This window comes from Dipodomys spectabilis, unplaced genomic scaffold (genome assembly GCF_019054845.1).
Source record: "Dipodomys spectabilis isolate Male_0828 unplaced genomic scaffold, ASM1905484v1 ptg000067l, whole genome shotgun sequence".
NCBI lineage: Eukaryota > Metazoa > Chordata > Mammalia > Rodentia > Heteromyidae > Dipodomys > Dipodomys spectabilis.
The window spans coordinates 2217782-2494286 of record NW_024870744.1 but is presented as its reverse complement, the minus strand read 5'-3'; the positions used below and the strand labels follow the sequence as shown (position 1 = coordinate 2494286).

Sequence of the window (276505 nt, the reverse complement as noted above, 5' to 3'; positions counted from 1 at the left end):
CCCATGTGTTAGAGTGGCTGTAGGGAGAGCTGGCTGCTCTGGGAGAGAAAAGAGACTCCACCAGAAAAACAGGGCCTCTACACATTGACTCCCAGAGGGGGAGAGTAAGGGGAGGAAGAAACGGGGGGGGGGGGGGCAGAGAGCGCGAGAGAGTGTGTATATGAGAGAGAAAGTGTGCCCCACGCCTTCCGTAGCCGTCCCTCCCCACTTGCAATGGGAGATGTGAGTAGTCTCAGTTTAGGGCCCAGAGCAGCGCAGAAAGGTTTTCCAGCCACCCTATCTGGGCCTAATGAGAGGCCCCAGGCTTTTCCAGTGAGGCAAGGAGGGCAGGGGCAGGGTCTGGGAGGGGTGTCCCTTGAGGTACTGACCAGAAGTTCCCAGTCGGCATCGTTAATCAGCACCAGAATTCCTGGCCGCCTGTGGGAAAGATGGTGGTGAGGAGCAGGGTGGGGAAGGAAGGAGGCTGAGTGCTGGGCTGCGTTGCAGAGTGTGGCGGGAGCCTTGCCTCCTAAGATCTGGTGAAAGATTTCCTAGGAAGTTGAGGCCCTAGACTGCAGGTGCAGGAAACCAGGTCAGTCATGGGCTTTGGGGCAAGAGGGAAACAAAGCAAAAAGAGCTCCATCATGAGACCCTGGGCAAGTCATTTGAAGTCCCTGGGCCTCAGATAATGGGGGCAAGTTCAGTGCCTTCCCACAGTTCTGACTAAGGGCTCATGAGAGGCGATGAGTCCAGGACTTACTTGCTTCCCTATTTGTCTCAATAAGTGGTAGAAAAGCCCAAGGTCTAATCTTACTCTTAGACCCTGAAACTAGAACTTTGGCTTCTGGGCCGGGGATGGCTGGCCAGTCACTGAGCCATGGAATGCTGAAAAGCAACGAAGCCTATGGAAGGCAGCTTAGCCTGGCTCCTGCTGGCAATGGCCCAGGGAGCCCTGCTGTCCTCACAGGTTGCCCCTGGGACCACCACACCAGGTCTGAGCACAGGGTGGATGGCAGCCCCCACCCCTAAGGCCTTGGTGGCCTGTGCTTCCCAGGAGCCCTATGGCACGTGGAAGCTGGGTCTATGCTAGGAGGCTGGGCTGGGGCAGTTGAAGGAACTTTGTGCTTCTACTGGAGACTGTGGAAGAGCCTGAGTACATGTCCTGCAACCAGCCGCACACTGGAATCCTAGGCCTGGTTCTTCCATGCAGTTATCTACTAGCCACATGTGGCTACTTAAATAAAACCAAATATTTCCTCCCTCAGTCACACTAGCAAAGAGCTCAACAGTCCCCTACCAGACAGCACAGATACAGCACGTGTCTGTCACTCCACAAAGGCGCAGGGACAGCACTGTCCTAATAGAGACGGGGTTGGAGAACCCTGGGAGGCATCTCTGTCTTGGTATTTTCTAGAGGCCCAGAGACACAAATTACTTGACTATACTTCCACAGACTCATCAGGTCCCTTTCTTCTGGGCTTTTAATAAACCTCTAACGGTGCAATATGGCAAAGAAAAACCTGAAAGTAGACCTCAGACAAGGGGAACAGGCACTCACACGCTGTCTCCCAGGAGGAACAGCTCTGGCTGCTCTTTCAGCAGATTCTTCTTGATCCAGACAAGGAGGTTCCGGATGTCCCCTGGAGAAGAAGGCACAGAACAAATTAAAGTCAAACCTAAGTGGATCTTGGCCCCCAAAGCCTTGCCCAGCCTAGAAGAAAGTGAATGAGCTCCAAGGGCCTCTTTTAGACCCAAGGGATCCCAAGGTGGGAAACGAGTTAAGAGAGGCCAATCACCTTCTAGAAGTTTTGAGAGACAGTGGCCCCTGGTACTGCTGAAGATCACAGACATCGGCTTTTATACAGAGGTAGCAAATGTCAGGCCATCAGGCCCCATATAGACTATCCTCAAGGGAACAGACACTTATTGGCTGCCTGTGGTCCATCTGCCTATATTAAAATTTCTGTATGGCTTGAGAATGCCATTATAAACATCCAAATAAATTGCCGGGTGCCAGTGGCTCAAGCCTGTAATCCTAGCTACTCAGGAGGCTGAGATCTGAGGATCTCATTTCAAAGCCAGACCGGGCAGAAAAGTCTGTGAGACTCTTATCTCCAATAAACCACTAGAAAACTGGAAATGGCGCTGTGGCTCAAGCAGTAGAGCACTCGCCTTGAGCTGAAGAGCTGAGGGACAGCACCCAAGCCCAGAGTTCAAGCCCCACGACCAACAAAAACAATAACAAAAACAATCCAAATATTGTCTTCCCTTAGCAGAAAAAAGGCTCCCCCACCCGATAGGAAGGGATTTGGGCAAACAATAAGCCGGGGAACTATCACATCTGAAGGACTGGGATGGCTGGAGGTGGCTCAAAAGACAAAAAGTACCTGCCTAGCATGTGGGAGGCTCTGGGTTCAATCCCCAGTGCAAGCACTCACACACCTGTGTGTGTGAGCACACATACGCGTGCATGCCCGTGCATACACCCATACATACACACAAACATGGCTGGACTGAGGCTGTCATAGGCTGCTGAGAACCCCAATGAGCTACTCCCACTTTTATCTCTCCTGCCAGCCTAGCTGGAGAGGCCTTGCCTGTGCTCTTGGAGGGGGCTGCATATATTTCGCTTTGTAAGGGGAGAAAAACAATTGCAGGGCTGATAACATCAGTTAATTTCCTCAAACAGAGGGAGAGAAGGACCCTTTGCTAGCCAGGGACACTGACGAATCACCGCTCCCGTACTGCCCATTTCCAGATCCCTGTGGACTGGGGGTGGCCACCTTGAAGACGTGAGCTGTTTGGGGTTTAAAGGACCTCTCTGGCTCAGCTGACCAGCAACAACGGGGGTTCTGGAATAGCTACCAGTCTTTTTGTACATTAGGTAGTGGCTCATAGGCACCTGTCCCCAAGGTCACCTCTTCTTTCTCAAGGAGGGGTGACAGGCTCCCACACACAACCACCCTGCTCTGTACATTTTTTTGTCAGGCATCTTCACTCAATGGACCATTCTCCAGAGGCTGCGCAAGGTTCTGTTCTCTGGAGACAACAAAGGCCCCAGGGAGACAGGTAGCCTTTGACAAGCCAGCAGGGGGCCAGTCCCATCAGAGAAAGTTACAGCCTAGGGCTCAGCCTGTGCTGCTTAGCCTAGAGTCCAGAGTTCTAGAATAAAGGGAAGGGATGGGCTGTCTGGACTTGGGGAGGTTGTGCCTTGTTGGAGTATGTGTCTACCTTGCAGCATGCACACATACCCAGCCTCAGACAGGGTTTGAAGGCTTTCTTCCTGGCCTGTGTGTCACCCTGTGGAGGCAGGAAGGCTGCCAACATCCTTGCATTGTAGGCCAGCAGAGCACAGAGCCACGGGCAAAGCATCCATGGACTGCGGCTGCCACCTTCCAATTTCAACTCCTCAAGTTAAACAAAGCAGACAGGGAGCCTTACTCCTCTCCCCCTGCTGCCTCTATTAGCTGTAGTTCAGCTCAGACTCCTAGAGGGGCTCCTCCTGAGGTTTAGGTTCAAGAGGCTTCCCCTTGGCCTCCATCTTGGCACTGTCTGGTGGGCCGCCAGCCCATACATCTTGTAGCCGCTCGATAGAACCGCCAGGGTCTGACACATCCATCAGCGGGCTGTGGCGGGCGGGGGTGTGTCTGCGTGCAGTGAGAGAGGCTGGCCAGGGCCTAGCCCAAGACCACAGGCTGGGACGCCAGTACAGAATCGGGACTCAGCTGGTGAACTGTCCTAGCTCCCTCCAAAACGAGGGCAGGTACTTCTATTTCACTCAGGATAGGCTTGGGTGGGGGGAGGGCGAGTGGTCATGTCAGGGTCATCCACGTGATGGCGCCATCATGGAGTCCCAGAGGGTGGGTAGGGGGATGAGTCTGTGGCCTGGCGCTGGCTCATTTATCATCATGCTCCTATTTGCGGAGGTCACTCCCTCCTCTGCAGCCCGCCCCCACCCCAGCCCTGTTCACATTTTTGATAGCCTGTTACCATGGTGAGGCTACTGCATCACCACCCGTATTGTTCCCCCATGCCAGGATTTGGGGGTGGGGAGAGGTAGAACTCATGGCTCCCTTCACAGCCAGCAAGGGCCACTAGGACTGGCCTGAACCCCCCGCCCCCCCCCCCCCAGGGACATCTTGCTTGGCTTACTGAGGCCCAGACAATATGCAAATAGGCGCTAAGCCAGATGGTCTGCTTCCAAAGGCGCCCAGGGGAGAAGGAAGGGTTAAGCAGAGTCAGGGGCTGGTGGCTTGGGGATGGCTCTGAGATAGAGGGGGCTGGGAGATCTCACTTTCACCTTCTGTGTCCTACTAGTGTCCTACTACCCTTCTTGCTCTTACTGAAGGTGGTCTCCTTCCCTGGAGCCCATGCAACCATTCAGAAGACAAATACTTACTGAGCAACTACTCTGTACCAAGCACTAGGGAAATGGTGACAAGCAAGATAGACTCAGTCTACTCTCACAGAACTAAGAGCAGTAGGAAAGACAATACTTACTGAAGTGGTTGTAAAAAAAAAAATGCTATCTTATCTGGGACCAAGAAAGGCCTTTCCAAGGGTTTGAAGGATGAATGGGGTGTGAGTGGGAGGCATTAGAGACAGAAGGAAGCGCATATGGAAAGACTGAGTCAGGGTGAAACTTGTGGGTTTAAGAGAGCAAGAACAGGGCTGGGAAGGTGGCTTAGTGGTAGAGTGCTTGCCTTACATGCAGGCCTCCTGGGTTCAATTCCTCAGCACCACATAAACAGAAAGAGCCGGAAGTGGCGCTGTGGTTCAAGTGGTAGAGCTCAGGGACAGCACTCAGGCCCCACGACTGACAAAAAAAAAAGATAGCAAGAACAGCCAGGCGCTGGTGGCTCACACCTGTAATCCTGGCGACTCAGGAGGCTGAGATCTGAGGATCTCATTTCAAAGCCAGCCCGGGCAGGAAAGGCCATGAGACTTTTTTTTTTTTTGGGGGGGGTCTGGTCATGTGGCCTGAACTCTGGGCCTGGGCACTGTCCCTTTTTGCTTATGTGGTGCTGAGGAATCGAACCCAGGGCCTTGAGCATGCAAGGCAAGCGCTCTACCACTGAGCCACCTTCCCAGCCCCTCCATGAGACTCTTATCTCCAATTAACCACCAGAAAACTGGAAGTGGCACTGTGGCTCAAGTGGTAGAGCGCTGGCCTTGAGCTGAAGAGCTGAGGGACAGCGCCCAGGCCCAGAGTTCAAGCCCCAGAACAAGAAAGAAAGGAAGAAAGAAAGAAAGAAAGAAAGAAAGAAAGAAAGAAAGAAAGAAAGAAAGAAAGAAAGAAAGAAAGAAAGAAAGAAAGAGAAAGAAAGAACAGAAAAGCTAAGGAAACAGAAAAGCCTTGCAGCATGAGAAGGGGTTCTGCTGTTTCCCTGCTTTGAACCTCAGTGGTAATAACAGAGTGTAATCCTCAAGCCATGATCCCATTTTCTCTCCCTTGAAATACAAAGCAACATCTGGCTCAAGCAGATGGAATTCCTGTAGTGGGGTATAAGGCTGTGGCCTTCATATCCTCAAGACATGGACAACTGCAGCATGAAGAACTGGGTTAGGACCATGGCCTACAAAGTTGGACAGAGTTGGACAGTCTTGGTCTTGAATTGGATTCCATCACTTCCTAGTTAGAGGATCTCATAAAAGAAAATTTCAGAACCACAGCAAGCATGTGGTGGTGGTGGTGGGGGGGAGAATATGGGGTGATCAGATTGCCTTATGTAGTTGTTGAAGACAGTATAAAATGATGATCCAATACAGGGCTATGCCTGGCAAAATTAATGTTGTAATTATTCCAGGATCTAGGGACAGAAGCTGTCTCCTCTGCACTTCCCAATGCTCTGGGCTTCTTTACACTCTGGCACTGGTCTGGCACCCAAGCTTTGGAAAAGGGGGCATATCATTAATCACTGTGGAGGCAGGTTGGGGTTTTCTGTGGGATCCAGAACTTTCCTGTCAAACACTAGAGGGAATAAGAATCAGAAAGTGGAGAAGAGGACCTGATCTTTTTTTTTTTCTTTTCTTTTTTTTTGGGGTCCGGTCATGGGGCCTGAACTCTAGGCCTGGGCGCTGTCCCTCAGCTCTTCAGCTCAAGGCTAGCGCTCTACCACTTGAGCCACAGCGCTACTTCCGGCTTTTTTCTTTTTGCTATGTGGTGCTGAAGAATTGAACCCAGGGCCTCAGGCATGCAAGGCAAGCGCTCTACCACTGAGCCAAATTCTCAGTCCCCTTTTTTTTATCTTTTCTTTTTTTTTTTTTGGTCGGTCATAGGCCACTCTGGCCTGAGCGCTGTCCCTCAGCTCTTCAGCTCAAGGCTAGTGCTCTACCACTTGAGCTACATACAGAGCCACTTCTGGTTTTCTGGTGGTATATTGGAGATAAGAGTTTCACGGACTTTCCTGCCCGGGTTGGCTTTGAACCGCGATCCTCAGATCTCAGCCTCCTGAGTAGCTAGGATTACAGGCATGAGCCACTGTCGCCCAGCTAATCTTCCTTTTTTTAAAACAAAATTTTGAAGCCAGGCACTGGTGGCCCAAGCCTGTCATCCTAGCTACTCAGGAGGCTGAGCTCTGAAGGATTGGCATTTGAGGCTACCCTGGGCAAGAAAGTTAGTGGACTCATCTCCAATTAACCACCTAAGAACTGAAGTGAAACTGTGGCTCAAAAGTGGTAGATGGTGGCTCATGCCTGTAATCCTAGCTACTCAGGAGGCTGAGATCTGAGGATCGCAGTTCAAAGCCAGCCCAGGCAAGAAAGTCCACGAGACTCTTATGTCCAATAAACCATCAGAAATGGTAATGGTGTTGTGGCTCAAGTGGTAGGGCACTAGCCTTGAGCTGAAGAGTTGAGGCCCTGAGTTTAAACTCCATGACTGAGACTCCCCAATCAAGACAGAGTCTCACTATATTGCCCAGGCTGACCTTGAATCCCTAGGCGCAGGCAACCATCTTGTCTCAAGTATCCTGAGCGGAAACATGCTACGGTGGCATTCAGATGTTGAGATTCTAAGATAGCAGTGAGTGGTCCATGCTCCTGGGGTACCCCAGGTGAAAGAAGCATCTTCCTGGGTTACGAATGCTGGCCAGCCATGCCCACAGCACCAGGGAAGGAGAGGGACCCCCCTGACACAGTCTCCAGATCAGGAGGCCTCAGGACCTAGCCTGATGATGTAGAGCAGGTAGGAGTGCCTGCTGTCCTGTGGTGGTTTATAAAGTCTGACTCTCAAGCCAGAAAGCCTATGCAGTGGGCTAGGTGGTCTTGGGGAGGCAGTCAATTCACACTCCAATCTGAGGATCATGGGTGAAAGTCAGCCTGGGCAAGAAAGTCTCATCTCCAATTGACTACCAAAAAGTTGGAAGTAGAGCTGTGGTTCAAGTGATAGAGCGATAGATAGCCTGGGGCAAAAATGCCCAAGGACAGTACCTAGGCCTTGAGTTCAAGCCCCAGGACAGGTGTGCATGCACACACGCGCGCGTACACACGTACACACACACACACACACACACACACTTCTGTAAGTTAAACTGCCTGGTTCCCTACGGAGTCCACCAAGCTCCAAGATGGGACTCTTCTGGGCTCCCACCCCAGGCCAGGTTGAAAGAGAGAAGAAAGAGCTGGCAAGGGGGAGTGAAGGAGCAAGAGGGTGGAGGGAACCTCCCAGGCTCCATTTACAAGTGAATGGGGTAAGAATGGAGCAGTTTGTGGGCTAAACTGGCCTCAGAAGGAGGTTTACAGATGTGCGTGGGGACGCTCCTCATTGTTTAATTAAGCAGAAAGTGGATCTTTTCAAAAGCAATTTTGCACAGGGACTGGGAAGTTGGGGAGGGGGGAGAGAAGGAGGTGGGGAAAGGATCAGCAAACAGGCCCAAGAACAGAGAAAGGAACAGCTGGCCCCAGAGAGGCTGTGAAATGCATGCTAAGCAGTTTAAAGAGCCCAGGAACTCCACTGGACTCCAGCCCTCCCTCACCAGCAACCCTTTAATGTCACTGGCGCAGGAAGAGGGGGCGCCATGGCGATGGAGTGAAAAGGGACCGGGAAGGGTGAGGCACACAGTCTCCTCCTAGGGCAGGCTGGAGGGATCCTCAAGTCATAAAACCCAGCTCCCATCTGGTCGCCAGTGACTCACACCTGTAATCCTAGCTACTCAGGAGGCTGAGATCTGAGGATCTAGTGAAGCCAGTTAGGGTAGGAAAGTCAGTAAGATTCTCAATTCAAAATACTGAAAAACCCAGAAGCGGTGCTGTGGCTAAAATGGTAGTGTCAGCTTTGAGTGAAAATGCTCAGGGACAGCACCTAGGCCCTGAGTTTAACCTCCAGGACCAGCACCAAAAAACAAACAAACAAGCCGGCTCCCTATAACCAAAATAGCCTAAGGTGGCTGGAGCAATTTGTTTTTTTGTTGTTGTTGTTTTTCCAAAACTGGAGATATCAAATAGATAAAGAATTTCCCATTCTACAGATGGGAAAACCCAAGCTGGCAGAAAATCACTGATCTCAACTAAATACTGCCAGCCTTCCCCTTTGTAGGTTTGCCCTCTGGCCTCACCCATCCTATTCTGCTGACTAAGTTGGCAGCTCTCTTTTCCAGCCCGAACTCCACGGGTCCTTATGTTTGTGAAATTTGTCATCATAATCCATAATCTTTTGTTTGTTGTTGTTTGTCTATTTGTTTGTGACGTAGTTTCTCTCATTTGTAGCTTAAGCTAACTTAAACTCTAGAAATTCTCTAGTGCAGGATTATAGACATGTGTCATTGTACCCAGTTACTATCCATAATTTTATGACTGCTGCCATTTCAGCTGAGGTGGTAAACTCCTGGACTGGGAAAGCTGCCCACATGAAAGATCTAGGCATGGGTTTAGGGAGAGTAGGACATTTCCAGCAGCAGTTGCGTTCATGTGCCAGGATGAAGCTGACAGCGGCCAACACCTCTAGGCTGCTGTGACTTATACCTCTAGGTATGGTAGGACATAAATGGGAAATAGGAGATACAAAGCCAAGGACACAAAAACTAAGCAAAAGAGGGACATCTTGCCTTCTATCTGGTACCCTTCCATGCCAAAGGGAAAAAGCCTTTATCCTCCTCCTATGCAGTGGTTGCAGGATGAAGAGTCAGAAACTTCAGTAAGTCCTACTCTTGTTTCCCTACTCTGGTTCTAGACAGTTCTCATTCTCCCATCTGCTCTTTGCCTCTTTCTGGCTCTCTCTGAGGTTTGGTTTCCTTCATAACTCTATCTACTGGAGTCATTAGGAAAACTGAACTAGGTAGCTGTTGAAGGCAAGAAATGAATGAACACAAGTGTAAAAACTGGAAAATAATTAGCCAGGTACCAGTGGCTCACCTGTAATCCTAGCTACTAAGGAGGCTGAGATACTCAGGAGGCTGAGATCTGAGGATCGCTGTTCAAAGCCAGCCTGGGCAACAAAGTCCATGAGACTCTTATTTCCAATAAACCACCAGAAAACTGGAAGTGGCACTGTGGCTCAAATGGCAGAGCTGAAGAGCTGAGGGACAATGCCCAGGCCCTGAGTTCAAGCCCCATGACTCACAAAACATTAAAAAAAAAAAAAAGGGCTGAGAAGGTAGCTCAGTAGTAGAGCACTTGCCTTGCATGCATGAGGGTGCAATTCCTCAGCACCACATAAGCAAACAGAAAAAAGCCCGAAGTCGTGCTGTGGCTCAAGTGGTAGAGTGCTAGCCTTGAGCTGAAGAGCTGAGGGACAGCGCCCAGGCCCAGAGTTCAGGCCCCATGACTGGACCCCAAAACAAACAAACAAACAAACAAAAAACCCTGGAAAATGAGTAATGAGTACAAGATGCCAGGGTGATGTGAGAAGCCTCCTGGGACAAACAATGCTGGATTAGTAGCACAATGGCAGGACACAGGAAACCCTGATATCTCAGTGTGATTGCCAGGGCTGCTATTTAAAAAACTGTCTGACTAGCCGGGTGCTGGTGGCTCACACCTGTAATCCTAGCTACTCAGGAGGCTGAGATCTGAGGATCGCGGTTCAAAGCCAGCCCGGGCAGGAGAGACTGTGAGACTCCTATCTCCAATAAACCACCAGAAAACCGGAAGTGTCGCTGTAGCTCAAGTGGTAGAGCGCTCGCCTTGAGCTGAAGAGCTGAGGGACAACGCCCAGGCCCAGAGTTCAAGCCCCACGACCGACAAAAAAAAAAACAAAACTGTCTGACTTAAGACAGGTGCTGGTGGCTCATACCTGTAATCTTGGCTATTCAGAGGCTAAGATCTGAGAAGTGTTTGAAGACAGCCCAGGCAAACAAACCTGACAGACTCATCTCCAATTAAACAGCTAGAACTGGTGTGGCTCAAGTGGTAGAGCCATGAGCAGAAAAAAGCAGAAGAAGAGCACAAGCCCAACTGGCTCACGTCTGCAATCCTAGCTACTCGGGAGGCTGAGATCTGAGGATCAAGGTTCAAAGCCAGCCTTGGGAAGGAAAAGTCTGTGAGACTCTTACCTCCAATAAACCACTCAGGAAACCAGAAGTGGTATGTTATGGCTCAAGTGACAGAGCACTAGCCTTAAGCTGAAGAGCTGAGGGACAGAGCCCAGGCCCAGAGCTCAAGACCCCACAACTGACAAAAAAAAAAAAAAAAAAAAGCACAAGCCCAGCACTGGCACCAAAACAAGCCCAGCACCAAAACAAATGAACACAAGGGGCTGGAAAGGTGGCTCAGCTCAGTGGTAGAGCGCTTGCGCTGCATGCCTGAGGCCCTGGGTTCGATTCCTCAACACCACATAAGCAAAAAGAAAAAAGCCGGGAGTGGCGCTGTGGCTCAAGTGGTAGAGCACTAGCCTTGAGCTGAAGAGCTGAGGGACAGCGCCCAGGCCCAGAGTTCAGGCCTCACGACTGGACCCAAAAAAACAAAAACAACAAAAAAAAAGAACACAAACTCAATGACCTCGAGTGAGACCCTGACAGCTTGTGTTTTAGACTGATTGTGTAGTGCTGGGGATAGAACCTAGAGTTTCATACTTTCAGGGCAAGTGCTTTACCACTGAGCTACATCCCTTGCCTGATTTTCACTTTTCAAAATGGAAACATTCATAGCTATGTCCTAGAAATTTGTGGCAATTACTTGTATAACCAACTGGAGGCTTTGCTCACCATTCCAAACCCCTGTGCCCCTTTGATCCTGACCTTCCTTCAGTTCTTCATCTACCCAAGGCCCCTTCACCATTGGGGACTTCACAAGTGCTCAGCAGAGGTTTAGCACTGCGCTTCTGCTCTCTCTGAGATGCTTACCTGTATCACTCTTTATCCCCTCACCTTAACATTAGTCCCATTCAAAGTCCCCCTTCGTTTTCCTGCCAATCATTACCGTTTGTAATGATACAATTATCCATTTATCTGTTTCCTCGTTTATTGTCTATCACAGTTAACTCCAGTGCAGCAACAACCACACATTGGTTGTGTGAACCACTGAATCCCCAGCAACAAGTACAGAGATTGGTACAAAGAAGCACTCAGTGATGGAGGGCTGAGCTTGACACATTGTTTACATTGTGTGGAAATGTCACAATGAAACCTCCCTTGTGCAACTAGTGTATGCTAATAAAAAGGCTTTTTCTTAAGACACTCAAAAAAAAAAAAAAATACTGTCAACTGCATGAAAGAATAAGTCATTCCACTGTACCTGGCACTGGCTGGGTACTTAATAAATAAATGACAGGAAGCTAGACTTATAAAAATTGACACATAAAAAAGCAAACTTATGGGGAAATAACTCATAACGTAATATTTGAATGCATCTTCCAGGCAAGGTCTTTGGGACTTCATCTTGTGTGTGTGTGTGTGTGTGTGTAACTTGTAATATTTGAATGCAACTTCCAGGCAAGGTCTTTGGGACTTCATCGTGTGTGTGTGTGTGTGTGTGTGTGTGTGTGTGTGTATGTGTGTGTGTGTGTGTTCCTGGGGCTTGAATTCTGTGTGTGTGTGTTCCTGGGGCTTTAATTCTGTGTGTGTGTGTGTGTGTGTGTGTGTGTGTGTGTGTTTTCCTGGGGCTTGAATTCAGGGGCCTAGACACTGACTCTGAGTTTTTTTGCTCAGGGCTGGCTAATTCTGTCTGTGTGTGTGTGTGTGTGTGTGTGTGTGTGTGTGTTTTCCTGGGGCTTAGACTCTGAGTTTTTTTGCTCAGGGCTGGCTAATTCTGTGTGTGTGTGTGTGTGTGTGTGTGTGTGTGTGTGTGTGTGTGTTTTCCTGGGGCTTGAATTCAGGGGCCTAGACACTGACTCTGAGTTTTTTTGCTCAGGGCTGGCTAATTGTGTGTGTGTATGTGTATGTGTGTGTGTGTGTGTTCCTGGGGCTTGAATTCTAATTGTGTGTGTGTGTGTGTGTGTGTTCCTGGGGCTTGAATTCTAATTGTGTGTGTGTGTGTGTGTGTGTGTGTGTGTGTGTATGTGTGTGTGTGTGTGTGTTCCTGGGGCTTGAATTCAGGGGCCTAGACACTGACTCTGAGTTTTTTTGCTCAGGGCTGGCTAGCACTAGACCACTTGAGCCACAGCCCCACTTCTAGGATTTTTGAGTAGTTAACTGGAGACAAGGGTCTCATGGACTTTCCTGCCCAAGTTGGCTTTGCACGATGATTCTCAGATCTTAGCCTCCTGAGTAGCTATGGTGTCTGGCTGGGATATGACCTCTCTGAGAAAGGGTTCTTATCTGAGATCCCTTGTTTTTTCCCAAGGCTGCCAAGGCTACATGGCCATCTGCCAAACTTCCTTTCTTACCCATGAGTCTTACCTCAGGAAGAGGAAGGCACAATCCCACTATCCCGATGTTTTACCCCAGGCACCTTGTCTATCCCTAGTACAAGACAGGCAGTACCCTGCTCCTCAGCAAGTGTCTCCTTGACCTAAGAGTATGGCAGTGTTCCATGACAAGGGAGGGCCAGAGATGGCTATGGCAGCCAGTAAATTTGGAAAATCATAATTGATCAATTTCTAGCAAATAATGTGTCCACTACAGCAGAATCTTGCCAAGTCTCACTTAACTGTTTTCTACTATCTCTAGGAACCGCTCCTCTGCCTGCTCACAAGATTGATGCCCTCTTCTCCTCATAAGGATCTCAGCCACAGGGAGGGAGAGTGGGCTCCCCTCCCAACAATTCTCCTCGGACTAGGACTCACTGCTAGTGCTATAAAAGACCTTGTCAGTCAACCATAACCAGCCCCTGCTGAGGCTGTGTTGATGGCCACCCTGACAGATCTCAGAGTTGACTCTATAAACTCATTTGAAGGTGGGGCCTGGCTCTGCTAGTTTGTGCTTGTTTCCTAAACAACTGGACATCATCGGCCGCCATACAGGGGTTGCTCAATATGTATTTATTCAGGAAAAATAAAGTTAAATAAATATTTGAATAAACAAAGAAAAAAAAAGCCCATTATTTTCTCTTTTTTTTTTTTTTTGGTTGGTTGTGGGGCTTGAACTCTGGGCCTGGGCGCTGTACCTCAGCTCTTCAGCTCAAAGTGAGCACTCAACCACTTGAGCTACAGTGCCACTTCCAGTTTTCTGGTGGTTTATTGGAGATAGGAGTAGGAGTCTCATGGTCTCTCCTGCCCGGGCTGGCTTTGAACCACGATCCTCAGATCTCAGCCTCCTGAATAGCTAGGATTACAGGCGTGAGCCACCAGCACCCGGCCCATTATTTTCTCTTAAGTCAACCTCCCTCTTCAAATCTTTCTGCTAGGACTTTGTTTTTTGGTAGTGCTCAGAATTTGAACCCAGGGCCTTGTGCAAAGCAGGCAGGCCTCTGGCCACTGAGCCATACCCCCCAATCCTAAAACCCATGTTTTTTTTTTGTTTTGTTTTGTTTTGCTTTGAGTTTGAGACAAGATCTTGCTATGTTGTCCAGAATACTCTTGAACTCCTAGGCTCAGGCTATCTTCCTACTGCAACTTCCCAAGCAGCCAGGACTACAGGTACTTGTCACCTTTTGTGGACTCCATTTTTTTAATCTATCTAAATCTTCCTATGGGGTGGGTGTGTAATTGAGTGGTAATGTGCATGCCTCACACGCATGAGCCCTAGTTCCAAAGGAAACAAAAAGTTGCTGGATGCCAGTGTCTCATGCCTGGAATTCTAGCTACTCAGGAAGCTGAGATCTGAGGAATAGTTTGAAGTCTGCACAGGTAGTAAAGCCTGTGAGCCTCTTGTCTCCAGTTAATCACCAAAAAGCCAGTAGAGCTGTGGCTTACTTGGGTGCTATCCCTGAGTTTTTTGGTTCAGGGACAGCACCTAAGCCCTGAGTTCAAGCCCCAGGATCAGTGCAAGAAAAAAAAAAAAGTTAAATCTTCCTTTGGTAACAAGAGCCCATTGTCATGGTCTATTTACTTCATTCTCAGCAATAGTTGCCAACCTGCATAAAAATCTTTCCTGCTGCCACATTATAACCACAGAAGCACACAGTTAACTTGCTTCCTTTAATCCTGAGCAACTGGATGACTTCTCTGCTTCACCAATGAGAAAACTAAAGCTCAGAAAGGCATGGCAGGCCAGGTGCTGGTGGCTCACACCTGTAATCCTAACTACTCAGGAGGTTGAGATCTGAGGAATGTGTTTCAAAGCCAACCCGGGCAGGAAAGTCCATGAGACTCTTATCTCCAATTAACGAACAGAAACCAGAAGTGGTGCTGTGGCTTAAGTGGTAGAGCACTAGCCTTGAGCTGAAGAGCTGAGGGACAGCACCCAGGCCCAAAGTTCAAGACCCACAACTACCACCACCACCACCACCACCACCAACAACAACAAAGGCAAGGCAGTCTAAGGTTCTAACGAGTCCAAGCAGAAAACCACCACAGAAAGACTGAGCTACCCCATCTCCCTTCCACAAGCTGGCTGAGGACAAGGAAGAACATTCTGGTGCCTTTTTCCTTTCCTTCTCTATTGGCCAGAGAAATCTTAACTCATTCTCACTTCAACAGGGCTGAGTGAGCCATCAGACCCAGGCATGCCAAATGACCCCCAGGAAGAGCTTAGAAAGTTGATACTCACAGGGCTCCTCCCGCCCAGGCAAGGTGACTTGATGCTTCTTTATTCCATCAAACAGGAGCTCAGCACCACCTCTGCAAAGGAAGGCCAGAGAGACAATTGGGTGAGCTCCTACAAACAGGAGGTAGAAACTGAAACTGAGAACATGGCTGGAGGAAAACAAAACAAAACAAAAATATCCCAGAGATGCCAAGGTTCAAAAATACTCTGGGAGGCTGGGCGCTGGTGGCTCACGCCTGTAATCCTAGCTACTCAGGAGGCTGAGATCTGAGGATCGCGGTTCAAAGCCAGCCCGGGCAGGAAAGACCGTGAGACTCCTATCTCCAATAAACCACTAGAAAACCGGAAGTGGCGCTGTAGCTCAAGTGGTAGAGCGCTCGCCTTGAGCTGAAGAGCTGAGGGACAGCGCCCAGGCCCAGAGTTCAAGCCCCACGACCGACAAAAAAAAAAAAAAAACTCTGGGAGGCTGGGTGCCAGTGGCTCACACCTGTAATACTAGCTACTCCGGAGGCTGAGATTTGAGAATCACTGTGCAAAGCCAGCCAGGCAGTAAAGTCTGTGAGAGAGTCTTATCTCCAATAAACCACTAGAAAACCGGAAGTGGTACTATGGCTCAAGCGGTAGAGCACTAGCCTTGAACTGAAGAGCACAGGGACAGTGCCTGAGCCCAAAGTTCAAGCTCCATGACCGACAAAAAAAAAAAACAAAAAACAAAAACTGGGAACCAGGTGTTGGTTACCAATGACTAAGTCTCAAATGTGACTTCTTGATGTGATAAAGAAGGGTCACTGTAGGAGCTGGGAAGGTGGTGCAGTGGTAGAGCGCTTGCCTTGCATGCATGAGGCCCTGGGTTTGATTCCCTAGCACCACATAAGAAGAAAAAGCCGGCAACCAGCCAAAAAAAAAGAAAAAAGAAAGAAAGAAAAGGCGGGGGGGGGGGGGGGGGTCACTAGTAGAATAACTTTTTTTCTTTTTTTTTTTTTGATCGGTCGTGGGGCTTGAACTCTGGGCTTGGGTGCTGTCCCTGCGCTCTTCAGCTCAAAGCAAGCGCTCTACCACTTGAGCCACAGCGACACTTCTGGTTTTCTAGTGGTTTATTGGAGATAAGAGTCTCATGGACTTTCCTGCCCGGGCTGGTTTTGAAACCCCATCCTCAGATCTCAGTCTCCTAAGTAGCTAGGATTATAGGCATGAGCCACTGGCGCCCAGCTAGAATAACTTTTTTACTCATACTCAAGCACTCAAATTTGTAGCCTCTCATTTTTACTCCTTTTTTTTTTTTTTTTGGGGGGGGGGGGGAGTTGGCTTGAACTCAGGGCCTGGATGCTGTCCCTGAGTATTTTTCACTCAAGGCTAGCACTCTACCACTTTGAGTCATAGTGCCACTCACATTTTCAGGTGCTTAACTGGAGATAAGAGTGCTAAGGACTTTCCTGCTGGCTTTGAACCAAGATTTTCGGATCTCAGCCTCCTGAGTAGCTACGATTACAGGGGTAAGCCACCAGTGCCTAGCTTTACTCCTGCTTTTTTGACAGGCGGCTCAGCATGCAGCTGCTGAACTAGGGCTTTAGTGACATCAGAATCCACGTGAGCACTGGCTGGCCTGCCAGCCAGACCATGTCCATGTGATCTAGCTTCCCAAGCTTTGCTCTTCCATTTGAAAAGACGCTGAGAAGCCCTTATGAGACCTTTGCATTTTAAGGTTTCCTCTGGCCAAGCAGGGCTGGAAACACTCCTTTCCCTGCTCCTTGCTGCTGGCCTGGTAGGCACACCACAGCACTGACGGTGTAGAGGCCTCTGTGCTCAGCACTGACTAAGAACACTTTTCACATCACGGTGACATTTCTAAGGTGTTCTTCCTCTCTTCCTCAGGCTATCCCAGCAAAGGGTGTGAGGCAGACATTATTAACTTTGCTTCATGGAGAAGCAGACAGAGGCCTAGAGGTTGACTTGTCCAAGTTCAGACAAAAAGTGGCTGCACTGGGATTCAGAAGAAAACTGTTCCTGCTCAGTACCAGCAGCCTTGTCTGGAAAGTGAAAGGAGACTTCTCAAAGGTCAGAAAGCCCCTTGAGGGCAGACTCTGTCTCATCACTGCATCCCAGCACCTGGCCAGCGGAAGCCGAGACACAGCAGGGCTCTTTCAGTGTCCCACACAGCCTCCCTCTTTGGGTCTCCCGATTCCCATAACAGACTTCAGGTTGGTCTGAACTGAGAAGGCCTTCACAGACCTCTGATGGATGTGATGCCTGCTACCCCACCACCCTCTCCCAATTCCAGAACAGTGATGTCCTGAGGCCCGCTGGGAGGCACAGGCAAGGCAAACATTGTCATGGGGGAAACATGGGAGACTGTCATCCAAACAAGGTCATGCTTTGTTGATGCAGAAATGTGGAGGGGGAGCAGAGGCCCATCTGTGGCTGTGCACGGGGCCATTTCAGCTGCAAACCCTCACAGAGCCTCCATTTATCCCCTTCCAAGAGCCTCATTTTCTCCTGGGTAGGGGTTGGCACATGAAGCAGCTGGGGTGGGGGAGGGTGATAGGCAGGGGGCTCAGGACTTGGGGGTCAGAGGGATGGGAACTGGAGGCACTGGGACCCAAGCAAACAACCAAGAGTGGCTAAGGCTGGCGGTGCCAGGCTCAGAGGACACGTCTGCGTTTCCTTTTGGAAGCGGATGAAGAGAGAACCAGTCTGGCTCCAAAAATGGGCTCCAAGGGAGGGGCTGGCATCTCTGTCAACACATCTGGACTCAGGGAATGTACACGCCCAGCCTCAGGAGTAATTAGGTAGGGAGGCAGACAATAGGCCTGTTTTGGACCCAGAGACCCAATGGCAGATCTTTGTACATTTACAGGTTTTGCCATTCAAACTCAACTAAGATATCATCATCTTTCCCCATCTCCCAATTCTTAGCAGATATACTTGCAGATACCAGGAACAAGTATAGATATTACTATACTGCCACCTTTTCTCATGTATTGTCATCTTTTTAAAAAAAATTATCTATCTCTATACATACATTCATACTTATTTTCCCTCTACCTACTGGAATATAAACTCTGCTTAAAACAGGGCCTGGCATATTGGAGGTACTTAAGTATTTGCCTAATGAACAAAAATGTCCATTTCTCTCATTTCTTCTCTTTCCCCAACAGTAAGCCAATCCTTTACCAAACTCCAACTTGAAAAGGGGGAAAAGGAAATTTGACAGCTAGGCCTTTATAACCTGGACAACTTTAACCTAAAAATATATCAGTTCAAGAGACATGCCAAAAGACGGCAGAACTGTTTCTTGAAGAGAGAAAGGTTCAGAAGGTCTCCTATAGGGCATGGCAGAGCTAGTGGAACATAGAAGACTATATCTACTCAGGAGTTAGCGACAAGAGTCTCCAGATTCTTCTAGGATCAGTAGGTGCAAGGAGGGGAGGGGGTGAGAAACTATTCCGGGAAACAAGAGGAAAATGATGGGGAATGGAAATCTGCTCAGGTTCAGAGTGAAAGGTGAAGCGTGGGTGCTAAGAAATGTAGGAAATGAAAGACCAGAAGTATAAATGTGGAAGGACAGAGAGAAAGGCGAACACCTTCGGCAGCTTCGCTCACCATAAAGCTGCAAGTTGCAGGAGTCATTGTGATATGGATAACCGGAGAGAGGTGGACAGATAAAAAGTGGATTTTGTCCTGCTTGCTGGAACCAGCTATGGCCTCTGGGGGCTGAGAGGCTGAAGTTAGAAAGGCATAATTACATTGGTCTATAAAGTCTGTAAGGCAAGGGTCTGGTTTACCTTATGATTTCCCCACTGTTGCCAGTACAGTGTTTGGCAAACAGAAGACATCTTTGGTGAATAGATACTATGTCTGACTCAGTGAGAGTGAAAGACAAGTTTGCTGTGGATAAACACTAACACTGGCAGTCTGTAGATCTTTTCAGCTCTGCTGAGGCCTGTCAAGACAGCGGGGATCCTCCTATTATCCACAGGCTCAGGCGGTATAGCTAGACCAAGGGTCAGAGAGGTAAAATAGTCAGGAGGCCAGACCAATGTGGTTCTAATTGGATCCAAGCAACCAGACAATATCATCAATTAAAATGTACTTAACATTCATGAGACTGCCCGCTTCTAAGAGACAGAAATGCTGAATACTGTAGGGCATGGACAGAGTGCTATTTATCTTTGTATCCTCGGTGTCTGGCTCATTGCCTGGCACATGGTAGGCACTCAATAAATGACTGGTGAATGAACTACCCAATGAAGGGAAAACATGAAAGAAACTAGGGGCATCCAATAGGAGAAAAGGCATTTGAACAGAGGTTTAAGGCTCTCATTCCAGACGTGTGTGTGTGTGTGCTCGTGCGTGCGCACGCACGCGTGCGTGCGCTGCTACTGAGGCTTGAACTCAGGACCTGGTCACCATCACTGAATTTTTTTACTCAAGGCTACCTCTCTACCACTTGAGCCACAGCTCTACTTCCAGCTTTTTAGTGGTTAATTGGATTTTTTTTTTTTTTAACTTTTCTGCCCAGACTGGCTTGGACCTGAGATCCTCAAATCTCAGCCTACTAAATAGCTAGGGATACAGGCATGAGCCACATGCACCTGGCTCTTTTGAAAATATTGAAATTGGCCAGACACCTGTAATCCTAGCTACATAGGAGGCTGAGATCTGAGGATCATGGTTCAAAGCCAGCCTGGGCAGGAAACTCTGTGAGACTCTTACCTCCAATAAACCACTAGAAAATGGAAGTGGTGCTGTGGCTCAAGCAGTAGAGGGCTCACCTTGAGCTGAAGAGCTGAGGGACAGCGCCCAAGCCCAGAGTTCAAGACCCACAACCGACAAAAGAAAAAAAAGGGAAGAAAAAGAAAAAAATATATTGAAACCAAGAAAAACCTGTTTGTTGCGGGACATACAGTGGCTTGAAATTTTCATCCTACTCCGCCGTTCTTATGTGTCCTATTCCTGTACTTTGCATCTTGTGTATTTTCTCTCCTTATCGCCATTGGACTCTAGATATGGAGGAGGCTCTCAACAAGTTTACTGTCTTCAAAGAGGCTCATGTCTACATAAAGTCCCCCAATTCTAGGAAAGTCCCATCTTGGCTACACATCCTATGAAAAACAAGGGCCTAAGAAACGTCTAAGCAGGTATCTGCTTCCTCAAGAAAGAGATCAGGGGTTGAAAAGACTTCCTTCCAGGGGCTGGGAGGGTGGCTCAGTGGTAGAGCGCTTGCCTTGCATGCATGAGGCCCTGGGTTCGATTCCTCAGCACCACATAAGCAAAAAAGAAAAAAGCCGGAAGTTGCACTGTGGCTTAAGTGGTAGAGCACTAGCCTTGAGCTGAAGAGCTGAGGGACAGCGCCCAGGCCCAGAGTTCAGGCCCCATGACCGGACCCAAAGAAGGGAAAAAAAAAAAAAAGACTTTCTTCCAGAAGCCTACATGCCAGACAGACGGCGCGGATCCCAAATGAGACTGGCAAAAACCGGAGGGAAGCCACCTGGTAACTGTCACGCATTCCGAGTCCACGGCACACAGGGGACCGCTATGCACCCGGTGCGTGCGCCTCTATTCCTGAACATACGGCCTCGTCGCCAAGGGAGACGGAGCCTCTCACGCTCCAGGAGGGCGGCGTAGCTCAGCGCTGGGCCGGAAACCTCGGCAATTCGTTCATGTCAGGCCCCAAGGCGAGAGGGGACTTTTGCGTCCGAACACTTCAGCCCATCCCCACAGCGCCCCAGCTCAGTGACTCACCCGAACTCCACCTCCACCGACAAGGGCGCCGCCATGTTGAGGAAGCCGAGCTAACAGGAAATGCCCTCCACTTCCGGTATGCCCGCCCATTTCCGGTTCCCTCCCGGCGACTCTGGCGGAAGAGGCGGTGCCTGAAAAATCCAGCTGCTTTGCTATTGGAAGAAAGCCTGGAGGGCGTCGACAGGGCGGAGTTGAACTCACTCAGTCTTTGGAAGACTTGACTTGGAGGTGCAGGGTGCGAGGCTACGTGTCCCGGACCTCAGCTGCGCGGGTGGAAGCCCCAGCATCTTTGCAACTTAACTTGCCACTTGAGGTTTTTGCCGGTCCTAGAGCTTGAATTCGGGGCCTGGGCGCTGTACCCGAGCTTTTTCGCTCCAGGTTGGCACTCACTTCAGCCACAGCTCCGTTTCTCAGTTTTTGGTGGTTAATGGAGATAAGAGCCTCGAGAACTTTCCTACCTGGGCTGGCTTTGAGTCGTGATCCTCAGATCTCAGCCACCTGAGCAGCTAGGATTACAGGCGTGAGCCACCACGCCCGGCTCCACGTTACTTTTTATTTTGCATTAGGTACAAATCTGCCTTCAGCGAATCCATTCGCTCATCTACTTGAATTATAAGTGACCCCTAAATCTTTTTACAACCCAGAAAGTTCTGTACTGAGCTATCAACTCGCTATTCTGCTACCCCTTCGATGTCTTGGACGTCATTCACTCAACAGCTATATATTGCATGTTCATGTGGCATCTTGTTCTGGTGCTATGGATGCAGTAGTAAAGTATACTGGCAAAGCTCCTGCCTTTAGGGCACTCAGGGTGTAGCTAGGAGATGAGCAGTAATCAAATAAACACAACTCACTAATAAGTGTAAAACCTTCAACCTGAAAGAGATGATCAGACATTTATAAAAGAAACTAGTTGCTGAGAGTGTAGCCCAGTGGTAGAGCCCTTTCCTAGCCCTGGCCTAGCATGTGGGTTTGATCCCCAGTAGAGACTGGCATGGAACTAACTAGACTACAGTTTCTGGGCCTGAAAGCCTGAGGGGTGGATGTGAGGGAAGCATTCTAGTGAGAATTTAAGGTGCAATATGATCTGGAGCGAGGGAGGAAGGTGAAAGCTGGGGAGCCAGGGAATTTAGTGGGGATGAGGCTAGAGGGAAAGGCAGGAGCCAAAGCCATGCCTTGTACACCAGTTAGTGTACAGTAATCCAGTGTCCTTGAGTAGTGGGAGTCTACTGTGAAGGGTTTCCTGGAGGGATTGAACTGTGCTTTAAAATATACCTGGGGCTGGTGGCTCACCCCTGTAATCCCATCTATTCAGAAGGCTGAGATCTGAGAATTAACATTCAAATCCAGACTGGGCAGTGACATCTCTGAGACTTTTTATTTTATTTTTTGGTTGGTTGTGGGGTCCTGAACTCTGGGCCTGGGTGCTGTTCCTCAGCTCTTCAGCTCAAGGCTAGTGCTCTACACCACTTGAGCACAGCACCACTTCCAGCTTTTTCTGCTTATGTGGTGTTGAGGAATCAAACCCAGGGCCTCATGCATGCGAGGCAAGCACTCTACCACTGAGCCACCTTCCCAGCCCCTCTGAGACTCTTTATCTCCAATAAACTACTAAGGAGGGAAGGAGAGAGAGAGAGAATGCTGAAAGTGGAACTGTGGCTCAAGTGGTAAAACAAAGCACTAGCTTTGAGCAAAAGAAGCTCAGAAGCTCAGGGACAGCACCAAAGCCTTGAGTTTAAGCCCTAGGACTGGCAAAATAAATAAATAAATAAATAATTCTACCCTCTGACCTACACTTGCTTGTCTGACCTTAGCTTCATTGTACCATCCAATTCCATGGACACCCCTGAGCCCCTTCAGGCACTGATACAGGGCACCAATAAAAGGACAATTGAGTCATAACCCTGGTTCTCAAAAGGCACAAAGGAATCCATGATCCATGTGATTGATCATGCTATGTGGATAGGTCCTTTCCCTCTCTGAAACTCAGGCTTCCCAATCTTAAGAGAGTTTGGGACCAAATGATGTCTGTAAGGCCCTTTCCACTGGACTGATTGGACTGTCCCAAAGCTGCTTTTGCTCAAGGCTAGTGCTGTACCACTTGAGCCACCATCCCACTTCTGGCTGTTTCTGAGTAGTTTATTGGAGTCTTTTTTTGAGTCTCACAGACTTTTCTGTCTTGTCCAGCTTCAAACCACAATCCTCAGATATCAGCCTTCTGAGAAGCTAAGATTACAAGTGTGAACTAACCAGCGCCTGGCCATTCTTTTTTTTTTTTTTTTTTTTGGTTGGTCCTGGGGCTTGAACTCTGGGCTTGGGCGCTGTCCCTGCACTCTTTAGCTCAAGGTGAGCACTCTACCACTTGAACCACAGCACTACTTCCAGTTTTCAAGTGGTTTATTGGAGGTAAGAGTCTCACGGACTTTCCTGCCCAGGCTGGCTTTGAACCTCCATCCTCAGATCTCAGCCTCCTAAGTAGCTAGGATTACAGGCATGAGCCACAATGCTCTGTGTAAAACCTTTTCTGATTCATCTTAGCTCCTTAGCACGTAAGGAGGAACTTCATACACTGTCGGAGTTGGTAAGTGCTCACTGAGTAAGAGAATGAGTGATATGTGTTAGCAAAGGCCCACCTAAAAGGTATCTAGGACCCTTTCATAGGCTCTGATCTCTGATCTCATCCAACCAGAGCTGGATACCTTAAAACTCTGGGAGTCATAACCATCACTCCTTGAAAAGCTGTATCCATTGGGTGCTGGTAGCTCAGGCCTGATATCCTAGCTACTTAGAAGGCTGAGATCTGAGGATCATGGTTCAAAGCCAGCCCAGACAGGAAAATCCATGAGACTTATGTCCAATTAACAGAAAACCGGAAGTGGTACTGTAGTTCAAAGTGGTAGAGTGCTAGCCTTGAGCAAAAGAGCTCAGGGACAAGTGCCCAGGCCCTAAGTTCAAGCCCTACAAACAATAACAACAACAACAAAAAGCTGTATCCACTCAATATTCACTGAGTACCTGTGTGGCCAGACCCAGTGCTGGTCAATAGTGAGTAAAACCATTAACCATTAGACTAGGAGGTAGAGAGGGAGAAATCCCAAGGCCCTGAAGTGAGGCGATCTGGTCTGGCCAGCACCATCTTGGTCCATGTGGTTAGTGGGAGGGTCTAACATCTTGTCTTCATGGTGGGGGAAGTTCTACCCCAGGTGATGGGCATGCCTGAATCCTTGGAGACAGGGGGCAGGGGCGGGCACTTAGTCAATAGGTTACAGAATCTATCGGTCTAGTGCCTGGGACTGGGAGCTTCCTGTGACCCTGCCCCCTGACCTGACCCAATATAGGTCCAGACCAGCTCTGGTGCCTTTACACCATGCCATGTGTCTCTGTGTCTCCTGGTCACTGTAGTGTCCCAGTTCAGCTCTCCATTGGAGTTGAATTGGTTTGTTGCTATTGTTTTTGTTCTTTCTTTCCTGTCTGGCCTTCAAGGTTCTGTTTCCTAACAGTGTTGTGTATTTGCGGGCTGTAGGTCTTTGTAGTTGGCTACCTGCAGACCTCTAGGGCTCCAATATTCAACCTCTCAAAATGAGGCTTCTCTATTTTCTCCTGACTGGAGTTATATATCTGATTTAGGGTACAACAACCAGCCAGAGGCATTTCCTGTCCCTCTGTGAATCAGTCAGCAGGTCCTTTCAGGCTTGTCCTGCTACTCAAGAGACTGGGAGCTCACCTCAGGATAACTCAGTTCATTTTGCAACTGATGGCTGTCACTCAGAGTCCTTCCTCTGACGCCAGCCATGCCTACCCTAAGTAATCCTTCCTTTTACCATTACATTTATCGAGACTACTGAACAGGCCTCACTCGTGCCAGATGCCTGTGTCACTGGATTACTTCATGTGTTCCTTACAGGGACCTCCATTTTTTCAGATGAAAATACTAAATCTCAGGATATTTGGCTTGCCTTGAGGATTCTTTTTGTTTGGGGGTGGGGGTGGGGCTTGACCTCTGGGCCTGGGTACTGTCCCTGAGCTCTTCAGCTCAAGGCAAGCACTCTACCACTTGAGCCACAGCGCCACTTTTATTTTTCTGGTGGTTAATTTGGAGATAAGAGTCTCACAGACTTTCCTACCTGGGCTGGCTTTGAACCATGATCCTCAGATCTCACTCAGCCTCCTGAGTAGCTAGGATTACAGGTGTTGAAGTAAAGAGGTCAGGTCTGGCCGGTGCCATATTGGATGGTAGGGTCTGGCATCTTGTCTTCATCTAGGGGAAGGAAACATCCCTCCTCCCCTATCACCTGCCTCCCAGGTAATGGGCGTGTCCACAGCCCTGGCGGCAGGGATAGGCATTTGGCTGATAGGTTACTGAATCTGTCAGTCTAGTGCCTGGGACTGGGAATTTCCTGCGGATCTGCCCCCTGCACCAACCTATTTAAGCCTGGACCAGCCTAACTGCTAGGACTCCATGCCCCCTGTGTCTCTGGGCTTGTGTCCTGTGTCCTGTCTCGTCTCCAGTCATTATGGAGTCCCAATTCAGCTGTCCATTGGAGCTGATTTGGCTTGTTGGTATTGTTTTTGTTATTTTTTTCCTCTTTAGCATGTTTCCTGGCTGTGTTATGTGTATTTGCATGCTGTAGGCCTTTGTAACAACTGGCGGCCTGCAGGCTGTTAACTGTATAATAAAGGCTCCAATATTCTATATTTTAAAATGTGGCTTCTGCTATGATGAGGTGCCTCACAACAGTGTGAGCAGGGGCGCCTGGCAGATTTTTTTTTTTTTGCCCACTCTGGGGCTTGAACTCTGGGCCTGAGTGCTGCCCCTGAGCTCTTTTGCTCAAGGCTAGCTCTCTACCACTTGTGCCACAGCTCCACTGCGGCTTTTTCCTGTGATTAAAAGGAGATAAGAGTCTCGCGGCCTTCTCTGCCCAGGCTGGCTTTGAACGGCAATCCTTGGAACTCAGCCTCCAGAGTACAGAGGATTACTGGCGTGTGCCACGGGCGCCCAGCTGGAGCATTCTTCAGGGTGAGGCCTCCCTTTTAGCTGATGCTCACGCCACCCAGGGCCGGCCCCTCGGATCGTCTCCCTACATCAGGGGCTTGGGCCCTCACCCGGGTCCCTCGGGCAGGCCGGCCAACCGGGGCGTAGACCTCCATCCTTGCTGAAGCTCCTAGGGACACAATGGCGGGGTCCTGAGGGAGGGGGAGGGGGCGCCATGCCCTCCCCCCCATCCCCGCCCTTTGTCTCCCCTCCCGCTCCCCTCGCTCGCCCCAGGAGGCTGGGAGGCGCTCTCGCAGGCTTCCTCCTCCCATTCTTGTGCTAATTGGGTGTCAAGCTGAGATCAGTGAGAAAGAAATCCGCCCCGGCTCGGGTTAAACTGCCGCCAAAGACGAGGGCTGAGCCCAGAATATCATTAGGCTGGGAGGAAGCCGGGACCCCCTCCCCAGGGGGAGGGGCCGGCCCGGCTTTCAGGCCTCTTTGAAAGTCACTCGGTCGCCCCCGCCGCCGCCTCAATGGGCCTCTCAGAAGTATTTAACCTTCTTCCCAGGAATTGAAAGTGATAGCCACACACTGGCCCGGGCAGCCACTTGCCCGTCCAAGGGCGGCTGGACCTCCAGGGACGCGGGCGGCTGGTCCCTGCGAGACTCCCGGGAGCCGCGCGCTGGGGGCCACACCCGAGCTCTGGCCTTCCTGCTCCGCCATTCCATTCACAGGCTCCGTGAGTGACTGAGACTCGCTGCTCCCTCCCCGTGCCTCAGTTCCCTCCCTCAGCTGTTTCTGGATTAAAAATCATACCCCAGCCAGGTGCTGGTGACTCACACCTGTAATCCTCCCTTCTCAGGAGGCTGAGATCTGAGGATTGAGGTTCAAAGCCAGCCCAGGTGGCAAAGTCCATGAGACTCATCTCCAATTAACTATCAGAAAACCAGAAATGGCGCACCACCCAAGCCCTGAGTTCAAGGCCCAGGACAAAAAAAAAAAAATTGGTATCTACTGCTAGGCACCAGTGGCTCATGCCTGTAACCTAGCTACCCAGGAGGCTGAGATCTGAAGATCAAGGTTCCAAGCCAGCAGGGCAATAAAGTAATGAGATTCATCACCAATTAACCAGCAAAGAAGTGAAATGAAGCTGTGACTCAAGTGGTTGAGTAAAAAGCCTTGAGTATAAAGAGACAGGGCCGCCCCTGGACAGATGTATGTGTGCACACGCATACACACAAAGTGAATGAATCAGTACATTAAAACTACTGTGCAAGTCAGGCATCGGTGGTTCACACCTGTAATCCTAGCTACCCAGAAGGCTAAGATCTGAGGATTGCAGTTCAAAGCCAGCCTGGGCAGGAAAGTCTGTGAGACTTTTTTTTTTTTTTTTGTCGGTCATGGGGCTTGAACTCTGGGCTTGGATGCTGTCCCTGTGCTCTTCAGCTCAAAGTGAGCGCTCTACTGCTTTAGTCACAGCGCCACTTCCACTTTTCGAGTGGTTTATTGGAGATAAGAGTCTCACAGACTTTCCTGCCTGGTCTGGCTTTGAAACGTGATCCTCAGATCTCAGCCTCCTGAGTAGCTAGGATTACAGGCCTGAGCCACCAGCACCCAGCTTTTTTTTGTTTGTTTTTTGTTTTTTTGTTTGTCAGTCATGGGGCTTGAACTCTGGGCCTGAGATGCTGTCCCTCAGCTCTTCAGCTCAAGGCTAGCGCTCTACCACTTGAGTCACAGCACCACTTCTGGCTTTTTCTGCTCATGTGGTACTAGAGGAATCGAACCCAGAGCCTTATGCATGCGAGGCAAGCACTCTACCACTAAGCCACCTTCCCAGCCTGTGAGACTCTTATCTCCAATAAACCACCAGAAAACCAGAAGTGGCGCTGTGGCTCAAGTGGTAGAGCGCTAGCCTTGAGCTGAAGAGCTGAGGAACAATGCCCAGGCCCAGAGTTCAAGCCCCACAACCAACAAACAACATCAACAACAAAAAGCCACTACTGTGCAGGCTTGGGAATGTGGCTTAGTGGTAGTGCTTGCCTCTAGTATTCATGACGCTCTGGGTTCGATTCCTCAGTACCACATAAACAGAAAAGGCTGGAAGTGAGGCACAAGAGTGCTAGCCTTGAGCAAAAGAAGCTCAGAGACAGTGCTCAGGCCCTGAGTGCAAGCCCTAGGACTGGCAAAAACAAAAGCAAAAAATAACAACTATGCATTGAGATACCAGAATCAGATCCATGTGAACAGATTTGGATGCACATTTTATCCCAAGGTAGTGATTCTTTGAGCTCCATTTTCAGGAAGGCATCGAGGTTTAACTTTAGTGTAGTTGGGCTCAGCCTGTAAAGCCCCAGCGTGGCATCATCATCAAAATGCATTTTGGTGATTGATCAACCAACCCCTTCTTCTAGGTGCCCTTTACCACTGTAGGGAAAACACAATTGAGGGTTAAAGACACAAAGCTAGGAGTAGGGGGAGGCTGAGATCTGAAGATCCCAATTTGAAGCTAACACACACCAACACACACACACATACACACACACAGCTTCTCTGCCACCCGTGCCTCAAGCCCTTGAAGGTTGACTGAAGGTCCTAAAAGGCCTTCTGAGTCTGAGATTGCAGGCAAGCCCTTACTTCCCACCTCCCTTGACTGAGGGCTGTAGTGGATTCTCCAAGCTCCTCGCACCCTCTGCTGGCCACATCCAGCATAGCAGCCATGCCTCCCTCCGTTTCCCTCACATCTGGTTAAGGGCCCTGTACTCCAGCTCTGGTGCTCATTTTCCCAAGGGGCATCAGGCTCCCCTATTTTTAACAGGCTCCTCCACCAGGAGATACCTCAGATCTCTCTGCCTGGCCATTAACAGCTTGAACTGTCAGCTGCTGGCTCAGGGTGTGGCCCAGGCTCTCAGGCATGTGTGGAATGGCAGTCGTGGCTCCCTGCTGCTTTCTGTACCATGTGGCACTGGTAGAGTGGGAAGGGCATGGGGTTCAGCCTGCATTCCAGCCTCCATTACTTGTGTGACCTTGGTCAAGTGCCTAAAAATCTCCACATTCCTGGTCTTTTCTCCAAGTCCATTTTCAAGGAACATGCTGCCTACTGCCCTGGGCTGTGTGGGGATCTCTTCCCACTGCATTGATCCCAGCTCCAGCCATCCAGCCCAGGAGACAGCCGGCTCTCCACCATGCTGCCAACTGCAGCTGCTGCCTACCCCAGAGCTGCCCTGGCAGGTTGAGCAGCCTCATTCTGGCCCTCCAGGCACCCACCCTGGTAGATCTGTCCAGCCCCTAAACAACAGGGGAAACGCCCTGCAGATTGGGAGCAGATCAAGAGCATAGAGACAAGGAGACAAGGCTACCTGCCTGGGGTGAGGGCTGCTCCTCAAAGAATTTCATCATCCCCTTCCTCGTATGGCTCCCAGTAGCTTCCAAATCCTCATTTTTGGTGGTACTGGAGTTTGAATTCTGGGCTTTGTGCTTGCTAGGTGCTTACTCTGGTTAGATGAACCTTGCCACCATTTGATAGCCCCTGCTCACCCCTGCCTTTTCAAGTAGGGTCTTGTATTCTTGCCCAGGGTTGGCCCCAGTCTGAGATCTTACTACATTAGGATCCCCAGAACAGCTAGAATTATAGGCTGAGCATGAGTCACAAAGCCTGGCCTTTCTGAGTCCTTTTTTTTTGGGGGGGGGGGTGGTCAGTCATAGGGCTTGAACTCTGGGCCTGGGCACTGTCCCTCAGCTCTTCAGCTCAAGGCTAGTGCTCTACCACTTGAGCCACAGCGTCACTTCCGGTTTTCTGATTGGTTATTTGGAGATAAGAGTCTCATAGAGTTTCCTGCCCAGGCTGGCTTTGAACTGAGATCCTCAAATCTCAGCCTCCTGAGTAGCTAGGATTATAGGCATGAGCCACCAGCACCTGGCTTGAGGCCTCTTAACTGGTCACTTGCCCAAAGCTTCTAAGTGACAGCTTTTTTTTTTTGTCGGTCATGGGGCCTGAACTCTGGGCTTGGGCACTGTCCCTGCCTCTTCAGCTCAAGGTGAGTGCTCTACTGCTTGCCACTTCTGGTTTTCTAGTGGTTTATTAGAGTCTCTCGGACTTTCCTGCTTGGGCTACCTTTGAACTGGGATCCTCAGATCTCAGCCTCCTGAGTAGCTAGGATTATAGGCGTGAGCCACCAGTGCCCAGCTAGACAGCTGGTTTTGACTGGGAAACCTTGTTTGGTGGGAAACCTTGTGAGTTAGGATTCAGTGGGAAATGTCCCCATCCAGGCTAGCAGTGCATGGAGCAAGGGAGGCAATGCCACCTCTGCCCTATCCTGAGTCTAAATGAGCCAATGGGTCAGAAAGGCAGGAGGCGGGGCCTGAGCAGGCTGAGGGTAGACTAGAGGCTCTTGGGGTGGGCTCGGCAGGAGGGCACACAGACTAAGAGGAGTCAAGGCAGAGTTTATTGTCTGCCCCCCTCCCCCCTCCCCTCGCTTCCTCCTCTCATAGCCAGGCCAAGACTAGGATGGAGGTGACAGATAGAAATGTCCCACCTTGGGGACAGCCAAGCAGACCCCAGGGAGACAAGTATGCAGGAGTGTGCAGAGACAAGGGCACAGTCTTGACTTTCTGCTGAAGATGGGACATGGGCAGCCATGCTGGGTTATCCTCCTCTTCCAGTCTTGGAGATGGCAGCAGGGTTGAATGCCACTTTAGTAGCTCGGCAGCCAGGATCCTCTGGCCACTTGATGGATGGCCACCACCATCCTTGCCCTCTGTTGGCTTCCTGAGTTTGGGGGCTTCTGCCTTGGTCCTTTTTGCATGCTCCCTGCTCTTTGGAGGGAGCTCGGTGACCCCTCTGTCTCTCCCTGCCCTGCCTAACCGAAGACATCATCTTGAAGGTGCTTGTCAGTCTCTGCCTGGGGCTCCAAGGCTCTGCCTGGCCCAGGAAACAGAACATGGACAAGAGGAAGCTTTCACGGAAAGCCTCTGGCAGGGTGGGGACGTGGCAGTGAGTCACTTGGCAGTTTTGGAGGGAGGCGGTCAGCACCTTGGGGTGGAGGTGCGGGCCCTGCTTGCTTTGGTCTGGTATCACCCACAACCCCTCTCAGGTAGAAGCTGCAGCTATGGACCCAGCCTCTCTGATGGGCCTCGAAGGGACATGGGGTCCGATCACAGCTTCTCCTCGCCTGCCTGGATGCGAGTATAGGCCTCTCTGTCCAGAGGGACATAGCAGCCCTTCCGGGCATGCAGGTAGAACAGGGCGTCTTTCACCACGGTGGGGTCAAAGCCCTCCTTCCGCAGCTCTGTCTTCTGTAACTTGTAGGTACCTGGAGGGAGGCGCAGGGAGAAGATTCAGAAAGGGCAGAACAGGGAGCCTGGGCGTTAAGCAAGGGCAGTGGGGAGGGCTGGGCAGAAGGGAAATGTGGGAGGAGGGGGCCTAGTCCTCAAAGCATACTCCTTCCACATTATAAACTGCTTCTCAGGGCAGCCCCAGCAAGAGGGGGTAGGAGGTAGACATGGGGGTAGCTGTGTTAACCATCCCCCCAACTTTACAGATAGGGAAAGTGAGATAGGAAGAAGGGACACTAACTGCCCAGCATCATCTACTGAGTGAAAGCCACAACCTGGGTGACCTGGGTCTTCTGACTACCATGATTCACTTTGGGGAGTGTGTGTGTGTGTGTGTGTGTGTGTGTGTGTGTGTGTGTGTGTGTGTGTTTGGTGTGTGTGTGTGTGTGCCTGGGCACTGTTCCTGAGATTTTATGCTCAAGGCTGGTGCTCTACCACTTGAGCCACAGCTCTATTTCCAGCTTTTTGGTGAGTTATTGGTCTCATGGACTTTCCTTACTGAGGCTAGTTTTTTTCTTTTTCTTTTTGGTAGTGGGGCTTGAACTCTGGGCCTGTGTGCTGTCCCTGAGCTCTTTTGCTCAAGTCTAACACTCTACCACTTTGAGCCCACTTCTGGTTTTCTGGTGGTTAATTGGAGATAGGAGTCTTATGGGGACTTTTCTGCCTGGGCAGGCTTTGAACTGTGATCCTTGGATCTCAGCCTCCTGGATAGTTACGATTACAAGTGTGAGCCACTGGTGCCAGGCTCCAGGCTGACTTTTAACTGCAATCTTCAGATCTCAGTCTCCTGACTAGTTAGGATTACAGGTACATGGCTGGTTCACTTATTTGACTATCTACAGCATACAGCTATTTCTCAGCTCCTTGAGGTAGGTGCTCAATCTTTTTTTTTTTTGGTCGGTTGTGGGGCTTGAACTCAGCTCTTTAGCTCAAGGCTAGCACTCTACCACTTGAGCCACAGCACTACTTTCGGCTTTTTCTGCTTATGTGGTGCTGAGAAATTGAACCCTTGGCTTCATGCATGCAAGACAAGCACTCTACCACTGAGGCACCATCCCAGCCCTAGGTGCTCAATCTTGCAGGAAAATGGAAACGTTATTCTCAGCTCTTACCCTATACCTAAGTCTGATCCAAATGAATCAAAGAAAGGTAAGAACGAAAATCCTAGCTACTCAGGAGGCTGAGATCTAAAGATGAAGTTCAAAGCCAACCTGGGTAGGAACATCCATGAGACTCTTATTTTTTTTTTTTTTTTTTTTGTTGGTCGTGGGGCTTGAACTCTGGGCCTGGGCGCTGTCCCTCAGCTCTTCAGCTCAAGGCGAGCGCTCTACCACTTGAGCTACAGCGCCACTTCCGGTTTTCTGGTGGTTTATTGGAGATAGGAGTCTCACGGTCTCTCCTGCCCGGGCTGGCTTTGAACCGCGATCTCAGATCTCAGCCTCCTGAGTAGCTAGGATTACAGGCGTGAGCCACCAGCGCCCGGCTCCATGAGACTCTTATCTCCAGTGAACCACCAGAAAACTGGAAGTGGTGCTGTGGCTCAAATGGTAGAATGCTCGCCTTGAGCTCAATAGGTAAGGGGCAGCGCCCAGGCCCATGACTGACAAAAAAACAAAAAAACAACCTACTGATACAGACACAGGTAATTATTTTGTGAACAGAACTCCAATTGTACAGAAAATAAGGATGAGAATTGACAAATGGGACTGACTAAATCAAAAGGTTCTACGTAGCAAAAGAAACAATGACCAGAACCAAAAGACAATGTATAGAATGATGGATGGGAGAAAAATCTTCACTAGCTATTCAACAGATAAAGGATTAATATGTAAAATATACAAAGAGTCCAGGTAACAGTGGCTCATGAATGTTTTCTTAGCTACTTAGGAGAGGCTGAGATCTGAGGATCACGGTTCAAAGCCAGTCTACGATTTTTGTTGTTGTTGTTGGTTGTGGGGCTTGAACTCTGGGCCTGAGTGTTGTCCCTCAGCTCTTCAGCTCAAGGCCAGAGCTCTACCACTTGAACCACAGTGCCACTGCTGGTTTTCTGGTGGTTCATTAGAGATAAGTCCCATGGACGTGCCGGGCGCTGGTGGCTCACACCTGTAATCCTAGCTACTCAGGAGGCTGAGATCTGAGGATCACGGTTCAAAGCCAGACCAGGCAGGAGAGACCGTGAGACTCCTATCTCCAATAAACCACCAGAAAACCGGAAGTGGCGCTGTAGCTCAAGTGGTAGAGTGCTCACCTTGAGCTGAAGAGCTGAGGGACAGCGCCTAGGCCCAGAGTTCAAGCCCCACAACTGACTCCCCCCCCCAAAAAAAAAAAAGAGTCCCATGGACTTTCCTGCCCAGGCTGGCTTTGAACCATGATCCTCAGATCTCATCCTCCTGAGTAGCTAGGATTATAGGTATGATCCACCAGTGCCCAGCTTGCCCAGGAGACTCTTATCTCCAATAAACTATCAAAAAGCTGGAAGTAAAGCTACGGCTTAAGTGGCAATGCGTTAGCCTTGAGAAAAATAAGCTTAGGGACAGGGCCCAGGACCTGAGTTCAAGTCCTAGAACCAACACACACACACATTTATACTAAAAGCTCAAAAAATTAAACAGTGAAAGAACAAGTAAGGGACTGGGAATGTGGCTTAGTAGTTGCCTAGCATGCATGAAGCCCTGGGTTCAATTCCTTAGTACTACATAACAGAAAAAGCCAGAAGTGGCACTGTGGCTCAAGTGGTAGAATGCTAGCCTTGAGCAAAAGAAGCCCAGGGATATTGCCCAGGCCCTGAGTTCAAGCCCCAGGACTGGCAAAACAAACAAACAAATAAATGAAAAAGTAAACCAGTTAATAAATGGGCAAACAAATTGAACAATTCCTATAAGAACGGATGCCCAATAGATATGTTCTTAGCCATAAAGGAAATGCAAATCAAAGTTACACTGATTCCCTTCCACCCCACTCAGAATGGCAGCCATAAAGAAAACAAACAATTTGGGTGGAGACAATGCTCAAATGGTAGCTGTAAACATGCAAGCCAACAACTTAAGTTCAAGCCCTGGTATCAGAAAGGAAAAAAAGAAAATAACAATGCTGGTAAGAATGTAGGCAGCTGTATCCAACAACAGATGTAATAAAGATGTGACACACACACACATATACATATGTATGTATATGTACATATAAATACAAGTATTCTATGGAATATTACACAGCCATAAATAAAAATAAAATCGTATGTATGTATATGTACATATATGTATGTATATGTACATATAAATACAAGTATTCTATGGAATATTACACAGCCATAAATAAAAATAAAATCGTCATTTGCAGGAAAATGGATGGAATTGGAGAATATCATAGCCAATCTCGAGCCGAATTTGGGAGTTTTCATTCATTTGTGGAAGCCAGACCTAAAAGACTTACATACTCATTGGTGTGTACATGTTATATATGTGTGTGTGTGTGTGTGTGTGTGTGTGTGTGTGTGTGTGTGTGTGTGTGTGTGTGTGTGTGTATATATATATACACACACACACACACACATACATATATAATCATGTTATATATAGAAAATGAAGCTGGGCGTCAGTGACTCACACCTATAACCTACCTACTCAGAAGGCTAAAATTTGAGGATTGTAGTTTGATGCTAGCCTAGAAAGGAAAATCTGTGAGATTCCTTTCTCCAATTAAACAGCAAAAAGCCCAAAGTAGAATTGTTGCTCAAGCGGTAGAGTACTAGTCTTGAGCAAAAAAGCTAAAGGATAGTACCCAGGCTCTGAGTTCAAGCCTTAGGACTGGCACAACAGGAAAAAAAAAGACAGAAAAATGAAATATATTGAAATTGGCTTAAGAAGTGGGAGGAGGGTAAGGGAGCGTGACAGAGGAGGTGAGTTTGATTAGGCGCTGTCCCTCAGCTCTTCAGCTCACGGCTAGTGCTCTACCACTTGAGCCACAGCACCACTTCTGGCTTTTTCTTTTTTTTTGTCGGTCGTGGGGCTTGAACTCTGGGCCTGGGCATTGTCCCTCAGCTCTTCAGCTCAAGGCGAGCGCTCTACCACTTGAGCCACAGCGCCACTTCCGGTTTTCTGGTGGTTTATTGGAGATAGGAGTCTCACGGTCTTTCCTGCCCGGGCTGGCTTTGAACCGCGATCCTCAGATCTCAGCCTCCTGAGTAGCTAGGATTACAGGCGTGAGCCACCAGCGGCCCGGCTACTTCTGGCTTTTTCTGCTTATATGGTACTGAGGAATCAAACCCAGGGCGTCATACATGCAAGGCAAGCACTCTACCACTGAGCCACCTTCCCAGCCCGGTAGTCACTTTTTTTTTTTTTTGGGTCCGGTCGTGGGGCCTGAACTCTGGGCCTGGGTGCTGTCCCTCAGCTCTTCAGCTCAAGGCTAGCGCTCTACCACTGAGCCACAGCGCCACTTCCGGCTTTTTTCTGTTTGCTTATGTGGTGCTGAGGAATGGAACCCAGGGCCTCAGGCATGTAAGGCAAGCACTCTACCACTGAGCCACCTTCCCAGCCCCCAGTAGTCACTTTTTATATAAAGTAAGCTATGTATCATTCAATCAATGACTGGTATCAGCGTCACTAGAGAGAATACTGGTGCTAAAGGAAGCAAGCAACCAGCTAGTAAATGGTAGAGGGGGAATTTAAACACAGTCCTCCCTGTCCTGTGACCCCTTGCCGCTGCACTGTGCTTTACCAGTTCTCCCGAGGGGAGCCTCCTAAATCTGGACAGGCCTCTGACTAGCATTGACCAACCGAATTCGGCAGAAGCAATGTTACAGGACTTCTGAGTGGATCTTGACCTCAAGGGGCCTTACTGCTTCCATCACTGCCTTGCAGGGTACCTGAGCCCAGTCTAGACTCGGGAGGGAGAAACCACAGTAGCAGAGATAACCATTTCTTCCCAGTGAGGCCTTAACCTGGTGCTGAACATCTGTGGCTATTTGAAATTGAAGAAAGTTCAGATTTGAGTTTGTCAGTCACATTAGCCGCGTTTTAATGGCTTGATATCTGAACTGGACAGCTGAGAGTCTGGACACGTCCGTTCCCAAGGAAGGTTCTATTGGACAGGGCTGTAGAAGGGACCAGCCAAGAACGAACATGGCAAGTCACTAAGTGATGGCAGCTCTTTGACCTGAACTTAGCCCTAAAATTGCTGAGCCACAGAACCATGTGCCACAAAGTGTCTGAAGCCCAAAGTATCTGAAGCCTGTTGGGCCATGGCCATGTATTCTGTAGAAAGGTGCCTGGAATCGAGACATGAGCCTTTGCCTCTCTTGGACAAAAGTCATGGTTCCCACCATCAGGGAGCTTGAACTCTCAGTCACGGGCCTGACCCTGCACCCCTGCCTGGCTGCACTGAACCCTGGTCCTCCACAGTGGCACAGCCTTCATGAGGTCCAGGCGCTCACTATCTGACAGAGGCACATCGACAGGAGAAAGCCTGTTAGCAAGGCAGAAATGACATATGGGGTAGGGATCGGTGCGGGGGAGAATGAGTAACTGAAAGAGTCAGGAAAGGATATGGGGAACATGGTGGTCTGGGCACAAGCCTCTGCACCTCGTGCCTCCCAGGGAACTCCAGAGGACCATCGCTGAACCAACAGAAGGTTGGCAGTGCCCCACTGTGTGGACATTGGCCCTCGGCTCATCATTTGCTTGGACAGCTATGACAGCCTTCCCTCATCTACCCAGACCCCCTGTGCCACGTGCAGTCCTTGCCCACTCCTCACCCAGCAACTAGAGACTTCTGCAGGACCCAATCTGGTTACTACCCTGCTCAAACACTTCTGCAGCTCCCTACTGCCCCCAGGACAGTTCCAAGTGCCACTCTGATGCACAAAGTCTTGGACTTCAGGCCCCTATCTTATGCCACTGCTGGCTGGTGCTCCCCAAGCCTCCAGCTTTGGGGGTCTTTTTATTTTTATGCTGGCCATGGTGCTTGAATTTAGGGCCTGGGTGCTGTCCCTGAGCTTTTTTGCTCAAGGCTAGAGCACTACCACTTTGAGCCACAGCTCTACTTCTGGTTTTCTGGTGGTTAACTGGAGATAAGAATCTCACAGACTCCTACCTGGGTTGGCTTTGAACAGGATCCTCAGATCTCAGTCTCCTGAGCAGCTAGGATTATAGGCATGAGCCACCTGCACCTGGCAAAGCATTTGTGTATGTGCCCCTATTCCTTCTTCCCTCCCTTCCTAACTCTATTTTTGTGATGGATAGTACTGGGGCTTAAACTCAGGGCCTTGAGCCCCCATTTGACTTTTTCACTCAAGGATGGCTCTCTACTATGTGAGTCACACCTTCATTTCATTCTTTTGGTAGTTAACTAGAAAGGAGAGTCTCTCAAACTTGCTTTTTTTTTTTTTCTTTTTTTTGCCAGTCCTGGGCTTGAATTCAGGGCCTGGATATTATCCCTGAGCCTCTTTGTGCTCAAGGCTAGTGCTCTACCACTTGAGTCACAGTGCCACTTCTGGCCTTTTCTGTTAATGTGCTACTGAGGAATCGAATCCAGGGCTTCATGCATGCAAGACAAGCACTCTACCACTAAGACATATTTCTAGCCCTCTCAAACATTCCTGCTCAGGCTAGCTTGGAATCATGATCCTGTGATCTCAGCCTCCTGAGTTGAAAGGACTGTAGATGTGAGTCACTGGTGCTCTACCCTTTTTCTTTGTTGATTGTAGCACGGAGGTTTAAACTAAGAGGTCTTGTGCATGCTAGGTAAGCACTCTACCTCTGGGGGCCTCTTTCACTCCTTTTTAAATTTTTGTTTGGTTGTGGGGCTTGAACTCTGGGCTTGAGGTCTGTCCCTGCGCTCTTTAGCTCAAGGCGAGTACTCTACAGCTGAGCCACAGCGCCACTTCCAGTTTTCTAGTGGTTTATTGGAGATAAGAGTCTCATGGCTTTTCCTGCCTGGGCTGGCTTTGAACCATGATCCTCAGATCCTCAGGTCTCCTGAGTAGCTAGGATGACACATGTGAGCCACCCAGCTCCTTCATTCCTTTAAAGCTGGAATTCCTTTCTTTCTCAGGGATTTCACATTTGCTGTTTTTTGGTTTTTTTTTTTCTTTTTTTGGGTCCTGTCGTAGGGCCTGAACTCTGGGCCTGGGCGCTATCCCTCAGCTCTTCAGCTCAAGGCTAGCGCTCTACCACTGGAGCCACAGTGCCTCTTCCGGCTTTTTTCTTTTTGCTTATGTGGTGCTGAGGAATCGCCCCCAGGGCCTCATCCATGCAAGGCAAGCGCTCTACCACTGAGCCACCTTCCCAGCCCACATTTGCTGTTTCTATAGCCCGGACTATCTGCCACACTGACACGAGCCCTCCTCATTCAGGTCTCAGCTGATACGTCCTCGGGGAGACTTACATTCATCCCAAATGCTACCTCCTTCATTCACTCTGTGTGTGTGTGTGTGTGTGCGCGCGTGTGCGCGTGCATGCACTGGTCCTGGGGCTCGAACTCAGGGCCTAGGTGCTGTCCTGAGCTTTTTTTTTTTTTTTTTTTTTTTAAATTTCAAGGCTGGTGTTCTACTACTTGAGCCATAGCTCCACTTCTGCCTTTTTTAATTAGAGATGAGAGTCTCATGCATTTTCCTGCCTGGACTAGCTTCTAATCATGATCCTCAGCCTCTTGAGTAGCTGGGATTATGGGCTTGAGTCACCAGTACCTGGCTCCTTCATTCAGTTAGAATTCTTTTTCGAGCCAGGCACTGGTGGCTCATGCCTGTAATCCTAGATACTCAGAAGGCTGAGATCTGAGGATCACGGTTCAAAGCCAGTCCAGGTAGGAAAGTCCATGAGACTCTTTTTTTTTTTTGCCAGTCCTGGGGCTTGAACTCTGGGCCTTGGCACTGTTCCTAAGCTTACTTTGCTCAAGGCTAGCACTCTACATTTGAGCCAGTGTCACTTTTGGCTTTTTCTGTGTATGTGGTACTGAGGAATTGAGCCTAGGGCTTCATGCATGCTAGGCAAGCACTCTACCACTAAGCCACAATCCCAGCCTGTGAGACTCTTATCTCCACTGGAAGTGGTGCTGTGGCTCAAGTGGTAGAGAGCTAGCCTTGAGCTAAAGTGCTCAGGGACATTGCCCAGGTCCAGAGTCAAGCCCCACGACCAACTACAAAACAACAACAACAAAATTCATTTGTGTTAGTGCTGGGGCTTGATATCAGGGCCTTTGCTCATGGCTGATGCCATACCTCTACTTCTGATTTTTTGGTGGTTAACTGGAGATAGTCTCAAGTACATTTCTGTCTGTGCTGGCTTCAAACCACAATCTTCAAATCTCATCCCCTTGAGTCACTAGGATACTGTTACTCAGGTTTTCTTTCTTTTCTTTTTTTTTTCTCTAGCCTGATAGTCATTCCAAATCTTTGGAATTCCTTATCCTACAACTCCCTCCCTTCTGGTTCTAAAAGCTCCAAGAGGGCAAAGGTCAGGTTAGACGCATGTCCTCAAGGCCTAGTGCAGTGCCAGGCACTCAAGCAATAGCTCCACTCGTAGTGATGACCCGTCCTCTTTGAAGGAAGTTTCTCAATTACCCAGCAAGGTTGTGTACAAAGGCCACGCAAGAGCCACCCAGTTTGCAGGTACAGGAAAGACCAGCCGGAACTCAGCTGCAGGAGCAGGGGAGGGACACACCTGTTTTGTGCAGTTCAGGCAGGAAGCGGAGGAAGATAGGACGGGCATACAGGGGGAGCTCCTTTCCCAAGGCCTGTGAAAAGCGCTGTAGGTCACAGCTGTCTGCAGAACTGGCCACAGCAGCCATTCCTGCCCGGCCCTCAGTTCCTGGGGGAAGAAGGGCAGAGAGTGAACAGCGGGCAGTGCCTTTCCACATGTATCTCCCCTTTTCCACACATACCTGGGACCTCAACCCCATACACTGCCACGTCAGCCATGTCCAGCAGGCGGCTGAGTATACCCTCCACCTCGGTGGTGGATACGTTCTCGCCTTTCCATCGGAATGTGTCCCCCGTGCGGTCTCGGAAGTACAAGTAGCCCAGCTCATCCATCACCAGCACATCACCTAGGAAGGGGTGGGTGAGGCAGGACCTGGGCCAGCCAGGCTCTTGGCCCATGGGCATGGACCAGAGAAGTCCTGCGTATGTATTTGCTGATGGTATTAGAAGGTCCTTTTATCCCTCCCGGCCTACTCTGGAAAGGGGTGGCCAAATGTTGGGCACCCACCGGTGAGGTAGGCTTGGTCCCCCCTCTTGAAGACATCCTTAGCAATCTTCTTGTTGTTGGCACCTTGGTTGAGGTAGCCATCAAAGCGGCGCAATGGGTCTTGCTGAATGATGCGGCCTACCAGCTGGCCTGGCTGACCTGGGGTGGGGAAAGCACAGTCAGACTTGCCCTGTGCAGCCTCTGCCACCTGTCCTCACCTGATATATGCTAACCTGACTTGACTTATACTGTCTACCACAGAAACACTCATTTCTGGGAGATAGGAATTTAGCTCAGTGCCAAGTACGTGCTTAGTGTGTATTAGGCCCTGAGTTCAATTTCCAACACAAGAAAGAAAGAGCGGGGCACCAGTGGCTCACAGCTGTAATCCTATTCAGTAGGCTGAGATGTCAGGATCGTGGTTCAAAGCTAGCCCAGACAGGAATCTCCGAATAACCACCCAGAAAACCAGAAGTGGTTCTGGCTCAAAGAGGCAGAGCATTAGCCCTAAGCAAAAGAGTTCAGGGACAGCTCCCAGGCCCTGAGTTCAAGCCTCATGACCCACAAAAAAAAAAGGGAAGAAAAGGAGAAAGAAAGAAAAGAGGGAAGGAAGGAGAGAAGGAAAGAAAGAAGGAAAGAGAAAGGGAGAGAGGAAGGAAGGAGCTCAAGGGCAGGAAGCTCATCTTGGCAAGTTGGCCCTCAGTGATATGTATCTATTGAACTGCTGTGAAAGTGAATAGGTAGCAAACACGTACAGCTCCATTAGACAGACAAACAGCCAGCACCATGGGGTCCCTGCTCATACTGGCTCCACTCCAAAAGCTTCATGTATTTTACCACACAATCCTCAGATCAATCCAACAAGGTAGGTGGTGTCCCCAACCCTGCCTACCGATTAGGGGTTGCAGCACCAAAGGCCAACTCAGCTAAAGTACAGGGCTAAGGGGAAAACCAGAGCAATCTCAGATGGCCAGGTCTCAGGTCCCCTGGTCAGTGGTAAAAGAATGAATGGATTGACGCATGGATGGGATGGTGAGTGAATGAATGGATAGACAAGGAAATGAGCAATTTGTGGTCCTAGTCAAGAGTTGACTAATGACAAAAAGTTAGAACAGGCTTGTCACTGGGCACCAGTGGCTCATGCTTATAATCCTAGCTACTCAGGAGACTGAGATCTAAAGATTAAGGTTTGAAGCCAGCTTGGGCAGGAAAGTCTGTGAGATTCAAATCTCCAATAAACTATGAAAAATCCAGAAGTGGAGCTGTGGCTCAAGTGGTAGAGCACTAACTAGCCTTGGCAAAAGAAGCTCAGGGATAGCACTTAAGCCCTAAGCTGAAGCCCCAAGACTGGCAGCAAAAAAACAAAAACAAACAAACAAAAATGGACCCCCTCTCTGGCCAACACCTCCCTCTCCAATCCCCACCCTGAGCAGACCTGGCTGGCAGGGAATGCAGACGCCATCGGGGCCCCGGATCAGCTCCATGGTGTCCTCATTGACACGTACAAGCCGGATGGGGTACACGAAGGACAGGATGCGGCTGTTGAAGCCACAGGCCCCCACCTGTGAAGGCCAACACTTGGGCTGGGCTCCATGGGCCCCAGACAGAACAATGGGGTTGAAGGGAGACTGGTACCCACACTTTCAATACTAGAAGGCAGGACGTGCCCTTACCCCTGATGCCCAGGCCTTCTGTGATCCCATCCCCATGGCAACCATGCCACCTCCCACCTGGACTGTACCTGGCTGTCAAAGTTGCCCAGGCTGCAGTTGCATTCAGTGGCCCCATAGAATTCGGCCACCTGGGGAATGTGGAAGCGGCTGGAGAAATCTGTCCAGATAGACTGCCGGAGGCCGTTGCCCAGTGCCATGCGTACTCGGTGCTGGGTCTCTGCCTCCCGGGTTGGTTGGTTGAGGAGGTAGCGGCACAGCTCGCCGATGTACTGCACAATCTGAGGTGGGTATAGTGTGGGTCCGGCTCCTAGAGCGCCACGCTGCCCTGCCTCCCCACCCCTCCAGCCCTTCCCTCCACAAGGGCTAGCTGTGCTTCCCTTCTATCTCTGGGCCTCAGTGTCTTCATCTGAAAAGGAGGAACATCACCCAAGGAACCCTTGGTGTCATACACCTCAGCTGTATGACACATGCCGAAGAGGGGGGTGAGGAGAGGTGTTCTTCATGCCTTTCCCTTCTCACTCACTGTGCAGTTGTACTTGATACAATCGTCCCAGAACCGGGAGGCTGAGAACTTCTTCCGGATCACCACTGTCATACCATGGATCAGGCATTGGCCGACTCCCACGATATTTCCTGAAGGCAGAAGGCCTGGAGGTCAAGGAGACCTAGCCCCCAAGACCCCTTTTACCTAGGCCTGCTTCTTCCTCCTGTCCTGTTCGGCCTACACAGACCAATCCTACCTCACCCCAATTCAGTGCATCAAGCACACACTGTGGCTTATTCTGGAGCTAGCCCTCCGCCCATGAAGCTGCTATTCAGCTCCCAGGACTAAGCTCCCTGCCTGATTTTAGCACCTCACACCTGCTTCCTCCAGGATGATGTCTTCCAGGCTCACATCCCTGGCTCCTCCTGTGTGCCACACGCATGCTGCCCCTCCAACACACTCACCTCACCATCTCTCCTTAGCTTCAAGGCTCCTGCTGTCTACCTTGTCCTAAACACATACATTTCCCTGAAGCACCCTGAGGACAGGAGCTTTACTCACTCAGGCTCTCCCTCAAGTCCCTACAACCAAGCAGTAATGCCCTGCACACCAATGGGAGCCAACTGTGTGCCAGCCCAGGGGCCCCTTGGGATAAGATGTGATCATTTTCAGTGGACAAGATGGAGTCAATGGTCACTTTCTGTCAAACCAGAAGGATGGGGTCCCAAGGGGCTGAGATGGGGAATCACCTGCTGAGTGGTAGAGAGGGAGGCAGTCATAGACAATGTCGTCAGGTCGCATGCGGAATCCGTAGTACACCAGGGCAGCCATGCGGTAATACCTGAGGGGACAGGACAAAGAGCATGGTGGGCCCCTGGAACGCAGCAGGAAGCTCCCTCTCCCCTCTGGGCACCGGCCCCTCACCTGCTGTGCACAACGATGGCAGCTTTGGGTAGCCCCGTGGTGCCTGACGTGTAGATGTAGAAGAGTGTATCTGAAGAAAACAGACACAGGGGCAACTGGGAAAGGGGCATAGCACAGGGCCAGGCAGGGGGAGACTGCCTCTTCCAGGAAGTCTACTCTGATGGCCACTGACTGCACTCTGCTCTAACACCTTCTACAAACGTTTCCTGGGCCTCACCCTGTGCCAGACCCAGCAGGGAGCTGTGGCTGGGAGGCACACAGGACTGGTCCTCTCAAAGGTCCCTGCTGAGTGGGACAGTGACATGAAGATACAGGCCCTTCTGACACTAAGCACCACATGCAGGAGCATAAGACCTGATTAAATCTAGCAGTGCCACTTCTTCCCAGGCCTATGGGAGGAGAGGTAGCACTAGTGGGCTTCCAGCAGCCCTACCAGGCCTGGGGTTCCTGGAGGTCAGGACTCCATGGCATGACTCCCATTTATAACAACCACCCCAGGTTCTGTGCCTATAATGTGCCAGCCTAGGGGTATATAAGAGCACCAGAGTGAGCCAGCCACAGCCCCGCCCTCCAACAGCTTATACAAAGTACTCAGGAAATAAGACGATGCTGAGGGGCTAGGAAGGTGGCTCAGTGGTAGAGCACTTGTTTTGCATGCCTGAGGCCCTGAGTTCGATTCCTCAGCACCACATAAGCCAAAAGAAAAAAGCCGGGAGTGGTGCTGTGGCTCAAGTAGTAGAGCGCTAGCCTTGAGCTGAAGAGCTGAGGGACAGCGCCCAGGCCCAGAGTTCAGGCTCCTCGATCGGGCCAAAAAAAAAAAAGGACAATGATGAGGAGGAGGACTGACCACTGACAGCTCTGCCTGCCATGCCCCAGTGTCAGGACTTGGCCATATGTACTTTTCTTTTTCTATTTTTGTGTGTGTGTGCGTGTGCGTGTGTGTTGGTCGCAGGGCTTGAACTCTGGGCATGAGCTCTGGGCCTGGGCGCTGTCCCTGAGCTTTTCAGCTCAAGGCAAGTGCTCTATCACTTTCAGCCACAATACCACCTCTGGTTTTCTGGTGGTTAATTGGAGATAAGAGTCTCACAGGACTTTCCTGCCTGGGCTGGCTTTGAACCTCTGTCTTCAGATCTCAGCCTCCTGAACAACTAGGATTACAGGCGTGAGCTACCAGCGCCCAGTGCTTTCAAAGTCAACTCATAAAGCAGGATCTGTTGCTATCCCCAAATTTTATGGCCATGGGATGTAAGGCCCACAGGGCTGGGTGGTGTCTGTGGTCACACAGGAAAGCAGCAGAGCCAGACTAAGGGCTCAGCTGTGGCTCAATAGTCCAAGCACTGGGCCACTAGGCAATAGAGCAGGCTGGTGGCTTGGCAAGGAAAGGTAGAAAGAGCCAAAGAGCTGAAGGACTGGACAGGCTGGAGTGCAGAGGGAGAGTGGGTGAGAAGGCTGCCTGGAGGAAGCATTAAAAGCAGCTCAGGTAGATTATGGCTGGGAACCCACAAGATCCTGCACCAGACACGAATCGCCTCAATGGGGACGAGGAACCTGAGCATGAGCAAGGCTGCTCCACCACTCAGAACTTTTGTGTGGCTAGTTGGTCCTGGCACTTTTTTTTTTTTTTTTGCCAGTCCTGGGGCTTGAACTGGGGGCCTAGGCACTGTCCCTTTTGATCAAGGCTAGCCCTCTACACTAAGCCACATTCCCAGCCCTCCCTGGCACTTTTATACACATCAGGTCATTTCGCCTCACCAATCACTCCAGCAACCCATAGTTTCTTATTTAAGGCACAGGTCAGGTTTCCAGAGAGATCCAGGTCTTCTGGCTCTGAGGGCAGGGCTTGATCTAGTCCATCTTAGAGTGTTGCGGGGGGAAGAGGGCCCACCTGTGAAGCCCTTGTCAGGGAGACTTGGCAGGTGCTTGGGGGCGTCCTCCAGCAGAGGGTCCAGGTGCTCTGTGCTGGCAGGCACTGTGCTGGGATCCCAGGGGCCGGAGCACAGGAGGCTTAGTGAGGAGTCCAGACTATCATGGATCTCACAGACCGCTGCAAGAGAGACAGGAAGCTCTGTGTTCCTGGGATCTTCTCTCACGACAAGCTAACCATGTTGTCAGAGGAAATGGGAAGATCAGGGCAGAAATGGACGAAGCAGCTTGATGGCTGCAAGGGGTACAGCCTAACCTCCCAGTAGACTCCTTACATGTACTTTCCTGCTCTCATAGCCCTGGGAAGTAGAAGCAACCATAGCCCGTTCTATAGATGAAGAAACTGAGGTGATAAGGATGAGAAGGATGGCTTTATCTCATACCGAGGTCTGAATTCTAACTCACTGCACTACACTGCTCGGCCAGGGGTGTGAGTCAGAGCCCCCCATCATTCCCCTCAGAGTGAGAACCTTCTCTCAGGCTGCCCTGAGGCCGTACACATATTCACTCACCCACCCTGGGCACTGGGCAGTCCTAGCCCTTCAGTTCCACTTCCTCTGGCTTTTTTTCTTGAACCCAAGGCCTCAAACATGTTAGGCAAGTGCTCTACAACTGAGCCACACCCCTAGCCTCTCATCTTGATTCATCCAACTCCCTCCCCTCTCCTTGCTGCACCCTCATAGTGTGGTGAGAAAGAACAGGAACACTGTCGTGAAGCCCAATATCAAATTCTGCTGTCTGACCCTAGGTGAGCTCCTCACACCTCTTTAAACAACGCATCATCCATAAACCCTGCTGGTCTTTGTGAAGATCAGAGCCACTCTTATAAAACAGCGCACATAGCATTTTCAGTGACCAATGCAGCAACAAATTAAACACAAGCTCTCCAAGAAGCATGGGGTGCAAATGCTTGTTCCCCTTGCAGAGAGGAGGTGAATGAGGCTAGCTAGTCATGGGCATGGCCACCATCACCTCTGAGGGCCAGCAGCTCCGCTACCTTGCAAACTCAGAAACTCTGCTTTCCTGACTGCGCCCAGAATCTCTGACTCCTGGCCTATTAGCCTCCCACAAGGATTGAAGGGCCTGTCTCTCACCACCTGGGACTCACCTGGTGCCATCTCGCTGCCAAAGATAAGGGCCTTTGCCTTGGAAGTGTTGAGACAGTGACGCAGGGCATCGCGCCGGAGGTTGGTATTGATGAGGGCCGCCTCCACACCCAGCTTGGCCATGCCCAGCCAGAGGCCCACAAACTCATTGCGATTCTCCATGAAGAGAGCAGCCACATCACCCGAGGCCAGGCCACGGGCCTGCAGGAAGTTGGCTACGCTACTAGAATAGTCATCTAACTGGCGGAAGGTCCAGTGAGTATCTGTACCCTCGAAGATGAGGGCTGTCTTGTCTGGGTGGCGCCGTACCATCGAGGAAAACATCATGGGTATGGTCCTTCGCTCCCGTAGGTACCGTCGGACCTTTGCCTTCACTTTTAGGAGCACCATGCCGCCACTGTATGGGAAGAAGCAGGGAGCTGTGGCCATTAGCGCTGGGAGGGTGGGTACACTGGCCCAAGTTGCTGTCCCAGTGGCCTGAGCCTCAGGAGCCAGCTCTCTTATGACACTCATATGTTGCTCCATCACCTGCACCCTCTCACCAAGGCCTCCTGATGAGGCCAAGAGATCATGTGACTTCTCTCCCCTGATGGAGGAAGATGGAGGTTCTCATGGTGCCATAGCTTACACATAGAATGTGGCTGAGCTGAGATTTGAGCTCCTGGCCTCTCTAGCTCCACAGCACAATTCTTACTCCTGTCTAAGCCTCTTGCCTCTGCCAAAAGCCTACTGGGGCTCCAATGTTGCAGCCCATGGTCTAGACTTTTCACCTGGGGACTTCTAGACTGTACCATCATGTCTGTAGGAATCGGGATGAATCTCTCCCTATGAGCCCAGATGGCAGGCCTCTGTCTCACTCATTGCTTCATCTTCCAGGTCTGCTCTTCACTGGACACAGGGAACATGTTCAGTGCTTGTGGAACCACCTGGCAACTCCCTTTTCTGACCCCACCCCTGCCACCCTCGAGCCCTTTGATCTCTGCAATTGCTCCAGGCTCTATGCCTCAGCCAATGCTGTGACTGCTGACTGTACTCCCCTCTTTCTATCCACTTCACAGCACTTCTCAAGTCCAGCTCCTTCCCTCTAGACCTCTCAGATTCCTGGCCTGAGGCCATCTCTCCTTCCTCCATGCTCCCACACACTACCATCTTTCATGTAGGGCCACTCTGTAGCTAGCTCCTTTTGTAATCAGCCCCAATTGACAAATGCTGAGCCACCAGTGGGTGTGGCTCACTGTACTGGACACTGGAGGAAGCAAGATTGCCAGGGCCTCTGCCCAGATTGCACTGTCAATTTAGAGAATTACCTTATTGCCTTATCTCCTAGCTAGTATGAATTTGGCAAACTGGATCTGCCTTGTTCCTCTCTAGGATTCAAAGACAGTCTGGCACCTGGCATAGAACCGCTGGGAACAGGTTTTCTCAGACATCTAATGTGGGAGCCTAATCTAGAACCCATTGTCTCTGGTGTCAATCGGAGGACAGGTCCCTTCTTGAGGGGCTCCTCTACAACTTGTCATAACTGAGTGTCTTCAGGATACCTTGTGGATGTCTCCTCAACACACTTGAAGTTTGATATATGCCACTAGTCCCCAAGGAGTCTCAGGTTAGGGGGAAGACCTGAAGCTTGTAGATGACAGTACCAGGTACTACTGACAAGGAAAAGATATGGAACAGAATCTGCTCTTTTTGAGTACGGTGGTCCTGTGCTACTAGGGAAAATGGGGTTTGATCTGGGGACATTCTGGAGTCAGAAGCCCAGGTTTTGCTGGAGCAGGTACTCACAAGACATCGCGCCTGATGGTTTTGATGAAGATTCGGATGAAGCGCCAGCCGCCAGACCCCAGGTACAGGAGCAGCAGGGAGAACCCCACCTGGGTCCAGGGCAGTTTCAGCACCAGTTTGGAGAACAGTAGCGCCCCCACCAGAGATGCCCCAAGCAGCATTGTGGCCTGCAGGTAGAGGACAGTCAAGGAACCCCAAACATCCATGTTCCTGAGCCCCCACTTCTCAGCTCTGGCTGAGAACAGGAGTCTCTTTCTGAGCTTGGATCACATGGCCAGCTGGAAGGGGCTTAAGTAAAGGGTTTTAGAAGTAAACCATGGGAGGCAGGTCTAGCCTCTAGGTCTATCTCTGGCTACCACTCTCCAAATGACCTTGGGGAAGTCTCTCACTCATTTCCAGTCCTCAGAGTCCCAATCTATGTGATGGGTTAATAAGATTTGTTCTTAGAACCTTTGCAGTCCAAACAAGGTAGTCCACTCCCCTATATCCAAGGTCCCTAACCAAGAAGTCTTGAGGGTGGGTACTGATTTAAGTGTTTCTGGCTTAACTCCTCACCCAGAGGCCCAGGAAGGTTGCGGGGTTGAACAGGCCAAGCCACAACACCCAAAAGGTCAGCTTCTGGGAAGAGATACCTGCTCAGTCCAAGCCCAACAGCTCAGGTAGAGTTGTGCCTCTAGTGGACGATAGAGGGCGACCCAGCAAAAGGGAGGTAGGTGCCTGAGAGGTGACAGTGGCAGGGAGGGGGAGGAACGATTGAGGGATTCCCCCCCCCTCTTTTTGGTGGCTTAGTTGTTTTGACAGTGGTCTCACGGATGCATTCCAGGCTGGTCTGGAACTTACCATCCTCCCTCCTCCACCTCCTGAGTGCTTGAAGCCTCTGACCCCACCACACACACACTCACTCAGCAAGCTACTCAGATGAATCTTCGGGGTACAGGGGTTTAGGGGGAGGGGTAAGGCTGTGCCCAAGGGCTGGGCTGAGATAAGGGTTCAGGCTTTATTCCTGTCTCTTTGCAGACCTGTCCAAGGGGAAAGCTAATGGGGCTTGAGGTTTTCCTATTCATGAGGAGAAGGCGAAGGTCAAGGCTGTGAAGTAGCCTGAGAGCGAACGAGGTAGGAGAGGAATACGGCCTGGACCACAGGGAGGAGCCCTTAGAGATCTAATCCTTCCGGAGAAAAGTGTAAGCTTAGGGTAGCGGGGGACATCAAGGCAGGGACCCCAACGCCACTGCCAGGCTCTCCAAGGTTCTCCGACCTCTGGTCTCCCAGAATCTACCAAAGAATAGCGTAGAACTCGCCTGCGAAGGCGGGGAGATGAGGTACAGAGAGAAGAGGGTGCCCAGTTCCCTTGAGCCCCATGACAGGTACTGCAGACCGCCCTTGCCCCTAGACAGCTCGGGTGGCTGAGCGCCCGGCCGGGAGACTCAAGCAGGGTGCGCCCGCACCCCCCGGGCGTGCACCGCCGCCTCTCCCTACAGGGCCCGACGCGTCTCCCGGCCGGGGATCCACCGGCCCTGCCTCTGCTCACCGGGTGTCGGCTCCGACGCGCGGCGCCCAGTCCCGATGCGGCTCAGTTGTGGCGGCGGAGCGGAGAGCGCGAGGGGCATCGGCCGCCCCTGGGCGCACACAGCAGACTCCGCAGCGCTCCGCCGGCTCTGCGCCCGGCGCGCTCCTCCCCCGCCGGCCTCCCTCACCCAAGCGGGGTGTGCCGGCCCGCAGCACCGCCCCTCGCGTCGTCCCAGCAGTCGGCGAGCTCCTCCGCTTGCGAACCCGCCACCGTAGCGCAGCGCAACCCAGCCCCGGCGCGCCCGTCGCCGCCGGGCCCAGCCGGCCCTGCGCACGCCGCGCCGGGGGTGGTGTCGCTACTTGGCACGCTGGGAGCTGTAGTCCTCTGGGCGCCGCGCGGCATGCCGGGAGTTGTGGTCCGCGCCGCGTACCCCCGCGGGGTCAGAGTGGCTGTGACCTGGCGAGCTCTCCCCGCATTCCCTGGGATCCAGATATGCGGGAGAGCACCCCCATCAGCACCGTTTTTGGAGAATATGGAGACTCCAGGGCTCACGTTCAGGCCCAGACAGTATATAACAAAAGCTTGGCGCCACACCCTGGGGAAATGCTAACTGGGACATCTCAGGTAGAGGTGAACTTGGAAAGGAATTTGGCAACTGGCTCTGTGGCGCAATGGATAGCGCATTGGACTTCTAGCTTATCCTCGAGTGGTGATTCAAAGGTTGTGGGTTCGAGTCCCACCAGAGTCAGATTTTGACACTTCTTCCATCCGAACGCGAAGCATGGATTTGGAGACCTTATATTAACTTCAGCTGTGTGGGCTTTCCTTCCTTCTTTCTTTTCTTTCTTTTTCTTTCCTTCCTTCCTTCCTTTCTTTTTCTTTCCTTCCTTCTTTCCTCCCTTCCTTCCTTCCTTTTCCTTCCTTCTTTCCTCCCTTCCTTCCTTCCTTTCTTCCTCCCTCTCCCTCTCTCTCTTCTTTCCTTCTTTCTCTTTCTTTCTTCCTTTCTTGTTTCTTTCTGCTGGTCCTGGGACTTGAACTTAGGGCCTGAGCACTGTCTCCAAGTTTTTTCACTCAAGGCTAACACTCCATCACTTGAGTCACAGCCCCATTTTTGGCTTTTTGGTGGTTAATTGGAGATGAATCTAATGAACTTTCCTGCCCCTAGATCCTCAGATCTCAGCCTCCTGAGTAGCTAGGATTACAGGCATGAGCCACTGGCACCTGGCTAAATAGATCTCTTAGTCCTTTAGGAGTCTTAAAAAATTTTTTCAGGACCCACTCACTGGAATTAAAGATGAAATTTTGGTCTAATGAGAATTTGGGCAGGGTGTCAGCAGAAGACTTTAGAAGAAGACACTCAGGACCAGCTCTCATTAGCCTCAAAGCAGACTTGTCACACTGATAAAATTAAAGACAGACCCCACCAGACACTAGGCCAGGCCTGAGGTGGGAAAGCAGAGGGCACAGAGGGAACAAGACAGTCTATCTTCAAGCTGCTTTGTCTAGTTGGACAGACAGGAAGGTGGAAATGAGTCTAGAATAGGTGTTCCTCACGTACTTTTGGCCTAATATTGTCCTGTTATTGTGATTATCTTCTTTGCATTACAATCAGACACAGCTGGGATGAACTCTGGGTACCAACTGTAAGCTTTTGGGAAAATCACTCTCCCTGCAGAGCCCCAGTGATTTTTCTTGTCGGATAGGAATGCTTCCTTGAGGCCCCTGTTCATTGCAAAGCTCTCAGCTTCTGCACTCAGCACATACCCTGAAGATGTCTAAGAAGTGACTGGAAGCTGGTGGGCTTGGCATCAGGACACAGTGGAAGGGGGAGCTTTTTGGGGGGAAGAGCGACTGGTCAGGCCCTTGTGTGCCAGTGGCAATGGCGAGCTACTGAGAAATTCTGAGAAGGGCAAGTCCTGACTGTGGAAGGCTCCTTTCCATGAACATGGCTACCATGTTCCTTCACCAAGGAACATCTGTGGGGAAACTGCCTTTGGCTGCACGTGGAGGAGCTTATTTGGCCAGTGATACACAGTAGGTGTGCTGCTCCTTTAGGTCTGAGCTGTAGAAACCTTCTCCTTCTGAGTGTGTCCAAACTAATACCTCTGACTTGACTTTGCACATAGTGATTTTATAAGTCGCCAGAGGCCTTCCTGGCCAATGATAACTTCCTTTCCCTAGTGCCTATGATGTGCCAATAAGCCTAATTTGTACCATTTACTGAGCCTTCCCATGGCCCTGCCCAGAAATAGGTGTATTACTTGCTACTTGTCTCTTTTTTTTTTTTTTTTTTGGTTGGTCATGGGGCTTGAACTCTGGACCTGGGTGCTGTCCCTCAGCTCTTCAGCTCAAGGCGAGCGCTCTACCACTTGAGCTACAGCGCCACTTCCGGTTTTCTGGTGGTTTATTGGAGATAGGAGTCTCATGGTCTCTCCTGCCCGGGCTGGCTTTGAACCACGATCCTCAGATCTCAGCCTCCTGAATAGCTAGTATTACAGGCGTGAGCCACCAGCGCCCGGCTACTTGTCTCATTTTACAGCTGGGGAAACAGGCGGCTCACATGGTGATAACACTATTGCAAGGGAGCAGAGCTAGTGGTGTGGGCCAGGTACCCAAATACTGTTTTGTTATTAAATATTTACATGTTTGTTCTGTGGTGCTGGGATTGGACCGAGGACCTTGGGCATTCTCGGGAAGTGCTCTACCACAAGCCTATACTCCCCAGCACACTACCTATGTTTTTTTTTTAATCAAGCAGAGGGAAAAGGGCTTTCTCTGGGCTGCAGGAGAGAAATTAACACCTGTTCATTCCAGGAAAGGCTAGCCCTCAGTCCTGGTACAACCCCAGGAGCCCAAAAAGTTAAAGTTCTGGCAGAGGACTGGTGACTCACACCTGTAATCCTAGCTACTCAGGAGGCTGACATCTGAGGATCATGGTTCAAAACCAGCCCCAGCAGGAAAGTTCATGAGACTCTTATCTCTAATAAACCACTAGAAAAGTGGAAGTAGAGCTGTGGCTTAAAGTGGTAAAGCATTGTCTTGAGCAAAAAGAACTCAGGGACAGTGCCCAGGCCCTGAATTCAAGCCACATGACTGACAAAAACACAAAAACAAAAAGCTAAGGTTATTTACTACTTTCAGGCTTATTGCAAGGTGCGGACTTGGGCCTGACTACTTGTTTGACAGTGAAGTATCAAACTCCTGTATGCTGCCTCTCTGATGGGGTGGTAAAGGAAGGCCTCTCTGAGGTGGAGATATTTGAGTAAATGACAATGCATTGACCCAAGTAACCATCCATGGACAATGCTGCTCCCAAAAGTATAACATGATGAGCCGGGCGCTGGTGGCTCATGCCTATAATCCTAGCTACTCAGGAGGCTGAGATCTGAGGATTGAGGTTCAAAGCCAACCGGGGCAGGAAAGTCCATGAAACTCTAATCTCCAATAAACCACCAGAAAACCAGAAGTGGCACTGTAGCTCAAGTTGTAGAGCACTAGCCTTGAGCTGAAGAGCTGAGGCACAGCGTTCAGGCCCAGAGTTCAAGCCCCACGACCGACCAAAAAAAAAAAATGTTGATGTACACCCATAATCAAAGCTACTCTGGAGGCTGAGGCAGGCAGATCACGAGTTTGAGGCCAGACTGGGCTATCTGAGGTGACATTCTTGCAAGGCAAGTATGGTGAGATAGGAGAATGAAAGTTTCTAAATAGAAATTGGTAGGGCATCATAGGTTAAGAACTCAGACTGCAGCAAGGCGCTGATAGCTCATGCCTATAATCCTAGCTACTAAGGAGGCAGAGATATGAGGACTGTGGTTCAAAGCCAGCCTAGGCAGGAAAGTCTATGATACTCTTTTTTTTTTTTTTGCTGGTCATAGGGCCTGAACTCAGGGCCTGGGCACTGTCCCTCAGCTCTTCAGCTTAAGGCTAGCACTCTACCATTTGAGCCACAGCACCACTTCCGGCTTTTTCTGCTTATGTGGTGCTGAGGAATCGAACCCAGGGCCTCATGCATGCAAGGCAAGCACTCTACCACTGAGCCACCTTCCCAGCCCCAAGTCTATGATACTCTTATCTCCAATTAACCACCGAAAAAAATTGGAAGTAGTTTAAGAGGTGAAGTGCTAGCTACCCTTGAGCAAAAAAGCTCAGGGACAGTGCCCAGGACCCGAGTTTAAGCATTAGTACTGGTGTACACACACACACACACACACACACACACACACACGCACACGCACACGCACACGCACACGCACACGCACACACACTCAGAGTGGGAGCTGAAGTGTGGTTCAGCAGTAGAATGTTTTCCTAGCAAGACCCTGAGTTCAAATTCCAGGAGCACCACCAAAACACACATATACACAATTTAGAAAAAAAAAAAACACAACAAACAACTCAGGCCACGTGTGGTGGTACATGTCTATAATCCAGCACTGAGAGGCTGAGGTAGGACTGAGTTCAAGCCAGACAGCATAGGAAGACCTTGGCACTTACACAATGAACAATGAAACAGATGACCCAGATGTTTGTTGTAATAGCTACAGACATCTTGTTTTTTTACATAGGAGCCAAAAACGTACACTGGAGAAAAGAGACAGCCTTTTCAACAAATGGTCCTGGGAAAACTGACTGATTACATGCAGGAAACTGAAACTAGATCCCTACCTGTTACCCAGTATAATCAACTCTGAGTGGATCAAAGATCTAAGCATAACATCTGAAACTGAAACTACTGCAGGAAAACATAAGCTTGTTTTCTAAATAGGACTCCAAGAAAATAAAAGCAAGATTGGACAAATAGGAATGCATCAGATTTAAAAGCTTCTGCATGGAAAAGATAGAACAAAACCACCAATGAGACTACTAATAGACGAAAAATATTTAACGGAGAGATTAATATACAGAATATACCAAGAGCTCAAAAAAACAGTAAGGACTGGAATCATGACTCAAGTGGTAGAGTACCAGCCAGCCAGCCAGCTAGGTAAACAAGAAAACATGAGTTCAAACCCCAATACTGACAAAGAATGAAAGAAAGAAGCCTGGAACTGGTGGCTCATGTTTGTAATCTTAGCTACTCAGAAGGCTGAGATCTGAGCATCGATCACATTCAAAGCCAGTCTGGGCATTTCACATCTTATCTCCAATTAACCTGCAAAAAGCTGGAAGTATAATTGTGACTTAAGTTGTAGAGTAAAAGCCTTGAGCAAAAAAGCTAAGGGACAGTGGCCAGGCTATGAGTCCAAACTCTTGCCCTGCAACACACACACACACACACACACACACACACACACACACACACACACACACACACACACACACACACGCAAAAGAATTTATCCCAGGGCTGGGAAGGTGGCTCAGTGGTAGAGTGCTTGCCTTGCATGCACGAGGCCCTGGGTTCGATTCCTCAGCACCACATAATCAAAAAGAAAAAAGCCGGAAGTGGTGCTGTGGCTCAAGTGGTAGAGCGCTAGCCTGGAGCTGAAGAGCTGAGGGACAGCGCCCAGGCCCAGAGTTCAGGCCCCACGACCGGACCCAAAAAAAAAAAAAAAAAGAATTTATTTCATTGGATAAAAAGGTAGAGGAGAAGGACCAATAGAGAGGGTTTGATCAAGACATCTTGTATACATATATGGAAATGTCACAATGAAATCTTCCTTGTATAACAAATGAATGCTAATAAAAGTCAGTGGTAGTATTATTTTCTCCAACCATGAGCTCACAAAACAAATGCTACTCCATAGTTAGTGTCTAGAGGGGTAAGAGATCCACATGGAAGACAGAGAGAACCATCTAGGAGTGTGACCACCTCCCACACCTCCACATGTGACTCACTGGGCTGCAGTGTGTGGTGGGGAAGCCATGGAAACAGCTGCCATGATGGCTGAGGCACAAGGAGCCCCTTCTCTTCCTGCAGGAGTCCAGTGAGTCAGGACAGCTTCCTCCAGTGGAGAAGCCCAGGACTGGAAGTAGCAGGCAGAGCCTCTCTCATGCCAACACCTCACTAATAATAGTCTCCCACCCAGGGACCACCTTGAGGTGCCATGTGAGGGGCCTCCAGTGCTTAGCACTGACTGGCATATAACACAGCTGTATTATGGCTGTGGCCATAATACATTGAAACATAGGAAAATCAATCAGGCTGGTAGCCTGAGTCCTAGTTTATCGGGGCAATTCCTTGACTACTTCTGGGCCTCAGATGACCTATCCACAGAGTTGGCGGCTCTGGAACACTCAAAGGCCCTGTCATCTTGGAGTGTTTTCTGGCCCTAAATCCTCAGAGCCGCCACACTTCCAATGGCACATTTCACATTGCCTGCTTCCATTCCTTGTGGAATTTTTTTTTTTGTCGTGGGGCTTGAACTCTGGACCTGGGCTATCCCCCCAGCTCTTCAGCTCAAGGCTAGTGCTCTACCACTTGAGCCACAGCACTACTTCCAGCTTTTTCTGTTTATGTGGTGTTGAAGAATCGAACCCAGGGCCTCATGCATGCAAGGCAAGCACTCTACCACTGAGCTACTTTCTCAGCCCCAGGAAGGTGCTTATTTGTCATTTCAAAATGAACTATAGCCAAACAGCTTCTTCTGTGAACACAGTGAGAAGGAAACAGCCCCGGCTGGGTGTGATCGTCATATCTGCAATTCCAACACTCAGGAAGCAGACAAGAAGATTTCAAGTTTAAGGTCATCTTGGGTTCTGTAGACAGACTGTCAAAAAATCAAAACCACACACACATACACAATCCTCCTTAAAACCCACAAAAAAGTCTTCTTCCTCTCAGCCCTTTCTCTGGAGCTCTTTCATGCCTCATTTCAGAACACCTCAAATTAACCCTAGAAGGCAGGCACTGACATTGCCTTGACTGAGGATGAAAGTGGGGCTGAGAAGTGAAATGGATTTGCCCTCTGCCCTCAGCCCTCAGCTGGATGGGGATTTGAATCCCACGGGTCTGGATTCAGACCCACAGAGAGGGTCATGCAGCTCAAGTTCAGGATGGAAGGGAATTTTTTCCCTCAGCGCTGAAAGGTCCAAGACAGTCAGAGCTGAGGACATCACTGGGTCAAGGAGGACAAGCAGACACTTGAGTTGATGGAAGCTTTTATTCAGATAGCAGACTTATCTTCTCTCTGGCCAGCTCTTCTCCAGCCTTTGGACCTGGGTGCAGCCCTTGCTCCTTTGAGGACAGGCCACCTGGCCCAAAGAAAAACCTGACTGCCAGGGAGGAGTCTCAGATAGAAGCTTAGGACATGAACATTCCAGTGTAAGCTTTGGTAGCCCATCCTTGTACACCTGTGGCTGTCTGTGGACAGCTCCCAGCTCCCCTGGGAGCCCCACTTCCTTGTCCATTCCCTCCAAGGCTGGCCCTCCAGGCCACATAGCAATGACTATGACAATTATGTTCAATGATGTCCAAAGGTCAGCGTTCAGAGAAAGTACAAAGGCAGTGGCAGAGGCCCTTGTACCCCAAGGGGGGCAGGGCACACAGAGGCAGGCTCAGCCCTCCTGGTACCATAGCTCAGGCTAGGCCTGTCTCTGCACCTGTAGGGGCGGTGGTGTGATGCTCAGCTCCTCCCGTAGGGCCTGCAGGGGCTGCTCCCAGCGCCGCTCGTAGTATAGGTTGAGGACACAGGGGGACCTGCGTCCATTCTGAATTGCCCATGGGATCAGCTCCGAGACCAGTACTTGCAGGCTCCTGTAGGGCAGTGGAGGGAAGAGAAGACACACTGTTCCAAGGACTTAGCCCACTTTATGCTCAGCACTTGGTTAACCCAGCTCACAGTAAAGCTGAAGGGAAGCTCAGTGAGGTAAAAATCTCATGTTCCAACTATGTATCTTGAGTACCACAAAGCTTGGATTTAAGTAGAGGGCTAACAGACTGAGAGTGTGGCTCAAGTGGTAGAGTGCTTGGCTAGTAAGCAAAAGATCTTGAGTTCAAATCCCAGCACTGCCATAAACAAATGAACAAAATGTCTATCCAGGAGCTGGGAAGGTGGCTCAGTGGTAGAGTGCTTGCCTAGCATGCATGAGGCCCTGGGTTCGATTCCTCAGTACCACATAAGCAGAAAAAGCTGGAAGTGGTGTTGTGGCTCAAGTGGTAGAGTGCTATCCTTGAGCTGAAGAGCTGAGGGACAGTGCCCAGGCTCAGAGTTCAAGCCCCATGACCGACCAAAAAAAAAAAAAAGGTCTATCCAACTCCAAAAACCAGCACCACCGTGCCTTCTACCAACTCTGTCTTTCTGACCCTGCCATAATGGAGGTCTGCCCCAAGAGACCTTGAGGTCCAGGCTTAGATCACTGCATCAGGCCAGTTCCTGTTCTGTCTTTCTTCCACTTCCTTTGCCTCCTAGAGAGCCACAGGGCAGCTCAAGACCTGTGTTCCCTTCCCATTTCCTATTGTCCTTTCCCCACACCTGAAAACTTACTGAGTACTGAGGCGGATCGGGCCGAAGAGGGCACCCAAGATGCACATGGGCAGGCCTGTCTGCACAGCCTCAAACCATTTCACCACGATCTCCCCTGGGGGTGAAGGATGGGATGGAGGTAAGCAGGTGCAAAGTGGGGGGCAGTGGCACTGCTGGTGGCTCCCAGAGAGGCATCCTCCCAACCCTGCCAGTGCTTGCTGTGGCCAGGCCTATACTGGCTCTGGAGGTGGAGAAGAGGGTCCAAGAACAAGCAGAGGAGAATAAGGACTGGAAGGGAAATGGGTTCACATGCAGGGGACCTCAAAAGCCAGGTGAAGGCTGGGTCCTGGTGGCTCACTCCTGTAATTCTAGCTACTTGGAAAGCTGAGATCTGAGGACAGAACTTCAAAGCCAGCCTGAAATCCATGAGATACTCATCTCCAATTAACCAGGAAGAAGTAAAAAAACCAAACAAGAATGTGAGGCCCTTTTAGTGGGCACCCGTGGCTCATGCCTGTAATCCTATCTACTCAGGAGGCTGAGACCTGAGGATCATGGTTCAAAGCCAGCCCAGGCAAGGAAAGTCAGTGAGACTCTTACCTCCAATAAACCACTAGAAAAACGGAGGTGGCGCTGTGGCTCAAGTGGTAGAGCGCTCACCTCGGGCTGAAGAGCTGAGGGATAGTGCCCAAGCCCAGAGTTCAAGCCCCACGACCAACCAAAAAAAAAAAAAAAAAAAAAGAATGTGAGGTCCCTAGTTCAGGTCCTAGTACTCACACATGTGCACACACACACACATGCATGTACACAAATACTCTCCCAGTGGGGAGTGTCCAGGAGGGGGTCAGAGCAGGGCAACTGCTAGAGGCCCTGAAGCAGGAACACAGTTGTCTGGAGGCTGTGACATGGGTGTAGGAGCCACATGGGGGAGAGGGCATGGGGAAAGGGGATGTGTGGCAAAGGTGATACTTGGCATGTTTCCATAAAGCAGAAACTAAGGCAGACTCTGACCCAGCTTGATGGGTGGGTTGGTGAAGACCGGTGCATCTGCCCCACAGACACGCAGGGAGCCAGCCCGCCAGGGTGCCCTGCCCTCCCTTCTCCCTCATGCAATCACCTAAGATGTTGGTGGGCATGCCCAGAAGTGTGTGGAGCATGTCATGTACCTCCCGGTACCGCTGGATCACGTACGCCAGCTCCTCATCATCCACGAAGCGGGTGGGTGCTCGGGTGTCTGGGGAGACCCTCTGACAAACAGGACATTCTGATAGTCCCCAGGGCTTAAAAGGCCCAACCACTCCCACCAACTCCTACCCATCCCTCAAACCCTGTTAGTGACACTCATCGAGATGCATTGTATTAGCTGGGTGCCAGAGGCTAAGACCTGAGAATAGGGGTTTGAAGCCAGCCAAGAAGACTTACCTTCAAAAGCTGAAGCAGAGGTATAGTTCAAGTGGTGTAGAGTACCAGCCTTGAGCAAATAAAAACTCAGAGATAGCTCAGATCCAGAGCTTAAGCCCTAGTATCAGCATACACATACAAACAAGCTGCATTGCACTCATAAACTAACCTGTTGAATTGAAACCCCTTTGTACAACTACTTAAAAGATAAAAATTTAACACACACTGCTTCTGTGGACTGCTTCTGTCCACTCTCCACCGCAGGTGAGGGTGGGGAATCTGAGAGGCAATACATGTCCTTGGGTCTATCCAACTTGAACAGTGTTTCTAGCCTGTTTGCCTCTAAAGTCCTTAGTTGGGAAGGGCAATAGGGAGTTGTATTAAATGGAAATTGGTAACCTTTTTGTGTGTGTGCGCATGCGCCAATCCTGGGGCTTGCATTCAAGGCCTGGGTACTGCACCTCAGCTTTTATACTCAAGGCTGGTACTCTACTATTTGATTCATAACTCCACTTCCAGCTTTTTTTTTTTTGGTCTGGTCATGAGGCCTGAACTCTGGGCCTGGGTGCTGTCCCTCAGCTCTTCAGCTCAAGGCTAGCGCTCTACCACTTGAGCCACAGCGCCACTTCCGGCTTTTTTCTTTTTGCTTATGTGGTGCTGAGGAATCGAACCCAGGGCCTCTGGCATGCAAGGCAAGCACTCTACCACTGAGCCACCTTCCCAGTCCCCACTTCCAGCTTTTTGCTGGTTAGCTAGAGGTAAAAGTCTCTTGGATTTGTCTGTCCTAGCTGGCTTTGAGTTGCAGTTCTTAGATCTTAGCCTCCTGAGTAGCTAGTATTACGGATCTGAGCCAGTGGCACTGGGCTCTTTTAAAGTTTTTATTAAAATCGCTAGTTGTAGGCTTTAAACTACCCGTGTCTTCTATTTTTTTTTAATTGTGAAAATACTGTACAGAGGGGTTACAATTACATGGGGAAGGTAATGAGTACATTTCTTATCAAGCATTGTTGCCTCCTCCTTTGTTTTCCCTTACGTGTCTTCTATTTCTATGTGTATGTTGCTATATGAGGGCTCTTTTGCTCACTGTAGTAACCTTGTGTCAAGTGCAGGGCTGGAAGAGCTCACACCTCCTCAAAGAGAGAGTAAAGGGCTTGCCTGGGGCACTTCTCTGGCCCCAGGTAAGGCCGTCCAGATGTTCCTTGCTTGCCCCATTTACTGTAACACCCACACACTGCAGGAACAGCTTCATCTGCCTGCTCCCTAGACTAGGCCTTAGCCTGTCCAAAAGCTGCTGGCTCAGTGTCATCTTTGGCCTGAATTTGTGACCTTTTGGGCCCCAGGACCTAATTTTCTCTGCAGTTCTATTTTTTGTGTGAGGCTACTTTTACTGAATGCCTATGTGCCAGTCCTATATGATGACCTTTACAAAGACTGTTGCATTTTGTACTTAAATACTCTAGGAAGTAGATGTTACCATCATCCTTAGATATCAGTAAGAAAAAAAGGCTCAGGAAGATAAAGTAGCTTGCCCAAGACTATACAGCTAATAAATAAATTGACTAAGTCTGAATTTGAAAGAAAACAAGTACCTTTACATCCCTAATAAGTCTGCCATGTCAGTGCCTTGAAGCTAAATGTTAAGTCCCCTCACTTTGATGAGGATTTGTTAAAGGGCTGTAAAAACAGGGCAAGGCAAGGTTTTAATTCCAGCTCCATTTTTTCCAGGGCTGAGGACCGAACCCAGGGCCTTGCGTGCATGCCGGGTGGGCGCCCTTCCACTGGGCTAAACCCCCAACACCCTTTTTTTTTAATTTTGGTTGTGGGGCTTGAACTCTGGGCCTAGGCACTGTCCCTGAACTCTTCAGCTCAAGGCAAACACTCAACCACTCAACCACAGTGCCATTTCCAGTTTTCTGGTGGTTAATTGAAGGTAAGACTCTCATAGCTGGGAGCTGGTGGCTCACACCTGTAATCCGAGCTAATCAGGAGGCTGAGGTCTGAAGACTGCAGTTCAAAGCCAGCTGAGACAGGAGACTCTTATCTTCAATAAACCACTCGGAAAACGGGAAGTGGCGCTGTGGCTCAGGTGGTAGAGTGCTAGCCTTAAGCTGAAGAGCTGAGGGACAGTACCCAGGCCCAGAGTTCAAGCCACATGACTGACAAAAAAAAAAGAGTCTCATGGACATTCCTGCCTGGGCTGGCTTTGAACTGCAATCTTCAGATCTTAGCCTTCTGAGCAGCTAGGATTACAGGCGTGAGCCACCGGCACCGGGCTTATCTCCAGCTCTCCTGAGCTCCAGAGTCCATTCCTGCCTTCTGGATTTCACAGAATGACCACACTTCACAGTGACATCAGCCTCAGGTCAGCAGCCTGACCCCCAGCCTAGTTCTAAATGTGGGTTAGGATAAGGGCATCCCTTCCCATTCAGATTTCCTTGCCCCAGAAGTGTTACCTCTCCAAGCTATTACCATACAAGGGCAGTTGTGGAGCAAGGTGAGGAGGCTGGCCCTGGCTAGACCTTTGCCATTCCTCTCCTCCACAGAAAGGCTCTAGGGACTTCAGAAGCCGTCCCTCCCCGAATGGCACTTGGATAGGCTGCCCTGGCAGGTTTGATGAGTCTTCTTGCATCCTGGTGCAATCTGAAGAAGAAAGTGTAAATCAGAGCAGGGGATCGCTCTGCCAAGGCCAGTGTCAGGAGAGGGTGAGGGACAGATTCCTGTCTTCAGGACCATGGCTGTCACCACTTGGGAGGATTCTACTGGAACCAGCATATCAAGGCCAGGGACACTGCTTCTAATATCCTACAGGTACTGGGCAGACCCATGACAGAGGGGTGAGAACCTGGTTCTATAACAGCCTTTGATTCTGCTCCTCCAGCAGTCTAGATTGCCAAGAAACTTGGCAGAGGGGCATCTGTGGGACTAGCATGAAATGGAGAGGGTAAAAAACATGGGCCAAGCCAGGCACCAGTGGCTCATGCCTGTAATCTTAGCTACTCAGGAGGTTGAGATCTAAGGATTGTGGTTCAAAATCAGCCTGGCAAGAAAGTCACCAATTAAGCACCAAAAAAGCTGGAAGTGGAGCTGTGGCTCAAGTGGTAGAGACCTAGCCTTGAGTTGGCTTTGAACCTTGATCCTCAGATCCCAGCCTCCTGAGTAGCTAGGATTACAAGTGTGAACCACCAGTGCCCCGCAAATAAAACTTTTTTTTTTTTTTTTTTCAGTCATGGGGCCTGAACTCTGGGCCTAGGCAATGTCCCTCAGCTCTTCAGCTCAAGGCTGGTGCTCTACTGCTTGAGCCACAGACCCACTTCTGGCTTTTTCTGCTTATGAGGTGCTGAAGAATCGAACCCAGGGCCTCATGCATGCAAGGCAAGCAAACTCTACCACTTCCCAACCCAAATAAAACATTCTTGACTGTGAGACAACGGATGAGCCTGGCAGTGGGCATGCAGAATAAGGTTAATCAACACCAGTGACTGAACTGGAAGGATCTTCCAAGCCCATCTGCCCATCCTCTAGAAAAAAATGAAACCTGGGCACCAGACAGAAGGCACTCTTGAAGCCGGGCGCTGGTGGCTCACGCCTGTAATCCTAGCTACTCAGGAAGCTGAGATCTGAGGATCGCGGTTCAAAGCCAGCCCGGGCAGGAGAGACCGTGAGACTCCTATCTCCAATAAACCACCAGAAAACCGGAAGTGGCGCTGTAGCTCAAGTGGTAGAGTGCTCGCCTTGAGCTGAAGAGCTGAGGGACAGCGCCCAGGCCCAGAGTTCAAGCCCCATGACCGACCAAAAGAAAAAAAGGCACTCTTGATCGTGGAAGCAGTTCAGGGCTTCCCCTGTCCCAGGGTATCATTCCCATGCCATGTGTCTGCCATTCTTGGTGACTGCCACAGCACAGAAGCAAAACTCACATTCATATCTAAGAACCGGAGATATTCACGGCCGAGGGAGCCTTCAGGCAGGCTCCGGAGCCTGCCCAGGTCTAGAGTAGACAGTGAGATCCGGGGACGCTCCCTGAAAGGCAGAAGGGAGAATATGGGTATAGGAGGGTACCAGCAAAGTTCCAACTGAGGCAAGCTTAGGAGTAAGGAAGGGGCACAGACCAGCAAAGTGGCTAAACCTGAGGAAACTCACCAAGGATGGATGCAGGGTACTCATAAAGATATTGCAGGATGGAATACAGCTAGCACATTATGGGAGCTTAATGAAGACACAGAACCTTGAGGCCAGCATATTGCCTTATCATGGGCACACACATATGTGCTTCTAGAGTGCCCAGCCGGTGCAAGCATCCATAGTCAGGGTATTAAGAAAAGTTCCCTAGAGGAAGAGGACTAACAAAATGTGACACCTGTATAGTTCATGATCTCTAGAGAATGCCCCAAGCTTCTGGGAAGACCTGGGACCTACTGTAGGATCTGAGCACCCTCTGGATCCCTCCTCATCTGGTCCCTGAGAACCTTCAGGGTACGGCATCCTGTAGTTTCCCCTAGAACTGCAACCATGTCTGAAACGACAGAAATGGGCAAAGATTGGGAAGGTCATCTAAGTTATCTGACCAGGTCTGAGTCTTAGTTCTCCGAGACACAGTAAGACAGGGATAATATTTAAATCTTACTTGTACAGATTCATGTTAATTGCTTAGCTAATCACTTGAAACACAGCAATGACTCAATATATTTATAGCCATTTTACTAATTTTTGCAGTATTGAGGTTTAGCTTTGTACTTGCTAGGCAGGTACTCTGTTAGAGCCACATCTCTATTTCCAGCTTTATGGTGGTTAATTGTAGGTAAGAGTCTCACAGGCTGGGAATGTGGCTTAGGAGTAGAGTGCCTGACTAGAATGCATGAAGCCCTGGTTTTGATTCCTCAGTACCATATACACAGAAAAAGCCGGAAGTGGTGCTGTGGCTTAAGTGGTAGAGCGCTAGCCTTGAGCAAAAAGAAGCTCAGGGACAATGCCCAGGCCCTGAGTTCAAGCCCCAGGATTGGTTAAAAAAAAAAAAAAAGGCTCACAAACTTTCCTGCTTTGGCTGGCTCTGTACTACCAGCCTCAGATCTCAGTTGATGTAGCTATGTTTACAGGCATGCATTACTGATACCGTTTGAGTTCGGGTCTTGCTTTTTGCTCCAGCCAGCCCGGACCATTATCCTAATTATCTTCCTGCCTGCAACTAGGATGACAGGTGCACGCCATCATGTCTAGCCTTTTCTGTTGTGATAGGGTCTTATAACCCTTCTCCCCTACCCTGGGCTGGCCAGAAACCAGGATCCTCCCCATTTCAGCCTCCCACATAGCTAGGATGCCAGGTGTCTGCCACCATGCCTAGCAACTAGTTGAGATGAGAGATCTCCCAATTTTTTTTCCCCAGGTCTAGCCTTGAATCATGATCCTCTGCATTTCTGCCTCCTGAGTAGGTAGAATTATAGGTATGAGCTACTGGTATTTGAACTATTTATAGCTATTCTTCCTGGTGCTAAGGAATTCCTTAATCACTTCCATATGTAACGTTGTTACAACAGAGTATCAGTACTTCATTGATTGGTATAGCCTTTTCTATCACAGTGCTGGTTTGCATTCAGGTACAGTTACTATTTGATGACCCTACACCAGTTTTTTGTTTTTTTTTTTCCTTCTGGAGGTTGTGGGGCTTGAACAGGGCCTGGACTCTGTCCCTGAACCTCTTTGTGCTTAAGGGTAGCACTCTACCACTTAAGCCACAGTGGCACTCGTGGTTTTTGGGTGGTTAACTGAAGATAAGAGTCTCACAGACTTTCCTGCCCCAGCTGGCTTCGAACTGTCATGCTCGGATTTCAACCTCCTGAGTAGCTAGGAAGATTTCAGGTGTGAGCCATTGGCGTCCAGATCAAACTGCTTATTTTCTTTTTCCTTTCCTTCTTCCTTTCCTTTTTGGTGTGTGCCAGTATTGGGCCTTGAACTCAGGGTATGAGTGCTGTCCCTTTGCCTTTTTTTCCCCCCTCAAGATTGGCACTCAACCACTCGAGCCATGGCTCTACTTCGTGTTTTTTTTTTTTTTTTGGGGTGCAGTCGTGGGGCCTGAACTCTGGGCCTGGGCGCTGTCCTTCAGCTCTTCAGCTCAAGGCTAGCGCTCTACCACTTGAGCCACAGCGCCACTTGCGGCTTTTTTCTTTTTGCTTATGTGGTGCTGAGGAATGGAACCCAGGGCCTCAGGCATGCAGGCAAGCACTTTACCACTGAGCCACCTTCTCAGCCCCTTGTTTTTTTTGTCGGTTATGTTGCTTGAACTCTGGGCCTGGGCACTGTCCCTCAGCTCTCCACTTGAGCCACAGCACCACTTCTGGCTTTTCTGTTTATGTGGTGCTGAAGAATCAAACTCAGGGCCTTAAGCATGCAAGGCAAGCACTCTACCACTGAGCCACCTTCCCAGCCGTTTTGTTTTATTGGTAGTTAAGAAGAGATAAGAGTCTCACGGACTTTCTTAGCTAGGCTGGCTTCGAACTATGTCCCTCAGATGTCAGCCTCCTGAGTAGCTATGATTACAGACCTGAGCCACAGACGCCCATCAACTTGCACTTAAAAAAATTTTTTTTTGTGGGGGTCCGGTCGTGGGGCCTGAACTCTGGGCCTGGGAGCTCTCCCTCAGCTCTTCAGCTCAAGGCTAGCGCTCTACCACTTGAGCCACAGCGCCATTTCCGGCTTTTTTCTTTTTGCTTATGTGGTGTTGAGGAATCGAACCCAGGGCCTCATGCATGCGAGGAAAGAGCTCTACCACTGAGCTACCTTCCCAGCCCTCAACTTGCACTTTTAATAGAACATTCCTGGTGACTAGTGTTGCTAGGCTTGGGTGCCCCGACCTCTTGCCGCCCTGCTGGAAAGGCAGAGCGTTGCTCTCACCGTGGCGGTAAGGGTCGTAGAGCGCCATTCCCGCCGAGCCCGCAGCCAGCAGCGCCTTCTGCAACCGGGAGGTGGGGATGTGGTCTGGGTACAGCAGGCCGGCGCCATGGCTGACGGCCCGGAGGGGCGCATCTAAAGAGCAGAAACAAGGCCGAGGTTAGCTGAGTTACTCGCAGATTCCTTCCGCCCCTGCCCGGGACCAGGCCAATACCTGTAGCTGGTCCGGGACGACTCCGGAGCCGTCCAAGAGGGCACAGCGCCCTGCGCAGCAGCGTCGCCATGGCAGCCGACGTCCGCTTGGCGGATGGGCGGGTCACGTCGCACGTCCCAAAGTCCTCCGCGGACGCAGGGCCAGAGGCGTCAAAAGACGCCACCTTCAATTACGCTGCGGGGAAACGTCGGAGTAACGGCAGGAAATAGTCGTGTGGCCCATGTGGCCTGTCTGCCACCTACTTAACGTATTAACATTCCCCGTTCCAGACAAGGCTGAGTGGGTTTCCAAAGGGGACGTAACCTCTCCAGCTTGGCGGTTCTTCGGGGGGGCCCTATTTTCTCCCCCCCTCGCGTTTTCCACACGAGGACAATAAGATGCGAACCGCTTCCGGCTGCGGAACTTGGCGGCGCCTATTGTAAGGACCGCATTTGCGGCGGGACCGCAGGTCACTTCCGCCTGGAGTCCGCTTTCTGGCTCGGCGGAGCTGAGGCTTGGGTTATGGGGTCCGCGAGCCTGGCGCGCCTCCACGGGCTTTTCGCGGTATACAAGCCCCCGGGACTAAAATGGCTGCACCTGAGGGATACTGTAGAAATGCAGCTTCTGAAGGGTGAGTGCTGGGAATTCTGGTTCTTTTGGAAGCCCATCTCTGCTTCTGATCCTTCCTGAAAATAAAGTCACGTGGCCTCTTCGCTGGGCAGAGTGCTTTTCCTCATGATCTGTTACTTCTGCTTTTTCTAATGGTCTACTTCTACCTTTCCTCAGTAGTCATATGGTTAATACAGTTGAGTCAGGATTTGAACGTAAGTTTTCCATAAGTACTGCTACGCTGGTTCCACACCGTGTGCTTCCATCTTTCCACGCCATCACACTTCCCAGGTGATCCAGTATTTTCATACCCGTGTGTGTTTAGGTCTCAATGCTGGGAAACCTCCTGCTCCTGAACAGCGTGTTCGCTTTTTGCTGAGCCCTGTGGAAGACGGTGAAGAGAAACAGCTGACTCTCAAAGCCACCAGCGTGCCCACCCTCACCAACCATAGGCTGGGTAAGGCCGATTCAAGCAGGAAAACCCCTGGCTAGAGTCAAGGTCCAGTGCTTCAGATTTTTGTCTCCAACTTTTTGGAGGACCATGATAAAATGAAATATTAGAATGAGGACTGGCAAACTTTCCCAAGAAAGGGCAGACTCTACATACTTTAGGCTTTGCTGGCAATGTGGGCTGCATCTGACTAGCTTTGCCATTGTGAAAAACACCTAAAGACAGTATGGAAGGGAATGAGCCTGTTTTCCAATAAAACATTTACAATTCTAGTGCAAAGCACATGTAGACAGCAGGGTGTGCATCTGTAGTCCCAGCTACTAGAGATGCTAAGGCAGAAGGATATCTTGAGCTCAGGCTGGGCCAATCTGGGTATCATAGTGAGACTGGTCTCTTAAAGTAAAATGAAACATAGATTTGAAGATTTGGCATGTTGACTGTAGTTGTTGACTGTTTCTATTATAGCATGTCAGATAGGAATTGAGATTTTCAGATCGTAATTGCTGGTTATTTCAGAGGATGGAGTTTCATGGAGTTGCTTGCCAGCTATGATCCTTTTGTTTGGATCTCAGCCAGTCTCTTAAGTACATAGGATATAGATGTGTGCAAAAGCCTAATGTTGTTTTGTTTTGCTTCTGAGATAGGGTTTTGCTTTTTCTCCATGCTAGTCCAGATTACAGTCCTATTTATGTTTTCCACCACAGCTGGGATGACAGGCATGTACTACCATCCTTAGTTTTTTCTGTAGAGATGGTATATTAAGAACTGCCCTAGATGGGCTGGGAATGTGGCTTAGTGGTAAAGTACTTGCCTAGTATGCATGAAGCCCTGAGTTCAATTCCTCAGTACCACATACACAGAAAAAGCCAGAAGTGGCGCTGTGGTTCAACTGCTAGAGTGCTAGCCTTGAACAGAAGAATCTCAGGAATAGCACCCATGCCTAGAGTGCAAGCTCCAGGACTGGCCAAAAACAAAAAGAAGAACTGGCCTAGAACCATGATCCTCAGCCTTCAGCCTACTGCTGGAATGACAAGTACATACCACCTCACCCAGGTACTGGTTAAGATGGGGTCTCACGAACTTTTTGCCTGGCCTCTAACCATGATCCTCTTTTGAACCTCTAGTACCTGGCTTTTGTTTCTTTGTTTTTGTTTTAGACAGGATTTTACTCTCATTTAATCTGGCCTTGAGCCTCCAATCCTGCCTCTGCCTCCTTAGTGCTGGGATTACAAGCATGTACCAATCCCCAAACTTAACTTATTTTCTTAGCAACTAATGTGTCTGAGCCCAGTGGGTAGAACTGTTAACAGACAGCCTTAGGGGGCTTCCAGTCCCCATTTTCTTATTAGGAGAATGGCCAGGAACTGCACTAGCTGGAATTAGGCAAGGACCCCCACAATCTTGATCTCTAGTGTTAGACCCAGACCTCCTGAATCCCCTCATGAGGAGAATGGTGATAAGCAAAGTGACAGGCCTCTTGGATTGCCCTTCCTCTGGGCCCTAGATTTCAAGATGGGGAAGCCATAAAGTCTAGCCTGAGCCTAGATGGGGCTACAATGAATTCCAATCTAAGAATGAGGTCACCACACAGTCTAAAGCCATTTCAGGCTCAATTAGTTGAAGAAATGGACCTTGCTATTCATTTCCAGTATGTGGACCAGAATTCCTCAGACTGAAGATTGGCGTGGGACACCGGCTAGATACCCGGTCTTCTGGAGTGCTTGGTAGGTGATGTGGCTAGCCAGGGAATACATTAATAAGGGTGTGGAGAGAAGGAGGAAGAAGATCAGGGAGCTCCCAGAAGTCCAATCCACTTCTCCCCTGACAGTCACTTTTTTTTTTTTTTTTGGTCCGTCGTGGGGCTTGAACTCTGGGCCTGGGCGCTGTCCCTCAGCTCTTCAGCTCAAGGCGAGCGCTCTACCACTTGAGCTACAGCGCCACTTCCGGTTTTGTGGTGGTTTATTGGAGATAGGAGTCTCACGGTCTTTCCTGCCCGGGCTGGCTTTGAACCGTGTTCTTCAGATCTCAGCCTCCTGAGTAGCCAGGATTACAGGCGTGAGCCACCAGCGCCCGGCCTTTTTTTTTTTTTTTAATAAAGGGTGCACCTGTTAGGTGGTAGTTTTATCTTATTTTTTTATTTTAATTTTATTGTAGAGGTGGGGTTCAGAGGGGCTACAGTTACATCAGTCAGGTCATGAGTACGTTTCTTTTCCCTCATATTCTCCTATTTCTCCCCCTACTCCCCTACCCCCCCAAGTTGTAAAGTTCACTGTCCTGATCTTCTGCTCAAGGCTGGCGCTCTACCATTTGAGCCACAACACTACTTCCGGCTTTCTCTGTGTATGTGGCACTGAGGAATCGAACTCAGGGCTTCATGCATGCTAGGCAAACACTCTACCACTGAGCCACCTTCCCAGCCCCCTGACAGCCACCTTTTACCACTGCCATTCTCCCCTGATTACTGCCCTAAGTCTCTGATCAGTGGGGGAGATGACTAGCAGGAGAAAGGAATTCACAGGTTGTGAGAGGTATGTGTGGTTTGGGGCCCATTGTACACATTCAGTTACTACAACAATTTTTTCTTTTCTGGCAATAGTGGGGATAGAATCCAGAGCCTACCGCTTGACCCATTCCTCCACCCCCCTTTTCTTTTCTTCATATAGGTCCTGGGCCTTGAACTCAGGGCCTCATACTCTCCCTCAGCTTTTATTACTCCAGGCTGGGGCTTTACCAATTGAGTTACATCTTCACTTCTGACTTTTTGGAAGTTATTTGGAATTAAGAATCTCCTGAACTTCACTGCTCAGCTTGGCTTTGATCTGCAGTCCTCAAATCTGAGCCTCCTGAGCAGCTGGGGTTACAGATGTGAGCCACCAGCATCTGACATTCTTTTATTTCTTTTTTCTTTTCCTTCCTTCCTCCTTCCTTTCTTCCTTCTTTTAAATTTTGTTATTAAAATAACTTCTTGAGAACTTTTGCGCCGGGCGCTGGTGGCTCACGCCTGTAATCCTAGCTACTCAGGAGGCTGAGATCTGAGGATCGCGGTTCAAAACCAGCCCAGGCAGGAGAGACCATGAGAACTTTTGCCAAGACCAGCCTCAATTGCTTTACTAGGTAGATACTATGTGATTTTATTTTTTTCTCTCCTGTCCTGGGGCTTGAACTCAGGGCCTAGGTGCTGTCCCAGAGCTTCTTTTTGCTCAAGGTTAGCTCTCTACTACTTGAGCATACTACATTGTCACTGCTGAATTTTTCTAAGTTGTTTATTGGATTTAAGAGTCTCAAGGACTTTGGGCTGGGAATGTGGCTCAGCAGTAGAGTGCTTGTCTAGCACCCATGAAGCCCTGGGTTCAATTCCTCAGTAAACACATAAACAAAAAAGCTAGAAGTAGTGCTGTGGCTTAAGTGGTAGAGTGCTAGCCTTGAGCTGAAGAGCTCAGGGACAGCACTCAGGCCCAGAGTTCAAGCCCTGCTACCAGCAAAGAATAAAAAATAAAAATAAGAGTCTTAAGGACTTTCCTGCTTGGGCTGGTTTCCTCAGATCTCAACCTCCTGAGTCGATAGGATTACAGGCATGATATGAACGAAGAAAATCGAGTCTCAAGAGCTTGGGTGTACCAGGCGCCAGTGGCTCACCCTTGTAATCCTAGCTACTCAGGACATCTGAGGATCTGAGGATCACAGTTCAAAGCCAGCCCAGGCAGAAAAGTCCATGAGACTCTTATCTCCAATAAACCACTAGAAAACTGGAAGTAGTGCTGTGGCTCAAGCGGTAGATCACTTGCCTTGAGCTGAAGAGCACAGGGACAGCGCTCAAGCCCAGAGTTCAGGCCCCACGAATGACCAAAAAAAAAAAAAAAAAAAAAAGAACGTGGGTGCCTTGACTTTTGAGGACCAGAGAGTGCCCTGGTTCTGTGAGGGACACATTATCACATCATGTGGCAGCCAGGCATGTGACTGTCTTCTCTGGCAAGGATCTGGATATTGCCAGAGCTGTCCACACAATGCCCTGAGTCATAAGCCATTTGTATCCCCAGGGTCAGGTGGTAGCCACATCCGTCGGCCTCAGCAGTCTTGATCTCCTTGTCTTGTTTTCTGGGGTACAGGCAGGCAGACATGATCTCATGTCCTCTCTCTGTTTCTGCTCTCCAAGAGTGAATGGAGAATTATTCTTTCCTTTAGCCAGAGGGACAAATAGGTCAGGAGAGGCAGGAAGTGGCCATACAATGGCTATCACTTTGTTGGGTCCTCTCTTAGTATGGTTTCCTGTGCTTTGCCTCCTTCTATCTGCATAACACTGGCAGGCACCAGACACTACTTTCTCCCACTTCTGCACATTGTTTGAAGCCCCAAAAGGATAAAAATTACCCTCACAGACATCCCAGGCTTATTTTTTGAGACAGAGTCTTGCTGTATAGCTCAGGCTGGCCTCAAACTTGTTATCTTTTTGCCACAATTGCTGCTGAGTAGCTGACATGTGCCACTATGCCCAGCTGTCTCCTATTTTTGAGTGTATCTGAATCCTCTAAGAAGCTTAAGGACCCTAGCTTCCTTCTTTACAGGAGTCATTCAGAACATGTAGTGGAAGCCTAGAAATCTGCATTTTGTCCTGTTCCCAGAGTTGCCCACTGCTCCCTGCAGAAATTCATGTCCTTTTGCTAGCTGCAACAGCATCCAAGGAGGGAGTATTCAGATGGTGCGGTAGGGGTGCCCTAGGGGAATGGAAAGAGAATGCCAGGTGTATGATGGCTGGCTGTCTGCCTTTCAGTGCTCGGCGTGGGACATGGACGCAGACTTCTCATGGACATGTATGATGCTCACCTCACCAAGGTATGGGGCTCCAGGGATGGCCCGCCTAATGTGGGATATTTCCCTGGAGTTCACTAGCAGAATTTTTTTTTTTTTTTTTTTTGTCAGTCATGGGGCTTGAACTCTGGGTCTGGGCTCTGGCCTTAAGCTCTTTTGCTCAAGGTGAGTGCTCTACCACTTGAGCCACAGTGCCACTTCTGGTTGTTCTGGTGGTTAATTGGAGATAAAAGTCACAGACATTCTTGTCCAGTCTGGCTTTGAACCACGATCCTGAGATCTCAGCCTCCTGAGTAGCTAGGATGACAGATGTGAGCCACTGGTGCCCGGCCACTAGTGGAATTTCTTTTTTTGGGGGGGGGAGGGGGGTTGGTTGTGGGGCTTGAACTCTGGGCTTCAGCGCTGTCCCTGCCCTCTTCAGCTCAAGGCAAGCACTCTACCGCTTGAGCCACAGTGCCACTTCTGGTTTTCTATTGGTTTATTGGAGATAAGAGTCTCATGGACTTTCCTACCTGGGCTGGCTTTGAACTGCAATTCTCAAATCTCAGCCTCCTGAGTAGCTAGGATTACAGGCGTAAGCCACCGGCGCCTGGCTTCGTCACTAGCAGAATTTCTATGCTGGGGAATCTGTAAGATGTCCAGATCATCAGAAAGTTTTTTTTTTCCCCCCAAAGAAATTTGTCACTCATGGGGCTTGAACTCAGGGCCTGGGCACTTTCTCTGAGTTCTTTTGCTCAAGGCTAGTGCTCTACCATTTTGAGCCATGGCAACACTTCCAATTTTCTGGTGGTTAATTGGAGATAAGAGTCTCATGGACTTTCCTCCCTGGCTGGGTTTAAACCATGATCCTCAGAGTTCAGCCTCCTGAGTAGCCTATATAAGTGTAAGCTACTACCACCCAGTTTGTCTTTGTTTAGTCGGTCCTGGGGCTTGAACTCTAGGCCTGGGTGCTGTCAGCTCAAGGTGAACAGTATCACTTGAGCCACAGTGTCAATTTTCTGGTTAACTGGGGATAAGTGTCTCACCGACTTCCCTGCCTGGGCTGGCTTTGAACCGTGATCTTCAGAACTCAGTGTCCTGAGTAGCTAGGATTACAGGTATGGGCCATCAGCACCCTGCTTCTTGTTTTTTTTTTTTTTTTTTACTTTTATTTTTATTGTGAAAATACCGTACAGAGGGGTTACAATTACATGGGCAAGGTAATGAGTACATTTCTTATCAAGCATTGTTGCCTCCTCCTTTGTTTCCCCTTCCCGTCTCCACCTCTCCCCCCTCCCCTCCCTTGTTTTTTTTTTTTAAACAAGCTCATTTTTATTTTTTATTAGCATACATTATCTCTAGAAGGGGGATTTAGTGTGACATTTCCAGGCACGTGTTCAGTGTATTCTAATCAGTTCCCCTCCTATCACTCTCCCTTACCCTCCTCCACTCTTCCTGATACAATTCCAGATCTTAGTCTTCTAAGCAGCTAGGAACGTAGGCATGAGGCACCAACTTCTGGCTTACCTTTTTTTTTTTTTAATAGTCATGTGCTAGGGAGATTGTAACAATACGACCAGGAAGCATGTCATCTGAGAGGAAACCAGAGGCCTCAACCTCATCTGGAGCTTAGAGTTGGGACAGTGACTGGATCCTCCTCTCCTTGTCCTTTCAGGATTACACAGTTCGAGGGCTTCTGGGCAAGGCCACAGATGATTTCTGCGAGGATGGGCGTCTGGTGGAGAAGACAACATATGGTGAGAGCTGGGGGCAAGTGAGAGGGATGGCTGCCTCTGCCTTCCTCTGTGTCTGCTTCTCCTTGACGCCTCATCTTTCCCAGGCCACACTGCACTGGTGCAGTTTTTAACACTCCACCCCACATGGAATCCCCATTTCCAAGGTGGAGGCTGACTTGGGGGACAGTAGCTTGCCAGGTTGCTGTGGCCCAGCTTTGGGTACCTATACACTGACAACTCCCTCCTGCCACCTCTTCTAGACCATGTGACTAGAGAGAAGCTGGACCGGATCCTGGCTGTGATCCAAGGCTCCCATCAGAAGGCCCTGGTGATGTGAGTGGGGGGTTCTGGGAGAGGTGCTGGGGCTGCTGGAAGTGCCGAGGAGCTGCATGGGCTCTGTCCACGGGGGTGAGATTCCAAGGATCATGTCTTTAGACGCCCAGACAGGTGCATGTGTCCATTCCTTCAGGACATGCAGAAGTGTTTGTGTGAACCTTGTCTTGGGCTGGCCACTGGAGAGCCAGGAGAAGCAGAAAGCCCACTCCCCTCCTAGGAAGCTTGTGATCTGACAGAGATCTTAGGGACCCAGGGTAGTGAAATTGGAGGTGGGGAGCAGGCTGTACCCTATAGTATCACTATACCCAGTGAGCAGCTGCAAAAGAACAGAACAGGTAGGGCACAGGGAGAGAAGAGGCTGGGAAGTTACCCGGGACTCTTAGGCGTGTTAGGACACCTAGCAGGGCCTTATGTTGAAGTCACTTGGGTTGGGCTGAGATTAAGATGCCCGCTGGGTGTCTTAAGCTGAAGCACTGGAGTACAGAGGACAGCTAGGGGCACAGGAGCCATCAACTGGGTGACAGGGAGGCCAAGGAGGGTGGGCAGGGGCTGCCTTTAGCAGCTGAAGACCAAGAAAGTAGGATTCTCTGAATGTAGCTGGAGGAGCAGGGGATGGCAGGGAGTTCAGAATGACTGAAGGTAGGCGCTGTGCACCGTGGGTTGGGGACTCCACACTGTCTGCCCATCTTGCCCCTCCTGTTCTCCAGGTACTCCAATTTAGACCTGCAGTCTCAGGAAGCCTATGAGATGGCTGTGAGAGGCATGATTCGGCCCATGAGCAAGTCTCCGATGCTCATTACTGGCATCCGGTGCCTGAACTTTTCACCTCCAGAGTTCCTCTTAGGTAAGGTGGAGAGCCACTGGAGTGCTCTGTCGGAGCGCACTGTCCTCTGACCCAGCTCAGGACAGCACACACCAACCCTGATGTCTGCTGGCCAAGGCTTTAGATGTCAAGTTCCTCCTGACCAAGGCTTGGCCAGATTCAGAGCTCACAGAACAAATGTTCTCATGTCAAATCAATCACTTTTTTTTTTTTTTTTTTTTTGGTGAGTCCAGGGGCTTGAACCCAGGGCCTGGGCACTGCCCCTGAGCCTCTCTGTGCTCAAGGCTAGCATTCTACCACTTGAGTCACAGTGCTACTTCCAGCTTTTTCTGTTTAGGTGGTGCTGAGGAATCGAACCCAGGGCTTCATGCATGCTAGGCAAGCACTCTTATCACTAAGCCACATTCTAGCTCCTAAGTCACTCATTTTTAAAACTACTTGATTTTTTTTTGGGGGGGGGGGTGTCAGTCGTGGGGCTTGTACTCTGGGCCTGGGCGCTGTCCCTCAGCTCTTCAGCTCAAGACTAGCGCTCTACCACTTGAGCCACAGCGCCACTTCTCATTTTTAAAATTAATTTGTGCTGGTCCTAGGGCTTGATTTAGGGTCTGAGTGCTATCCCTTAGTTTTTTTATTTTAGTTATTTGTCTATTTACTATTCAAAGCTAATTTTGGTGGTAAATTAGAGATAAGATTCTCATGGTCTTTCATGCCTGGACTAGCTTTGAACCTGATCCTGAGTAGTTAGGATTACAGGCGTGAACCACTGGTACCTGGCTGGATTCCTTTCCTTTCCTTTCCTTTCTTTTTCTTTCCTTTTCTTTTCTTTTCTTTCTTTTCTCTTTTCTCTTTCTTTGCTGTTTTTGCTAATCCTGAGGTTTGCCTGGGCACTGTCCCAGAGCTCCTTTTTCTCAAGGCTAGCACTACCACTTGAGGCACAGTGCCACGTCCTGCTTTTTCTGTGATTAATTGAAGCTAGAGTCTCACAGACTTTCCTGCCTGGGCTAGCTTTGAACCATGAGCCTCAGATCTTAGCCTCCCGAGGGGGTAAGCATGAGCCATCAGCACCTGGCTGCACTCCTTTTCTTGAGAGCTAACCAAGATTCCTGGTGCTAGGCACCATACCTAGATTAGGCTTTCACTTTTTTTTTTTTTGGTCTGTCGTGGGGCTTGAACTCTGGGCTTGGGCTCTGTCCCTGCGCTCTTCAGCTCAAGGCCTGCGCTCTAGTGCCCTAGCACCACTTCCGGTTTTCCAGTGGTTTATTGGAGATAAGAGTCTCACGGACTTGCCTGCCTGGGCTGGCTTTGATCCTCAGATCTCAGCCTTCTGTAGTAGCTAGGATTACAGGCATGAGTCACTGGCGCCCGGCTAAGCTTTCACTTTTTGTCAGTTATGGGGCTTGTACTCTGGACTCGGCCTGGGCGCTGTCCCTCAGCTCTTCAGCTCAAGGTGAGTGCTCTACCACATGAGCCACAGCGCCACTTCTGTTTTTTCTGGTGGTTTATTGGAGATAAGAGTCTCAGTGGACTTTCTGCCTGGGCTGGCTTTGAACTGCAATCCTCGTATCTCAGCCTTCTGAGTAGCTAGGATTATATGTGTGAGCCACCGGCATCTGGCTCACTATTCATTTTATATTTGAGCACACCAAGTCTAAGCTCAGGGTATCTCAAACTCAAACCCACCCATAGATCATCTGGGGCTTTTCTTAAAAGGCAACTCCTGACTCAGGAAGTGGGAGCCAGGCCAGGCTCTGCATGTCTGACACAAACTTGTGTCCCACAGGGTAGACCCTCAAGGTGCACCTTCCACAGCAAAACTTGAAAAGCTCAGGTATCTCACCAAGGTCGTTAGGCCTCTGGGAGTGTGTGTCCAGCTCAGCTGGTCTCCAGATACTATTTCTGATTCATGTCCATCATTGTGTGTCCCTGCCAGAGGTGCAGTGTATGCATGAGACACAGCAGCAGCTGCGAAAGCTAGTGCACGAAATTGGCCTTGAGCTGAAGACCACGGCTGTGTGCATGCAAGTGCGGCGCACGCGGGATGGCTTCTTCACCCTGGACGATGCTCTCCTGAGGACCCAGTGGAACTTAGAGAGCATCCAAGATGCCATCAGAGCTGCAGCTCCTCGGGTGGCAGAACAGCTAGAGAAGAACTTAAGGCCAAGGTTTGATACCCAGCAACTCTCCAGTTCTGACCATCCTGGGGATGACTCTAAGAGCTCAGGCTCCACCTTGAGACTAGAGAGCTATTCAGGCCACTGAAAGCCAGGCATGTGGCTCAAGTAGTATAGCGCCAACTGTGAGAAAATGAGAAGAAAGAATAAATGAGTGAAAAGCCAAGCAGCTGGTACAGCAGTGGGCATATGAAGGGAAAGGCTCAGTGCTTGTAAGCCACAACTGATGACTGTATACAAAGTGACAGTAAGAGAAGCTATTCTGTGTAAGGCACAAAACTGTGAGGCTGAGCCAGGCATGGTTGTACATGCCTGTAATCCAGCTTCTCGGGATGCTGAGATTTAGAGGATTGTGGTTCAAAGCCAGTCTGGGCAGTCCAGCAAAAAACGTGGACTAGAGGTATGGTTCAAGTGGTAGAGAGCCTGCAGTGAGCAAAAAAGCTGAGTGAGACCATAAGGCTCTGATTACAAGCCTCATTACTGGGGAACAAAAGAAAAAAAAAAATCAAACAACTGGGTGTGTGGCTCAGTGGTAGGAATGCTTGTCTAGCGAGCACAAGCATAAACTCCAGTACCTAAAGAAAAGCACATAGACAAACACATGAAAAGTAAGAGGCCTTTACTTGTCTTTCTAGAATGGGTGAATTAATTCAAAGTTAATATCCAGGCTGAGCACTGGTGGCTCAAGCCTGTAACCCTAGCTACTCAGGAGGCTGAGATCTGAGGATCGTGGTTCAAAGCCAGCCTAGGCAGAAAAGTCCATGAGACTTACCTCCAACAAACTACTTAGAAAAAGCTGGAAGTGGCACTGTGGGTCAAATAGAGCACTAGCTTTGAGCAAAAAGAAGCTCAGGGACAGTACCCAGGCCCTGAGTTCAAGCCCCAGGACCAACACGCACACACACAAGTGTTTATAAGCCCAGGCTGAGCCGCAGTGGCTCATGCCTGTAAACTTACTTGTGGGGCTGAGACTAGTTGGGGATGAGGAAGGAATTGGGCACTGTAGTGTTGGAAGAATATGATGCTATGTCTTGGTAGTATGGATTAGAATTTAATATTCCTGTTGGGTGCTTGTGGTTCATACTAGATACTTAGTAGGCTGATATCTGAAGGATCTAAAGATGTTCAAGGCCAACTGGGGAGAAAAGTTCACTACACTGTTTCTGAAATAGCAAAATGTTGAACTGGAGCAAGGTTCAAGTGATAGAGCACTAGCTGTATGCAAAAAATCCAAGCAAGTGCTCAAAGCACTGAGTTCAAGCCCTGGTCTTGGGGAAAAAGAGTTAAAGAATCAGAATTGAATACGCCTGCCCTGTAATTCGTAAGTCAGCAGTGTCATTTTGGGACTGTCCTCCAGCCTGGTTAGAGACAGTCACCGCCTACAGCTGTTTGTGGTTGCCTTGTCTCGGCCAGAAGTGTAGAGAACGTGACTGCTTCATAAATATATAAGGCACAAAAAGCGTTTTGGGTTTGTTTTTTTTTTACTTAAGCATTTTTTTTGCCAGTTTTATTTCTGTAGTCTTTAGACACCTTTGTCCATTTATACTTTTTTTTCTCTTTATCTTTAAACTTGTATTAATTTATTTCCCCCTTGAGTTAGATAGGGAAAATGGGTCTTCTGTCTTCCCTTTCTTCCTTCTTCCTTCTCCCCCAGAGAAAGAGGCACTGGAGAGAGAGAGAGAGAGAGAGAGAGAGAGAGAGTGTGTGTGTGTGAATGTGAATTTTTTTCCCTATTTTTTTTTGTTTTTTGGTCGGTAGTGGGGCCTGAACTCTGGGCTTGGGCGCTGTCCTTGTGCTCTTCAGCTCAAGGTGAGTGCTCTACCGCTTGAGCCACAGCGCCATTTCTGGTTTTCTAGTGGTTTATTGGAGATAAGAGTCTCATGGTCTTTCCTGTCCAGGCTGGCTTTAAACTGTGATCTTCAGCTCTCAGCCTCCTGAATAGCTAGGACTACAGGCATGAGCCACCAGCACCCTGCTCTGAGATTCTTATCTTCATTAAACCACCCAAAACCTGGAAGTGTTATGTTAAAAATGAACTATACAAGCCGGGTGCCAGTAGCTCACATCTGTATTCCTAGCTACTCAGGAGGCTGAGATCTGAGGATCACGGTTCAAAGCCAGCCAATTAACTACCAGAAAACTGGAAGTGTCACTGTAGCTCTAGTGGTAGAGTGCTAGCCTTGAGCTGAAGAGCTCAGGGATAATGCCCAGGCCCAGAGAAGCCCCACGACCAACCCCCCCCCCAAAAAAAAAAAAAAAAAAAAACAACTATACAACTTGTGGGCTGGAACAGAAGAGGGAAACTGGGCGAGAACAAAGGAAGGGGTATCATTGCCCCAAAAGAAATATACTCATTACCTGACTTATGAAACTGTAACATCACCTCAATAATACCGATTTTTACAAAGTAACTGGACATGGAGCTGTGGCATAAATGGTAGAGTACCTGGCCCCTGGGTTCAAGCCTCAAGACCAGCATACACATACACACACACACACCCCTACAGCATAAAAGCTGGGAATGTGGCTCAAGTCATAGAGTACATGCCTAGCAAGCATTAAACCCTGATTTTGAACTCTATACTTCCTACCTGAGAAAATGTTAATCTCTTCTAGAAACTCAAACTTTCTAGATCAATATCTAGATGAGCATCTGTGGACTTTGGCCTGCCAATTTAACACATCAGCTTACTCTTTGAAATTTATGGTTGTTTTTTTTGTTGTTGTTTTTTATCCTGGGGCTTGAACTCTGCACTTGGGTGTTGTCCCTGAGCTCTTCAGCTCAAGGCTATATCACTCTACCACTTGAGCCACTGCACCACTTCTGGTTGTCAGGTGGTTAATGGGAGATAAAAGTCCCATGGGGGACTGGGAAGGTGGCTCAGTGGTAGAGCGCTTGCCTTGCATGCATGAGGCCCTGGGTTCCATTCCTCAGCACCACATAAGCAAAAAGAAAAAAGCCAGAAGTGGTGCTGTGACTCAAGTGGTAGAGCGAGAGCGCTAGCCTTGAGCTGAAGAGCTGGGGGACAGCGCCCAGGCCAAGAGTTCAGGCCCCACCAACGGACCCAAAAAAAAGTCTCATGGACTTTCCTTCCCAGGCTGGCTTTGAACCGTGATTCTCAGATCTCAGCCTTTTGAGTAGCTAGGATTACAGGCGTGAGCAGCTGGTATCCAGCTGATCTTTTCCGTTTTGGTTTTTTTTTTGGGTCCAGTCGTGGGGCCTGAACTCGGCCCGTGTGCTGTCCCTCAGCTCTTCAGCTCAAGGCTAGCGCTCTACCACTTGAGCCACAGCGCCACTTCCGGCTTTTTTCTTTTTTCTTTTTTTTTTTTTTGGGTCCAGTCGTGGGGCCTGAACTCTGGGCCTGAGCACTGTCCCTCAGCTCTTCAGCTCAAGGCTAACGCTCTACCACTTGAGCCACAGTGCCACTTCCGGCTTTTTTCTTATGTGGTGCTGAGGAATCGAACCCAGGGCCTCAGGCATGCAAGGCAAGCGCTCTACCACTGAGCCATCTTCCCAGCCCAGCCGGCTTTTTTCTTATGTGGTGCTGAGGAATCGAACCCAGGGCCTCAGGCATGCAAGGCAAGCGCTCTGCCACTGAGCCACCTTCCCAGCCCCTCCAGCTGATCTTTTTCATTTGGGCCTTTTTCATGGAGGATCTTTTTCACGGAGGGGCTGCGTTTCCTCACCTTTCACATAGGACAGCAGTGCCTGTTGAAGCAGGTGACCAGCCTAAGGCAAATATAGATCTAGTCCAACTACTAGGAAACAGTAGTCTGTCTACATGATCTCATTTAATCCTGGCTTATCTTTTATAAGTGAGAAAGAGGGCCCAGAAGAAAGCAAATGATGTGTCTCTCCCAAATCCCTGTCTGAAATCCTTGCCATCAAGCCCCTGGTGTGACCAGTTAACCCTTGGGAGGTGATCAGGTCAGAAAGATGGAGTACTCAGGAATAGAAGGAGCACCCTTATGAGAGACCTAGGGGCTGGGGGTATGACTCAGTGGTGAGCGTTTGTCTAGCATGACAATGCTATGGGTCCCATTACCACAAAGATTACCACAAGGATTAAATAAATAAACAAGCTCAGGAGAACCCACTTGTCCTCACCTCCCATCAGCCCAGCACTAGATGCTGGGCTCAATTCCTAGCACAAGAAAATGAAACAACAAAAAAGAAAGAATTCTACCATGCTTGTAGGGACTCAGTAAACATTTGTTGGATCTGAAAAAAAAAAAAGAATTCTACCATATCATTGTTTGGTATATATTTGTGGAATGAATGACTAGCCTAGTTTTTATTTTGGGTCCTAAGGTTTTGAACCCAAGCTATTTCACATTCTTTTCTTTTTCTTTTGTTTTTCAGTCCTGGGGCTTGAACTCAGAGCCTGGGCACTGTCCCTGAGCCTGCTTTTTTGCTCAAGGCTAGCACTTACTGTTAGGTTTTTTTTTTTGTGGGTCGTGGAGCTTGAACTCTGGGCCTGGGCGCTGTCCCTGCGCTCTTCAGCTCAAGGCCAGCGCTCTACCACTTGAGCTACAGCGCCACTTCCGGTTTTCTGGTGGTTTATTGGAGATAGGAGTCTCCTGCCCGGGCTGGCTTTGAACCGAGATCCTCAGATCTCAGCCTCCTGAGTAGCTAGGATTACAGGCGTGAGCCACCAGCGTCCTGCTTACTGTTTTTTAAAAGAGGTAGCCGAGTAAGAACTGTACCACGCACACGCACGTGGTATTCAGGTAAGGGGTAGGTTTATTCAGTAGACCTGATGGGACAAGGCAAGGTTGGCACTCCACACAGCTGGCAAAAGAGAACACGTCTGGCCCCCGGTTAGGCCCTATATAGGGTAGGGGGCGGGGAAGGGTGTGTCCAGGTAAAGGGAAGTGGGATCAGGTAGGAGAAAGGTGTGGCCACATCAGCTTAAGATGTGACCTCAGGGGATGAGGATGTGACCTCTTCCAGGTGTCCCAGTTGCCTAGGTAAGGTAGGTATTGGGCGAGGTCTGTTCGCTGTCCAGGAATGGACCTTACACTTACCACTTGAGCCACAGTGCTATTTTCAGCTTTTTCTGTATAGGTGGTACTGAGGAATCGAACCTAGGGCTTTATGCATGCTAGGCAAGCACTCTCTCACTTAAGTGGTAGAATGCTAGCCTTGAGTACAGAGAGGCTCAGGGACAGTGCCCAGGCCTTGAGTTCAAGCCTCAGGATTGGGGCTGGGTGGGATATACATATACATATATATATATATATATATATATATATATATATATATATATATATATATATATAATATTTATTTACGGAATACATCATCAAATCAGACTACCTAAGCCCAAAGTAAGGGAGAGGAAGGAGGGAGTCATGTTAACTGGGTCAGAAAGAGGGTTCATCAGGGCACTGGTAGCTCATGCTTGTAATCCTAGCTACTCAGGAGGCTGATATCAGAGGATCTTGGAAGCCAGTCCAAACAGGAAAGTCTGTGAGACTTTTATTTCCAATTAACCACCAAAAAGCCTGAAGTGGAGCTGTGGCTCTAGTGGTAATGCACTAGCCTTGAGCAAAAAAAGCTAAGGGACATCACTCAGGTCCTGAGTTCAAGCTCCTAGGACCAGCACCACAAGAAAGGAAGTAAGGAAGGTGGCTCAGTGGTAGAGCGCTTGCCTTGCATGCATGGGGCCCTGGGTTTGATTCCTCAGTACCACATAAGCAAAAAGAAAAAAGCCGGAAGTGGCGCTGTGGCTCAAGTGGTAGAGCGCTAGCTGAAGAGCTGAGGGACAGTGCCCAGGCCCAGAGTTCAGGCCCCATGACCGAACCCCTCCCCCCCTAAAAAAAAAAAAAAAAAGGAAGTAAGGAGGGTGGGAAGAAAGAGGGAAATAGAGAAAAAGACAGGTGAGGGGCCAGAGCCAGGAAGTACAGAACAAAGGACTACTGATTGGTAAAGAAGTCATGTTCTAGGTGGAGCCTCCGGGTCTGGTCTTTGGCTTGGTCACCTGTGAATTAGAATCAGTGGGTGGATCTTTATATCCAATGGGCCCTTGTTGAATATTCTCAGCATGAGGCCTGGGACACCTCCCCTCAGCCTGACTGGGAAGCCAGGAGTGTGGTTGGAGGCCACTCTAGGCCTCCGAGCCACTGACTAGATTTATTCCTTTAGAAGGTCTGACTCTGCATCTCTTGTGTGGTCCTGACACCAGTAACTTTCAGAAGAAAGCGCCCAACCCATTTTCCTGGAAGGTTGGACCAATGCTGGTTTTGTCCATTGTCCTCAGAAAGGCAGGGCCTGGACTGATTTGGCTGTCAGCAGACAAGGTGACCAGAGGAGAGTATAATGACACCATTATTAACAAAGCATCATCAACAAAGGGCTTCTAACAAGTGTTAGGTTCTTTGAATGCATTGTAATTACTTAGGGTATAACAACCTTGATTTTGCCTCCAGTATCTATGTTCCAGGGTAAACCTGAGTCACCTACTCCCAGGCTGAATTGATGAGCAAATGTCCTTTTACCTCTGCTCTTCATCTTTCCTACATTAAGACCTCCTTATCTTGACCCTGGCCTACCCCAGGCCCAACCCCACACTGCCCTGCGTGTGTCCTTGGCCAGAGTTGGCTGTGGAGGCCTTGGAATCCGGGAGGGTATGCATTCAGTCCACACTGTGACCTTGATAGACAGGAAGCATATACAATATTTGTTGCTGAGCACAGAAAATCAAGACTAAAATCTACTCTTGTAAATTTTACCACCTTGTTTTTGGTGTGCAGATCTAGACAAGAGTGTGCAGTTCTCCCAATCAGGCTACAGGCCAGGTCTGTTACCACCAAAAGTTTCTCATGCTGCCCTTTGGCCGTCAGCCTCACCCTTACTCTCAGTCCCTGCTTGGCTTTCTGTTCTTTTAATGAAGCTTTTTCCAGAGGTCATATAGGGGAAATGTACCATATGTGAACTTGTTTTTGTAGTTGGTTGTGGTGGTAGGGCTTGAAGTTGGCCTGGGCACTGTCCCTTAGCTCTTCAGTTCAAGGTGAGTGTGCCACTTTTGGTTTTCTGGTGGTTTATTGGAGATAAGAGTCTCATGGACTTTCCTGCCCCGGCTGGCTTTGAACCATGATCCTCAGATGTCAGCCTTCTGAGTAGCTAGGATTACAAGTGTGAGCTACCAGCACCTGGCTCTATATGTGAACTTTAAAAAATATTTTTTGTGATGGTCTTGGGCCTTGAACTCCAGGCCTGGGTGCTGTCCTTAAGATTGTATTGTTCAAGGCTAATGTTCTACCACTTGAGCCACATCTCTACTTCTGTTTTTTGGTGGTTAATTCAAGATAAAGAGTCTCATGGACTTTCCTGCTGGGTCTGACTTTGAGTTTGTTTTTTTTTCAGTGAGTCACTTCCTTTTTATTAAAAAATAAATTGACTCATAATCACTCTCACTTAGTTGAACATCTAAATAGTTCTCTTTTTTTTATTGTGATTAAGTGAATACATAATTTCCCAAATTTCACAGTATTGTGGAATAATGATGCTCATTTAAAGTCACAAACTCATTCTTTCCTGGAGCAAATTGTCTATCACGGTCTATAACATATGCCAGTGTACACATATACACCATGCATGTGATCAGCAGCATGGGGTTATTTAGTAGTGGTTCAACCAGATGAGTGGAAGTTCTTTGTTTCTTAAGTCCTGTTAATTTTGTCGTATCACCTAACATTTTGGATTTAACATCCACTTATCAGGGAGACCATGTACCGTTTGTCTCTTTGCTCTTGGCTTACCTTGCTCAACATGATTTCTTCTAGCTCCATCCATTTCCTTGCAAATGCCATTATTTTCTGACTTTGAACTGAAATACTGAGATCTCAGCTCTCTGAGTAGCTAAGATTACAGATATGTGCCACTAGCATCCTGTTTGTAAACCTTTTTATTTTTTTTTCCGTTGTTCATGGGGCTTGAGCTCTGGGCCTGAATGCTGTCCCTTAGCTCTTCAGCTCAAGGTGAGCGCTCTACCACTTGAGCCACTATGCCACTTCCAGTTTTCTGAGTGGTTTATTGGAGATAAGAGTCTCACGGACTTTCCTGCCTGGGGTGGCTTTGAACCGTGATCATCAGATCTCAGTCTCCTAAGTAGCTAGGATTACAGGCATGAACCACTGGCGCCCAGCTTTGTATGTTAACTTTTGGTTTCATATACCTGAGATTCCTCCACACTGGGTGTAGTAATAGTCCACTGTTTGGATATACTACTATTTGTTCATTCATTTACTAGCTGAGGGATTTTTCAGCAAATGTGAATGGTCTTAAACAAAGCTAGAGAGCTTTAAAAAAAAAAAAAACACTGTAAGGCAGGGTGCCAGTGGCTCATGCCTGTAATCCTAGCTACTCAGGAGGCTGAGATCTGAGGATCACAGTTCAAAGCCAGCCCAGGCAGGAAAGTCCTCGAGACTCTTTATCTCCAATAAACCACTCAGAAAACTGGAAGTGATGCAGTGGCTCAAGTGGTAGAGCGCTAGCCTTGAGCTAAAGAGTTGAGGGACAGCACCCAGGCCCAGAGTTCAGGCCCCGTGACTGACAACAAATGACATTGTATCATACACACACAAACACATATGTAAATTGTTATTATAAAGGTGATATACAGAGAAGTTACAGTTACATAGTAAGGTAATGAGTACATTTCTTTTTGAACAATGTCACCCAAGAGCTTTTTTTGTTGATGTAGTTCTGGTAACTTTGGTTTGGGTGCTGTCCCTTAGCTTTTCCATTCAAAGCTGGGGTTCTACAACTTGAGCCACAGCTCCACTTTTGGCTGGTTAATTGAAGATAAGAATCTCAGCTAGGGCTGGAAAGGTGGCTAAGTGGCAGAGTGCTTGCCTTGCATTCTTGAGGCCCTGGTTCAATTCCTCAGCACCATATAAGCAGAAAAAGCCGGAAGTGGTGCTGAGACTCAAGTGGTAGAGAGCTAGCCTTGAGCTGAAGAGGTGAGGGACAGCACCCACACCCAGAGTTCACGCCCCACAGCCGACAAAAAAAAAAAAAAGGAAAAAGAAAAAGAATCTCATGTACTTTCCTGCCCAGGCTGGCTGCTAACAGTAATTCTCACAGCTCTGCCTCCTAAGTAGTTAAGATTATAGCCATGAGCCACTAGTGCAAAAAAAAAAAAAGGAAGTTCTGACACCTGCTAAAACACAGATGAATCCTGAGGACTTGATGCTAATAGAATAACCCAGTGCCCAAAGGAGAAAAACTAGGAATCTGCTTACACTTACAGAAAGAGTCAAAGTCATAAAGACAAAGTAGGAGGAAGAATTTCTTTGGTATGGGAGTAGGGGGAGGATGACAACACGGATGGTGTGATGTCTGTACAACAATATGAATGTGCTTAGTGCTACCCAGATATGCACTTTAAAAAGACTAAGATAGCCGGGTGCTTGTAATCCTAGCTACTCAGGAGGTTGAGATCTGAGGATCCTGGTTCAAAGCCAGCCTAGGCAGGAAAGTCCATGAGACTCTTATCTTCAATAAACTACTAGAAAACCGGAAGTGTCACTGTGGCTCAAGTGGTAGAGCACTCACCTTGAGCTGAAGAGTGCAAGGTAGCACCCAGCCCCAGAGTTCAAGCCCCACGATGGACCAAAAAAAGACTAAGATGGTCCATGTACTGTGTGCACTTTCCTGCTTGTATGAGCACACACACAAGCACACACCATCAGAACAACAAAGTACTAAAACATTATTGTATTTCTCTGCCTCCTTTAGAGTAAAATGCCTGGAAAAAGATGTCTCTATCATTGTTCTCAATTTTCTCCCCAAGCTCCCTTGATCAAATTATTCCTGCCACAGCTCTCTAGAAACTGCTCTGATAAAGGTCAAAGCTGACTCCTTGTTGAATCCCTTCACCTCTCTGAATACATCAGGCACCATCTCTCCCAGAGGACACTTGTCTTCTGGAAGCACCTTCTCAGCCAAAGCAGGTGCAGTGACCCCTCTTCTGTGCTCTGACCCTGGCCCCTTCTCTGCTCCCACCCATTGCCCTGGTGACATCAGCCCTACGTTGCCAGTGATAGTTCAGTGATATTGACAGATTATAGGATCATGTCCACATTTATACCTCTAGTCTGACCTCTACCTCTGGCTTAGTTATTTCTGGAGTGGCATGCTGGGCCCTGGAGACCCAGGACTTCTTGAGGCCCTTGCCTCACAGCTCCTCCCTTCCAGTTGCCATAGTTACTCCATTGCACTCTGCCTTCAATACTGGTGTCTCCAGAAAGTGACCATTTTGGACTCATCACCTGCTTCTACCGCAACCCCACACGGCACCCTACCTGGGTCCCAGACATCAGAAAGAACTTCATTGACCAGAATTGGTTGAAATCTCTTTGTACAAATAAAGATAACTTTAAAAAAATGTTTTGTCACTTTTTTGTTGTTGGTTGTGGGTCTTGAATTCTGGGCCTGGGCACCGTCCGTCCCTCAGCTCTTCAGCTTAAGGAGAGCGCTCTACCACTTGAGCCACAGTGCCACTTCCAGTTTTTCTGGTGGTTTATTGGAGTTGAGTCTCACGGACTTTCTTGCCTAGGCTGACTTTGAATCATGATCCTCAGATCTCAGCCTCCTGAGTAGCTAAGATTATAGGCATGAGCCACTTGGGCCCACCATTTTAGTCACTTTTCTTATTTCAGAAGTCTAAATCTTTCTTTCTTTCTTTTTTTTTTGTCGGTCGTGGGGCTTGAACTCGGCCTGGGCGTTGTCCCTCAGCTCTTCAACTCAAGGCGAGAGCTCTACCACTTGAGCTACAGCGCCACTTAGAAGTCTAAATCTTTCAAAGGCTGAAAGGTCCTCACAGTTCCTCCCCAATTCTTCGCATTGCATCTCCTCTTTTTCTTTTCCTTTTCCCTTTCCTTTCCTTTCCTCTGTGTGTGTGTGTGTGTGTGTGTGTGCTAGTCAGAGCTTGAACTCAGGGTCTCTAGACTTTTGCGCTCAAGGCTCATGTTCTACCACTTGAGCCACAGCACTACTTTTGACTTTTAGATGATTAATTGGTGATGGTTACACAGACAGTCCTGCTCCAGGCTGGCTTCAAACTCTAATCCTCAGATCTCAGTTTGAGTAGCTAGGCTTACAGGTGTGAGCCACTGGCACTTGGCTACATCTTTGCTTACCCTGTTGAATCACACAAGCTTCTTCTAGTTCCTCATATACTTCCCTAGAGGCTTTTGCAACTTGCAGATTACAGCCTAGAGTCCCCCTCCCTGTAGCCAGAAGGCCCTGCTTTACCTCTTGCTCTGTTCAAGATTCCTTGTGTGTGTTTGTTGTGTGTGTGTGTGTGTGTGTGTGTGTGTGTGTGTGTGTGTGTGTGTGTTTGTGTGTATGTAAGGCTTGAACTCTGGGCCTAAGTGGCGCTGTCTCTCAGCTCTTCAGCTAAAGGCTAGTGCTCTACCACTTGAGCCACAGTGACACTTCTGGTTTTTCTGGTAGCACGGACTTTTCCTGCCCTGGCTGGCTTTGAACTGTGATCCTCAGATCTCAGCCCCCTGAATAGCTAGGATTACAGTCATGAGCCCCTGGTGCCCTGTTTAAGATCCCCCCTTTTTTGGTCTGTCATGGGGCTTGAACTCTGAGCCTGGGCGCTGTCCCTCAGCTCTTCAGCTCAAGGCTAGTGCTCTACCACTTGAGCCACAGTGCCACTTGTTTTTGTTTTTTCTGAGTGGTTTATTGGAGATAAGTCTCATAGACTTTCCTGCCCAGGCTAGCTTTGAACCATGATCCTCAGATCTCAGCCTCCTGAGTAGTTAGGATTACAGGTGTGAGCCACCAGCGCCCAGCTAAGATTCCCTTATTTTTGTCTTCCTTTTTCTTTCCTCTTTCTTCCTTCCTTCCTTTCTTCCCTCCCTCCACCTTTTCTTCTTCCCTCTCTCTCCCTCATTTAATATACATTTGGGAGAGTTGGGGTATCCCAGATATTATTAGCTTCTGCTCTCATTTTCCCTGGTTTCTTTTTCTCTCTCCCTCTCTCGTTCCTTCCTTTTCTTTTTTGCAGAGGTGAGGATTGAACTCAAGGCTTTGCACTTGCCAGGCACGTGCTCTTCTGCTAAGCTAAATCCCCAAACCCTTCCCTGGTTGGCACATGTCCTTGTTTGAACAAAGATTCTTTTTTGGTTGTGGGGCTTGAACTTAGGGCCTGGGCACTGTCCCTGCGCTCTTTTTGCTCAAGGCTTGAGCTACAGATCCATGGGGAGTTTTCCGCCCAGGCTGGCTTCAAACGGTGATCCTTCAGAGCTCAGCATCCTGAGTAGTCAGGATTACAGGCATGAGCCACTAGTGCTCTCAAGATTCATTTCTCAAAAATTTGCTTTATTATTCGTATCTTTTCATCCATTAAAGCAGAGGCTTTTGTTTTGTTCAGTATTTCATCTCCAGCTTAGGGCTTGAAAAACTTGAATAAGGAAATGAGTAAATGAACACATACACCTGCATGCCCTGTAGCCGTAGCGTCACGCTCTCCTCAGCCCATTCCACAGGCTCCTCGCACTCCTTCCCCATCCTCTTTGCACACTAAGGCGCTGCCAGGCTGGCTCAATAAGGTCCCACTTTAGAGGCCTCCGGGCCTGGAATGTACTTAGGACACACCAAGTGTCAGCATCCTGACACCAGGCTGATATTTAGCAGCTTCTGTGTACTTATTATGTCAGGTCCATAAAGAGGAGCCTTTGTGACGTGTGCAGCGCCGCATTATCTGTCCTGAGGTCTGGTGAAGTGAAGTCCAGGCTCCTGGGTCTAGGTATATATGACATGGCCCTGAGCCTTCTCTGGCTACAGAATAAAACAAACAAAAAAAACTAGCCAGGCATATTCATTAATGCCTGTAATTACAACATTTGCACAATGGTAAATTCACACAACACAAATCTGCCTCAAAAAAACCCCCAAAATCCAAATCAAACCAACAAACGACAAAAAACATCCCCTCCATGGATGTTATCAACACCTGAGTTTCCATTGCAATCTCCATCAGTCCTGACTCACCCATTTTTCAAGGCTTCTCCCAGAGATGGGCTGGATAACAGCAGTGATGTTAGTCACACCAAAGGAGCCATACCTGGCTGAGACTTCAGATGAGGATGTGGGGGTGGCAGTCTCTGACTAAGAGAGACAAACACTATGGCTAGGTTAAGTCAGGGGGTGATTAGAGGGGTGGAACCACCTTAGGTCCTAACTAAACTTAATCTAACACCTTGGGGGCTGCAAAGCAGGCTGAGGTCAGAGTGACCCCCTGCTCCAAACACTTATCCATGGGGTCCCGACCTCCATAACATCCGTGCTGAGCCATAGATCAAAATGGAAAAACAGGTTCAGCTCCTCCTCAGCAAACCAGCTGGGCAGGTTTGTTGGTGCCAGGGAGACCAGGTGGAGGTCACCTCCAGGGATTGAGTGAAGCCAAGTAACCTGGGAGCGGGCTCTAGGGAGCAGCGAAGTGGATGAGAGCAACACTGCTCTTAGGGTCAGGGAGCTTCACAGGTTGTGTTTGAAGGCAGGCTGGATTGTGGCAGAACTTGACAGGACATTAAATATAGCAAGACTATATGGTAGTTTTATTTTTATTTTCTTGAGCAATGTCCATATTGATTTCCATAATGGCTGCATGAATGTACATTCCCTTGTCCATACTCACCAATATTTGTTGTTTTCTTCATGACTGCCATTCCGATTGGAGTGAGATGGAATCTCAGTGTGTTTTGATTTGCCTTCCCTTATGGCTACAGCTCTTAAGAATTTCATATACTTTTTGGCAGCACTGGGATTTGAAGTCAGGGCCTCAAACTTGCTTGGCTGGCGGCTAGCTCTTCTGCTCAAGGCTAGCACTCTACTGATTTGAGCCACAGCTCCATTTGTGGCTTTTTTTTTTTTGGTGGCTAACTGGAGATCACACCATCTCAAAGACTTTCCTGCCTGGACTGGCTTCAAACCTTGATTCTCAGATCTCAGCTTCATGAGTTAAGCTAGGATTACAGGCATGAGCCACCAGCAACCATCTCAGCAGACATTATTTTAAATTAATTAAAAACAACAGCAACAGCTGGGTGCCAGTGGCTCACACCTGTAATCCTAGCTACTCAGGAGGCTGAGATCTGAGGAGCATGGTGTAAAGCCAGCTCAGGCAGGAAAGTCCGAAAGACTCTTATCTCCAATAAACCACCAGAAAACTGGAAGTGGTGTTGTGGCTCAAGTGGTAGAGCACTAGCCTTGAGCTAAAGAGCTGAGAGACAGCGCCCAGGCCCAGAGTTCAAGACCCACAACCGACCAAAAAAATCCAAAAAACAAAAATCAAAAACCTTTCAGGGCTGTTATCAACACTTAATTGTGTTTTTATTACCTTGAGCCCTTGTTCAGCTTTTTCCACTCATGGCATGCACTTTTCCACTTGAACCATACCTCCAGTCCAGCTTTTTCTGCTAATATTTTTGTAAACAGTTTCTCTCAGACTTTTCTGCTCTGGCTCTCTCTGAACTGTTATCCTTAGATCTCAGCCTCCTGAGTAGCCAGGATTACAAGAGTGGTCCCCAGAAGGTCAGCTTAACCTTTTTCTTTTTCCTTTATTTTTTTTTCCCCTCCCTCCCTCCCTCCCTTCCTTCCTCTCTGTTGGTTGTGGGGCTTGAACTCTGGGTTTGGGTGCTGTCCATCAGCTCTTTAGCCCAAGGTGAGCACTCTACCACTTGATCCACAGCACCACTTCCGGCTTTCTTGTGGTGTGTTGGAGATAAGAGTCTCACAGGTGTTCCTGCCTTGGCTGGCTTTGAACTGCGATCCTCAGATCTCAGCCTCTTGAGTAGCTAGGACTACAGGAGTGAGCCACCGGCACCCAGCAGCTTATCCTTTTTCTTAATCCATGATCTTGAGGGAGAGTCAAGAGAAGCTGGCTGCTGGTAGCGGTGGCTCAAGCCTGTAATCCTGTGTGACTGCCATGGGGCAGACAGGATAGTCCATGACATTATTCAACCAGCTCTGGGGCAGTCTTGCTACTCAATGGACCTCTGACCTTGAGCAAGTGCTCTTCTTGAGCCTTGATTTGGAAATGGGGTGCTACTTATATCTTATTCCACTCTGCTGTTAGGGGGTGGTCAATGAGATGTTGCAGGTGAGGTGCTCCGAGCTGGTTGACTCACACCATTTCATAAATGCTGGTGACTGCAGTAATCTCTCCTTATCTAGTATAATCTTTGTCTTATAACTGGTTTGAATGTATGACTATCACCTTTCACTTTTATCATAGACCCTGTTTACCTGACACGGAACTTAGTGCTTTTCTTATAATTTCTCCAGGGCTGACTTCCTTCCTCCATCACAGAAGGGCACTGTCCTTAGCCTGGCTTTTGTTTCTTTTCTCTCTCACTGAAGTGTACCTTCTTCTTGCCTGGTCTACACACCAAGTTCTAGGCTAGTCTGGACTACTTGGTAAGACCCTGTCTCAAAATACAAAAACAAAACCACACATACTTGAGGGGGAAAAAAGAAGAAATGACCATTTTAGCCCCCAGGGTGGGAGTAAAGGCGGTATTGTATTTGTAGATGCTGTGTGATTTTTTTTTTTTTGACTCTTTAAATTTTGAGATTGAGCCTATGTTATCCTGGCTGGTCTTGATCTCCTGAGCTCAAGGATCTTCCTGTTGGGGCTGTAAGTCATGTGCCACCATGCTCAGCTTGGATTTTTTCATTGTTATTTAAAGGTTATATACAGAGGTTGGATAAACAGTTTACACTGGATGTAATCAAACTACACAATACCAGCCAGCCTTTGTGTTCAAGCACTATTGGGGCCACCTTGAGCAATCCATATCACAATGTAGCTTCTTTTTTTTTTTTCTTTGTCGGTCATGGGGCTTGAACTCTGGGCCTGGGTGCTGTCTCTCAGCTCTTCAGCTCAAGGCGAGCGCTCTACCACTTGAGCTACAGCACCACTTCTGGTTTTCTGGTGGTTTATTGGAGATAAGAGTCTCACGGGCTTTTCTGCCTGGGCTGGCTTTGAACTGTGATCCTCAGGGGCTGGGAAGGTGGCTCAGTGGTAGAGTGCTTGCCTTGCATGCCTGAGGCCCTGGGTTCGATTTCTCAGCACCACATAAGCAAAACGAAAAAAGCCGGAAGTGGCGCTGTGGCTCAAGTGGTAGAGTGCTAGCCTTGAGCTGAAGAGCTGAGGGACAGCACCCAGGCCCAGAGTTCAGGCCCCACGACTGGGAAAAAAAAAAAAAAAAATGAACTGTGATCCTCAGATCTCAGCCTCCTGAGTAGCTAGGATTACAGGTGTGAGCCACCAGCACCCTGCACAATGTAGCTTCTTATTGCCCATCACTAGTGGCTTCAAATTCAGGAATAACAGCTGCCAGAAAGACCCCTTCTTCTATGTGGAGTGTTGTGAGGATCTGGCCTGTAGCCATTGGCCTGGAAGCACCTTAGCCATATTCTCAGTTGCTGTCCTGGTAATTGAGCACATGAGTAGACACTGCCCTCTTGAGGCTGGTGCCTCTCATGACACCTGGGAGAGCCCATGTAGTATTGGAGAAGTGGATCCCAGTGATGCTTTTCTTCCCAGACCCTCCTTTGGTACTTAAAATTGTTTTCATCTACACCAAATAACCAAGTAGACAAGGCCTGCAAATCACATTCTCAGTCATTCTCCAACCAGACTAAATTCCTCTCGGTCTTAGGCAAAGTTCTCTGTCTCTGGGCCTTTACACATGCTGATTCCCCACTTGAATAATTCTCTCACATTTTAACCTGCCTGATTCTACTACACAGGCATCAATATTTCTTTCTTCCCCAGATCTGACAGTGTCTCAGATTGCTCAGATATTGCTCAAACATGCTTCTCTGACATTCTTTGTGTGTCTGTGTGTATGCTAATCCTGGGGCTTGAACTCAGGGCCTGGGCACTATCCCTATGGTTTTGAGCTCAAGGCTGGAAATTTATCACTTGAACCACAGCTCCACTTCTGGCTTTTCTGGTGGTTAACTGGAGATAAGAATATCAGGAAATTTTTTGCCCAGACTCACTTTGAACAGTGATCCTCAGATCTCAGCCTCCTGAGTAGCTAGGATTACAGGTGTGAGCCACTGGCACCCAGCCCCATGACAGTCTACCAACCTGTATTGTTTATTGCTTCCTAGCTCCTATTGGCAGGCTGGCACTGTGTGGCAGAGATATAGAGATCATAGGTCTTAGCATCTGATGCTCAGACACTTCTTTTTCTACAGGCCCAATCTCCACACAGAGGGAGTGAGGCTTCTTCTGTGGTCATCTATTCTGAAGCCTGACCACCTGCCTGCTCTCCTTCAAGGTAGAAACATGTGGCTTAGCTGGGCTCCGGTGGCTTACACCTGTAATCCTAGCTACTCAGGAGGCTGAGATCTGAGGATCACAGTTCAAAGCCAGTCCAGGAAGGAAAGCCCATGACACTCTTATCTCCAATAAACCACTAGGAAACTAGAAGTGGCGCTGTGGCTCAAGCGGTAGAGCATTCACCTTGAACTGAAGAGTGCAGGGACAGCAACCAGGCCTAGAGTTCAAGCCCCATGACTGACTAAAAAAAAACAAAAAACAAAAAAACAAAAAGATGTGGCTTAGGTCACTGAGAGGGCACTGAGGCCTTAGGTGAGGTGGCATTAAAACCTTGAATCTTAGAAGTATATCTCAGCTCTGATTCTATCTCATCTCATCACCAGCTCTTATCCAAGACTGAAGTGCACAGGTCCAGGACCACCACATGAATGAATACTGAATGTATGAGTTGTGATTTGACATGAATCTGACAAAGTCTTGCTCTTTGAATATACTCAGTGTACCCAGTCTGCTAGGAGAGTCCAGTGTGAGCAGGTGGGATTGGAAGTTAGATGGTTCTGGCTCTGCCAACAGATTCACTGAGACTTTGACAGGTTGCTTCCTCTCCTCCACCCCTCCCTCTCAAGATCTAAGTCCAGGACTCATACTCAGTACCTGCTGATTTTACTCATTGGCTAGTGCTCTACCAACTGAGCCAAGCCTCCAACCTTGCTCCCCCTCTTTTGAGTCTTAAGTTTCATCATATGTAAAATGTGCACAGTAAAAACCTTTTTGGTTTGTGGGAATACCGGTTGACACTCTATTGTATAACATTAATAAATGGCAGCTGGGCAGTGGTGGCTCTAGCTACTCAGAAGGCTGAGATATGAGAATTGCAGTTCGAAGCCAGCCCAGGCAGGAAACACTCTTATCTACAATTAACCACTCAAAAACTAGAAGTGGTACTGTGGCTCAACTGGTAGAATGTTAGTCTTGAGCACAGAGAGGCTTATAGGCAGCATCTAGGCCCTGAGTTCAAACCCCACAACAGACCATAAAAAAAAAAAAAGGAAAGAAATGGCATATCTAGGTTTGGAATGTGGATTAGTGGTAGAGTTTGATTCCTCAGTATCACATAAGAAAATAAAAAATTAGGAAAAAAAAAAAGCCAGGCACTGGAGCTTAAATCTGTAATTCTAGCTACTAAGGAGGCTGAGATCTGAGGATCAAGATTCAGCTTGAAGCCAGTCCAGGCAGAAAAGTCCATGAGACTATTATCTCACTGTCTATGGCTTAAGTTTTCTTGTTTTTGTGTCTGTCATGGGGCTTGAACTCTGGGCTTGGGTGCTGTCTCTATGCTCTTCAGCTTAAGGTGAGCGCTCTACCACTTGAGCCACAGTGCCACTTCCGGTTTTCTAGTAGTTTATTGGAGATAAGAGTCTCACCAACTTTCCTGCCCGGGCTGGCTTTGAACCTCCATCCTCAGATCTCAGCCTCCTGAGTAGCTAGGATTACAGGCATCAGCCACCGGTGTCTGGCTCTATGGCTTAAGTTTTAGAGCACTAGCCTTGAGCACAAAGAGGCTCAGGGACAATTCCTAGGCCCTGAGTTTAAGCCCAAGAACCAGAAAGAAAAAAAAAAGAAAGAAAAGAAAAGAAAGAAAAGAAATGGCACAGCAGGCACCATGGCTCATGACTGTAATCCTAGCTACTCAGGAGGCTGAGATCCGAGGATTGAGTTTTACAGTTTGATGCCAGTCCAGGCAGGCAAGTCTGTGAGTCTCTTATCTTCAATTAACTACCAAAAAACTGCAAGTGGAGCTGTGGCAAGTGGCTGTTAGCCTTAACTGAAAAAGCTATGGGACATTACCCAGGCCCTGTGTTTAAGCCCAAACAAAATTACATATGGTAAAACTGCTAATTCAATATATAGTTCTGAGACTAACACATTGTAGATTCTTGTTATGACACAATAATTGTACCAAATTCTTTGTGTTATATTCATGTTATGTTTTATTTTTGTTTATGTGGTACCAAGGAATTGAACCCAGGGCTTCATGTACATGAGGCAAGCATTTTACCAGTAAGCCACATTCCTAGCCCTTACCTTTTCCCTACACGGTCCATAGACATGGTGGTCATTGATTGCTGAAAGTATTTTGTTTGTTTTTTGTTTCTGTGCAACTCCAGGGCCTGGGTGCTATCTCTAAACTTTTGTGCTCCAGGCTAGTGTGCAAGCATTATCTTGATCAATCACCCCAGTAGACAGGTCTTTGCTTGTGTTTATTATAGCTAGGCTTTGACTATCCTTCAATGCCTCTGTCCTTTTGTGTTTTTCAAATACGATCTGGTACTTTTGCCCAGGGTGGCCTTGGACAGTGATCCTACAGCATCCAGAGCAAGTGGGATTATATAAGCATACCACCCTATCAAACTTGAGATAGGGTCTTGCTAGCTTTTTGCTTGGGCTAGGCTGGAACCACTATCCTCCTCAATCTCTGCGTCCCAATTGGCTAGAATTACACGGTGAGCCTCTGGGCAAGGCTGTCTTTTATCTTGATTACATGCCCAATTTCTTTCATGAGATCAATCTTTTCCAAACCTTTTACAGGTTTCTCAGATCCTTTATGATACTTTTCAATTTTTCCCTATATTGCCTTCTTCACATTCTAGAATAATCAAGCCAATCTCATTTAGGACAATTTTTTTTTGGGTCCGGTCGTGGGGCCTGAACTCTGGGCCTGGGCGCTGTCCCTAAGCTCTTCAGCTCAAGGCTAGGGCTCTACCACTTGAGCCACAGTGCCACTTCCGGCTTTTTTCTTTTTGCTCATGTGGTGCTGAGGAATGGAACCCAGGGCCTCATGCATGCAAGGCAAGTGCTCTACCATTAAGTCACCTTCCCAGCCCATCATTTAGGACAATTAAAAAAAAAATTTTTACAATACAGAAAAAAATATTTTGGCTGGGCGCTGGTGGCTCACGCCTGTAATCCTAGCTACTCAGCAGGCTGAGATGTGAGGATCAGGGTTTAAAGGCAGCCAGGGAAGGAAAATCCATGAGACTCCATGAGTTCAAGCTCCAGGACTGACAAAAAGGGGGGAAAAAAAGTTTTGCTATATGTTCAATCACTTGTCTGCCCTCATGTAAATTGTCAGCCCAAATTTGATAAAACTAGGTTTACTATTTTATTTTTTTGTCAATTATGGGGCTTGAACTCTGGGCATGGGTGCTGTCCCTGCACTCTTAAGCTCAAGGTGAGTGCTCTACCACTTGAGCCACAGAGTCATTTCAGGTTTTCTAGTGGTTTATTGGAGAGTCTCACAGACTTTCCTGCCCGAGCTGGCTTTGAACTGAGATTCTTAGATCTCAGCCTCCTGAGTAGCTAGAATTATAGGTGTGAGCCACCAGCACCCGGCAGATTTACTAATTTTTTTTTTTTTTCAAACAAGTTGTTTTCTCTTTATCTTGGTAAAAATCTCAAGAAGATAGCAAGGAGAAAAATCACATTTCTGAGGAAAAGCTCTATTACTAGATTACAGCTCTGTTCATTTTTCTAGGCTTTTATCACCTACATGTAGACTGAACAAAATCCAAATTCTTCTAGTTCCCTGTAATATTTATAACTGAGAACAAAAACTTCTCTCAACTGGGGCATGATGCAAGTGATAAGAGCATCTGCCTGAATCTCGGAGTTCAAACTCCAGTACTGTCAAAAAATAAGAAAGAACAATATAATGGATTTAAGGCATTTAGCACAGTGCCTGGTATGTGTAAGGCTGTTCTGGTCAGATACAGGCAGTTTCCCAAGTATGACTGGGGCTATAAAAAGAGAGGGAGTAAGAATAGAGATTCATACCAAGATTGCACATGTTTATTAGGAAATGTTATGTAAGGAACAGTCTAAACCCATCCCAGACAGACAAATTCAAGAGTCTTCTCTCTTATTATCCAGCAAAAAGCCTGAACTGGAGGCATGGCTCAAATGGAAGAGTGCCTTTCATGAGTGAAAAATCCAAGTGGGAGCACGAGGACTCAAGTTCAAACCTCACCAAAAATATTTTAAAAATGGAAAAAATGAAGGCACATGTCCAGAAACAAGAAGCGCTGGGACCCTTCAGAAACCCTGGAATTGGCACTATCCACCACTCAGAGGTTCATCCAAGTTAGTACAGAATCTAGCATTTTCTCTGGATAATTTGCATGTGAAGTGGATGGGCTCTGACTGCTTTTCCTGTGCACATCTGCTGTCCCAGTAGGCTGAAGACAAGAGGCTGGACGCAACTACTCAGTCACTCATGTCCAGATCAAATTCTGGATACAACTCTTTAGTTGTGACACCTCGGATAACAGCTGAAAGGAAGGACAGATAGAGATTGTCCATTTGGGGAAGAGAGGGTGTATGGGCCAAAACCCTGAACCAGCACTGCTGTCTAACCCCCGAGGACGAACCCTTCTGGCTTTTAGTCAGTGCCTACACTTACATCTCACCCAGCTGGCAAAGGTGCTCACCTTGCTTCTCCTTCCTGGCCTCTCCCTGTAAGCCTTGGCCCTGTCCGCTCTATACCCAGCAGCCTGCATTCCTGCATGGACCAGATACGGATGCTCAGCATTTGGTCTAGGAGCATTTGACTCTTCCTGAACTTTCACCCATTCTGCAGAATGAGAAGCAGTTCCCTTAGAATCCTTTGCCACAGAGCAGCAAGGTATTTCTTGAACTATAAACTGTCTCCACACCAGATGCCCAAGTGCTCAGCATGGGCCAGGAGCCAGCCTTGACTGTCTACAGCCTGTGTGACACTTCCTCCTGTAGCTCTCTCTCAAGGGCTTGTCTTGTTTTCCTCAACTGTCTGTCCTTAGAGGCCTCCTTGTGCAACTTATTTTGGTCTCACTTGCTACCTTCTTCAGATCAGCACCCTTCCCATTTCTGTCCTTTACTTCCTTCAGGACACTTACATATTATACAATTTACTGCATTCATCTACTCCTTGACCATTCTGTCTACCCCGAACTCCAAAACCTAAGCCACATGAGAAAAGACCTTCAAGTGTCTATTTTACCAGCATCCCCAGCACCCTGTAGAGTGCCAAGTACAGAGTAGAAGCCCAATTAACTACTCACTAAATAAAAATGGAATAGGCCACCAGCTCCATCTCTTAGGACATGGGGGGGGGGGAGGGGGAGAAAGAATGCTCGGGGCTGGGAAGGTGGCTCAGTGGTAGAGCGCTTGTCTTGCATGTATGAGGCTCTGGGTTCGATTCCTCAGCACCACATAAGCAGAAAAAGCCAGAAGTGGTGCTATGGCCCAAGTGGTAGAGTGCTAGCCTTGGGCTGAAAAGCTGAGGGACAGCGGCCCAGGCCCAGAGTTCAGGCCCTATGACTGACAAAAAAAAACAAAAACAAACAAACCAAACCAAACAACAACAACAAAAAAATCCAACAAATGCTCCTAACAGCCAGATGCCAGTAGCTCACACCTGTTAACCTAGCTATTGAATCTCAGTTCAAAGCCAGCTCAGGTAGGAAAATCTGGGAGATCCTTTTTTTTTTTTGGTCAGTTGTGGGGCTTGAACTCTGGGCCTGGGTGCTGACCCTGACTCTTCAGATCAAGGCAAGTGCTCTACCACTTGAGCCACAGCACCACTTCCAGTTTTCTGGTGGTTAACTGGAGATGAGTCTCACAAATTTTCCCGCCCAAGCTGGCTTTGAACCATGATCCTCAGATCTCAGCCACCTTAGCAGTTAGGATTACAGGCGTGAGCCACCAGCGCCTGGCTGGGAGATTCTTATCTCCAATTAAACACCAAAAAGCCATAAGTAATGCTGTGGCTCAAGTGGTAGAGTGCTAGTCTTGAACATAAAAGCTATGCTCAGAGATAGCATCCAGGCATGAGTTCAGGACTAGCACCCAAAAAAAAGGAAAAAGAAAAAGAATGCTCTTAACATTAGGCTGGGTTCTATCATACCCCAGAGCCCCAAGTCATTCCCTTTACTAATCTACATTTCCCTCTTGCTTTCTCTTTTCCTCCTCTGGGATTCATTTTCCAATGAAACAGAGAAACACAAGAGTCCTTTCTGCCCTGGAATATTAGATTGCTCTGTGCTAGGGATGCTGATGGAGACAGATTTCAGCAACAGGTGTTAAGACTAATGCAGCTCTGGCTACTGTGCCATTTTACCATTGGACATAATGCTCACAAATTAGAGCCAGATAGAGGAACTGGAGTGCTTGTTTAAAGCCATCTACACATTGCCTTACCTCCTAGCTGGCCTTACTTCCAAGGAAAGCTTCCCTGATTTATGGGTATCTGCCTTGGCTAGAGCCCCCTGGCTAGTAAGACTGAGCTGAAGGGGGAACAGAACACCCCTTTAATTCACCAAGGTATTTGCTAGCTCTTGAGTAAGTTAGCCACTTGAGGCACAGAAGATATTTCAATCATTCTGAGGGCTCTAGAAAACCAGGGCCTCTCAATCCTCAGACTTACAGATGGGGCAGCCCTGCTGAAACTTGCTCCAAGGCAGGCCCTGTCATTGGGGTGAAAAATCCCAGAATTAAGGAAGGAGCCCCAAAGTGGTCTTGCTAGGTGGCCAGTTGGAAGAAAGGCTGGTGGGAGGGGCTAGAGCATTCTAGGAGTTGGGCAGCTGAGAAGGGTGGGAGATATGGCAAGTTGGAAGGCCTAGGAACAAAATCCAACACCCTTAGGGGAGGGGAAAGTCCTGCTCACCCAGCTTGCCCAGCAGTATCTGTCCTACATCCTTGATGTCATTATACTCATGGAGCTGGGAGATGTGGTCATCCAGTTCATCCACACTGTAGCCCCTGGGATGAGGGAGGAAGGGACAGAACTGTTAGGAGAGCTGATGAGGATCCCTGACTTCAGGGGATACGGGGCTGTGTTTAGCCAAAGTTCTCCTCATACCTACAAGGTGCTAGAGGTTTAGTGCTGGTGGAGCAGACATCACCCTCCTGAGGCTAACAGTACAACAAGGGATCTGCCCAGCCCCTCCCTCCTAGCAAACATGTCTGTACACTGAGGGAAGGGCCTTTAGCCACATTAGTGCTATGAGACTCTGGCCACAGCTGAGGGACTCCAGATGGGCACATGATCAGGGATCAGGCAGATTCCCTCATGGGTGAAATACCTATTTCAGTGCTGCTCAGTCTCTGCCACATGGCTGGAATGAGAAAGCTATAGAACTGAAGGTACTGGGGAAGAGCCAGCCTCCAGTACCCTCAAAGAGAGAATAGGGGCGACTACTGGGGATTGATCCCAGGGCCTCTTGCATGCTAGGCAAGTGCTCTACCACTTAAGCTGCATTTTCAGTCATTGTTTTTCACTTTTGTAATGCAGAGTATAGAACCTAGGGCCTCCTACATGCTAGGCAAGTGCTCCATCACAAAGTCACATCCCAGCCCAAAGGTTGTCTTAACCACACTAGGGATCCAGTAAGACTTACTCAGATATTAGTTGATAGATCTCTTTATCCAGCATGTCCTTCTTGTCCTTCAGTTTCTGAATATCAAGATTCAGGAACTCCTCATTGGTCCCATAGGCCTGGCCAGATTTGGGAGATGGCCGCTGAGTGGCAGAAAAAGTCATTAGCTGAAGTGACCAGCAAGCCACAATTTAGAGCCTAGATCACGTCCTCTAATAGCCACTTCCCATTCTGCTTGGTAACAGCCCCCCCCATTACCCAACGCCAGAATACCAGTATACTTCTCAGCTTCCCTATGACTAAGTTATGACAAGTGAAACTTCACTAAAAGTAGCATGTGATACTCTAGGAAGTGTCCTTCCATGGAGTGTCCAGGCCCCTTTCTGGCCTCTCAGTCTAGCTGTGGATATAATGCTGGAGCTGAACAGCAGTCTTGGATGATGAGGCTTGGATGATGAACCCTTTAGGAGGCTAGAATACAAACTAGAGGCCAGAATCCTTGATGGCTGTTTAAACCACCATTAGTGGCATTGTCTTTTCCACTTCTAGGCAAACCCAGTCCTAACTAGCAGGTTTACCCAGGCCTCCAACTTGACCCTAGGTAATTTACGTTGGGTCTCCTAAGGTTCTCCTGGAGTCTGCAATATTACTGGGGTTATAATCTCACTGTATATTAAAACTCTTCACTGAGGCTATACTTTACCTTTGCCCTTTCTGCCTCCAAAAACCACTAAGGCCAGGGTCTAGCATATAGCTAATCTTCCAGAAGGATGAACTGTCTATACATGATACAAGAAAGGGGAAAACACAGTTCCTGTTCTTAGGCTAGCAGTAGTGAGTTAGCAGTGTGCGAGCACTGGCAAAAAGTCCAGATCAACACTTCCAGTTGGACTCCTGTATTCAGAAATACTTAGCCAAGGCTCAGAGAGAAAAATATTCAGAAATTATGTTATGTCCTTCCTACATTTAAGCATCAACTTACAAGTTACCTCATCAGAAAGGTTCCTCTCTGCAGTCCTGTCTCCCCAAAGTGGTGCCTCAATCACCACAACCTGTCCCTTTGTTGTTGCTCCATTTTTCTTGTGTGCCAGTTCTGGGGCTTGAACTCAGGGCCTCATGGTCTTGTTTGGCTTTTTTTTCACTCAAGGCTGGCATTCACTTGAGCCACAGCTCCACTTTTGCCTTTTTTTTTTTTTTTTTCTGTTGGTTGTGGGGCCTGAACTCTGGGCCTGGGCGCTGTCCCTCAGCTCTTCAGCTCAAGGCTAGCGCTCTACCACTTGAGCCACAGCGCCACTTCCGGCTTTTTATTTTTTGCTTAAGTGGTGCTGAGGAATCGAACCCAGGGCCTCGAGCATGCAAGGCAAGCGCTCTACCACTGAGCCACCTTCCCAGCCCATTTCTGACTTTTTCTTTTTATGTAGTACTGAGGAATTGAACCCAGGGCTTCATGTGTGCTAGGCAAACACTCTTTGTCCACTGATGATAGCACAGGGTCTACAACAGCACTTGGTCTATAGTAGACAATAAGTATTTGTCAAATGAAGATGTAATAATAAATACCTAATTGATTAATTTTAAGTCAAATGCTTTGAAGTGCAATATCTAACTCTGAAGGAAGCTCATCTAACAGGCCAATGGATCTGAGCCAGAAGCTGGGCTAAGGCTTCCAGAGGAAGCAGAGCTTTAAGGGATGATTAGACATTAACTTGACAAAAAGCTAAAAGAGTATTGCAGACAAAGGACTTGGTATATTCAAATACTCAATGCAGGAAAGCAGACATAAGAATGGGCAAGTGGAGAACCAATGGTGAAGACAAGACCAAAAGAAGCCAACCTGAAGCAGGGCGCTGGTGGTTTATGCCTGTAATCCTAGCTACTCAGGAGGCTGAGATCTGAGGATCATGGTTTGAAGCCAACCCGGGTAAGAAAACAGTCCATGAAACTCTTATCTCCAAATCAACCACCAGTAAACCATAAGTGGCTCTGTGGCACACTTCCTTTGAGCTGAAGAGCGGAGGGAGGGACAGCGCCCAGGCCCAGAGTTCAAGCTCCATGACCAACCAAAAAAAAAAAAAAAAAGCCAACCAGAGGTGCTGTTAGAAAGGATGGCAAGGCAGGGTTCACAGGAGGGACCACAGGCAAATGTGAGGACAGTGGGATGAGGAGTTGTTTGGTGGTTCTAGTAGGGTGCAAGTGTAGTTTCAAACTCAGTAAATAGGAAGGCAAAGATAATCTGCAGGCAGCTGTGTCTAGGAAAAAGTCAGGGCTGCTAAGAGACCAGACACCAGACACAGGGGTGAGCACACGGCTGGCTGACAGTACTACAAAAACAGAAAAGCCGGAAGTGGTGCTGTGGCTCAAGTGGTAGAATGCTAGCCTTAAGTAACAGCAGCTCAGGGACAGTGCCCAGGCTCTGAGTTCAAGCCCCAGGACTGGCAAAAAGAGTCTCATGGGGACTTTTCTGCCCAGGCTGTTCCAGCCGTGATTCTCAGATCTCAGCATCCTGAGTGGCTAGGATGTAGCCACCGGCTTCCAGGGAAACTCTTATTTAGGGATGGCAAGTGGGAGGAAAGGAGACAACTATCTGTTGGTAGCTAAAGGAGTGGGCAGCCGGGGGAGGGGCCACGCAGGATTACAGGCGGGGTTGGGTTAGGGGAGAAACCAGCGAGCAAGAGGATTTGACCCTTTGAAAAATGGAAGGCGGGAAGTTCCTCCGAGCAGGTTTACTGAGGAACGGTCTTGGGGAGAGCTGATGGGGAGTGCGAGGCGGGTGGGTCGTGGAGGAGGTGCGGGGATGCCCAGACATACTCACCGGGGACCGGAAGGGCCCTCGGCAGCTCCGGTTCGGCCCCGGCTCCGTCCTGGAGAGGAATGCAAAGAGAAAGGCTGACTGTTGAGAGCCGGGGGACGGGTGTCCTGGCGGCGCGAAGGGAGCAGGCAGCTGAGCAGGCGGGGACTAGGGCTGGGTCCGGCCGGGCGGGCGTCCGGCACGCGGCTGCGCTCCGGGCCCAGGAGGACGGGGGTGCGCTGCGCAAAGCGGGGTCTGTCTAGAGGACTGGGAGATGAGTTCTCAAAAGTGCGAGTACCGGACACAGTGAGAGGAAACAGGGAAGGGGCTGTAAAAACGGTTGCCCGTCCCTCGCCCACCTTCTGAGCCCTGGGGTCCGAGGCCCCCGGGTCGGGGGGGTCTGCAGCGAAGGGGGGTCCAGGGCAGCGGCGCGAGCGCGGCTTCTCAGGTTCGCCCGGTGACCAGAATTCTGTGAGGAACGCAGCAAACGGTCACCAGTACGGCTGCGCGCGCACCCAAAAGGAATTTACCCGCCCCTAAGAATGGGCGGGGTAGGATCCCGGAGGTGCGCGCGCAGCTCCAAGACTCCGCCCCTCGCTTGTAGCTCGAGGGTGGGAGGGGGGGAAGGCGGAGGGCAGACTACGCCTCCTTCCGTTTCATCTTTTCCATGGACCAATGATGAGGGATATTTTAGACCACGCCCACCCGAAGAGCCTAGTACCGCCCTGGACCCGCCTCTTCTGGCTCACAGCACAGCGAGTAGCAGTCGGAGGTGCTTCGCGGTGGTTGCCGGGAGCGCGGTGGTTGCCGGGATTGTGGTGATGTGGCCCCCCCACCTCCCCTGTCCCAGCCCCGGGATGTCGGAAGAAACCAGACGTAGCAAATTGGCTGCGGCCAAGAAAAAGGTAAAACGCTCCGGGTCGCGTCCCCTTGACTTAGCCCGGACTTCTCCGACGGCCGGACCATGTCAGAGTCTGAGCCACTCTGGAGACACACGGGGGTGAACCCCTTGGCGCCCCTTGGCTCCCCCCACCAAAGTCTTCTCAGCCGGCCCCGCCCCCTCAGCAGCCCAGCCCCCGCCCTCGCCCGCCGCCCCTGGGTGACTTTGGCTGCTGACTCCCCGCGCCAGGCTCGACCCTCGCCTCCCGCTGCCCCAAGCTGGACCCTCCGGGCTTGCTGGACTCCCGATTCCCGAGGACCTGGGTCCTGGCCCTCGCTCCCCCTCCCCCACCGCCGCTGCCAGCGCCGCGGCGGAGCGGCGACTCGGGCGTCGGTGGGGAGGCTTGGAATGCAGTTACACCACTGTCCCCCTCTGAACTGTCATTACCACCTTGGGTTGGCCCTTTGATCTTGCGACTCAGTTCCCTGAAGTGTCTTCACCGCCTTTTCGGTTTCTTTGGTCGCGGTACAAATTGCTACTTGGGTAGAGGGGGAGGAGGAACTACTTGGTTGTGGGACCCCGGTACAGAGTGGTTTTAGGTTCCCTTCCTCCCTGTGCTCCGACTTGGACAACCTGAAAAGCTGTGGTCGCTGAGCTCAGAATGTTGACAATATCTCTGGGAGAGCAGGTTTGGGTTGCTTTGGTTTTCTCCCACATTTCAACCAAAAAGTCTCTACAATTTTTATTTTTCTGAGTTCACTACCGAGTTCTTTCTAATTCTGGGACCAGAGAGTCCTTTAGCCTCGCGCTCTGGAATGAAATCTGCGTGTTTAATGTGGAAGAGTTCCTGGGAATACTGAACTTTACAGCTGGGCTTCCCCCCCCCTCCCCCAATCATTGTCTCCACCTGGGGTGCTGAGTGCCACAGGATAAATATGAGGCATTAAGTGTTGCTTGATTCCCTTGAATCACTGAGCACATTAATAAACTGAGGGTTGACATTTTCATAGATTAGGAAAGTTAGAAAAGACCCCTCTTACTGAAATGATGTTTGGGACTTTGTTAGCTTTGAGAACCTACAACACCAACTCCCTTCCTGCTTCTGACCTTCGGATGTGTTGAAGGGAAAGTGGGAAACTACCCATTTGTAGTTTTTTGTTTTTGTTGGTTGTAGGGCTTAAACTCTGGGCCTGGGCGCTGTCCCTGAGCTCTTCAGCTCAAGGCTAGCGCTCTAACCACTTGAGCCACAACGCCACTTCCGGTTTTGAGTGGGTTATTTAGAGATAAGAGTCTTACGGACTTTTCTGCTTGGGCTGGTTTTGAACTGCAATCCCGAGATCTCAGCCTCCTGAGTAGCTACGATTACAGGCATGAGCCACCGGTGCCCAGCTCCACGAGTAGTTTTAACATGTGTTTTAAAAAAAGTCCTGATGTCTGGTTTCTTTTTTGTTTTTATGAGTTAAAGGCCCAGGGGTTGGCCTTGAACTTGCAATTTTTCTGCTTCAGCTTCCCAAGGGCTGGGATTACAAGCCTGTGCCACCACACCCAGCTCCCTGAACCCAGTTTCTAAAACACAGACATTTCATACCTACACTTATTTATTTATTTATTTTTTTGGTTGGTTGTGGGTCTTGAACTCTGGGCCTTTGCGCTGTCCCAAAACTCTTCAGATCAAGGCTAGGACTCTACCAATTGAGCCAGAGCACCACTTCTCCTTTTCTGAGTAGATAATTGGAGATAAGAGTTTCACAGAGCCAAGCGCTGGTAGCTCTCGCCTGTAATCGTAGCTGCTCAGGAGGCTGAGATCTGAGGATCAAAGTTCAAAGCCAGCCCAGGCAGGAAAGTCTGTGAGACTCTTATCTCCAATAAAACCACTCGAAAACCGGGAGTGGTGCTGTGGCTCAAGCGGTAGAGCATTCCCCTTGAGCTGAAGAGCACAGGGACAGCGCCTAAGCCCCAGAGTTCAAGCCCCACGTCCGACAAAAAAAAAAAAAAAAAAGTTTCATGAACTTTCCTGCCCAGGCTGGCTTTGAACCATGATCCTCAGCTCTCAGCCTCCTGAGTAGCTAGGATTACAGATGTGAGCCACTGGCTCCCGGCTCATACCTACACTTATTAGTGTTTACTTTTTACCCTCTACTTCTAGTGTTGCCACCCTGGGAGCTGCTGATTCATGGCACAGCCCAGAGCTTAGAGTCAGAAGACTGAATTTAAATTCCATTATTGCCTCTTTTTGAGGTGTGGGTGTGAAATTGAATCCTAGGCTTCTGTGCTCTGGCACCGAGCTACATCCCTATCCCAATTATTGTTATTATTAGTACCAGTCCTGGGTCTTGAACTGAGGCCCTGGGTGCTCTCCCTAAAGTTATTTTTTTTGGGTCCGGTTGTGGAGCCTGAACTCTGGGCCTGGGCACTGTCCCTCAGCTCTTCAGCTCAAGGCTAGCGCTCTACCACTTGAACCACAGTGCCACTTCCAGCTTTTTTCGTTTTGCTTATGTGGTGCTGAGGAATCGAACCCAGGGCCTCAGGCATGCAAGGCAAGCGCTCTACCACTGAGCCACCCTCCCAGCCCTCCCTTAAGTTCTTTTGTTCAAGGCTAGCATTCTACCACTGGAGCCAAAGTTCTACTTCCTGCTGTTTTGATAGTTTATTGGAGATAAGAGTCTCATGGACTTTACTGCCCAGATTGGCTTCAATCCCTGGTCCTCAGATCTTAGCCTCCTGAGCATCTAGAATTACAAGTGTGATCCACTGGTGCCTAGCTATTGCTGTTTTTTAAAGTTACACTAATTATTCTGTTTCTTAGGTCATTAAGGGATCATTATTCCACCTTATAGAATTGCGGGTGGAATTACAAGACGTGGCATATTTAAGAGTATTTTATAAAAGAGATATAAATAAGGGGGCTTATTGTTTTCATTAGTATCTCATTGCTTTTCCTTCCTACAGCTGAGAGAATATCAGCAAAGAAACAGCCCTGGTGTACCTGCAGGAGCAAAGAAGAAGAAAAAAATAAAAAATGGCAGTAACCCTGAGACCACCACTACTGATGATTGTAACTCACCCGAGGATGTGAGTCTTGGCTGCTAGGCTGTCAAAGGGCTCTAAGGGCAGCAGCGGGTAATGGTTAAGATGGAAGAAATGTCAGGCACTGGTTGAGAATTCTGGTTTTCAGTGGTTGAGTACTTGCCTAGCATGTGAGAGTACCTGGGTTCCGTCCTAGCACAGGAGAAAAATAAAGATAAAATAAATCCTAAGTTTGAATTCTGCTTCTCCTTTTGCTAGGAATAGGGAAAATTGCTTAAATTCTTTGAATTTCTCTTTCCATATCTAAAGAAGAAATTCTTTGAATTTCTCTTTTCATATCATAAAGTTTACATGAGATTTGTTTTTATGTTATTCCATAGCACTGGGTTTCCTACTAAGAGTAAATATCCAATAGTTGGTAATTGCTCTGAAGCAAGACCAGTGAGAACAGCCTGTCCTTCAGGAAACAGTCTTTACCATTTAAAAGAAAAGGAGCCAGGCACTGGTAGCTCATGCCTGTAATCCTAACTACTCAGGAAGTTGAAATTTGAGGATGGTGGTTAGATGCCAGTCTGGGTAGGAAAGGCCAAGAGACTTTTCTTTGTTGTTGTTGGTCATGGGGCTTGAACTCTGAGTCTGGGCGCTGTCCCTGAGCTCTTCAGCTCAAGGCTAGCACTCTATCACTGAGCCAAGCGCCACTTCTGGTTTTCTAAGTGGTTTATTGGAGATAAGAGTTTCAAGGACTTTCCTGCTCGAGCTGGCTTTGAACCATGGCCTCAGATCTCCGCCTCCTGAGTAGGATTACAGACGTGAGCCACTGGTGCCCAGCCCTAAGAGACTCTTCTCTCTCATATAAACTACTTAGAAAAAGCCAGAAGTAGCACTGTGGCTTAAGTGGTAGAATGCTAGTCTTGAGCAAAAGAAACTCAGGGATAAGCACCCAGGCCCTGAGTTCAAACTCTAGGACTGACAAAAAATAAAGAGGATTTAGATAGCCCCTCCTTAAAAAGAAGGTATTGTGGGTGGGGAGCGTATCTGCTTTTTCAACTTCTTTTCTAGTTTTCATTTCTGGATCTGGTCCTTTTGAAGTTTGTTAAAATAATTTTTTTTCCTTTTTCTTTTTTTTTTTTCCGTCAGTCGTGGGGCCTGAACTCTGGGCCTGGGCACTGTCCCTCAGCTCTTCAGCTTCAGGCTAGCACTCTACCACTGGAGCCACAGCACCACTTCTGGCTTTTTTTTTTGCTTATGTGGTGCTCAGAAATCGAACCCAGGGCCTCATGCATGCAAGGCAACCATTCTACCACTGAGCCACCTTTCCAGACCCTGCTAAAATAATTTTCATCTCCTCTATCTTTTTTTCTTTTTTTTCCAGTCCTGGGTCTTGAACTCGGCCTGAGCACTGTCCCTGAGCTTGTTTTTACTCAAGGCTAGCACTCTACCACTTGAGCCACAGCGCCACTTCTGGCTTTTTCTGTTTATGTGGTGCTGAGGAATCGAACTCAGGGTTTTGTGCATGCAAGGCAAGCGCTCTACCACTGAGCTACATTCCCAGCCCCCACCCATCCATCTTTGAGTGTGCGTGCTCTGGGCCTCAAGCTCTCACTGGGCTTTTTGCTGGTTAATTGGAGATAAGTCTTAAGGGTTTGTCTGCCCCATCTAGCTTCTCTTACCTCAGCTTCCTGAGTAGCTAGACTTGTAAGCTATGAGCCACCTGTGCCAGGCTTTCTCATCTATTCTGCCTCATTTCTCCCCTAAAAGACTTCTAGTCCATTTAATCTTTTTTTTTGGGGGGGGGGTTGGTTATGGGTCTTGAAATCGGGGTTGTCCCTGAGCTCTTTTGTTTAAGGCTAACACTCTACCACTTAGCCACAGCTTTACTTCTGATTTTTGAGTGGTTAATTGGAGATGAGTCCCACAGGGATTTTTCTGCCCTGGCTGGCTTCAAATCTCAATCTTTAGATCTCAGCCTCCTGAGTAGCTAGGATTACAGGTGTGGGCCACTAATGCCTAGTCCATTTATTTTATTTTATTTTTTTGGTATGTCATGGGGCTTGAACTCTGGGCCTGGGCTCTGTCCCTCAGCTCTTCAGCTCAAAGTGAGCACTCTACCACTTGAGCTACAGTGCCACTTCTGGTTTTTCTGATGTTTAATTGGAAATAAGAGTCTCATAGACTTTTCTGCCTGGGCTGGCTTTGAAATGAGATCCTCAGATATCAGCCTCCTATGTAGTTAAGATTACAGGTGTGAGCCACCCAACGCCTGGCTCCTTTTAATCTTAAAAATGGGTGCAGAAGGTTGTCAGTTTGTCTTCTATAGGTACTTTATGCTGAGGGTGCTGTCTGATCTGCTTGGAAAAAGGGAACCAAAAAGTCATTCCCCTGTCTGATTTAGGAGGTGACATGGGAAATGCAATTGTTAGGAAATTCAGTTGACATACTGTTACAATCAGGACCAGATGGTTAGGATGAAAAGACATGAATTTTTAAAATTTTTTTTGTGAGGGTTGGGTGTGGGTCTTGAACCCAGGGCCTAGGTGCTGTCCCTGAGCTTTTGTGCTCAAGGCTAGAACTCTACCACTTTGAGCCACAGCTCCACTTCCAGTTTTCTGGTGGTTAATTGGAGTTAAGTGTCTCATGGACTTTTCTGCCTGGGCTGGCTTTGAACTGCGATCTTCAGATCTCAGCCTCCTGATACCTAGGGTTATAGGCTTGAGCCACTGGTACCAGCTTATGTAGATTTTTTAAATTTTTACTGAAACAGTCAAACTAGGAAAAACCATCTTTGAAAACTAAACTGTTTAATATGGATAATTAATAAGATATTTTTACAGGAACCATAAGACATATAAGGAATTGCAGGTTTATAATTTAACATTATGAATTAATATCATTTAATATGATGAATTATACCTGCTGCTCACAGAAAGAGAATACTATGTGGATAGCTGGCAACTTATATCTACCTGAGAAGTACTGGCTTTTAAGTCCATCTTCACAAGCAGTTTACCAGGTGACCGCAGAAAAGGCATTTTCTCCTCTGAGCCTGTTTTCCTTGTCTACTACTGGATTAGATCCTAGTGTCATTGATACTTAAATTTTACCTGTAGCCTCTGTTCAAAGCACCCTTTCTCAGGAGCCTGGATATAGAATGGAGATAGAGGTCTGGAGCCTTTACAGATTATTCTGGTACCTCAGACCTGAGGTCTAGCATGTTGGAAGCTGCGTTGGTCACGTGACTTGACTATATCTTTTGGGACTTTTCCATCTATTTGTTTCCCTCACTGGCTGCCTTTGGCAAGGCAGTAAGTGGCTGTTTGGAAAGGACAGCACTGGCTTGGTATTGATCTCTCCTCTTCAGTGTCCCATTTCCCTGAATTCACCTCTTCTTTGTTTCCTGATTTTCTTGCCTCTTTCTAAGCTACTTCTCTCTTTCTCTCTTTCCCCCCCTGCCCTTGTTTTTCCCTTTCTGCCTCCTGTAGATTCAGGACATTCTGAAGGTGCTGGTGTCCGACCTTAACCATTCCAATGGGGTAGTGCTCCCCCCATTGGACAAGTGGAAGGTGAGGCAGAGCCAAGACCCCCTCTCTGGCTTGCTCTCTCCCAGCTGTGCATGCCCCCAAGGCTTCTCTGGTTTGGGAAATCCTTTGCCTCTGGCTTACTTTGTGTTGCTGCCAGTATGCTTAGCCTGCTTCTATCTGCTTTACCTGTTTGGTTGATTGGGCTCTCCCCTCCCCATCTTTCATCATCTTGGAGAAGAAGAAGTTAGTTAGGAAAGTTAAAGTTAGTCTATGAATATTTTCAGAGCAATTGTGTGGGACTTGGGCTTTGTGAATGCCCAGTGTGGTGCTGTCAGACTGCGAGAGATTAAAAAACCCCAGAGCACCTTTAGGTTTTGTCTTCTGGGAATCTGTCCCCAAAAGACCAGTAAACCATGGCAGTTTGTGAGTTTTTAAATTGATTTGTTTGCTTTGAAACTTTGGAAGATAAGGTTGGGAGAAAATGAGTTTTCATTATAGTCACAGAGATCAAGGCAGTTTTTTTTCCCCCAAGCAATGGATTAAAGGAAGTGAGGTTAACCAAACAGAGAGTGACCAGAGCACACTGCCCCTAATCTCAAACATCAGAGAACACTTGGCAGTATTCATTGGGCTCTGGATTTCAAAGGCCCTTGGCCAAACAGTGGCAAAAATAGATGAACAAGCGAGATGTGGAGGTGTACACCCATAATCCCAGCACTCTAGGAGGCTGGGAGGGTAATGAGTTTGAGTCCAGCATAAGATATGTAATAAGACCCTGTTTCAAACAAACAAAAACCAAAATAGACCAATAAGATGGGTGCCCCTGAGGGAGAAGCAGCCTCTGAAAGAAGCGAGGAGAACATCCAGATGCTCACCTGAGGGAGGCTGGCTCCCAGTGGACTGTAGGCAGGATAATGTGACACTTGAGGCTACTAGGAAGATGAAAGGTGAGGATGGGGGAGTCGTAAGGTCATGACTCCTTTCAGAAGTGTAGAGAGTCAGGGTGGGAACAGGATCCACAGGGCTAGGAGATGGTGGTCTCTGGCACTTTCTTCTTGGCTACCTTGCCCGAGGGGATATCTGCTGAGCTGAAGATCAGGGTTTTGCCAAGGCTGGATCCTTTCAGAGTTGGGCATGGGAAAAAGCTTCTTAGCTGGTGTTAAGTTTTCCCATCATCACAACTGATCCTGCCCAGGCAGTCAGGTCTGCTGAGGTGCGGTGATTCACCCTGTCTGCTCAGAGGAGACATCGACTGACACATTGGATGGGAGAGGACTCGGGCTGAGAGGCCCCTTGGAACCTCATAATTGGCTTTTGCTCTGCAAAGTGACCAACTGTGTAGGGAGTCTGGAGCCTCAGTTTCCTCATTAGAAAAATTCTAATGGTATAAAATTTTGTGCCTATCCCAGGCCTCTGTTCTGGAAAGGAAGACTAGTGTTTTCAAACTCTCTCAACAATTGTTTTCCATGCAAGTTTCCTATTTTAGCAATGGAGTTCTTTGACTATGATCTCTTGAGTAGAGTTGATATTTCCAGAAGTGAGGAGAGTAGAGAGATAAAACAGTGTCTAATGGGATAGGATTTTTTTCTTTTTCTTTCTGTGCCAGTACCAGGGCTTGAAGTCAGAGCCTCACACTTCCACTCTGCCTTTTCACTAAAGGCTATCTCTCTATCACATGAACCATGTCTATTGTTCTGGCTTTTTGCTGGTGAATTGGAGATAAGATTCTCCTAAATTTGTCTTCCCAGGCTGATTTTGAGCCTCCACTTCTCAGATCTCAGTTTTCTGAGTATAAGGATTATAGGCATGAGCCACTGATGGCCAACTTGGGACAGGATTAAAAAGAAACACCACCAAAAACCCAATACTTAACTGCATAACCTCAAATTATAGAATAAATTAGTTGCTTAAAAAATCATGTTACATATATTTAAAAAACAGTTAGAAAGCACTTTTTTCTTCTGTGAGAATTCTTGTGTCTAATCCCATCCTGGGATAGGAATCCAAGATGCCAGTAGGGACTAGAGCCTGACGGAGTCTGTGGTCAGGAGTGTGGTCAGGAGTGCCAGCCTCCCTTTAAGTGTTCCACCTGGCAAGTTGTTACACTCTCCTTGTTTCTATTAGATTGGTCAGTAACGTGGTAAAGCATTACCAGCTTCCAACGCTAGCAGTCACCAATGGACACTGGAACCCAGAACCAGGATCAAAATCTTAGGAAGTATGAAGTTCCTCCTTAGATCCCCGGGCTCTACAACATGGGAATCAATTGGGTGGGGTTTTCAGAGGTCCAGGCTTGATTGGTCCAGAAAGCAGGCAGCACTTTCCCTGAAGGGAAGAGAGGCTATTTCCTCACCTCCCTTAGTCAGCCAAGAATCATTCTTTGCTCTGTTGGATGTTAGAAGATCTCTAAGCTGAGAATTAAACTCAAGATTAGGGAGTGACAGGGTGTGGCTGGTCAAACAAGTGGATCCAGTTGGGGAAGGAGGAAAGACTTCCATGTGGCCCCAAGTCCTAAATCCTCAGGTTGTTTGCTGGCTACTATTCCTAGGAAAAAAGTCCCACCATCTCCAGGATGCTGAGAACCATAGGGCCACATTGTCTGCTGTTTTCTGATGCTTAGAGACGAGGAGGAATGAAAGCAAGAAAGGATACAGACAGATAGTTTCAATGTCGATCACCACAGCTAGTCCATCACCACAGCCTCTCCCCAGTTAGAGGAGTCATGGTCACTGTGGCAGACTGGCTTCCTGGAAACAATGCCTGTTTTTTGACTAAGACTTACTTCTTTCCCACATGCTGTAGCTGCCACAAGTCAGGCTCTAGGAAGAATGAAGTTTTTGGGGTTTTCAGGAAGGAGGCTCTGTAGCCCCTGCTTTAAGCTTTGGCCATCCCAAATCCTACTGCACCACCAGAGGCCTAGGCAAGCTGTGTCTACTTCCACAGTGACCCTTAGCATGTGTGACTGTCCTCTGCCTGCAGCCGCACTATCCTGCCTGTTCCACCCCCCCAGGTCCATGGCAGTGAGGCGCCTTCTCCGCATGGCTGCTAACCCCTTGCTTTGTTCTGTGACAGGCTCCCCAAGACTGTGCTGCTCCTGTACCACCACCTGCTGCTGACCCTGTGTTACCTGCCAGTGTCCCTTCCCCTGACGCTGGTGTCACTAGCATGGCATCGCTTCAGGTTTGTGCCTTTCCTCTTGTGCATGCCACTGTCCTTTGTGCTTGTCTCTTCTCCTTCCCAAAGAACTCTGTCCTCTCTGGATTCTCTTCTCTCCTCAGGCAGTGAGGTCCCTAAAGCCAGGTGTTCTTCCTAGGCCTGGAGTGGGAAGCTAAGACAGGGCTTTTCCTTGAAGTTTGGGGAAATGAAATGTTGTTGATATGAGCTTGACTCATCCTTCCAGGGTGATTTTTTTTTTTTTTATTTTTAATTTTAAAAGCAAGGTCTTGCTATGTAGCCCAGTTTGGTCTCAGCTTCACTGTGGCCTAGGCATGATCCTCCTATCTCAACCTCCTGAGTTCTACCTAACATAGGCATATGTCACCACACCCAGCTTCTTAGGAGAACTTGAACGACCATCCTGTGTTCCTTCCCAACAGAACTATGATGCTGACGATGGCCCTGATCTCATGGATGAGACCAAGTGAGTGTCCCCTCCTCAGGCAGCAGCCTCGGGGCTGAGGGAGTTAGGGCAGGCCTCCACCTGTGAACCTCTCTCCCATCAAGCCATCTGTACTCCTGACTTTTATCTCCATCTCTAGGACTTTTTCATCAACTGAGAGCCTACGGCAACTTTCTCAACAGCTCAATGGTCTTGTGTCAGAGGTACCCCAGGATTGGGGTCTGGGGAGGGCTGGGCGGGGGTGGGGGAGGAAAAGATGATAGAAACTGAACTCAGGATTCACAAGAGAGGTAGCAGAGTGTAGGACCAGCTGGTGTGCTGGGTAGCATTAAGCAGGTCTTCTCTTAGTCTTGTCCTCATGTACCCTAGACTTGGAGCACATGATTGGTGGTATCATTTTATCCTGGGACAGAAAGCAAGCCTAGGTTGAGAGCTGTGTAGGAGGATAAAGATGATGGGCATTAAGAACCAGGGGAAGTTAGGCAGGAAAGATTGTGCCAGTGGAGGAAAAGAAAGGCAATTGGAGGGCTCAGAGGTTGAGGTGGGCAGAGCATCTCCATATGAGCTCCGTCTCTTGTAGTCTACACCTTACGTCAACGGGGAGGGCCTCACATCTTCTACCAACATGAAGGATCTAGAGGTGAGTGGCCCTGGACCACAGCCCAGTGAGTCTGCAGACCAGTCCCCCATCTCCTCCCACATGGGGCCTGGGTGCCCCACTGCCAGCTGAGACAGTCCCCCCATCCTCCCACCCTAATGATGCTCTTTCTACCTCTCCCCTCATCCTCCTCCAACTCCTCCTCTCTGCATGCGCCTCAGAGCCGGTACCAAGAGCTAGCAGTAGCCCTGGACTCCAGCTATCTAACAAACAAACAACTCAGTAGCAAGATAGAGGAATTGGTAAGAGTCCAGTGGGGTCCCCTGAATCCATGCTGCCAATCCTGGGCTCCAGTTTCCCCTTGGGGCTCTGAAGAAAGGGACTGGGGTCCACTGGTGCCAAAGGGGAACAGGGTGATGGGGGGGCCTAGATCTTAGCTGGAAGGAGCCCGGAGCCCAGAGCACGCAGCATGGCTCTTCCTCTTGCTGACCCCTTACTTCCTCTCTCTCCTCTAGACACTCTGCTTGAGTCCTCATCCCACTTGCTCTGCACTGTTGCCTTCCGTGGGCACACAGGCCCAGCTAGTCACCCTGAATACAGGCACCCTGTATTCTGCCCTGGCTCTGATTTTTGGGGTCATGTTACCTCCTTGGGCTTGAGTTTCCTGTGGAGGCAGAGTGAGAGGGTGTACAGGGTCCCTTTCCACTCTAAGAACAGAAGCATCAGGGAGAAGGGAATGAGAAGTGGTCATCCGTCTCATTCCTGTGTCCCTGCTGTGCCCACAGGTTGTGCTCAGTTGTTGAGTGAACACCTAAGTCCCAAGTGGGCCTGAGGCAGTTTGTTTTCTCCAAGTCCATTACTAGACATTCATGTTACCTTCCTTTAAAGACTATCCAGATTCAGATCCTTAGTTGCCTACCTATAAACAAAAGCTAGCTGACACTCAGATTGTCTTTTTGAGGGGAGCCTGAGAAATTTTGTTCCCATGGGATCTCAAAACTTTTTTCAAGTCCATCCCTGGCCCCTGCCTGCCCTGTCTTGGTCTGGGGAGTGGCATAAAGGAGGAGAGCCTCACTCACCTCCCTTTGACTTTCCCCACAGAAACAACAGAACCAAGACACTTTGGACCAACTGGAAAAAGTAATGTGATTTCTGCTTTTGCACATTCCGTAACTGCTGGGATTGGGGAGGACCTGGAGGAAGAGGCCTGGAAAAGTCCTGTCCTTATACCCAGTCCTGTTGCCCAGAGGGTCCTTTATAATCTGATCACATTGGTTGTCTCTTCTGGGCACTGGTGGCATTCTGGGGGCTTGTCCTTTGCCATTCCATCTCTGCCTCCCCCAGTGAGAGCTGCTGCTTTCCTCTTGCCCTCAGGAAAAGAAGGACTACCAGCAGAAGCTAGCCAAAGAGCAGGGAGCGCTGAGGGAACAGTTGCAGGTAAGTGGATGGCGTGGTATCCCCCAAAACCCTCAGAAAATATTCTTTCCTCTCTTAAAACTCATTTGACTTCTCAAGGTTCACATCCAGACCATTGGGATCCTGGTGTCTGAGAAGTCAGAATTACAGACTGCCCTGGCCCACACGCAGCAGGCAGCTAGGCAGAAAGCAGGTGGGAATTGGGGTGCTTCTTATCCTTCAGCCTGATGCCAAGAGGGAGTCCTTGGGACTTGACTTATCTACCTCCGTCATTCCAGGAGAGTCAGAGGATCTTGCCAGCCGCCTGCAGTCTTCCCGGCAGCGTGTGGGAGAGCTGGAGCGCACGCTGTCTGCTGTCTCCACACAGCAGAAGCAGGCAGATAAGGTGAGGTCTGTTGACTCTCTGGCCACTCAGGGCCCAGGTTCCTTGATGGGGTAATGAGTCTAAATTGCTAAATTGGAGTGTGTTATTGCATGGGAGATTGCCTTTCCTCTCCTTTTCCTTTTTAAATTAGCATCAATTAGTTGTACAAAGGTGTTTTTATTACTAACATGTCTATATATAGAGATATGTATATGTACGTATATCTATATAAAATCATCTTGATCAGAGTCATATTCTCTGTCTTTCTCTTGACTCCCTTGTCCCCTTCACAAAGCAGCCTCAGAAGGCTTCACTGTACCATTTTTACACATGTACATAAATCACGTTTATCTGATAACTCCTTTTCTTGGTCCATTGATCCACTTGTAGAGCATCTGCTATTTCTGTTGTGAATAGTGCCACAATGAATATGGTATGCAGTTCCCTCTATTAATATCCTGCTGTGTATTCCTTCTAGAGTGTAGAATAGTTACATTTTTAGTTTTCTGAGGATCCTTCATACAGATTTCCATGGTGGCTATACTATTTTACATTTCTTTCTTTTTTTTTTTGGTCAGTTGTGGGGCCTGAACTCTGGGCCTGGGCACTGTCCCTCAGCTCTTCAGCTCAAGGCTAGTGCTCACCACTTGAGCCACAGCTCCACTACTGGCTTTTTCTGCTTATGTGGTGCTGAGGAATCGAACCCAGGGCCTCATGCATGCAAGGCAAGCGCTCTACCCCTAAGCCACCTTCCCAGCCCTATTTTACATTTCTTGACTTACTTGCTTTGCTGGTATTCTGCAATTGAGCCACACCTCTAACTCTGCTTTTCACTGTTGAATTGGAGAATGGAGTCTTGTGGACCTTTTTGCCTAGACTAGTTTTGGACCTCAATCTTTTCAAGTTTCAGTCTTCTGACTAGCTAGCTAGGATTACAGGCATGAGCTACCACCATGTGGCTTGTGTGTGTGTGTGTCTGTGTGTGTCTGTGTGTGTGTCTGTGTGTGTCTGTGTGTTTTCAGTCCTGGGGCTTGAACTCTGGGCCTGGGCACTGTCCCTGAGTTTCATTTGCTCAATGCTAGCACTCTACCACTTGAGCCACAGTGTTGCTTCTGGCTTCTTCTGTTTCTATGGTACTAAGGAATTAAACCTAGAGCTTCATGCATGCTTGGCAAGCACTCTACCACTGGGCCACAGTCCCAGCCCCTAGTTATGTTTCTTTTTTTTTTTTTAATTTATTTTATTTTATTTTTTTGTTGTGAAAATACTGTACAGAGGGATTACAATTACATGGGCAAGATAATGAGTACATTTCTTTTTTTTTTTGGGGGTCTGGTCGTGGGGCCTGAACTCTGGGCCTGGGCGCTGTCCCTTAGCTCTTCAGCTCAAGGCTAGCGCTCTACCACTCGAGCCACAGCGCCACTTCCGGCTTTTTTCTTTTTGCTTATGTGGTACTGAGGAATTGAACCCAGGGCCTCAGGCTTGCAAGGCAAGCACTCTACCACTGAGCCACCTTCCCAGCCCTAATGAGTACATTTCTTATCAAGCATTGTAACCTCCTCCTTTGTTTCCCCTTCCCATCCTCTCCCCCCGCCCCCCCTCCCCCCCGCGCCTCTAGTTATGTTCTTAATAATGATCATTCTGACAGAGTGCATTGGAATCTCAATGTTATTTTATATACATTTCTTTTTTCTTTTTTGGTTGGTCATCCTTAGATCTCAGCCTCCTGAGTAGCCAGGATTACAGGCATGAGCCACCGGTGCCCGGCACACTTCTTCTATGTTCAAGGATGACCATTTCTTCATGTACTTATTAGCTAGCCCTATGTACTTCTTTCAAGAAATGTCTGTTCAGTTCATTTGATGTTGAACTGTTTCTTGCTGCTTTTGTTGCTTGGGAAAGTTGAGGGGCTGGGGGTCTTTGTATTCAGCAAGTATTGGAGGTGGACTCTGAAGGCCTGGTGCCTGCCATGCCCTTAACTAGCTGTGGCCTTGGCCAAGTGCAAAGAGAAGGAATATGTCTTTTGACCGTGAAGATAACCAAAGGGCTTAATATATTACAATATTTATCTGTGTGTGTATATATGTGTTGACTGGGGTTTGAACTCTGGCCAGGGAGCTTTCTTTTACTTTTTTTTGCTCAAGGTTAGAGCTCTACTACGTAAGCCACAGCTCCATTTCTGACTTTGATGGTTAATTGGAGATACGAATCTTACAGACTTTTCTTCCCAGTCTGGCTTTAAACAAAGATCCTCAGATCTCAGCCTCCTGTACAGCTGAGATTATACGCATGTACTACCAGCTCCTGGATTAATATATTACAATTTGTAGAGCCAGAGGGAACATATATGATGTATGTGTATATGTATATGCATATGTGTAATATACATAATATGCATATATGTTATATATAAATATATATAAAGTATATCTGAGAGGATTCATAGAGGAGAGACATGGTAGCTCAAGGTCAGTTCACCTCTGAACTGTATGTAGTGTGTGTGTGTGTGTGTGTGTCTGTCTGTCTGTGTTTGTCTATGTCTGTATCTGTGTGAGCACATGTGTGTGCGTGTACATTGTGACTAAGGCTTGAACTGGGCCTCAAACTCTTGCTTGCCCTTTTTATTTTCTCCCCCTCAGGGCTGGTGTTCTGCCACTTGAGCCACACGTCCACTTTTGGGTTTTTGCTGGGTAATTGAAGATAAGAATCTCATGGATCCGGGCAGTGGCTCATACCTGTAATCCTAGCTACTCAGAAGACTGAGATCTAAGGATCTCAGTTCAAATCCAGCCTTGGCAGGATAGACAGTGAGACTCTTTATCTCCAAATAACCACCAGAAGACTGGAACTGGCGCTATGATTCAAGTGGTAGATTGCTAACTTTGAGCTGAAGTGCCCAGGGACAGCACCCAAATGCCAAAGCCCGGAGTTGACGCTCCACGGCCAAAAAAAAAAAAAAGAATCTCATGGAGGGCTAGGAATGTGGCTTAGTACTTGCCTAGCATACTTGAAATGCTGGGTTTGTTTCCTCAGTACCACATAAACAAAAAAGCTGGAAGTGGTGCTGTGGCTCAAGTGGTAGAGCTCTAGCCTTGAATACAGAGAGGCTCAGGGACAGAGCTCAGGCCCTGAGTTCAAGCCCTATGACTGGCATAAACAAACAAATAAATAAAGTAAGTCCCATGGACCTTTATGCCCAGGCTAGCTTAAAACTGAGATCTTTGGATTTCAACCTCTAAGCTTAGTAGGTAGGATTACAAACATGAGCCACTAGCGCCTGCCCTTCACTTCTCAACCTGAGTTTTAGACTGAATACACTATCCATTCAAAAGTAAACAAAAGGGTTGGATACTGGTGGCTCACACCTGTAACCTTTGCAGGTTGAGAGCTGAGGATTGCAGTTCAAAGCCAGCCCAGGCAGGAAAACTCTGAGATTCATACCTCTAATTAACTGTAGAAAGCTGAAAATAGAGCTGTTGCTCATGTGGTAGAGCACTTAGCCTTGAGGAAAAAACTCAATGACAGTGCCAGGCCCTAAGTTCAATCCCTAATACTGTCTCCCCCCTCCCTCCCCCAGCCGCCCCTCCAAAAATAAGTAAAAATTTCCCTTTCCTGTTTCACCCCATCCCTAGAGAGAAAATGGACCTAGAGAATCAGGCAGATCAGGATGTTCAAATCCTGGCTGTAAGTGATATTAGACTAGCACTTAGCCACACAAATGGTGTGTGTCATCTGCCAGATGGAGGTGACAGTAACTCTGACGGTAGTTGTGAAGCTAAAATGGGAGGGCTGGCATAGTGCCTGGTGGAGTCTTCATGAAAACTAATTGTAACTCTAGTAGTAACAATTGCAATAATTGATACTTCTCAGCCTCTAATAGCCAGCTCTAAATTCAGAGCCTTTTTTTTTTTTTTTTTAAATAAGGTCTCCCTATTTAGCCTTTCCAGAAACTCACAATTACCCTTCCTCAGCCTGCTGAGTGCTGGAAATTACAGGCCTGCCCCACCATGTCTTGCGTTCAGTCCTTTTCCACCCTTATTGGTTCTTTTTTTTTTTTGGTCGGTTGTGGGGCTTGAACTCTGGGACTGGGCACTGTCCCTCAGCTCCTCAACTCTTCAGCTCAAGGCTAGCACTCTACCACTTGAGCCATAGTGACACTTGCGGTTTTCTTAGTGGTTTATTCAAGATAAGAGTCTCACAGACTTTCCTGATCCTCAGATCTCAGCCTCCTGAGTAGCTAGGATTACAGGCACCTGGCTCCCTTATTGGTTCTATTATTAAAAAAAACAAATGAGGGCTGGGAAGGTGGTTCAGTGGCAGAGTGCTTGCCTTACATGCATGGGGCCCTGGGTTCGATTCCTCAGCACCACATAAGCAGAAAAAGCTGGAAGTGGCGCTGTGGCTCAAATGGTATAACACTAGCCTTGAGCTGAAGAGCTGGGGGACAGTGCCCCAGCCCAGAGTTCAGCCCCACAACTGGCCAAAAGAAAAAAGAAAAAATGAGACTGATAGTGGTTCATGACTGAGGGAAGCAGACATCAGGAGGATTGAGGTTTGAGGCTAGCCTATGTAAAAATAAGCCAGGTGTGGTTGTACGTGCCTATAATCCCATCTACTTCAAGGTGTAGGTAGGAGGACTTTGTAATCTGAGGCTGGGGGGTGGGGGTGGGGAGGGGGGGAATAAGAAAAACAAAAACAGATCCTAAAGCCAAAAAAGACTCTGCATGGCTGGAATAGTAGGGCTCCTCCCTGGCAAGTACAAGACCCTGTGTTCAAACGTAAACACCACCAAAAAATAAAAAGGGCTAGGGGTATAGCTCTGTGGCAGAGCCTTTACCTAGCACATGAGTTCCTGAATTTGATCCCTGGCCCCAAACTAGAAACCAAAGCTCAAAGGTTGGGCATTGTGGTATGCTTGAGCCCAGGGAATGAAGAACAGCTTGGGTTATATAGTGAAGCACCCCCTCTCTGACCCAGCCAAATAAAATTAAACGACAAAACAATACACACTATAGTACAATTGAGACCTTAGGCTTAGAAATGCCTTGAAAAATTTCAGGTGTGATTGAGGGCGAGGAAGTGTCACTGTGGAAGTTACTGGGCTATTGTTCTGCTGGAGCCTGACTTACTTTCTGTATTTGCAGTACAATAAGGAGCTAACCAAAGAGCGAGATGCCCTGAAACTGGAGCTGTATAAAAACAAGTAGGAAGGGGAAAGGAGGATGGATGCTCTGTGGGGGCCTTAGTGGGGCTAATAGTGGGAGGTCGGGGTCCAAGTTTGTACATGTATAGAGCTGAGCTCGATTTCTAGCTGTACCCCTGACTCCTGGGATGGCATCAGACAACTCATGACATCTCTATGGCTTATTGTTTGTGACTCTATTCTTCATGACCCTTTTGATATACCATACAGTTCTGAGGTTGTATAGGGTAGGGTGGGTCACAAAGCATTTCCTTTAGTTCTTGGTTCATTCCTTTGCACTGACTCTGGCCACAGTAAAAATAATGAAGATCTGACGGAGCTGAACTCAGAACTGGAAGAGAGGCTTCAAGTCCTACTGACAGAGAAAGAAGCCATGCAGTTGGGAATGGAGGAGCTGCAGAAGAAGTTGGAAATGTCTGAGGTCCTCCTGCTGCAAGTGAGATGCTGCAGTCAGGCAGTGGAGTGTCACCCTAGGGTGTCAGCTCAAGTCTCTGGGTCTGGGGGGGTGGCGCAGTGGGGGACTTTCAGCCAAGAGCTGGGAAATTTGGATCCTTGTTCTTGTCCTGCCATAGGTTTCTCCACAAATGGCTAAAAGACCCACCATTTGGGGCCCTGCCCTTAACCTATGGAATCAGAATCTTGGCAGTAGGTTTCATTTACATGGCCAGTGAGGAGTCTGTTCCCTTTTTGGCACTTTAGTACATGGCAGTCACCTTGAGTTGTCATTGATCCGAGCTCACACCCTACCTGAGGGCTTTGCACTGAACAGCCTGGCTCCCTGATCTCAACTTCTCCTTTTCCTCACACAGTTTTCTAGTCAGTCGGAGTCCCCCGACGGTAACCAGCAGTTACAGCAGGCCATGGAGGAGCGGGCACAGCTGGAGAGAAAAGTGGAGCAGGTAAGGCTTGGCAGAGAGAGGAGTGTGGAAGGAGGATGGCCCAGGGAGCCTGGAGCAGGCAAGGACCAAGACAACCGTCCTTGATGTGACTGCACCTCCTGCAGCTGACAGAGTTGCTGAAACAGCTGCAAGTGGAGAGAGACCAGTATGCCGAGAATCTGAAAGAAGAGAGTGCTGTGTGGAAGCAAAAAATTCAGCAAGTGTTGGAGCAGGTGAGGCCCTGCCCTTGGGAACTCACACACACGCTCTTTCTGGGCATCAGGACCGTGGGTGTGCTATCTCTTGTTGTAGAATGAGCTGGAGAGGTGCTGTGTGTTGATTTTTGTGGAGGTGGGGTTTGGGATGGAGATGGTTCCTGGGACCCTCCAGCCTCTCCCTCCATGGCTCTTCCTCATGTTCCTTGGGCAGATGCGCACGTTGAAAGAGGAGAAAGAGCGCAGTGCAAATCAAGTACTGGAGCTGGAGACCAACTTGGCAGAACTGAAAAGCCAGCTGGGTAAGCAGGGGCTTAAAACACCCCAGTTAGGTGCATGGATGTAGGGGCATCGTGGAAGATACATAGGATTTGCACTGGGAAGCAGAAAATCTTTTTGAGCTTCAGTGTCCCCATTTGTAAAGAGATGCCATGCCTCCTGTCATCTCCCACAGTTGACTTGAGTTGGAAGTAGCCTGAAAGATTGACCACCTATGGGTATGAAGAATCGGGGGCCCTAAGGGCTGAGAAGAGGGCTCTGAGAAACAGAGGCCCCAGGCCCTTATTGTTTGCTCCTTTTCTCAGCGGAGTCATCATTGCCACCAGCCCCAGTAGGGCCATCAGAAGCAGAGCAGCAGCTGCAGGCAGAGGCCCAGCAGCTGCAGAAGGAGCTGGAGAACCTGGCAGGACAACTACATGCACAGGTGCAGGACAATGAGAACCTGAGCCGCCTGAACCAGGAGCAGGAGGAGCGGCTACTGGCTCTAGAGCGGGAGGCTGAGGTCTGGAACGAGCAGGCAGAGGATCGCAAGCAGATCCTAGAAACCATGGAGAGCAACCGCACCACCATCAGCCGCGCACTCCTGCAGAACCGGGAGCTCAAGGAGCAGCTGGCCGAGCTGCAGGATGGTTTTGTCAGGCTGGTGCGTGGCCTGCTGGCCCTCCTTGCAGGGCAACCCCATAAAATAGGATGCTATAAGTCCGGGTTCTGGTGGCCCACACCTGTAATCCTAGCTACTCAGGAGGTTGAGGTCTTAGAGCTGCTGGGATCATGGTTCAAGGCCAGCCTTGGACAGAAAAGTCTGCAAGATTCCATCTGTAAAAAAATGAGCAAAAACACGTGGGCTGAACGCATGGCTCAAGTGGTCGAGTATCAGCTAAGTGAGCAAGCTGAGCAAGCACAAAGGGTCTTGAGTTCAACAAGCCTTGGTACTGGCCGGAAAAAAAAAAAAGATAGGATGCTGTAGATCTCATGTGAAATGGTGGCTTCATGAAGATGCCTCATAAGCTGCAGACCTGCCGTAGTGTTCAGAGGAGGAGTGGAGATAATCCTCCAGCCTTCCTTGCTCTGTGAGGGTGGAGATTCAGGTCTGGGGGCTCCGGCCACACTGGGTGCACTGATGGCTGCTCTCTGTCTCCAGAGCAATGAGAACATGGAACTCACCAGTGCACTGCAGTCGGAGCAGCATGTCAAGAAGGAGCTGGCCAAGAAGCTGGGCCAGCTGCAGGAGAAGCTGGGAGAGCTGAAGGAGACGGTAACTCTTGTCCTGTGAGATGTAGCTAAGAGGCAGGGGCCAGACCCTGGGGAGCAGAGGTGCTGGAGCCAGCACAGGTCAGCTGCAGCTGGGGGACCCCAGTATCCTGCAGAGTAGTCCCGTGATTTTCTTGTTCTCTCACTATTAGAAGTGGGTCACTCAGGGTCCCTTTCACGTCTGGACATTATTCCTAGAGCTTCCTTATTGTAGGCTGAGACAGGTTATGATATAAGGTTCCTCAGATTCAGGCTGGATTCTACTCTCGGCTCAGTGGCTATACCATTAAGCCTGATTCCTAAAATTCAAGAGGAAATTAGCTGTGGGGCACCGGTGGTTTACACCCATAATTCTAGCTACTCCAAAGATGGAGACCTGTAAGATCAAGGTTCAGAGCCAGCCCAGGCAGAAAAGTACCATCTCCATTTAACAACAAAATGCCAGACGTATAGGCATAGTTCAAATGGTAGAGCCATAAGCCTTGAGCAAGCAAACTAAATGAAAGTGTGAGGCTGAGTTCGAGTGCCAGTACTCACACCAAAAGAGAGAGAACTAGCAGATGCCTCATATTCCTCATAGAGTTGAGGATTAAATGAGATGATGAATGTAAGGAATTGGGCTTGATCAATATGTAATGTGTGAGTTGGTCCCTCTGCTAAGTGGTAAGAAAGGTTCTGAGGTCTGAGTCTGGTACAAGAGACAGGGCTTCTGTCCCCACACCTCCCATTTGATGGGCTCAGAATCTGGAGGGCAGGCCACCACCTGCCCTCATCCCTAAGGTCGTCCCGCAGGTGGAGCTGAAGAGCCAGGAGGCCCAGGGTCTACAGGAACAGCGAGACCAGTGCCTGTCCCACCTGCAGCAGTACGCAGCAGCCTATCAACAGCACATGGCGGCCTATCAGCAGCTGGCCTCAGAGAAGGAAGCCTTGCACCAGCAGTTTCTGGTGCAGACCCAGCTCCTGGACCAGCTGCAGCATGAGGAGGTGCAGGGCAAGGTGGTGACGGACATGGTCCGCAAGGAGTTGCAGGAAACGCAGGTGAGGCAGATGGTGTAGCCAGCCCCGAGCGGGAGGACCTGGCCACCTCCTCCTCTCCTCACTCTTTTCCTTGGCTCCTTAGAAGCGCCTGGAAACCACCAGCCAGCAGAACCAGCAGCTGCAGGCCCAGCTGGGCCTCCTGGCTGTCCCTGCAGAAGGTGAGTGAGAAGAGAGCCTTGCAGGGACTCTGGCAGATGCTTTGAGAATAGTAGTCATTCTCCGGGTAGGAATTGGCCCAAGGGTACACAGTGAAGCAGGGGCAGAGGTGGGCTCTGAGCCTCTGCTTCCCTTGTGAAGTTGTCTGCAGACACACCACCTACTACCTTTCCCCAGTAGATGAAGCAGACAAAGAGGAAAGGGAGGAGGATGCTCAGCCCCGTTTGACCATCCCAGAGGATCTAGACAGCCGAGAAGCCATGGTAAGCCAGACTGTGCCCGGTCCCTTCTTCCTGCCTCCTTCTGTGGTTCCTCTGGACGCCTCTGCATCTTGATTCCCCTTGAAACGGAATGATTTCTCTTGCCCTTCACACCTTTCCTGGGAGCCAGTGTTCAGACATGGTTGTACTTGGGAACAAGAAGTGCACCTGCTCAGTCCTCCGCCTCCCTACCCTTTTGTCCCGAGACAAATGTGTCCCCTGACATCCTGCCCCCTTGCCTGCAGGTAGCATTTTGCAACGAGGCTCTTGCCAGTGCTGAGGAGGAGAAGGCACGGCTGCGCAGGCAGCTGAGAGAGCAGAAGGAGCACTGCCAGCGCTTGGCTCAGCTGGCAGCCCCGTCACAGAGTGAGCCCAAGCAGGATGCCATGGGCCTTGGGAGTGGAGGTGACTCTGTGTCCGGGGAGAGCCAGCAGGCCATACAGATGTCCATGGAGAAACTGCAGGTTGGTCTTTTCCCAATGGGGCAAGAAGAGTAGGGCTGGGACTGAGACCTAACCCCACAATTGTGGCTCTAGAGCCGCTTCCTAGAGGTCATGCAGGAGAAGATGGAGCTCAAAGAGCGTGTTGAGGAACTGGAACATCGCTGCATCCAGCTGTCTGGAGAGACGGACACCATTGGTGCGCTGGGGCCCAAGGCAGTAGGGCTGCATGGAGGGGGTGAGCTGGGGCGTGCCAGCATCTGAGCCTGTCTTCCTGCCCACCCTCCCCCCAGGAGAGTACATTGCCCTCTATCAAAACCAAAGGGCCTTTCTGAAGGAGCGACACCGAGAGAAGGAGGAGTACATCAGCCGGCTGGCACAGGACAAGGAGGACATGAAGGTAGGCCCCCTGATGGCGCTGTGGGCTGGGGCCAGATGGGGTGTGGTTGCTGAGCATCTTTCCCTCCAGGTGAAGCTACTAGAGCTACAGGAGTTGGTGTTGCGGCTTGTGGGCGAGCGCAACCAGTGGCAGGGCAAGTTCCTGGCAGCCTCCCAGAGCCCTGCTGCTGAGCCCACCCCAGACCCCTCAAGCTCTCAGGAACTTGAAGCTGCCTACCAGCAAGGTGGTGAGTCAGACAGAGCCCTGGGCACGGCTAGTGGGATTAGGGGAGGCCGGCCAGCACAGCAATCAGCTCTGCTTCTCTCTGTCCCCCAAGACCTTCGGGAAGTGAGCCTCTCTGATCACGTGGATCCTGTGCCAGGAGAGGCTGCGGTGGCTTCGCCCCCTGAGAACCCAACTGAGCAGCAGATCATGCAGCTGCTGCGTGAGATCCAGAACCCCCAGGAGTACGCAGGCTTGGGCAGCAACCCCTGCATCCCCTTCTTCTACCGGGCTGATGAGAATGACGAGGTGAAGATCATGGTTATCTAAAAGACTGATAGCCAAAGTCTGGAGAATGGGGGCCAGGGTTCAGCCCCACTCCAGACCCTGCCTCCTGCCCTTACCATTCCTTCCCAGTCACCCTTTTATCCTTAGAGTAGGAAGATCAGACCCCCTATATTAACAGGGGGACATGAACAGGTGCAGACCCTTTGCCATCTTGGCAGGGGCTGGGTCTTAATCTCTGGACTCTGGCTCCAGAGTTTCATAGTTACTGAGCAGACTGCCTCTCTGGAGGGGCAGGGTCTCCATTCTTCCCTGCAGAGGCACTGGGCCAGGACAGCATTTCCATGGCCCTCTGGACAGATGAGGCTCACTGTGGGGAGGTGAGGACAGGCTGTCAGGGGCCGTCCTGTGGCTTTGTGTGTGTGGTGGTGCTGGGATGAAACTCAGGGCCGGGCGCTTCCCAAATCAGCTCCCATCTTCATGGCACTTTGGGGCAGGATTAGCTGAGCAGCAGCATCACGGGTCCCCAGGCAGGTGGAGCCAACTGTAGGCCATGTGAGGGTAGGGGTCCACTTGGGGCTCCCTTTTACGTGCACTTTGGGGCAAGGCAACTGGGCAGCGTTCTCTCAAGCCTTAGGGCACTCAGAGGGTTGATGGAGGCCGGGCAGAGGCTGCTGGGAGGTGGGCTCCCCCTCCCCCAGTGTACATACTGTACCTGTGTAACATTTTGTATATTCTGGGGTAGGGATGCCCCCTGTATCATAGTGGAGGTTGGGGTTGGCAAGTGGTGGGAAAAAAAAATCTAATAATTATTTGGGCTGGGAAACTTATTTATTGGTAGCATAGGACAGAGGAAGGAGGCGGGGATGGGGTTGTGGCACCCTGGTGATGCGGCTCCTGTTTTGCTTTTTATTTCGGAATAAATGAATTTAGCCATACTGCTTGGCCTCTCGCGGTCCTGTTTGTCACTGGCTGCTTAGCACTGAGCAGGGAGTGGGTTCTGCCAGCAGAGGGCAGGCTTTGACCTGTGTGGAGCTGGAGTCTGCAGTGTCCAGCATCTGCCAGACCTGTTTCCTGTATGCTGCCCGGTGAAGCCTGGAGATTGCAACAAGATGCCAAAGGGCCAAGGGTGGGCCTGCCCTAATGGACGGTAGACTCAAGCCAGGTCTGTGGGTGCTGACTTCCAGTCATCTCATTCCCGGCCCTCCTGGCTGGTCCATACATGGGGCCTGTTCCTCCTATAGGTCCCTCTAGAGTCCAAGCTTCTGCTTCACAGCCTCCTCCAGATGAGTTCATGGCTCTGCTCGTGGGGTGGGGTTATGAGGACACACAAACTCCAAGGGGTTTTTCAAGTAGCTGCCATCCTTTTACAGCATCCCATGATGGCCTTTCCTCATCCTGTACCCTGGTGCTTATATTTTCCCCTTTCCCCAGATCTCCACAAAGAATGCAGCACAGGACACAGGATTTCCCATCATCCAGGAATGGGTTTTATTCTCAGCCAAGAGACGTCAAGACTGGTGGTGGTTAGAGAAGCCCACAGCTGCCAGCGTAGCACCTCCGTGCTGGGGGCTGGGGGGCAGGGGGCTGGCTGTCCACAGGCCGAGCAGGACAGGAAGGCTCACTGGAGTGGCACACTGGAGGGGGGTGTCAGGGTGACAATGTTCCCTTGTAGTTGGGCCACAGGACTCCACAAGGACAGCATGGTGGTTGATTCCCAACACTAGAGGCGAGGCTGTGGCGGCCATATATATGTATATGTGTATATATATATATATGTATATATATATATATATATGAGTATTTATAGATATTTATAGAACAGGGCAGGAGCAATACCACAGAGGGGCACAAGTTTTCACCAACGTCACGCCTGGATGTTTCAGCTCACCACTACAAGAGACTAAGTCACAGATGGAGGGGGACGCTTTGGGACCGGGGAGCCACTGTCAAGTCACAGAACAGCCATCCAGGCAGGCTTAGGAAGGGAGATGTCCGTGGAGTAGGAGGGATCTGGTTAGAGGTCGAAGGGGGGCCTGGGGCTCTCAGGACGGGATGGACTTGCCTGACCCGATCGGCTGGCAGTTGGAGAGAAAGCCAAGAGAGAAAATGGGAGAGAGAAAAGGAAGGAGAGCTGGTAAGGCAAGAGCGGCCACCCCCTGACACGGGAGGGGATGGAGCAGGTGGGATGTGGGCAACATTTCTGGAAAAGAGACAGACAAGATGGGAAAAGGGAGGAAGATAGATGGGAGGAGCTGATTGGGCTGTAGCTCCCAGGTAGTCCAGTTGGAGGCTACCTCCCCACCACACACACACAGCCTCACACAGCACCCAGACTGCACCCACAGTTCACACACACGCCCGTCTCCCTGGGCTGTCCTCTTCTCTGATCACCCTGAATTCCATGCCACTGGCCCAGGGCCACCCCTAGCCTTGGGGAGGCCCGTGCAACAGCCTCCAGGCTGGAGGAAGAAGACTGCTTGAACCAGGAGGGCAAAGCTAAAAGGAATGGCTGGAGGGCGCGCTGGAGGCCCCTCGGGTGGTCAGAAAGCCCAGGAGTCCTCTGAGGGGATCCTGGGGGAGAATGGGAGGCAGGCAGCTGATGCCAGTGGCCACAGACTTATAAGTCTAAGAGGGGAGCCTCAGCTGGTCGGGGGACTGCAGGTCGCGTAGGTGAGGCTGGGCCCTTCCTGCTGGGGAAAAGCAGAAGAGCATGAGTCAGTGGCAGGCAGGGTCGCCAACTGGGAGGAACTCAGAGAATCTGGCTTGCCCAGGTCAACAGACATGGTACTGCCCTTGGCTGAATTTTCAGATCACCTTTGGCTAAGGTGCAGGAGCCTGCAGGCTGAAGACAGGACTTCCAGTCGCAAGTGTGCCAGTACCAAAGAGGAACGGAAGGGGGCAATGTGTCCCTGCCTGGCCTGTGACATGAGCCCTGCGCTGACAAGTGTCTTTCAGAAATCATCCAGCAACCAGAGCCTCCACTCAGTCTGTGTCCCACCTCCACCCTTTCCCTGTGGCTCAGCAGCATGGCACGCCCAGGATGGCGTTCAATGGCTTCTAGCTACCTCAGAGCCCAGACACACACAGCCCTTCCAAGCTCCCAGCCCCTACACGGCGAACCATGAGCCCTCTGGCCTCTCTGACAGTTCCGGGGAGCACCGACATCTGTCATGAGTGGAGAGCCCATCCCAGGGGCCCTCAGCTCAGCCATGGAGGCCCTGGGCAGTGGCGCTGAGTCCCGAGGCTCACTGGGAAGGAGGGTAAGAGAGTCAGCTGGCAGAGGACAGAAAGAAAAGAGGGAGTCTGGAGCTGCAGAAAGGAGAGGGTGGAGCCTGGCTCTGAGGTCCCAGGTGCACCCCCCTGGTGTGGAGCTGGTGCAGCTAGGGGGCGCAGACACACCATTCATGCAGCAGGCTGAGAGCATGTACCTACCGTGGCTGACGCTCCTCAGGGGTCACTGATAGTGATTCTGAAAGACAGCACGAAATCAACAGGGCAGTTCACACGCACGGGTGGGGCAGGCCTGGGGCGGGGCAGGGATCGCACACACGCACACGCCCGGGCGTGCACACACCCATGCTGTGAGGCCCCACGGCCTGCATGCACACGCTAACACACATGCTCACAAACCACACGCGTACACTTCCCTCCCCCACCGCCCAGTGCCCAGCACCCTCGCTGGCGGGCACGTGCAGCACGGATCTGGGGCATGCAGCCACTCGGCACACTGAAGCACACGCCTGGGCTGTCACAACACAGAAGCTCGCCCCACACAGAAGGCATTTGCACCAGCTCCCTGCACACTCGTACCTCCAGTGCTTAGAGGGCCACCACACTGCTTTATAGGGACAGACCTTGCTTTCTAGGATCCAGCTGTCATTTCTCTGCCCAAGAGCCACCATGGCTCTCTACTTCCTATACACTGAGTCTTAATTTTTTTTTCCCCTGTGGACTTTGATGGCTGTCTTCAGAGAAGCCTGCCCCATGTTATCCACATGCCTCTTCCTCCTTCTGTCTGTACTCTGCTTGATTAGGGGCTCATCTTACCACACCCCACACTAAGCTTTTGCCCACACTGGTGCTCCCTCCACAAATGCCCTTACTCCTCACCACCTGAACCTTATGTCCACATCCCACTGAAAGCAGGCTGCCTTGAAGAAGCTCTCCAGACTGTCTCTTCCCCAAATGTCTTCAGTTCATTAAAAAGACTGCAGTTAGAACAGATATCCAATCTTCCAGTTCCTGTGTTACAACTCAGCATGGACGTGGGCATGTCAAATACCAGTACCACTCTGAAATCACACTGGCAGTTGGCAAAGTGTTCCTCTAACCACATTTGCTATGAATGTAGCATCCCTAGCACCAGTGGATCCCCATGCCACCCTGGGATAAAGGCAGAAAGTTGTCATTTGGCACAAGAAACTGAGGCCCTGAGTGGGCAATGACTTGCCTAAAGGGACAGAGTGAACCAGCATCTCTGGACTCCAAGTCCAGGACTCTTTCCTAATATGTGCTTCCTGCCTCTAGAGGTCCCCAGCCCAGCCCTCCAGCCATCTAGGAACACAGAGATGTTATTGGTCTGATGGTGTGTTCTTCCTCAGACAACCTGGCCAGTGAAAACAGGCAAACTCAGTCAGTTACAGGAGTGAACTTCCTTGAAAGTGAGTCATGGCTCTCAAAGCAAAGCCTTCCTGATGGAATGAAGGATCATTTTCCCTGGAAAGCTCTGGGAATGGGGCAGCCTCATACACTCCTGTCCTCGTACCCACCCGCACCATGTTGGTCCAGGCCACCTGACTGCCCCTTGGCACCCAGATTCCTTTCTTGTTGCTTCCTGTCCTGCCCATGCGTAGGTACCACTCAGTCACACAGGTGTGCACGCCCACATGCACATCACACACCTTGCTAGCCACACAGTCAGCCTGGCCTCTGTTCCTGTGGGTCTGGGACAGCTCAAAAGATTTCGGAGCTGGGGAAGTGAGGGCATCAGGAGGCCCCAAATGGAACTGAAGGAAACCTCTACGATCTAGAGAGGCTCTGGGTTCAGACCCCTTGCCTTGAGGTAGGCTCTTACCAAGGGCTGGGAGGGGAAATGAGGATGGAATGGAGGACGGAGAGCGAGAAGGAACAGAGGAATGCAACGCGTAGAAGGCCAGGGGTGAAAATGAAAAAAGAGGGAAGCGCCATGCAAGTGCTGGAAAAAAGAGGGCAGGTGGGGTGAGCCCCACAGCCCCCTCCCCAGAAACGACCACCTCTGGGACTCAGCGCTCCCGGGGGGCAGGCTCTGCCAGCCTTCGGCCGCACATCCCGTGGTTCCTGCAACCCACGGTGTGAGTGCCTAGGAGGGAGCGGGCGGGCTCTGCAGCCAGGGCCCAGGCTCTAGAATCAGACTCCACTTCCCTCTTGGGCCACGCCCTTCCCTGCGGCCTCTCGCGCCGCTTCCAGCCCCTACTCACCTGGGGACCCCGGGCGGGGCGCGGTTGGGGCGCGAGGGCACCTGGGGAGGAGGGCCGAAGGGGTCAGGGGAAGCCCCCGGCCTGGAGGGCACGGGGGGCGCCCCCCCCAGGGCGGATCCAGCAGGCGGAGGCCCAGGAGCAGGGCCCCGCGACCCGGGCCGGGCTGGGGGCACGGCGGGGGCTCGGCGCTGCGGCGTGGGGCTGGACGTGGGCGACCTGCTGGCGACAAGAAGCGGAGAACCAGAGGCCGAGATGAGTGGCCCCGCGCCAGGCAGAGGCCCCGCCCCCAGCCCAGTGCAGGCTCCGCCCATGCACGCAAGCCCCGCCACACAGCACTCTTAAGTCGTCACTGGAGCCTAGGCCCCGCCCACATCGGCGCCAAGGCTCCACCTCCACTCGGCCCCGCAGCCAGCGCTCCACGGCAAGCCCCGCCCCGCATCAAGCACCGCCCATTTCTAAGCTCCGCCCCTCGCTCCAGGTGGGAGCTCCGGAGACGCGGGCGCGCCACTGCCCGGCTCCCGGCCCTCCTCCCGCGGGCCCCGGGCTGGGGGGCTTCGGTCCCTTGGGGGCCGGCCCTGGTACCTGCGTCCGGCCGGTACGCTCTGCACCTGCAGCCAGGAGTCGTCCACTGGCGGGGGCATGGGCGTGCTGACGGTGGTCGTGTTGATGTCGCCGATGATGCTGAGCGCCTCCTTCAGGGCGTGGTACATGCGCAGCATCTCGTCGCGCCGCTGGGCCTGCTCCGCCGACTCCTCCATCAGCGTGTTCTGATCCCCGCACGAGTACAGGTTAGCCAGCAGCTCCGAGAAGATGAATTCCTTGGTCTGCGGGCAGAAAGAAGAGGCTGGGGGGACCTGACGCCGGTACCGCTACCCGTGCACGCCTGTCAGGTCCAGCCTGGACAGTGTGCTTCTGACATAGCTTGTTGCCTAAACTCTCAGATCGACCCCAAATCTACTCTACTGCCCTTTTCTCAGAGGGGGACACTGAGCTCCAGAAAGGAAAAGTGACCTGTCCAAGGTTTTACAGTTCTGGGAAGAGACTCAAAGCACCTACTATACCACTAGGAAAATGCCTATTCAGCTTTTTGAGAATTGCCAAAGAGTTCTTTATGCTCTCCACTGGACCAAAGCAACAACAAAAAAGATGACACTTTAGAATGTTTGGGTTCCTTGAGAGAGACAGCTGTAAATGTGTGCCTGGATTGCATTAAATGTGAATCTCCTGGGGCTGGGAAGGTGGCTCAGCGGTAGAGTGCTTGCCTCACATGCATGAGGCCCTGGGTTCGATTCCTCAGCGTCACATAGCAGAAAAATTCTGAAGTGATGCTGTGGCTCAAGTGGTAGAACACTAGCCTTGAGCTGAAGAGCGGAGAGACAGTTCCTAGGCCCAGAGTTCAAGCCACATGACCGACAAAATAAATAAATAAATGTTAATCACCTGTGCTACTGTAGAGGCAATGTTCTGCTACACTCTCCAGGCAGTAACTGGGCACTGGTAGCTCATGCCTGTAATCATAGTTATTCAGAAAGCTGAGAGCTGAAGGTCATGGTTCAAAGCTAGCCTGGGCAGAAAAGTCCATGAGGGGGCTGGGAAGGTGGCTCAGTGGTAGAGCGCTTGCCTTGCACGCACGAGGCCCTGGGTTTGATTCCTCAGCACCATATAAGCAAAAAGAAAAAAGCCAGAAGTGGCGCTGTGGTTCAAGTGGTAGAGCACTAGCCTTGAGCTGAAGAGGTGAGGGACAGCGCTCAGAGTTCAGGCCCCACGACTGGACACACACACACAAAAAAAAAAAAAAAAAAGAAAGAAAGAAAGAAAGAAAAAAAAGAAAAGTCCATGAGACTCTAGCTCCAATTAATCTGTAAAAAGCCCAAAGTTGAAGTGTAATAGAACAGCAGCATTGAGGTAAAAAAGCCAAGTCAGAGTGTAAGGCCTCAATAAGCCCTGGTATTGGTACACATACCAAAGCATTACTCTGCTCACAATCTGGGACATTTTTTTGGGGGGGTGGGAGTAAGTGGGGCTTGAATTCAGAACCTGGGCACTGTACCTAAGCTCTTTTGGTCAAGGCCAGCACTCTACCACCTTGAACCATAGCTCCAGTGATTGATTGGAGATAAGAGTCTCATGGGGATTTTTCTGCTCAGGCTGACATGGAACTGTGATCCTCAGATGTCAGCCTCCTGAGTAGCTAAGATTACAGGCATGAGCTACTGGTGCCCAGCAGAACTTAAGTTTTTACACTTTTCACCCCAGATTCTATTATTCAAGCACATGTCAAACACATAACATGTACACCTTTATATGCATTTAATACTTAACTCTTATTATGGTTATGTTTTATATGTAAGGAAACATAATCAGAGAGGGCAGTTCATTTGCTCAAAGTCACCCAAAGAATTTGTGGCAAAGCCAAGATACAAACCTAATTAAGCTACAGGTGGTGATGGTACTGGTGTACAGTTCAAAGCAAGGTCTAAGGTACTCTTTTTTTTTGGGGGGGGGTCCAGTCGTGGGGCCTTATCTCTGGGCCTGGGCGCTGTCCGTCAGCTCTTCAGCTCAAGGCTAGCACTCTACCACTTGAGCCACAGCGCCACTTCCGGCTTTTTTCTTTTTGCTTATGTGGTGCTGAGGAATCGAACCCAGGGCCTCATGCATGCCAGGCAAGCGCTCTACCACTGAGCCATCTTCCCAGCCCAAGGTCTAAGGTTCTCAAAAGATGCCATGGCCTTTCCTAGAAAAACACTGATTTGGGTAGAGTGCTTGTCTAGGATGTGCTAAGTCCTATGTTTGATCCTGGGTTACACACATACACACAAAACCTACTGACACATGTTGGGTCAGCTATAAATTTCATGAAAGTCTAAATTTAGATTAGTTATTTCTGATGGAAATCTAATGTCCGAATTGGGTTTGTAAAACTTATCATTAAAAACTATGTAAAAACATGTTAAGTGGGGCATGGTGTTACATGCCTGAATCCCAGCACTCAGCAGGCTGAGGCTGGAGCACCACAAGTTTCAGGCCAGCCTAGCATATAGCAAGACCCTGTCTCAAACACTTAGGCAAAATTCTAGATTGATAACATATTGGAGAATAATATTTTAGGGCTGTGTGTGGATACAGCCTGTAGTCCCAGCTTCTCAAGACATAGAAAGGAGGATCACCATCCAAAGCCAGTTTGGGAAAAATTAGCTTGAGACCTTATCTGAAAAACTAAAAAGCAAAAGAACTTGGAGCATGGAGTAGTAGAGTGCAAATTGGACTTTTTTTTTTGTAGGACATGGGGCTTGAATTCAGGGCCTGGGCACTGTTCCTCAGCTCTTCAGCTCAAGGCTAGCACTCTACCACTTGAGCCATAGCACCACTTCTGGCTTTTTCTGTTTATGTGGTGCTGAGGAATGGAAGCCAGGGCCTCATGTATGCGAGGCAAGCACTCTACCACTAAGCCACATTCCCAGCCCTCACATCCTATTTTTATTGGACAGCTTTGGGGCTGACTTTGCATCTCTCCCTAGACCTGGTTACATTGGCCGGCCAGTGTTTTCTCCTAGGCCAACCCCACTGCCTCCCTCCCTGACCTCACAAGTGTATCTTGCCCCCCACACGATGCACGCACATTGTTGATCATGAGGTGCATGATGGTCTTAGGCATGAGGTCCCGAACAGTCTTGTTGACAATGGCCATGTACGAGTCTACCAGGTTCCGGATGGTCTCCACCTGCCTCTCCAGCTGCGGGTCCATGGAGTGCATGAAGTTGTCTGAGCCGTTCTCCTCTGTCTCGCTGGCCTGCCATTGGGAACAGAAGTGTCTCAATGTGACCAGGCCCCCCACATCCAGGTTTCAGGCATCCTCGGGATCTCATCCCCTCCAAGGATGCCTGGAACACAGAGGCAATAAGAAAAGCTCAGGGTCCTGTCCACCCCAGTGCCATGGAAGATCCCAGGCTCCCCTCATTCAGCCTTGTCTGACTCCAAATTTGCCTCAGTTTCCCAATCCAGACATTGGGAAGGACACCTCCAAGCTCCCTTGTTTGAAGACCTGGCCAGACCTGGTCTGGAAACCCCTGGCAGGAAGTAAGGGAGAGGCTCACTCACTTTCTCCTTGTCCTGGGAAGCCCATGGCAGAACCACCGAGGCCACCACACCAGCATCACCACCGCCACCGCCACCAGAGAGCACAGCCAAAGTAGACACACACACCACAAAGGAAGAAAAGAAAGACTGAGTGAACCTGGGGCACCACACCCCAGCCCTAAGATACCTCTATCATAGCAAAAAGGGGAGAGGAGAGAAGGCAGCCACAAGAAGCTACCACCACCAAATGAAGGAGTGCAGAAGGGACACATAAAACCCCCACTGAGGGCTGGGAAGGTGGCTCAGTGGTAGAGCGCTTGCCTTGCATGCATGAGGCCCTGGGTTCAATTCCTCAGCACCAAATAAGCAGAAAAAGCCAGAAGTGGTGCTATGGCTCAAGTGGTAGAATTAGCTAGCATTGAGCTGAAGAGCTGAGGGGGACAGCACCCAGGCCCAGGGTTCAAGGCCCCACAACTGACAAAAAAACAAAACAAAACAAAAACCTCCACTGAGCCTGGACAGGGTGGCTCTTGCTTGCCATTTTAGCTACTCAGGTGGCTGAGATCTGAGGATCACAGTTCAAAGTCAGTCTGGGTAGGAAAGTCCATGAGACTCTTATCTCCAATTAGCCAGCAAAATACCAGAAGCAGACATGTGGCTCAAGTGGTCGAGTGACAGCCTTAAGCAGAAAAAGCCAAGCTGGAGCTTGAGGCTGGGAGCTCAAGCCCCAATGCCAGCTCCAAACAAACACATATATAAATAATCTTCCACTGGAAGAAGGGAAAACTAAGTGATCCCACCCCAGGGTAGGTGTGGGGGGCAGGGATGGCTCTTTATGAGCCACATAAGGGCTCAGAAAAGAGGCCTGACTTGCTGTGGCAGCTTGATGCCTCCTAGCCCCACCCCTCCCCGCTATGCTCACCCCCACACGCTCAGGGTACACGCCAGCCCTCAGGAAGGAGGCTTTCCAGCTGTCCACCTCTTCCTGGGTCTCACAGGCCAGTTCCAGCTGTCGGTAATCCTTATAGACATTCCTGGGGCAGACAAGAGAGAAACGGGGTGAAGCCCCACCCTCCATGGGAGTTAAGGGGATGCATGGACTTCAGGGTCATCACACCCCACCTCTCTCCCAAAGCCTCAGTTTCCTCATCCAGAAGCCTCGCTCACAGTGAGGCTTCAGGGAAATGAGCAGTAAAATGCTTCAGTCAGGGACTTCAGCCCTCAATGAAAGGGACACTCAGCCAGGCACAGTGGTGCATGTGTGTAAGCCCAGCCCTCAGGAAGCAGAAAGATTGCAAGTTCAGGGACAGCCTGGGCTACATAGTAAGACTGTCTCAATAAATGAAATAAATACATAAATTCCTGGGCATGGGTGCACGCCTATAATCCTCCTTACTTGGGAGGCTAAGATGTGAAGTTTGAGGCTCAAAGCTAGCCTGAGCAGGAAAGTCTGTGAGACTCTTATCTCCAGTTAACCACCAAAAAGCCAAAAGTGGAGCTGTGGTTCAAGTGGTAGAGTGCTAACCTTGATTGAAAAAGCCAAGGGACAGCACCCTGGCCTCAGTTGAAGTCCCAGGACCAGCAATAAATAAACAGTATACAACCCACCCTAATTACCACCTAATTATCCCCCCCCCCCAACCCTCCCTGGTTTTCTTAAGACTCCCCAGATGACAGCTGGATCGAACCACTAGAGTCAGACTGGGGTTGGGATGTGAGAGAGACCTAGTCACTACCTGCCCAAAGTGCACTGGGCGACACAGGAAGGGACCAGGTCTGGCCAGGACTCTTCTCCGTGCCCTGTGCCTTATAGAGCATCTCATGGTGAGCAGAGGAAGAGGGAGGAGAGGGAAGCAGAGAGAGCAGTAAGGAAGAAGGGAATGGAAGGAGGAATGGAGGGAGAGCAAGGGTGAGGGTTGGGAGGAAAGAAGGAAGAAGGGGAGAGAAGGGGAGAAGAAAGAAGGGAAAGAGGGAGAGAATAAGGAAGGGAATCCAGATAGGGTGTCTAGTAGAAAGTTTGCCCAATGAATGGCTTGCTCCAGGCCTTGGGCAGCTCCCTCTCCTCCTCTCTTCTCCCCTCTCCACCTCTCCTCTACAGGGGTGGTTTGGGGCCTGCAGGGTGTGGTTCCCCAGCAGTTTTGAGTAGGAGCAGGCAGGTACCTCTGCTCCGTGTTGAAGAGGGCAAAAATGTGCTTGCTTGACATGAAGCCCTTCTCCACGTCCCGCAGCTTCAGGTTGTCCACGGACAGCATGTATTTCTTCTCTTTCTCCTGTGGGTAGGAGTGAGGGCTAAGTCACACTGCCACACTTCAGTCTCTTCAGAGTAGCCTAGGCTCCTGGGCATTGGAGCCTCAAGCCACACAGATAAAGCCTGGCCACAGGGTCCTGGTCACCTCCAACCACCATGGCTTCCAGGCCACCCCCCAGCAGCCCTACGTGTACACGGGAGCCCAATGGGGCTTGTGAGAAGGTGAGATTGAATGTGGCTCCCGCCTGTCCTGGAGGTGAGCCAGGCCTGCCCCAGGCAGGGCCCACTCATGTATAAGCCTTTTTCACCCCTGCCTGGCTACCTCTGACTTCATTTCCTGACTGCAGAGACAGGGAGCCCCCCCCCCATCTCAGCCAGCCCCGCCAGGCATCAAAGGATCAGCTCAGCCTGCTCCCCCAGCCGCCCATGTGTTAGCAATCAGAGTAGCGCATAGCCTGGAGATGGTGTGTCTGCCTGCACATGAGTGTGGTTGTGTACGCACAGGCAAGCCCAAATACAAATCTGATTGCTGTCACGTATGCTTTCCACGTCTATAGTACATAGGTGTGTTGTGCGCATGTGTGGGAGATGCCCTGTGGGACCACAGCTCAGTGCCATGTTTGTGTATCAGAACGGATATGTGTGGTGACTGAGAACAGTATGTGTGTGCAAGAGCGTGCCATGGGACCTGTAGGGATACGCGTTTACCTGCATACGGTTTATGCAGCGGGCAGGACGTGCCTGGTGTGTCTAGTGTGTGGAAATTTGTGAGGATCTGGGTCAGACACATGGGTATAAGCTATGTGTCCAGGGGAGGTCTCAGGATTTTGGGAGGGACCCCCCAATGAAGCTGTAGGAGGGAAAGGTGGGTTTCTGCTGCCTACACCCCACTGGTTCCCCAACATCAACACTGAAGGAATGATTTGTGTGAGAGTCACAGAGTTTGAACACAGCTCAGGTGAGGAGCTGAGTTTAGGGGGCACCTTGCTCCCCTATCTTGGTCTTGTCCTGCCCACCCCTCTGCCCCTCACATGGGCCTGGCCCAAGCAGCCACATAAAGCCCTCTTTATGCCAGGCGGGTGGCCGGGAGCCCCAGAGGGCGGCTGGGGGAGGAGAGGAGGAAGTTGCACACACGGCCAGGGAACATCTGGAATCGTTTGAGGGAGGCCCTGCCGCAACCGCCTCCCGCCCTCCCCTCCTGCTTCAGGGTTGGACACTAGGTAGGAGCGGCCTCCTTCCCCCACTCCTCCCTTCCTGCCGGCCGGCCCCCTCCCCAGGCCCCTCCTCCCCAGCCCAGCTCCCGCTCACCCCTGCCACGTCAAAGGAGGCAGAAGAGGAATTGGGAGCAGAGAGGGACCACGGCTGGCCAGCTGGGGCTGGGAGACATGGGGCTAGGGCTGAAGGGGTGGGGGGCTTGGATCACCAAGGGATGGGGCCGAAGCTCCTGCTGGACAGACAGACACTGCCGCCTGCGTGGACCAGAGGACACCTCCACTCCGTCTACCCAGTGTTTAGACTATCTGTTCAGGACTCGCAAATTGTACAGTAGTCTGCACATTGGTTAGGCTGGGCTGGGTTAGACCCTCGCTGCCACCGCCGCTGCTGGAGATCTGGACCGACTCCCCAACTACCATCCCAGAACCGGAGCCTGGAGTCGGGGCAGGGCACTTGAGGGGCTCAGGGTGGGCAGGGAGGAGGTGCAGGGGACACCCTGTGGTGAAGGGGGGTAGCATGATGGGGGAGGGCAGGAGGAAGACGGAGAAGATAGGGGTCATCAGAGCTAAGGATGTGGACAGCTGCCGGTCGATCCAGAGGGCCTCCCTCAGCCCAAAGACCAGGGGGAGGAGGGGACCAGACCCCTGCTGAGCCCAGACCAACACTATGCCCTTAAGGGTCCTAGTGCAAAAATCCATCCGCCACCCCCAGCCTCCGCCCCCGCGATGCATCTCAATACTCACCCAGACACAACGGACACATCTGCACATCCAAATGGTAGAGTTCACCCCCATATCCCAGGCACATACAGCATCATTACAAGTACACACGCCAGTGTGTGCACACACATCCAGACACAATGGAAAGCTCATCCACCCCCATCCTTACACCTCCAATGCACAACAAACCCTAAAAATCCCTACCCCACCCGGATATGCACGCACAGACACACACGCAGCACACATTTACACCACAAACAACCCCACATACACCCCCACAGCATCCACAAGCCACACACAAACACATGAGCACGCGCGTGCCCGTGTGTGCACGCGCGCGCGCACACACACACACACACACACACACACATTTCTACTACTCAGCCAGTTTTCACACACATCTAAACTCAAAAAAAGACACCGCAGGCCAGGTTGCAGGCACCGGCTCCCAGCCCCAGCTCACAATGTCGCCCTGGCTGGGTGTCAGGAGCCATGCTAGAGGAGCACCAGAGCCATAGGGTAGGGGGCTGTCTCAGGAGTCTGGCAGAGTTACAGAGCAGGAAGCCACCCCCACCCGCGCCCCGCGCCACCTCACACTCCATCCCTTCCAGGGGCCCTGGGGGGGAGGGGGGAAGAGGCCAGGCTTGGGGTAATGAGGTCCAGATGGCTTGGCGCCCCCACCAATGATGACAGAGGACCCCGCCCAAGGTGGGGAGGTGGAGCTCTTGCCCAGGGCAGACTTGGAGGGGACAGAGACCAAGAAGGGGACAATGGAAACTTAAGTCACAGCCTCCCCCTCCACCTGAGCCCTACTCCCCTGTGGAGAGCACCCTATTTTTCAACAGCCCCCCCCACAGGAAAAAGAGGGTCCCTTCCCCCACTTCTTGGCCAGCTGGAGTTCGTTACCACAGTCCCCCCACACCCACCCTCCCCATTCTCTCTGGTCACCTCTGGAATCCAGATGTGGAAGCCAAAAAGACTCATTCTTAAAGGGGACCAGCAAGCGGGGAAAGGAGGTGGCGGGGGCTTCTGTGGGCCCTGGCTGGTAGAGAGGTGTCCTGGGGGGAGGGGAAGCACTCTGCAGGGCACCATCACTCTTGGTCTCTTGGCCTGAAGACCCCCTGGGCTGCTCCCTGGAGCAGCAGGACCCAAAGGGTCTGGGGTGCAGGGGTTAAGTGGCTGTCTGGCAGCTGGACTTGTGTGTGTGTCATGGGCCTGTGGGGGCCATAGAGGAGGCGGCACGCCCTGGAGCAAGAAAACAGGAAGGCCACTGGGGCTGGCGGGTCAGGGAGGGGCACCCAGCACCCCTGACCACCCTTCTCCAGGGTGCTCAGCTGCCCAGGCCTGCCAATCCATATTCTCCTTCCAACCTGGCTGAGATAGCAGCTGAGCACTGCATCCCACCTCCAGAGTCTTATGGGACTGGTTCAGCGCCTGGTCTAGTCCACGCCCGGCCCAACCCCATGACAGCCAATGGCCTCTCCTCACCTCGTCATCTTTATACCAGGACAGATTCTCAGCGGTCAGCACAAACCAGTATTCCTTGGAGCCTCCCTTCATGATGCCAATGTTGTTGATGGTCAGCCAGCCCTTCCGGATGACCTGGAGGGTGAGAGAGCAGGAGGTCAGGAGGCAAAGGCCAGGCTATCCTAGGAGAGATTGGGATAGGCAGGGAAAGGCATTCAAAAGCCCAGCCCACCCTAACTCACAGAAGCCAGACTGGTGAGGGAAGATGGGGGCCAGGACTGCCCTGCTTTGGACCACAAGAGAACAGAGTGGAAGACAGTGAAAGGCAGAGATCAGCTCAAGATAAAGAGCTTCTGACAGCCAGAGCTGTAAGGGACTCGTGGTTTTGGGAGGGGATGAGTTTCCCGTTGCTACAGCCTCAGGTCTGTAATTCTAGCTACTTGTGGAGGAGGAGAGCAGAGATCAGAGGATAGCAGTTCAAGACCAGCCCCGCCAAGAAAAATTCAGGAGGTTCTACTTTGACCAATGGCTGAGCCCAATGGCACACTTGCCTGCCATCCTAGTTACTGGGGAATACAATGACTGGCTGGAGTGGTGCATGTCTGACATCCCAGCAATGAGAGGAAGCATAAACAGGAGGACTGCAGTCCAGGCTGGCTCAGGAATAAAATGAGACCCTATCTCAAAAGAACGTAAGCAACATAAAAAGGCCTAATGGATTGGCTCAAATGGAAGAGTACCTTCCTAGCCGATGTGAAGCCTTGAGTTCAAAGCCCAGTACCACCAGACAAACAAAATGTGTGCAAGTAGAGTTTTGTGGCTTACTAGATAAGACAACTCCAAGGGCCTTTTAAGCAGAAGGTCTAGTCTAAGACTTGTTTCTGGCCCCAGGGACCTTGTACTTGATGCAGTTGCCTCTGACCTGAAAATGTTTCTTCTCCCTTTCTGCCTGGTCAATCCTTCTCAGCCTTTGAAAATCAGACTTTACACTGCCAGGTGGGTTCTACCTGTCTCCCAATGTAAATCAGACTGGAATCCACTGATAACCTTTGATCACTCTCTTAGTTTCCTTCTGTAACAGTGACTGTGATTTTGTGTGTGTGTGTGTGTGTGTGTGTGAAAAGAGGAAGAGATTTATCCTTGATGCAGCCTCCTCTGCTAACCTGAACTCACCCATATCCCAGCACTTTGCAGAATGCTTGATGAACCATACATATCTACGCCATGAACATATCACCTACACTGATAAGGTTCTAGCAGCTGGAGGAAGGGGCTAAGCCATGAACTGCCCAGGCCCCCTTCCTCCTGTGCACAATTTAGAGTAACAAGCAAAGGTTCCTTTCCATGGGGGAAAGCAGCCATCACCAAGACTGTCCTCAGCCACTGCTGCAGACCAGGGCCTTGTGGGTGCCACTTCCAAGACAGGCCACTGCCCAGGCCCTGGCAGTGTTCAGATGGAGGGAAAGAGGGCTGTTACCCCTCCCTCCTCAGGCACTGATGTCCTTGGCTGCTTCTTTGCTCATTCCCAGAAGAATGAAGGAGGCCTGGGGCTGGTGGCAAAGGCATCTTGTAACAGGACTATGAGGCTTTCAAAGTCCCCTTGAGGCCCTTCGGACCCCTTCAGGGTTGTGAGAACCTCAATCCACCCAGTCAGCTGAGCTGGAGGCAGATCACTGAGCCAGGTAGCCTGCCTCCCCTCTTCCACCCCACGATGGGATCACCTCCATGTCTTGTCACTGTTGTAACTGAGTCTACTCTTGTCCCAGAATCTGACCAGCAGATCTCACCATCCCCCTGCTTGGCTTGTGGTCTCTGTCCTCCCTTGGCTCCTCCCAGCCCTGCATCCTCCCCTGCTCATCCAACTCCCTTTCTGGCCTTGCACCTGTGTGAGGCTCTCAGGGGTGCTGGCTATGTATGTGCTGCCTGCAGGCTCAGGATCCTATGGGGTAGCAGGCCTTTCCAGAAACCAGCATGGTGTAGATACCAGGAAGTGTTGGCTGAACTGAATTGTCCTGAGACACTTCATTCATTCATTCATGCATGCATGTATTCTTCAATCCTGTTGAACGCCTACTTCATGCCAGGCATTGGATTTGAGGCTGAGGGTTTGGCTTCCCTGCCCCCCTTTTTTGGTGTCAGTACTGGGCCTTAAACTCTGGGCCTCACCTAATTACTCAACTTTTTTACTCTCAGGTAGTGCTCTACTACTCAAGCCATGCCTCAAGTTCAGATTTTTACTGGTGATTTGGAAATAGGAGTCTCAAGGATTTGTTCTGATGGTTGTGGGGCTTGAACTCAGGGTCTGGGTACTGTCCCTGAGCTTTTTTGCTCAAGGCTAGTGCTCTACCACTTTGAGCCACAGCTCCACTTCTGGTTTTCTGGTGGTTAGTTGGAGATAGTGTCACAGACTTTCTTGCCTGGACTGGCTTTGAACTGCAATCCTTAGATCTCAGCTTCCTGAGAAGTTAGGATTACAGGCGTGAACCACCAGTAGCCAAGTCACAAGGATTTGTCTACCTGGGTTGACTTTAAATCACAATTCTCAGATCTCAGCCTCCTGAGTCGCTAGGCTGTAGGCGTGAGCCACCATGCCTGGTGTGGTGAGGATTCAATGAGAAACAAGACAGGCTCAGCCCTCCCCTTCTTGTGAGGCCTCTGGAACCCATGAAAGAACTGTGAGGATTCTCGGGCACATGTGTTCTCCAGGCATGGGACAAGGGCTACTGGTGGGTGCTGTTTCTGCAGAAAGCAGGAAACCAGAAGGGGAATTTGCCTGCAGACTTTTCATTCTTCCTTTTATTCAACCTCTGGTGAAGATGGCTGTCAGATCGGTAGGAATGTGCTTCACTCACATCCACTCATCTAAACACCCATCCACCCATTTCCTCATCCACCCGTCCAGCCAACAGAAGTTTACAGAGCTCCTCCTTAGTGCCAGGGTCCCCACCCCCATGTGGTCTAGCTTTGCAGGTAGCTTGGCTCATGCACATTGATGGATGGGTTGATGGGAGAGTGCACGTGGGTAGGCCTTGCTCCGGCCTGTGAGCAGATATGGAACACTTATATGCTAGTATGTGCAAGCAGCTCAAACTGCCCCTGATGGACCCCCAATGCCAGTGTGCCCCTTCCCCCCACTCTCTGTGCAAGTCAGCTCCCCCCCCTCGCCCCCAGGCCTGGTACTCACCAGAATCTCATCCTGCAAAGAGGTAACCATAGCAACCACGAGAAGCATTTGGGGGGAGAGAGGAGAGAGGATTACTGAGGCAGAGTGGGAGGCTTGTGGCTGGCAGATGACAGGCTCCCTGGCCCCCTGGAGACCCTTCCCCTCGGGGGGAGGGGCGTTCTCAGAGCTCCATCTGGTCCATCTGGAACCCTCCATCCCTCGGGCTGGGGCACTAGGGCCCACTCACCTGGTTCCCTGAAGCCTTCTTCTTATTCATCTGATTGCTCCTCTGCTGAGCACTAATGAAAGAGTAGGGAGGAGTCTCAGATCTTTTCCTCTCAACATACCCAACTCCACTGCTGGGGCCCAGGACCCAGAGTGTTAAACTTGCAGATCTGGGCTCTGCATGCACACATGTGGGAGTGTACACACACACACACACACACGTCCACAGAATCACCCCCACTGTCCAAGAGCACTTACTTGGCAAAGCCTATGAAGTCCTCGTGGTTGGTATTCATGTATGCCAGCTCAATATCAATGAGGAGCATGACCTTGGGGGTTCACAGGTCAGACAGCAAGTGGAAAAAATAAAGCACCACAGAGTCAAACAATGTATAAACAGAGCTGGGAGAAAAATAATTGTACCATATATAGAAGGTTAGTATCCTCCTCAAGTAAAAAGAGGTCACTGGTGGCTCACGCCTGTAATCCTAGCTACTCAGGAAGCTGAGGTCTAAGGATCTCAGTTCAAAGCCAGCCTGGGCAGGAAAGCCCATGAACCTCTTATTTCCACTTAACTACCAAAAAGCTGGAAGTGGAGCTGTGGTTCAAGTGGTGGAGTTCTAGCCTTGAACAAAAAAAGCTCAGGCAAACTGCCCAGGCCCTGAGGTCAAGTCCTAGTGTTGGTGTGTGTGTGTGTGTGTGTGTGTGTGTGTGTGTGTGCGCGCGCACATGATAAAACCTAATTGCTTCCTGAAAAATAACTAAAGCACAAAAGGGCAGGAGTTCCTAGCTCCAGTGGTAGAGCACCTCAGCAAGTTCAAGACCTTGAGTTGAAACTCCAGTATTGAAAGAAAAAAAAAAGTCTAAAATGATCCATCTGAGGTGTATTTCCCCGTAATAAAAAACGAGAGTGGGGTGCGTGGGCTCACCTGGTCCTTGGTGCGCCCCTCGCGCTCGCGGATGTGCGTGGTGACGATGCGTTCCATCTCCTCCCGCAGGCGCGGGTACTGCTGCAGCTGGGGAAGGGAGGGGAGGCGCCGCGCACAGGGGAGCGTGAGCGGGGGCACCCCCGACCCGGTGCGGGGACCCGGGCGCAGGGTGGAGACAGGCTGGGATGGGAGAGCCCTGTGGCCCCCCGGGAAGCTGACGGCACCAAGCCACCCCCTCCCCAAGTGGCAATGCGAGGGTCTTCCTGGGTCCAGGCTCTCTTCGCTGGCCTGACCACACAACCTTGGAGGGGAAGGGGCAGCTGCCACGGGCACAGATAGCCCGAAAGCAGGCCTGGCCTGCTTCTACCTTGATGGCAGCCATCTGGGAGACTGGCCTGGGCAGATGGGGGCCTTAGGGAGAACTTAGGTCCCAAGGTTTTCCCTGACCCTCAGGGTCTCCCCTGCTTTCCTAAGGGAGGGGCAGCCAGCCAGGTGGGCCAGCCGGCAGGGGCCAGGGGTCTCTCCAGGAAGTACTGGGGTTGGGGGTGGGGGAGAGCAGGGCCCAGGGTGCCAGTTGGGCTGCAGTCAGGCTGGGCACGGGCTATGGGCCTTGTCAGAGCTAGTGGGTGCGGGAAGGGGCTGCAGGGACACAGCAACGGTCATGCAGGAGCACAGGCACAGGCATGCTAGGGCAAAGGAGGACATGCCAAAGTGGGGGTGCAGCAGCATGAGCAGAACCCCGCGGGGGCCTGGCTGGGCCCTGGGCCCTCTTCACACAGCCCACCCGGTTCTGCTTTCCCTTGCATGCTTCTGCCTCACCCCCACCATCTCCAGCCTAATCTGCCCAGATCTTTATTGGCCAGTCTTGCTCCCCTGGGGCAAGGGCTCAGCAGCACCCATGTGCCCCCTAGTTACCCCAATCCTTCCCCCCCTGCCTGGGAACCCTGCCCTAAGCTCAGCCAGACTCTGGATGAAGCCTAGGTGAGTTGCTCTACTGCAAGCATCTGTTAGATGCCCCCTCTTCCAGGAAGCCTGCACAGATGAACCACTGAGAGCAGAGTTAGGGGCCTCCCTGGACCACCCCCAGCCTCCTTATTCAAGTAGGTAGCAACTGTCCCAAAGGCAGGGGTGGGGCGACAAGGATGGGGCCAGACACCACTGATGCGCCAAGAGGGCATGTTGAAAGAATGAGGGAATGAATGAAGGATGGATGTTTTTACCGGTTGGGCAGCCACAGAGGTCCTCTGCCCTCTGGCTTGTGACTAGCTCTTCCTCAGGGAGGGAAACTCACTTAACTTGTGATTGTGAAGCCCATCCACAGGGAAGTCCATTCTGCTGTCTGCCCTCTTCAAGATAGGACAGTTTTGTCCCCCTTGTCCTTCCTCTTTGTGCTGGTACTGGGGCTTGAGCTCAGGGCCTTGCATTCTTACTTGGCTTTTTTTCCCCGCCCACAGCTGCCACTCTACCACTTGAGCCACAGTTCCACTACTGGCTTTTTGCTTATTTATTGGAAATAAGAGTCTCACAACCTTCCTTCCTGAGCTGGCTTCAAACTGTGATCCTCAGATCTCAGTCTCCCGAGCTCCTAGGATTACAGGCACGAGTCACTGGCACCTGTTTTCTTGTGCTAGGTCAGGCTCCTCAGGTGTGAAAACAGCTAGAGTTGTACACCGGAGTCACAGGTGGCAAATCTCAGGTCAAGATGGAGACTAGGGAGCTGGAGGGGGGCGGGGCAATAAGCAGCAGCGAGAGGATGATGGGAAAGAAAGTGGCACCCTGGATGCTAGCCCTGAAAAGGCTGGTGGGAAAGTTATCCACATCCCACCATCCTGTGCGTACACTACGGGGGTGGCCAAGGCAGCTGAGGCTGGGGAGGCAGCCCAAGACCAGGGGCTTAGCAATGCTGGCTGGAGGGGTGTAGTGAGGATCAGGGAGGGACTCCTGTTCTTGCAGCCTCCGAGTCTGGGCAGTGATCCAGGACTACGTCACAGCCACCAAGTCTTTGGGGATGGTCCCAGGGCTCCTTCCCAAGGCAGGGTTGGGGGGATGCTGACAAGGATGGTAGAGGGACCAATTTGCCAAAGAGCAGGACCCAACTCCCCCTCTAGCCGCCTGGCCCCCTACATTTCTCAAGTTTTCCACTTGTCATACGTGACAGGGTGGCCTCAGCCCCTTTGAGTTCTGTTCCTTTTGAGCATCTTTTTCCATTCTGGCTGCCTCTGAGCATTTCCAGGACTTTTAGCCAGGTTTTAAAATAAAACTTTTCTCTCTTGGTTCTTTACTTAAGTGGGCAGTCAGCCTACAGCCCACTGGCCTAGTGGTCAGGGACACAGCTCCTAGAGCCATAACGTTCTTAAGTTCAAAGCCAGCCCCTGCTCGCCAACTCTTCCTTAGAAAAATTCTGAAAAGCTTGGGTAGAGGGGCACATGTCTGTAATCCCAGCACTTAGGAGACGGAGGCAGGATAATCATGAGTTTAAGGTCAGCCTGGGCTACATAGTGAGACCTTATTAAAAAAAAGAAAGAAACAAGTAAACAGCAGCTGACTTCTCTGAGCCTGTGTCTCTGTGTGCCAGATGGGGTAGTAATGGCACTTTCCCTCTTAGGATTGTGGTACCTAACATTAAACTATAAATTTCACCCAGAGATGGAAAAAAAAATCTAAAACAAAACACTAATCCCAGCAGGGCTAGGAGTAATAAGTTTGTTGTTTATCAAAGCCTCTGGCAGGATTGGCTCAATAAGCTTAGAAAATGGAAAATGTGGGGAAGAAAAAAAGACAAAGAGTTTCGCCCTCATTAAAAAAAAAATCATTACTGTCCATTTAAAAAGCCAAAAATATCATCTTCCTCTTTTGAGCCAAAGTTTTTTTTTTAAGAGTACTTTTTTCTGTTTTGTTTTTGTGCTAATATTGGGGCTTGAACTCAGGGTCTCAGGCTCTTCCTTAGCCTTTTTACTCAAGGCTGACACTCTACCCCTTGAGCCAAAGCGCTACTTCCTGGTTTTTGCTGGTTATCTGGAGATGAGTTTCACTGATTTTTCTGTACCAGCTGGCTTTGAACTTTTGAGATTTCAGTCTCCTCAGTACCTAAAATTATAGATCTGATCCACCAGCACCCAGAAGTTTTCTTGACCAATTTTTCTATTCATGATAAATCATACAAGTGTAAAAGACTTAATCATGACTAAAATGTGTGAGGTAGAAAGGGAACAATTCCTCTGTTCTTGGTCCTTTGTCAAAATAATCAAAATAACGGGTAGCAATTTGGTTGTCTGTGACACTGGAATTTTATCATTTCCCCCCCAAATACCATTCACAATCTTTTCTGAAACCTGCTTTTTTTCCACCCTTCAGAGTTCATTAGGGAGGAACATGTAGAAACAATATGGCTTGCCCTTTGTCTTCCACTGTCTGTATAAAACTTTGTTGTCCATCCTTGTGATGTGTCCCAGGAGTAGGAATTGAACTCAAAACCTTGTGCCTTTTTTCCATTTTGATATTATTTTATATGATCAGAGACACAGAGGCAATGCGCCTTTGTGTTCTTCCCCTAAGAGTATCCTCTTGTGGTCTGTGTGCGATTGCCTAGAGTGAGTCTTGTGCTCTTGTTTGGTTTTCTTGCTCACAGCTGGTGTTCTGCTGGTGCTAGGTCTTCACCCCAGCTGAGCTTTATGTTGGTTAATTGGAAATGGCATCTTGCAGACTGCCTGGCTATCTTTGCCCCTCAATCTTCAAATCTCAGTCTTCTGAGTAGCTAGGGTTACAGGTATGAGCCACTTGCACCTGGCTGACTATCAATTATTGATCAAGCCAAAAGAGGAGGAGAAGAAGAAAAGGAAGAGCTGGAGCATCCTGAATGTTGACAGAGTACTGATTACACGGATCATGCCATGTTTCTTCAGTGGAACGCAATCCAGCAATCAAGTCATGGGACCAGCCAGGCGCTGGTGGCTCATGCCTGTCACCCTAGCTACTTGGGAGGCTGAGATTGGGAAGATTACTGTTTGGGGCCACTGGGGGCAGAAAAGATCTGCAGGCCCCTTCTCAGCAAAGAGCTTGATGAGATGGCGCGTGCCTAGTCTGCCCAGGTATTTGAGGAGCCCAGCAGGTGGACTTGTGTCTAGGTACATGCTTGGGCAGGAAGCAAGACTAATGCAAAAATAACCAGCAGAAGACAGGGCTGGAGCTAGGGTTGCAGAGTAAGAAGTGCCTGTGTAGCAAGCACAAGTGCCAGAGTTCAAAACCCAATAACTCTCTCTCTCTCTCTCTCTCTCTCTCACACACACACACACACACACACACACACTAGAACTGGGGTGGCACTTATTGGAAACCAGAAGCTAAGGCAGATGTGTGCTCCAGCACACAGCACAGGGGGCTTTATCAGGCTCAGGTGGGGATGACTCAGATGAATTCTGGAAAAGCTCTTACAGACAATGATGACAAAGGAGTCTCTTGCACATCCCTGGAAGAACTGCTTTTGAACAGCCTGGCTAAAAATCCTCAAAATGGCCAAAAGTGGACAAATAGGAAAAAGGCATCTAAAAGGTCACAGACATCTCAAAAGAGGCTGACCCTACCTAACACAGATGGACTGCTGCAGGGGAAGTAACGCAGTGTGCTTCTAGGCAAATTGGTTTTGAGGGATTGCATGGCTCCACTACCCCTGCAGACCTTGATCCCAGATGCCTTCCTTCCTAACTGTGAACCCTACTGTGCTTTTTCCTTTCTGAGACTCTGTTTGCCCATCTGTAAAATGGGTACAAGTGCTACCCACTTCTTAGAGTCATGGAAAGGATCAAGCCAGCCTAGTGAGCAAGCAGAGGCCACTTATGGTACACAGCAGCTGCTCAATAAACAGCTGCCACCTCCTGCCACACTGTCATTGGCTGTCATTCTTATGGATGGAAAGAGGCCACTGAGGAAGCTTGGGCCAAAGCCAAGTTGTGTGGCAGAGACGGAAGCCTGGAGGGGTCATGAAGGTGCAGGAAGACCCTGGGTGAGGAGCTGGCAGGAAACACTAGGCCAGGGATCACTGGCCTGTGAGGGTGCCTGGGTCCCTGTGGGGAGCCAAGGAGCCACCACGTGTGCTCAGCAGGTGGTTTCTGCCCACGGGAGGCTGTGGCCTCCAGGAAGGGCCAGCCGGGCCCAGCCCCGCCCAGGCGGCTGGCATACCTTTTCGCTACACTTTCTGATGGTGGACGTGAGCTCACTGACCACCATATCCACACACTTGATACTGGGCTCTTTGAGCTTCTGCACCTGCTTTTTCACTGTGGCTTCAAAAGCGAGGTCAGGTGTGAAGAGGCCCGTCCTGCACCCGGGGAGGAGGTGGGATTAGAAGGAGAGGAGTGAAGAAAGCCACGCGATGGGCTGGGGCTGGGGCTCGGGGGAATGGGGTGGGGGGAGAGGAAGAGGATGGTATAGGTATGGGGGAAGAAAGAGAGAGAGAGACACCAACACAGAAAGAGAGAGAACAGAAGACAATGTGAGCGTGGGACCAGCCCCCCAACATCTCCCAGGGTTGCACCTTCCAGGTGCTGCCCAGCACCCCCAGGGCTCTGTGGACGTGGTTGGCGGGGAGAGTGTCAGGGACCAAGCCCCTGCTCTGTAGAGATCCCTGTTGAGTCAGGTCCTCCACCCCAGGCTGCCCCCCAGCCCCTCCCCACGCACCTGCACACATTCTGTAGCTACACTAAGGCTGTTCATTCTTTCCTGGGGCCATTTCTGTCTACAGCCCTGCATGGTTCTCCTCACAAGCCTATCCATGCATGCTGTTCATGGTGTTCTAATGCCCCTGCCTTTGCTTCATCCTGACTCCAAACCCCAGCACCGCACCCTCCCGCTGCCAGCTTCTCTGCATCTGGCTGCCCAGGCTGTTTGCATTGACTGCAGAGCAGACCAGGCCGCCTGAAGCTGCCCCGTTACAGCCTGACTCCCACTCTGTAGCTTCAGGCCCTGCTCTACTCCTGACCCTCCCTTTCTCCCCCGGGGTATCCCTTGCTTCTCTGCCAGATGGGTCTGGGGGACTCAGCTCCAAAAGACAGAAAGAGAGAGAGAGAGAGAGGAGGAAAATCAGAAAGAGTAGAAGTCGTGATTGAGTGGGGCCAGGGCAGCAGTGGGGAGAGGACAGGAAGGAGGGAGGCTGGGGGGCAGAATCAATGAGCACTGAACTTGGGAATCTGAAAGCCCCAGCTTCCAGTCAGCTTCCTCTGAGCTAGTATGACCTTGGGCAAGTCACGTGTTCCTCTGAGCCTCAGTTTTTTCTGCTGTGAAATGGGCACCATTCTCCCTGCCCAGCCCTCCCAGGGTGGTTTTGTGTGGCCTGAATGATGTAGCCCGTGGGAGCGAGCTCTGTCCCTGGAAAGCTGGATGGAGGGAGCGGAGACTGAGTGAGGATCCTGAGTGGGAGTGGAGTGAGGATGGGCAGGATGAAGGGACTCATGGAAGCTGCTAGCCCTCTGGCTTCCCAGTCTCCCTGTCAGCCCCCAGAAGGCCCTCTACCTCCCTGATTTCCACACCAATATGTCCCCAAGACTCCCCTCAAGGCCCCTGTGATGACCCCAGCTCTGTGGGCACAAAGGGGGCCCAAGATCCCTTCAAGCCGCCTTCTCTCTCAGCTCTGGGGGGTGCTTGATCTCTCTTTCAGTGTCCAATCCCTCTAGGGCTGGAGGCCAGATGGGTGAGGTCCCTGAGGTGGTCCCCCTTCCCTGGTCTGTGGTCACAGCTGCCTCCCCTACCCCGCTGAGGCCTGGGCATGCTACCGAGGAGGTGGGGGGAGGTGTGGGGAAGGAATGCCTGGCAGCAGTGCAGGGCGAGGGCAGAGGTGGGCGCTGGCCCAGGCTGCTAGTTACCTTCTTGGTGCACTGTCTAACGGTGCTGATTAGCTCCGAGATAACCATGTCCACACACTTGAGACACGGTTCTCGGATCTTCTTCACCTGCTTTTTCACAATGGTCTCAAAAGCCATGTCTGGGGTAAACAGCCCCGTTCTGAACGCCCGGAGCGGGAGAAGGGCACAGTGTCACAGGCCAGGGTCTGTCAGGAGTACCAGGCCAGAGCCTCTCTCCCAACCCCTGATCTATGCACTGGGGAGCCTCCCATTCCCCTCTTTGGGCCTCCATGTTCCCATCTGTGAAATGGGTTGGGGGAAATGCTAGTGAAGTGTTCTCTGGAGGAAGGTGAGGGCTGCTTCTGTCTGTTGTAGACAGTCTGCTTTCTCTTAAGGGTTCCTACAAAAGCTGCTGTGTCCTGAAAGGGTTTAGAAATTGCCAAACTGGGTCATCCTTAAGAGCCTTTCCAAGAATAGGGCTTTTCATTTTAAGACTAGGAGACAGGTTTTCCTGTCTTGGCTGAGGAAGCTATCCATATGTAAATTCCATGCCAAATCTAGGCACAGAGCCTGTTTGAGTTCAGTCTTCTTCACTGCCTGGCACATAGTAGGTGTTTTAAATGTTTCTGATGAACAGAGCTTTGGAATAAGCACTGAGTGACTCTGGGCCCTTGAAGGGGTTCTAAGCTTTTAAGCAACAACCTATCCCTGCAATCCTTCCTTCCCCACCGGCCTTGGGGTAGCCCAGGAGGGTAGAACGGGCCAGTGGGAGGGACTGAGAAGCCATGCCCATCTTAGAGGGATGGCAGGAGCAGAACTGGGGACTCTGGCCGCTGTAGAGCAGGCCAGCAGGATGCAGGCAGCGGGTAGCCCACCTTCCCACCTACCTCCCCTGGCTAGAGTCTGTTGAGCTGGGGACCAGCAAGTTGGAATGGGGCCTGGGGGCCTCTTTTTTTGTGTGTGTGGGCCATGGGACTTGAACTCTGGGCCTGGACACTGTCCCTGAGCTCTTCAGCTCAAGGCAAGTGCTCTACCACTTGAGCCACAGCGCCACTTCTGGTTTTCTGGTGGTTTATTAGAGATAAGAGGCTCATGGACTTTCCTGCTCCGGCTGGCTTTGAACCACGATCCTCAGATCTCAGCCTCTTGAGTAGCTAGGATTACAGGTGTGAGCCACCGGCGCCCGGCTGCTGAGGGCCTCGAGTCCTTCCTGAGAGGGACCCCCTACATTCCTCTCTGTGCCTCAGTGCTAAACCCCCTAATCTCTGGGTTCATCCCTCCTCCCTGGGGTCCCAGTACATGCCTAATGCCATGGATATTCTTGATAGCATAGCTGATCTCCCTTCGGAGTTCCTTCTCATCAAACTCCATCTGTGGAGGAGAACAGAGAGAAAGCTGCTCAAGGTCTATCCCCTGCTACGTTACAGGTCAGACAGGGCCCGTTCCATTTTGAGGGAAACCTGAGTGGACGGTGAGGGACGGGGGACGCGATCCTCAGCTTCCTGCCCTAGGTCTGCCAGCCATACCTTGACCAGTTCAAAGGGGAAGCGCTCATGGAAAATCCGGTTAATGCGCGCTCCTCCTGACAGCTCGTAGGTATCAATCTGGTCTCCAGAGCCCTCGATGCGCTTCTCAAAATCCACAGCAAACTGCTGGACCATCCTGTGGAAGAGTAGTGTGGCCTGAGGGAGTGGGACTTCATGAACCCTAGGATGAGTAGTGGGGTGCTGGGGCAGCTCAGTGGTGGGGAGCCGGGGCTGGGGGAAGCCTCACTGTAGCAGGGCCTTGGTCTTGCGTGCTGGATCATCAGGACGGAAGTTCTTGTATTCCTCCACTTCCTTCTCAATGGACAGCAGCTGGCTTTGCAGCTTGTTCCGCAGCCCCGGCAGTGTGTCCCGGATGTGGTTGGTCAGTTGCTGGGGGTTGGGAGGAGGAAGAAAGGGTTAAGACTATGGTCACAAATCCAGATGCCCACAGGCCCAGGCAGAAAGTGGGATGCTCACGGGCCATGTGGGCACAGTGAGGTACAGATCTGTGGAAAGAGGGCAGCTGCTTTGCTTTTCTGGAGACCCTATCAATATCACCATCAATATACACTTTAATTCATCTGTCCTCAGGCTGCTGGTAACCTCAAGCCTCACCCTGACCTGATCCCCTACCTGGTTGAGGACCTTCTGCAGATAGGGTGTGCCCATGCGGTCAGCCAGGTGGCGGTAGGATGGGTGGGAAAGGAAGAACTTGCGTTCCGCTGCCAAGGCAGCCGTAATGTCCTTTTTGCCATCTATGTCCTTCTGGCTTCGGTTCACTACCCCAATGTAGCCTGTGGATGGGAGTCAAGGTCTTAGACAACCAGTCCTCAAGGGAGGTAGACGAGGCCATGGCAGAAGAGCGGTCTGCTTTTACCTCTGCGCAAGGGAAGCAGCTTGTTCTCTAGCACATCCCGGGCATCTGTGCCTTCGTCCATCAGATCCAGCTTGGTGATGACCCCAATGGTGCGCTGACCTGGGGAAGGGGGCAAAGCAGGAGGGCTGTCCACCCTCACGCTGAAGACCCACGTATTCCTGTGCCTAGCCATCCTGTTTCACTTACCTGTGCCCATCATCCACTCACCCTCTCCTGGCCTTGCTCCTCTCTTTCATCCTTCTGGGTGCCCCCAAATGATTAGTTTTTGTGCCAGGAGCTTGAATGCAGGGCCTCTTGCTCTCCCTTGGCTTTTCCTGCTCAAGGCTGGCGTTCTACCACTTGAGTTGTGGCTCAAGTGCCACAATTAAGAGTAAGTGTCACACAGACTTTTCTGTAAGGGCTGGCTTCAAACCTCTTTCCTCAGATCTCAGCCCCCTGAGTAGCTAGGATTACAAGTGTGACTCACCAGACCAGGCTCCTGAATGATTGTTGTTTTTTATTCTCTTAACTGTATTTTTTTTTTTTTTTTTTGTCTTTTCTTTTTTGGTACTGGGGATGGAACCCAGGATGATGCATTTGCTAGACAAGCACTTTGCCACGGAGTTACATCCCAGCCCTCCAAAATGATTCTTTTTTTTTTCCAGTCGTGGGGCGTGAACTCTGGGCCTGGGCGCTGTCCCTCAGCTCTTCAGCTCAAGGCTAGCGCTCTACCACTTGAGCCACAGCGCCACTTCCGGCTTTTTTCTTTTTGCTTATGTGGTGCTGAGGAATCGAACCCAGGGCCTCTTGCATGCAAGGCAAGCGCTCTACCACTGAGCCACCTTCCCAGCCCATTAATTTTTTTTTTTTTTTGGGTCCGGTCATGGGGCCTGAACTCTGGGCTTGGGCGCTGTCCCTCAGCTCTTCAGCTCAAGGCTAGTGCTCTACCACTTGAGCCACAGCACCACTTCCGGCTTTTTTCTTTTTGCTTATGTGGTGCTGGGGAATCGAACCCAGGGCCTCATGCATGCAAGGCAAGCGCTCTACCACTGAGCCACCTTCCCAGCCCTCCAAAATGATTCTTAAGGGCATAAATTTGACTCTATCACTATCTGACCCAGACCCTACAGGTGCACTCCCCCCCCCCCCCAAACTAAGAATAGACCGCCGAAGGGCCATATGCATCGGAACCTACCCTGGGGGTCCACCTCCTTAGCGATCTTGAGAGCATCGGAGTTGGCCAGGTCAGAGTTGGCAGGGGACACTGCCAGGATGAGGCAGTTCTCCTTAGTGACAAACTGCATAAGCATGTCGCGAATCTGGAACTCGATGTCAGGGGGTTGGTCTCCCACTGGGACCTTGGTCATTCCAGGCAGGTCCACTAGGGTCAGATTCAGCACTGGTCAGAGAAAGAGCACACACAGGCTTAGGACGGAGGACATGGGAGTGAAGGACCGGATCAGGCTGAAAGAAAAGTCGCTTGGGGACCGGGCCACAAGAGGCAGGACCAGGCAAATCATTTGGGCTAAAGCCGGGAGTGGGCGGGGCCACAAGGGGCGGAGCTTAAGGGAGGAGAGCGTAAGGGGAGGGGCCGCCTGTGGGCGGGGCCTTTTGGGCCCTGCGTGTGAGGCGGGCCCACCTGGCCCTAGAGGGCGTGGCTAGGGGAGGCCGGGGGCGGGGCCAGGCCTCACCATGTGGCGAGTAGACCCGCAGGTTGATGGGCACCGGCGAGATGCCCTTGTTGGTGCCCGTGACCCGGTCGGTCTCCGCCTCGATCTCCAGGCGCACCTCCTCGAAGTCGGTGAATTTCTTCCCCTTGCAGTGCAGGAACTCGGCATATTCTTTCCAAAAAGCCGGCAGGGGGAGTACATCAAGCCCGGAACCCTACCCGAGTCCCATCTCTCACCCACAGTAGACCCCTCCTCCAAACACAATAACCCATGCCTCCTTTATGGCCTTTTAGCCCCACTGGACACATGTGGAATCAAGGCCCAAACGGGAGACCATGCCCTTATGGAGTCGCTCAGCAAGCCACTTCCTCCTTGGAGAAGTGGTGGGGTCCTGGAGAGGCCAAACCACACTGCTTGAAGCCCACGTACCTGTGGTAGAATTAACCAGCTGCAGGACCAGAGGGCGTCGGGTGACGATGCCAGATCCTCGGGGCAAGAAGTCCCTGCAACAAGTTAGGAGGTCAGGGAGGGTCCGTGAAGGGGAACTCTTTCCCGTGCAGGAGTACCTGTCCACCATCGGGAGGGCAATGCAGGCACCTTCCCAGATAATTAAGGAGAGATGACAGCCCAGAAAGGTGAAACACTCTCCCCTTGGATAAATAAAAGCACAGAATTTAATGTATCTAAGCTGATAGGAGAGGAGATCAGCTGGATGCTGGTGGTTCACATCTGTAATCCTAGTTACTCAGGGGGCTGAGATCTGAGGACTAGGGTTTGAAGCCAGTCCAGGCAGGAAAGTCCGTGAGACTCTTATCTCCAATTAATCATAGAAAAAGCACTGTTGTAGTTCAAGTGGTAGCGTGCTAGCTATGAGCAAAAGGAGCTTAGGGACAGTGCCCAGGCCCAGAGTTCAAGGCCCAGGACTGGCAAAGCAGGGGGAGGAAGAGGGGAGGTGTGGGGGGGGGGGGGAGAGACTAGATCAACCCCCTGTGTATCTCTCAGTCAACTGGAAGTCCCTGCCCAACCTAGTTCCTGTGATTCTTCCCAGGAGAACCTGAGGCATAGGGTGGCTGGTGGCCACTGTAGAGAAGGCAGCATCTCCCTCCCACCCCCTCCCCAAACCCCATTTAGCTGGGGTTGTGGCTGTGGTGGATGGGAGTAGGCGAAGAGAACTGAGGGTTCTTCAGTGCCCACTGCATGCCAGCTGCCTTGTGGGTGGTGTCCCATTTTCAGCCTCAGGGAGTAGGGTGCCTTTACATTCCCATTTTACAGATAGGAAACTGGAGATGGTCAAGTTGTACAGGTTGTGTTTAGCAACACAGACTCTCCAGATTCAGGTCTGTCTGTGACTGCTTCCCATCTTTAGTCCCCCATAGGCCCTGTCCCTTTTGAAGGACTGAGGAGTTCCCAAACCACCCCAGATACCTGCTTGTGCTGATGTCAACTTCAACTGTCTTTTTGGGAACTCTTGAGAGAGCCAATCTCTGTCCTGTCAGCTCTTCTTGTTCCCCTAACCATCACGGCCTCCTCCCCAGGCTGACACAAGGGCGGAGGCCTCTCTAGGGATCAGGCTGTTAGACTCACAGTCATGGGATCTCCAGGACCCAGAAAATGGAGAAGCAGGACAGAGCCTGAAGGACCATAGAGATTCCAGCCAGCAGTCTCCTTCTTGGAAAGGATCATGGGCTCCTCTGTCACGCTCAGACTGGTCCCAGACTGAGCCAGAGGAAGACCCAGGCCTCCAGCCCCCAGCCTAAAGTCTGACCCAGACTCAAAAAGCTTCCTGCAAGGCAGGTGCTGGTAGTTCACACCTGTAATCCTAGCTTCTCAGGAGGCTGAGAACTGAGAAGCAGATCTTCTTCTGTCAGCCCAGGAAGAAAAAAAAATTGGTGAGACTCTCCAATTAGCCAGCAAAAGGCCGGAAATGGAGCTGTGACTCAAGTGGTACCGTGCCAGCCTTGAGAAAAAAGCCAAGTGAGAATGTGAGGTCCTGAGTTTAAGCCACAGTACTGGCACAGACAGACAGACAGACAGACAGACATGCACACACAGACACACAGACACACACACACACACACACACACACACACACACACAGAGTTTTCCTGCACTCAAAGCTGTGGGACAGAAGGTCCAGGGACAACAGTTAGGCCCCAGGACTCCCAGATTCAAGGCTTTCTTTGGGCCCTGCTACTCCAGGGAGAGCAAAGAATGCTCCAGAAGATGCAGAAGAGGTAGGAGGGCATTGCTATAATAGTGAGAGGTGGAAAATGTATCCATTAATTCTTTCCACTATCAGTCAAGTACTTTCCTTCTGGTTACTCTGGGAGCTACAGAAGGGCAGGGCCTTGCTTCAGTGCTTAGCACTCGCCTACATTCTGAGGGAATCCTAAGTCCTCAAACTGTGTCCTGTATGGAGATGATCATTTTACAGATGAAGTCACTGAAGATCAGAGACAAGTGACTCACTCAAGGTCACACAGCAGACCCAGGGCTCACCTAAGAATGTTTGGTTCTTCTGGTTGTTTTTTTGTATGTTTTTAATACTGGTCCTGGGGCTTTAACTCAAAATCTGGACACTGTCCCTGAGCTTCTTTTGCTCAATGCTATAGCACTCTACCTCTTGAGCCAAAATTCCACTTCTGGCTTTTTCCCCCCTTCCCTCCCTTCCTCCCTCCCTTCCTTTTTTCTTTTGGTATCTAATTGGAGATAAGAGTCTCATGGATTTTCCTGCCCATGCTGTTTTTGAACCTCAATCCCCAGATCCTAGCCTCCTAAGCAGCTAGGATTATAGGTGTGAGCTACTGGTACCTGGCCTTTTTTTTTTCTCTCTCTCTGCTGGTCCTGGGGCTTGAACTCTGAGCCTGGGTGCTATCCCTGAGCTTCTTTTTGCTCAAGGCTAGCGCTCTATCACTTGAGCTACAGTGTCACTCTAGCTTTTTTGATAGTTTATTGCATATAAAAGCCTCATGGACTTTCCTGCCCAGCTGGCTTCGAACTGCAAACCTCAGATCTCAGTTTCCTGAGTAGCTAGGATTACAGGCGTGAGCCATAGGCACCCAGCTTGTTTTATTTTTATTTAATTTAGGGTGTGAGAGAAGAAGGTTGTGGGGCCTGAACTCTGGGCCTGGGCTCTGTCCTTCAGCTCAAGGCTAGTGCTCTACCACTTAAGTCACAGCGCCACTTCCGCCTTTTTCTGCTTATGTAGTGCTGAGGAATGGAACCCAGGGCCTCATGCATGCAAGGCAAGCACTCTACCACTGAGCCACCTTCCCAGCCCGTTTGTTTTTACAGACAGGCTCTATGCCTCTGAATTAAAATCCCAGGCTAGCCTCCAATTCAGGTTTTGGTTTGTTTTTGTTGTTGTTTTTTTGTCAGTTGTGGGGTTTGAACTCTGGGCCTGGGTGTTGTCCCTCAGCTCTTCAGCTCAAAGCTAGTGCTTTACCACTTAAGCCACAGCACCACTTAGTTTTCTGGTGGTTTATTGGAGATAAAGAGTCACAGAGTTTCCTGTGTGGGCTGGATTTGAACTGTGATCCTCAGATCTCAGCCTCCTGAGTCTAGGATTACAGGCATGAGCCACAGACGTCTGGCTTCCAATTCGGCTTTGAACTCATGATCCTCACCTCAGCCTCCCATGTGCTGGGATTATACAAGTGTGTGTGCCATCATGCCCAGCTTTTTGTTTGTCCATTTTGCAGTGCTAAGTTTTGAAACCAGGGCCTATGCTAAGTAAGCCCTCTACCACTGAGCTACATTTCCAACTCCAGAGCTTGGGCTCTGGATCCCAGAGCCTAAAAACTTCCCTATTCAACTGTGCCACCTCCCAAGCCTGAGGAGCCAGACATGGGTTTTTTATGTAATTTAATTCAATCCGGTCTGTGCCAGGCCCTGTGCTGGGCTGTGAGGACGGAAGGGGATGAGTCAGACAGTTCTCCACCCGAGGCCCTCTGTGTGGTGGGAGAGACAGACAAGTAAACAGATACTGCAATGCAGCGTAGAGAGGGCCTGACAGCACAGCAGGAGAGGATTCACTGGGCGGAGACTTTCTGTCTCTAGCTCTCCTATCCTTTGGTCAGTGACTTCTTGGGGTATGGTCTCCAAGTTCTGAGGGTCCCCCGAGCTGTGGAGATAGAACATCTGTTCTTGTAGAAGCTCCCTCCAGTGGGCATGGGGGCTTGGATCCACCCTCTTCCCTACCAACTCCTGGACAAGCGAAACCATAGCAACTACTGTTGCCATGGAAACTGTAGGACTTCTGGGATGGCTGGGACTCCCTCGCCCCACCCCATGCAGAGACATGGACCTTTCCTGAAGTTCTTTTCTGCAAGGCCTTTCTCTGAGCAGATGTGCCCACTCAGACCTGGTGGGCTTGAGAGGAAGGGTCTCGAAGGTGCCAGGCAGAGGGTGTGGGAAGCTCAGGGCTGGAGAGTGCTGGGTGGTCAGGGGCCTGGGACAGCTTAGCATAGTCACTGCCTCCCTGTGGCTGCTTCAATGACAAGCACTTAGTCTGGTGCTAGTGGCTCACAACTGTAATCCTGGCTACTCAGAGGCGGAGATCTGAGGATTCTGGTTCGAAGCCAGCTCGGGCAGGAAAGTCTGTGAGACTATTCTTTTTTTTTTTTGTCGGTTGTGGGGCTTGAACTCTGGGCTTGGGTGCTGTCCCTGCGCTCTTCAGCTCAAGATGAGCGCTCTACCACTTGAGCCACAACGCCACTCCCAGTTTTCCAGTGGTTTATTGGAGATAAGAGTCTCACGGACTTTCCTGCCTGGACTGGCTTTGAAACGTGATCCTCAGATCTCAGCCTCCTGAGTAGCTAGGATTATAGGTGTGAGCCACCGGCACCCCGCTTGTGAGACTATTCTTATTTCCAGTTACCCACCAAAAAGCCAGACGTAGAGCTATGGATCAAGTGGGAAAGCACCAGCTTTGGGGTAAAAGCTAAGACTTGGGGCCCATGATTCAGGGCTCAAGCCCTGAGTCTAAGCCCCAATTCCAGCACAAAAAAGAAACAAAGCAAAAAAATAAGTACTTATGTGCTGTTGAGATGCGAAGGCAAGGCCATGTCAGAGGCAGTCTCTCCTAGAACCACGCTGAAATGTGATTGTAATAATAGTCACTGACTTGGTAGTGAGAAGCCACTAGCCCTGGGTTCAAATCCTACAACCTTCCTTTCCCTACTTGCTGCCCCAAGACCATTCTTTTACTCTAAGCTGCCAACACGTTTGCTTTAACTGGGAGCTGTATGAACCAGGGCCCCCCCCCCACACACACACACACATACACACTGTACAGCAAGGGCAGATCCCATGTCTGGGGCGCCACAGCTGCACATCCCCTAGAGGGGGCTGCTGAGGGCTGTCCCTGCTTCTTAGCCTCCTCTAGGGGCACCCCACATTCAGCCAGGAATCCAAAACCCCATACTTTCATTGGGGCCTCAACTGAATCTCGGGATTCTGACTGTGAAACCATGAAGGAATGAGGGAAACTGAGGAACAGAAGCTTAGAGACCATCACAGCCCCCACCGATCACTTGTCCAGAAAGAAGTCCAGAGCCCAGGGAGCTCAGAGGGCAGCGGTGATGGGAGAGGTGGCAGCCCAGAACCCAGGAGGCTCCCTAGACAGACGGTAGACAGAATGCTGGACTAGCACATAGTATGGCTACACAGCGGCCATGCGCAGTATGTGCTCAGTCAATGCTGAAAGGCAGGATCGTGGCTGCAGTTCCAGGCTCTTCCCCTCATAGGGACACAGGCCCACTTCAGCATTCTGTTAAAGGCTAACAGATCCTCAGGGGGATGCAGGCCTGAGCCTGCCCACCTCCGGCCAGTGCCACCCCTGTACCTCCTTCCCAGCTCCTGCTCAGGCAGAGGGAGGGCAGAGCAGGTGCTTAAGACAAAATGTGCCGGGCCCACCAGCCTCGGTGGCCATGCGCTGAGTCCCAGTGTGGGGCAGATGGTAACTCGCCAGATCTTCCCCACTCATCTTAAGCAGATGGTAGTTCCCTCAGGGAGGCCTGGCTTTGCCATCTGCAGAGACACCTTCAGACCTGAGCTCAGAGAAGACAAAATAAACACATCCCAGGATCTCCACTGCCACCCACTCCCGGGGAGGAGGGCCTACCAAAGGGCTGAAGTGACCCCATCTCTACTCTAGGACCCAAGAGCTCAGGGGCCCTGCTGGATACAAATGATGTCAATAAACAATGCGCTTGGTTTGATGTGTGGCAAGCAGCAGTCATATTTATTTATTTATTTTAGTGCTGGTCTTGGGGCTTGAACTCAGGACCTGGGTGCTGGACTTTAAGGTGTTTTTTGTTTTTTTTTTTTGGGGTCCGGTCATGGGGCCTGAACTCTGGGCCTGGGCTGTCCCTCAGCTTTTCAGCTCAAGGGTAGCGCTCTACCACTTGAGCCACAGCGCCACTTCCAGCTTTTTTCTTTTTGCTTATGTGGTGCTGAGGAATCGAACCCAGGGCTTTGAGCATGCAAGGCAAGCGCTCTACCACTGAGCCACCTTCCCAGCCCAACTTTAAGGTGTTTTACTCAAGGCTGGCACTCTATTCTGTGAGTTACAACTCCACTTCTGGCTTTATGCTGGTTAATTGGAGATACGAAGTCTACAGACTTTCCTGCTGTGGCTGGTTTCAAATCTCAATTCTCAGATCTCAGCTTCATGAGTAGCTAGGATTACAGGCATAGGCACTGGCTCCCAGCTAACAGGGGTCATTCTTTCATCCCCTGTTATCTTGGACTCTGATGTCACAGAGGCCTGGCACTAAATGCCAGAGATACCACTTCAAGTATGTGGCACTTGAGCCTCAGCTTCCACAATCACGGATGGCTGGGAGGCTTATCCAAGTTGATGTCTGAACAAACGGGTTAACAGTACCATACTGAACATGGGGGAACTGCAGGCTAGATTGTCCTTGGGCAATGAAGCCAAGATTAGGAGTTGGAAGAGGGGCATCCAGGTGGCTGGCCGGAAGAGTAGGGATGGGCCTGGGTATTTCAGGCCAAACAGAGCCCCTGGAATCAGTGGAAGGCAGGGCTGGTGGGCTCTAAGATGGCCAAAGCAGTGAGCCCACTTTGAGGCTCACTTTGAGGGCATGGGAGTTAGTGGGCCAACAAATACAGAGGGAGGTGGTAAGGTAACAAGTCCCTCTCTGTTCCCGCTACCCCAGGAGATCTAAGGCAGCCCGCGTCACAGCTCATGAATTTTAAGCTGAGGTTTGGCCATTTCAGGGCAACGACGGCTGTTTTCAGTGTCCGTGGAGCAGGACTGGGTCTGATCTGTTCGCCACAGGCCAGCTTCACCTCTACCCAGCGGGAGCTAGCATGTGCCCTTCTCCAGGACTAGTAGAGTGCTCCCGTTCCCATTGCAGAGCATGGAATCTGAGATACAAGAAGAAAAGGTTCTTGTCCTAGGTCATCACGCAAGCTGGTGACAGGGCCAGGCTACCACAGAGGGTTCTGGACTCTAAGCCCCGTGTTCCCTCCTCAGTAACAGAATGACAGAGAAACTGTCACCTCTCCCCCTCCTTGTTCTTGCAACTTCCTTCTTTTCCTCCTTCCCACCTTCCTTTCCTTCATCTTTATCCTCCCCTTCAAGGGTTGATCACATTTTCAAAGTGGATATAGATAACCAGGCAGCAGTAGCTCACTCCTATAATCCTGGCTACTCAGGAGGCTGAGATCTGAGGAGCAAGGTTTGAAGCCAGCCGGGGCAGGAAAGTTGATGAGACTCTGACCTCCAATTAAAAAAGAGCTGTGGCTCAAGTGGTAAATCACCAGCTTTGAGCAAAAGAAGCAAAAGGACAGGCTCTGAGTTCAAGCCCCGGCACTGGCACACAGATGCAAAGAACAAGATCATTTGCTCTGTAGCTGAAAACAATTCACAAGATACATAAAATATTCAAAAAATAAAACCAACCATTAACACTTGGGAACAACCGTTGCAAACATATTTTTTTTCCCTTGAACTCAGGGCCTGGGCACTATCCCTGAGCTTCTTTTTGCTCAAGACTGGCACTCTGCCACTTGAACCAATGTGCTACTTCCAACTTTTCCTGTGTATGTGGTACTGAGGAATCGAACCCAGGGCTTCATACATGCTAGGCAAGCACTCTACCACAAGCCACATTCCCAACTCTGTAATCTTTTGAATAATAGTAATCATGGCTAATGCTGCTCAATTGCTGACTGCTGGGCCTTGAACATCTGTATCCTTCTGGGTGTCTTCCTGTGGTGATGGAAATGCTCTAAAATTAGCTCATGGTGATGGTTGCAGAATTCTGTAAATATGCTACAAATCACTGGATTGTGCAACTAAAATGGGTGAAATTTATGATACACAAATTACACCACAAAAAAAAAAGCCATTTAAAAAAGTTCTGTCCAAGCCAGGTGCCAGTGGCTCATGCCTGTAATTCTAGCTTCTCAGGAGGCTGAGATCTGAGAATCATAGTTCAAAGCCAGCCTGGGCAGGAAAGTCCGTGAGACTCTTATCTTCAATTAACCACCAGAAAACTGGAAGTAGCACTGTGGCTCAAGTGGTAGAGCACTAGCCTTGAGCTGAAGAGCGCAGGGACAGCGCTCAGGCCCAGAGTTCAAGCCCCACAACCGACAAAAAAAATAAAAAGCTCTGTCCTCTGGATTGACCCATGAGTGGTTTGTAAAGTTAATGGGATCCGTTCCCTTAACACCCAGGGGAAGAAACTGAGGCTCAGAGAGAGGAAGTCGTGTACCCCTAGGTGGGTGCCCATCCTTCCTAAGCTTAACTCACCTGTCAGCACCTCTGGGACATTTCCTGAAGTTGTTCAATATAGAGCTACACCAGATTCTTTCTTTCTTTCTTTCTCTCTCTCTCTCTCTTTCCTTTTCTTTTTTCCTGCCTAGGCTGGCTTTGAACCGAGATCCTCAGCAGATCCTTATCTCTTTATCACAGTTGCTTGATGAGGAGGCCCATCTCTTCCCCAAAAATCTGGCATGCTCTCAACCTCAGTTTCCCCACCTATGGTTACTAAGGGGAGGTACTGAGACCCTGGCTGTGAAGGTCTAACGCAGAGTGCCCACGGGTGCATGTACCTGCCATGTTCTTTATTTTTGCCAGTTCTGGAGCTTGAACTCTGGGCCTGAGCACTGTCCCTGGGCTTTGTGCTCAAGGCTAGTGGTTTACCACCTGAGCCACAGCTCCACTTCTGGCTTTTTGTGGTGAACTGAAGAGTCTTATGGACTTTCCTATCCGGACTGGCTCTGAACTGCAATCTTCAGGTCTCAGCCTCCTGAGTAGCTAGGGTTACAGGCGTGAGCTACAGGATGGGCCATCTTTGCGTGCTCCCTGGAGCTGGGAACTTAGGCAGGAAGTGAGCATGTGTTCACATGCTGCAACCCTCCCCACCCCCATCCTGGCCTCCTTTCTCTCGAGAAGACGAGATGCATCTGGGCCAGTGATAAAAGAATAACATGGCAATAAATAGATCAGATGTGAATGGTAACAGGGTTGAAACTGCTGACTGCCGGTCCTCAGCCCAAGGCAACAGGCCCCTTCCCCATCCAGGAACAAATGGAGGCCCATCCACATCTACCAGAGGAGTGATCATGGAAGGCATCCTGGAGGAGGTGTTGGCTGTTGAGAGGCTTGGAGGGAGGGCCAATGAAGGGGAGGGTTGACAAGGCAGGGGGGAGGATGGAGAAAACCAAGGATGATGTCACAGCCCCACCCCCAGGACAGGAGAGAGGCCTCCCCCATTTCTTCTACCACCTGCAGTCATTCAGGGAGGATTAGCTGGACTGGGTGACCCCGCCTCAAGGGGGGAAGTTCAGTTTTGAAGATAAGGGGTCCAGAAGGAAGAGGTTATACAGAGGGGAGGGGCTACAGAGAGTTCCCCACTGTTGGGCAGACAATGGATAGAGAGTAGTGCAGAGGTGGAGGTAGCTGCCTTGGTGATTGGGTCTGCAGGAGTTAGGGACTGGATTATAGGAGGGGAGGGGAGGTGGGTCCCAGGGCCTCAGAGACCATGCTGACACCTTCCAAACCTAGCATTTCTTTCCCGCGAGATGAGGGGAGAGGGCTAGGGAAAGGTCTGGTTCCTATCCTGCCTCTGATTCAACTGCTGTGTGACTTCAAGCAAGTGTCCTAGCCTCTCTGGGGCCTTTTCATCACCTGAAAACCTGGAACGATCATGTGCTCTTGCTGCCAGTGGCCTGTTGGCTTCAAGACAGCAGCAGTGGACCAGTCCCTGGGCTCAGGAAATGACAGAGCTGACCCTGGGCCTCTCACTTGATGGGTCCCTTGGGGCTCCCCCTGGCCCCATCATCTCCGTGGAGCAAGGGCCCCCATCCTCCCCTCTGCACTGCGCGGTCAGGATTCCCCCAGGGAATTCTCAGCCAACTTCCTGGGTCTCCCTCTTGTGAGCCAACTTTACTTCAGAGGGCAGCACAGGCCCACGGAGAGCCTTTCTGGGGCTATGGATGGAGCTGGGACGCTCATCTGGGGTGTCCACATGTGAATACCGATGAATCTGGAATCCTGCACTCAAAGCCAGCCTGGGGGTGGTGATAGGGGTGTTGGCTGGGGTGGGAGGGCAGAATGTATCGCACCTAGCAACCCGTCGCTTGAGGGATAGCTGGAATATTTACACATATGGCGTGTGGGCCTCCTGCCCACGCCAGACAAACACTTTGCCCATGCCAGCTTCCTCCCACCCCCAGGCCTGGCCATGTACCCACCCACCCGCCTCCCTCCCCGGGAGGGGTCTCCACTCGCTGACCCCAGCGAGAGCCTTGGGAAACTGGATTCTCCTGGCGCCAGGATCAGATGCTGTCTGCCAGGGTCACCTTTCATCCCCAGCTCTGGGCCTCAAGGAGAGGAGGGGCAGGCCAGGCTGGGGGATGGATGCTGGTCCCTGAGTACAGCCCAGGTGCATGCCGGGATGTGGCCCATGTGGTGGGTACATGCTCTGCCCACGAAGGCGAAGGTGTCTTGGAGGACAGGGGTGACACCTTCCCCACCTGCCGGTCTCAGCAATGGCCTCTGCTCCTTCCCATGGTGGCCACATTCAGCACTGGGTCGCACTTTGGCTTGTCCAAGTCCAGCCTTAGTAACACTGTGGGGGTGAGGGGCTTTTCTGACACTCCACCACACACCACACTCCTTCCTTCAATGCCAGGCTCCTCGGACCTGTCTAATGTCTGTCTGCAGCATCACCTGTGAGTTCCCAAGGCCGGGACGGATCTGGCTTGCTCAGTCTCGGCTGAATCTCCAGGACCTGGCACACAGGAAGTGCCAAGAACATGTCGGTGACTCCCTGGGCCTAGGATGCCTGTTTCCCTTACTCCTCTTTGGCCTCAGTCTTCAAATCTGAGAAATAAGATCACTAGCATGTATCTTGAAGCGTTCAGAGGTCAAAATAGAGGCATTTTGGGGGGGGGGGTGGGAACAGGGTATGCTGGTCCTAGGGCTTGAACTCAGGGCCTGGGTGCTGTCCTTGAGCTTTCTCACTCAAGGCTAGCACTCTACCACTTCCAGATTTTCGGTAATTAATGGGAGATTCATTACCAGGAGAGTCTCAGGGATTTGCCTGCTTTGAACTGAGATCCTCAGATCTCAGCTCCCTGAGTAGCTAGGATTACAGGTGTGAACCGCAGGTGCTCAAAAGCATAGTGTTGACTAGTAAGGAGTGGGCTGTGGCCCTCAGACAGAGAAAGGGTCAGGGACCATGCTAGAGCTAAGTTCATGAGGAGATGTGGGCAGCCAGGGAGGCTGTGGGGCTGGGTGGGAGGTGAAGAGCATGAGGGGGAAAATAGCATTAACCTAAGCCTGTCTCCCAGGATGCCCCTTGGGCTGGGAGCACAGGCTTCCTCTGGGGTCTCCAGCCCCATGGTGGATGGAGTGCCCCCTCCGTCCATCAATACCATCCTACAGGCTTGGCAGAAGGACTGGCATGCCCTCCAGCCCAGAGCTGAAGGAATGTGCTCAGAGCTCTGCTTTGTCCCTACAGGGGTGGCCTCGTGTGCCTCTCTCAGACCCCAAGGCCAGGGGGCTCATCTGCCAGCGCCCGCCTGTCAGCCGCTCTGGGCCCTGGAGGAGCGCTGGGGGAGAGGACATGGGGCAGGGGCTGGAGGGCAGAGCAGAGGGCCAGCAGGAGGCCCCTTTGGCCAAGGGCACCAAGCATCTGTTCAGGAAATGGGAGGAGTTATGGGGTCATGAACACTCCTCCATCTACACCTACCCCAAGGTGATCTCATTTCTCATGGTTAGCATCCCGTGTCTATACTGACAGCTTCCAAATTTATATTTCCAGCCCACATGGACACGTCTAACGGGCACCTCAGGCTCAAGTCCTCCGCCATCCTCCAGATCGGCCCCTCCCAGGTGCTAATGTCAACTCCCGAAGCGGGAGCTCCCCTCCCCGCTCCGCATCCATGTACCAGCAGCACTGCCTCCAGCCAGGGCTGCAGCCCCAGCCTGGGCCCTGCGGCCCCGGGCTGGCAGCCTCCCTGGCGCTCTCCAAGTCATACACTGGCAAATACCAGCTAGAGTCACTCCATTACTAAAAAGCATAAGTAAAAATGGCAGACACTGGGAGCTCAGGCCTGTAATCCAAGCTACATAGAAGCTGACATGTGAGGATTGCAGTTCAAAGCCAGCCCAGGTAGGAAAGTCCATGGGACTCTTAACTCCAATTAACCAGCAGAAAGCTGGAAGAGGAGCTATGGCTCAAGTGGCAGACTGCTAGCCTTGACCATAAAAAGCTTAGGGACAGCATCTAGATCCTGAGTTCAAGTCCCAGAAACCAGCACATGCACATACGCACAAACACACTAATAATGAAAATAAACCCCAGCTCCCGATCGTGGTCAAAGGGCTTTGCAGTCTAGCTCTGGCCTGCCATTACCATCCCGTCTCACCTGGCTGGGTAAATGCCAGCCATCGTGGAGCGTCTCTGCTTCAAACCACATCAAATTGCTTCCTTTCCCCAGGGCCTTTGCATCTGCTGTTCCCTGGCCTGGAATTCTCCTCCCTCAGCTGCTCAACACATGGAGGGTCATTTGCTCAGTCCTTCTAGGTGCCGCTTCCTTCTAGAAACCTCCTCTGTCCTCCCTGTGGAAAGCAGCCCTACCCGACATAGCCACGCCCTCCAGCCGGCTCAGTTTCTCCCTCTGGAAGGCAGAACATTGGATTTTCCACCACAGTACCCCCAGAGTGAGTCACTGTGAGCTCCTCACTAACGTCTGCTATATGACTAGATGGCTGTTTTCCCTTCCGTGAAAGGGGCCTGAAGAAACCGCATAGATCCAGGCAAGTCCTAGCAGGGTCCTGGGCAGCTACTGGACCACCTGGATGCCAGCGCCGGTACTGGGTTTTGGTCTGGGCCGGATTAGCCTATTTCTTCTGCTGCACTTTCCACTTCCTCTCCATGGGGGGTTGGCTCCCAGGAAGCCCCAGGAGGCAGGGTTGCTGTCACCATGATCACAGGCCTGGGGACCCAGCCCTAGGTAAGAGAGAAGGCAGGCAGGGCTGGGGGGGGTGGGGGGGAGCTCTGTGTCTCAGTTTCCCCTGTCCAGTCCTAGCCTCTTCCCTAGCTTTCCAGCCCTGCTCTTCCACACCCTCCTGCTGGGATGGTAGTCAAGGACATTGGGGTGCAGAGAGCAACAGCAGGACCCCCATCTCCTGACACAGAGTCCACAGCTTGCTCTGACAAGCAAAGAGCCATGAAAACTGGCCAGGCACCAGAGACCCGCAGCCTAATGGACTACCAAGCCTCCTCCCACGTGCTTACCAAACGCTTCCAGGAAGGGAAGGCAAGACAGATGTCAGAGTTCCCAACTCCACAGATGGGGAAAATGGAGGTGGCCACATCACACGCTCCCCAGGCTCTCAGAGGCCAGGCCTGGCCAAGGTCGGGAGCCAGGGCTGTGGAGTCTTGTCAGGTGCTGCCCTTCCCAAATGCATGACCTTGGACAGGTCCTGTAACCTCAGGAGGGCCTCAGTTTCCTCATCTGTAGGGTGGGTATCCTAAGTACCTGTCTGTAGGGGGCTGCAGTGAGCCTGTGCTTGGTAGATAGGAGCAGTCTGTGTATGCCTCTGTCTGCAGGGTCCCTTCCACCCCTGACTGCTGCGCCCCGGGGCAGGGGTCCATCCCAGAGTCGCAACTTGCTCCTATCTCTGCAGCCTGGAGTCTTGTGATCAGCCAGGGGCTCTGCGGGAGCCGGGAGCCTCCCTTTCTGCTGACCAGATGGGCCCGGCCGCCCCCACAGCGGCTTGCCACATCCACTCGAGTCCTCTTCCCCCACCTGGGGGTGCTTGGCTGTAGGCTTCCTAGGACATGGGGGGGGGGGAGGGCAGAAAGCGGGAACAGCCATCCAGTCCAACTGTCCGTGTGAGACCCGGGGACACGGAGGCTCCTCGAAGGCAAGTGACTTTGAGGTTTGACACCAACCTGGCTGGTACCCAGGATGTCACCCCGCCCCCAACTGCAGCCCCTCAGAGGGGAGGGGCCGGCCTCCCCCTCCACAGGCCGGTCACCTCCTTAGCCCTGAAGGTCACCGTGCCTGGAGAGGTGAGGGCGGGAGGGAGGTGATGCGGGCGAGGTCACGGTCACACTGTCACCCCCCGGCCTCCTCCCTCGTCCCGCGCGGCCCCCTCCCTCCTGCGGCCCCCGCCGGGCCTCGCGATCCTTCTCAGAAAAAAACCCCAGCTCCCGGTGCCGGGCTTTTCCCGGGGGTAGCCTGGGGGTCAGGACCCCTCCCGGCCCAGGACCTCTTTGTCTCAGGGCCGGCTCCCTCCGCGGCCACCGGGCCCTCCCAGCGCCTTGTGGGATCAGGGGCGGGAGAGGGGGGGGATTAGGTTCTGCAAATGGCTCCCCCCCCCCGTCTCCGCCATCCTCCCCGTCTTAGTCATCCCTCCCTGCGCCGCCGTCTCCCTCTGCGGGGCCGAGGGGAGCGCGACCCCGACGGGCGCCCCCCGCCCGGGGAGGCGGCGAGGCCGGCGGCTCAGAAAAGGATCAGACGTGTTTTTTTCTCCCCCTCCCCCTCCCCCGCAGCCCGCGCCTCCCCCTCCGCGCGCTGCGCACGGCTGGCGGCGGGAGCCGCAGAGGTGTGTGCGGGGCGGGGGGGGGGGGGGCCGGTCCCCGACGCCCCCGGCTGTGTCCGCTCACGGGGCCGGGGAGGGGAGGGCGGTTCACCGTCACGACCCAGGACGGCCGAGGGGACGGGGGCTGGAGGGAGGGGGGCACTGCGCCCCGGGGTGCTGCCCGCCCCGCGCCAGCCCCGGGGCCGCAGGGCGCTGCGCGGCGCCCTCGGTGCCCATCCTGGGGGCGGGGGTCTCCCGCCCGGGCGCTGTCGGCTTCGCCCCGGGACGGGGCGGAGGAGGGGGCGTGATTCGGAGGCTCGACCGCGTCAGCAGCCTAGCGGGGGGGGGGGGGCGCTGCCGCCCCCGGGGCTCGGGGGGGGCGCGCGGTCCGCGGGGCTGGGAGGTCGCGGCGCCGTCCGGCCCGCGCACCGGGGGGTCCCGGCTCCGGGGGGCGCGCCGCTCCTACCTGCCTACGAAATTCTCCAGCACCGAGCTCTTGCCGGCGCTCTGGCCGCCTACCACGGCGATCTGCGGCAGGTCGAGGTCCGCATTCTGGCCGATGGCGGAGAAGGCGTCCTGCAGCCGGTTGACCAGCGGGATGAGATCTTCCATGCCACGGTTACCCATGGCTGCGGCGTGCCCGGTGGGCTGCGATCCGGCCGCCGCTCCAGCTCCTGCTCCCGGCTCCGGCTTCACCGCCGCAGCCTCGCGCCCCGACTGCGTGCGCCGCGTTTCCCCCCCCCCCCCCCGCCCCTCGGGGATCCGAGCGGCGCGCTCCTCTCCGTCACCGCTAGAGGGCGTGCCCGTCCCCTGCGGATCGGTCACTGTGCGCAGGCGTCGCCCGGGGCCTCATGGGTGTTGTAGTTTTCTCCTTCTGCGGCTTTGGGGCGTTTTTACCAATGTGTAATAGTGGAAAAAGGGGTCGCGGATGCTATGCTGAAAATGCCATTTGTGCCAACAGACTGGATAGCACCCCACCACTGGATTTTGAGGTGCTAGCTGCCTCACTCCAACTTGCAGATAGGGAAACTGAAGCCACACTCCATCTCGCAGATAGGGAAACTGAGGCCTACAGAATGATCCAGCATCTCCCAAGGTCATAGTCTCTCTGCTGCTTCTACTCTAGGCTCTGACAACTAGCTAATCGCCAGCACATTCCTTCCTGCCTATGGGTCTCAGTTTCCTTGCTTCTAGAAGCAGAAAGAATTGATGGAACATTAATTCAACCAATACTTAGAAGGACTTAGTATAAACCAGGCCCCATCCTAAGCCTGGAAATACAACACTGAGCAAGACAGCCATGTTTTCCACCTTCATAGATCTTACCTACAGGTGGTGGGATGGACAGTAAATAATAGAAGCAGATAAATGGAATAGTAAAGGCAGAAATCATTTATAATAGGAGCAATGGAGGAAGTAAATGCTGTGAAGAGAGCTATCTGTGGGAGTGGAGAATCCAGTTGACCTGGGAGGAGTCAGGATTCTTAGGAGGAGTCAGTAAACTTAGAATCCAGTTAACCTGGGAGGAGTCAGGATTCTCTGATGAAGTAAACTTAGAAGGAGGCCTACATGAAGAGAAAGAGCTAGCCACAGGCAGAGTAAATGGCATGTGCAAAGGCCCTTCTTGGGAGAGTTGGAAGTTCTGCCCTAGAGAGTAGTAATCTTGGTTCTATCCCTCAAGATGGTGGTAAAATAGCAGGATTACAGTCCAGGATTCCTATAACCCTGCTCTGATATACATTTCATACCAAGAGGCCAAGGAGCCCCACACACAGCTGTCTGCCTCTGCATTGAAGGCATGAAGGCATCTAACTGCTAGTCCCCACAAGGAGGCCCAGGAGGGGAGATTTATGCTGTTTGGGAGTGAGCAGGCCATTTCCATGTCCACAGAACACAGCGGAGAGCAGAGTGGTAGCTTGAGTTGGAAAATGTTAATTTTTTACTCAGTGATTGCTTGCTTACTGAGCCAGGCCTAGAGACAAAGCAGTAAGGTACAATAGATGATGTCCTTACCTATGTGTGGCTTACAGTCTAAGAGGGACAGTATGCAAATAAGCCAATAAATATGACCCCACCAGTGTAGTGAGTACTGCCAAGGATGGGGGCATCACTCCTGTGTCCTGTGGAGAGCTGTCTGATAAGGTGACACTGGAGCAGACACTTGAGCAAATGAGCAAATGCCCCATGTGAGAGCCAACAAACCCTTTCCTGGGTAGCAGTTGAGTGTGAGATTGGGCCCTGACCTGGGCCTTGGCCAAGCTGTATGATCCAATCCTTTCAAGACTCTGAATCTCAGTCATCTAATCTTTTATATGTGCTCACACTGATACTGAGTCTTAAAATCAGGTGCTGTGCACTATCCCTTAGCTTTTTCAAGCATAAGGCTGGCACGCTACCACTTGAGCCACAGCTCTACTTTCAGCTTTTTGGTGGACAACTGGAGATAAGATTCTCATGGACTTTGCCTGTCCTGGCTGGCTTCAAACCAGGATCCTCATATCTCAGCCTCCTGAGGAGGTAGGATTACAGACAGCTTGATACATGCAGAGAAACCTGGAGAAAGGTGTGAAGTCAGGGAGGAAACAAACCCTGAAATTAACCTTGATAGCCTTTTCCCTGCTGAGTGTGGTAAGTGACAAGGGCAGGCTGCTTCAGAGAAGTCTGGTACAATGCCCCAAAGTCAACAAATTAAAATAAAGCCTTAAAAATGCCTTTGGAAAGCCAGGTGCCAATGGCTCAAGCCTGTAATCTTAGCTACTCAAGAAGTCGAGATCTGAGGATCATGGTTCAAAACCAGCCTGGGAAGGAAAGTTGGTGAGACTCTTATCTAATTAGCTACAAAAAGAAAGAAAGAAAAGAAAAGAAAGCTGGGAATAGAGCCACGGCTCAAGTGATAGAGTGCTAATCTTGAGAGAAAAAGCTCAGGGACAGCACCCAGAACCTGAGTTCAACCCCAGGACTGGCACTAAACAAACACACACAAAAATACCTTTGAGGGTGCTAGTAGAGTGCTAGCTCTGAGGCAAATAAACTAAAGGACAGTGCCCAAGCTACTGGCATGCACGCACACACACACACACACACACACACACAGGCTTTGAGAAATGGAGATGTGACTCAGCAGTAGATTACCTCCCTAACAAGTGCAAGGACCTGAATTCAAATCCTAGTGCAGCCAACAAACAAATAAATAAATAAATAAAAGGCTTTAAAGAGGATGAAGGATGAAAGAGTTACTAAGATTAAGTTACAGGGTTCCTTTTGCTATTGCTAGAACCAGACTTTGCAGGGGCAGAGACAGACTAGCTCTGCAGATCGCATGGTGTAAGGGGAAAATGTACCCGGCTGGGCCTGGGACAAGCTCACTGCAGAAAGCCTTCAGACCAGGCTGGGACATGCACAGTACCCTGCTCTACAAGGCTGGGGGCTGGGCACCAGGTTTCCTAAGAGTTTGGGGTATTGACGGTCCAGGCGTCTGTGCTGCTCCATCCTGCCGGGAGATGCATCCAGGAGCCTGGAAGGCCATGGATGCTCATGACGCTGATTGTGCCAGGGTGAGATTCTAAGCCAGACCTCCAGGTGTTCACGTCCTACCTCTGCCACTTTCTAACCTGAGATCTTGAGGATGGCAGTTCCCCATCCCCAGCCTCAGTTTCCCGTCTGTACAAGGGGGATAGCAATCAAACCTAACTCCTAGGATTATGTGAGGACTTGCTGGGGTTCTAATAATCTAGGTAAAACAATGGAGCGGCAAATAATTAAGAGCTGTCATTAGTGAGATTATAACCAGCATGACCAGTGCCAGACGCAGAGAATGCTTTAGCTTTATGCAGGTAGCACAGGGCATGGCTGGCTCTGGTGCTGAGGCTGTGGGAAGCCTGATACCCAGCAGAGATGGTTGAACTAAGGCGCTATGTCAGGCCCTGGGTCTGGGTCTGGGTCACCTCAGAAGGTGAGGAGGTCAACATGGCTGTGCCCATCCAGCTTGTCCCCACCCTGCCCTGTCTCTCTCGCCTCCATTTATTTATAGAAAGAGGCACAGGTGGGCGGCAGTCACTGGGAGCCACAGAGGAGGCCACGTGATAAACATATGGTCTTATAGTTTTCTCTGCCTGTTGCCTGATTTGGAGCTGTTGCTGGGTACAGCTTGTTCCTGGGAAGTCTGAACTGGGATGTCTGGTGGAGCCCACCTAGCTGTCTGCGTTACTGTACTGTGCTGGGTTCCCAGCTGGGCCCCATCTCTAGATAGGGATGGACACAGATGTCAAGGAAGGAAGAACTAGGAACATTAACTTGAGGATGGAGGATTGTAATTGCATCCTGGAATCACTCACTCATTAATTCCCTCATTCATTTAGTTCATCTTCACAGGAAACCATATGATGTACAAAGCTGAGCTAAATCCCGAGGTGGGGGTAACTCAGCAGCTGCTTTTTGCATGACAGTCAGGCTCCAGTGGCTTATGCCTATAGTAATCCTAGTTACTCAGAAAACAGATCTGAGGATCTTGAAGATCTCAGTTCAAAGCCAGCCCAGGCAGAAAAGTCCATGAGATTTTTTTTTTTTTTGGGGTCCAGTCGTGGGGCCTGTACTGTGGGCCTGGGCGCTGTCCCTCAGCTCTTCAGCTCAAGGCTAGCACTCTACCACTTGAGCCACAGTGCCACTTCCGGCTTTTTTCTTTTTGCTCATGTAGTGCTGAGGAATCGAACCCAGGGTCTCAGGCGTGTAAGGCAAGCGCTCTACTCCTGAGGCACCTTCCCAGCCCCGAGATTTTTTATTTCCAATTAACCAGCAGAAAGTTGAAGTGGACATGTGGCTCAAGTGATAGAACACTAGCCTTGAGTGGAATGCTGAACATAGCGACCTAGCCGGAAGGTATTGAACGGAAAAGCCAAACAAGAGTGTGAGGTCCAGACTTCAAGCCCCAGTGCTGGCACATACACAAAAGATTTCTCAGTATTCTAATCACCAGTGTGTGGCAACATCGTGAGAAGGGACAGTCAGAGTCCTGGAACAGAAACGAATAGGTGTGGATCTATATGCATGCGAGAATAGGAATGTGTGTAATGATAAAGAGGCCTGTAAAACCAGAGGTGATAAAAGAGGCCTCAACGTGGTTCAGCAGCCTCAGACTTCACTAAGAATGCTTAGAGATAGGGGTCTTCCCTTTCCCTTTAGTCTTTGGGGGAGTCTTTGCCTACAAGAGGTTGACTGAAGACACTTAGCCCCAACCAGAGAACCCAGAATGTATATCATCTAGGCGGTAGCATGACATCTTTTCTTTTTCTTTTTTCTTCCTTTTTTGTCAGCTGTTTGGCTTGAACTCTGGGCCTGGGCGCTGTCCTTGAGCTCTTCATCTCAAGGCTAGGACCCTACCACTTGAGCCTAAGTGCCACTTCTGGTTTTCTGCTGGTTTACTGGAGATAAAAATCTCACTGGTGGGCTAGGAAGGTGGCTCAGCAGTAGACTGCTTGCCCTTCATGCATGAGGCCCTATGTTCAATTCCTCAGCACCACATAAACAGAAAAAGCTGGAATTGGTGCTGCGGCTCAAGAGGTTGAGCATTAGCCTTGAGCTGAAGAACTGAGGGATAGCACCCAGGCCTAGAGTTCAAGCTCCAGGACCGATTAAAAAAAAAAAAAATCTCACAGGCTTCCTGCCAGGCTGGCTTTGAACCAAAATCCTCAGATCTCAGCCTCCTGAGTAGCTAGAATTACAGGCATGAGCCACTGGCGCCTGGCTGACATCTTTTCCTAAATGTTCACTCTCTCCCCATGATACAGTTATCCAAACTGATCACTGCAAATTAGGAACGTAAATAAAGAGAAATTGAACCCCTCCTCCTTGTAAAACCCCTCTCACATATTTATATTTCCCTGGGAATCAAAATGCATTTGCAGTTTTAGGATCTGTAGTGTTCCAGTCAACATGATTTCTTTGTTGTTGTTGGTTGTGGGGCTTGAACTCTGGACCTAGGCGTCCTCCCTCAGCTCTTTAGCTTTACCACTTGAGCCACAGTGCTACTTTCAGTTTTCTGGTGGTTAACTAGAGATAAAGAGTCTCACGGACTTTCCTGCCCAAGCTGGATTTGAACCACAATCCTCAGATCTCAGCCTCCTGAGTAGTTAGGATTATAATGTGAGCCACTGTCACCTGACTGTCAATGTGATTTCTGATGGCTGCTACACACAGATGCCATGGTTTATTTAGCTGTTCCCCTAAAGTTGCTTATTTTCCAAGCCGTTATTATCAATAAACAACCTGCTGGCTTTTAAGTCTTATTTCTCTACTTTGTCCTGGGCTGGATTCCTATCAGAGGATCAACCAGGGAGAGGTCAGATTGGCTCTAGAGGCTTGATTGATAGATCTGTACATTGCTTTTCAGAAAAATGAAGAGGCCCAGAAAGCTCTGAAGCCTTTGCCAGCACCTGCCTTATTTTTAGTGTTTTCACTTTGGCAATTTTACTAAGCTGGCTGCAAGCCAGCGCCAGTGCTAAGCATTATGTAATGTCATCTCACACCCCACTGGGAGGAGGACACCCCTTTTAGAGAGGAGGAAATGGCTGGGAGGGCTGTCCTGTCTCGCAGGGTTGCACAGGAGCCCTGATTCGGTCCCAGACTTCTCCCAGGCAGGTTCTCACAGGCAGGGTGCCCATCGGGGTGTCCCTGTGTTTCCACCTGGGTGATCACTACCCTCTCTTCCAGCGCCCACACCTCCCTTCTCACTCGTGCACTTGATTTCTGATCTGCAGAGCTGATGTTGCCACTCGTGCTTTACACCTTTCCCAGAGCCCCCCTCTTCTCCAGGGATGAAGCTCCTGGCTTCCTTCAGCCAGGCGTTCAAAGCCACCTTTCCATGCATCTTTGCTTGGGCGCCGACGGCCCTCCAGCCCCGGTCCCCATGGCGCGCTCTGGCCCGGGCAGCCACGGGTCAGACCCCTCGACCGCCGCGGAGGACGGCCCGGGAGCCCGCCGGAGCCCTGGAGAGCGCGGGTCACGTGACTGCGGGGATTTGTCAACGCTGCCCGGAGGCCTGGGTGTGCGTCGGGGCCGCGGTCCCTGGCGCCACCGTGCGCCCGGTGCGCGCGCAGCCGGTGCGCATCGCCTGGGGACAGAGGATGGGCTTGGGATTACAGAGGGCGACAGGAGGGGCGGAGGGGGGGGGGGGAGAGAATGCAGCTTAGTGACCGGGAATTGTCAGGGGCCAGCATGGAGGACAGAGGGGTCTTTGAGGGAGTCCCCGGTAGGAGGATCGTTTTGGGCAGGATGAGGTGACTGGTCCGCATGTGTGTGTGTACGTGCGTGTGCGACCGTACTGGGCCCTTTCCGCTTAAGGCTGGCACTCTACCACTTGAGCCAAGCTCCACTTCCGGCTTTTTGGTGGTTCACTGGCGCTAAGAATCTCGTGGACTTTCCTGCCCGGGCTGGCTTCGAACCTCGATCCTCACTTCTCAGCCTCCTGAGTAGTAGGATGACAGGTGTGGGCCACCGGCGCCCCGACGACTCCGTTCCGCCTCATCACCTCCCCTGGGACAAGTCTCAGAAATAAAATGAATTAAATCAATAAAATATAATAATTATAAACAATGAACCATAAGTAAATACATAAATTAAAACATTTCCAACTTCTCCCCACCCCCGCTCCGGCGCAAACTCCTGCAGGGCTGTGCGACCCCGGCCGGCTCCGCGCTCCGCCCGTCCCGACCCAGCCGCGCGCGCGCTGGAGCGCTGGGCAGCGGCCACCTCGGGAGGTCGGTTGGGAACCGGTCCTCCCGGACGTCCCCGACATGCCCCCGCCGGGCGACAGACTCCTAGTGGCGGCTGATGGCCGTGATGCCCAGGCCCGCCCCTTCCCCAGGTGGAGGACGCGGGACCGCGAGCCGGGGCCCCGAGGCGCCCGCGCTCCCCCGGGAGCCGCGTCCGCCCCAGGTGAGCGGGAGCCGCCCACGCGGCGCGACCCGGAGCGCGGCCGCCGCACCGCGACCTCCCGTCCTCTAGAGGGCGCTGCCCCGCGCGGCCCGCCGCCGCGCCTTCCGCGAGTGTCCGGGCCCCAGCCGGACACGGGCCGAGCCCCGGGAGCCCCGGAACCTGCAAGCTGGAGCCCCTTGGTCTGCACGTAGTTGGTGCGCTGTCCGCCCTTCCCCGTGGGGCGACCCGATCGCTGACGGGGGCGGGGGAGGGGGTGCGTGCTTCTCAAGCTCGGGGAGGGGGCGGGGAGGGCGCAGGACGCGGGGAGCACGCCGCGGGTCGCACCCCTGCATCGAGGCTGCGGGCTTTGTGTGGCGGGTGCGGGTCCCGGGATCCGGTGTTGGGTGTGTCTGCGGAGGAATTGGGTGGAAGAATGGGGGTCGGGGGCGGGGAGGGCATCGAGGGACGGGGGAGGGGCGCGCGGGGAGGCTTTCCTCTCCGGGCTTCTCAGAGAAAACAAGTGCGTGCGTGCGGGTGTGTGTGTGTATGTGCGTGTGTGTGTGGTGTGGGGGGGGGCTGATGTTAACTGACAATGTATGTGAGGGAGAGGGTGTGAGTGGGAAGAGACTGGCATCAGGAAGTGTTGGGTGCCCAGAAAGGCTGAACTGGGGTGGGGTGGGGGGAGGTGGGCTTGGACTGGAAAGATGGAACTGCCAGGGTTGGAAAGCTGGGACTGAGGTTGGGGATTTGAAGGCCGGACCTTGGGCAGGATATCGGGGGATGGGGTGGACAGGAGAGTGGTTGGATCTTGCTTGGGGCAGAATTGTCGGTGACAGTCAAGATCAGGGTGCACATGTGGCATCTGCTCCTGTCAGTAAGCTGGCAGGACTTATGGTTGTGGGATGGGGTAGGTGGGCTTAGAGGGGTGGGGTGCTGCATTGTGACCCCTGTGTCTTCCTTCAGCCACCATGTTCAACCAGCAGCAGCTCCAGCAGCAGCAGCAGCAACAGCAGTTCCAGCAGCAGCAACTGCAGCAGCAGCAGCAGCAACAGTTGCTGCAGCTCCAGCAGCTGCTCCAACAGTCCCAACTCCAGGCCCCATTGTCCATGACTGTTAACCGGTGAGTTCTCTGCTTAGGGGTGGGAGAAGAACCTCCAGTGGGACACTGGAGCCCTCACCCCAGTCCTTCCTCCCAGAGACATCCTCATTTGAGTCCACAGATCTTCCATCTGCCAAAGAAGGGATGGGAACATAGCAACGAGGGATCTCAAGGAGAAAGGAAAGGCTTGCTTTCCCGATGACCCCATGTCACCCTCTCCTCACACACAGGGGTCTTCTGCAGCAGCAGCAGTCTCAGCAGCAGCCTCTGAATCTCCAGGGTACCCCGGCCACCCCCCTGCTCAATAGCTCCATGCTGCAGAGAGCTTTCCTTCTGCAGCAGTTACAAGGTAACTGCTCACACTCATGCCAGCTCTCATGGCCCAGGGTGTGACCTTGGAGCACTCAGGTTCACAGGAGGCTCCGCGAGGTGTGCCCTTGGCTGTGACTCTGGGCGGGGCTCTGCACACCTCACTCACAAGCAGTTAATTGGCCTTTGATGCACACAGAAGTGTCTCTGAGCAGGGGTCATTTGGTCACACAGCATCAGTGCTAGCCTAGCTAGCTAGACCAAAGTCTAGGCCTCACCATCAGCATTTTTGGCCTTTGCCTTTGTTTCCCCATGTGAAGAGCAGTCTCAGCTCTTCCTTTCAAGAAAGCTGCTCCTGCCTCTACTAGGAATCCCAAGGGGAGATTACCTTGATTTCCTCTTACAAATGAGAAAACTTGAGGCCTAGCGAGAGATCATGTGCTCAAGGTTGCAGGGCAGGTCAGGAGCTGGTTGAGGAAGTGGTCACCAGCCTCCAGCCTTGCTAGAACACATTTGTGTGGTCAGTCCTGGGAGCTGATATGTAAGCGATATATGGATGGATAGAGAGAAATGTAGCCAGGCACTGGTGGCTCACACCTATAATCCTGGCTACACAAGAGGCTGAGATTTGAGGATCATGGCTTGAAGCCAGCTGGGGCAGGAAAGTCTGTAAGACTTTTATCTCCCACAGCATTTCACGGACTTCCCTTCCTGGGCTGGCTTCAAACCTGGATCCTCAGATCTAAGCTAGTAGCCAAGTAGCTAGGATTACAAGTGTGAGCCACCAGCACCTGTCCCTCGTTCCCATTTTAAAAGTCACATTCTGGCTGGGCGCTAGTGGCTCTCACCTGTAATCCTAGCTACTCAGGAGGCTGTGATCTGAGGATCATGGTTCAAAGCCATCCTAGGCAGAAAAGTCCCCAGGGGACTCTTATCTCCAGTTAAACACTTGAAAACCAGAAGTGGAGCTGTGGCTCAAAGTGGTAAAGCACTAGCCTTGAGCAAAAGAGCTCAGGGACAGCACCCAGGCCCTGAGTTCAAGCCTCATGACCGACAAAAGAAAAAAATCATTCTTTCTTCAAAGTGAAAATATTTGTTAAAATAAAAGGGGGGGTGGGCTGGGAATGTGGCTTAGTGGCAGAGTGCTTGCCTAGCATGTGTGAAGCCCTGGGTTCTATTCCTCAGTACCACATAAACAGAAAAAGCTGGAAGTGGTTGCGGCTCAAGTGTTAGTGTTAGCCTTAAGGAAAAGAAGCTCAGGGACAGTGCCCAGGCCCCAAGTTCAAGCCCAAGGCTCTGAGTTTGGTCCTCAGCTTTTAAAAAAAAAGATGGGGGAGGGGCTGGGAAGGTGGCTCAGTGGTAGAGCGCTTGCCTTGCATGCATGAGGCCCTGGGTTCGATTTCTCAGCACCACATAAAGAAAAAAAAAAAAAAGATGGGGGATAGGTGGGAAAATACTAATATCCTAAAGAAAGTTACCAACCAGTGTTTTGCTATATGTTTAGGCAACATAAGGTTCTCTCTGTCTGTCTCTCTGTCTGTCTCTCTCTCTCTCCCTCTCCCTCTCTCTCTCTCTCAGCCAGTAGCAGTACCTTGCATTCTCCTTGGCTTCCCTCCTCCTCCCCTCCCCCCACCCCAAGGCTGGTACCCTATCAGTTGATCTATAGCTCTACCTCTGGCTTTTGCTGGTTAATCAGAGATAAGAATGTCATAGACTTTTCTCACCAGGCTGGATTCAAACTTCCATCCTCTGATTTCAGCTTCCTGAGTTGCTAGGATTACAGGTGTGAGCCACTGCTGCCTGCTGGTTCTTTTCTTTTTCCTTAGCTCTTCAGATCAGGCTAGCGCTCTAGCACTTGAGGCACGGTGCCACTTCAGGATTTTTTTCCCCCTGCTTCTGTGGTGCTGAGGAATTGAACCCAGGACCTCATGCATGCAAGGCAAGCGCTCTACCACTGAGCCACCTTCCCAGCCCGAGACTGTTCTCTTAGAAGAGATTGTCCAGGTAGAATGACTGAGTCAGGGGGAACACAGGGTGTTTTATGACTTTTGATAAGTATTGCCAAATTGCTTTCCTAAAGGACTGGACCAGTTTGGAATGCCACCAGCCACGTATGACAGTGCCAGTCTCACCATGCCCATGGCAACACTGGGTATTACATGCTTTTTGAACTATATATATGTAAATGTCTATGTGCATATAACTTAAGTTGGTTTGCAAAAAAAAAAAAAAGCTGGGCCATTTGTGTTTTAATTTGCATCTCCTGAAGCTCTGGATGTTTTCATTTATGTTTCATTCATCGCTGTTAACCATGTGTATTTTAATTTTTTTTCTGTGACTTGTCCATGTCATTCATCCATTTTCCTCTGAGGATATTTCTTCCATCTTTATCTTACTGCTTTTTAGGTTGGCTCTCTGCACATGGAAGTGCGGATTTGTTGTAGGCTAATGCTAATGAAACTGTGAATCAGGCACATGAATGTACCTCAGTGAATCCACTTGAAACATTATAAGGCAAGATTATTTTTTATCCCTATTAGTTTTTCTTTTTACAGTACTGAGATTTTGATTCAGAGCCTGGCGCTTGCTGGACAGACACTCTCCTACTTGCGCTATACCTCCAGCTCTTTTTGTTTTACTTTTTTTTTGGGGGGGGGGGTGCTGGTCTGGTTTTAAAACTCAGGGCCTTGATGCTGTCCCTGACTATTCTTTGTTCAAGTCTAGTGCTCTACCATTTGAGCCACACTTCCACTTCTGACTTTTTTACTGTTAAGTGGAGATAGGAGCCTCCTATCTTTTCTTGCCAGGGCTGGCTTCAAACCGCGATCCTCACATCTCAGCCTTCTGAGTAGCTAGGATTGTAGGTATGAGCCACGGGCACCCTGACATGCTTTAGTTTTTATTAATGTATTAGTTTTAGACAGAGTCTCAATCTTTTTGCTTGGGGCTAGCCTTGGGCTAAAGTCCTTCTACCTCTACCTCCTGTATAGCTGGGTGTCTGCTACCACTGAGGTTTAGAAGGGGGAACTGGCTTGGTTATGGAATAAGTACTGTAGAGTCTGAATTTGAACCCAGCTCTCACAGCATGACCATCCCATGCCTCTAACCCTCTCCTTCCTGTCCCAGCACTGGGGCAAGAGTTCCAACTGTCTTGATGCCTCAGATACTTTCCAGGCTGTGAGCTTCCCCTGGGGTGCAGAGCTGAGTCAGAGGAGGCACAGCAAAAAGTAGATAAGGAAATATGTGGCTGGCCCTAGGACAGAGAATAGCCCGTGGTGACACAGAGGGTCTGGAAGCCTCCTGAAGAAGAGACCCCTAAAATGTGTAGAAGTTAATGGAGCAGAGGGGACGACAGCATGTACAAAGGCCCAGAGACAGGATGTTTGAAGGACTATTTAGGGACATGTTCCTGGAATGGAATGGGGCATATGTGGAGAGAATGGCCAGAAAGGAAGTTGGATAGGTAAGCAGGGCCAAACCTTGCACTGGGAGTCATGTGCTTTATCTTGAGTAGCAGGAAGGGTTTGTGCAGGAGAGAGCTGAGGTCAGAATGTGGTTTTGAAAAGGTCTCTGCTTGAGAGGCCATCCCATAGGAGAGCTGAGGCTAAAATTCTGTGAGGGATGACGTATCTCTGAGGGAGCAGGAAAAGGAGAGAGGAAGCCAGACTGCGAGGAAGCGGGAGGGATAGAGCTGGTAGGGTTTGCTAGGGTTAGGGTAAGGAGGAGGATCAGGAGGACCTCAGAGCGCTGTCTGGGCCTTGGGGTAGACCATGAGCAAGCTGTGGCTCTGATTTGTGTCTCCATTTTGTGGTTGAGAGAGTTAGTAACATGACCTGCATTCCTGTGACTGAGGGCATGTTCTTAGCCAGTCCCTGGCACACGGTGGGCCTTTGTAGGAGGGAAGAGGGCTGGTTCTCCCTGTAGGCCCTGTACTAGGGCCCTGACATGCCTAAAGGAGGTAGCCTAAAGCATCCTGGAGGGTCAGAGGGTGGCTGAGGTACTTCTCTGCTAACCAGGGGGCTCTAGGAGGGAAAGGCAGCTCCTATCCCGTTAGAGTGGAAATCCTACTTGTAAACCCCTTCCCCTGCCAACATTCCCTCTGTGATATTCCCACAATGCTTTGGGGGACTGATCCCCCCCACCCCCGCCTCTAGCTCTACTGCCCAACTACTGTGTGACCCCACTTCTCTTACCTACAGGCAGCTTCCGAGGCTACGGCATGGCAGCCCCAAATCTGGCAGCTCCCAGCCTTACAACACCCCAGCTGGCTCCCCCAAACCTGCAGCAGTTCTTTCCCCAGGCCACACGTCAGTCCCTGCTCGGCCCTCCTCCTGCAGGGGTCCCCATGAACCCCTCCCAGCTCAGCCTCTCTGGGCGGAATCCCCAAAGAAAGGCTCGGAACTCCTCTTCCATCCCCCCAAATCGCAAGGTGAGTGGTGGCTGGTGTGGACAGGTGGAGGTGAGAATGTGAGGGGCTATCTGAGAGTGTGTTATCATCCCTCCCCCCATGTCTTCTGCTCAGGCGCACTCTGGGTCTTTGGGCAGCTCATTCTCCCTCCCCCTGCTGCAGTGATAACATCTGCAGTGAAAACATCTGTAAGGGGGGGCGGGGGGAACGCAGAGGACAGATTTGTCCAGCACTTCCCAGACTTACATACCCTGATGTGATTTTTGCCATGTCTTTACCAGAGTTTTTCTGTTTTTGTTTTTACTTTTTATTTGTTTTGGTACTAGAGCCTGAGCCTTGTTTTGTAGTTGTTTTGCTCAAGACTGAAGCTCTACCACTTAAGCCACAACTCCACTTGTAGCTTTTTGGTGATTAATTAGACAGGCACTGGTGGTTCACACCTGTTATGCTAGGTACCCCAGAGGCTGAGATCTGAGGATCACAGGTGGAAGCCATCCCAGACAGGAAAAGTCTGTGACACTCTCCAGTGTCAGTGTCAGTGTCAGCCACATGTGGAGCTGTGGCTCAGATGGTAGACTGCTGGCCTTGAGCAAAAATACTCAGGGAAGTGGCGCTGTGGCTCAAGTGGTAGAGTACTCACCTTGAGCTGAAAAGCTCAGGGACAGCGCCCAGGCCCAGAGTTCAAGCCCCAGGACCGACCCCCCCCCCACAAAAAAAAAAAAAGCTCAGGGACAGCACTCAGGCCCTGAGTTCAAGCCCCCAAACTGAGAGACTTTTTTTGATAGCTTAATGGAGATGAGTCTCACAGACTTTCTTGCCCAGGCTGGCTTTGAAACTCAATCCTCAGATTTCAGCCTCCTGAATAGCCAGATTTGAGCCACTAAATACAGCCTGGATTTGTTTAGCCATTGGCCAACTGGATGGCGTGCCTCCCAACATCCTGGGGGTGTTTTCAGTCTCCTGTCCCCAGTTCTAGAGGGTCCCTGGGTCCTTTCAAGACTCTTAAGCACTTTGAGCCCCGGCCCGGGAACAGTGGCTGCCATTCTTGGGCAAGGGGATAGTCGCGAGGGGGACATGTCAAAAAACAGTTTCTGATAAGAAGCAGGATTCTTCTTCCCAGACGGCGCCTCTGGAAGACAGGAAAGACCCCCTTGAGGGGTGTGAGGAAGACCCTGAACTCAGCACCGACACACTGGAAGGTAAGAGGAGAGGAGGCCTGGGGCCCTTGGGTGGGGCACAGGGCCTGGATGACGGGTGACTCCAGGATTTGGCCTGCCCTGCATCTCTGCTCCTTCACTGCCTCCATGGCAGACCAGGACTCGCCCACTCACCCCGATGGCACCACAAGTGAGAGGCGCCCCCTGGCAGTTGAGCCTGCACCTCCTGAGGACTCGGATCCGCCAGCCAAGAGGTTGAAGAGGTAACCACTGCCAGGAATGGCCTGGGCCCTTTCACCCTCCTTTAAGACAGGGGTGGAAATGGAATGAGGAGTAGCGCTTTGGCCTCTGGCCAGAAAGAAGGTGGTCTACCTGGGGGACTCCAGGCAGACCCAGGAGTCTACAATGGGGCTCAGCCTCCCAGAGGTGAGCCTGGGTGCCCAGAGCGGGGAGGTAACAGTATGTGTAGGCTAGGCTGGGTCAAGGTCCTGAAAGCCATGGAGTTTGCCCACATCCCCCCATTGCAGATGGTAGAGCTAGACTTGGACACTGAGTCTTGGCCTGTCTGATCATCTTGGAATGTTTTGTAGCTCAGAGGAATTCACCAAGAAAAGGCCTCCTGGGCAGCTACAGGCAAAGGTTCAGCCACAAGCCCGCACAACAGCACCAAAGCAGACACAGACCTCTGAGCCACTGGGCACCCAAGTGCTGCCACGTATCCAGCCATGGGTTTTGCAGACCCAGGTGCAGCCACAGACTCAGCCTCCAGCAGACACACAGGTGCGGCCAAAGCTGCAGAAGCAGGCGCAAACACAGACCTCTCCAGAATACTTACTGCCAGAGCTGGAGCAGGTGCAGCCCCAGGTACAGGTACATACCCAAGAACAGGCCAGGAACCAGCCCCAGGAGCAGCCTGCAGAGCAGGTGTCGGAGCCACCCCCAGAGCAGACCCAGGACGAGACTGAGGACCAGCCTCAGGAACCAGTGTCCATCCCAGAGCAAGCACCAGACCTGGCTCATGACGCCATAGTGGAGGCCCTAGCCAGCACCGCAGAAGCTGGGGGAGGTGAGTGTGGTCTCCAGATGGTGTGTTTTAAAAAATAACTGTTGTTATTATTAAATAGTTGCACGAAGAGGTTTCAGTTCCCTAAGTCAGGTTATGAGTACATTGCATCTTGATTAATAGCATTCTACCCCATGTTCCCCTCTCTTCTTCACAGTCTTAATGAGACAGCTGTCTGGTCCCTTTTTTCTTCCCCTGGCTTGGACTCTGGGTGCTGCCAGGCACTGAGAGCTGGGCCTGGAGCACAGAGCTGGGGCTGGCCCTACCCAGGACCACCAGAGCCCTGGTTGTGGGCAGAGAAGGCAGCTGCTGAGTCCTGGGTGGTAAATGCACTCTGGGAAGGGGGCACACTTGTCATTTCAGGCATGGAGGAGGCCTCGCCAGAGTCAGTGTGCGCCCAGGTCAGCGAGGATGTGACCCAGGAGGAGCCGCCCAGCGGCCTGGATGTGGGAGAATGTGAAAAAAGGGCAAAAGAGATGCTAGGGGTGCGTAGACGTGGGAATGGTCCCAGGGCTTGGCAGCTTGGGGTGGGGGGTGGCCTCTCTTGCTCCAGGCCATGTGGGGGGGTCCCTTGTGTTTCCCCACCTTTCAAAGGGACAGCAGCTCTGTCCCTGGCTTTGTGGGGACACTGGGCAACGGTTCCTCAGCATAAAACCTCGAGCTGTCCTGTCATCCCCATGTGCCTTTGAAGACCAGGATGCTTTTGGTGATGAGTCCCTTCCGGCCTGCCCATTCCTAAACTGCGCACCCCTCCCTGCCTTCCTGCTCCCCCATCTCACACAGGTGAAGTAACTATAGTGGAGAGAGCAGAATGGACGCTTCTGTGTGGGACCCAAGTCTCAGTTCTGCCTTTTAGCTTAATTGGAGGCAAATGCCTCCTTTAATTTTGGTCTCGGTTTCCTCATCTGTTGTCTGAAGGGTGGTATGGGTTAGACTTTAGAATTGGGGAGATCCGGGTTCAAATCCTGGCTGCAGTAATTTCTAACTATGTGATCTGGACTCGCAAGGCAATCATTGAGCAGCCAGAGCCTCAGTTTCCCTGTTAGGAGGTTGATGGGACAGTGGAGACCAGTGTTGAGTGCTGGCTTACCACAAATGCCTTGCCTGATGGCGGAAACTCTGCTCCTACTCTTGCTGTAGATGTGGGGTGCCGGGAGCTCCCTGAAAGTCACCATCCTGCAGAGCAGCAACAGCCGGGCCTTTAGTACTGTACCCGTCACATCCGGGCCCCGTCCTGGTGACTCCAGCTCCGCCACCCCCACAGGCTCCAGTGTACCTTCCAGGCCAGCCCTCCAGTTCTTCTGCTATATCTGCAAGGCCAGCTGCAACAGCCAGCAGGTACTCAGAGCTGGCCAGCCGGGAGGGGCGGTCCTGACCTGTCCAGCTGCCCTGTGGGGTCAGCAGCATTTTTTTTTTTTGGGTCCGGTCGTGGGGCCTGAACTCTGGGCCTGGGTGCTGTCCCTCAGCTCTTCAGCTCAAGGCTAGCACTCTACCACTTGAGCCACAGCGCCACTTCCGGCTTTTTTCTTATGTCATGCTGAGGAATCAAACCAGGGCCTCGAGCATGCAAGGCAAGTGCTCTACCACTGAGCCACCTTCCCAGCTCGAGCTGCCCTGTGGCTGCATAGGGCCCTCGGGCCCTGCCCCGGGCAGCTGTGCTTCACCTCTGAAGCATTTTGTGATCTGGAGGGAGGGCAGGTTTATATTTTTATTTATTTAATTTATTTATTTATTGTCAGTTGTGTGGGCCTGGGCGCTGTCCCTCAGCTCTTCAGCTCAAGGCTAGCGCTCTAGCACTTGAGCCACAGTGCCACTTCTGGCTTTTTCTATTCATGTGGTGCTGAGGAATCGAACCCAGGGCCTCATGCATTGCAAGGCAAGCACTCTACCACTGAGCCACCTTCCCAGCCTGGAAGGGCAGGTTTTTAAGAGTCAAGTGGGTGAGGTTCAGATCAGCCCTCAGCAGCTCTCACAGGCCTCAGGAAATAAATTCTAGCGGGGAGTGTTGGTGCTCGCTTCTGAGGCGAAGATAAACTCTCCAACAAGAGATCAACCCTGAATCTGTCTCACAAGCAAATGAAAAGTCTTGGGCTGTGGCTGAAGTGCTGGGAGCTTGTGGTTCCCTCATGAGTAGGAGTGAATTCCATGACCGCACCTATTTCCTCTGTGTCGTGTGAGGAAATGTTCAGGACCCACTTTATTGAGTGGTCTGGAAGATTCCATAGCATGACATTAAAGACCTAACCCAGACATGGCTCTAGTGAGTACACCATTGATAATGGTAGACTTGGTTGGGTCCAGTGGCACATTTCTGTAGCCCCAGCTACTCAGGAGGCTGAGGATCACTTGAGCCCAGTGTTTGAGATCAGCCTTTTTACTTTTTCTTTTTAAATTTTTTTTTCTCTTTTAATTCCTCGATTTTTTGTGGTACTAAGGAATCAAACCCAGGGCTTCATGCATGCTAGGCAAGTACTCTACCACTAAGCCACATTCCTAGCTCTAGATCAGACTTTTTTCTTGGGGGGGTGTGAAATCATAGGAGGGTGAAATCGGATGATCAAGGTTCAAGGCCAGCACAGGCAGAAAAGTTTGTGAGACTCTCCACTTAGCCAGTAAAAAGCTCTGGAAGTGGAGCTATGGCTCAAGTGGTTGAGCACTAGCCATGAGTGGTAAAGGCTAATGGACAGAATTCAAGCCCTGTCTGTGTTCAACCCCCAGGACCAACACAAAACAAACAAAAAACATATCCTTACACTCATAGTATTACTGCTGTGTGTGTGTGTGTGTGTGTGTGTGCCTGTGCATGCACACTCATACACATGCACGCCAGCAGAAGCATAGTATTTTTTGTTGTTGGTGGTGGTGGTCATGGGGCTTGAACTCTGGGCCTGAGCGCTGTCCCTCAGCTCTTCAGCTCAAAGCTAGCACTCTACCACTTGAGCCACAGCGCCACTTCCAGTTTTCTGGTGGTTCATTGGAGATAAGAGTCTCACAGACTTTCCTGCCTGGGCTGGCTTTGAACCGCAATTCTCAGATCTCAGCCTCTAAGCATGAGACCCCAGCACCCTGCTTAGTATTAACTTATTGTGTCCTGTCACTCCACTCCTCCCCCGAGCCGTGCTGCGGAGGCCTGAGTTAACCAGGGTGCTCCCTGGGAGGGGCAGAGGCTCCAACTGGTGTGTATTTCCTCTACCTCAGTTTACCCTCCCTGCTGTGTGAGAGAGCTAGCTGGCCTCACAGAGACGGCAGGGTGGCTGTGACGCGCAGGCGGAGTTGTCCTCCCCCGCGCTCACGGCCCCCTGGCTCCCCTGTGCTGCAGGAGTTCCAGGACCACATGTTGGAGGCTCAGCACCAGCAGCGGCTTGGGGAGATGGAGCACGCCAGCCAGTCCTGCCTGCTGTCCCTGCTGCCCATGCCCCGGGATGTCCTGGAGAGAGAGGCAGAGTAAGTGGGGGCTGAGGGGGGCGGGGGGGGGGGGCCTGTACCTGCCCTTAACAGGGTCTGCCCTCAGGGTAAGCATTGCCCTCCACAGAGGCCCCTCACGCCATTAACTGCCCAGCCTTCAAGCCTCAGTGCGGCCATCTGTGTGGAAGGGAGGTGGATTGTGGCACAGCACCCGCTGCCCTGGCACCTGTGCCAGTTCCACCTGTGGGGCACCCTGGGGAGAACTAGGCCAACTTCCTGCCCAAGGTCCGAGCTTCCCTGGGTCCCCCTTAGGGCAAGCTGCCGGGATGTAGAGGGATGTCACTGTCCATGGTGGGACCTGCCCAGGGGGCTTGGCTTTCTGTGGGGGGCAGCATGTCCAGGAATGGGGAGGGATGGGAAAGCTTAGGGAAAGGTGAGCGTTGGAGGCCCGCTGGGCTCAGCTGTGTCCCGTGTTGGTGGCAGCCAGCGTGCACTGCCTGCCAGTGCTGCTCTCCCGCCGCCTCCACAGGCCACCCAGAGCACAGAGGAGCCAGGTTTCTGGGAAAAATTAAAATTAAAAAAATAAATCAAGCCAAGCACCGGTGGCTCACGCCTGTAATCCTAGCTACTCAGGAGGCTGAGATCTGGGGATTGTGGTTCAAAGCCAACCCCGGGCAGGAAAGTCTGTGAGACTCTTATCTCTAGTAAACTATCAGAAAACCGGAAGTGGCGCTGTGGCTCAAGTAGTAGGGTGCTAGCCTTGAGCTCAAGAGCTCAGGGACAGTGCCCAGGCCCAGAGTTCAAGTCCCATGACCAACCAAGTGGCAGAGTGCCTGTGTAGCAGATGTGGGACACTGATTTCAAACACCCTAGTATAGAAAAAAAATCAAAACAAAACAAAAAATGCTTATATGGGTGTGGTGGCTTTGTAATTACAGCTACTGGAGAGACGGGGAATCTTGAGGTCGAGGTTAGGCTAGGCAAGGTTCTACTCTATATGGGGAGGGGAGGAAGGCTGGTGTTTGCTAGTGTCTTGAACATGCCTGTAATCCTACCTACTCAGGAGGCTGAGATCAGAGGATTGAGGTTCAAACCCAGCCTGGGCTGTAAAATTCATGAGACTCTTACCTCTTGTTAAACAACAAAAAGCTGGAAATAGAGATGTGGAAGAGTGCTAGTTTTTTTTTTTTGTCGGTTGTGGGGGTTTGAACTCTGGGCCTGGGCGCTGTCCCTCAGCTCTTCAGCTCAAGGCGAGCGCTCTACTGCTTGAGCCACAGCACCACTTCCAGTTTTCTAGTAGTTTATTGGAGATAAGAGTCTCATGGACTTTCCTGCCTGGGCTGGCTTTGAACCATGATCCTCAGATCTCAGCCTCCTGAGTAGCTGAGTAGCCACCAGCACCCAGCTAAGAGTGCTAGTCTTGAGTAAAAAAGCTAAGGGATAGTACCCAGGCCCTGAGTTCAAATCCCAGTATCAGCACTCTCTCTCTCTCTCTCTCCTCCCTCTCCTGGTGGCACATGCTTATAATGCTAGCTTTTCAGGAGGCTCAGATCTGAAGATCCTGGTTCTGTGTTAGTCAGAGCAGAAAAATCCATAAGATTCTTTATCTCCAGTTAACCAGCGCAAAAAGCCTGAAATGGAGCTGTGGGTTCAAGTGGTAGAGTGCCAGCCATGAATGAAAATATTAAGGGATAACACCCAGGTCCTGAGTTCTAACCCCAGTAATGACATTAAAAAAAAAAAAGGTGGGGCTGGGATGTGGCTCAGTGGTAGAGTGCTTGCCTAGCATGCATGACGCCCTGGTTCGATTCTTTAGTACCACATACACAGAAAAAGCTGGAAGTGGTGCTGTGGCTTAAGTGGTAGAGTGCTAGCTTTGAACAAAAGAAGTTCAGGGACAGTGCTCAGGCCCTGAGTTCAATCCCTAGGACTGAAAAAAGAGAGAGAGAGAGAAAAGAAAATAAAGAAAAGAAAAAAGCCAAGTGCTGGTAGCTCATGCCTTTAATCCTAGCTACTCAGGAGACTGAGATGTAAGGATTGTGTTTTAAAGCTGGGCCAGGAAAGAAAGTCCATGACAGTGATCTCTAATTACCAAAAAGCCAGAAATGGAGCTGTGGCTTAAGTGGTACAGCACTAGTCTTCGGGGACAGCATGCAGGGCCTGAGTTCAAGCTCCAGGACAGGCACTTAAAAAACAAACAAAACCTAAGAATTACAGTCATGCTACACAATGTTTATGAATATCCCTCCCCCCTTCCCCCCCCCCCCCCCCCCAGCCTCCTTTGGTTGATCAAGAATTGAATTCAGGGCCTGGGCGCTATCCCTGAGATTTTATGCTTAATGCTAGGATTCTATCTCTTCGAGCCACAGCTCCATTTCTGATTGTAGCCATGAGCCACCAGTGCTCAACTTTTAAAAATTTTCTCCCTCCCTCCCTCTCTCTGTCATGGGGCTTGAACTCAGGGCCTGGACACTGTCCCTGAGCTTGTTTTGCTCAACGCTAGTGCTCTACCACTTAGAATTACAGCATGACTTCCAGTTTTCTGGTGGTTAATTGGAGATAAGAGTCTTACAGGGGTTTTGCACCCTGGGCTGGCTTCAAACTGTGATCCTCAGATCTCAGCCTCCTGAGTAGCTAGGATTACAGGTGTGAGCCACCTGGCTTCTTTCCATTTTTTTTCTCTTTTCTCTCCTTCCCTCCCTCCCTCCCTCCCTCCCTCCCTCCCTCCCTCCCTTCCTTCCCTCCCTCCCTCCCTCCCTCCCTCCCTCCCTCCCTCCTTCCTTCCTTCCTTTCTTCCTTCCTTCCTTCCTTCCTCCCTTCCTTCCCTCCTTTCTCCCCTCCCTCCTTTATTTTTTTGTAGTACTGGTTGGAACTCAGGGCCTTGCACTCACACTCAACCCTTAACCAGATTAGATTATTTTTCAGGTAAGATCACATTATGCTCCAGCTAGCTTGGGACCATGATCCTCAAATATGCTTTCTGCATAGCTGGGATTACAGGCATGGATCACCATACCCACTTTCTTAGTGGTGGTAATGGAAGGCAGGGTCTCACTCACATTAAGCATGTGCTCTACACTGCACCACACACAGGGCGCTGAATTGTGTTGCTGTCTTTCCCACCAGCGCAGTGTCCCATTATGCTCCTTTTCTTTGTCCTCATTCAGAGAGCCACCACCAAAGCGCTGGTGCAATACCTGCCAGGTATACTACACGGGGGACCTGATCCAGCACCGCAGGACCCAGGACCACAAGGTAGGAGGGGCTGGCATGCGTGAAGACCCCTGCAGTCCCGTCTCCGGGTGGAGGGCAGGGGGAGGGAGCCCAGGATGGGGTGGAAAGAAAAGATGTGTTGTCTGGGTGTGACCATTCCTCAGCGTGGCCTCTGGTGAGTGAGTCACGTTCCTCTCTGGGCTGTCCGTGTCCCCATCTGTCCAACGTGGGGAGGGCCCGAGATCACCCTGCCATTCAGCCACAGGGCTCACAGCAGGCTCAGCCTTTGGTAGCTGCCTTGGCTCAAGCCAACCACACTGGGAAGAGATGTGTTTGCACACGCCATGCAGGGTCAGAGCCAGGCTGGCTTGCTGCAGCTGTGTGGGGCTTCCAGGTGGGGGCACTGGGCACTGCCTGGTCACTAGCAGGGGTGGGGTGGTGCATAGCAGGGACCCCGCCTGCCACCCATGCCCCCTGCCCTCTTCCTCCCTCAGATCGCCAAGCAATCCCTGAGGCCCTTCTGCACTGTGTGCAACCGCTACTTCAAGACCCCCCGAAAGTTTGTGGAACATGTGAAGTCTCAGGAACACAAGGACAAGGCTGAGGAGGTAACCCCCGTGCGCCTCAGAGAACGTGAACCCAGAGAGGCATAAAGCCTTCCCCAAGGCCACATAGTAGTTTGAGGTTTATCCCAGCTTAACTCACACAACAGGTCCAGAAGGGACTATTGGGACTCAGTGTGTGGTGTGTGTGTGTGTGTGTGTGTGTGTGTGTGTGTGTGTGTGTGTGTGTGTGTGTGTGTGTGTGTGTGTGTGTGTGTGTGTGTGTGTGTGTGTGTGGTGTGTGTGTGTGTGTGTGTGTCCTGGGGCTTGAACTTAGGGCCTGGATGCTGTCTCTTAGCTTCTTTGTGTAAGGCTGGCACTCTACCGACTTTCCTGCCCGGGTTGGCTTCAAACTGCTACCTTCAGATCTCAGCCCCCCTGAGTAGCTAGGATGACAGGCATGAGCCACTGGTGCCCAGCAACTACTGGGACTCTCGAGGGTCAGTGACACTTGGCATCTCAACTGCCCCCCGCCCACCCCTCTGAGCAGCTGAAGACTCTGGAGAAGGAGAGAGCCAGCCCCGATGAGGAGCACTTCATCACCGTGGACGCCGTGGGCTGCTTCGAGGGCGATGAGGAGGAGGAGAAGGATGAAGAAGAGATTGAGGTTGAGGAGGAATTATTGAAGCAGGTGCTTGGGGTGGGCTCTGGGAGGTGGGCTGGAGCCAGGAGAGCCCTCCCCGCCCCTCACCTGGGACCCAGGTGCTAGGTTGCCTCCTGTGGTTCACGAATGCATGCCACAACTTACTAACATGCACCATGATCTGTGACCACGCGATGTGTGTGGGATGACCGCGTGGCAGAAGCGTGCAGGGCCTCGGAGCTTGGCTGAGATGGAGGAAGGGAAAGGCATGTGGGGCTGAAGGTAAAAGAGTCAGGAAGGCACAAAGTCAATGTAAGGTGATATGATGATGGTTAGCTCCTAGACCTTCTTTTCTTGCATGGGTACCAAGGTGTGAACTCTAGGCCTCAAACTTCCTTGGCTTGCTTGCTCATGGTTGGCGCTTTACCACTTGGATCGTGCCTCCAGTCTGGCTTTTTGCTGGTTACAGGTGTGATCCACCAGCACCTGGTCTTTTCTGAGTACTGCCTGTGTGTAAGGCACGTAGCATGCATGATCCTGGCAGGGAGCATGACTCCAGGGCCCTGGTGTGGATGCCTGGACTTGGCAGATGCTTAGCTTCCCTGCAATTTAACATGTTAAACTGGCTGTTGTGGGCCACTCCCTGTGCTGACCTGGGGACACCTGAGGACCAAGGTCTGGCCCTTGCCATCCCGGTCACCCTGCTTCCAGTCCGCCACAGTCCTGGACTGGGCTTGGCAAAGGGGTGGTGTCTGCTAGGCAGGTAGGACTGACAAGGCCTGAGTGAAATGGATACTTCTAGAAAGGGCTTCAAAACAGCAGGGTCCTTGCCCTGAACTCTGCTCCCGGGAGCGAGGTCTCGGCCGTATCCGCGGGAGCTCTGGGAGCCTGCATGAGACCCCCGAGGGTCTGGACTTTGGCTTGAGCCCGTCAGTGTTCGTTGCCTGCTTTCCACAACCCAGCTGGGCAACTCTGCGCAAGTGTGTTCGTATCCTTGTGTCTCAGTTGTCTTCTTGTGTAAGGTGTGTGTCAGCGCAGGGGGCCGGGATGAGGACTCGGCCATGGGACACTGGAGGCAGGGATTGTTAAGTTCCTGTGGAGTGGGAGGACTGGCTGGAGGAGGGGGCTGATTGAGGAGTGTCTGGAAGGCTTCTGGGAGGCAGGACCAGCCCGTGCCCAGGCTCAGAGCGTGCCACCGCCTGGGAGTCAAGGGAATGGTGTGCTCCAGACCAGAGTGGGCTCCAAGCCCCTGACCTGCGCGTGTGAAGGGCCGGGGACCCCTCTGAGGCCCACACTGCGTGTCTCCAGGTGAGCTCTGGAGACCTGTCTGTGGAGGAGTGGAAGAACGCAGAGACCTGCGACCCCGACACTGCGTATGGTAAGCTCCAGCCTTGAGCCCCTGTGCGGGCCGCCCCCCGGATCCCAGCTAACACAGCTGATCTCAGCTGTGCCCCACCTTCCTCCTCCTCTCCCGCCAAGAGGGCACCAAGGGAGGGAGCAAAGGGACCCCTGGCCGGTGGGTGACCCAGTGGGGCCCTGCTGTCTGGCCCTAGGTGTGGACTTGCTGGTGCCAGTCATGGGCTATGTGTGCCGCATCTGCCGCAAGTTCTACCACAGCACCTCGGGGGTACAGCCGTCCCACTGCAAGACCCAGGCCCACATCGAGAACCTGCAGGTTAGCCAGATATCCCAACCACCCCGCCCTGTCCAGGGACCCAACCTCTGGCCCATCAGCTACTTCCCTCATGCTTCAAGTCCCCTTAGGCCCCACACTGCCACAGGGGGTGGGGATCCACACTGCTGGGTGCTTTGTTATTGACCTGGGGAGGTGCTGAGGATCAGGCTTTTAACTCCAGAGTCTTGGCCCAGAGAGGCTGAGTGCACTACCCGGGGTCACACAGCACATCGACACTGTCTTGACTGCCATAGGACCAAAAGCTGCTGGCCAGAGCTTCTAGGAGACTCTGGCCTTACTGTTGTGCCTCTGTATTTAGAAACACAAAGCAGCCAAGAAGCCCAGCCCCACAGTCCATCGGCCTGTGAGCCGCCGGTGTGCCATCAATGCCCGGAATGCCTTAACTGCACTGTTCACCTCCAGCAGCAGCAGTGGTCGCCTGCCCACATATCTCAGCTCCCACGACAGGGCCAAGGCCCCCAGCAAGGTGAAGCGTCAACCCCCCAACCTCCTGCCCCGACCTCGGCGCTCAACCCGCCTCAAAACCTGATGGCGGGCCGGGGACCCCGAGCAGCCGGTGCTTTCCAGGAGCCCACGTGCATGTGCTTGGTAATTCCACTCAAAAGCCAATAAAAGGTCACTGGGCTGGGCTGTATCCACCCACAAGCACTCTGTCTGGGGGAAGCAGGGCCAGGTAGATCGCCAGGCAGCTCTCAGCCAATGCCCAGCCTCCAGGAGTTCAAACCCAGGGGGCCTGGGTTCATAGGGCACTTCACCTCCCTGAGCCTCAGGGCTGGGAAATGACAAGCTCAGAGATGGTGGTGTTCTCCCCAAATGACAAATGAAGAAACTGAGGCCTCCCAAGGTCAAGGGCCTTGCTAAAGGTCACAGAGCTGCTGGATGGCCAGGATTTGACTCCAGTGTGAGCTGTTGACCCGTGCTGGCCGCTGTCCACGGGGACCTCTCAGAAGTTAAAAGTGCAAGCTAAGGATGTGGTTCAATTTGGGGTGCCTGCAGCACAAGTTTTGGCCCTCCTGGGGGGTGCCCAAGTTCAGCCAGTAGCAGATGGAGCTGCTGTGGCGCTGCTCCTCATGTAGAGACCCCAGACCCTTAGACAGTGAGACTGGGCCTGTTATGGGCCAGCTGGGGAGACTTCCACGGGCAGTGCCAAGGCTGCAGAGTGTATGTGGCGTTCCCAGACTCAGCCAGAGGCCCCAGCCTCTGAGTGCATCCCAGAAAGTCACCAAGCTTGGCGGACTTGCCTTGGTCAGGCTGGGCAGCAGCTGCTGGTCAGCATCCCAGGTAGGGATGTCCCTCACCTGCGCTGTCTGTATCTAGGAATAAAAGGTGGTCACGAACCCAGCCCCCACCTCCTGTTCATAGGCCATTGATGTGTGATGTGTGATCAGGCCCCAGTTCACCTAAGGTCTTCATCCCAGCACACAGAAGAGAGGTGTGGAGAATTGGTTTAATGTGGATTTCCAATCCTGGGGGAAGTAGGGAGGTCCAGGAGCTGGGCCAGCAGGCAAATGAATGGGCTGTATGTTTACACCTGGCCCCAAGAGACAGGCTAGGAAGTGGGGGCTGGCTCAGGCAGGCAGGGGACCCAAAGGCCAGCCCTTGAGAAGGTATCTAAACCAGATAGTAAGGGCCCAGGGAGGCAGGATTGGGGCCTGGTCGGAGGCTCCCAGAGCCTAGGGGCTGGCATCGCCAGGGGCCTCCCCGAGCTGCTGCTGGAATTCCAGGCGTGTCTGCCGGTTGGACTCCAACAGCTCCTGGAGTCGGGCGTGGAGGTGATCATTCTTCTCCTCCAGGTGGTCCAGACAGGAGTTGATCTGGTCCAACATGGAGTTGATGGCTGCATACTCTGGGAGGAAGGGGAAAGACAGACCCAAGGTCCCGTGTCTCCTCTAGGCTCCTAGACACACTGGTACCCCATTGTTCCCCAGCCCGCCTCCAAGAGGGCTTTGGGAGAAGTCTCTACTCCTTCCTGAACCCGTGTCACCACCTGGAAAATGGGCAGAGACCAAAAGAAAGGCTTTGAAGAAACACCTTAGTGCTCCATCTTCTAGTTAGGATGGTCACAGCCTGGGAGGTCCCGCCTCCAGGGATCTCCCTAAGTGCAAAGGTCAAACCTCTTTGGCTCTTCCTTGCTTCCTCTCTCCCTGCAGAGGTGGACAGGGCCTCTTCCAGGCAGGCTCTCATCTCCAGCCCTTCCATGGCTCCCTCTGCCATCAGGGTAAACCACCAGCAGATTCCCAGATCCTCTCCAGCCCCCTCAGTTCCCTTCATCTGTCTCCTCTCCCAATCCTTTTCTTTTCCCCTCCCTCACACCCACCTCTCCCACCTCAAGCCCTCTGTGCTGTTGCCTCTGCCCAGGATATGCCAGTCCTCCTGTCTCCCCTCCCTTTTTTGGCAGTCAACACAGGCTATCCTATTACCAGCGCCCTGACGCACGCCAGTCTCGTAGCCCTCCACAGCCCTCTCTCCCCTCAGGAACAACGGCTGTGAATATCTGTGTGCTGGCCTATGCCTGTCCCTCAGCTGTGTGAGAAGTGACTGGTCTTGTGTTGGCTGCTGTCTCCCCAGTGCGCTCGATGACAAAGTAAGCGTTTGCTGAAGGAATGAGTGAGTGAATGAATGAATGGAGCTGACTTGCCAGCCTCTCTGCCTTCGCTCAACTCTCTGCCACCCAGAGATGCCTCGACCACAATCTGTCAAGGACCAGCTCAAAATGCCTCTTCCAAGAAGCCGTCTCTGGTCCTCCCTCTACTGCCACTCTTCACCTGCCTCTCTCAGAGACATGATGTTCCTTTGGACCCAAGGTCTGGGCCTGTGCCCACTGCGGGACCCGGTTCTGAGCCAGCCTGTGACTCAGATATACTTGGCTGCCAACTTAGGATAGGAAGAGAAGTGGGTGGTGGTGGTGGTGGAAAAGTCTGGAATTCAAGGAGTGTGTCTGGCATGTGGGTGATTGCATTCAAGGGAAGGTTACCCATTGCCCAGAAAGGGCACCACTCACAGAAGACAGTCCTGTGAAGTCTGCTGCAAGTCCACGCCTCGTGATACAGAGAGGGAAACTGAGGCCTAAGAAGAAAGAAACTATCCAGGATCCTATAGCTGGTTGGTGACAACCAAAATTCTCACTTGGGGATTAAGGGCTGTTAGATTTGGGTTCCAGTTCTGCTCTACCCCAGCAAGTTACTGTAGCTCCTTTCTAGAAAAGAGGTGAAGAATGGAAGTGTGAAGTGTATCCAGAGCTTAGTAAGGTCTGCTAAAGTGATTTTTTTTTGGGGGTCCGATCGTGGGGCCTGAACTCTGGGCATGGGCGCTGTCCCTCAGCTCTTCAGCTCAAGGCTAGCGTTCTACCACTTGAGCCATAGCGCCACTTCCGGCTTTTTTCTTTTTGCTTATGTGGTGCTGGGGAATTGAGCCCAGGGCCATAGGCATGCAAGGCAAGCGCTCTACCACTGAACCACCTTCCCAGCCCCTAAAGTGATTCTTTAGATGGTCATTACAACCAATACTTCACATTCCCTGTTAGGGACACCAGCTGGGGGACAGGAGGAGGTACTGAATGTCTCCACACCAACTGGAGTGAGGCTTTTATCCCTGTCAAGGGTACTTCACAGTTCCAAACCTTGATCCTCCCCACTGTCCTGTGAATCAGCCAACATCCATGCAGCGTGACCTTCTGAGCCCTTCCCTAGGCCCTCACTGTGGCTACTGCATCCTCTGCTGCAGAGCTACAGGAACACTGCTTGTCCACACTGGGTGGCCTGCCTTTATGAAAGTAGACCCTGGGTCTGGGTTTGTGGCTCAAGTGAAGAGCCAATAGCCTAGTAAACACAAGGTCCTGAGTTCAAACCTCAGTACCACCAAAAAAAAGACCCAGAGTGATGAAAATATCTTAGAACTGTGAGGGATGCACAACTCTGAGCATATAAAACCTTGGAACTGTCCAACTTAAATGGGGCTAATTTGTATAGCTCAATAAAAATGTGATGGCAACAACAAAGCACTGCCCCATCCTTACCCCACGTTTCCTAAGTCCTGCCCTCCAAGCTACTGCTCCCACCTTACTACAACGAAGAGAATAACCACACGGCTCACTTCCTCCATGAACCCTTGCCTGCACCATCAGTCACGGGACGGACACACTCATCCCTACTCCTATATGACAAGGGGAATACGGAAGGACGGGGCGCGGGAGCCCGGGCGGATGGTTCTCCCACCCTCGTGCGGGGCTGTGCACGCAACAGGCTGCTGGGGAGCCGGGCACAGCGGGCACAGCGGCCACGCCGGCCCCGGGTGCTGACTCAGCAGCGCGGGCGCCCACCGGGTCAGCCCCGCCTGCGCGGCCAGACCTGCCAAGCCGGGTTGCAAACCCCTTGGTGTGTGTGTGGGGGGGGGGGGGGGGGAAGTGGGGCAGGAAGTGATCGGAGCAAATCCCAAGCAGATGAGCATCCCCGGAGGTTGCCTCAGTTTCCCCTTCTGTGAAACCGGGCTGCGGTTGCTAGGAACCTCCAAGGTGGCCCCGGGAAAAGTCGGGACCTTCCGCGAGCGGGTGGGGAGAGCTCACCCCGTCCCCGATTCCCCTTCCCAGGGAGGGTACCCCTGGAAAAGCAACAATCGCTTCGGGAGCTCCCCCCACCCCGCGCCCCGTCACCTGCTTCCCCAAAGCCGTCGTCCTCGCCTTCCGCCGCCGCCTCCACCGGCATGCCCAGGTCCCCGTTGGGGCCCGACATTGCGGGCTCGGGCACCGCAGGGGCCGCGCGACGACGGAAAGCGGCGACCGTCGCCCTGAGAGCCGGCGCCGGGCGGAAGGTGGGAGCCGCTGAGAGATCTCGGAGCCGGAAGGGAGGAACGCAGCGGCGCGAGGCCGCCCGGAGCCCGGGGCCCCGCCCCCGGGGCCTGCGCCGCGACGCCCGAGCTCCGCCTCCTCCCCGCCCCACGGCCCAAACCCCGCCCACCCGCCGCTAGGCCCCGCCCCTAAACTGGCTCCGCCCACAATGCCTCACAGTCGGGCTCCGCCCCCCGGCCGACCCGCGGGCCCGGCCCACTCCGGGTGGCGGTGCGGGGCGATCGCGCGGCTCTCCGACAGCGGAGAAACCCGGGCGGCGGAGGCTCGAACCCGAGCGAGGGCTAGCGAGTGCCAGCGAGCCCGGCAGGAGAGCGGGCCAGTCGGGGACCTCCATTCTGTGCCCCTTCACTGCTTCTGCCCCTCTGTGTTCAAAATCAGACCAGCGGTTTCCAAGGCCTCTTGAAGTTTCGAGAATTTCCAGACCTGGCAGGACAGGACTGTCATGGAGAGGTTCCCTCCTCCTCCTTCCTCCTGCCTGCCCCGGCAGCGACCACCCACCTCACGCACTCCATCCTGGACCTCCCTGCCGTTCTGCGCCCGCCTGGGGGATCCAGGGCTGCACCTGTGGGTGGGAACCGGCCTGGCTCCAGCCCTGGACCAGGCTCCAGGCAAGTACAGAAACAGAACAATGAGGCCTCTTGAAATTTTATCAGGATCTCACCTTGTATACCTTTAATGTATGATAATTTCAAAACAGAATAAAAAGCCAGGCACCAGAGGCTCACCCCTGAAATCAATCCTACCTACTCTGTCATACTAGCTACTCAAGAGGCTGCCATCTGAGGATCCCAGTTTGAAGCCAGCTGCAGCCCAAAAGCCCATGAAACTCTTTTTTTTTTTTTTTTTTTTTTTTTTGGTCAGTCGTGGGACATGAACTCTGGGCCTAGGCGCTGTCCCCTGCGCTCTTCAGCTCAAGACCAGCGCTCTACCCCTTGAGCCACAGTGCCACTTCTGGTTCTGGTTTTCTAGTGGTTGATTGGAGATAAGAGTCTCATGGGGGGCTGGAAAGTTGGCTCAGTGGTAAAGCGCTTGCCTTGCATGCTTGAGGCCCTGGGTTTGATTCCTCAGCACCCATAAGCAAAAAAAAAAAAAAAAAAGCCGGAAGTGGCGCTGTGGCTCAAGTGGTAGAGCGCTAGCCTTGAGCTGAAGAGCTGAGGGGCAGCGCCCAGGCTCAGAGTTTAGGCCCACTACCGCACCCAAAACACACACACACACACACACACACACACACACACACACACAAATAGTCTCATGGACTTTGCTGCCCAGGCTGGCTTTGAACAGCGATCCTCAGATCTCAGCCTCCTGAGTAGCTAGGATTACAGGCGTGAGCCACCGGCACCTGGCTCCATGAAACTCTTCTTTCCAATTATCCACCCCCCACACACCAAAAAAATGTAAAAATTAAAAAAAATGCAAATAGAGCTGAGGGCTCAAGTGGTAGAGCTCAGCCTTGAGCAAAAAGCTCAGACCCTGAGTTCAAGCCCCAGGACTGGCATGCACGCGAGCACACACATGGGCAGACCCCGGGGCAAGTGCATGTGTTTATTTAGCAGATAAGTGGGTGGACTCCGGCAGCCAAGTGGCTTTTGGAGCAGTTGGGTGGGCAGCAGGGCATCACAAGAAAGGTCTTCCAGTTGTCACTGGCTTCATGGCTGGGGGTGGGGCATGGAGTAGACAATCTGGCTCCCTGGGCAGAGGCAACAGGAAGGATGGAGATAAAGATAGGCAACACCTGAGAAAAGAAAGTTGATTAAAGACGCTGCAGTTGGGGAAAAGGGAGGGAGCAAAGGGAAGTCTGGGACCCTCCTACTCCCACCCACCCCTGGCCACCCTCCCCTCAGCTCCCTGCGCAGACATACTCACTGCACCTTCAGTCATCAATGCACTGGTCTGTGGGAGGAAAAAGTCCATCAGAACAGGCAGATGGGATAAGTGTATAGGTACATGTGTGTGCATGCACATCTCTGGCTACCAGGACCCCTGTGCTGTCCCTCAGGCCTAGCCTGGACCAGCTGCATATCTGGGGGTTTCCTCAGGACTTGGGGAAGCCTAAAGACCCATGTGTGGAAGATGCAGTAAGGGAAAGGTTTGGGGACTTGCTGCCCTAAATGATGGGGCCTCTCATACCTGTGCTCCAGTTCCCAGGCCTCCTGCCTGTTCAACCTACTGAGCCCTAGCTAGCCTCTCAGCCAGTGACCCTGAATGACCTGGTGAGAGCCCTCCTTGCCCAGGTCAGGCTAGGCTCCTTGAAAGCAGGGACATGTCCTAAGTCAAAGATGAATAGGATCCAAAGGGAGACCCAGAACAGGAGGCCTGGGAAAACGTGGACACTGATCTGTGATTCTCATCTGGTAAGCCCAGGCTAACCTGTCATGGATGAGCACTTGGGGGTCAGGATCCCTGGGGACCCATAGATTCCAGGGTGGGGCAATGTCTTCCTAAGTCTAAAATGGCTTCCAGAGGAGGCCACTGCTCTTGGATGGGCTGGAGCAGGGCACTGGGTCTCTTGTTTATCCTCTCCCTGGTGGAGAGCATCAGGCCTAGACAACCCCTATGTCCCCTTCCTACCTCCCCAGCTGGCCCTTACCAATGGGAGTAAGGAAGGTGATGTGGTCATCAGTAAGGCCCAGAGACTTGGCAAAGTAGACGAAGCGATCCTTCAATCCAGAGCTCAGCTCTTTGTTTCTCCCTGGGTGCGGACAGAAAGATGCTCTATAAATGTTATTGGGTGCTGGTGGCTCATGCCTGTCATTGTAGCTACTTAGAAAGCTGAGATCTAAGGATCATGGTTCAAAGCCAACCCTGGACAGAAAATCCATGAGACTCTTTTCTTCAATTATCCAGCGAAAAACTGAAAGTGGAGGTAGGATTCAGGTGTTAGAGTGCCAGCCTTGAGCACAAAGCCAATGCCAAAACTCAAAAACAAAAAGTCATCGGACAAGTGAATGAGGCCTCCGACATTTTTCCTATAGAACCTATCTATGCAGGAAGACCTCCTCCCTGAGGGGGCTGGAGTTGAAGAAGACCTTGAGGCCTGAGTGAGGGTGGAGGGTCTCATCCCCTAAGTGTGACCAGGAGCTGGGGCCCCAGGGGATAGGATGAAGACCCACCGTAGAGGGTAGTCTTGAAGTATTCCACGTTTGAGGAAGTCTTTTTGAAGAATAACATGGCGAACTCCGAGTAGTTAGTGTCTATCACTTGCATAGTGTAGTTCTGTATATTCGGGTATCCTGTGGTACAGGAGTGGGGGTAAAAGGTCAGCCTTGCCTGCTCTGGGAGGAAGAGGAGACCATCCCCTTTCTTTCCAGCCTGCTGACCATAGGCTTTCCCCCAGAGGACAGCGTCTAAGTAGGGTGACAGAGAGGCCTGTGCTCCCTGGAACCCCACACCCACAGCCCCGTCTCAAATGGGGACTCACTGTGAATGTCGCCTAGGGTGTACTGGCCCCACTTGGAACCTGGGACAAAAATTCTGTTCCAGTAGTCACAGTTCTGACCCCTATGGGAGCAAGAGATGGGGTGAGCTGAGGGAGATGACACAGGTGTGGGCGCTCCTGGGCCTGACCAGGTAGCACCAAGATGGTGGCAGGATTCGGATACTCCCAGTCCAACTCATAAAAGCCTGTCACCCATTAAAGTGGAAGCTCCGCCCACCCAGTTTAGACTGGCCTGGGCTTTCCTGCCTTGAGCCTATCCCTCATCTGATGCCCAGAGCTGCCTGACTCTCTCAGATCCTCCCTCCTGCATCCGAAGTCCCTCTTCACCTGCCTCCCCTAGGTGGCCTACCCCACGTGCAGCCCCAGCCCCAGGCACTTACCCCTACTCCCACCTGGCTGTTCCCCTGCTACCACCTACTCCACCTGTCCAGCCTGCTTCAGACCAAACACTCCCTGAAACTGAGTTTTCTACTTTTCTTCTGCCTCTCAGTCCTCAAGTGCTCCAGCTCCAACCTACCAGCTTCCCAAATTAGAAAAACACTGGAGGGGTGGGGGAGGATGGGTTGGGAAGGGAAAACAAAGAAGGCTACAATGCTTGATAAGAAATGTACTCATTATCTTGCCCATGTAATTGTAACCCTTCTGTACAGTATTTTCACACACACACACACACACACACACACACACACACACACACACACACACACACAAAGCCAAAAAAGAAAGAAAGAAAGAAAAACACGGCAGCAGATTCAGTCCGTTCTAGTTCCCAGCCCTGGCTGCCCAGCCTCACCTTCATTGCTCTGCCCACCTCCCAGCTCCACCTGACTTTCTCCCCTGATGCAACTGAGTCCGGATACCCAGATCCTGGCCTTGTGGGAGCCCCTGGCCTTGCAAGGCAGGTTGCCCCAGGGTCTAGCTTCCTACCTCTGGAAGGCACCATTCTCTGACTCAGAGTGCACCAGCCCCTTCCATGCATACTCTGCACACTCCATGCACACACAACTGTGTGTGTGTGTGTGTGTGTGTGTGTGTGTGTTGATACTAGGGTTTGAGTTCAGTCCCTGAGCTCTTTTGCTAAAGGCTAGAGTTCCTCCACTTGAGCCACAACTCCACTTACATTTTTTCCCCTGGTTAATTGGAGATAAGAGTCTCAGAGACTTTCCAATCTAGGCTGGCTTCAAACCATAATCCTCAGATTTTAGCCTCCTGATTATCAAGGATTACCCAGTGAGTAGCTAGGATTACCGAGCTGTGTGTATACTTTCTGAGATACATTGGCTCCTTTTTATTTTTCATTTTTTGTTGTTGTGGGGCTTGAACTGGGAGTCTGGGCTGGGCTGTCCCTGAGCCTCTTTGGGCTCAAGGCTAGTGCTCTACCACTTGAGCCACAGCACCACTTCTGGTTTTCTGATGGTTCATTGGAGATAAAAGTCTCACGGAGACTGTTTTGCCTGGGCTGGCTTTGAACCACAATCCTCAGATCTCAGCCTCCTGAGTAGATAGGATTGCAGGCGTGAGCCACCTTTTAAAAGCCACTTTCTTAGAAGCCCTGGTTGGAGACCTGGGTGAGGTTGTAGGTAGATGCAGTATCCCTCCTCCTGCCATGGAATACATTACTCCTTCCATCTTTGTTTTTGTTTGTTTGTTTTTGGTGGTGTTGTTTTGGCCATCTTGAACTCAGGGCCAAGCACTGTCCCTGAGCTTTTGCCCTCAAAGCTAGTGCTCTACCACTTGAGGTACCACTTCACTTTTAGCTTTTTAGTGGTTAATTAGAGATAACAGTCTCACACACTTTCCTGCCTGGACTGGCTTCAAACCATGATCCTCAGATCTTAGCCTCTTTAGTAGCTGGGATTATGGGTGTGAACTACTGGTACCTGGCTCCTATCTTGCTATCTTGGGTTTTGGTTTGGTTCTGTTTTTTTGGTTTTGGTGTTGGCACTAGAGTTTGAACTCAAGGCTTCATGCTTGCTAGGCAAGCACTCTTCTGCTTGAGCCATACCTCTAGCCCTTGTTGCTCTTTGAGATAGGATCTTGCTTTTTATGTAGGCCAAACTGGACCAAATTCCTCCTATTGAAGCTTCCCACCCTAGTTAGGATGACATATGTGTATCAACACACCCAGTTATTGGTTGAAAATGGGGCCTCCTGAACTTGTTCTCTGGGGCTGGCTTCAAACTACAATCCTCCTAATCTCTGCCTCTGGAGTAGCTAGGATCACAGGCATGAACCACCAGGCCCTCACTTGGCTTGTTGTTTAAGATAGTCTAGTTAACTTTTTTTTGTGTGTATGTGCCACACCACACCTGTCCTCCCCATCTTCCTTGACCCGTGCGTGTTCATCCCCTCTGCTGTCCGTGCTGGAGTGCCACATTGACAGAAGAAAGGAAGGGAGGAAAGGAGAGAGGGAAGGAGGGATAAAAGCCATGTCAGGAATAACAGAATCACCCTTGCCTGTGACATCAGTCTACCTCTTAGCCCCTAGGGAGATGGCAGCTTCACCTGAGCAGGGTGGAGGTGACCTTGTAGCTGTTGTCTTCATTCAGCTCATAGGTGGTGGTGTACATATTTGAGTCGCCTTGATTCTTCTGTACTGCGTTCCCCGCCAGGCCTATGACATACCACTTCCCCTGGAACTGCAGGGCAGAATGAGGCAGAGCCCTGGAGTGGCTCCAGGAGCCACCTCTCCTGCTCTGGCCCTGCTGGCATCTCTAGGCAGCCTGGCTGGCAGCCCCTCTGATTGGGTTCCAGGGTCCCAGGTGGAGCCTGCCTGAAGGAGCCAGCAAGGGCGGGGGGCCTCCAGCACCAGTTTCTTCATCTGTGCAGAGGGACTTAGCAGGCAGTGGGGGTTAGTAGGCACAATGACACAGAGATGAAGAAGGATGGGGGGGGTGGCTTCCACCAGGGGACCCAGGCTCAAGAGTTCTGAGCTCTGGACTCCCTGAGTCTTACCCATTCCACCCAATGGTGCTCTTTTTTATTTTTGGTCTGAGATGGGGACTCAAACTCTGTATCTGTCACTTTTGGTTACTGGCTGGCACTCTACCACCTAAACCACATCTCCAGCCCCCAATATTGAGACCCTTCACCTCTCCTCCCCACAACCCTAGATCTCCTGGCTACTGCCCTTCCAGGACTCTTACCTGCTTATCCTGGAAGTTGGGGGTCAGGGGAACCTTATGTAGAGATGGGGCAGGGATCAGTTTTGGAACAGAAAACTGGGTCTGGACCAGCAGGGCGAGTCCCAGCCACAGGAGTCTCAGGGTCATGGTTACAGAGCAGCTGCAGGGACCGGAGAGTGTTGAAGAAGGAAGAGGAAGCAGGGAGGGGGCCTACCTGAGGTGAACTATTTATGGGCCACCAGGCTGCTGCCCCCACCTCAGGATGAGGTAATCCTTCCATTGCCAAATCCAGGAAAAGTAGAGCAATTACCGGCAACTCCTGCTGAAACACTTTGCAAGATTTTTGCCCCTTTCTCCCTGTGGTCAGGGTTGTGCAAGGTGGGAGGACCGGAGGATCAGCAGGGGAACTGGAGGGCATTCCCAGAGCCCTGCAGTCTGGCAAGGAACAAAGACTCCCACTGTGTACTTTCTGTGTCCCTTCCCTTCCTCTGGTTAGCCTCCTTCATAGATCTGCTGCTCAGTTCTGAATAAGCCATTGTCTCTGAACCCCCCTGGGCTATGTCACAAGCCCAAAGAGGGTGTATGTGTGGTGAGGTCTTCTCTCTACACCTGCTAGAAGAAAAAGAAAAAAAAATGAGATGGGTACCAAAGCTTATGCTTGTAATCCTAGCTACTCAGGATCACAGTTCAAAACTACTCCAGACAGAAACGGCTATGAGATTCTTGTCTCCAATTAATCAGCAAAAGACTGGAGGTGTTGCTCCAGTGGTAGAGTGCCAGCCTTGAGCAAAAAAGCTAAGGGACCACACTGAAGCTCTCAGTTCAAGGCCAGTACAAGTATGCACACGTGCACATATGCACATGCAGGCGCGCGCACACGCATGCGCGCGCACGCACACACACACACACACACACACACACACACACACACACAATATCCTCAAGTCTTTGTGACCATGAAAGTGAGGAAAGATAGAACCTCAAGAATTTTAAGTAGAGAGGGAACAGTGCCTTAGGTCACAGAGGAATTGGATAGAATATTCCAGACTCTGAATGTCTCTGATTGTTACCATTGCTCACCCAGTGGGAGTCTAGGATATGAACTGGGGTGGTTTTCCACACGAGAAAACTAGAGCTGGGGGCAGGAGGGGCGGTGCCCAGGTTGGAGCACCTGGCTGGCCCCTCCAAGCGCACCCACACACATTTCTACCGGCCTCCCCGCCTCACAGGCCTGCTCTGGCACCTGCTCTGCCAACTGTGGCAGCCCATGCAGCTCCTGGAACTGAGGAACATGCTGGTTTTGAACATGATTTGTTGGGGAACAGTGCTAGGGATCAAACCCAGGAGCTCGGACATGCTAAGCGAGACTCTACTACTGAGCCATGGCCCCAGTTCCAATTCATCATTTTTTGTTTTGTTGGTACTGGGGTTTGAACTCAGGGCTCTCAGGAGCCACACCTCTAGTTCCCCTTGAACTTGGGATCCTCCTGCCTCAGCCTCCTGACTGCTTTAAGAGGTGTGCACCCCCATACCTGGCTCACCTCGGCATGGCATTCTGGCCAAACCCTTGTAAGGATCCATTCTTCTCTCCACACTGGCTTTGGGCCTGTCCAGCCCTACTGGCCTCATCTCTCCCTCTCTGTCCTCACCTCTGCTGGTCTTTGCCTCTGCTCACCCTTGGGGGCAGCCATCTCCTCATTCTTGCTCACCTGGGCAGCCCTGCCTGGAGGTTGGAGAGCCAGTGAAGTGAGGCCAGTTGAGGAAGTTGGGCTTCACACGTGCAGGTCCCATGGGATTCTGACACTCACCGCCATGGCTGGGGCAGAGACTGTGGCTGCAACCCATCCCTGCCAACATGAGTCTGGTTGGAGCTGAAAGGGCTGTGCTAGATGATGGAAGCCTTCTGCTTTAGAAGAGGATAGTTCTGGGCTGGGAAGGTGGCTCAGTGGTAGAATGCTTGCCTAGCATGCATGAAGCCCTGGGTTTGATTCTTCAGTACCACATAAACAGAAAGAAAAAAAAAAACCAGGAAGTAGCACTGTGGCTCAAGTGGTAGAGTGCTAGCCTTGAGTAAAAGAAACTCAAGCCAGGCGCTGGTGGCTCACCCCTGTAATCCTAGCTACTCAGGAAGCTGAGATCTGAAGATCACGGTTCAAAGCCAGCCTGGGCAGGAGAGACCGTGAGACTCTTATCTCCAATAAACCACCAGAAAACCGGAAGTGGCGCTGTAGCTCAAGTGGTAGAGCGCTGGCCTTGAGCTGAAGAGCTGAGGGACAGCGCCCAGGCCCAGAGTTCAAGCCCCACGACCGACAAAAAAAAAAAAAAAAAGAAAAAGAAAGAAACTCAGGGACAGTGCCCCAGACCCTGAGTTTCAAGCCCCAGTACAGGAAAACAAAACAAAACAAAAAAACAGGAGTGCTTCTGTGGGTTGAGTTGGAGATCCAGGGAAAAATGCTCTGTGCAGCCCCTTCACAGTCTAGTAGGGCTGATGGCATCAGATCAGTTCTTCACATCTTCTTCCCACGAGCTGTGAGACCCATCCCAGGGGAGTTAGGTGAGGCCCACAGTATAGACTTGCCGTGGCGATTCAGACCAACTTTCAAGTTCCAGGGTGGACAGGATGCTAAAGACTCCAGTCCCTGCCCACTCCCTTCCCACTGGGAAGGTCAGGACTCCAGAGTCCCTGTTGCTCAGAGCTAGGGGTCCTCAGGTCCTGTGGCTCTTGGTATTGTTATACCATATGTGTGGTGCCCTGCATTGGCATGCCAGGAACTCCCCCACCTCCTCCAGGCTCTGGTGATTGTTCTGTAGTCCTCAGCTGCTTCTATGGAACCCGCCCCAGCTTCCTTCACTGTCTCCCTAGGAACTGCAGATAGCCAGTGTGCCCGCAGCGGACCTTACAGAAGCACCAAGCCCAGAGGCTTGGGAATGGTTGGGCAGGGCCATGGCTCCAGATCTGCCTATGCTTGGGTTTCTGTGGCCAGAGGCCAGAAGAATTCTGCAGCACCCCCTCCTCTAAGTCATTAAGCCACTCCCTGGTGGCTCTTGTTTGTCAGGAATCTGGTCTGACCCCCTGGTCTGGTTTCAGTGTTGAGCCTGGCATGAGTGGCTGGGGCCAATAGCTTTCCACAGCCTCCCTGGTGAGGCCTCAGGCCAGAGGCCCAGAGGTTCAGTCACAGCTCCAGAAACTCTTGGGGTTCACAGATGGGCCCTACCTGGGGGTTACCCCGTAGCCATAGCCCCAGTAAGGAGGAGGAAGGTCTGTAGAGTGTGAGGTGCTTGTCCCCTCAAGGTCTAAGCTCCGGTCTCCTGTTTCCAGAACAGCCCAGCTGTTTCCAGAACAGCCCAGCTTTGCAGCCCAAGTTCACCATGAATCCTTGAGGGGCTCCTGGCTCCTGCTTCTCCCGCTTGATGGGGGACCCTGTCCTCCCCATACCCCAAATGTACCCACTGACTCCCCGCCGGGGGAGGCTTTGGGGGGCCTTCCAGAAGGGTCAGCAGGCCCTGCTGTTGAGGTATAGGCACAAAGCCACAATCTGGCTCTGGTTCTTTGCTGCATGGGCATCTAAGAGGAGGTCTCTCATGTCATGCGTTTTCTGTTGTTTTTGTGTATTTTTGTGCAGGTACTGGGGCTTGAACTCAGGGCCAAGGAGCTCCCCAGTAGCTTGCCCCTCAAGGTTGGCACTCTACCATTTGAGCCAAAGCTCCACGTCCAGCTTTTTGGTGGCTAATTGGTGGTTAAATGGATTTTTCTGCCCCAGCTAGCTTTGAACCTTGATCCTTAGCTCTCAGCCTCCTGAGTAGTTAGGACCACAGGTGTGAGGTATTGGTGCCTGGCTAAGACCTTGGCTTTGGCCTGGCTGTTGTCCTTCAGGACTCTATCCTCAGGCTTCCAGGTCAAGGTGTGAAGGAAGTGTGAGCTTCTGGGGACAGGGCTTAGTGGCCTGCCCCTGGGGCAGAATGACTTAGCAGGACTGGGCCTGACCTACATGGGTGTGAAGGCAGGCAGGCTGAGGTCATGGCTGCTTGGGCTGGAAGCCTTGGGTGGGCACTGCTTTCCCCAGGACCACTGCAGCCCCAAGTCCCCGCTCCCTAGGAGCTCAGCCTGAGGCTACCAGGATTAGGATGGATCATGGCTCCCTGCTATCTTCGGACATCTCTGAGCTTCCTCCAACACTGCTAGGTCCCCCTGTTCCATGCTACCCCCTCCCATACCTCCTCCCATATGGAGTTCCTAGATTTAGGCCACTTTCTCCCTACTTCCTGTCTTGGTCTATCATTTCCCCACATGCACACCCCATTCCCCCTCCCAGGCAGGCCTTGACCTTCTTTCAGTGCATTTTCATAACAGTGCTTTTTCCTGCCAACAGCTCTGCAATCTGGATGAGAATTTCCCAAACCAGCACATTATTACAACAAATTACCACACACTTCCAAAGACCAGAAGTCTGAAATCAGAAAATCACTGTATGTGTCCATCAAGGTGGCAGGGATGGGGGGGTGTAGGGGTGGTGTATGTGGGGGTACTTGTTCCCTCTGAGGTCCCAGAGCTTGTGCCTTGCCTCTTCCAGCTCCCTGGCTGTGGCCCTGACCCCCTTCTCTGCCTGTCTGTGTAGCCTTCTCCTTTGTGCCTAATCTCCTTGCCCTGTCTTGAAGGACACTTGAGATGTCATTTAGGGCCAGCTGGATAATCTATAGTAATCTCATCTCACAATCCTTATTTAAAAGGTTGACCGACAAGAGGGAAAGATGCAATGAAGGAAGGGAGAGGCCAGCAAATATTTTAGAATATGTCTTCTACTATTAACATATTGGTGATTTGTGAAAATAAGTTTATTCCTCTCAGAAATTTAAAAACAAGCCAAGTGATAGTGGCTCATAACTACTGTAATCCTAGCTACTTAGGAGGTTGAGTTCTAAGGATCATGGTTTGAAGCCAACCTGGGCAGGAAAGTTCATGAGATTCTTACTTCCAATTAACTAGAAAAAGCCAGAAGTTGAGTTGTAGCTTAAGTGATAACCTTGTACAAAAAAAGAGACAGTGCCCAGTGACAGTATTACTTCTTACTACAGTCACATTGGGTCTAAGATTCTGATGTATGGATTTGGAGGGAAGGACAATCCACATTCAAACCATAGCAACCATCCTGCTTGGAATAGGGTATCTGTCCTTTTGCCTGGCCATAGGTGAAGGAGGTTGTGGCTACTTGCTCAGCTCTCAGATGAGGGCTGAAGTAGGATCTGGGCAAGTTGGAGGCCAGAGAGGAGGTATAGAGAAAGCATGGAGTGGGAGTAGCTGCCATAGAAGATGGAGTTGATCCATCAAAGGGTGGCTGAAGTGGGGCTGCGAGATGGGCAGACTAGGGATTTGCTCAGACTTGGACTAGGGCTCCATCTAACTCAGCACAATTGGTTCCTCAGCCTCAAGATTGCCTAAAGGCCTGTGGCTGGAAGGAATTAAGGAAGAGGTAGCTCAAGGGCATTGAGGCAGAATGAGCACAAAGCTGCCAGCCATGAACCCAGAACTTTGCCAAGTATTTTGGTGGAGGGGCTGGTCACTGGATTTCTTTCCTAGATTTGGCAAGGGATGACTCATCCTATGGTAGGCAGGTGAAGCTGCCAGGTGGTAAAAAGTAGATGATCTCCCAGGTATCAGCCTCATTACTTTCTCAACCTCTCATTAATTTTTTTCCTTTAATTCTAATCTCAATGCAGTGGATGCCAGTCATTATTCCTAAATTACAGATGGAAAAACTGGGGTCCAGAAAGGTAAAAAGGGAGCCTATTGGTTGATGTTTCTCCAGCTATACTGCCCAGCAACAGGCTGCTCTGAGAACAGGTCATATGTAAAGCTAACGTATCAGAGAGGTGCACAGGGGTGAGGGTGTGTGTGTGAGTGTGTGTGTGGTGCTTGGTCGGTCCCAGTGTGTGTGTGTGTGTGTGTGTGTGTGTGTGTGTGTGGTGCTTGGTCGGTCCCAGTGTGTGTGTGTGTGTGTGTGTGTGTGTGTGTGTGGTGCTTGGTCAGTCCCTGTGTGTGTGTGTGTGTGTGTGTGTGTGTGTATGTGTGTGTGTGTGTGTGTGGTGCTTGGTCAGTCCCTGTGTGTGTGTGTGTGTGTGTGTGTGTGTGTGTGGTGCTTGGTCGGTCCCAGTGTGTGTGTGTGTGTATGTGTGTGTGTGTGTGGTGCTTGGTCAGTCCCTCATACTCAGTGTGTGTGAGTGTGTGTGTGGTGCTTGGTCGGTCCCAGTGTGTGTGTGTGTGGTGCTTGGTCGGTCCCAGTGTGTGTGTGTGTGTGTGTGTGTGGTGTTTGGTCGGTCCCAGTGTGTGTGTGTGTGTGTGTGTGTGGTGTTTGGTCGGTCCCAGTGTGTGTGTGTGTGTGTGTGTGGTGTTTGGTCGGTCCCAGTGTGTGTGTGTGTGGTGCTTGGTCGGTCCCAGTGTGTGTGTGTGTGGTGTTTGGTCGGTCCCAGTATGTGTGTGTGTGGTGCTTGGTCGGTCCCAGTGTGTGTGTGTGTGTGTGTGTGTGTGTGTGTGTGTGGTGTTTGGTCGGTCCCAGTGTGTGTGTGTGTGTGTGTGTGGTGCTTGGTCGGTCCCAGTGTGTGTGTGTGTGTGGGGGGGTGCTTGGTCGGTCCCTCATGCTCAGCCAAGCCGGTCAAGCTCCCCTTCCATCTCCTTTGGGGCTGCAGTGGCTGGAATACATCCCAAATGCACAAGCACCCCTGAAACTGCCTCCGTTTTCCCTTCTGTAAAAACGGGGCCGGTACCCCCGATCGCCCCCCGATCCCCAATGCTGAGGTTTCCAGGGACTCACTGGCCGAGGCTCGTTCGGCTCCAAACGCCCACCCGGCCCTACTCTGCTCTTCAGGAGGACATCCCCAGAAAAGAAGAGATAGCTTCAGCAGCACTCCGGGTTGCTGCCTCCTCGAGGCCCTCGTCCTCGCCTTCCCAACCCAACCGCATGCGCCAGGTCCGGGTTGGGACCCACGAGGGGGACTCGGGAGCTGGCGGGGTCGGAGGATGGCTGAACCCGGCAGGAAGCTCCGCCCTCAAATCTCCATGACCACGCCCACGTCTATGGCACGCCCACTCCGGCCGCTGGGCGTGGCCACGCCTGGGCTGTCCGAGGCGAAGCCCAAGCACTGGAGATTCCGGCCCTTTGCTGGGGCGAGAGAGATCTCTGGAGACCAAGCATCCGGGAACCCCCTCACTCTGCCTGTTTTTTGTTTTTTTTCTTTTCCCCAAAAGCCTCCAGGTCTGCTAGACGGCTCCACGTGGGCTACAACGGAGACACTCCGCTTCCAAGGCCCCACGTTTGAAAAAAAATGTATGGTTCAGGTCAGAGCAGAAGCGTTCAGCGGTGCGGGAGGGCAGAAAGTAACGGAGGTGCTGCAGTTCCCTCGCTCTCCCCGCGAGACACACGCACAGACACGGAGCCGAGTACGGCTCCCCTAACAACAAGCCTTGGCCGGGCGTTGGGCCCTTTGCTCGGCAGGTTTCCTTCGAATGGATGTACGATATTGACACTATGACACGACTAATCACGAACTGCCATAGATGCACCCAAGGAACGAGGCGTGGAGTCACTTGTAAGCACCCCTGAGTGTGTTTCGGCTGCTCTGACGGGGGCACAAGCCCTGGTCCCAACAGAGCATCTGGTCCCCTCTCGGCGTCACCATCACCCAAGGCAACCGGCCGGTCCCTGCGGCCGGGCCCTTTAAGGAGAGCCGGAACCTTGCCCGATTTGGTTTCACGCGCCCGCCCGCAGAGCCGGCGGAGCGAACATGGCCCTGGCGGCGCGGGCGCTGGGGTCCCGCCGGTGCGCCCTGGCCGACCGGCTGGGTGGGCGCCTCTGGCCACCGCTCCTCGCACAGAGCCAGGCTAGCTTCGTGGAGTCGGCGGGAGGTCGGGGCCCGACGGCGGCCACCCGCAAGGGGAGCCCGCGGCTGCTGGGGGCGGCGGCGCTGGCCCTGGGCGGCGCGCTCGGGCTGTACCACACGGCGCGGTGGCACCTGCGCGCCCAGCCCCTGCGCGCCCAACGCTCCGCCGTGCAGGTGAGGCCGGGGGGGGGGGGGGGGCCCGGACCGACTCCGAACTCGGGACTCCTGAGAAGCCACGGCGTCAGAAGTCGCCTCCTGCGCCCTCTCGTGACCTTGGGCCAGCGACCTGGGCTTGGGTGCCCAAACCCGCCGCGTCGGCCTCTGTAGGATGGGGCGCTGCCGACGCCCGCCACCAAGCATCGCGGGGGTGTCTTTCTTGCCATCGCCCGTCTAATGTATTAAGGTTGCTTTAGTGGAACCGCCGACCCTCAGACTCTGGGTCCCCAGACAGGGAGGTGGGCCCCACTGAGCCCCCCTCTCCGCACCCCACCCCGGAAGAAGAGGGTGGAGGAAGGAGAATAGCTGTGGCTCCCTGTCCACCTCCACATGCGGCCCGTTTCCTGTCGGGACCTTGGGATGCTACAGCTGTGGCTTTCCGCTTGAAAACCATAGCGAGAGCGCTGGGAGGTTTTCTTTTTTTCTTTTTCTTTTCTTGTCGGTCGTGGGGGTTTGAACTCTGGGTCTGGGTGCTGTCCCTCAGCTCTTCAGCTCAAGGCGAGCGCTCTACCACTGGAGCCACAGCGCCACTTCCGGCTTATGTGGTGCTGAGGAATCGAACCCAGGGCCTCATGCACGCAAGGCAAGCACTCTACCACTGAGCCACCTTCCCAGCCCCAGCTTGGGGGATTTTCTGCAGAAGAACCCAGATCCCTGGCTTTGGACTTGAACCGAGGGGCTTGGAGATTATCCTTGAGTGTTTTTGCTCAAGACCAACACCACTTGATCTACATTATACTTCTGGCTTTTTTGGTGGTTCGTTGGAAATAAGAGTCTCACAGACTTTCCTGCCCTGGCTGGCTTTGAATCATGATTCTCAGATCTCAGCCTCCTGAGTAGCTAGGATTATAGGCATGAGCCACCTGTGCCTGAATGGATGCCTCCTTCCAGAACAGACCTCTGCTCTGGGGATTTGCACCAGTGCTGTCTGCTACCTCCCAGTGCCTCCATTCTCCTACCTCCCTACCCACTTTTCTCCCTATCAACCCTAATCCTAGTCTCCCTTTCACCCCACCCCTATTCTGCCTCATATTCTCCAGTCACTTCCTGGGGGAAATGTTTGCTTGGGTCCTGGACACCTGGTCTCAGAAGCTCCCTCCTTTTTCTCTCCCCTAGATGTCCCTCTCCAGTCGCCTGCAGCTGACCCTGTACCAGTACAAGACATGTCCCTTCTGCAGCAAAGTCCGTGCCTTCCTCGACTTCCATGCTCTGCCCTATGAGATAGTGGAGGTGAACCCTGTGCTCAGGACCGAGATCAAGTTCTCCTCCTATAGGAAAGTGCCCATCCTGATGGTCCAGGAAGGGGACAGCTTGGTGAGCCTCATGGATCTGCCTGCCTCCTTTCTCTCCTAACTTGTCCAGAGACACCCTCAAATCTAGCCTACTCCACACCCCTGAAAAAACTTAGGACCCCTAGGCCTTTATGGAGTTTTTTGAGGGAGAAAACAGCTGGTGTACAGGGGATGTGGTAAATTCAGGTCATAGCCAGGCTTAGGGGCCCAGCCACTGGGAAGGCTGAGGTAGGATGATCACTCAAATCCCTGAGTTCAAGACCAGCCTGGAAAAAATAGTGAGCCCCTTCCCCCACCCCATCCCAAACAAACACAACAAAGTGGTAGATGTTTGGCAATCAATCTTCCTTCCCTATCAGTACCACCAGCTGAGCCTCAGGGAGGCTGACCACTCAGGGATTAACACCATGGGTTCTGAGGTCAAGTGGTCTGAGTTCCAAGTGTGGCTTTGCCATCCTCTTCCTGTGTGTTGTGGGGCAGGTCACTTAGTCTGTTTAGGCTTTTTTTTTTTTTTTCCGGTTGTGAGGCTTGACTTGAACTTAGGACCAGAGCACTGTTACTGAGCTTCTTTGTGCTCAAGGCTAGTGCTCTACCACTGGAGCCACAGATCCCGCTTCCTGTTTTTGAGTGGTTAATTGGAGATAAGAGTCTCATGGAGACTTTTCTTCCTGGACTGGCTTAAAACTGAGATCCTTAGATCTCAGCCTCCTGAGTAGCTAGGGTTATAGGTCTGAGCCACTGGTGCCCAGCTTTGGCTTTTTTTCTCTTTCTCTCTTTCCTTCTTCCTCTCCTTCCTCTCCTCTCCCTCTCCCCGCCCCTTTCTCGATTTCTCTCTCTCTCTCCCTGTCTTCTATCTCTTATCTCTTATCCTTGTATCTCTCACCAGTACTGGGACAAAACTCAGGGTTTCATGCTCTTGTTTAACCTTTACATTAAAGGCTGGCACTTTACCACTTGAGCCACAGTTCTGCTTCTGGCTTTTTGGTGGTTTCAGCCTGGACTGTTTTGAACCACAGTCCTGAGATCTCTGCCTCCTAACTAGCTAGTACTTACAGATTTGAGCCACCAGCATCCAGCATGGTCTGGCTTCTTGATTAGTTAACAGGGGACTGGACTCTGGGCTGTAGGACACAGATATGAAATGTCTAACACAGTGTTCAGCTTCTAGAGTCCATCCTCACCTTAGAGGTCAGATGCTGGGGCACCCCCATTACCCACACTTGGTTGCCTTTACTAAGAGCAAGGATTTGAAGGTGGGGAGGTACAGGCTCAGTGGTCATGGGGTTTGGGGTGAGGGATAAACAAGGCCCAAGCTCTGTGGGACCTTGCGTTGCCTAGGCTTGGTGTTTTTAGGAGTCCATGCTGATCCCCCAGCCACTGGCCAGAACCTTTGATCTAAACCTGTCTTTTGATCTGGAGTGTGGCGCAGTGGTAGAACACTTGCTGAGTGTACACGAGGCTCTAGCACTACAAGAAATAAGGTAAAAAAGTTGCCTGGTCCCGATGATGATTTGCCATGCTAATACTGAGCCACCAGGTAGGGCATTCTTGCCCTAGTTTGGGTGCCAGTGAGTTTAACAAAACTTCTCACATGGAGACCTGAGGGACATTTAAAAAAAAAAAAAAAAAAGTTGCCTGGTAGGGCATACTGTGGCTCACGCCTGCATTCTTAGCTACTCAGGAGGCTGAGGTCTGAGGATCACAGTTCAAAGCCAGCCCAGGACAAATCCGAAAGATTTGTATCTCTGATTAATCAGCAAAAAGCTGGAAGCAAAGCTGTGGCTCAAGTAGAGTGCTAGCGAAAAAGCCACACAAGAGTGGGAGGCCCTGAGTCCAGGCCCAGCACCGAAGTTGTCTGTTCTCTTGTAGAAACAACTGAACGACTCCTCTGTCATCATCAGTGCCCTCAAGACCTACCTGGTGTCGGGGTAAGGAGCCCTTGGGAGGCCCAGGCAGACAGGAGGTTCCATCCGAGCTTCTCTCTCCAAGGAGGGCTCCCCAAGATTTTGTGTGAGAGTAGGGTAGGACTGCTGCTAAAATATCTGGAATGAGCCAAGAGTATCCTCTCTCTCAGCTCCTACATCTCCTTGTGTTAAGGAAGTACTGCTGTGTCTCACTCAAATCTGGGGGAAGGTGGCTTAGTGGTAGAGTGCTTGCCTAGCATGCAGGAAGCCCTGGGTTTGATTCCTCTGTACTACATACACAGAAAAAGTAGGAAGTGGATGCCGGGCGCTGGTGGCTCACGCCTGTAATCCTAGCTACTCAGGAGGCTGAGATCTGAGGATCGTGGTTCAAAGCCAGCCCGGGCAGGAGAGACCGTGAGACTCCTATCTCGAATAAACCACCAGAAAACCGGAAGTGGCGCTGTAGCTCAAGTGGTAGAGCGCTCGCCTTGAGCTGAAGAGCTGAGGGACAGCGCCCAGGCCCAGAGTTCAAGCCCCACGACCGACAAAAAAAAAAAAAGAAAAAGAAAAAGTAGGAAGTGGTGCTGTGGCTCAAGTGGTAGAATGCTAGCTTTGAGCAAAAGCAGCTTGGGGACAGGCCCTGAGTTCAAGCCCCAGGACTGGCAAAAAAAAAAAATTCCTTCTTGCTGCCAAAGGGCATAGAGCCTTGAGGGGTATGCAGCAGCCTGGGGCTGGCGCCCTGGGCTTGAGCAGCGTTAGTCAGCATGGACAAGAGAGGGAAGGCCTTAAGTGAAACTCTGTCTCTCTCCCAAAGGCAGCCTCTGGAGGAGGTCATCACCTACTACCCTCCTATGAAGTCCATGAATGACCAAGGCAAGGAGGTGACAGAGTTCTGCAACAAGTACTGGCTCATGCTAGACGAGAAGGAAGCCCGGCAGATGTATGCGGGGAAGGAGGCCCGGACGTGAGTGGGGCTGGGCTTGCCTCGGGCCGATGCAGTGTGGGGAGCAGCGTGGCTGGGTGCTGTGGGTCACGTGCCCCCCCCCCCCGAGAATGGGTCCCACTCTTAACCCCTGAAGCTGTGGCTCAGCTGCCCAGCCCCTCTGTCCTCGTGTGCCCACAGGGAGGAGATGAAGTGGCGGCAGTGGGCAGATGACTGGCTGGTGCACCTCATCTCCCCCAACGTGTACCGCACGCCTGCCGAGGCCCTGGCGTCCTTCGATTACATTGTCCGTGAGGGCAAATTTGGGGCCGTGGAGGGTGCCATGGCCAAGTATGTGGGTGCCGCCGCCATGTACCTCATCAGCAAGCGCCTCAAGAGCAGGTGATGGTGGGTGTGGGCCTGGGGCCGGCTGTCTGAGGACCCCCATCTTCCATTGGTGTATTGTCCCAGCAAATCCTTGGGGGAGGCGAGGCATGCTGGGACTCAGCCCAGAGCTCCCCCGCCCCAGACCTTGGAGTCTGCAGCCTGTGCCTGCCACTGCTGAGGCTCTGCAGGTGCCAGGTCCCCCTGGGGGCCGCCCTGCTCCCTCAGCCTAACTGATCCCCAGAGGAGTCCTTGCTTCCCACGTGGCTGGGGGAAAGCACCTCCTGATGGACCCCCATGCCCCGCCCAGGCACCACCTCCAGGACGACGTGCGGGAGGATCTCTACGAGGCTGCCAACAAGTGGGTGGCAGCAGTAGGCAAGGACCGGCCCTTCATGGGGGGCCAGAAGCCGAACCTCGCTGATCTGGTAGGTGCAGTAACAGAGCAGGGAGGATGCCACACAAAGGGCTCTGCCTTGGGTGTGGGCTGGGGGCAGCATCCAGGCGATACCTGCCTCTTACAGCTCTCCAGAAACGCTGCGTTTGTCTATTAGAGGAGAAAGCCAACTACAAGGAACCTTCCTGGTTCACATAACTAACAAGTTCAGGAAAAGTGTTGGCTTTCAGCTTGCCTGGATCCAGAAGCCCAAATGGCGGCAGGGTCCAGGTTTTCCTTGTCTCCATCTCAACACCAATTCCTGATGTCGGCCTGGCTCCAGGCTTCTACCAGCAATGTCATCGGTCTGGCTTCTGTGCCCATCCTGGAGCAGTTCTACAGCCTGGTGGCCTGGGTTTGGGAATGGCGTGCTGGGATCGCTCCTTCCCAGGGACGCTTGGGTGGGCCTGTTGCCCGCAAGGCATGTGGGTGTGAGAGGAGAGGTGATGCGCCCAGAGCAGGCAGGTCCGGACATGCTCTCTGGCTGTGGTGCCCCATGTGTGGTACCCTGTCTGGTGCCCTGACTGTGGTGCCCCATCTGGGCCCAGCCACAGTGCCATTTCCATTTCCATGCCCCACACAGGCGGTCTACGGCGTACTGCGGGTCATGGAGGGTCTGGAGGCCTTTGATGACCTGATGCAGCACTCACGCATCCAGCCCTGGTACCTACGGGTGGAGGAAGCCATCGCCCAGGTCCCCCCTGCTCACTGAGTGCCCTACTGCGCAGAAGGAAGGAGGCGGGAGAGGCCAGCCCTGCACTGCTGTGTGTATATGGGGGCCCAGAGACATTTACCTCTTTTCCACCCTGCCCCTAATTATCTACTACTGACACTGGATACCTCAGGGTGCTGGGAATAAGGCCCAGGTTCAATTTCTGCCCACAACCATGCTGAGGGTAATGAGTGGGGTGCGGAGGGGCAGTCACAGAGGGTTGGCCTCCCCTCCCCACAGAACCCCAGGGAATCAGCCCCTCTATCCTGGGCCTAGGCTAGGGCTCCCCTATAGTGGATCGCACTGGGTCCTGCCTGGCCAAGGTGGTGGGACAGTGTGCATTAGGGAGACCCCTCCCAGACTTCCCTAGCTTTTGGAACGTTCTTCCCAGATCTCCCCTGGGACTCTCGTTGTATTTGCAATAAAGGAAATGTTCTGTTGCTCCCTCCTAGGGGGTGCTGTCTTGGAGGTCTGTGTGCTGAGTGCCTTGTAGCTTCTTGACAAGGAAGGCCAGGCCAGGACCAGGTCAGGCTAGCCCTGGAGTGACTCCCCCCCTCTTGGCTTTAGGTGCTAAAGGTCCGGTAGGCTGATTGCTGAGCAGCTTGTCAGGGAATCTGGGTGCAGATGTCCATGGGGGACAGGTCTGGCTCTGCCCCTGGCTGACTGTGGGACTCTGCGTAGTGATGGCCCTCAAATCTCCTAGTCTGGTTCCTCATCTGTCAGATGGAGATGGGTATAGGGACAGTCCCCTGCTCATCAGAAATGTGGGGGTTTGGTGACAAGATGCAGGACAGGTGCTCAGAAGAGCACTGGCTCAGTGCCAGGCCCCGGTGGGGTCTAGAGGGAGGGTCTCGGTCTCCTGCGCTGATGGCTCAGGCCTGGTAGCCTTCGAGGGGCCCTCCAGAAGCCAGGCAGGTGGCTGGTGGACTAAATTGTATCCACTGGGCTCTGATAATTAGTGGGCAACTGGGAACCCCAGACTCTTCAAAAGCACAATTCCTGTTCCTCATGGTAACTAATTCATACTAGGTAGACTGTATCAGCATATCAGCACACAGCAGCGGGGCGTGAGGGAGCGCTGTGGGCCATGACCCATCCTGCAGAGTGTTCTCCCTCCCCTCCTCGGCCTCTCCACATCCACCTGTGTCACGCTGGCTCCCTTCAGGGCACCCGGTTTAGATCCAAGGTACCCCGTTTACTCTGCTCCCCCAGCCCCCACACCCTCCAGAGGTGATCCAGCACCCTGGGCTGCAGAGGGAAGGAGCAAAGCTGGACCTGAGGCTGTGTGCGTTTATGGGGTGGGGAGGGGTGGAGCTGCATCCAGAGGCTGTTTTTAATTTCTGATTAGGTCTTAATTTTTGAGGGTGTCTTGGACCAGGAGCCCAGGAGAGCCTGTGGACCCAGAGATCCCTTGGCAAGGCAGAAATTTGGCCAATAATGCCATGGGATAATGAAAGAGGGCCGTCCCCTATCCCTGCAGTCCTCCGCCTCTGCCTCTCACCTCCTGCATCCCTCATCCCTGCACTTCACCATCTCTGTATCCCTCAGTCTCCATCCCTGCTTCCCACCTCCCAGGTCCCTTCCTCACACACAGCCTTTCCTGCCACTCTGAGTCTAACCTGCATTGATCCTCAGTCCCTCTCAGGCACAAGGAGGCTGATTTCCTGTCTCAGTTCCGAGTTCCAGCGTGAAGGACACCCAGGTGGAGCCAGATCTGATCCTTGTGGCTGGAGAATGGCCGGTCAGCCTGAGGCTGCCACCACCTGGGCGCAGTTTTCCCCTCTCCTCTCTCTCCAAACTGCTGGTTTTCTCAGTACGCTTCTCCACACCACCAGAGGGCGCTAGAGTCCGTGAAGCCCTGCAATAGCTAGAAAGGGCCTGGCACTATATCACCTGTGACCAATTTTAGGCTCCATTCTCTGGACAGACCTCACTATCTAGAGACCCTCTTCATCTGTAAAGCTGTAAGTTTTCAGGGCTTCCAGGTGAGGCTCGTAGGAGAAACCACATCTCTCAGAGGAAAAGGACCTCAAGCCAAGACCCCTTGTTCCATCTTTGTCAAGCTCAGGTTAAAACATGTCCCTGGGCTGGGAATGTGGCTTAATGGTAGAGTGCTTGCCTAGCATTCATGAAGTTCTGGGTTCGGTTCCTCAGCACCACATACACAGAAAAAGCAGGAGTGGCACTGTGGCTCAAATGGAAGAGTGCTAGCCTTGAGCAAATGAAACTCAGAGACTGTGCTTAGGCCCTGAGTTCAAGCCCCAGAACTGGCAAAAGAAAAACACCAAAAACCATGTCCCTGTGTCTAGGTAGAGGCAGAGGCCTGTGAGCTGCGGAAGCTGTGCTGCTGGCGGTGACCCTGGGAAGCCCCGTCTCTCCTGTGAACCGGCCCCAGTATACCTCCATGGGTTGGTGAGGTGGTACCACCCACTGCCAGGATGAAATAGGAAACTGATATTCAAGGGGTGACATGTACAGCTGGTAAGGTCAGCTGAACCCTCAGAACACAGTCTCTGCCACCCTCTGCTGGTCCTCAGGAACCAGCACACCAGGAAGGAAGATGCAGAGTCCTGAGGACATCAACATCCCCTCCCTGGGAGCCAGAGTCCCTGGGGAAGATAAGCCCATGAGGATGCTGGTTGGCTTGTTTTTGTTTGGTACATATTTGAAAATTTAATTTTGATTGTGCAAATAATAAATGTTTGCATGGAAATTCTGGGTTAAACTCTTAGCAATTCAGATTCTGTAGCTTTCCAGTGTGCCATGACCCACTATGCAACTAGTCCCAATTAATTATTGTTATTTTTGCCAGTCCTGGGGCTGGAACTCAAGGCTTAGGCACTGTCCCTGAGCTGCTTTTACTCAAGACTAGCACTTTACCACTTGAGCCACAGCACCACTTCTGGCCTTTTCTGTGTATGTGGTACTGAGAAATCAAACCCAGGACTTTGTGCATGCTAGGCAAGCATTCTATCACTAAGCCATATTCCCAGCCCCCCAAATTAATTTTTTTGTTGTCAGTTGTGGGGCTTGAACTCTGGGCCTGGGCACTGTCCCTCACATCTTCAGCTCAAGGCTAGTGCTCTACCACTTGAGCCACAGCGCCACTTCCCGTTTTCTGCTGGTTAATTGGAGATAAGAGTCTCATGGACTTTCCTATCCTGGCTGGCTTTGAACTGCAGTCCTCAGATCTCAGCCTCCTGAATAGCTAGGATTACAGGAGTAAATTAATTTGGCTCCCCAAATTAAGAAGAATTTTGATGGGCAGAAGTATCTGATGGGAAATGATGTATATGCTGGGGGAAAATGGGGTGATTGTTTAGTGGCCCCTCATCTCTGGAACCTGAGTTCCAAACCTTATGTACTAAAAGAAATTTGCAGTGTGACTAAATGATTTTTTTTTTTTTTTTGGTCAGTTGTGGGGCTTGAACTTGGCTTGGGTGCTGTCCCTGTGCTCATCAGCTCAAGGCTAGTGCTCTACCACTGGAGCTACAGTGCCACTTCCGGCTTTCTAGTGTTTAATTGGAGATAAATCTCACAGACTTTCCTGCCTGGGCGGCTTTGAACTGTGATTCTCAGATCTCAGCCTCCTGAGTAACTAGGATTATAGGCGTGAGCCACCGGTGCCCGGCTTAAATGGATTATTATTATTTTTTTTTTTTGATGCGGTCGTGGACCTGAACTCTGGGCCTGGGCGCTGTCCCTCAGCTCTTCAGCTCAAGGCTAGCACTCTACCTACCATTTGAGCCACAGCGCCACTTTTTGCTTATGTGGTGCTGAGGAATTGAACCCAGGGCCTCATGCATGCAAGGCAAGCACTCTACCACTGAGCCACCTTCCCACCCCTAAATGGATGATTTTGAAGTGGGATTTTCTGTTTTTAATTTCTTTTTGTGCCAGTACTGGAGCTCGAACTCAGTGCCTGGGTGCTCTTAGCTTTTTCATTCAAGGCTGACACTCTGTCACTTGAGTCACAACTCTACTTCTGGCTTGGTAGTTAATTGGAAATAATTGTCTCACAGCTGGGCACTGGTGGCTCAGGCCTGTAATCCAAGCTTCTCAGGAGGATCACAGTTCAAAGCCAGCGGGGCAGGAAAGTCTGTGAGACTCTTCTCTCCAAATAACTACTAAAAAAACCAGAAGTGGCACTGTGGCTCAAGTGATAGAGTACTCACCTTGAGCTGAAGAGCTCAGGGACAGCACCCAGGCCCATCAGATCTGGGTTCAAGCCCCACGACCCACCCAAAAAAAAAAAAAATCTCACAGACTTCCTGGCCAGGCTGGCTTTGCCCTGAGATCCTCAGATCTCGGCCTCGTGATTAGCTAGGATCACAGGCGTGAGCCACTTGTACTCTCAAGTGTCCTAGGAGGGGAGCAGAGGGACATGGGGTGTTAGAAGAGGGGGGCTCTCTGTGTGGGGAGCAGAGGTTACAAGTCAAGGAATGCACAATCTTTCTGAAGCTGGAAGATTCTCGAGAACCCACAGCTGGAGCAGCCTTGACACTTTGATTTCAGCCTGTGATTTTGAACTTTTCTGGCCTGCCAGAACCGGAAGACTCATTTCACTGGTGTTGTTCTGAGTCACTGAGTTTGCGGCTGCTTGGCGCAGCAGCGTTAGGATGTGAATACAAATGCTGCCCTCCACGAGTAGTCAGTTGGGAAGCAGAAATGGGCACACAGGGTTTTGTGACTGGGGCCAGGACCTGGCCAAGGTCTCTAACCTGTGTTTCTTGTAAAATGCCTGACTGGCATGGGTGGAACCAGCTCTCCCCACTCCCTGTTCTCAAGTGCTGTGGGGAGAGGATGGCCCCTCCAGCACCACAGGACTGGGCTCACCAGTGACAATGGCCAAGGGAGCTCATTTTGCCCACTGCTCTCATGGCCAGACCTGTGTTCTAGAAAGATGAATAAAAAAGGCCTAGGTTGATCTGTGGACTGAGGCTGGCCTCTGGCCTCCGTTTACTCCTGCCCCACTTCCTATGGGTCCCTCCCACCCAGCCCTGGCTGACCTCTTCCACTGCCAGGACCTGCCAGGCTGGCCTAGGAGCAAGGAGCAAGGTCCATCAATGCTGGGAGCTGGGCCCAGTGCGCCAGCTCCTCATCTACCCTTTCCCCTACATTCCAGCTGGCGCACACCAGTGAGGGCTGAGTTAGGAGCAGCCCGGCGGCGAAGGCTCCTGCTTCCACTGCAGTTTAACATTTACCCTTCCATGTGTGAACGGGACTCATTCTTCCCCCTTGGTGCCATAGGATGGCACTGTGCCTATCTTGCTAGTGAAGACATTCCAAGACCAATTTCATGCCATGGTGCCGGGTGCCACTGTAGCCTAGTTCCTGGACTGGAAGAACGATGCCAACATTTGAGTGTTAATTCGCTGTACACCAGGCATGGGAGAGAGATGAACAGTTAAAAACCCGAGGAATGAAGCCAGGCAGCGGATGTTGCTGAAAAGTGTTGGGGAGCAGTGAGGGGTGGGGAACAGGCTTCAGTGAGTATCACCTAACAAAATGGGACAGAGCGCCAGGTGCTGGTGGCTCACACCTGTAATCCCAGCTACTGAGGAGGCTGAGACCTGAAGATCGCGGTTCAAAGCCAGCCTGGGCAGGAAAGTCTGTGAGACTTTTATCTCTAATAAACCACCAGAAAAATGGAAGTGGCGCTGTAGCTCAAGTGGTAGAGTGCTAGCCTTGAGTGAAGAGCTGAGATATAGCGCCCAGGCCCAGAGTTCAAGCCCCACAACTGACAGAAAAAAAAAGTGGGATGACCAAGGGGGCCACTGTAAGGAAGAGGATCTGCACCCACCTCAGGGCCCCTCTGGCATGGGGCTGGCTCCTCTCTTGGTTGGTAGAGGTAGCAGCAATGTTCCTGGAGCTCTGTGGCCTGTAGACATGTCACTGTAACCTCTGCCACCACCCTATGTGGGGTCATGTCTCTCCTCTGTACAAGTCTTTGTGTCCCAATTACCTCACCCTTTTTCTATTTGTATAGTACCAGGGTTTGAACTCAGGGCCTCTTGCTCACTCAGCTGGTGCTCTACCACATGAACAGTACCTTCATCTTTTTCGTGGTTATTTTGTATGTGAAGCATCTTGGACTTTTCTGCCCATGTTGGCTTCAAAACACAGTCCTCCAGGTTTCTGCCTCCTGAGTAGCTAGGATTACAGGCATGAAGCACTAGTGTTTATTCACTAACCGATTTTGAGAGAGGGTCTTCCTCTGTTATCCAGGCTGACCTTGAACTTTAGATTCTCCTGTCTCTGCCTCGAGTGCTGGAATTGCTGGGTGGGCACTGGCCTGCCCAGGTTTTCTCCTTACAGGGACGCCAGTCACTGGAGTTGGGGCCTCTCTTAACCCAGTATGGCCTTGGGCTGCTTAGGAATCACCACAGGAGGAAGGGGACAGGTGAACTGCGGCGTCTTGGTTATAGCAGATGCTGTAATTGGATCGCTGGAGATCTTCTGGCTTCTACCACGCCCTGCTTGTCCTGAGCATCTGACGTCCTTTGGGTAAGATGAGACCATCCACCAACCCACCTGAGGAAGCCAGCAAGGACGTGCTCCTCCAGGGTCCAAGCAGCAGCCGCTCCCTTCCTCTATCGAGCTGAAGCTCTCCTGTCTTATTGTGCCTATGTGAAAAGACTCCAAATCCCCAGCAATACTTCATCCTAATTTGACTCCAAACATCCTATTTCCAAATAGGATGGCCATATTCTTTTTTTTTTTTTTTTGTCAGTCGTGGGGCCTGAACTCTGGGCCTGGACACTGTCCCTCAGCTCTTCAGCTCAAGGCGAGTACTCTACTACTTGAGCCACAGCGCCACTTCTGGCTTTTTCTGCTTATGTGGTGCTGAGGAATCGAACCCAGGGCCTCATGAATGCAAGGCAAGAACTCTACCACTGAGCCACCTTCCCAGCCCCTATTCTTTTTATTCTATAAATACCATTTTATGGTATTTATGATCAGATGCACATAGACATTGAGACTTGTGTTCCTTTCCTAAGGGTATTCTCCTTTGGTCTCATTGTGTGTGAATGAAGATGGCTACAGTCTTACATTCTAGATGGACACAAATTTAAGAGGGACACTATTTAACCCAGTACACATTGGCATATACCTCTTCCACACCCCAGGCCCCTGGCCTCTTCCGCAGATATCTCCTAACTGCCCCTAGCAGCCCTGCCCGGTCCCTGCTGCCCAGGGCCAGCAGGCCACCGGGGTGAGCTCTGGTACCAGCTGTGTCTCAGGCAGGGGAGAGCCTGCAAACACATGCCCTTTCCCAAGGCCTCACCCCTCCCGCGGAGATAGCAGAAAGGGGGAAAAAAAATCCACCACCTCAGCGGAAAAAAATGTCAGGCTCCTATAATTCTAGCTCTGGGGAGGCACAGGGAAATTGCTTGAACCCTGGATTTGAGGCCAGCCTGGACAACATAGGGAGTCTTCATCTAAAAGAAAAACTTGTTCTATAGGACAAAGGGAGAGAAAGAGGAGGGGTTGGATGGTGAATGGGCTACAAGCAGGAAGGGACAAAGGCTAGACAGGTGTGTGTTGGGGGGAGGGCCCTAAGAGGCCCCAGTGAGGTGAGAGGGCCCTGAAGCTTATAGCCTTTAGAAGGCTTTAGGGGAAGTTAAACAACGTAAATGGGATTATTGAGACTGGTTTCAGTGGCTGAAACCTGTAATCCCAGCTACTTGCGAGGCAGAGATTGGGAGGAATGGTTTGAGACCAGTATGGGAAAAATTTAGAGACATAGCCAGGCATTGGCGACTCACACATGTAATCCTAGCTACTCAGGAGGCTGAGATCCAAGGATCATGGTTTACATCCGTGAGACTCTTGCCTCCAATTAACCATAACAAAAAACAAATAAAAATAAAAAGCTGAGCCAGGTGCTGGTGGTTCATGCCTATAATCCTAGCTACTCAGGAGGCTGAGATCTGAGGATTGGGATTATCTGAGGATTGTAGTTCAAAGCTAGCCCAGGCAGGAAAGTCCATGAGAACCTTATCTCCAATAAACCACCAGAAAACCAGAAGTGGGACTATGGCTCAAGTGGTAGAGTGTTTACCTTGAGCTGAAGAACTGAGGGACAGCACCCAGGCCCAGAGTTCAAGCCCCACCATCAATCAATAATAATAAAAAATAAATAAAAAGCTGGAAGTAGAGCTATGGCTAGTAGAGCCAGTAGTAAAACACTTGTGCAAAAAGCTCAGCGACAGCACCTAGGCTCTGAGTTTAAGCCCCCAGAGAGAGAGAGAGAGAGAGAGAGACAGACAGACAGACACACACACACACACACACACACACGGAACCTCTCAAGAAACAAATGAGGGGCTGGGAAGGTGGCTCAGGGGTAGAACGCTTGCCTTGCATGCATGAGGCCCTGGTTCGCTTCCTCAGCACCACATAAGCAGAAAAAGCCAAAAGTGGCACTGTGGCAAGTGGTAGAGTGCTAGCCTTGAGCTGAAGAGCTGAGGGACAGTGTCTAGGCCCTGAGTTCAGGCCCCACGACTGACCAAAAAAAAGAAGACGAGGAAATAGTGCTGTGGCTCAAGTGGTAGAGCGCTTGCCTTGAGCTGAAGAGCTCAGGGACAGTGCCCAAGCTGAGTTCAAGCCCCATGACCGACCAAAAGAAAAAAAAAAAAAGGAAACAAATGAGGGGTTTGACGGAGTGGCTCAAGCAATAGAGCATCTAGCAGGTGTCAAGCCCTGAGTTTAAGACTCAGTATTGCCAAAAATACAAAACAAACCTACAAATTGAGTCGGGTGCAGTGGCTCATGCCTGTAAATTCTAGCTACTCAGGAGGCTGAGATCTTAGGATTGTGGTTCAAAACTAGCCCAGGCAGGAGTCTGTGAGACTCATCTCTAATTAGTACGTAAAAACCCAGAAGTGGAGCTGTGACTCAAGTGGCTGAGTGCCAGCATTGAATGAAGCAGCTCAGGGACAGTGCCCGGGCCCTGAGCTCGATTTGTTCTTCAATGGCAGTTATCCTAGATGAGTGTACAGATTTGTTTCCTTGACAAAGGGCTAAGCCATTTTCCTGTTTATTGGCATTCATTTGTCATCTTTTGTGAAGTGCCAGTTTTTAATTTGGCTTTATCTTCTGGAGTTCTAGGAGTAGTATGGGTTGGATCTGTTGGGTGAGCTGTACTACAAAGGTTTCCTGGCTGGACGGTTTTGACTGCCATGAGACTGGGTTTTGGATTTTAGGTCCCCAGTGGGTCTGGCTTGAGACATGTGACACAGAGATCCTGCCAGCTGCTCAAGGGCACTTGCTGAGTTTGTTGTTGGATGAAAGAACTTGGAATTAGCTCAAGAAACCCAGGGTTGTCTAAATATATCTACTCAAAGCATCTGAGGCTGCCATGGGACTCAGCATCTGTTAGCCCGAACCATCTGTTAGCAGGAACCATCGTGAGGCTGAGAGAAGCCCAGCAGTGTCTGAAGGCCACATGAAGATGGGACTTCTAGCAGAAGGGAGTGGCCTGTGCCGGGTGTCCTCAATCAGGAGAGGGCAGCTTGGGGTACTGGTGGCCTCATCAGAGCACCCCAAACCCGATGAATAACTACTAAAGAGGGAACGTGCTCCTGGAACTGAGCAGGATAGGGCTGCTCAGATCTGGATGACAGCAATGAATTCATTTTCTTACATGTAAAAAACACCGAACGCCCAAGCTCAGGCCAGAAAACTGCTCCATCAGCCAGATGCTGGTGGTTCATGCCTGTAATCCTCGATACCGAGGGGGCTGAGATCTGAGCACTGAGGTTCAAAGACACCTAGGCAGAAAAGTCTCTGTGAGACTCTTATCTGCAGTTAACCACTCAAAAACCAGAAGAGGAACTGTGGCTCAAAGTGGTAGACCTCTAGCCTTGAGCAAAATTGCGCAGGGACAGAGCCCAGGCCGAGTTCAAGCCCCATGACCGAAGACAACAAGAACAACAAAAGAACAACTTCTGTCAACACCTTTGAAAATCCTTTATTAGAAGGCTGTTTGAAATGACAACTTCCACATCTTTCTTAATTTGCATTGACAAATTCCAGTTAGAACTATATGTATTTATATATAAACAATAATTTTTGCATTGATCTTTGCATCCTATTTAAATGATCCCCATGAGGCAATTCTGGGGGAAATGGAGGTACAACTGTCACTGGCCAGCTGATCAGCATTGTTGCACAGGGGTAGCTGAGGGCTGAGAGGGAAGCCCATTCACATATGGGATGGAGGGGGGTGACCCCCTTTCCCTGCCCCTCACAGTTCATAGTGAGAAGCACGTCACTGCTTTGTCATTCAGAAAGGGTGAGACAGACACGTCCCTCGCCCCCCAGTCCAGGGAAGGACTTGGACTCTGAAGATTCTTCCACTGGCCCCTCCTTGTCACACCAAGCCCCCAAGCCCCCTGCCCAGGGGACACGTTCTCCTTGGCTAACGGTCCCTTCCCCTTTTGCCTTTTCTTCTGTCATCAAGTCCCCAGAGGAGTTTCTTTGGGTGTGGACAGCGGGAAGGGCCACTGGAGGCATGTTCTTCTCATCACCCCTCCCCGGTAGTGATGAGGAGGAACAAGCATCCATGAACATAAATATGAGTTAAAAAAAAAAATGAACTTGAAAATGACAGGCTATTAATTAAACAAGTCTATAAAAATAGTTAGGACATAACTCTGTTCAAATAAATACAAAATAAATAGGCTCCAAGCGGTGTGATGTCGCATTGGTGGAATGATGTGAGGCTGGTCCTCCTCGGTCCGGACTGGACATCCATCTCCAGGGGCGGCAGAAACAAATCGCGCAGTCAGCCCAACCACCTACTCCTTCTGACTTTTCTACAAGTACAGAACTTGCACATTTGTCTAGCTTGTCTTTTGGAACGAAATCCTTTGCTTAACAAGACATAATTAAGGCCTTCAGCACCTCTTCTCTTACTGGGACAGAAAGGGCAGCAGCAGCTCTGCCTTTTCTTCCCAAACACCACCCGGCCCACCTCAAGCCACAGAGTGGGATGCCACGTGTAGTTTTGAGCTAGTGCCAGTCCTGACAGAATCTGGGGTCAGGTGAGGACGTGAGGCCCAAGCAGGCAGCAGAGGGCATTGGGGCTCCAGGCCCCAGCACTAGCCTTCTGCAAAGCCATGCACCACCCCAGGCAGCGAGTGGCCCGAGTGTGCACGCACACCCCCCCATCTCCCACACACACACACACACACACACACACCGTCCAGGTGTCCACACTGGTGAGCTCAGAAGCCAGGACAGGGCTCAGAAGAGGAGAGTAAATAAGCAGCCCCCTCTGGCTTCCCGTACCGCAGGGTGGGGATGGATGCTGCAGCTCAGGAAGCGGACTGAGAGGGCTGCCTCTTACCAGCCCCGAGGGGACTGGGACGAGAAAGGTGTGTGCATGTGATCGTCCCCCTCCTCCCACAGCTCATCAGAGAAGGGTACAAAGTGGGCACAGGAATGCTCAGCAGGCCAGAGGGCAGGCGCAGCCGAGGTCTGGCTAGAAGGACAAGATGAAAACTAAGCCGGCCTCAAGCTTGCTATCTGGCAGGCACTGCAGGAAACGTCCTGTCCCCAGGCGCAGAAGCCTGGGTCTGGCTGACCCTGAGGAACGCCCACAGGTCTTCCCATAGGTGGACATGAGGGTCTGCTGGGTCAGCAGGACAGCCCTGGGCCCCGCCAGCCCTCTCCCGCCCCTCCCTCGCAGCGTCCCGGGTTTCACAGCTTGGCTTGAGTCAGCGTAGTGTTGGCACATTCACAGAATGAGATGACTGCACACCCCGGGCTGCAGCCCAGGATCGGCGGCCGCCCTCCCGTCACCGAGACTGAACGCCCAGGGTAATCTTCAGGTTCTCATACACCACGTAGCTGATGCTCACAGCTGGAATCACCTTCATGAAGTTGGGGGCCAGCCCCCGGTACAGCCCAAAGGCACCCTCGGTCCTCAGGATCTGTTTGAAGAGGCTGCTCATGGTCACCTCGGGCGCACCCTCAATGGAGGCTGTAGGAGAGAGGCCCTGGGTGGGTCAGATGCCTTTCATTGGCCCTCCCAAGCTGCCTAGGAGATAGAGACCTGCCTGAGGGTGGCCTGCCTTACCTTGTGCCTGCATCCGGGTCCTGACCAGGGCCAGGGGGTAGCTGGCCAGCTGGCCACAGGTGCTGGAGATGGTGCCGCAGGCCAGGAGCACAAAGACGCCGGGGTCTGCGCTGTTCACAGCATACCGCTGCAGCCAGGTGTTCTTGAGGGTCTGTGAGGGCGGAGCGGGGAGTGAGCTGAGTGAAGAGCTTGTGTGTGGCATGGAGACCCAGGAGCTGCACTGGAGCCATGTCCTGAGACATGGGGTCTCAGGGCCTTGCCAAGCTGCTGGCCTGCTCGCCCACCCTTTGTTTCTGCAATCAGTGCGGATTCCTGGCTAGGACAGGGAATGGGGCCACTGTGCCTGGGCCTCTGGGTACAGAAAATAGAGTAGGGCTCACAAGCCAGGAGCCCCTTGCAGTGAAGTGAGGAGAATGTGCCACTGTTGTAACCATTTATGTCAGGCAGACAGACGACAGGAGGGCAAGGGTAGAAGGCAGGGGCTGAATCTCGCCTTCTGAGTCCCGGGGCCTCACCTCATAGACAGCCAGGTCGATGCCGGCGTAAGGGATGATCCCCAGCATGTTGGGAATGTAGCCCTTGTAGAAGGCAGCCACCCCCTCTTTGGCCAGGATTCGCCTTGCACAGTCCAGCATGCCCGAGTACTGGCCCGTTTTCCGCAGGGCCATCCGAGTCTTTAGAACCTGTGATAAGGACGTGGGGACGTGAGCATGCGCAGTCCTCTCCATTCTGGGCACACTGCCTACCCCAGGACCCAGGTGGCCCCTCACCTCCATTGGGTAGATGCTGCTCTGGGCGATGGCCCCGGCCAAGGAGCCTGCCACAAGCCTCTCATGGATCCGCAGTGTCTCCTGGTCACTTCCAACAAGACGCTTGATCTACAAGCGGGAAAAACAGACCAATGCACTCAGAGGCCACAGCACTTGCCCCAAGATCTAGTGACCCTGGCCATTTTATGCCCAGAAATGGAAGCAAGTGGGCCTGGTGGCACTGCCAGAGCCAGCCTAGGCCTCCCAGGTCCCTGGGTATTCCCAATCCAGCCAAAGCCTCATAAACAGCCAAGGGGAAACTCTCTCCGGGAAGCTGGGTCCTCACCTGCTCATATGCCATGAATTTGATGGCTGACTCAGGGGCGATTTTGAGGACGTTGATGCCGTTGCCCCGCCAGAGTGACTTGGCCCCTCCCTCTCGGATCATCTGGGTGAATCCACCCACAATGCACATGTTGTTGCTTCGGGAGGCATGGACCTGAGGGAGAACAGTGGAATGTGGCAGGGCCGTAGGCTGCCATCACAGGGGTCGGGGTGGCGGTGGGGGTGGGGGGGCGCAGGGGCAGGGCTTTCTCTCTGGGCCACCAGGGAATTTGGTTTTGTTTTATTTTCCCCTCATCTGAGCGATGTGAAGTCTAACTCAGCACTGTGAGGACCAAACATAGCTCATTCTAATTTAGATTCACGTAGGTTTACTAAAGTGCCACCTACTGGGTACCGACACTATGCCTAATACCTCCAACAAGGACTATCTCAAAAAATAAAGCAAAACCCAGCCCTGGGCTTTTCTTCATAGAAATTAATATACAGTGAACCTCCATGAACCCAGCCTCAGCTCCAACAGGGCTCACGCAGGCTGATCTATAACCTTGCAGCTTCCAGCCTGGCTGAGTTTGGTTAAAGCACAGCCACGGGACTGCTCCCATCCCGGCAACCTTCCTGGCAATTCAATTCATGGTCTGACAGGCAGCTGTCTGAGCCCCTCTTTTTTTTTTTTTTTTTTTTGGTCGGTCGTGGGCCCTCATTTTTATGGGTAATCTATTAGGTAAGTGGGAAGGAGGGAGCTGGACTTAAGCCAGGACAGAGTCTAAGCCTAGATTTCCTTTTCCCTGAGACCCATCCCTTGTTTCCAGGGCATACAGAGAGGTCCCAGAGGGCTAAGAGGGAGAGGAAGGATGGTGCTGTTTCTGAGCGGGGCTCCTGGTACAAAAAGTGCTAGACACAAGCAATGAAACAAGACTGCCTGGTTTCTGTTCAGAGTGATATCAAAGTCCACTAGTGTGTCCTCATGTGGATTATTTCACAATGCTGCTCCTGACATCAGAGCAGTCCATCTCTGCCCATGGACATGGAGCTGCTCGCTGGGCTGATGTGCTCAGGGAAAACACTTCCTGCCATACTACGGATGTCCCAGGGCCTCACGGGGCCACATTAGGCTAATGTAAGGGGATGCCTTGCTTAAGTATGTCAGATAAAATTAGATCTTCTATTTGCAAAAGGTCACCTAGAACTGGATCTCTGGGTACCTTGGCTGGAGCAGTAATTCTAATGTCATCCATTGGGTTAGACAAGTTTGGGCTAAAAAAGGGCAGAATGCACTGCCAAGGGAGGGGGAATCCAACCATCCACAAACTCCAGATGAAAAATCAGGTGGTCTTGTCTGGACCACTTTGCTGCTCACCTGCATGAGCACCTTGAGCCTGTCCAGGGGAGCTGTGCAAGTCCTGGAAACAGCCCCTGCCCCGCCTCCAGCTACCAGGTGTCTCCACCACATCCCTGTCAGCCTCTCCTCCACCGTGAACTCATCAGGCACTGTCAGATTCTCACCCACATCGAAGATCTGTGAGGAAAACCAGTAGAGTCATACATGGCCCACCCTGCCCAGCTGCAGCCAAACTGCTGGTGGCCATGGCTTTCCACCCTCTGAGGAGACCACGTGCATGGTGAGGATGCTGGGAACTGGGATCTTTCCCCTTCTGTGTGTGAACATGGCAAAGCTTGGCCTTGTTGGTGGCCCGGTAGGGCCCAGGTAGAAGAGGAGGTGATAGAAGTGGAAGAGCCAAAATCACGGGGCAGCTCATAAGGCTTTTCAGTACAGACTGCCAGGTTAGATGGATAGGATCAGGTCAGGGGAATAAATCTTGCAACCTGGTAATGGAACTGGATCATACTGGCAGAACATTACATAAGACCTTAGCAAACAGAGCACTGCCCTGCCTGTGATAATAGCGCTCTCTGGGGCCGGTTCCAGCTGGCTCAGCTCTGACCCAAGGCTGCAGGCCAGAGACAGGGGCCAGTTGCTCTGAACCCTCGAGCCTGCCCCTTACTTTCACCCGACAGTCCTGGCCTGAGACTACGGGCTCAGGGAAGTAAGACTGCCCAGCAGGGGCAGCTCAGCCAAGACCAGCAGGAGAGAGAAGGCTGGCATCTGGGGACTGGGCAGGGAGGTCGATGCAGACCCACATTCAAAACAGTAGCTTGGGGAACACAATGGGGACATGCTATTTTTGCCATAAAGAGGAATCAGAAATGACACACATATACACAACACACACACACACACACACACACTCACACAAAGGAAGTGAGAGGACAGCCATCTACTAACTCTCCATGTGTGTTCTCCTTAGAGTCATTAAGGGACCATAAGGTTTGGGGAACAAGAGGCATCGGGAGAAGGGATATTTGAAACTTTTGTTTTTGTCAGTCGTGGGGCCTGCACTCTGGGTCTGGGCACTGTCCCTCAGCTCTTCAGCTCAAGGCTAGCATTCTACCACTTGAGCCACAACTCCACTTCCTGGAAGGGATATTTGAAATGGGCCATGAACACCCCTGCCTGTGGGGACAGGAAGATACTCCTGGCAAAGGGAACCTCACTTAGGCTTGGCAAAGTCCAGCTGTTCACAGTTGTCAGTGGTTGGGAAAGTGGGGGCACACGTGGCTGGTTGTACTGGGCTGGCTGGAGTAGACAACAGGGACCCCTGACCCACTCGTGGCCGCTGCCGGGGGAAGAGCCTGTGGACAGATCGATGCAGGTGGTCTCACCGTGGAATGCTTCCAGTACAGGATGATCTCGGGGATGTTCTCCACGGGGTGCAGGAGGTGGTAGTCCCTCCACTCGTTCCAGTCGATGGTCATCGTGCCATTTTTATCCATGCTACAAGAAAAAGGTGCGCTCACCCACGTGGAATCACGCCCATCTACCAGGAGCATGGCACCTCTCAGCAAGGCTGAGGCAGTAGCTACAGCCACTCAGGTACCCGTGTGCCCGTAAGAAAGGGCAAGATGGTTTACACCCCTCTTGGTAAGAAACAAAAAGCAAAACCCCAAACAGGACTATACTGGCCCACAAGAACCCCACTTAGATCAGGCGTGGAAGTCAGGGAGGGAAGCGGTCATAGGTGACACGGATACTTACTAGGTGACAGGGCCCCAGAAGTGGCCCGTTCGTATTCTGACAGACAGACAAAGGAGGATGCAGAGGAGAGAGGAGAAACAATACAAATAAGTGCTCTGAGCAGACGTTAGTAAAGCAAGCACACACCCAAAGACATGGCAGGCAGCACAGCTCGAGGTTGAGCTGCCCCAGTGACAGGCCCAGGAGCCCTGAGCCGGAGCCGGAGCCGGAGCCAAAGAACTCCCAGGGCTGTCCTTTTCACCACTGAACTACCTTCAGCATCAGACAGAGCCAGTTAGCTGTGGGAAGAAGGAATATGGTGCAAGCCCCTTCTCCCTTCCTAGCTAGGAAGAGAACACGTTGTGGGGACGCTTCTCAACAACTTGGAGTCTTCCCTCCTTCTCTTCCTGGGTCCACCGTAGATGGGTCATTCCAGAGTCATTCCAAAAGGGAGCTGGGCATGCTGGGTGCTGGTGGCTCATGCCTGAAACCCTAGCTATGCAGGAGGCTGAGATCTGAGAGTTGCTGTTCAAAACTAGCCTGGGCAGGAATCTACAGTGAACCACCAAAAAGCTGGAAGTGGAGCCGTGGCTCAAGTGGCAGAGTGCCAGTCTTGAATGGAAAAAAGTGCCCAGGCCCTGAAGTTCAAGACTCAATATTGACACATACCAAAAAAAAGGGATGTGTGGGTGTGAGGGGGAAAGCTGGTTTGCAAACCTGGGGAGAAGCTTCCTTTGGGACCGGGATACTTTGATTCTTTACGAGCACAAGAAGGCGGAGTTCAAGAAAACAGGTCAGCACAATGAACAGCGCCATAAGTTAGTCCGAGAACCGTTTTTTCCCCCCATCACCCCAAACATGGAGGTTGCTGGGCACTTACCTCTTGAGAATCTTTTCTGCCTGCTGCTCAGAGATCTTGACTCCCAGGTCCCGCAGGGACTGCATGATCTCCTGCGCATCGATCCGCCCTGTGGGGACAGGCGCAGTGAGTAGGGCCTGGCAGGCAGAAACGCCCGGCTAGGGCCATACAAGCCAGACCCAGACTCACCATCATTCTTTTTGTCCAGACTCTTAAACACCAGCCTCAGTTTCTTCTCATGGTCTTGGAGGTAATGGACAAATTCCTCAAAATCCAGCTGCCCATCCAGGTCCTTGTCACCGGCTTGCACAATTTTCTAGAAAACGAAAAGAGTTTGTGGTTTTTCTCAGAACCTGCCTTTTCCGGTCCCTGGTGGGGCCCCCTTGCCCAGGAAACTGCAATCTGGAACAAAGGTCACCCCAGTGACCTGGGATGCCCCTGTCTACTCCCAGGATATTCTAGTCCACAAGAAGCCTGCCACGTCAATTCTCAGCCCGCCAGTTACTGTTTAGACCCAAGGCCTGGCTAGAAGCCAGGAGCAGGTCCACTCTGTTTCCCTGACAAAGCCAGGACAAAGGAGGCCTCAGGAGGAGCCCTCCAGACAGAGGCCAGCAAGGCAGCCTGTCAGTGTTCCCAAGACCTGTGTGTTACACAACCAGGGTGAGCTGCTTGCACCCTGTGGGGCTGTCCCTTGCACCAGGCTCCCCATTCCCTCAGAAACTCTGCCACTTGCTCTTTCCACACGGCCCCTCCACCCCCCCCCCCCCCCAACTGGTCCCAAAACAACTCGGTGGCTAGAGTGAAAGTTTGGGGCAATGTCTGCCTGGCAGATATTCTGCCAAGGGAACACTCTGGAGGCTGAGGAGGGGGAGGAGCCAAGGGTGATTATTCTTGGGCATGTGCTTCATGGCACTGCCAGTCCCAGGTCTCAGGATGCCAGATGATATAACAGAGCCCTGAGCAGGCCCTGGCAACCAGGACAGCATTACCTAGCAATAGTCAAGTGACCTAGGGTGGCTTAAAGAGGTTCCACAGCTCAGCACCTTTGCCATGGAGCTGAGCTGCACTCAGCAACTGCAAAAGGTCTCCACACTGAGTATAGAATGTGCCGGGGTCATGTGAAACGCTTTACTGAGTTTCACAACAGCTCTAGGAAGTAGGGGCCGACATTTCCTCTATGCCAGAGCAGAAAACAGGAGTTTAGATCAGAGAGGCTAATTATTTATGGGAGGTTACACAGCCAGGGAAGTGGTGGGTGGGATTCAAGCTGAGCTTGTCCATCTCCTGAGCCACCTTCCTGCAGATACTGTGCCACCCTAAAGGTGAATTTCAAGAACGTGAGAGACAATATGAGTCACTTCAATTCAGCATCACCCAGAAGCCGGAGCAGAGGCTCCCTTAAGGAATCTAGTTATTCTTCCTGTGTTTCCTGATTCTCCACCAGACTCTATTCACTATCCACAACCAATATGCTAACGCCAAGATCTATGAGTTGATGGACCATCAGCCAGCTTGTGCTCACAAAGGATTGTTGTCACACCCTGACCACTGATGGGGGATGACCCTAGATAGATATGCTGGGACCTAGCATCGTCAAAAGCCTGGTGTGCAGGGTGTGGCTGGATCTGAGGACAGATGCTGGTATGTCTATCTGCTACCTAGGCTTATTCATTTCCTGCCAACATCTGTGCTCTCAGCCAGGAGTGGAAGAAATTTTGAATGGAACCACTGCTCCACATTTCTAACTGGAATAGCAACAGTCCACAAGCCATTGGGGGAGAAGGTGCAGAGCTCTGGCCCTCAGGTTGCCTGCCACCAAGGCGATCCATGCATTTGACTGCCTGTGACATAGACAACCCACGACTGTGCTCACTGCAGCTGATTTAAAAATACTCTTAAGAGCTGGATGTGGTGGCGCATGTGTATAATCCCAGCATTTGGGAGGCTGAGGATGAAGAATGTGAGGCCAACCTAGACTACAGAGCGTATTCCTGATGAAAAAACAAACCCACAGAGCCTCCTTTCTGTTTCCTTCCTAGGGCATCCAAAGCATCTCCAGCACCCACTGGTATCACTAGCACTGGGGACAGTGTGATCCCAATGAACTGAGAAACCAGGAGGCAAGTGACCCAAGTGACCCTCCACCTCTACAGCTCAGTTTCTCATCATCCAAGGGTCAGGACCCCTGCTGTGCCCTGCTCCTGGGGCTGCCCTCCCCTCCCATACCCAGGGATGCCAACTCCAGCCTGCTGAACCTCCAAAGAGGAGCCTCTACCATCCTCCCCCACCCCCGGCCCGCCATCTCAGCCACACTCAGTTAAAGGCACTCCATCTCTACATTCCGTCTCCCACAAGTGCCTTCCTGGAATTCCAGCCTTCCTCACGTCATGCGAAAGCAGTCGCTCCCACCCATGCCGCAGAGCTTGCCACGTGCCAACCGGGGAAAATTCCCACCCTTCCGGCAGTCTCTCCGCCGTGAGCCGCTGTGTCAGAGGACACCTATCCGCTCAGCAAACCCGCTTCTGCCCGGCCCCGCACACCTGCTTCCACTGGCGGTAGGTGGAGAACTCCTGGGAGGGGATGAAGACGCTGAGCTTGAAGATGGACTTGAGCTCGGCGGGAAGCCCCTTGGACTCAAAGTACTGGAACTCGGTCTGGGCCTCCCCGATGAGCGGCACGTACAGGCACAGGCAGAGCATGCTGGCCGGGCGGGTGCGTGGCTGCCACGGGAGCGGAGCGGAGCCGGGCGGGGAGCGGGAGCGGGAGCAGAGGCCTGCAGCCCGGCCAGAACTCGATGCCGCCGCCCGCGAAACTTGCACTTGATATGCCGGCACCGAGCCCCGCCCTTCGGCTCCGTTGAAACACGGCTCCACCCACTGCCAGCCCGGCCCGGCCAATGAGCTCCTGAGCTCCGGCCCAGCTCCGCCCCCGTGGACGGCGGCATCGGGTTGCTCAAGAGGCCAAGAGCAAAGATCAGGACTGACGTCACTGGCTCCCGCGCTACCCCGGCGGAGCCCCGGCAGCGGGCTCTGCCCTGGGTGTCCGTCCCGTGCCCAAACAAACCTTCACCCCCTGGCTGCCAGCTCCTCCAAACAAACAGCCGACAACCAGTTTTCATACAAGGTCCCCAAGTGCGTCACTCGATTCGAACTTGTCCCCTTAGTAAATCATTCCCAACAGAAAATTCAGCAGATGTGGAAAAAAAATTAATGTCCGCTGGACACTGGCCTGGGGTGGCTGAGACAGGAGTCAAAGAGCCGGTCCCCAGCCAGGCTGCGGCATGGCCCACTCACCTTCCAGCACAGCGCTGATGTGCCCGGCCCCCCCAGCCCGGCACAGCCCACAAGTACCCAGTGAGAAAACCACTTCCATGCACTCTACAAAGCAACCCATTGCCCCGCCTCAAGGCAACCAGAAGAGGACTCAAAAGGACCACAGAAGAGGAGGGACCTTAGGTATTTGCTGAGGGACCCCCCCCCAACCCCCCAGAATCAGAACTCTGGGGCCAACTGAGGCCCTGTATCAGCCCCCATAGTTTTCAGACCCAAGTCTACATAAAACACTTGAAACCTTGCATAGTCCTAGCTTTCTGACCTGGAACGTTGCTGCTCTATGTGAAACCTTTGTAAATTTCACTTAAAAAAAATTTTTTTTAAGAGTTGGGCATAGTGTACATACCTGGAATCCCAGCTCTCAGAAGAAAGGTTGAGGCAAGAGAACCTCAAATTCAAGGCCAGTTAGTGCTACAATAGTGAGGTTAAGGTCAGTCTGGGCTATATTTGGAGACCCTGCCTCAAAAAAGGAGGTAGAGAGGTAGAGTGTAAGCTATAGCTCAATGGTAGAACACTTGTCTAATATGCATAAATCCCTGTGTTAGTGATGGGGTAATCTTGACTGTCAACTTGATTGAATGGAGAAGAAGCTGGGAAATTAACTTTGGGTGTGCCTGTGAGGGAATTTCCGGCAAGAATTATCTAAGAGTGGGAGGCCCATCCTGAATGTGGGCAGCACCAACCCATAGGCTGGAGGCCAGGTGGAATAAAAGAAGAAAAAGGGAAGCTAGACACTGGTGGCTTAAGGGGGCTGGGAAGGTGGCTCAGTGGTAGAGCGCTTGCCTTGCATGCCTGAGGCCCTGGGTTCGATTCCTCAGCACCACATAAGCAAAAAGAAAAAAGCTGGAAGTGGCGCTGTGGCTCAAGTGGTAGAGCGCTAGCCTTGAGCTGAAGAGCTGAGGGACAGTGCCCAGGCCCAGAGTTCAAGCCCCACGACCGGACCCAAAAAAAAAAAAAAAACAAGCAAACAAGACACTGGTGGCTTGAAACTGTAATCCTAGCTACTTGGTAGGCTGAATATGGGAGGGCAGCAGTTGGAGGACAGCCAGGCAGAAAAGTTTTTGAGACCCCTTCTCAATCCATAGCTGGGTGTAGTGCACACACCTGTCAGAAATTGGGAAAAAAAGTCCATGAAAGCCAGGCGCCAATGGCTCATGCCTATAATCCACACAATTAAGGAGGCTGAGATCTGAGGATCATGGTTCAAAGCCAGCCCATGCAGGAAAGTCTGTGAGACTCTCATTTCCAATAAACCACCAGAAAACCCAAAGTGGCCCTGTGGCTCAAATGATAAGAGTGCTCGCCTTGAGCTGAAGAGCTGAGGGACAGCGCCCAGGCCCAGAGTTTAAGCCCCATGAGACACCCCCCCCCCCCATCTCAATAAAAGGAAGCTGCCAGTGGCTGGTGGCTCATGCCTGTAATCTTAGCTACTCAGGAGGTTGAGATCTGAGTGAGAATCATGGTTCAAAGCCAGCCTGGGCTGGAAAGTCTGTGAGACTCTTATCTCCAATTAACCACCAGAAAATTGGAAGTGGCTCAAATGGTAGAGTACTCACCTTGAGCTGAAGAGCTCAGGGACAGTTCTCAGGCCCCATGACCGACCAAGAAAAGAAAAAAAGACGGAAGCTGAACAAGTCAGAACAAGGAGACCGACAGCTCACAGCTCAGTGTCTGGGCAGGAAGTAAGACCCTGTCTTAAAAATAACATCAAAAAACGAAACAAAACAGAGATCATGGGGCTAGGAAGATGGTTCAGTGGTAGAGTGCTTGCCTCTCATGCATGAGGGCCTGGGTTCAATTCCTCAGCACCATATAATCAGAAAAAGCCATGAGTGCCACTGTGGCTCAGGTGATAGAGCACTAGCCTTGAGCTGAAGAGCTGAGGGACAGTGCCCAAGCCCAGAGTTCAAGCCCCACGACTGACAACAACAACAACAACAACCAGTGTTGTTGTTAGCCCAGCACTGGTGGCTCATATCTGTAATCCTAACTACTCAGGAGGCTGAGATCCGAGGATTATGGTTTGAAGTCAGCCCAGGAAGGCAAAATTCCACGAGACTCTTATCTCCAATCAACAATTAAAAAACTGGAAGTAGTGCTGTGCTGTAGCTCTAAAGTGGTAGAGCACTAGCCTTGAGCAAAACTGCTCAGGACAGTGCCCAGGCCCTTAGTTCAAGACCTGTGACCAACAGAAACAACAACAACAAACAACAACAGCAGTGCTGGAAATCTCTCTGTGTTAGACTGCCAGCTTAGCACTCGCACGGTCCTGAATAATCACAGTGCTGCCAAAAAGGAAAAAAAAAAAGAAAGAAAGAAAAAGAAAAAAAAATGCCTACGGGCACAGACATTGTCTCTGCTTCCTGGCTACTTACTATGAGTTGAGCTGCTCCCTTCTACTATGCCTGTCTTCTCATGATGCCCCAAACCTCTGAAAGTCAAAATAAGCCCTATCTCCCTTAAGTTCTTTTCTTAGTACTTTGTCAAAATGACAAAACTTGAATTGAGAGTGTAGCTCCCGCGTAAGAGTGCATACTTAGCAATCTTAATGTCTTTAGTACTATCCTTGGTAACAGAGACACACACAGACACACATATACACACACAGTTAAGAAACTGATACAGGGCTCAATATTCAGCATTACAAAGGAAAATCAAATGAAATTTTAAAACATTTGGTCTCTTAATCGTACAGCCATGTTGTAAATGCTTGGTAGAATTATCATAGAAAAACTTCCACAAGGCAACCCAGCTGTGGAACTCCTTTAGGAGATGAATAAGAACATTCCAGACCTTGAAAAGAGCTGATCCTTCCGGAGGCTTAACCTGCGCCCCCAGCCTGCAAGTTCCACCCCAAGCCTTCCTCACAGATCTGCACTGAGAAGGAAGAGACCACGTCACTCTCTCGCTCCTTTTATGGTGTACTGCTTCCTAATATAGATGAAATCTTCTCGCTCTGGGGATGGATAAAAATGGATAGCTATCATTTGGAGATCAACAAAATTAAAAGTACTTCTCAACACATTAGCAAGTGTTTTACAGAAAGCTGTCAGGAAGATTCTAGAATAAGATGTTGACTTTAACTTTGTGTGTTTGTGGGTGTCATTCCTAGTATTTGCTTGATCTCAGGGCCTGGGTACTTCCTGAGTTTTTTTTGTCTATTTTTTTTGGTCTGTCATGGGGCTTCAACACTAGGCCTGGGCGCTGTCCCTGAGCTCTTCAGCTCAAGGCTAGTGCTCTACCACTGGAGCCACAGCACCACTTCCAGCTTTCTAGTGGTTCAATGGAGAGAAGAGTCTCATGGACTTTCCTGCCAAGGCTGGTTTCAAACTGTGATCCTCAGATCTTAGTCTCCTGAGCAGCTAGGATTATAGGCATGAATGACTGTGCCTGGCAAGATGTTGACTTTTATGTATACCACGGTGGAACAAATTATAAGCAGGGATAGAGCATTTGGTCCTAAGGGACTTAAGTTTTAATAGCAAGCCCTGGGGTGGCTCATGCCTGTAATCTTAGCTACTCAGGAGGTTGAGATCTCAGTGAGAATCATGGTTCAAAGCCAGCCTGGGCTGGAAAGTCCGTGAGACTCTTATCTTCAATTAACCACCAGAAAATTGGAAGTGGCTCAAATGGTAGAGTACTCACCTTGAGCTTGATGACTGGGCAGACTCCTGCTCAGCCTCCCCTAAGTCCACAACGCTCAGCTGTCTCCTAAGCAGCCCAATCCTTGGGCTTTGGATACCATAACACATATTTCTATTGCTAGGGTCCCTGAAAGAAGAAGGCTTTAGGCTCAGCTGGTTTCTAAGGAGCCAAGAAACAGACATGAACAAGATCTGCCCCCTCCTCTCCTGTACTAGACAGGTGCTCGGCCTCTTGGACCACTATTCCCAGCTCCCCCCGCCCCCTTTTGTTGTCTAAGATCAAGACTCAACTCAGTATCTGATGCATTTGTTCACTGGCTGGCCTTCTACTACTTAAGCCATGCCTCCAACCGTTTTTGCTTTTATTTTCTGGATGGATGTGTATGCCTGCGCCAGCCTGGCTAGAATAGGCACATGCCTGTATTCAATTAGATCTCCCTCCATACCCCTTACCTTCTCTCACACATAATTGAACTCAGGGCCTGGGTGCTGTCCCTTCGTTTTTCACTCAAGGCTGGAGCTGTACCATTTTAGCCAAAGCTCTAATTGGGCTTTTTTTTTTTTTGGTCGGTCATAGGTTTTGAACTCTGGGCATAGGCGCTGTCCCTCAGCTTTTTAGCTCAAGGCTAACGCTCTACCACTAGAGCCACAGCGCTACTTCCGGTTTCCTGGTAGTTAATTGGAAATAAGAGTCTCATGTACTTTCCTGCTTGGGCTGGCTTTGAACCATGATCCTCAGATCTCAGCCTTCCGAGTAGTTAGGATTATAGGCATGAGCCACGAGCTCCTGGCTTCTACTTCAGCTTTTTGGTGGTTAATTAGAGGTAAGAGTCTCATGGACTTTCCTGCTAAAATCAAAGAATCCCAGTTCTAAGCCAGCCTGGGGAGAAAGTCTTTGAGAGTCTTATTTCCAATTAACCAGCAAAGAGCTGAAGAGGCAAGTGTGGCTCAGATGGTACAGTGACAGCCTTGAGTAAAAACAGCAAGCCAGAGCAAAAGGCCCTAAGTTCAAGAGCCAGTACTGGCACGAAAAACAAAAACAAAAAATGAAAGAATCTTGTGCTTGATATCACAAGAGAAATTTCAAAGTATTATCAAATAAATGCAACAGAGGTCATTACTCTACACAGACTAACAGTTTCACAGGACCAAGGAATGTTCTCTGAAATGTTCTTCAAGTGTCAAGAACACGTTATTTTACTCGGCTGACATCAATTGTATTACAACATTAGTGTTTTGTTGTTGGCGGTGTTGAATGTAGTACCCTGAGAACTAGGCAAGTGTTTTAGACTAGTATTCTACCACTTAGCCACAGCTCTACTTCTGGCTTTTTTGGTAGTTTATTGGTGATAAGAGTGTCACAGACTTTCTTGCCTGGACTGGCTTCAAATCACAATCCTCAGATCTCAGCCTCCTGAGTAGCTAGGATTACAGGTGTGAGCCACTGGTACATGGCTTTGTTTTTAAGCCAGGCTTGCACTGTCCAGACTGGCCTTCAACTGAGCAGTGTGAAATTATAAGCATGGACAGCCACATTTAGCTTAAAAAGCATTCAAACTTTTCATTCTGCTAATGTCATTAAGTCCCATAAATATGGTAGTACATTCCTATAACTCTTGTACCTAGGAGGCTGAGGCAGTAGAAACCCCAATTTGAATCCAGCTTGGGCTCCCCTTTCTCTCCCTCCAAAAAAGCGAAGTCTTTATTTTATTTTTTTTGGGTCCGGTCGTAGGGCCTGAACTCGGGGCCTGGGCGCTATCCCTCAGCTCTTCAGCTCAAGGCTAGCACTCTACCACTTGAGCCATAGTGCCACTTCCGGCTTTTTTTCTTTTTGCTTATGTGGTGCTGGGGAATCGAACCCAGGGCCTTACGCATGCAAGGCAAGTGCTCTACCACTGAGCCACCTTCCCAGCCCGCAATGTCTTTATTACACAAATTTAAATTGGACTTTGCTTACTTATTTAAAAAGTCATCCAGGGGCTGGGAATGTGGCTTAGTGGTAGAGCATGCATAAAGCCCTGGGTTCAATTCCACAGTACCACCTACACAGAAAAAGCTGAAAGTGGCACTGTGGCTCAAGTGGTAGCCTACTAGCCTTGAGCAGCTCAGGGACAGTGCCCAGGCCGAGTTCAAGCCCCAGGAAAAAAAAAAAGAGTCATCCATCCTACTGAGTTTCACAGATAATCAAAAACTCCATTTTTGGGCTGAGAGCATGCAAGTATGAGATCCTCTGAGTTCAAGTCTCAATACTGTCAAAAGACAAAAACAAAAACTAACCCAAACCCTCCCAATCCAAGATCAGGCACTAGTGGCTCATGCCCGTTAATCCTAGCTATTCCAGACTCTGAAATCTAAGGACTGTGGTTCAAAGCAGTAAAGTCTCTCCATGAGGCTTACCTCTAATTAATCAGCATAAAGCTGGAAGTAGAGCGCTGGGAAGGTGGCTCAGTGGTAGAGTGCTTGCCTTGCATGCATGAGGCTCTGGGTTTGATTCCTTAGCACCACATAAGCAGAAAAAGCCAGAAGTGGCGCTGTGACTCAAGTGGTAGAGTGCTAGCCTTGAGCTGAAGAGACCAGGTCCAGAGTTCAGGCCTCATGACCGACAAAAAAAAAAAAAAAGCTGGAAGTAGAGCTGTGGCTCAGGTGGCAGAGCTCCAGCCTTGAGTGAGGGGCTCTGGGGTCATCCCATGAGCAACATGACCCAAAAGTTGAGCAAACAGACCTGGAGAGAGACCCTCATTTGCTCAAGTCCCAAGTCTGTCAGTGACAGAGCTTGGGCTTGAAGCCAGGCCCAGGCTCTTGTTACAACATCCACTTAAAGCAACTTCCAACCTGATACTTTAGCGAGGAGATTTGGGAGCTCAGTTCTGGAAGAATACTTGGAAGCCTGACCCTGAGACCTGCTGTCAGCAACATTGCATATGGGAAGATAAGGTGTAACTTGAGCAAGTTTGGCCTTAGCCAAACTAGAGCTTTGAAAACCAGGTGGGGAGGACAATGAAGCACCAGCATCAGACCTGGATTCCATGCCTGACATCTCCCTAGCTCCCAGCTCTCCAAGATCAGGGAACAGCACACAGTAAGATTCTTCGCTGCCCTCTTTTATTTATTCTAATTTTGTGACCCAGATCTATTTGTTTCTTCTCTTCAGATGTCTATTCCTCTGACTACTATAGGGAAACAATGACTAGCACTAGATCCCGTAGAATTCAGTGGCATCAGATTCCACTTCATCCATAAAGGAGATCTCACTAGCATTTTTCCACTGCAGATCTGTCTATTATGCGCCAAAACAAAACAAAAGAACCCAGCAGGTACTTCCTGTAAGGGCTGGAATACTATGTGTAAAGAACAGAGCAGGTACGGTGTTGGTAATGTAGCACTAAGTCAGAATGTGACTCCTCCCTCCTCTGCAATGACTCAGACCAAGGCAGAAAGATTAATAAATGAAGGCTCACAAGCCCCACCCACCTTCAAGGCTCTCTAATCTCACTGGCTGCTGTGGCTGCAGTGTCTTTTGATGATCAGGTTGCCATGACAGCCCAGTGAAACGGGCCTACACTTGGCAATTACACACACAATGAACAAAATTCTGAGCTTTAGAGAAGACAGCCCCTCAGGATTTGCAAGCTCCAATGCCGTGAGGCCACCTCCCACTTGAGACTGGTGGCTTTCTTTCCCAACTGCAGATTAACTATAAGACAAAGATAAAAAGGAAAATTGGAACAGTTCCTAGAATTAAAAGCTTTCAGGAAGGAACCTGACTCAGACAGATATATTTACATGGAGGAAGTGAGAGGGAAATAAAGTAGTGCTACTGGACAATGAGGAGCTTGAGAACCAAAGAACTTCTCTGTAAGGTTTCCCGGGCCTTCTGGGGGCCTCCTTCTGACATAAGGGTCAAAGCAGGGCACTTGGTATTCGCATCTTCCATGCCTGTTGGGCTCCTTTTTAGTTTATCTGCTTTGAAAGAGTCTACACCGCTCAGATGTGCTTCCTCCCTTGCTTCAAACCAGCTGCTTAAGTCCCTTTGCTCCTCCAATACATCGACGCCAACCCATCCCCCAAGTGAGGGATCCCTGGATCTCTTGATTCTGTAGGCTAGGAAAGAGGCGGATCAGAACAGCAAGTCCTACCCGAAGCAATCCCTGGGGCAGAGCTGGCAAGAAGTGCCCATATGAGCTGGGAAATGGAGCAGTTAATTATTAAAGTGGTCATTTAAAAAAAAAAAAAGTGATTTTAAAAGCCAGCCAATCCAGGCCATAAGGAAAGTAGGGCTATAGATAAAAATGTTCCTTATAAAAACTAGTGCTATCACCATTTCTGATTGTATGTGTATGTGTGTGTGTGCACGCGCACATGCCAGTCCTGGGGCTTGAACTCAAGGCTTGGATGCTGTCCTTGAACTTTTGTGCTCAAGGCTAGCACTCTACCACTTGAGTCACAACCCCACCATTGGTCTTTTTCTTTTTTTGTGTGGTTAATTGGCGCTAAGAGTCTCACGGACTTTCTTGCCTGGGCTGGCTTCAAACTAGTACCCTTAGATCTTACCCTGAATAGCTACGATTATAGGCATGCACCACCAGAGCCCAGCTCCATTTCTGATCTTCTCTAAATCGAGTGAAAGGTGGAACGTGACCCTCCCTGGGCTCATTCAGCTTGACCACCTCAAGCATAATACCCCCGGCTCTAAGGCCTGACAACGTAGAGTTCAGCAGTGTAGATTCCCCTCAATGTCAAAGCTTACCTGATGCAAAGGTTGCTACAGCAACTTTTCTACTCTCTCTCTACTCAACAAGGTAAAAGGGGCATTGATTAAATATAGTCATTCAACTCCACAAACATTTTGGGAGTGTATGTACAATATGCTAAACATAGGGTAAAATCCCCACTACTGTGAATAGAAAAGATTCAGAAAAACCAAAGCTCAGGAGGTGAATGAGGTCGCACCTATGCAGAGAGGACAAATCTCAGTCAAATGCCCATTTTTAATTTGTTGTAATCTGAGAGCAGCCCAGCTAGCTCCACTAAGCATTGCTTTCGTAAGAGGGAGTGAGGTAGGAAAGGATAAAGCTCCAGACATATGTGGAGTTCAATCTCATCTCTAGCTCTTCTTGTTTAACCTTTCTGCGTTAGTTTTGTCATCCAGGCTGTGGGAATATTCTGTCTTACCTTGGCTCTTATGAAAGGTGGATGGATATAGTAATCCAGGGGTCAGGAAGGACTAAATGCCATTGGACTTGGCTGACCCTGAGGAGTGGCTGTGTCATTCCTAGAGGGCCGCCAGCTTGTACATTTCCTGATGCCACCTTCTCCAGGGACCTGACCTTATCCCTCTCCCTCTCCCTCCCAGACCCAATGTAACCTGGGTCCCACCTTAGGCATGCCAACAAGATCTGTCCCTAGCTTTTAGGCCATTAGGTGAAATGCCCAAGGCACCCTCTGCTACCCTCCGGCTGGTTCTGTCTGGACTGCTTAGGTAAGCTAAGACAATACACTTCAGATTATCCCTTACTTTCAAGAAGGGGATTTCCAAAGCAAAACTATCAATCCTAAGGCAAATCTTTCTTCAGGGCCACCCTGAGGTGGCCTTAGTGGGCAGCAAAATGTTTAGAGTGGCCACAGAAAGATTGTAGAAGGAACCTGAGAACTTTTTCACTGCCTAATACTCTGACTGCACGTCCCCCCTCCCCCCCCCCAACTGATTTGAAGTCCCTCTCCTCCCCGCATCTTTTTCTGAGGAAATGATCCTGAAACAGCCTGCAGACTTAGAGGTTCTCTCTCAAGAATGCCATCATTACCTTAGGAAATTGCTCTGCAGGTCCAACCACCAGCAAAATGGTGGGTCTCTTTTCCGTGGCCTCAGCCCTTCCGTTCTGTTTGCCCAAAAAGCTTGTCGTCTGGTCTCCCCGAGCAGGAGTTTGGGTGCCTCTGCCTTCATGATTGGTGTCCTCTCTGGAGCCTTGGCAGCCAGCCTTCGGGAAAATGCTGGACAGAAAATGCCCCAGCATCTGCGACATGCTGGTTTCTTCCAAATGCCACGGGTGGTGGCTGTTCACTTCAGAGGGACGTGACCACAATACCAAGGGTCTCTGGCTAACAGCTGCCTGGAAGGCTGGCGTGGGGGGTCTCAGGCTGGAAGCTCCGCATGCACAGACTGCTTCCTGCTTTTGCAAATTCGCTCACTAGCACTGCAGTCGTTCCTGGCCTGAGGAGTTCACTACGAGGATGAGGACAGGATGCCTCTGGGCTTCTGACTGACAAGGAGAGCAGCTGGGCTTCTCCAATACAAGCCCTTCTGCAGGTGGCCGGTGATCAAAGGTTTGGCTTTTAAAAAAAAAACAAGAGGAAAAAGTGATATCCAAAACAGACCTCTCCTGGAGGCTGAAGCAACTTGCCAGCTCCCCGGCATTCAGCACCCGGTTCCTCACCCAAGCCCAGGACCCGAGCATCCAGGCTGCATTCTCACTGCAGCAGCTCCCGGCCAATCACCTCTGCCGACACTACCGAGTTCATTATCCCTCCAATCACAGGCGGCAGACTGCCTCCTGCACCCCAAGTCTGCAGGGAGGTGCAGATACAAGCTCCAGCTCAGGTTGAGTGCTGAATCCACTGGCTCACGGGTGTAGTAACTTTCTACTCTCAGCCAGGTGGATTCCAGGATGGTGGTCACCAAATTTAACAGGACCCAGAGTCTTTAAACCATTTAAGCCACACTAGCCCTGTTCCTTCTCCAGTTCTTAGTGGCAGAAAGCAGCAGCCACACCACCGCTACTTCTCCTGGGTCTCCCAGGAGACCAAGAGCCTGGGGGCAGGAATCACACCACAGATCTGGACTTCCACTCATAGGGCCCCAAAGCAAGCACAGATTTGCTGTAGATTACACTAGGCAAATGTAAAAAGGATTAACCCTTGTCATTTGTTTCTTAGTACCAGCAGACAGATGCAGAAACCAACTATGTCCATTCCGAAAAAAAATGACCCTTTGATCTCACAGTTCATGACTACTCTTGAAGGGGGGGCGGGGTGGGCTTTTTAATGGTTAATAGGAGATAAGTTTCCTGTGCTTTCCTATCTGAGCTGGCTTTGAACTGTGATCCTCTCAGATCTAAGCCTGAGTAACTAGATTTATGGATGTGAGCCACCAGGTTCTTTTAAAGATACAAGCACACACATACAACACAAAAGTTTAGTAAACTCTGTTGAGGAGAGTATTAGAGCACATATATCCTCTCTGAGGAGCAATTTAGTTCCAGCTGCCAACATTTCAAAAGCTCCAACCCTTTGACACAGCACTTCTGCTTTTAGGAACTTATCCTGTGGATACACTTGCACACATGGACCTTCTGCTGGCATATACACAGAAGGTGAGCCTTGTTTAGACTCTTAGGGAGTAGGTACCTAGATTATGGTGCATCCCTGGGCAAGGGTTAAAAGCACAAGGAGGCTCTCACAGCATGTATACTATTATGGGGTAGCAAAACAGCAAGGCCATTTCTAATCATAAAGACTACCTCTGAAAAGATCTATGTAGCTGAAGAGGGTTTGGGCTGGGAAGGCATTTGGAGATTTCAGGAAAGAAAGTCTGATGGGAGATTTGATTTCACTGAGTGATCTATCTTGTGAAACTGAATCATGAGCATGATCTAGGCATACATATAAACTTGTAAATAAATGAAAGGTTTATTTAAAGGGAAGACCTAAGACTAGAAAACTAGATAGCCAAGACAGAGCTGTCATGAAAATCTCAAGGATTCTACATCAGTTGCCTGGGTTGCTGGATGATCAGAATAAATTTATCTAGAAACAATTTTGCACATTAACTAAATGTATTGTCTTTGAAGTCAGACTCCATGTTCAGATCCTGGCCATCACTTAACCAAAGCTGTGAGATCTCAATTAAGTTACATTAGCTCTTAGTGATTCAGTAAGCACCAAGAGAGATTCACTTTTTTTTTTTTTTTGGGTCCGGTTGTGGGGCTTGAATTCTGGGCCTGGGCGTTGTCCCTCAGCTTTTCAGCTCAAGGCTAGTGCTCTACTACTTGAGCCACAGCGCCACTTCCGGCTTTTTTCTTTTTGCTTATGTGGTGCTGGGGAATCGAACCCAGGGCCTCAGGCATGCAAGACAAACGCTGTACCACTGAGATACCTTCCCAGCCCAGAGGTGTTGGGTATTTTGTGGGGCTTGAACTCTGGACCTAGGTGCTGTCCTTGAGCTCAAGGCAAGCACTCTATCACTTGAGCTGCAGCACCACTCCCAGAGGCAGGAAAGTCTTATCTCCAATAAACCACCAGAACACCAGAAGTGGCACTGTGGCTCAAGTGGTAGAGTGCTTGCATTGAGCTGAAGAGCTCAGGGACAGTGCCCAGGCCCAGAATTCAAGGCCTACAATCAACGAAAAACAAACAAACAAAAAACTCAGATCCCTACAAAGGAATGAAAACACTAGTATAGTTACTATGGATAAATAAAAAATGACTTTTTATCATGATTTAAACACCTCTAAAAGATAAGTGATTGAGGTACTGTTGAGAGTAGCTATCAGCAGGAGGGTGAAGGGTGAGAATAAGTTTCAAGTTATATACACTTATATGAAGTTATGAAAATAGCACAAAGAAACCTGTTGAAATTATTTTAAGAAGGGGAAGGGCCAGGCCCTGGTGGCTCATGCCTGTAATCCTAGCTATTCAGCAGGCTGAGATATGAGGATCGAGGTTCAAAGCCAGTCCAGGCAGTAAAGTCCTTGAGACCAGAAAACCAGAAGTAGCACTGTGGCTCAGGCAGTAGAGCACTTGCCTTGCCTTAGCTGAAGAGTGAAGGAATTCAAGCCCCACAATCGCCTAAATAAATAAATAAATAAATGTGGGGAGAGAGAAGGAGAAAATAGATTGATCAGGGGATGGAACTGATGAGTGCATTATTTGCAAGCATAGAAATGTCACAATGAGGCTAGGAAGGTGGCTCAGTGGTAGAATGCTTGTCTTGCATGCATGAGGCCCTGGGTTTGATTCCTCAGCACCACAGAAGCAGAAAAAGCCAGAAATAGTACTGTGGTTCAAGTGGTAGAGCGCTAGCCTTGAGCTGAGGGACAGTGCCCAGGCCCAGAGTTTAGGCCCCATGATTGACAAAATTAAAAAAAAAACAAAACAAAACTGTAAAATCCAGGTGGCTCACACCTGTAATCCTAGCTACCCAGAAGGCTGAGATCTTAGGATCCCCGGTTAAAAACCATCCAAGGCAAGAAAGTCCATGAAACTCATCTCCAATTAACCACAAAAAAGTCCAAAGTGGAACTATGACTCAAGTATTAGAGTACTAGCCTTGTGGGAAAAAGTGAGAAGAAATCCTAAGATAATGCCCAGCGCGTGCGTGTGCGCGCACGCACACACACACACACTATATTATATGCATATATGTAAATATTACAATGAAATTTCTTTGTACGATTAAAATATACTAATAATAAATTAAAAAAAACAAACATGTTTAAAGTGAAAAAAAAAAAAAAAGCCAGGCACCTATAATCCTAGTTACTCAGGTGGCTCAGATCTGAAGGTCCTGGTTCAAAGCCAGGCAAGGACAGGAAAGTTGGTGAGACTCTTATCTCCAATAAACTACTCAGAAAAAGCCAGAAGTGTGGTAGAGTGCTAGCCTTGAGCACAGAGAGGCTCAGAGACAGCACCAGGCCCAGAGTTCAAGCCCTAGGACTGGCTTGAGAATTCGAAGTTAGAAGCCATCCCAGGAAGACAAATTCCTAAGACTCTTATCTCTCTAATCAACTCCCCCCCTAAAAAGCCATAAATGGAGGTGTGGCTTAAGTACTAAGACACACAAGGCTCACCAATCAATGGATTTAACTCAAAAGGATGGTCTTTAACTATATTGAAAATGAATTAGAAAGCAAAGACAAAATGATACCTGGAAAATACCCAAGAATTTGGAAACTGGCAGGATTATAAGTAATTCATGTGGCAAGAAATTAAAAGGGAAATTGGAAAGTACAGTGAGTGGTCTAAAGTCCAATCTTCAGAGATGTGTGAGATGAGGTCAAAGCAATCCTTAGAAGGAAATAACTAGACTAGAAAAGGAGGGTCTAAGATCAGTGACTTCTGCTTCTACCTTATGAAATCAGGAAAGAACAAATTAAACTCAAAGCAGAAGGAAGAAACCATACCTTAATTATTCTAAAATCTCCCTTGACCAGCACCTAAAACCATAATGTACAGAAATGTGTTTCATGCCAGTATTTTTATATTAAAACACTGTCAAGCCCATGGCTCACCTGTAATCCTAGCTACTCAGGAGGCTGAGATCTAAGGATTGCGGTTCAAAGCCAGCCTGGGCAGGAAAGTCCATGAGACTCTTATCTCCAATAAACCTCCAGAAAACTGGAAGTGGCGCTGTGGCTCAAGTAGTAGAGTGCTAGCCTTGAGCTGAAGAGCTCAGGGACAGTGCCCAGGCCCAGAGTTCAAACCCCAAGACCAACAACAACAACAAAAATGAAAATAGTGTTGTGGCACAAGAAGTAGAGTACTAGCCTTGAGCACAAAAAGGCTCAGGGACAGTGCCCAGGCCCCTTGAGTTCAAGCCCTACAACAGACCAAAAGAAAAAAAAAAAAAAAAAGAACTACAAAACACTTTCAACTTGTTACAGCACATTATCTTTTTCTTTTCTTATCTTTTTTCTACAGAATAGCCCAAGCTGGTGGCATCTAGTAGATCATTAATTTATTTTGGATACAAGTCAATCACTATAATACTACAACTCTAATGACATTTCTTGGGTGTAAAGGGATCACTCACATCCAGGAGCAGGATGGTAAGTGGAACCTTCCTATATCTGTAGCTCAGACACATCAGCAGAACTGTGCTTAAGATGAGGTAATCATCTGCAAAAGTAATCCCCTCCTGGGCTGGGAGTATGCCTTAGTGGTAGAGTGCTTGCCTAGCCTGCATGAAACCCTGGCTTCGATTCCCCAGTACCTCATAAACAGAAAAAGCTGGAAGTGGTTCAAGTAGTAGAGTGCTAGCCTTGAGCAAACAAAGCTCAGGGACAGCATCCAGGCCCTGAGTTCAAGCCCTAGGACTAGCTAAAAAAAGTAAAAATAAAGTAACCTACTCCTAAGAATCTAGAAAACTGACCTAAAAGATTGTAAGTATGTCACCAGTCCAGGAATCTACAGAGAAAAAAGGTTTGAATGGAATGAATCTGCAGTGGGAACCAAATGACTTATCCCAATCACCGGGGAATAAAATCTCCAGGGCACCCACAGGACAAGCCAGAGGTCAGAGGGAGTGCCTGGCTCCCTCACCAACATCCAGGGCCACCATCATCTTCTACCTGTTCAGTTACCTATCATTAACATTCAGGATACCTACTGACAGAGAAGACTAGTAACACTTTTAAACTGAAAGGCGAAGTCAGACTTTGATAAAAAGCTAGGCTGAGGAGCTGGCTCAGGGGTAGAGTACTTGCCTCACATGCATAAGACCCTGGGTTCGATTCCTCAGCACCACATAAACAGAAAAAGCCGGAAGTGGCGCTGTGGCTCAAGTGGTAGAGCGCTCGCCTTGAGCTGAAGAGCTGAGGGAGAGCCCCCAGGCCCAGAGTTCAAGCCCCACAACTGACAAAAAAAGACACCCCCCCCCCCCAAAAAAAAAAAAAAAAGCTGAGCACCGGTGGCTCTCTCCTGTAATCCTAGCTACTCAGGAGGCTGAGATCTGAGGATCATGGTTCAAAGCCAGCAGGGGCAGGAAAGTCCATGAGACTTTTATCTCTAATAAACCACTAGAAAACCAGAAGTGGTGCTGTGGCTCAAGTAGTAGAGCACTCACCTTGAGCTGAAGAGCTGAGGAACAGCGCCCAGGCCCAGAGTTCAAGCCCCTACAACCGACAAAAAAAAAAAAGAAAGAAAAAGGAAAGAAGACTAGGCTGATTTAATAATGAGGACTGGGTAGGCCCACGAGGTTCCAGGGAGAATCTTGTCCATCAACTGAGTCAAGCTTGCAATTCTAAATTTTGACCAAAACTAACAAACAAGTATTTAAGGTAGTTGCATAAAATGTGCAAGGAGATAAACAGTGTTTTTTTTTGTTTTTTGTTTTGTAAGCCTTTGGGGGTGGTAAAAGGAGTTCGAAGAATCTCTTATAAATTGAGATATGGTTTCAATGAGCAATTTCAGTCACTGCTGTAGCAGGTTAAGTACCAGACTACAGACATCAATCAACTGACTAAGGAGCCAGAGTTTCGTTTCAAAGTGTAGGGAAAGGCTAGTAAACTCCTCCTGCCCTAGACTCATGCCTCAATTAAAGAATGGAGAGGAGCCAGGCACTGGCCCCAGAGCATAGACAAAGCTAAGGATTGAACACAGAACTGAAAAAGATGAGCTCCCTTAATCTGCAACCATGTTAGGAAGTAGATGCAAAGAAAGCCTGGTTTAGGCAAAAACTCTAGCAACTATGGGAGAGAATGGGAAATCTATAAAACAGTCTCGTAAAAGGCTTCTACCTACTAGAGAGAAACGGGAAAACATACAACAGTGGGACCCATCAGCTACACTGGACATTGATCAAAACGAACCAAGCAACTCAATGGCAGCGATGGGAGGGAGGGAATGAGTGGGAAAGACGGAACAGCTGACATTATGCAAAAAGAAAAGAATGCACGTATTACCCAATGTGGAAGAAATAACTGTATAGTCAAAGTTCATAGAACTCATAAACTTTATCGACCACGATAGACAATTTGCCCCATGAAGGTTAGAATGGTTTTGTGACTTTAAGCATCACTATCGTACAGTACTGTGAAAGTTGTAAAATTATATAATCACTTAATCACAATAAAAAATTTGCAAAAAAAAAAGGTTTCTGCCTGGTGAAAAGCTAGTCCCCAAGTTCAAGGTGAATGCCTTTTAACAAAGATGTCTTTTTCTCTTCTCTTTAAGAACGTTAAAGGGCAAAGGGTATGGCTCAAGTGGTAAAGCACTGTCCTAGCAAGCTCCAGGCACTGAGTTCAACCCAGTACCCTTTTCTGCTCAAGAATGTTAGAACTGGGCTGGGAAGATGGCTCAGTGGTAGAGCGCTTGCCTTGCATGCATGAGGCCCTGGGTTCGATTCCTCAGCACCACATAAGCAAAAAGAAAAAAGCCGGAAGTGGTGCTGTGGCTCAGGTGGTAGAGCACTAGCCTTGAGCTGAAGAGCTGAGGGACAGCGCCCAGGCCAGAGTTCAGGCCCCACGACCGGACCCAAAAAAAAAAAAAAGAATGTTAGAACTATACAAAATGAACTTCATCTTGAATGTACAGTACTGAAGTCTGAATTCAGAATCTCCCACTGGCTAGTCAGGTGTTCTATTTCTTGGCCATACCTCAGCCCTCTGATAGGTTGGTTATTTCTGAGGTAGGGTCTCACTTCATGCTGGGGCTTGCTCCTCGACCTTGATCTTACTATTTTAGGCTACCTCTCTAACTTACCAAGACAGACTTTCCTGACCAGGCTGACCTTGAAATGATAACCTTCCAAACTCAGCCTCTCAAATAGCTTGGATTAAAAGCATAGACCATGGGCATATATCTTTGAGATACAAGACAAAGCTCTCCAGGAGCAGAAGTCTGCTTAGAAACATGGCATATTTTCTCCTTCTGCGCTTACAAGAGTGTGATTCTCCTTCAGATTAGCTATGCGCCCAGTGTAAGGAGGTGAGGGAGGATATGCAGTCAGTTAAAATGATCAAAAACTACTCAAGCAATCTAATATCAATGAGTCAATGTACCTTTACTTAAAAAAGGCAAACTATAGCTGGGCACCAGTCGTTCACACCTGTAATCCTAGCTACTCATGAGGCTGAGATCTAAGGATAGAGGTTGAAAGCCAGCCTGGGCAGAAAAGTCTGTAGACTCTTCTACCCAATAAACTACTAAAAAAGCCAGAAAAAAAAAAAAAAAAGCGGGGTGGAGGGGAAAAGGAGGGGGGAGAAGTAACACTTAACTTTTCCAGCGTCTGAACACTGACTTCAGGATTAAAAACTGAGGCAGAAAGATAACTTGATCCCAGGAATTCCAGAGACCCCCACCTCTAAAAACAAAAGCGAGATTGGGAGCCAGGCACCTGTGGCTCACGCCTGTAATCTTACTCAGGAGGCTTAGATCTGAGGATCACGGTTCAAAGCCAGTCCAGGCAGGAAAGTCCATGAGATTTTTATCTCCACCAGAAAACTGGAAGTGGTGCTGTGGCTCAAGTGGTAGAGCTAGCCTTGAGCTGAAGAGCTGAGGGACAGCGCCCAGGCCCAGAGTTTAAGCCCCACAACCAACAGAAAAAAAAAAAAAAAGGAGACTGGGTCTGGGAATGTAGCTTAGTGGTAGAGTGCCTAGCATGCAGGAAGCCTTGGTTCGATTCTTCAGTACTACAAAACAGAAAAAGCTGGAAGTGGCACTGTGGCTCAAGTGGTAGAGTGTTAGTTTTGAACAAAAGAAACTTAAGGACAGTGCTCAGGCCCTAAATTCAAGCTCCAGGACTAGCCAAAAAAAAAAAAAGGGGGGGGGGGGGAGATTAGCTGAATTATGCTCTCCATTGCATGAAACTGTAGGGTCCAAAGAAAGGAGGAACCCACCCAGCAGCTGCCTTTAACAGACAGGTATCACAGTTTCTCAGAGCACTACAGCTTTTGTGAGAATTCTAAGAATTACTGACTGAAAGCAAACTAGCTCTTAGATACAATTCAGAAAAGAAATTTAACTTACATAATTAACTATGCCTCCCTGATGTTATCTTTCCTTCTTCTACAGGTTAGAGAGGGAGAGGCTATAGGCAACAAAAGAACATCAATCTTTTTTTTTTTTTTTTTTTGTCAGTTGTGGGGCCTGAACTCTGGGCCTGGGTGCTGTCCCTCAGCTCTTCAGCTCAAGGCTAGCGCTCACCACTTGAGCCACAGCTCCACTACTGGCTTTTTCTGCTTATGTGGTGCTGAGGAATCGAACCCAGGACCTCATGCATGCAAGGCAAGCACTCTACCACTGAGCCACCTTCCCAGCCCAAGAACATGAATCTAATGTGAATGAAAAGTGAAAAACGTCACCAGTGTCTCAATGCATCTGAAGTGCTAGAAGTTCCCCTATGGTGCCTTTGTAGGACTCTGGGCAAGTCAACCTCTGGTGTGCAAAATGTGGAGACAGAGCCAAGGGGTTTGAGTCCTAGCATCCTCTGGGCTCAAACACAATCTTAAGGCATTTACTAGCTGAGTGTGGTGACATATACCTGTAATCCTAGCACTTGGGAGGAAGAGGCAGGAGAATGGAGAGTTGGAGGCCAATCTGGGCTACAAAACAAGACATTATCTCAAAAAATAAATAAGTTGATGACATGCTGAGTTGAAACTCCTTTGTACAACTTAAAGATAAAAGAAAACTAAAATTAGCTGGACACCCAGATGTTCTACAATAGATGAGCAGATCAAAAAAAATGTGGAACTTATACACAATGGAATTTCACAGTCATTAGAAATTATGTCATTTGCAGGAAAACAGACAGACCTAGAATAAACCATGTGAAGTGAGGTAAGCCCAGCTCAAAGAGAACAATGGTACATGTTTTCTCTTATATGTGGAAGCTAGATCTAAAGTACATGGGACATGATATATTATACAGGACTCTAGGCACTCGAACAGTGAAACTAGAAGAGGATACTTTTAGGGGAAGAACATAAAATGTAAGGCCTTTGTGATCACATAAAATAACATTTATCAAAATGAACTCCAGGAAATGGAAACAGGAAGGTTTTTTTTTTCTTTTTGTCTTGTTTTTTTTTCAATTATCTGTCTTGAAGCAGGGTAAGAAGGTGCACAGAAATATGGAGGGACAAAGGGTGAACAAATGCAGCAGTGGTACTGGTAGACACTATGTTAAAAATGAACTATACAACTCAAGGGCGAGGATAGAAGGGAAAAACTGGAAGAGTGTGAAGGAAGGGATGATATTATCTAAAAAAGAAATGTATTCGGCTAGGTGCTAGAGGCTCACACCTGTAATCCTAGCTACTCAAGAGGCTGAGATCTGAGGATCACGGGTTCAAAGCTAGCTTGGGCAGGAAAGTCCATGAGACTGTCTCTCTTTTTTTTTTTTTTTGGGGGGGGGGGTTGGTTGTGGGGCTTGGAACTCTGGGCCCTAAGCTCTTCAGCTCAAGGCTAGCACTTTACCACTTGAGCCACAGCACCACTTCCAGTTTTCTGGTGGTTTTATTGGAGATAAGAGTCTCACAGACTTTCTTGCCTGGGTTGGCTTTGAACCGTGATCCTCAGATCTCAGCCTCCTCAGTAGCTAGGATTACAGGACTGAGCCACTGACACCCAGCCTGTGAGACTCTTATCTCCAATAAAACACCAGAAAACTGGAAGTGGCATTGTGGCTCAAATGGTAGAGCACTACCCTTTGAGCAGAAAAGGCCAAGCAAGAGGTCTTGGAGAGTTCAAGTCCTAGTATTAACACACACATTTATCTATATAAAACTTGGGCTGGAGTCATAGCTCAGCAATACAACACCTGCCTAGCATGGGTGAAGCTCTAATTTCAAACTCTGGTAATATTTCATAAATAAGTGAAGGAATAAATAAGCAAAAACCATCAGAAAAGACTGGGCATGTAGGGATGAACGAAAGACTGATAGGCTGGTTACGGTGGACATGGTAGCCATTTCTTTTTTCTTTTTTTTGGTCGGTCGTGGGGCTTGAACTCTGGGCGTGGGCGCTGTCCCTCAGCTCTTCAGCTCAAGGCAAGCGCTCTACCACTTGAGCTACAGCGCCACTTCCGGTTTTCTGGTGGTTTATTGGAGATAGGAGTCTCACGGTCTCTCCTGCCCGGGCTGGCTTTAAACCGAGATCCTCAGATCTCAGCCTCCTGAGTAGCTAGGATTACAGGCGTGAGCCACCAGCGCCCGGCCATGGTAGCCATTTCTAACCAACAGATTAGTGTCACAGATGAGAGTTTAAGTTTGCTCTGCATCTTGTTGACCTCTTAGGCTGAGGTAGCTCAGTAGATAAACACTTGGCTGGTATTTTAATATGTTTAGAATTTTCTCACACAGACAGATATGGTGTGTGTGTGTAGAGGGGCCATGGGTAGGGGTGTGTGTGCGTGTGCGTGTGTAGGCAGCAGGAACAGGGACAGTGCTACCCCGCTCTGTGTGTGTGTGTGTGTGTGTGTGTGTGTGTGTGTGTGTGTGTGTGTGTGTGTGTGTGTGTGTGTGTGTGTGTGTGTGTGTGTGTGTGTGTGTGTGTGTGTGTGTGTGTGTGTGTGTGTGTAGGCAGCAGGAACAGGGACAGTGCTACCCCGCTTCCCCACTGAGATGAGCTCTGACACACTTCCTGCTTCCTGGAAAGCCAGCCATGAATATATAGGCTGCAGACAAGCTCTTTGTGGCCTATGTTTGCTGTTCATTTGCTTTAAAGGCTAATACATCTTTAAGATGACATCTTTTAGCCAGGTGCCAGTAGCTCACATCTGTAATCCTAGCTACTCAGGAGGCTGAGATCTGAGGATTGCAGTTCAAAGCCATCCGGGGCAGGAAAGTCCATGAGACTCTTATCTCCAATAAATCACCAGAAAGCTGGAAGTGGCGCTGTGGCTCCAGTGGTAGAGCGCTCTCCTTGAGCTGAAGAGCTGAGGGACAGCGCCCAGGCCCAGAGTTCAGGCCCCATGACCAAAAAAAAAAAAAAAGACATCTTTTTAGGTGCTGTGTTGGGTCTTCTATTCTGTATTTTGGAACAAGGTTTGCATGCTTTGAGTCACTGCTTCCTGAGGACCATCAGGGGCCCTAAAAGGCTAAGATGGATTATGCACAGACATGCCCATGTCAAACTGAAAATAAACTTAAAAATGTTTTATGACAGGGTCTCACTGTATAGCCTAGGTTGGCTTAGTTAGAACTTGCTACATAGCCTAGACTGGCCTTAAACTCAAAAATCCTCCTGCCTTCACTTTCTCAGTATCAGCATAGAAAAAAGAATTAATATAATAAAAGAAAGCACATTCAGCCTTGGTATCACCATCGCCATGATCAACCTGAAGACATTTTCATCATCTCAGAAGCGCCATGGCCCTTCCTTGTCACATTATTACATTTCATATCTCTCCAGACACCTCCTCCCTGCCCAGGCCCAGTCTCCCATGGTTAACAATCCCAGCAAAGTCTGTATGACCAACTCCAAGAGTACACTGCCTGGATCAGGAAGCCATAAAAGTTATACCTGGTTTATCACCTGAGGTGATAAACACCTGTTTTAGCAGTAGTGGAGATGATAGGAAGATACGACAGCAGGTTTTAAATATTCTTAAAGGGCTCTAAATAATTTTTTGTTGACCCTCTGTTCATAAGCAGCAGGTATAAGAAGACCGCGTTCAGAGAACAAAGAACTAGCAGGACCCAGGTTATATCCATGTGGAATGTACTGGAGCACCACCTCTGAAGAATGTTATCTTTCAGGGAAGGCTCCCACACTGGATGGGAGGCTGGCCAGTGATCAGATGACTGGTGGTTAATCCCCTGGTTGTTTTTTTTTTTTTGTCCTGATACTAGAGCTTAAAAACTCAGGGTCTGGGCACTGTCCCTTAGTTTCTGCTCAAGTCTGGTGCTCTACCACTTGGGCTACAGCACCACTTTTGTGTTCTTGATGGTTAATTGGAGATGAGTCTTTTTTTTGGGGGGTCTGGTTGTGGGGCCTGAACTCTGGGCCTGGGTGCTGTCCCTCAACTCTTCAGCTCAAGGCTAGCTCTCTACCACTTGAACCACAGCACCACTTCCGGCTTTTTTCTTTTTGCTTATGTGGTGCTGGGGAATCGAACCCAGGGCCTCATGCATTGCAAGGCAAGCGCTCTACCACTGAGCCACCTTCCCAGCCCTGGAGATGAGTCTTAAAGACTCCCCCTACCCCCAGGTTGTCTTGGAATCAGGATCCTCAGATCTCAGCCTCGTGTGTTGCCAGGATTATAGGCATGAGGCACCAGCACCTGGCAATCTGGTTCTATCTTGAGGAAATAGTTTAAAATAGTCTGTGAAGACCTAGTGTAATGAGACTAGTATTAATACAGTTTTGTGGGTTGATTTCATCCCACAGCTGTATATAGCTGGACTAGAAATTAGTATCAGCAAAATATTGGCTTGCTTCATTCCTCTGTGGTTTCTGTGAGACTTCAACTATCCACTCTCTGAACATGAAAGGCCTTAATAAGACTGAAGCTCTAGATCACATGACTCTGGTACATTCCTATTTTTCCATCTGAGGAACCAGGGTATCTGACTATTTTTTTTTATTTCTTTTGTGTTATTGGTGGTATTAGTTTCAATGCAGGGCCTTGTACTGCTAGGCAGATGTTCTACCAAGTGAGCCACACATCCAGCCCTTTTTTTGCTTTTGTTGTTATATTTTCTCACTTTTTTGCCTGGGCCTGCCTGAACTAGGATCCTATTATTCATTTTTCCCTCCCAGCTAGGACAACAGATGTATTTCGTATTTAACCATGCTCAACTTTTCTTTTTTTTTTAAGTTGGCTGAGATGAGATCCCTAAAACTTTTTATTTTCTTCTCCTCAAGTGAGCCTTGGAATCTTGACCCTGCTCACTGCCTCCTGAGTAACTAGGGATTACATGTGTAAGCCACTGCCCACAACTTCAACTCATTTTTTTTTTTTTCCTTTTGGAGACAGGGTCTTGCTGTGTAGCCAGGCTGGCTTCGAATTGGCACTCCTCATATCTCAGTTTCCCAAGTATAGGATTATAAGCAGGCCTTTAAATATGAACTCATTTAAAAAATTGTCTTGGAGCCTGGTACTCGTGGCTTACATCTGTAATCCTAGCTACTCAAGAGGCTAAGATCTGAGGGTCCCAGTTTGAAGCCACCCCAGGCAGGAAAAGTCTGTGAGACTGTTATCTCCAATTAGCCAGCAAAAATCTGGAAGTGATGCTGTGGCTCAAGTGGTAGAGTGCTAGCAGAGAAATCCAAACCAAAGCATGAAGTCCTGAGCTCAAAATCCAGTACTTGCACAAAATAAAAAAATATTATCTTATAGTTGGCTCCACTGATCATGACTTTGAGCCAGGGATCAACACCATAAGATCAAGTTAATAAATTAGCTCAATCCAGTGTGCAAATAGTGGTACTTTTCCTAATAGGCCATTGTTTTATTGCACTTGATGCTCACCCCCCCTTCTATGATTGATCCTTCTATGGACCATCTTATCTACTCTGCCTGTCTGGTTAAACAATGCCAACTGGACATTAATGATCTTCCATCCAAACATTTCAAGTCCACAGGGATTGCCTCATGTGAGTACTGCTCAGGTCAAGGACAAAAAGAAAAAGGGCAGGGTAGGTTTCTCATTTCTTGCTAGGGGAAGTGAAAGGCTGGAGAATCTTGAAATCTGTAATTCATAAACAAAACGTGAGGCTGAGAAGGTGGCTCAGTGGTAGTGTACTTGCCTAGCATGCATGAAGCCCTAGGTTCGATTCCTCAGTACCACATACACAGAAAAAGCTGGAAGTGGCGCTGTGGCTCAAGTGGTAGAGCGCTAGCCTTGAGCAAAAGAAGCTTAGGGACAGCATTCAAGCCCTGAGTTCAAGCTCTATGGTAGAGTACCTGCCTAGCTTCCTTTTTACATCCCTCAGAAATGATTCTTAGACTAAAAATTAGAGGAGATGCCATCAGTTCTAGTCCCTATTCTGGTCTTGTTCTCTAATTCCCAAATGACTATTCTTTGTAGAGTGCTTAGTCCTAAGGCTTGAACTCAAAGCTTTGGGCTTTCACTTGGCTTTTTCAGCTCAAGGTTGGTGTTCTATCACTTGAGCCACACCTCTAATTCCAGCTTTTTGGTGGTTAATTGGAGACAAGAGTCTCAAGGATTTGTCCATGTGGTCTAGCTTTGAACTGGGATCCTCAGCCTCCTGGGTAGCTAGAATTACAAGTATTAGCCACCAGTGTCTGGCTCTGAAGTGATTTTGAGGTTATTTCATTTTTTTCTTTTGAGAAAGCCCAAGCTGGTATTGAACTCAAGTGATCCTCCTGCCTCAAACCCCCTAAAACAGCTGGGACTATAAACATGCACCCCTATTTGCAGTATCACTATCCTTCTGAATGACTGTTTTGTCCCTTATAAAACAGTATAAAAGGTGTGTGTGGGGGGGGGAAATGGGAAGGGATGGGAAGGGGAAACAAAGGAGGAGGCAACAATGCTTGATAAGAAATGTACTCATAAAAAAAAAAAAGAAATGTACTCATTACCTTGCCCATGTAATTGTAACCCCTCTGTACAGTACTTTCACAATAAAAATAAATAAAACAGTATAAAATCATCTTACGATCTTATCGTAGAGCTCCAACTAGACACCAGCTGAGCCCACAAGCCTCAGCTAGACAGAAAAGTGTTTACAGGTAACACAGCTTGCTTTCTTCCTCTAATTGGCTACTCGAGTTCTAACCTATGTTTTAAATTTGTTTTAAGACAAAGATTTTGTTTGGTCACATGAAAATACCTGAAATAGTCCATGCTATAATTACCTCCGGCTGAGTCTCATCTCCCAAAATCATTACAGTTGTCATCATCTTTTTTTTCTTTAAGAAACCTTTCCCATCTTTTGTCCCAGGACAGGCTTCTTGCTCTCATGGGCTTTTACAAAGAACATTTCCCAGCAGCTCCTGATGGCTTATGCCTATAATCCCATGTAGCATATAACTCTTGTCTGAAAGAAAAACAAAAACTAAAAACTAGAAGCAAAAAGGACTGGGGTGTAGCTCAAGTGTCAGAGCACTTGTAGGAGGCTTTGAGTTCAGTTCCCAGTGTGTGTGTGTGTGGGGGGGTGGCAGAAGGAGGCAAGAAAGAGCAAAAAAAGAAAAAAAAAATCTTCCTTGGCTAGCTGCCCAGGTTCTCTGCCCATTTCCATTTTAAGTATTTTTTCCCCCTCTTCCCAGATCTGTTCTAAAACAAAAGCAGATGGCAAAACCTGCTGGTTTATTTTTTTAAAAGAAAACTTGACCCCAGGCTGCTCTAAGCTAACAAGAGGCTATGGAGTCACACGGTCTGGGCTCACCCACCAACAAACACTCAGTCGCTGACTCCTGCGCAAACCTACATCTCAGATGGTTTCATAGAGGTCACAGGATGCAGCTTCCAACATGTTATATGTTTTTGCAATGTCTATTCTTGGGCAGACACCCATTTTTAACCAATAGGCCCCTAAGTTCTCTTTCAGTTCCTGCCAGTTCTGCACAACTATAGCAAGCTAATACTAATGATAGCTCAACAGGAAGTGGTATGTGCGTGCATAAGATTGGGCTGTCTTCCTGGTGGCTAGGTATTTATATTTGCAAAACACAAAGGGGGCGGGGTCTAGCTGCACAAGCTGGCCTTGAACTTGCTACACATGTTTGAGGCTGGATTCAAACTCTTTAAAGCTCCCAAGCCTGCCTCCCATGAGAGGATTACAAAGAACAACCCCCAATGCTAGGGTAGATTTTTCTTTCTGAAAGCATTCTCTACAGTTGTAAATTGTGCTCCTTTGAAGGTAATAAACTAATGAGTCATTTCTAATCTTTTCAAAGCTGTATAACAATTTAACTTGCTCAAAAGCTCAAAGAGAGGTAGAAATAGAGTTCATATTAGACCCATCCCTCAAAGGAAGAAAGAACTGTTTCAGGAAGTGGAGCTGGGGCCTAAGTGGTAAGAGTGCCAGCCTTGAGGGAAAAAGCTAAGGGATAGTGCTCAGGCCCTGAATTCAAGCCCCAGGAACAGCGCGCACACACACAGGCACACAGAGGCGCGCGCGCGCGCACACACACACACACACACACACACACACACACACAAAATTGTTTCATATCATAGAATTTAGGACAGTCACAGAGCCAAGGATTTTGAAGCCAAAGTGGCTTCAAAGGATGAGGCTCCTTTTGGTAAGTCAAAAAGGTTTTCTTTTAGGTCTGGAAGAATGATTACTTTCTCCTTGTTTGCCCTTAGGCAAATTCACTGCAACAACAACAACAAAAGATCAGAATCAATATCAGATGTGCCATGAATTTCTAGAACATCCTGACTCTTGTTGAGGCCCAAACTTGGTGTAAACCTTGAATTCACTCATGGAGACAGATGTCTTCAACGTGCCTGAGGAGTATTCCAAGTAAACAGGTCGCTTAGAGGAGTAAAAAGATTCAGCTGGGCTCAGGCCTCCCTGAACCCTAAAACACAGATCCTTGAATTTATCCTATATTTTCAATTGATTTATTCATTAGATATCTATGGGAAAATCTCCAACTTACAATACTATTCTGGGTAAAACTGATTTTTTTTTTTTTTTGGCCAGTTCTGGGGTTTGAACTCAGAGCCTGGGCACTGTCCCTGAGCTTCTTTTTGCTCAAGGCTAGCGTTCTACCACTAGAGCCACAGTGCCTCTTCCAGTCTTTTCTGTTTATGTGGTACTGAGGAATTGAACCCAGGGCTTCATACATGCTAAGCAAGCACTCTACCTTTAAGCCACCTTCCCAGCCCATGACTCATTGGGTTATTATTTTTTTTTTTTTTGTCGGCCGTGGGGCTTGAACTCTGGGCCTGGGCGCTGTCCCTCAGCTCTTCAGCTCAAGGCGAGTGCTCTACCACTTGAGATACAGCACCACTTCCGGTTTTCTGGTGGTTTATTGGAGATAGGAGTCTCACGGTCTCTCCTGCCCGGGCTGGCTTTGAACCGCGATCCTCAGATCTCAGCCTCTTGAGTAGCTAGGATTACAGGCATGAGCCACCAGAGCCTGGCAATGGGTTATTTTATTTTTTTAAGCTCACATCTGTGATCCTAGAACTAGGAATCAGGACTAAGGTTGAAACTACAGTATTCTAAATTCAAGGATGGCCAGGGCTACACAGCAAGATGCTACCTAAAAGTCATATTATAATACATGTAGGACTTTTAGTGTTTTTGTGTGTGTATGCCATTACTGAGGTTTGAACTCGCGATCAGGATCCTCCCTTAGCTCTTTCCACTGAAGCTCCACCTCTGAGGCACACATCCACTTCTGGTTTTTTGGTAGTTAATTGGAGATAAAAGATACACTAGACTTTTCTGCCTAGATTGGCTTTGAACTGCAATCCTCAGACGTCAGCCTCCTGAGTAGCTAGGATTACAGGTGTGGGCTAGAATTATACTTTTACTTGTCTCTAGGAATAAGGGAGTGGGGATCTTGGCTTAAGCCTCTTGGACTGAGCTGAGTGTCAGTGGCTCACACCTGTAATCCTAGCTACTCAGAGGGCTGAGATCTGAGGATCCCAGTTCAAAGCCAGACTGGGCAGGAAAGTCCATCTCCAATAAACCACCAGCAAATAGTAATTGATGCTATGGCTCCAGTGGTAGAGCGCTCGCCTTGAGCTGAAGAGCTGAGGGACAGTGCCCAGGCCCACAGTTCAAACCCCGTAACCAAAAATATAAAAAAAAAAAGCAAAAAACCTCTTGGATTTAACACAGTGATTGTGTGTTGCACAATGTCATCCTTGGTCTTTCAAGACTGATCCTAAGTAGGTTAAATACCTTAGATGCAGATCCAAGATTATTTTGGACATAACAGTACGTATGCTGACCTGACCAATGAATTTGTAAAATGTTAGTCAAATTCACTGGCACCTTGTCAGATTTTCTTCATACTTGGCTTTGAGATTCACTGTTGCATGCACAAATGAGCCAAACTAACTTTGCAAAGAAACAGATTGCTAGGTAAAAGTAGTCAGTAGTCTAACTCCAGTTTGTAAATCAGGATAACAAACAAAATACTTGAGAAAGGGCAGCAACAAGCATGAAGTAAAAAACAAAACACCATGAGAGACAGAAGGGGGGGGGGGGGGGAAGACATTGTTCCTAGCTTCTTACAAAAGGACAGCACTTCTTTTTCTGGCAGGCCCAAAGGTGGTAATTTGTCTGACTTCATTCCCTCCCAAGTTGATCAAATGACCATTCCAGGACAAGAACAACAAACCAAAGGAGCCTGGCTCCATCCAGTAATTCTAACTACTCAGTTGGCTGAGATCTGAGGATCACAATTCAAAGCCAATCAAGGCAGGAAAGCCCTTTAGACTTATCTCCAATTAAACAACAATAAACCTGAAGTGGAGCTATGAGGAGCTATGACTCAAGTGATAGAAAGCTAGCCTTGAGCAAAAACAATAAATAAAACTAAGAACAGTGTCCAAGCCTAGTTCAAGCCCCAATACCTGTGCCCAGACCCAGACCCATACCCACACGCACAAGAGAACAACTATCTCCCTTACCCCAGATTCTTCCACTCCATCTACACTCTAACCTTGCAAGAGATCACGACTCCAAGTTTTGGATAAGCCTCAGGGCTGGGCCTAAGCCATGAGACCTGTCAGTCCTCACCACCCACATCCACACAAATCTGCCTGAAACACCAGTTCCTATTTTTTTTTTCCCCCAACACCCACATGCTTCTGAGAGGAACCAGATCAGGACCCAGGGTGGCATGGAAACAAGAGGAAAGAAAAAGGAGGGGGGGGGAGGAGGAGAGGTGCTGCTGAAGATGGGCAGATGAACCTGACTAGGGGATTGGGTATCAAGCCTGGCCTTGAGGTTACCCTCCTGAGACTTGGCCTTCCTGGGAGAAAGCTCAAGCAGAAAGAGGCTTTTCGCCCATGGACAGGCCCGAGGGGGTGTCCATCTGTACCCACGACCATTCTCTCCCCGGCCAAAGCATCCACTAAGAAGCCCCACTTTCAACGAGGTATATACCAGGTGGCCATCTGTCATCCGAGGTCACTCTCCGTGAACACCAGGGGTCCAGCCCAGCCTCAGGGGCCGTCCACCCAGACCTGCCGAGCTCTGAGTGCCTGCCAGCTCGATCGATCAATCGGCCAGGCCATCGGGACCTGTTCCCCGGCAGCCGGGGCCCGTCCCCCCGTCTCCCTCCCCGCCCGCGCGGATGCCGCGCGCTGCTTACCCGGAGCTCGACCTCGGTGCGGTGCAGTCCCAGGCGCCGCAACCCCACGGCCAGGTCGTTGACACACAAGCCGCCGTCGCGGTTGACGTCGAGCGTCTGGAAGAGGCTCCACAGGCGCAGCCGGTGATCCGGGCCCCCGCAGACGGCGCCGCCGCACGGGTCCCCTATGGACGCCGGCGACGAGGCGGGCGACGAGGCGGCGGCGGCGGTGGCGTCCGGCGGCGGGGAGGCCACGCAGCGGCACAACACACTGCTCACCATCGGGCGCGAGACAGGGGCGCCGGGCGCGGGACGGGGGCGGGGGCCGGCGGGGACTGCGTGGAAACACGCCGGGTTCTCTACGACTGCTAGCGCGGGCTCCGAGAAGCCGGCAAGCTGGCGGGAGGGGCCACTTCCGGGAACTCCGCCCCCCCGCGCGCCGCCTCACTGGCCACTCCTCCAGGCCGGCAGCCGACCAGTCACGAGTCAGAACGAAGCCCTCTCTGGGGGGCGGGGCCTGTCCAAGGCCTACCCTGTTCAATGGGGAGGGCGGGGCCATCTCCGCTCAAGCAGGGGGCTGATTCAAACCAAGGAAGGTGGCGATTGGCTGAACCAGGCGGGAGGCGGGGATTCACACAGCTACGGGCCGAAATCCTATGTAATTGGCAGGCTGGAGGCTCTGTATCCAATTGCCACTAAAAAGTGCTGTTTAGACCGCGAACTTATAAGGACGTGTACGAAGAGGTAGTAGCCTCCTGTAGGAAACAGAGTTGGCATAGAGCAATTGTGAACTGGACTTACCAGAGTTTGCGTCCTTATGAAATTAAAAATTAATTGGACAACAGCTCAAGGCCGAAAGCACTAAATATCCTCAAAGGCCAGTTTCTAATAGTCTTACCTCCCTAACCTACCAATAAAATAGCTGAATTTAACACCGTGATAGTCTTAACACCAACAATAGAACGACAGAATAACTTTCCAATGGAAGTGAATAAAGGCCAAGTGGGCGGGGCGCCCTGGAGTGACAGACACAGCTTTAGACCAATGATCAGATTATTTCGAGCAGGTAGGCGTGCCCTTTGGCTGAATGACAAGTTGGAAGAGCCAATGATCAACTTGATGTTTGAGCCGCAATCAACCAGGAAGGCGGGCTTCCTTGGAGAAGCGTGGAGGGGCGGGAAGAAGGGAAGTGGGCGGATCTTCGCACACCCCGGCGGAAGAGGCAGATTCAGGAAGCCATTACGCAGCTGGCTGGTAGCGGCCGGGCGGGTCCGGTCTGGGCCCTACGCACTTTGCGTAGCGAGAGGGGTTACCTAAGGCCTGGAGCTTGGCCTTGAGCAAGCCTGGCCTGTCCCCTGGAAGGGGGTGGGCTAGTAAGGGGTGAGGCAGAGGAAGCAGGAGAGGGAAATTGGGGCTGTTGGGGACACTATAATTTTCTTTATATATAAAG

The 276505-nt window shown here is 50.7% G+C and overlaps 13 protein-coding genes and 2 non-coding genes across 42 annotated transcripts in view; 7 read left to right on the top strand and 8 right to left on the bottom strand.

The window, feature by feature from the left end:
- The window catches only part of Urm1 (ubiquitin related modifier 1), a 21950-nt gene extending 1103 nt beyond the window's left edge, over positions 1-20847 (bottom strand). Inside the window, exons 1-4 of the mRNA XM_042681200.1 lie at positions 20742-20847; positions 15003-15073; positions 1538-1619; positions 369-417 (exon numbers count right to left, since the gene is read on the bottom strand). Of these exons, the coding sequence (XP_042537134.1) occupies positions 369-417; positions 1538-1619; positions 15003-15073; positions 20742-20776 (237 nt within the window). The 5' untranslated portion in view covers positions 20777-20847. The remainder of the gene's footprint in view (positions 1-368; positions 418-1537; positions 1620-15002; positions 15074-20741) is intronic.
- A 9308-nt stretch (positions 20848-30155) lies between these two features.
- On the bottom strand, positions 30156-49928 carry Slc27a4 (solute carrier family 27 member 4). The gene is made up of 13 exons (XM_042681163.1): positions 49650-49928; positions 48122-48288; positions 46339-46733; positions 45193-45351; positions 43308-43377; positions 43133-43224; positions 42423-42532; positions 41968-42177; positions 41662-41788; positions 40248-40385; positions 39922-40086; positions 39702-39848; positions 30156-31022 (listed from the first exon to the last, which is right to left on the bottom strand). The coding sequence occupies exons 2-13, from the start codon at positions 48280-48282 to the stop codon at positions 30865-30867; spliced, it is 1932 nt and encodes a 643-aa protein (XP_042537097.1). The 5' UTR covers positions 48283-48288; positions 49650-49928; the 3' UTR covers positions 30156-30864.
- Positions 49929-50285: 357 nt separating this feature from the next.
- On the top strand, positions 50286-50376 carry Trnar-ucu. Its single transcript is given in 2 exon segments — positions 50286-50322; positions 50341-50376. It is a non-coding gene; the product is annotated as a tRNA-Arg (tRNA).
- A 6339-nt stretch (positions 50377-56715) lies between these two features.
- On the bottom strand, positions 56716-66794 carry Coq4 (coenzyme Q4). Its single transcript, XM_042681266.1, has 7 exons — positions 66531-66794; positions 66320-66451; positions 63851-63947; positions 63352-63454; positions 59154-59283; positions 58058-58151; positions 56716-57327 (listed from the first exon to the last, which is right to left on the bottom strand). The coding sequence occupies exons 1-7, from the start codon at positions 66598-66600 to the stop codon at positions 57156-57158; spliced, it is 798 nt and encodes a 265-aa protein (XP_042537200.1). The 5' UTR covers positions 66601-66794; the 3' UTR covers positions 56716-57155.
- Positions 66795-66995: 201 nt separating this feature from the next.
- On the top strand, positions 66996-77796 carry Trub2 (TruB pseudouridine synthase family member 2). The gene is made up of 8 exons (XM_042681083.1): positions 66996-67140; positions 67444-67575; positions 69219-69293; positions 72338-72399; positions 74030-74111; positions 74351-74423; positions 75134-75270; positions 77180-77796. The coding sequence occupies exons 1-8, from the start codon at positions 67032-67034 to the stop codon at positions 77506-77508; spliced, it is 999 nt and encodes a 332-aa protein (XP_042537017.1). The 5' UTR covers positions 66996-67031; the 3' UTR covers positions 77509-77796.
- A 20769-nt stretch (positions 77797-98565) lies between these two features.
- Positions 98566-105458, bottom strand: Swi5 (SWI5 homologous recombination repair protein; the record flags this gene model as incomplete). The annotated part of the gene is made up of 5 exons (XM_042680954.1): positions 98566-99066; positions 101439-101533; positions 102172-102293; positions 104963-105011; positions 105298-105458. Coding segments are annotated over 5 exons (492 nt in total), but the record flags the coding sequence as incomplete, so codon positions are not given.
- Positions 105459-105707: 249 nt separating this feature from the next.
- Positions 105708-129904, top strand: Golga2 (golgin A2). Of its 11 annotated transcripts, none has more exons than XM_042680945.1 (27): positions 105708-105843; positions 108768-108890; positions 112325-112405; positions 115436-115543; positions 115960-116003; positions 116122-116185; positions 116563-116622; positions 116802-116882; positions 117682-117720; positions 117955-118017; positions 118096-118189; positions 118275-118381; positions 123505-123563; positions 123858-123999; positions 124373-124462; positions 124567-124674; positions 124871-124958; positions 125241-125578; positions 126077-126190; positions 126979-127224; positions 127307-127382; positions 127561-127643; positions 127886-128104; positions 128177-128279; positions 128374-128480; positions 128550-128706; positions 128797-129904. In XM_042680945.1, exons 1-27 carry the CDS (start codon positions 105760-105762, stop codon positions 129009-129011), a joined length of 3093 nt encoding a protein of 1030 aa, XP_042536879.1. In that variant the 5' UTR covers positions 105708-105759; the 3' UTR covers positions 129012-129904. The 11 variants fall into 11 exon arrangements, with proteins under 11 accessions (XP_042536879.1, XP_042536877.1, XP_042536878.1 ...); XM_042680943.1 differs by having other exon boundaries at positions 127558-127643; XM_042680944.1 differs by having other exon boundaries at positions 127558-127647; positions 127890-128104.
- Positions 129905-130433: 529 nt separating this feature from the next.
- On the bottom strand, positions 130434-175170 carry Dnm1 (dynamin 1). 11 transcript variants are annotated; one of them, XM_042681214.1, is made up of 23 exons: positions 174893-175130; positions 159783-159856; positions 159375-159524; positions 158879-159082; positions 157705-157803; positions 157461-157621; positions 157075-157217; positions 156828-156963; positions 156605-156672; positions 155323-155461; positions 148469-148555; positions 147798-147868; positions 147562-147613; positions 147336-147347; positions 144173-144286; positions 140663-140772; positions 139425-139536; positions 138524-138535; positions 138045-138215; positions 135008-135249; positions 134426-134644; positions 132402-132438; positions 131620-131656 (listed from the first exon to the last, which is right to left on the bottom strand). In XM_042681214.1, the coding sequence occupies exons 1-22, from the start codon at positions 175051-175053 to the stop codon at positions 132417-132419; spliced, it is 2559 nt and encodes an 852-aa protein (XP_042537148.1). In that variant the 5' UTR covers positions 175054-175130; the 3' UTR covers positions 131620-131656; positions 132402-132416. The 11 variants fall into 11 exon arrangements, with proteins under 11 accessions (XP_042537141.1, XP_042537143.1, XP_042537142.1 ...); XM_042681215.1 differs by having other exon boundaries at positions 134426-134641; XM_042681207.1 differs by lacking the exon at positions 132402-132438 and having other exon boundaries at positions 130434-131659.
- Positions 175171-182473: 7303 nt separating this feature from the next.
- Positions 182474-200494, top strand: Ciz1 (CDKN1A interacting zinc finger protein 1). 4 transcript variants are annotated; one of them, XM_042680991.1, is made up of 17 exons: positions 182474-182549; positions 183298-183454; positions 183664-183782; positions 185823-185894; positions 187942-188171; positions 189256-189349; positions 189462-189570; positions 189898-190373; positions 190734-190855; positions 191511-191708; positions 193690-193814; positions 196943-197030; positions 197483-197596; positions 198081-198221; positions 199482-199551; positions 199727-199848; positions 200168-200494. In XM_042680991.1, the coding sequence occupies exons 2-17, from the start codon at positions 183303-183305 to the stop codon at positions 200396-200398; spliced, it is 2463 nt and encodes an 820-aa protein (XP_042536925.1). In that variant the 5' UTR covers positions 182474-182549; positions 183298-183302; the 3' UTR covers positions 200399-200494. The 4 variants fall into 4 exon arrangements, with proteins under 4 accessions (XP_042536925.1, XP_042536927.1, XP_042536924.1 ...); XM_042680993.1 differs by having other exon boundaries at positions 198078-198197; XM_042680990.1 differs by having other exon boundaries at positions 198078-198221.
- Positions 200495-201302: 808 nt separating this feature from the next.
- Bbln (bublin coiled coil protein) lies at positions 201303-204719 on the bottom strand. The gene is made up of 2 exons (XM_042680998.1): positions 204518-204719; positions 201303-201715 (listed from the first exon to the last, which is right to left on the bottom strand). Exons 1-2 carry the CDS (start codon positions 204594-204596, stop codon positions 201543-201545), a joined length of 252 nt encoding a protein of 83 aa, XP_042536932.1. The 5' UTR covers positions 204597-204719; the 3' UTR covers positions 201303-201542.
- Positions 204720-206237: 1518 nt separating this feature from the next.
- Positions 206238-211485, bottom strand: Lcn2 (lipocalin 2). Of its 3 annotated transcripts, none has more exons than XM_042680995.1 (7): positions 211298-211485; positions 210657-210790; positions 208134-208213; positions 207826-207945; positions 207303-207404; positions 206575-206605; positions 206238-206447 (listed from the first exon to the last, which is right to left on the bottom strand). In XM_042680995.1, the coding sequence occupies exons 1-6, from the start codon at positions 211421-211423 to the stop codon at positions 206586-206588; spliced, it is 582 nt and encodes a 193-aa protein (XP_042536929.1). In that variant the 5' UTR covers positions 211424-211485; the 3' UTR covers positions 206238-206447; positions 206575-206585. The 3 variants fall into 3 exon arrangements, with proteins under 3 accessions (XP_042536929.1, XP_042536931.1, XP_042536930.1); XM_042680997.1 differs by having other exon boundaries at positions 206579-206605; XM_042680996.1 differs by having other exon boundaries at positions 206584-206605.
- Positions 211486-219046: 7561 nt separating this feature from the next.
- On the top strand, positions 219047-225482 carry Ptges2 (prostaglandin E synthase 2). The gene is made up of 7 exons (XM_042681237.1): positions 219047-219322; positions 220481-220678; positions 222526-222584; positions 223375-223524; positions 223684-223884; positions 224177-224294; positions 224886-225482. Exons 1-7 carry the CDS (start codon positions 219053-219055, stop codon positions 225012-225014), a joined length of 1125 nt encoding a protein of 374 aa, XP_042537171.1. The 5' UTR covers positions 219047-219052; the 3' UTR covers positions 225015-225482.
- Positions 222155-222264, top strand: LOC122109087. The gene has a single exon (XR_006147664.1). It is a non-coding gene; the product is annotated as a small nucleolar RNA U6-53/MBII-28 (small nucleolar RNA).
- A 9487-nt stretch (positions 225483-234969) lies between the features above and the next one.
- Slc25a25 (solute carrier family 25 member 25) lies at positions 234970-275395 on the bottom strand. Of its 3 annotated transcripts, XM_042681102.1 has the most exons (11): positions 275077-275140; positions 254906-255431; positions 242318-242444; positions 242150-242237; positions 240918-241029; positions 239554-239712; positions 238198-238350; positions 237873-237980; positions 237618-237785; positions 237103-237253; positions 234970-237006 (listed from the first exon to the last, which is right to left on the bottom strand). In XM_042681102.1, the coding sequence occupies exons 2-11, from the start codon at positions 255122-255124 to the stop codon at positions 236822-236824; spliced, it is 1470 nt and encodes a 489-aa protein (XP_042537036.1). In that variant the 5' UTR covers positions 255125-255431; positions 275077-275140; the 3' UTR covers positions 234970-236821. The 3 variants fall into 3 exon arrangements, with proteins under 3 accessions (XP_042537036.1, XP_042537035.1, XP_042537037.1); XM_042681101.1 differs by lacking the exon at positions 254906-255431 and having other exon boundaries at positions 275077-275395; XM_042681103.1 differs by lacking the exons at positions 254906-255431; positions 275077-275140 and adding an exon at positions 244669-244906.
- Positions 275396-276282: 887 nt separating this feature from the next.
- Naif1 (nuclear apoptosis inducing factor 1) overlaps positions 276283-276505 on the top strand; it is a 4438-nt gene continuing 4215 nt past the window's right edge. Inside the window, exon 1 of the mRNA XM_042681104.1 lies at positions 276283-276505. This exon is cut by the window's right edge and continues 533 nt beyond it. The gene's annotated coding sequence lies outside the window, so the exon portion shown is untranslated.

Excerpts from the sequence above, each read along its gene's own strand:
- Slc27a4 (XM_042681163.1), bottom strand. The coding sequence starts at position 48,282 with ATGCTGCTTGGGGCATCTCTGGTGGGGGCGCTACTGTTCTCCAAACTG. Across the intron at positions 43,225-43,307 it reads GCCATCGTTGTGCACAGCAG|GTATTACCGCATGGCTGCCC; the intron begins GTGAGGGGCCGG and ends CTGTCCCCTCAG. Across the intron at positions 42,533-43,132 it reads CCCTCTCTACCACTCAGCAG|GAAATATCGTGGGAGTCGGC; the intron begins GTGATTCCCCAT and ends TTCTGCCTTCAG.
- Coq4 (XM_042681266.1), bottom strand. The coding sequence starts at position 66,600 with ATGGCGACGCTGCTGCGCAGGGCGCTGTGCCCTCTTGGACGGCTCCGG. Across the intron at positions 66,452-66,530 it reads TCGTCCCGGACCAGCTACAG|ATGCGCCCCTCCGGGCCGTC; the intron begins GTATTGGCCTGG and ends TCTGCTCTTTAG. Across the intron at positions 57,328-58,057 it reads CCGATCCGCCTCAGTACTCA|GAGCCTGCAAGTACTGGTCT; the intron begins GTAAGTTTTCAG and ends ACTGCCCTACAG.
- Trub2 (XM_042681083.1), top strand. The coding sequence starts at position 67,032 with ATGGGGTCCGCGAGCCTGGCGCGCCTCCACGGGCTTTTCGCGGTATAC. Across the intron at positions 74,112-74,350 it reads GGTGGAGAAGACAACATATG|ACCATGTGACTAGAGAGAAG; the intron begins GTGAGAGCTGGG and ends CACCTCTTCTAG. Across the intron at positions 75,271-77,179 it reads ACCTCCAGAGTTCCTCTTAG|AGGTGCAGTGTATGCATGAG; the intron begins GTAAGGTGGAGA and ends TGTCCCTGCCAG.
- Golga2 (XM_042680943.1), top strand. The coding sequence starts at position 105,760 with ATGTGGCCCCCCCACCTCCCCTGTCCCAGCCCCGGGATGTCGGAAGAA. Across the intron at positions 127,383-127,557 it reads CCTGGCTGTCCCTGCAGAAG|TAGATGAAGCAGACAAAGAG; the intron begins GTGAGTGAGAAG and ends ACCTTTCCCCAG. Across the intron at positions 127,644-127,885 it reads TAGACAGCCGAGAAGCCATG|GTAGCATTTTGCAACGAGGC; the intron begins GTAAGCCAGACT and ends CCTTGCCTGCAG.
- Dnm1 (XM_042681207.1), bottom strand. The coding sequence starts at position 175,053 with ATGGGTAACCGTGGCATGGAAGATCTCATCCCGCTGGTCAACCGGCTG. Across the intron at positions 159,857-174,892 it reads CTGGAGAATTTCGTAGGCAG|GGACTTCTTGCCCCGAGGAT; the intron begins GTAGGAGCGGCG and ends AACTTGTTGCAG. Across the intron at positions 148,556-155,322 it reads TTAGACAGTGCACCAAGAAG|CTGCAGCAGTACCCGCGCCT; the intron begins GTAACTAGCAGC and ends TCCCTTCCCCAG.
- Ciz1 (XM_042680990.1), top strand. The coding sequence starts at position 183,303 with ATGTTCAACCAGCAGCAGCTCCAGCAGCAGCAGCAGCAACAGCAGTTC. Across the intron at positions 189,571-189,897 it reads CCAGCCAAGAGGTTGAAGAG|CTCAGAGGAATTCACCAAGA; the intron begins GTAACCACTGCC and ends AATGTTTTGTAG. Across the intron at positions 197,031-197,482 it reads GCAGGACCCAGGACCACAAG|ATCGCCAAGCAATCCCTGAG; the intron begins GTAGGAGGGGCT and ends TTCCTCCCTCAG.
- Bbln (XM_042680998.1), bottom strand. The coding sequence starts at position 204,596 with ATGTCGGGCCCCAACGGGGACCTGGGCATGCCGGTGGAGGCGGCGGCG. Across the intron at positions 201,716-204,517 it reads CGACGGCTTTGGGGAAGCAG|AGTATGCAGCCATCAACTCC; the intron begins GTGACGGGGCGC and ends CCTTCCTCCCAG.
- Lcn2 (XM_042680995.1), bottom strand. The coding sequence starts at position 211,423 with ATGACCCTGAGACTCCTGTGGCTGGGACTCGCCCTGCTGGTCCAGACC. Across the intron at positions 207,405-207,825 it reads CTTCAAGACTACCCTCTACG|GGAGAAACAAAGAGCTGAGC; the intron begins GTGGGTCTTCAT and ends GTCCGCACCCAG. Across the intron at positions 206,606-207,302 it reads CACCTTCCTTACTCCCATTG|ACCAGTGCATTGATGACTGA; the intron begins GTAAGGGCCAGC and ends TTCCTCCCACAG.
- Ptges2 (XM_042681237.1), top strand. The coding sequence starts at position 219,053 with ATGGCCCTGGCGGCGCGGGCGCTGGGGTCCCGCCGGTGCGCCCTGGCC. Across the intron at positions 222,585-223,374 it reads AAGACCTACCTGGTGTCGGG|GCAGCCTCTGGAGGAGGTCA; the intron begins GTAAGGAGCCCT and ends TCTCTCCCAAAG. Across the intron at positions 223,525-223,683 it reads GCGGGGAAGGAGGCCCGGAC|GGAGGAGATGAAGTGGCGGC; the intron begins GTGAGTGGGGCT and ends GTGTGCCCACAG.
- Slc25a25 (XM_042681101.1), bottom strand. The coding sequence starts at position 275,337 with ATGGTGAGCAGTGTGTTGTGCCGCTGCGTGGCCTCCCCGCCGCCGGAC. Across the intron at positions 237,981-238,197 it reads AATTCATGGCATATGAGCAG|ATCAAGCGTCTTGTTGGAAG; the intron begins GTGAGGACCCAG and ends TCCCGCTTGTAG. Across the intron at positions 237,786-237,872 it reads GCAGCATCTACCCAATGGAG|GTTCTAAAGACTCGGATGGC; the intron begins GTGAGGGGCCAC and ends TCCTTATCACAG.